We start from the raw sequence: 245,214 nt of genomic DNA, 5'->3' as shown, positions 1-245,214 counted from the left end.
TCAGACATAACTTAGCAGCTAAACCACCACCAAAATACTTACGAGTCTTCAATAGTCAGTAGTAAGCTGAAGACAGATTATTTTTAAGAGCCGAGCACATAAGGACCCCATTTCCTAATGGACAGAGGGTGTTCCCATGGCATGAGGGTGGCTGTGAGTGTAAACATCGTTAGGTGAGTGTGACCTGAGTCTCGGTAATACACACCTTCATTTGTTCCTTTGCTTACAGTGGGATTTTCCACACACACACTGACCCTCAGCCCTCGCCCCGCGCCCGCCAGCGCGGGCCCCACACCCGTGGTTCATGTGCTCTCCCTTCTCGTGGCTGAAGCATCTCACAGTGAATTCCACACAGTGCCATTTGTCTCAAACGCCTCAGCCTGTGTGCAAGAGCATTTCTCTTCTTCTCAGTGACACGGTCTCTGTCACGCCCTCCTCCCTGTTTCGCCCTCTTGGAGGGGCCGGGGGCACAGCTGGTTTCACCGGGAGCCTAAGTAGACACAGGGTGAGGGCGGCTGTGCTCAAGGGCAGGGGTCCGGGCTGCAGCCACAGCACAGTCACACGGCTGGGCACACAGGCATTGTAGGGGGCTGGGGGTGCGAGGAGGGGCCGGCCTGAGTGAGGACCCCGGCCGCGCTGGACTCCCCGGGGAGATGAGGTCTACAGGGGCACGAGGCGTGGTTTGTCCCGAGGCAGCGTCCGTCCAGCTGTGCACCCCTGCAGCCAGACACGCCGTGCGCCCCTGACAGGCGACGGCGTGGGGCAAACAGGACGGACCGTGCCCCTCCACGAGGCGAAACAGGAAAGGAGGGTGATGGGGCCCGAGCGAATCCAAGAAGTCGGGGCTCCAGGGGGACCCCTGTGGCCCAGGCCTGTCCTCCAGGCTCTGCACTGGTCCTGCCCCACAGCTGGGCCAGAGCAGCTCCCCCTCCCTTCACGGAGTCCTGCTCTCCCCGAGCCCTCCCCATCTGGGGTCCCCCTGGTGGGGCTCTGCCGAGGTCGTGAACCTGAGGCTCCAGGCGGCCCCATCCTTCAGGGTCCAGGGAAGGTAGCAAGGCCGTCCGCGGGGTCGCAGAGTCGGACACAACTTAGCAACACAACAGCAACCAGCAAGGCCCCAGGGCTGTTGTGTCCTGCACGCTGGCAGAGACGGTGCCTTGTGGGCACCAGACACCCCCTCGGGGGGCAGCCCCCTCTGCCGTCCACAGGACCATGGTGGGCAGGCACAGGTGCACGGACACCCCACCACACAATCTCTGACACACCTTGGGAATCATTTCTCCATAGTCTGGACGTCGGGCCCTGACTTCGGTTTAAGTGGCTGCCTGTCAGCCTGCCGCTTGGGGGACTTGCTTGTTGCTGACAAGTACCAGCCTCCTTATCAAGTCGGGCCACACTGTGACCTATCTGGACCAGCTTTCTTACTACTCTCAAGGTCAGTAGGCGGAGGGTTTTCCAAACTTCAGGTCTGGTTCTTCCTGGCTGACAGCTCTGCCTTCACACCTTGGGCTCTGAGTGTCCGAGGGAAACAAGGCACTTGCACTTTGCTTGGAGACCCCCAGCCGGACACCCGGGTCACTGTTCACGAGCGCTTCCTGCAGCCTAGGACACAGTGCAGCCAAGCTCTGTGTTGACAGACGTTCCCGTTTCCATCAGATCTCATCAGACTGGCCTTTACCCCTGTCCAAGTTAGTGAACGGAAGCCTTGCTAAGCTGGAGCCGGGAGGGAATTCCCTAGCGGTGCAATGGTTAGGACTGTGCTGTCACTGCCCAGGGCCGGGGGCCAATCCCTGGGCAGGAAACTAAAATCACACAAGTTGCACAGCATGGCCAAAACACTGTGTTAATTTAAAAAAATGTTGAGTGGGCAGGCCCCAAGGGGGCGCTCCCAGCTAGCCCCACTGGATGTCACCACACAAGGGGACCAACCTGGCCTCCAGCCAGAAGCAGGAGGAAGAGTTTCTCCCTGCCCGGCAGCAGCCCAGCCAATGAGAAGCCTCCACGCTCAGGCCCGCTTGCCCCAGTGGACTCCTCACAGCAGCCCCTCTGACCTCTGTCTCCCATAAAAGAGCTTCCTCTCCTCTTCCCTGGGCTTGCCTGTGGTTCACCACAGCTTCTGACCTGAGACGCAATGCTTTGCTGCTCCTGAATAAACCCACTTTGTTGATAAAAAGTCAGCTGTTGTATTGTTTCAGGTCAGCACATCCATGTTCGTCCCCACGTTCTGCTCAGGCCACGCGGGTATTCTCTAAGAAGGCTGAGGCTTCCTGCACAGCTCTCCTCTCTTCCCGGGTCCCCAGTATCACCCCAACCGTCCATTCACAGCACTGGATGCTTTCTAGCATCCGTCTTCAAACTCTTCCAACCACTGAGTTCCAAAGCCACTTCCACATGTACGTCTCGGTAACAACTTTCTGACTTGGTCCCGTCAGACTGCTTTAACAGGAATACCACAGACTGACTGGCTTTTAAGCAATAGGAATTTACTTGTCAGCATCCTAGAGGCTGAAGACCGTGGTGCTGGTGACCGGCTGACGGAGTTTTCTCCTGGACGGCTGCCCACTGGACCTCACGTGTGGGAGTGCTGGGCTGGCTCTCTGGGGTCAACCAGGCAGGTAACTGTCCCAGTCACAAGGTGACTTTAGGACCTAGTCCCCCCGAGGCCACACCTTCTCCTTCCACGACGTTGAGGTTAGGATTTCAGCGTATGAATTTGGGGGAAGACAGACATTCAGACCACAGCTGCAAGGTCAGACCAAGCTCAGCCTGGAGGCTGAGGCCAGAGCCATCTCTGTTGCTGGAATGATGCTAAGAGGACCTGGGAGCACCCAAGAAGCCCACTCCCTCCCTCCTGCACTGCAGGCTCCTCCCTCCTTCACCCCAGGCTCCTCCCTTCTCACAGCCGGGTGCGGGAGGGGTGGGCAGCCCCAGAGCAGAGCAGGGAAGGTGGGGCATAAAACGGACAGAAGCGGATAGCCCACACAGTCCCCTGGTGGTCTTCTTCCCTGCACCCCACCCATGGCGCTGACGGGCTGGGAAGCCAGAGGGCACTCCCAGCCCCCTCCTTGTTCCTCTGCCCCCTTTCGGGCAGCCTGGAGGCTGGACCACCCTTCCCAGGGGCTGCCCGCGGTCTACCCATGCAGACAGAGTCCACCTGCCTCACAGGGTTGATGCCACGGTACAGACGGAGGCAGCCTGCCCGCTTCATTCTGCTTCTCTCACCCCACCCGCTTGGACCAGCCCCTCAGCAGAGCTGCCCAAGGGCCATCTCCTAACCCTGTCCTCACATCTGCGTTCAGTGGCAGAATTCTCTTAGAAAATCTTCCCTCCATCCAGTTAGGCTCAGGTTGGGTTCCTCTGAAACAGTTCACGCCGGAGCCAGCGGAAAGGCTCGTCTCTTCCCTCTGGTGTGCAGTGTTAAAGCAAGCGTGCAGGGACACCGGGGCTAGCCCGGGACCAGCCTCCTCACACCACGCCTCCCTCCACCCGTCCTGCTTCTGCTAGAAACCCAACACTCCTGGTATGTGTGATGCGATCTAGTCAAGTCCAGTCTTTCTGTGGCAGACGGAGGTGCCCACATGACCCTAGTTAGCCGGACAGAGACCCTGATGGCCTCTGTGCCCACCTTCTGCCCCAGCACCTGCCTCTTCTCCAGCAGGGGTGGGAGTGAGAGGCTGGAGCAGCACCGGCTCCCTTTACAGTGTTCCCAGGTATTTCCACTGAGCTATTTGCCATCACACGGCCCTTCACTCCCTAGTGCTTCAGCACGGGATACGTGTATTTTTTAAGGAAGGAAAATAAAATTGTGCACCCACACTGATATTTCCAATTCTGATTCTTAGATTATAAAATTTCTTACTTAAATTCTTTCATTTCGCCTCTTTTAAGAAAAAAATCTTATCATTATTTGCTTTCTCCTATGGGATACACAGGACTTCCTGATGGCTCGGTGGTAAAGAATCCACCTGCCAATGCAGGAGACGCCGGAGACCCAGGTTAATGCCTGAGTGGGGAAGATCCCCCACAGAAAGAGATGGCAACCAGCTCCAGTATTTTTGCTTGAAAAATTCTATGGACAGAAGAGCCTGGCAGGCTAGACTCCATGATGTTGCAAACAGTCAGACAAGACTGGGTGAGTAGTACTAAGGACGAGAGCCTGGGGGTGCAGTGCCTGGGGCCACAGAGTCGGACACGACTGAGCAACAAAACCACCGCGGGACACACACGATTAACTCGGGATAGTCATGTTGTCGATAAGACTACTAATTGAAGTCAGTTTTCTGCTATTGTTTTTACAGTTTTCACACTGAGTATATAATGTTAAAAAAATATTATAGTTGGAATAACTAATTTCTCCGGGTGCTTATGTCACCGACTCAGTGTACAAACTCATTTGTTTATTTCTACAATTGACTGTTTCTCTTAAGTTAGCTTTGCTAATGCAAATCACTGACATGACCCTGTGTAAAACAGACTTCCCGGGTGGCCAAGGGGCTGGGACTCTGCGCTCCCAGGATGGAGGGCCTGGGTTCTGTCCCTGGTCAGGGAACTAGACTTCACATGCTGCAACTGAGAATCTGAATGCTGCAACTAAAGACTCCACATGCCACCAGGAAGATCGAAGCCTGGCCACAGCGAGGACCCAGCGCAGCCAGATAAAGAAATTAAAGAAACCCTGTAAAACCAGGTTCGTTTTGCTTCACGTGGGTGCAGAGCCCCCACCTGGCAGCCCTGCCACGGTCTATCAGCAGACGCCCTGATGCTGCGCCTCTGGGCTGTTTCCAGTCTTTTGCTAATCAAATATTGTCACAATGAATAACTACGTACATGTCATTTTGGGCTTCTGCCAGTGTATCTTTAGGACAGATTTCTCAAAGCGAGATTACCAGTCCGAGGACACACTCGGGACTCGCCCAGGTGTTGCCTTCCCCACGGGCACTGTGCCGTTTTGCCTCCCACAGCAAGTGTGAGGTGTCCTGCCCCCAGCAAGTCTGTGGTCAGATCTGGACGCAGCCAACCTGGTAGGTGAGGACTGGGGTCCCGGGATCCTGGGGCAGTTCGGGTCTGCATTTCAGCTTTGTCTTTCCTTCTTGACTTTTTTTTTTTTTTCCCTTCTTGACTTTTGAGGCTGAGTAAGTTCTTTTGAATTATAAATAATCTTCCTGATTTTCAACTACAGCCTTTCATGGAGGTGAAATGCACAGTTACAACATGAAGCTCACTGTTCCACGGCGTCCACATGAGTGTGCGGCTGAGCAGCACTTTGTACATTCGCGTGCGTGCAGCCACCACCTCGGTCTCCTTCCAGGACAGCCTGTCACCCCAGGAAGAAGCCCCATGGCCCCTAGTCACTCTCCCGCCCACCCCACACACCACCCCCTGCTTCCTGCCTCAGGCTGCAGCGACTTTTGAAAACACTAAATGCTATAAACACCTTTTCCCATCAAGTATATTGATATATATGTTATAAACATATATATAAATGTCATAAACATTTTTCCTCGACTATATTGATATATGTTATAAACATATATAAATGTCAAACACTTTTTCCCATCAAGTATATTGATATATATGTTATAAACATATATATAAATGTCATACACATTTTTCCTCATCGACTATATTGATATATATGTTATAAACATATACATAAATGTCATAAACACTTTTCCTCATCAAGTATATTGATATATGTTATAAGCATATATATAAACGTCATAAACACTTTTCCCCATCAAGTATATTGTCTTTTCTCGTTCCTGGGTTTTGTGATTTACTATTATTTTTCGAACTCTCACGTGTTGTTTCATGGCTCCCTTCATCTCCTCATTGCAGAGGCTCCCTGCTCTGCTGTGAGCGGGGACTGCTCTTGCTGCGGAGCCCGCGCTCAGGAGCTGCCCCACCGCGGCGTGTGGGACCCTCCTGGACAGGGTATCGGACCCCTGTCCCGTGCACCGGCAGGCGGATTCTCACCCGCTGTACCACTAGGGACATCCGCTTGTTCTCGGATTTTAAATCACGTTTAGGAAGGTTTTGCCCACTCCCCAGTTACAAAGAAATTCACACATTGCTCCTAGCACTTGCTTCACTTTTCACACTTGGCTCTTGGACCCATTTGTGACTTGTCTCATGTCTGGTGTGACGCCCGGGTTCGATGTGGTCTTTTTCCGTGCACTGACTGCTCGTCACGTTTGCTGACGACCTCGTCTCCTTCACCTCGTCATGGACTTGGTTCTCCAGGCTCCAGGGTCTGTCTCTGCGGGCCCCGTGTCCCCGTGCCTGCGTGTCTGCATGTGGCCGGGGCCTGGTGGTCTGAGGGGAGACCCAGAGGCAGGGAGGTCCAGACCTTCCTCATTTCTCTTCTTGGAAAGACTTTCTTGGCTGTTTTTGCCCTCCCCCTCCTCATGTGAACTTTATAATTAGCTTGTTTAGATCCAGAGGGGAAAACATACTCTAGGACTTTCTTAAGAGGAAGATGCTTTCCTCAGTCATGTCCCACTCTTTTGTGACCACATGAACTGTGTATCCTGCCAGGCTCCCCTGTCCGTGGATTCTCCAGGCAAGAATAGTGGAGTGGGTTGCCATGCCCTCCTCCAGGGGATCTTCCTGACCCAGGGATCCAACCCGCGTCTCCCACATTGCAGGCGGAGTCCTCACCGTCTGAGTGACCAAGCAGTTTCATAACAATTATGTTAAAGTTATAAACTCACTTACTTGTAGAGAAATGGCTTTACGAGACTGTTTTCTTCTAGAACAAGGGGTTTTCTCCATCTGACCAAGTCTAAGGTGTCCTTGAGGAAGCTTCAGAGTTTGCCTCACACGGGGTTCACATTTCTTCTCCATCTTTCCCTCACAAGTCACCTTCTGTGATGCTGGAAAGGGCGCGTTCCCCCCTCCCCATATCTCCTGCCCAGCATGCCCCCCACGCCCAGTCTCCCCGCGGGGCCCTAAAACCTGCTGCTTTTCTGCCTCTGTGTCTGTAGCACCAGCTCCTGGTGCTGGAAATGCCCCAGGGGGCTGATCCCAGTGACGGGAAGCAGGGTGCTGGGGGACCCTTCCTCTCCCCCCCAACCCCCAGACTTCCCGCCTCGGGCGCCCCTGGGATGCCCCTCCCTGCAGATGGAGCAGGCACAGCTGGGAGGTGGTGCTGGCCCCCTGCCCGCTCCCCAGGAAGGAAGCTGAGGAGAGCGGTCCTGGGGGGCCTGGGGCTGGGAGATGGGCCCCGAGGGAGGCGCGGGGCCGCCCGGTGTGCACAGAAGCTGGCGTCTGGGCTCTTCCCGCAGGAGGCACGGCCAGGCGGCCAACGTGGCCATCTGGTGCCTTCTGCCTTGTACAGAAAGGGAACCAGGGCAGAGAAGCCACGTCCAGCCGTGTGCCTGCGGCCGGGCCGCCGGGGGCTGCTTCAGGGGCCGCCCCCCTCACGGCCGGGGGGCACTGCAGTGGGAGGTCGTGGGGAGGCGTGGGCAGGGGGGGTGGGGCTGACCACCACGAAGGGCAGGGCCGCATGCACGCGAGTGCCAGTGTGTGCACGTGCGTGTGTGCGTGAGCCCGGCGAGGCACAGGGCGGTGTGAGGCGGCCTCCCTGAGGGGGGCCCCGGGGCAGCTCTGCCCCTGCTGATCCATCATGGCCGGGCGGCCGCCGCCCATCGCAGGAGGAGGGCGCAGGCAGGCAGATGGGCACCCTCCACGGCCACCGCACTTTATTGGGATCAGACACACACCATCGTCCTCATCCACGGGCTCGCGCGCCCGCGGCTCCCTGCCACACGGGGACCCCGACACACGCGTGGGGCACACATCTGACCCCCAGAAGTGGGTCAGGAGCCACCTCAGCAGCCTCACACTCGGCGTGCAGGGTCAGCCAGCCCCACGGCGCCTCCAGCTTCGGCCAAGCCAGAGGCGCCTCCAGGCTGAACGTCCACGGCCCCTCCCTGAGGACCGAGGCCAGCTCCGGTCCTGACACGGTCCCGACACAGACGTGGCTCCCACTTCCTGCTTCAGGGCCAGGACACGGCATGGCCTTCTGGCCCAGGAAGAAGGGGGTGGGCAGGGCTTCCGGGGGGAGCTGGGTGCAAGGGTCAGCACTGAAGCCCAGCTCAGGCCCAGGGGAGACCCTCACGCCTCTGTCCAGAGGGCCTGGGTTCTGCAGGAGGGGCTCAGGACAGGGCCTCCACCGTCCACTCGGGGGCGGCTCCGAGGGTCTTCCTGGCTGGGGTGGGGCGGAGGGCCCCCTGGGCCCCTGCCCAAGCCAGCATCTCATCTCTCCGGCAACAGCATGAAGAAGGCAGCCTTCAGGAAGCGACCAAAGCTGCAGAGCGCGGCCACCAGCCAGTGGGAGCGGAGGCCCGGGTCGGTGCTGACCACGCACTTGAGCACGTCCGTCTGAGGGGAGAGGGCACAGTCAGAGCGCGGAGCGGGGGACGCAGGCCCGCCCCACCCGAGGCGGCCGTGCCGCTTGAGGGGGTGCCTGCGGTCCAGCTGGACGAAGGCCCGAGGTCGGACATGAAGAGGCAGGATGCTCCCGAGCAGGACACTCCCCCTGTCCCCCTGCAGATGCCATGGGGGGTGACCCCAGAACAGGAGCCCAGCGGGCAGCCGCTCCTGACTCCCCTGTTTCTCTCTAGTCCTGCTAAGGAGCGCAGCCCCGGAGCCTGACCTCTGGCCGCCCTGTCAGTCAGCGTCCTGGCTGCCCCGGCGCCCAGCCCCGCTGGGCCCGAGGACAGGACGGGCAGGCAACAGAGCTGCCCGTGTCCTGCCTGCCGTGAGTCAGGCAGTCAGACGCTCCCTGCCCCTGCCTCCCCCGCCTCCACCGTGGCTCCCCGCGGCCGGTGGGCTGCACACAGCTCTGCCACCACCCACTCTACAAAGAAGGCACCGCTCCCAGCAGCCCCGGGCCGGGCCAGCACTGGGCAGGTGATGGGGGATCCAGAGACAGAGTGGGGACGTGGCTCTGACCCCCCCATGGGCGGGCAGCAGGCTCAGCTCTGGGGGGTGGGCAGGCCCTGGGAGTGCCAGGGACAGGTCAGCCTTGGGGCAGGGCTGCAGCTCCAGCCGCGACCCCCTCCCCTCCAGCCCATCACTCCCGCCGTGGGTGCCCAGGCGCTCAACCAGCCCCTGCCCGGCCCCTCGCGCGCCCTCACCCATCCGCCACGCCTCCGCAGCCAGGGTGCCAGCGTCTTCCGCACAAACTCCCCGAGACAGTCGACGAGGGCATGCACCAGGGCGGGCTGGGCCTGCCGCACACAGTCCACGGCCAGCCCCGCGGCCACCGAATACAGGGACACGACTTTGCCCCACGTGATGCCTGCAGGGACAGAGAGGGATGCGGGTCACCAAAGGCCACCAAGAGCCCGCTTAAGGCCAGGCTGCAGGGTCACATGAAAGGGCTGAGCCTCCCAGAGCCACGCGCCCGCCACCCTGAAAGTGACTGCAGTCAGCACCCAGGGCTAGCCTTGACCACCAGCTCCCAGTCAGACAGGGAGCTCAACCACCTGGTTGCCGTGCAAGTCCCAGCCACCACTGCTCAGGTCAGCTCTGCCAGCCCCATGGGCCATTCTTGGATGTCCTAAGCTTCTGCTGCACACCTGGGCCAGAGCCTGGGAGGACCCAGCCCACCTCTGCTGGAGAAAGTGACGGCGCAGAAAAGCAGTTCGGCAACGAGGGACCTGAGCGGGTCACGGGGGCTCGGGGACTCGGCACTGGGAGCACTGAACAGCAAGCAGCTCCAAGCTACACCTGCTCCAGCCTGGCTGCCCCTGAACAGAGCAGGGCGCTCTCTGCAGAAGCAAGCTGAGGCCCAGGAGGAAGGACCGTCCCCAGGCACCAAGCTGCTGAGGGCAGATGGAGCCTCCTTGGGAGGACAGATGCGTGACAACCTGGGGACGTACACCTGTCGGTCATAAAAAGCTCCTTAACACATAAGAGATTCTGTACATCGATGAAAAAAAAGAACAGATCCCCTGGAGACGGGAATGGCTACCCACTCCAGTATTCTTGTCTGAGAAATCCAAACAGAGGAGGCTGGCAGTCTACAGTCCATGGGGTCCCAAAGAGTCAGACACGACTGAGCAACTAACATTTTCACTTCCAACACTTTCTAAAGAAACAGGAGCACAAATTATGAATAGCTAATTCACAAAATAAAAAATACTTATAATACACTAAACGTAGTCAATAAAGCAGAAGTAGATATTTTTCTGAAACTCTCTTGCTTTTTCAATGATCCAATAGATGTTGCCAATTTGATCTCTGGTTCCTCTGCCTTTTCTAAAACCAGCTTGAACATCTGGAAGTTCACGGTTCACGTATTGCTAAAGCCTGGCTTGGAGAATTTTGAGCATTACTTTGCTAGTGTGTGAGATGAGTGCAATTATTTGGTAGTTTGAACATTCTTTGGCATTGCCTTTCTTTGGGATTGGAATGAAAACTGACCTTTTCCAGTCCTGTGGCCACTGAGAAATCTGTATGCAGGTCAAGAAGCAACAGTTAGAACTGTACATGGAACAACAGACTGGTTCCAAATTGGAAAAGGAGTATGTCAAGGCTGTGTATTACCAGCCTGCTTACTTAACTTATATGCAGAGTACATCATGTGAAATGCCGGGCTGGATGAAGAACAAGCTGGAATCAAGATTGCCAGGAGAAATATCAATAACCCCAGATATGGAGATGACACCCCCCTTATGGCAGAAAGCAAAGAACTGAAGAGCCTCTTGATGAAAGTGAAAGAGGAAAGTGAAAAAGTTGGCTTAAAACTCAGCATTCAGAAAACTAAGGTCACGGCATCTGGTCCCATCACTTCGTGGCAAATAGATGCGGAAACAATGGAAACAGTGAGAAACTTTATTTTCTTGGGCTCCGAAATCACTGAAGATGGTAACTGCAGCCATGAAATTAAAAGACACTTGCTCCTTGGAAGAAAAGCTATGACCAACCTAGACAGCATATTAAACACCAGAGATGTTACTTTGCCAACAAAGGTCCGTCTAGTCAAAGTTATGGTTTTTCCAGTGGTCATGTATGGATGTGAGAGTTGGACTATAAAAAAAGCTGAGCACCAAAGAACTGATGCTTTTGAACTGTGGTGTTGGAGAAGACTCTTGAGAGTCCCTTGGACTGCAAGGAGAGCCAAGGAGTCCATCCTAAAGGAGATCAGTCCTGAAAATTCACTGGAAGGACTGATGCTGAAGCTGAAGGCTCCAATAGTTTGGCTACCTGATGCAAAGAGCTGACTGATTGGAAAAGACCCTGATGCTGGGAAAGACTGAAGGCAGAAGGGGACAAGAGAGGATGAGATGGTTGGAAGGCATCACCAGCTTAATGGACATGGGTTTGAGCAAGCTCTGGGAGTTGGTGATGGACAAGGAGGCCTGGCGTGCTGCAGTCCATGGGATTGCAAAGAGTTGGACATGACTGAGTGACTGAACTGAACTGAATACACCAGACATGTGAGAAATGCTTACCCTCACTGATAGTCAAAGAAGCGTAAATTAAAACGCGATGTAAAGGATAATGTATCAGGTTGAAAATTCAATGTGGCAATGTTCGGATCCAGGTAACCCTGCAGCCTGGTACTTGTGACGGGAAAGACGTAAGAGGGCACTGGCATCACCTGTGAGAGGACAGCCCCTGGGGGCCTGGCCCTGGTCTGGCAGGAACAGCACAGGTGGGGAAAGCAGGCCCCGGACCCGTGTTCCCAGGGACGGTCGGTCACAGGAGCACAAGTCAACGCAAAGGAACGCTTGAGCAGTCACCAAAAGGCGGAAATGACAAGACAGCAAGAGACGGTGAGTGGAAGAGCAAGAGGTGGGCCACTTGCACAACAGAGGGTCATCTGGCCTCCAGAGGCAGAAGCTCTGACGGGGCTGGGACCACGCCTGCCGAAACAACACGTCCGTGAAGGACGCAGACTCAAATGTCAGTCCATTCCCAGGCAGGGCCGTAGAGACGGGAGGCAGAGCGGTGGGCCCCGGGGCCGGCAGTGATAGCTTAGCGGGCCTGCGCGGTGGCTATGCAACACTGTGGCTGGACCAACGCCGCCAAATCTCACACTCTCGACGCTTAACCGGGGCTTCCCTCGGGGTTCAGTGACCGAGATGCCGAGCTCCCAGTGCAGGGCCCAGGGGTGATCCCTGGTCAGGGAGCTCGACCACACACACCCCGTGGTGAGGTCAAACAACGAATAAAACGGCTATCAGATATCACGTGAACTTCCCCTCAATTAAACGAACATGTAAAAACCCCATAAAGCAGGCCGTGCCGCGCCCCAGGCCTGCCTGTTGCTGTGACTCTCACCCCCTGCAAAGTAGATCCACATCTGAAGCCCCCCAGGCCGGCCCCTGGCCCCCAGGGCCCCCTTCCTGCCACTGGCCTTGGGCCCATGACCCCAGCCTCAGCGCTGCCTGTGGGGCATCCCACCCTCAGGGCTCTTCTCACGGGCCCCCGTCCAAGGGGCACCCAGGCTGCAGGGGTGCAACGTCCTGGGGACAGCGCCATCAGCCCGTGTTCCCCGTTCACCAGCTGCTCACGGCACACCAGCCCTGGTGGGACCCCCAGACTCGGCACCCCAGGTGGACATGTGGGCTCCATACGACCGCCACATTTTACCTGGAGAGAAAAGCTCTGGTCTGGGAGCAGCCAGCAAGCTGGTCTCCCACGTGGGTCTTGGCTATGTCCTATTTTCTCTGAGCTCTTAGTGTTATTTTTTACGGAGACACTGTCTCACTACCAGGCTTGTGGTGGTAAAGAACCCACCTGCCATGTGGGAGACCCAGGTTTGATCCCTGGGTCGGGAAGATCCCCTGGAGGCGGGCATGGCAACCCACTCCAGTATTCTTGCCTGAAGAACCCCATGGACAGAAGAGCCTGGCGGGCTGCAGTCCATCGAGTCGCAAAGAGTCGGACACAACCAAGCAACTAAGCAGACAGCAGTCTCACTACCATAAACTCATCCTTTTGAAGTGTCAGATCCAAAAACTTTAAAAAGAATACCCAGATGGGATTTCCCTGGTGCTCCAATGGTCAAGACTGCACTTCCAGCGCAAAAATAATTTTTTAAAAAAATAAAATGTGAGATCCAGTGCTCTTAGCGTGTTGACAATGTTCCACAACCACCAGTACCACTGAATTCCAGGCATTTTACTCCAAATCCCTGTCCCCATGAGCATGGTGTCCCTGTCACCCCAGCTCCTGGCCATCTCTCCTCTACTCGTCTCTTCGGATGACCTGTTCTGGACATTTCACATGAATCAAATGACACAGTAGGTCCCATTTCATGTCTGACTCGTCATGGAGCAAAACGTTTTCCAGGCTCCTCGAGTCGTCCTGTGCATCACACCACGTTCCTTGTTACCGCCGAGCCAGGCTCCACCGCGTGGATGGACCGCCCATCAGGAGACGAACCTGGGCTGAGGGTCCGTCCGCTGCTTGGCTGTGAGGCTCTGAAGGCCCAAGGACAAGCCCCGTGTGGACACATGGCTTCCCTTCTCACGGCGAACCCCTGGGCGTGGAAGTGCAGGGTCAGGTGGGGACACCGTCAGAGTCACCCCACTGAAGAAGCTGACAGGCGGTCCACCGTGGCAGCCGGCGCCTGGAGGCCTCCCGTGTGCTGGGTTCCGAAGGCCTGCCTCCACCCCCCAGGGGGAGCGAGGTGGAGTCTGGTGGCTGGATGTGCATTTCTCTGGTGACTGATGGAGGTCAGCGACTTCTCACGGACATCTCAGAAGAGACAACGATTCAGATCCTTTGTTCATGTTTCAGTGAGGCTGCCTTTTTAGCACAGATTTCTGAGAGTTCTTTATCTCATGTATATTTTGATCTTTCCATGGTAAAATACTTTCTTCTTCTAATGAGAAGTAAAAAAATGAAAATACTTGCCAACTTCATGTTCTCCCACCGAAGGGAACCGAGAAGACTCTTCAGCCAAGAAGCAGTGGGAGCGTCATCCCCACGCAGCATGTGGGGGGCTCGGCCGCGTGGAGGGTGCGGCCACGTGGCGGGGCACCCCAAGCCCTACCCTGCAGTCCTCGAGCTGCCCACCTCACCGGCCACAGAGGAGAAGGGCTGGCCCAGGAGGGTGAAGGGGACACGGGGCCAGCCCGGGGGTCAGCGGGGCTGGCCCCGCTGCAGGCGAGAGGCTGCACGGGTTCTGGGATCCAGAGAGGTTGAGAAACTGCCCACAGCGCACACAGCGATGAGGGGGTCGGCGGGCGTGGGGGCTGCCGCAAGGAGGGGGCGGAGCCCGGCCCGGGGCGGGGGTTGGGGCGCGGGGCGCGTGGCGGAGGGTGGCAGGGGAGCTTGAGCCCGCGGGGCACAGCCCCTGCGGTTTCAGACTTAGCTCCACAAGCCCCCGTGCCCGTGCGCCCTGCGCTCCGTCCCCAGGGCACATCTCCCTCCTGGAACCCACAGCCCTTCTGGGCTCTGGTCGCCGGACCTGAACGGGCTGGGCAGGCAGGGCTGGACGCTGCGGCCTGCCCCCCACCCTCCCGCCACCGCCCTGGGCCCCAGCCCCCTCCCGCCCGGCCGCATTCCCAGAGATGACCCTTCCTTTTAAAGCCAGCTCTCGGCTCATAAACCAGCTGCCCGCCGACAGCTCAGAGACAGACACAGGCGGCCACCCACACTATGGCGTCAGGCCGGGCTGGCTTGGTGAGGGCGCCCAGTGCAGCAGGCAGCCCCGGGTGCCCGCAGCTCCCCTTCCTGCCTGGCCCCTCCCGCTGCCTTCTCCACCAGGCCAGCCTGGATGCCCCTGAGCAAGCCCCATCCGGGTGAAGGCTGTCAGGCCCTCCAGGGCACCCCGGTCTCTCCCCACACCTCGGGGTCCTGCCGGTGGTGAGCGCTGCAGGGAGACCCGCGCTGACCCTGTGGAGGTTGGCCCACAGCTGGTGGTCCCGTGTCCCCCACCTTCAACGACGGCCTGCCCTCCATGGGTCAGGAGGCCTCCTCAGAGGGGGACACAGGAAGGCAACATGCCAAGGGTGGGGTCATCAGACAGGGCCTCTGACGGGCCTGCAGCCCCTCCATCTGGCCCCCCGTCTTCAGTGGGTGAGTGGAGGGTCCCCCTCAGGGCGGGACTGTGTTCCAGGCGCCTCTGCCCCAAAGCGCTTCAGTGCTAAGCACGCCTCGGCTGAGCAGAGGCAGGGTGAGCGCTGGCTCACACCACTGGTCAGCCAAGGGCTCGAGGCCTCCCAGCTGCCTGGGGCCCTCCTCTGCATGAGGTTGTGCCCCCAAAGCCCCAGGGGGAAGGGGGCCCTCCCCACTCTCAATGCTGCCTGGCCACTCACACTCGTCCTCCAGCCGGGATGCAGCCCCGAGCACTCAGCTGTGGACCCGCATGGACCCCTCCCCGAGGCTGGGACCGCCACCGGCCAGGAGCTGGGGGGCAGGCAGGGTCGGCCACGGAGAAGGTGCTCCCCTGGGTGGGGCTCTGCTCTCCCCTGGGCGGGGCTCTGCTCCTGGATGCCAGGCAACGCCTGGCCAGTGCCAGGACCCGGGACCGAGGCACCGAGCAGGGCATCGGGTCACAGGTGGGCCACACGGAGCCCACGGGCTTCCCGGGAGGGGATGTGGGGATGGAAGTGGCCTGGGGATGAGCCCGGGGGTCTCCCGTGAGCCTGGAGGCAGGTGTGCGGACAGGAGCAGGAGCTGCCCTCAGGTGAGGGCATGGGAAGGAGGTGACAGGGACAGATGTCGCCCGCCACCGGGGCCCAGAGGGAAGCCCTGGGAAACCCACGGGGGCTGTGGGCGAGCCAGCTGACCCAGATGAGGCACCCCTCTCCAGAGAGCCTTTTGGCCAGGCACCCCCACTCCAGAGCGCCCCTCCCACGGCGGTGGCCGACTGGCAAGGCACCTCTGCCCAGAAGACTCTGGTGCAGCGACCCCACAACTTTTCAGGTTCCAGGAGCCTGGCAGCGCCCACTCTGGCTGCTAGGGAGCGGGCACCACGCTGCGAGAAGCCCAGGCCCCATGTCAGCCAGGACTTCCGGCCAGGGTAGCCCCAGAACCCCACAAGGGGCCCAAGCCAGCAGCCCCGTGGCCCATCGCCCTCAGACCCAGCGAGGTTCCCTGACAAGCCCACCTGTGCTGCAGCCGCAGTCCCAACGACCCCCAGGCCCCAGGCTCCCAGCACCGTGGGTCCGCGGCCTGGACACGAAGCCTCACCTGCAGAGAAGATCTGGGTCGCCACAGCCAGGAAGGCGTCGGTCACCACGGTCTCTGACTGCAGCGAGAGGTTCAGCTGGCGGGCCACGTTGCGGTAGACGCTGGGCCGGATCAGCTCCAGCTCGTCCGCTGCGTGGGCACAGGGGCAGGTCAGAGCGGTCCCAAGGGCCGGGGGGCCAGCCCACGGCCGCAGCGGGGGCCCTGACCCCAGCCCGATCCCTGACCCCCGACCTGTGCCATGTCCACCCACTTGATACCTCCCCCAGGGTCCCCAGACACCCTGACAAGGCCAGGGAGGTGCTGTGGGCACCCCAGACCTGGCTGTGGCCTGCCCTCTGACAAGTCAGCCACGCCCACGCCCCAGGGCAGAGCCGGCTGGGCCGGTGGGGCGGGAATCCCGGGCATGCCTGCTGGGTGACTCACGGCACACAGCGAGCTGCTGCGCTGCCCGGGCAGGCAGCCAACCCCAACGCGGGCAGGGCGGGGTCCAGCGACCCCACACAGGTGGGCAGCTCATGGCTGCCTCAGCGGGGGCGGGGCGGGGGCAGCCTCAACAGGCCCAGCGTCATTCAGGAAACCAGAGACCGGGCCACTGCCCGGAGGCGGCAGGCCTGGGCTCCTGGTGCCCGGCAGGGATGCCCGGCGGTGAAGGAACGCCCTCGCTGGGCCCCATCTGCACCGGGTCTGCAGGGACGCGCCGGAACCCCTCCTGGCCCATGCACTGGGTGTCCCCCAGCCCAGCCGCTTCTCCAGCCAAAGCAAACAGGGAAATGCTTCCCACTGGAGGTCCGGGTGATAAGGGCGCCGCGTCAGCCCTGGGGCCAGCTGCACTCCGTCCAATTCAGGAAGATCTGAAGCCAGAGCAGGACTGAGACAGGCTGGTGGAGCCACGGGCGGTGGCATGGAAACGCCCAGGGCAGGCCTGGCTGGCCATTCCCACGCACAGGCCCGGGGGGCGACTGGCCCCCAGAGAACAGCTGCGGGGGCATGCCCCCGCCTCTTCCTCTTTGCTGCTGTTCCCGGAGCTGGGTGTCTGTGCCGGGGAGGGGCTGGGGGTGCTGGGGGCAGGGGACAGCTCCAGGCCGTGGCAAGGGGCGGGGGGCTCACATGGAGCAGCTCACAAGGGCCGCAGAAGGGGGTGAGAACGCTGGGGGTCCAAGCTACCTCCCTCCAGGGCCCCCTCAGCCGTCTGGCAGACACTGAGCCCAGGGACTGTCCGTGAAAGCAGCTGGGGTGGGGGGGCCTGAGGCCTGGCCCCAGGGAGGGCCAGCGTGGCCCACTTGGCTGGACTCTGCTCCCCCAGGCCAGGCCGGAAGCATCCCAGGCTCCCTGGATCCAAGGTCACAGTTTGGAAGGGACAGTGATTAGCGGAGCCTGCAGCGGGGCTTTCCAGACAAGTTCAAACAACAGGGACCCTGGCCCCAAGGCCCTGCTCCAGGCAAGGCCGTGGAGCTGGGAGCGAGCAGGCCCGCAGGGCAGGTCAGGACAGAGGAAGGACTTCCTCCCGGCCACTCCAGGGGCCTCTCAGCAGCCCAAGATACCGAATTCTCCAGGGCCCTCTGGAACGTTCAGCCCAGGCTTGTCCCTACAGCCCAGCTGGAAGAAACGGTTTGGGCCCTGGCCTCAGGGGGGCACACGCACTCTGGACCTTTGGCTGAAACCTCAAACCCCACATGCTCCCCTCCCCCAAGACCCAGGCAGGACACCACCCTTCTGCAGCCCTCAGCAATGCCCCCACACCAAGACTCCTGGGCAGACCAGGTCTACACAGCCCTGCCCCCAGGGTCCACAGAACACAAGGGCCAGCAGACACGAGTGTCAGCCTGAGAAGAGGCAGGCATCCCCTTCCATGGGGTGCTCCCTCCAACCCAGGGTCCTGGGCCAGTCTCTCAACCCACTCTGGAGAGCCACCCAGTCAGGGTCAGGGTGCCATCTGTGCCCCCACACCCCGCTGGGTGCACACTCCCCGCGTGGAACGTCACGCGGGGCGGTGTAGAGCTGGGCAACCTCAGTCTCCATGGCGAGATGGCTGACGGAGTCAGCTGAGAGGGTCCCTCCCTCTCTGCGGTCCTTGGAGAAGACGGAAAGAGTTAAGCTGGATAACCCCAGAATCAAGTACTGCTCTCCATGTCTACACAGCAGGCCATGCAGTCGGGGTTTGCGGCTGCCCAGCCTCACACGGTTTCTGCTCTCCTGGGCACTAATTTCCACAGGAGCCGGAGGAGGCTTCCAAACCCGGAGAAAAGAGCAGCCCACGCAGGACTGCAGCCAGTAACTGTGAGGACCTATTTTCCAAAACAAACATCAGGACACGTGGTCCGACAAAGGATTTTTGTGCCCAGCTGAGTACAAGGGTCACTCTGGAAATTTAGCCACAAAAATATCATTCCTCCAGGAGTTTTCTATTCTTTATGACCAGGATGTGTGCAATCTGGGCTCAGCAGGCAGACTGGGGAGGTCTGGCGGGTGCACGGGCCAGCTGAAGGGTGAGCTAGGAGAGGGGGGTGCTGGAAGAAACCCCCGCCCGCCTTGCGCGATAGATCCCTCAGGGCACCGGGACCAGCCCCCTCCCTGCCCCGGAGGAGAGACAGAGGCCCGGCCACCCGCTGGGCGGCCAGTGCAAGGACAGCTGTACCCAAGGCGCTGCGCGTCCGCCGGACTAGCTGGAAGGGGCAGCCTAGGGACCCCGCCGGCCGGCCGGCTGAGGCCGCACTCACCCAGGCGCAGCAGCACGGCGCACACCTCCGCCAGGCGGCCGCCGGGGACCGGCGCGGCGCGCTCGGGCGCGCTCCAGGAAAGGCCAGCGCGCAGCAGCCGCGCGTGCACGAACTCACGGCCGAGCGCCTTGGCCTGGGCCACCAGCTCCTTGTCGGTGGGCGAGCGGTCAAAGGCGTCCATGATCTCGGCGGCGAAGACCGAGGAGCGCCGCAGCACCTCCATGGCGGGGACGCGGGCGGGGGGCGCCGCACCTGCAGGCAGACGGCGCTCAGACGGGCCCGCCCTGTCGCGCCGGCCAGGCTGCGAAGGGGAAGGCCGGCCGCGCGGAGGGCGGGCAGCGGGGCGCGGGGAAGGGGCGCGGCGCGCGCCGGGGCTCGTGGCCGAGCGCCGGGCCGGGGCGCACCGGGAGGCCGGGCGGGGCTGGGCTCCGGGGCAGGGCTCCGGCCGGCTGCGGGTGAGCGCTGCGGTTGGTGCTCCAGATCTTTAAAAGCGCGGAGTCACATTCTTTCAGATGCCAAGCTCGACCACAAGGATCCTCGCGGCCGCCGAGGATAGGAGGGACAGCGGCGAAATGGCGATTTGCTCCGGGGCCGCCGCACCCGCGCGCGAAGACTAGTGCGCGGGCGACGGAGACGTGGGCACGGCCCGACCTGAGCCTTGCCGGCGGCCGCCGGGACCCCGACCCGGCCCCGCGTCCTGGGCCGCCCGCCTCCGCGCCTCGCGATCCTCGGTGCCTGTCCCCGGCCTCGCCGTCCCCATGGCTCCGCCCGCCTGCTCACCTCTCCCGCCGCATGTCTCGGGCGCGGGGGCCGGGGACGACTGCTGGCTTCAGGACCTGCGGGCCGCCGCCCCCGCCGCTCGGGATCCTTCCATTCAAACCCGCGAGGCCGCGCGCCCCGCCCCGGTGCCCGCCCAGTCTACGCCGAGCCGGCTGGAGCGCGGAGTGCGCGGGGCCTCGGGCCCTCCCGGGGCTCTGGCGGCGTCGTCGGGGAGCTCGGGCAGCGATGCGCGACTCTCCGCCGGCGAGAGGCGAGGCTTGGGGCTTTGCCTTCTAAGGGAAAGGCAACCCCGGGGCGGAGCCGAGGCCGGAGCTTCCCCGCCGCCTCCTCGCTTAAGGAGGACCGAGCTAGTTCCCAGGGCGCGCTCTGGGAGGGCCTGGGGGCGGGAGCTGTCCCCGCCTGGCCCGGTGAACAGGACCTACTGCGGGCCCCAGCCGCGTGGGCTCACACCCGGCTTCGTTAGCTTATTGATTCCTAGAGGTTCTTTATATATTCTGGGTGCTGTGTCCCTGGTCTTACACATGGCTGGACATTGTATCGATAGATGGATATTTGTGTGTGCTTTGTATTGAAGTTATTACCATTATCTTCTGCCATCTTTGCTGTTGTGTATGTTGAACAGTTTTCTCCATGACGTCCAATGTATCACTTTTCTCACCTTCAGTGATTTTTCATTAGGACATTCTCCCCTGTTTTAGAAGCTTAATTGTTTTAGCATTCACATTTATTTCCGTGATGGATTGCAGGTTAATTCTTGTGAATATTATGGTAGGGGTCAGAGCTCGTCTTTTCCATATGGATGTCCAGTGGACCATCATTGTTTATTGCAAAGACCATCCTCTTCCCACTGAACTGGAGAACAGTCCCATTATAAACCAAGTGACTGTATATGTGAGGGTCTGTTCTGGGTGCTTTTCTGTCCCACTGTTCCATTTCTCTCTTTTTGGCATGTGGGTTCTTAGTTCCCAGGTCAGGGATCAAACCCACGCTGTGAAAGAGTGGTTCTAACCAGTGGACAGCCAGGGACATCCCTGTTTCTCTATCTTAAGTTAGCATCCCACAGTTCAAACAACAGGATGCACCCACTTGCCTGAATTCACGTGTATACAACACTGCACCCAGTAACTGTGAATGCATGTTCTTTCCATGTGTGCATAGGATGTTAAACAAAATAGATCATGTCCTGAGCCATGAAGTCTCAACAAATTTCAAAGGACTGAAATTATACAAGTGTGTCCTCTCTGAAATAAATTAAAACTCAAAAACAGGAAAACTACCAGAACGCCTCCAAGGACTTGGAATTGAATGTCACACTTCTAAATCATCATTGAGCCAAAGAGTAAATCACAGGAGAAGTTGTAGAATAATTTGAAATGGACAGTAGTGAAAATATGGCACATTAAATGCTGTGAAAGGCAGATAAAGCAGTCCTTTGAGGAAAATTTATAGCTTTAGAGAAAAGCTTGAAAATTAATGCTCTAAGCTGCAACTCAAGAAGCTAGAAAAAGAACAACAAATTAAACCCAAAAGTGAGAGGAAATAAAAATAAAAGCAGAAATTGGTAGGGAAAAAAGCAAAACTCAGGGAAAATCAACCAAGCCAAAAGTTGGTGCTTTGAAAAGAATGCAATGGATAAACCCCTGGAAATAATGGATTAAAAAAAAGGAAACACAAATTCCAATGTCAGGAATGAAAAAGAGGACATAACCACAGATATAACAAACATTAAAAAGGTAACAGACTTCCCCGCTGGTTAAACTCTGTGCTCCCAAAGCGAGGTGCCTCAGTTCAATCACTGGTCAAGAAATTAGATCCCACATGCTGCAACTAAGAGTTCCGATGCCGCAACCAAGACCCGGCACAGCCAAATCATTTTTCAAGGGTAATGAGAGGATAGTGTGAGCAACTTTATGAAATTCATTTGAAATGTAAATAATTTACCAAAACTGACACTGGAAGCAATAGAAAATTCTGGATAGACCTATAACAATTAAATAAATTTAATTCAAAATTTAAAACTTCGCACAAAGAAACTTCTAGGCTCAAATGGTTTCATTGAGGAATTTCTCTAAACAGTTGAAATACCACTGACCTTGCACAAACCTGTATAAAGAATAGAAAATGAGGGAACCTTTCCCATCTCATTTTGTGAGGCCATTTATAGCATTGATACTGACACCGCTAGGAAGGTATTAAACTTCTGTCTGCCTTGGCTTCCCCGTCTGCAGAATAGAGAAAATAATAATACCTACATTTTGTGGACAGAATCAGTTAATCCATATATGAAAGAACTTGTCATATAGTAATGGCTCAGGAAATCGGCCCTGAATACTCATTGGAGGGACTGGTGCTGAAACTGAAGCTACAATACTTTGGCCACCCGATGAGAAGAGCTGACTCATTGGTAAAGACCCTGATGCTGGGAAAGACTGAAGGCAGGAGAAGGGTAGACAGAGGATGAGATGGCTGGATGGCATCACCGACTCAATGGACATGAGTTTGAGCAAGCTCCAGGAGATAGTGGAAGACAGGGAGGCCTGTTGTGCTACGGTCCATGGGGTCAGAGTCGGATGCAACTGAGTGACTGAACAGTAGCGGCTCAGTAATTGTGAGCTGTTTTTTCAGAAAAACTCTAAAATGTGAGTGTGCATTTTAACACACTCTTTTATACAGAGCCTGGAGCAGGACAGAGTCTGCCTTTGGCATTTCTGAAGAGCCCTAAGATTTGGGTGGAGGAGGAAATGGCAGCCCACTCCAGTATTCCTGCCTGGAAAATTCCATGGACAGAGGAACCTGGTGGGCCACAGTCCATGGGGTTGCAAAGAGTCGGACACGACTCAGTGACTTGGGATGACCTGTATTTTATAGATGAAAATACGGAAGCTCAGAGGGGGAAGGGGACCTGCCGAGGCAGCAGCTCGGGACTGAGCATGGCCAGACCGTGACCCCCGGGCCGGTGGACTGGACCTTTGGCCGGGAGGAGCCAGGGCCTCCCTCAGCATGTGGCCTCAGGCAGCTTCCTGCCCTATGCGCAGCCCGTTTCCTCCTGCCCAGAAGTGGGATCCTGAGGAGGGACGCGGGCCCTGACCCTGCAGCCGTGGGCACGCCTGTGCAGCACGGCCCCTTCAGGACACGAGCCGCGTGCCTGGGGATGGAGGAGCCCGACCCTGAGCTTGTTCACACATCCTTGAACCCTGAGACGCTTAAAGAATCACGGAAGCGGGAGGCGTCAACCCCCCTGGGCCCTGACAAGGTCACCCCCACCCTGCTGCCCTGGCAGATCCAGCCCCAACCCCGGGAGGCCACTGAGAGCCTTGCAGGGGACACCAGGGTTGTGGGGTCAGAGTGGGCTGGCTCTCAGGGGTCTCCTCTCGGGCCTCTGCGGCCCCCACCCACCCCAGGGACTAAAAGGTGGGAGCTGCAGCCTGACTCCCATGCAGCTCCTGGGGTGGGGGGGTCCCACCGGTGACGCTGGGGGGCCAGAACCCCCACTGTCCCCTCTGCAGAGCTATGTGGGCGTGGGGCGGGCTCTGCTCCTGAGGACGCTGCCTGGTGGGCGTCAGTCCCGCTCTCCCAGGGATCTGACGGTCCGGTAGTGATGCGGCTGCCCCTTGGGGCCAGGGCACAGGCAGCCCCTCCAGGCTTTGGGCTCGGGGGCGGGGGTGCCTAGGGGCGTCAGCACCACTGGCTCAGAAACGTCCAGGGCCAGCCCTTCCCCATCGGTTTTCCGCCCAAAGCTCGTTCTTCACGGGGAATTAGAGCCCAGGCCAGAGGGTTTTGTATAAACTTGGATGAGAGTGAGATAAACAACCTGGGAGCCCGCAGCATATGGGACAGAACGGCCAAGGGAGCGGTCCACGTGCCCGGCTTTCAGCGCCCCCCGCCATGTGCGGGGCGGCTGGCGGAGTGGGCTCCAGGGCGGCGTGGCCTCCTGCCCCGGGCCCCCTGGACCAGCCATGCCGTGCCTGCCCCCTTTGGCACCACCCTGGGGTAGTTGTTACAAGCGGTAAGGTGAAGTCCTGTTGTCTGCAGTGTGGATGGGCGCGTGGCGGGCACCCTGTTCTCTGATGCGCTTGCAGGCCCCCAGCAGCCGGTGGGGCCGAGCACCTTCCCTTCCATCCATCTGAGCCTCAGGACTCCTCCCTGTAGGGGGTTTCTCGGTTTCTCCAGCCTGACCTCTTTCTCTCACTGGCTGGGCCCTGTTCTTTATTTTCTGGGTGTTAATCTCTTGCCTGCAAATGTCCCCCACCCCCACCCCGCCTCCAGGGCTCCTAAGCCAGCCACCAAGCTTTGTTCCTGGCCTTCTGCTATGCTTTTTAAAAATCCATTTTTGTGACTGTTAAAAAGACGCTTGTTTCTTTTTCCTCCCCAAATCAGGCTGGCAGTTGGTCTTGCGTTTCCTGCTGGAGACGCCGGTGCTTTTCCAGGACTTAACGCCCCAAGCTGAAGCCCGTCTGTGGGTCCCAGACCTACCCCGGCTCCAGGCCCTCACCCTTCCTATTACTTTATTGTGTGAATTTATACCTGGCACAGAAATTTCAACTCACAGGCATTTTTGTGTGCATTTGTTGTGCATTTTAACCAAAATGATGCATGTCCATAATTGAAAGACTCCAGCGGTTTGGGGGGTGGTTTCCATGAACAGCAAGTGTCTGCAGACCACCTCCCAGGTGAGCAGTTTGCCAGTCACGGCTCATCCAGGCATCTCCTCTGAGTGACTCTGCTTTCACAGCATCATTCTTCAGCAGGGCGCCTACGGCGCGGGGTGCGGGGTGGGTAAGGAACTAGCTCCCCCAGCCACACTCCTACTTCCTGGCCCCTGCCTTTCTTTTTTAAGAATCTTTTATTGAGGGAGTTCCCTGGTGGTGCAGTGGCTAAGACTCCATGCTCCCACTGCAGGGGCTCTGGGTTCAGTCCCTGGGAGCTAGATTCCACATGCCACAGCTAAGACCCAGTGCAGTCAAACACATAAATTAAATATTTTTTTAAAATGTATCGGCGTATAGTTGATACCCAATGTTCTCTTCCGCACTGTCTCCCATCACGGTTCAGCCCAGCACACTGCACTGCTCCCTGGGCTTTGTGGTAGGACCGTGTTTCTCGGCTCGGCATACGATAGTTTGACCTGCTGATCCCAAACTCCCACTCCACCCTCCCCCACCCTCTTGGCAACAGCAGTTTGTTCTCTGACTGCTTCATAGGGGAGATACTTTCTGTCATATTTTGGATTCTACATATAAGTGATAGCGTAAGGTATTTGTCTTTCTTTGCCTTACTTCATTTAGTATGTTGCTGCAAGTGGCATTGTTTTACTCTTTTTGAATGGCTGAGTAATATTCCATTATATGTATGTGTACACACACAAACCACCTCTTATTTATCCATTTATCTGTCGATGCACATTTAAGTTGTTTATTTGTCTTGGCTATTGTAAATACTGCTGCTATGAACACCGGGATGCATGTTTCTTTTTGAATTATAGTTTTGTCCAGATATATGCCAGGCTTTCCTGGTGGTTCAGACTGTAAAGAATCTGCCTACAGTGTAGGAGACCCGGGTTCGATCCCTGGGTCGGGAAGATCCTCTGAAGAAGAGAATGGCAACCCACTCCAGCATTCTTGCCTGGAGGATTCCATGAACAGAGGAACCTGGCAGGCTATAGTCCCTGGGGTCACAAAGAGTTGGACCCGATGGAATGACTAACAAACAACAACAAGAAAACATGCCCAGGAGTGGAAAGGCTTGATCATATGGAAACTCTAGTTGTAGTTTTTTTGAGGAACTGTGCTCCATAGTGGATGTATCAGTTTATATTCCCACCAACAGTGTCAGAGGGTTCCCTTTTCTCCACACCGTCTCCAGCTTTTACTGTTTATAGACTTATTAATGATGACCATTCTGACCAGTGTGAGGGGGTAGCTCATTGTAGTTTTGATTTGCATTTCTTTAATCATTAGCAATGTTGAGCATCTTTTCATGGGCATCCTATTGGCCACCTGTGTGCCTTCTTTGGAGAAATTCTGGTCACGTCTTCTGCCCATTTTTCAATTGGGCTGTTTGTCTTTCTGTCACTGAGTCCTTGGAGCTTTTTGTTATTTTGTTAATTGAGCCTTTGTTGGGCACACCCTTTGCACCCATTTTCTCCCAGTCTGTAGGTAGTCCCTCTGTTTTGTTTAGGGTTCCCTTTTCTGGTGCAGAAGCTTGTCGGGTTGATTCCTTCCCCTTATTTGTTTCCCAGTTGTTTACTTTCACTTTTATCTCTGTTGCCTTGGACTGCATCGGGCAGCTGAACTCAGCCGTAGATTTATGTCAGATCATGTTTTGCCTGTGATCTCCTCTAGGAGTTTCATGGTGTCTTGTCTTATATTTAAGCCTTTAACCCATTTTGAGTTTATTTTTGTGTATGGTGGGAGGGAGTCACTGGTTTGCGAGCAACTGTCCAGCTTTCCCAGCACCACTTGCTGGAGAAGGCCTTTTTCCTCTTGTATATTCTTGCCTATCTGAGAGGGACTGGTTGTCTGTATGCGTGTGGGTTTATTTCTGGTGGGTCTCTCTTTCTAAAATTTCCGGGTTCTTCATTCCAGTAGGCTGCTGGAGGATTCTGCGCTCTGTAAGATTTGGAGCCATGCTCACAGTTCTGATTTTCTAGGGGCCTTCCATGCACCGCATAGTCCCCACAGGCACGTCCGAGCATCTAGGCTTCCCTGGACTCAGGTGTCCCCCTAGATGACAGCACCCAGCATTCGTGGGCCCTCATCCCACAGCCCCCTCACCCCCCCGGACTCCCTCAGGACCACAGTGTTGTGGGCTGCTGTTACCCCATCATACTTTTCCCCTAAGATTTGTTTGTGTGTGAATTTCTTGGCTGTGGTGGGTCTTCGCTGATGCTCAGGCTTTCTCTCTCTGTGGGGAGAGGAGGGGAGGGGAGGGCTGCTCTTGCTTGTCCTGAGGAGGCTTCTCATTGCAGCGGCTTCTCCGGTGGAGCACGGGACTTCCGGGCCTAGAGCACAGGCCTGTGGGTCCTCCTGGAGCAGCGATCAGACTGGTGACCCTGCCCCGCAAGGCAGATGATTAACCACTGGACCACCAGGGAAGCCCCTCATCCTGTCCGATGAAAGACAGGCCCGCACGGAGCAAACCTGTGCAATGGGGCCCTTCACTCACCCAGACTGAAGGCGTCACCTGGACCGCAAGGAGATCCAACCAGTCCGTCCTAAAGGAGATCAGTCCTGAATGTTCACTGGAAGGACTGATGCTGAAGCTGAAGCTCCAATACTTTGGCCACCTGATGCGAAGAGTTGACTCATTGGAAAAGACCCTGGTGCTGGGAAAGACTGTGGGCAGGAGAAGAAGGGGATGATAGAGGATGAGATGGCTGGATGGCATCACCGACTCAATGGACGTGAGTTTGAGTAAACTCTGGAAGTTGGCGATGGGACAGGGAGGCCTGGCGTGCTGCAAGTCCATGGGGTCGCAGAGAGTCGGACACAAATGAGGGACTGAACTGAACTGAAGGTGACAGCCCCCACAGTGGGAGGATGGAGTCTGCCCACCCACCCCACGTCCCCCATCCTCCCAGGGTGACCACGTCCCCGTCAGCCTTGGCTGCAGCAGAATCTGTACTGTTCACTACTGAATAATTAGACGCGCTTCCCGCCCGGGGGTATAGTTGTCGCCTCCCCCCGCCCCCGCCGCGTCCATGTGCCAGGCACTGATAGCCAGCAAAAATGCATCGGCCCGCTTTTCCAGGTGGTCGGGCAGCGTCGCCTCCTGGAGGCCTCCTGCGTGCCTTCCCACCAGTCCCCGCCAGTCCCCAGGTCAGGAGAGTGCCTTCGCCCTGGCCCCGACCTTTCCCCTGGCTTCTGACAGCTCCTCCTACTCCTTGATTGCTGCCTCAGCAGAGGACCCTGGGCTCCATTTGGGGGACACCGTGTCGGTCTCTGGGGACTATGATTTCAGGGGCTTGTTCGTGGCTGGCGTCCCAGGTGTCCTGCTTTGTCCCCGTTTCTCCAGCTCCTCTACGTGATTTGGTTCCTCCCTTCAGGGGCTGGGGTGGTGTCCTTGGCTGTCCTTCCACGAGAACAAGAGGGTGCAGCAGCTCCCCGTGGGCTCTGAGCAGAGCCTCGGGACCGGCGGCCTCTTTCTTGGGGTCCCTGAAAGGGGGTCCTCTTCCTGGGCAGCTTGAAAGCTTATGGCTAGAGTGGAATCCGGAGCATCCTCTGCTGGCTTCACACTCCAAGTGTACCCGCCAGCCTGATTTTTGTGCCCTCCCCCTCATTCCCGCCCCCACCCTGCCCTGCCCTTCACCCTTTCCTCAGTTTCACAAAGCCAGCACTGCTGGCCGAGAACGACAGGCACCTGTTCTCCCCCAGGTCTGGAGACCGGACGTCCGGACACCCAGGCGTGACAGGGCTGTGCCCCTGCGGGCAGCGGGGCGAGGGTGTGCTGTGCCCGCTGCTGCAGCCTGGCACCGAATCACTGCCCTGTCTGCCCAGCTCATCCCATGGCCCCTCGGCGTCCTCCGCACGAGCTCGCCAATCACTGTATTTAGGACGTCAGGGCGGGCGACCCCATCCTAACTGGGTCACATCCACGAAGTCTCACTTCCGAATGAAGTCAGGCCCACTGGTGTTGGGGGGCCAGGGCTGCAGCTTACTTGTCGGCGGTACAGCCTCCAATCCACAGCACCCATCTCCACTTTGTAAAATGTTTTGGCCAAGCCGCCTGGCGTGTGGGATCTTAGTTCTCTGCCGCCAGGTCAAAGCCATGCTGCTGCATTGGAAGGGCAGAGTCCTAACCCCTGGGCCACCAGGGAAGCCCCGTCCTCCATTTCTAAGATTTGTCTTTATCTCTGCAGCTGTGACATTTTTCTATTGCGTGTCAGGTCAAGCGTTTCTAACCTGAAGGCCCACATTTCCTTCAGTCTGGGGGGAACTTCCGCCAGTGTGGTGGGGTGCCTCCCTGCCCCGTCCTTGCCCCGGCCTCCTCCTGGAAGGACGGGCGCCTTTCCTCTGCGTCCCGTGACTATGCTTTCTGGGCTCTGCCTCTGGCAGCCCCGGTGTGTTCACTGCAGAGTCACAGTTCCTTCCGCCGGGCTCCCCACCTCCCGGGGCCTCCCCTGGCCGCTCGTCAGCTGTGTTTCCCAGGCCTGGGGAGCTGGTGTTTCCTGCCGTCCTGGCCTCACTCCAGGGCTCCGTGTGCTGGCGGAATGACACCCCCAGGGCGGCCTTGTGCGGATTCCTTGTGTGGAGACGCACCACCTCCCCTGGCCACAGGCCGAGCAGGCGAGATTGAATGAGGGTCTTGAATGGGAGAGCATGCTGATGGTCGGCTGGGCCCAGGGCCATTGCGAGGGTCCTGTGACAGGGAGGAGGGGTCGGCTCAGAGGGCGGGAGGATGTGTGAGGGAGACCCCGTCACAGGCAGGGGAGGGCGCAACCTGGGGGACGCTGGCGCTTCTAGAAGCTGGAAGAGGCAGTGAGCAGACTCTCCCCAAGCCTCCAAGAGAACTGACCCTGCTGACAGTTGCAAAGCCCTCCTCCCGTGGCTGGCTGTCTGATAAGCCTGGCCTGTCTTGGTCTGAAGCTCAGTGTGTGGTGATTTGAGGCCCCAGGACGAGCAGGAAACACACTGTGGTTTCATCTTGGTGTTCAGATGCTGTCGCTCTGTTCTCATAAAACTCACACTGGTTCATTTGATACATTCTGGAAAATACAGAAAAAATGTTAAAATTTTGCACTGAAGACTCCTGCTTTGGCTCAGGGGCAGCCATGGGACTGGGTGGGAAGAGGTCTGGGGGGAGGGCAGAGGGCCTGGGGGGAGGGGCCGGGGGGAGGGGAGAAGGCCTGGGGAAGGGGGAGGGGCCGGGGGGAGGGGCCAGGGGAAGGGGAGAGGACCTGGGGGAGGGGCCAGGGGAAGGGGAGAGGGCCTGGGGGCCTCACCGACCCGTCCCAGCAGCAGCTTGGCATCTGCACCACGTTCCACTGGACGGGCCTTTTACTCCATTAGTCATGTCACTGGGTTTTGAAGTTCTCATTTTTTCAGGTTGAGCTAAATAGTTCATCTCTGGTCATTTTCTTGGCCTTGATGCCCAGACGCAGCGTCCCTGTGCCAGCAGGAAGGGATGATTTGAAAGTTCCGCCTCTGGGCCATGTTGTGGGACCCTCTGGGAGGTCTGAGACCAGAATCTGAGCCCAAGCAGGGCTGAGCAGGTGGGGCTCTGTCCAGCGGGCACGGGACGCTGGAGCCCGACCATCTCTTACGGAGAGGGGGTGCTGGCAGCGTTCAGGAGGCACCGGCTTCACCAAACTGGGTTTGACCACCTCCAAACATCCTTCAGTACTTTGTCCACCTGATTTGAAAAGCCGACTCACTGGAAAAGACCCTGACACTGGGAAAGATTGAGGGCAGGAGGAGAAGGGGGTGACAGAGGATGAGATGGTTGGATGGTGTCACGGCCTTAGTAGACATGAATCTGAGCAAACTCTGGGAGATTGTGAAGGACAGGGGAGCCTGGTGTGCTGCAGTCCATGGGGTCACGGAGAGTCAGGCACAACTTAGTGACTGAACAACAATGTTCTTCAGCGTTGGAAGGTGAAGCTGGCCGCCTGAGGCTGGAGAAGTCGGCCCAGGCTGCGGGGACGCCTATGGGCATGGCCGTCGGGGCCGCTTGCCCCTTGGCCATCCTGGCCGCTCGTCCTGACAGGTCTGCAGGCCGCCTGCCCGGGGCAGTACTCCCTGGGGTGCAGACTCAGGACACACCGTGCGCCCCCAATGCCCCAGACGCGGCACCCACGTGGGCAGAGAGGAGCGCGGCTCGGGTCAGTCCGGGTCGCCAGGAGGCCAGTAGCACCCCACCTGTCATCCAACTTGTTCTGGAAGTTCACCCAGGGCCACCCTGGGCCCTGCAGGTCGGGTGCTGAGCTTCCACACAGCCTGGCTGACCTTTGGCCAGAGTGGACACTCCCGGTTGAATGGCTCCTAGGAGAGGCCAGTTGAGGCCAGTGGGGGAGGGAAGACCTACCCTGGGGACCCCGCCCGGCCCCAGTCTCAGAACGAGGACCCCAGGCTGCTGCGAGGCTGGGCCCAGGCCAAGCTCCAGAGAGAGAAACGGGCTGGCTGCCCTCAGGGGCGTCCCGAGGGTCAGGTCCCAGCTCTGCCCGCCCGCCCAGGGGCCAGTTAGGGTGAGGAGGGGGTCTGGGAGGTGGGCATGGGGCAGCTGGTGACCCCTGCACCTCCCTTGGGCAGGGTTAGAGGTAGGAGGAGGTGGGGCACCTGCAGAGTGGGAAGAGGCCCAGGGGTGGGTGGGGAGGGCAGGCCCCGGGGGCAGGGCTGTGCGGGGGTCAGGAGCACGGGCTGCCTCCCTCCTTTTCAAAGTTTCCACACTTGGGAGGATCCAGTGAAGGGTGGCCCTGACCCCCACCCCCAGTTCCAGGGGCAGCTGGGCACGCAGGGCCCCCCCTCCCGGCCGCCCAACCTCCTTGTGGAGCTGGAGACCAGGGCGCCCCCTCCCCCCTCCCTGACCTTGACCCTGCAGCCAGCCTCACACCCGCTCCACCAAGGCCATAAACTGTGGATGATTTTCCTCTTGTCTGTGATAAACAAATTAACTACAGGTGTGGACCTGCCCGCCAGGCGCCAGCAGGGTGGACGGGTTGGGGGTAGTCCGCATGTGAAGCCTACCCTCACCCCGTGGACTCGGGGGTGTGATGGGGCTCGCCCGCCCAGGGGCAGCCAGGGGCCCTCGGCCCGCAGCCCCCACGGCACAGAAAGCAGCAGGGTCCTCGGGCGGCCCCGGAGGCAGGGGCAGGCATCAGAGGGCCGGACAGCCACTGGGCCCTCTTCCTCCTCTTAGGACAATCACTTTTCCCGACAGAAGTTCTTTTTCTTCTGTTTTTTTCCCCCTTCCTGAGGTCTGGAGGCCCTCTTTATGCACAAATATGCTATTTTGAAGCACTCTGCATTGTTCTGGGATTTCAAAGTCACGGCCAGCAGCCAAAGACAACATACTTTTCTGACTGTAACAGTAAATCCTGGTCAGTAAGTACTCTTGGAAAATGAGGAAAGTGCACGGAAACAAAGGTTTTGATCTGTGCTGCGAGGAGACCAGGACCGTATTCAGCCCACCCACCCTCAGTGCCCAGCAGCACACACGCTCGCCAATGGCTCTGAAACCTTGCTTTGCCCTCAGGGTGCCAGCTCCCCTGACACCCCTTTAGTGCCTGGAGGCTGTGGGCTTCCCCATAACCAGAGGCTCCTGCCTCACCCACAAGACAAGCCTGCCTGGGAGACCCCTGCCTTTGCAGGCACTGCCCCCCCTGCCAGCTCTGGGAGTCGGGGGGCATATCACCCTTGGCAAGGCCAGGTCTGCCTGAGATCTGGACTTGAACCTGCCGGAGGGACGGGGCGCTTGGGCTCCAAAGAGAGAAAACTTTCCGGTCCCGGGGACCCACCGGGGTGCGTGTAGCTGAGAGACCTCGTCTCTCGGCCGGGGCCTGCTCACCATCCCGCTGGAGCGAGGGGAAGCTGAGGCTCAGCTGAGGCTCTGACTCAGCAGGGTCAGAGTCTGCGGGTGGGCAGCGACCCCAGGGGCCCGCGATGCCTGTGTGCTGGCCTGCAGGGGTCCCAGCAGCCCTCTGCCCTGAGGTGCCCACTGCCTGGCTCCATCCTGCACCTGCCCAGGGGCCACTCTGCCCGGTGACCCCTGCTGCCCCTGTCACCCAGACTGTCCCCAGACACCCAGGGATGGACCACCCTGCAGACCCCGTGGCGCTGACTGTCGGCATCACCCCTCCCCACACACGCCGCCTTCTGCTCCCGCAGCACCCCTCCTCCTGCATCCCTACATCCAGGGGGTGGTGCTGGGGGGACCCCTGGCATGGCCCAGCCCTCCGCACCCCCTCCCACAGCTGTGCAAATCCTTGGAAGAGGCCAGAGGGGTGGGTTCAGCCCTGGGAGAGGAGGCCAGGCTGGCCCCACTGCTGGCCGCCCAGCACAGCCTCTGCACCCTTGCTGCCCCCTCTCCACCAGGGCCCACCTCCAGGCTCAGCCCTAGGCCTGGTGGTTCCCTCAGGGGCCCGCTCCTGGGGCTGGGAGGCCCGACTGGCCTCCAAGTGTCCCCGCCCGGGATGCATTGCTCCGACACCCCGAGGTGAGCCAGGGACCCCAGTGTGTCTGGAAGAGGCAACCCTGTGGAGCAGAGACGGGGCACCCACCCCACCCTGAGGCCCCAGACCCGGGGTCCCTGCAGAATTGTGACGCCAGCACCAGACTCACCCGTCCATTGGAGTCACGCAGGCCACGGGAGCCCAGACAGCCCAGGAAGGGGCAGCAGGAACGGGAAGCACAGGGCCTCCTGGGGACCGCCAGGCTGGGCCTCGCCAAGGACAACACGAGCTCTGGTGGCAGAGAGGCCCTCGCCAAGAGGGCCAGCACTGGCATCTGCCCCGGGACCCCTCCCTGATGAGCAAGGCCTTGTGCGGAGGCCCAGGTGCTGTCCCAGTCTTCTGTGGAGTTCAGGAAGACTCAGCCGCATGTTCAGAACCTGCTAACTTCCAGATGCACAAGCTGGATTTAGAAAAGGCAGAGAAGCCAGAGATTAAATTGCCAACATTCACTGAATCACAGAAAAAGCAAGAGAATTCCAGAAAAATACATACTTCTGTTTTATTGATTATGCTAAAGCCTTTGACTGAGTGGATCACAACAAACTGAAAAATTCTTCAAGAGATGGGAATTCCACACAACCTTACCTGCCTCCTGAGACACCTGTATGCAGGTCAAGAAGTAAAAGTTAGAACCGGACATGGAACAGTGGACTGGCTCAAAGTTGGGAAAGCAATACTTCAAGATTGTATACTGTCAGCCTGCTTATTTAACTTGTATGCAGAGCACATCATGTGAAATGCTGGGTGGGATGAAGCACAAGCTGGAATCAAGATTGCTGGGAGAAATATGAACAAAGTTAGATATGCAGATGATACCACCTTAATGACAGAAAGTGAAGAGGAACTAAAGAGCCTCTTGATTAGGGTGAAAGAGGAGAGTGAAAAAGCTGCCTTAAAAGTGAACATTGAAAAAACTAAGATCATGACATCCAGTCCCATCATTTCATGGCAAATAGATGTGGAAAAAATGAAAACAGTGACAGACTTTATTTTCTTGGACTCCAAAATCACTGTGGTCGGTGACTGCAGCCATGAAATTAAAAGATGCTGGCTTCTTGGAAGGGAAACTATGACCAACCTAGACAGCATATTAAAAAGCAGAGACATCACTTTGCTGATAAAGGTCCATATAGTCAAGGCTATGGTTTTTCCAGTAGTCACATACAGGTATGAGAATTGGACCTTAAAGGAGGCCAAGTGCCAAAGAATTGATGCTTTCAAACTGTGGTGTTGGAGAAGACTCTTGAGAGTCCCTTGAACTGCAAGGAGATCCAACCAGTTCATCCTAAAGGAGATCAGTCCTGGGTGTTCATTGGAAGGACTGATGTAGAAGCTGAAACTCCAATACTCTGGTCACCTGATGTGAAGAGCTGACTCATTGGAAAAGACCCTGATGCTGGGAAAGATTGAAGGTGGGAGGAGAAGGGGACGACAGAGGATGAGATGGTTGGATGGCATCATCGACTCAATGGACATGGGTTTGAGCAAGTTCTGGAAAATGGTGATGGACAGGGAGGCCTGGTGTGCTGTAGTCCATGGGGTCGCAGAGAGTCGGACACGACTGAGGGACTGCAGAACAACAGCAGTCATTCTGAGTCAGGGTCCTACCTGGTGGTGCAAGCATCACTCAGCCAGGAGGGTGTCCAGGGGAGGGTCCTGGGAGCTCAGTCATCCCCTCCCTCGCTGGCCCCTCCCAAATTCTCCTGGTGAGTTTCCTCATGGGTCGTCCTACTGAGAGGTGACTCAGGCCAGTTTCGGTCAGTGGATCCCTAACAGTTTGCACTGTCGGGCCTGGCAGTCTAGGCGGTGGGGAGGAGACCCCACAGCACCTTCCCCGCATGGCCTCACCGCGGGCTCAGGCCGTCCCCAGGGGAGGTGCCCCTGCCCCTCCCCTGCCTGCCATTGGCTGCAGCCACTTTCCTTTTCCTCTGCTTCTGTGTCTCTAGCACATTCCTCTAGAATACTGTGGATGAAACTGTGTCCCCCAAATTCATATGTTGAACCCCAACAAGGCAGTGTTTGGAGATGGGCCGAGGAGGTAGTGAGGGTTGATGAGGTCCCGGAGATGGGATCGGCACCCTTGCAAGCAGAGGCCCCAGGGGCCCCAGCTCCAGCTGTGCGCCTGTCCGTCATGTGAGAACACAGCAGGAACGGGGCTGCCTTCAGGCCGAGAAGAGGGCTCCCCCAGGACGCGGCCTCCAAGCCTGGGCCTTGACCTGGCCTCCCAGCCTCCAGATGTGAGAAATACACGCCCGCCGTCTGAGCCGCCCTGGCTGTGGGTCTGAACTCTGAGTCTGGACCCAGCCGTCATCTGGACTCTGTTTCCGCGTCACCGTCACCCAAGCGTGCTGTGTGCCCCCAAACCGGAGGCGGAAACCCCAGGAGGGCCCGGCTGGGCTCCAAGCTTCAGGTCTGCCCCCTCCAAGGTGTAGCCCCCGGCAGCCAGTGTGACACCCCCCGTGCTGACGTGCTCAGGGCACAGACGACAATAGGAAAATGGAAAAAATGATCAAGTTGAGATGCGTTCTTGATATAACTCATTCTAAGTGTTTGCGTTAGATTTTGTAATGACTGCATGTAATGCCCAGCTCTCAAACCTCCTGAAAATTGAAGGACAAGCTCTGGGGAGCTCCTCGGTATTTCCCAGTTTCCCTTGGAGGCTTGGGATGCACCTCCTCCACCCTTCCCCACCGTCCCCCGAGCTCTCGCCCTGGGGTCTCCTAGCACCTTCTCCACCTCCCTGGGTGTGGCCGCAGAGAAGCGAGGGGTGGGCGCTGCAGGGATGGCGTGGGCCCTGGACCACACCCGGGCCAGCCCTCTCCAGTTCTGGGCCTTCACTGGTTATGGTTTATGTGTGAGTCTGCTCCTGGGACAGAAGTGGAGGCTGAAGGACCAGGTAGGACTGGCGTCTCCGGAGGCCTGACCTTCCCCAGCCTGGGGTCCTGATTGCCGAGCCCACGAGAAGCATGAGGTCCTGCAGGGAAGGACAGTCACAGCCCTGAGGGCTGGCCCCGGATGAAGGTCCATCAGGAGGCTGCTTGTCTCAGAGCCAGGTGAGCAGGCCTGGGAGGCCACCGGTCTGCCCAGAGGCAGTGGCTCTCCTGAGCTGAGGTCTGGGCACAGGTGGGAGGGTCGTCTAGGGTCCAGGGCCCCGCATCCCAGCTTTGGGGCAGCCTTGCTTCCTCTGTCTCCGCATCATCTTCTCCTCTAGTTTCTCGGGGTCCCTCACGAGGGGGCTCCGGGGGTACGCCCTCCCCAGCCATACTTCTGCACGCCTTGAGGCAGTGCCACGCGGCTGTGGTGGGGCTCGCCTGGGCGGGGCAGCAGGGCTGGGAGTCTGGGGGGCTCCTCGGCACCCCAGGCTCCTGGACTTCCCAGAGGGACACGCTGGGTCCCCTCCACTTTGGGGGAGTGTGCCATCCGATCAGGGTGACCCGCAGTTGCTCACAGGAGCCAGGGGCCTGGAGTCCCCCATGAGGTCCCGGGAGGGGACAGCAGCTGGCGAGGCAGGAAGCGATCAGCAAAGTGCAGCCTGGGAGCCTTCACAGAACAAGGGGCCCTGGAACGGCCAAGGGAAAAGGAGACCAGAGAAGGGGCCTCCCTGGAGCTTGAGCTGAACAAACTGCGTGTGGTCACGTACATGAGACCACATTATATGGTCACACACATGTCTGTGACATTTGAACACGGATTCTATATTTGATATTAAGGAGCCAGTCAATGTAAAAAATTTATCAGTGAAAAAGCACACTAGCACGGTCTTTCTTAGCGTAGAGTCAGTTCTCAGTTCTCTGAGCTTCTCTCACAGACGTAGTATGGACCTGGGTCACCTGCAGCACAGGCAGGACGCTGGGTGCTCCCATGGCCGGCATCCACCGCTCGGCGCTGCGTCGCCTAAATGGAGCACTGTGCCGGGTCCGGAGCCTTTAGGCACCGGCTCCCTTCTCTCCCAGGATGCCTGTGGTTCCCCAAGGTGCTGAAGTACCAGGGCTTCGTTCCTGCTTCTTGCTTGGACGCTCCATGGTGGGGATGGACCCCAGTCAACGTACTCACTCCACTGAAGTCCATCTGGGTTGTTTCGAGTTTGGGCTGATTATGAACAGACGTGCTGTAGACATTTACATGCAAGTTTTTGTGTGGAAGTAAGTTTTCCTTTCTCCAAGACAAATACCCGGGAGTGGCAATCTGGATCATGTGCAGAATCTGCTTGACTTTTTAAGAACTGTCACATGCTCTTTGGGGTGGCTGCGCCATTTTGCATTCTCAGCACGGACGGCCTGTGTCCCAGGTCTGCGTCCTCACCCTGAGTGACCGGCCAGCCTGCCTCCCCAGGACCTAGGGGTTTCCTGGGACAGGGGACTTTCAGCACTGGAACTGGGAAACCAGGATGGTTGGCCACCCTATCTTTGTGAGCGCTTGGTATTCTCAGTGATTTTTATCTTGTTGTTGCTGTTGTTGTTCAGCCAGTAAGTCGTGTCCGACTCTGCGACCCCACGGACTGCAGCACGCCAGGCCTCCCTGTCCATCACCAACTCCCGGACTTCACTCAAACTCATGTCCATTGAGTTGGTGATGCCATCCAACCATCTCATCCTCTGTCGCCCCCTTCTCCTGTGGCCTTCAATCTTTCCCTTTCCCTTCATCAGGGCCTTTTCCAATGAGTAAGCTCTTTGAATCAGGTGGCCAAATTATTGGAGCTTCAGCATCAGTCCTTTCAATGAATATTCAGGGTTGATTTCCTTTAGGATTGACTAGTTTGATCTCCTTGCAGTCCAAGGGACTCTCAAGAATCTTCTCCAACACCACAGTTCAAAAGCATCAATTCTTCGGTGCTCAGTCTTCTTTATGGTCCAACTCTCAAGTCCATACATGAGTACTGGAAAAACCATAGCCTTGACTAGATGGATCTTTGTCAGCAAAGTGATATCTCTGCTTTGTAATACGCTGTCTAGGTTTGTCATAGTTTTCCTTCCAAAGAACAAGCATCTTTTAATTTCATGGCTGCAGTCACCATCTGCAGTGATTATAGAGCCCAAGAAAATAAAATCTGTCACTGTTTCCACTTTTTCCCCATCTATTTGCCATGAGGTGATGGGACAGGATGCTGTGATCTTAGTTGTTTGAATGTTGAGTTTTAAGGCAGCTTTTTCACTGTCCTCTTTCACCCTCATCAAGAGGCTCTTTAGTTCCTCTTCACTTTCTGCCATTAAAGTGGTATCATCTGCATATCTAAGGTTGTTGATATTTCTCCTTGCAATCTTTTTTTTTTTTTTTTAATCCCAGCAATCTTGATGGAAGTTTGTGCTTCATCCAGCCTGGCATTTCGCATGATGTACTTTGCATATAAATTAAATAAGTAGGGGGACAACATACAACCTTGCCTAATCCTTTCTCAATTTTGAACCAGTTCATTGTTTCTTGTCACGTTGGTTCTTGACTTGCATACAGGTTTCTCAGGAGGCAGGTAAGGTGGTTTGGTATTCCCGTCTCTTTAAGGATTTTCCAGTTTGTTGTGATCCATACAGTGAAAGACTTTAGTGTAGTCAATGAAAGAGAAGAAGATGCTTTTCTGGAATTCCCTTGCTTTTTCTATGATTCAATGAATGTTGATAATTTGATCTCTGGTTCCTCTACCTTTTCTGAATCTAGCTTATACATCTGGTAGGTCTCAGTTCATGTACTGCTTAAGCCTAGCATTTGAAGGATTTTGAGCATTACCTTACTAGCATGTGAAATGAGCAAAACTGTTCAAATGGTGGCTTGAACATTCTTTGGCATTTCCCTTCTTGGGGATTAGAATGAAAACTGATCTTTTGCAGTCTTGTGGCCGTTACTGAGTTTTCCAAATTTGCTGACCTATTGAGTGCAGCACTTTAATAGCATCATCTTTTAGGATTTTAAATAGCTCAGCTGGAATTTCATCACCTCCACTAGCTTTGCTCGTAGTAATGCTTCCTAAGGCCCACGTGACTTCTCACTCTAGGATGTCTGGTTCTAGGTGAATGACCACACCATCGTAGTTATTTGTACAGCTATTTGAACTTTTTTTGTACAGTTCTTCTGTGTAGTCTTGCCACCTCTTCTTTCTCTTCTGCTTCTGTTAAGTCCTTACCATTTTTGTCCTTTATTGAGCCCATCTTTGCATGAAATGTTCCCTTGATAGCTCTAAGTTTTTTGAAGAGATCTCTAGTCTTTTCCATTCTACTGTTTTCTTCTTTCTTTGCTCTGTTCATTTAAGAAGGCCTCTTATCTCTCCTTGCTCTTCTCTAGAATTCTGCATTCAGTTGGGTATATCTTTTCCTTTTTCCTTGCCTTTCACTTCTCTTCTTTCCTCAGCTATTTGTAAAGCTTCGTCAGACAATCACCTTGCCTTCTTGCATTTCTTTTTCTTTGGGATGGTTTTGGTCATTGCTTCCTGTACAATGTTATAATCCTCCACACATAGTTCTTCAGGCACTCTGTCTACCAGATCTAATCCCTTGAATCTATTTGTCACCTCCACTGTATAATCCCCATGGCTCAGATGGTAAAGAATCTGCCTGCAATGCAGGAGACCCAGGTTCAATCCCTGGGTCAGGAAGATCCTCTGGAGAAGGGGATGCAATCCATTCCAGTACTCTTGCCTGGAGAACCCCATGGACAGAGGAGCCTGGCGGGCTACAGTCCATTGGGGTCACAAAGAGTCGGACACGACTGAGTGATTAAATAAGTCTCTTAGTCATGTCCAACTCTTTGCGACCCCATGGACTGTAACCTATCAGGCTACTCTGACCATGGGATTTCCCAGGCAAGAATGCTGGAGTGGGTTGCCATTTCCTTCTCCAGGGGATCTTCCTGACCCAGGGATTGAACCCGAGTCTCCTGCATTGCAGGTAGATTCTTTACCATCTGAGCCACCAGGAAAGCCCACTACTGTATAATCATAAGGGGTTTGATTTAGGTCATACATGAATGGCTAATAGTTTTCCCTACTTTTTTCAATTTAAGCCTGAATTTTTCAATAAGGAGCTCATGATCTGAGCCGCAGTCAGTTCCAGGTCTGTTAAGAACAATATTGCATAGGAACCTGGAATGTTAGGTCCATGCTTATGCGTATGCATGCATGCTCAGTCATGTCCAACTCTGCGACCCCATGGGTTGTAGCCCACCAGGCTGCTCTGTTCATGGGATTCTCCAGATAAGGATACTGGAGTGGGTTGCATTTGCTACTCCGGGGGATCTTCCTGACTCAAAAATCGAACCTGTGTCTCTTGCATCTCCTGCATTGGCAGGCAGGTTCTTTACCACTAGTGCCACCTGGGAAGCCATGATTAGGTCCACGAATTAAGGTAAATTGGACATGGTCAAGTAGGAGATGGCAAGAGTGAACATCAACATCTTAGGAATCAGTGAACTAAAATGGATGGGAATGGACAAATTTAATTCAAATGACCATTATATCTACTGCTGTGGGCAAGAATCCCTTAGAGGAAATGGAGTACCCCTCATAGTTAGCAAAAGGGGCTGAAATGCAGTACTTGGATGCAATCTCAAAAATGAAAGAATGCACTCAGCAAATGATATCCAAAGCTAATCATTCAACATTACAATACTCCAAGTTTATGCCCCAACCATTAATGTTGAATAACCTGAAGCTGAACGGTTCTATTAAGACTTACAACACCTTCTAGAACTGGTAATAACAACAAAAAAGATGTTCTTTTCATCATAATGGATTGGGATGCAAAAGTTGAAGGTCAAGAGTTACCTGGAATAACAGGCACTTTTGGAGTTGGAGTACAGAATGAAGAAGGGCAAAGGCTCATAGAGTTTTGGCAAGAGAACGCACTGGTCATAGCAAACACTCTCTTCCAACAACACAAGAGACGACTCTACACATGGACATCACCAGATGGTCAGTACTGAAATCAGACTGATTTTTACTTTAGCCCTTCTAACATGTGAGTACTGAGTATCTCATCATGGACTTGGCTGGCATATCCCTGAGAGCTATGATTTGAGCCTCTGTTCATGTGCTGTCTGCCATCCGTGTGTCTCCCTGCCGAAGTGTCTGCTCAATCTACTCTCAACTTTTTCTCATTGGGTTTAAAAAAGTATTTATTTATTTGGCTGCCTTGGGTCTTGGCTGAGGCACGTGGAGTGTTCACTGGGGGCATGGACTCACTCTAGCTGTGGCATGCAGGCTCAGGGGCTGAGCGGCCTGGGCCTGGGTGCTCCGCAGCACTGGGATCTCAGTTCCCCGGGCAGGGGTCAGACTCGTGTCCCCTGCACCGCACAGTGGATTCTCAGCCACTGGACCGTGAGGGAAGTCCCAGGTTGTTTTAACTGTTGGTTTTTGAGGGCTCTTTATACATTTTCAGTACATATAGTCAGATATGATTTGCCATTTTTCTCCCACTATATAGCTTGTCTTTACATTCTCCTAAAATGTTTTTCTGAAAGGAAAATTTAAGTTTTTGATGGAATCCAACAAATCATTGCTTTTTAAAAATTTGTGGTAAAATATAGATGACAAAAAATGTTGTTTTAACCATTTTTAAGTGTACAATTCACTGACATTAAGTAAATTCACCATGTTGTGTAACCATGATCATTTATGTATTTCCAGAATCGTCTCATCACTCCAAACAGAAACTCGGTACCCACTGGGCAGTATCTCCCCATTTCCGCCTCCCCCAGCCCCTGGAAACTCAATTCTACTTTCTATCTCTTGGTCTGTTCTTGATACCTCACCTAAGTGGATGGATTAGGAAATGGCAACCCACTCCAGTATTCTTGCCGGAATAATCCCATGGATAGAGGAGGCTGGTGGGATACAGTCCATGGGACTGCAAAAGAGTCGGGAACAACGGAGGGCACACAGTTAAATGTAATCACACAGCATTTGTTCCTTTGCAATGGGCTTATTTCCTTTAACATGACATTTTCAAGGTTCATCCATGTTGTAGCAAATGTCAGAACTTAATTTGTTTTTCATTTCATTTTTAATTGTGGTAAAATACAGATCAAATACCTCCTGAGAAATCTGTACACAGGTCAAGAAGCAAGTTAGAACTGGACATGTAAGAACAGACTGGTTCCAGATTGGGAAAGTAGTACATCAAGGCTGTATATCATCACCCTGTGTATTTAACTTATATGCCGAGTACATCATACGAAATGCCAGGCTGGATGAAGCATAAGCTGGAATCAAGATTGCTGGGAGAAACATCAATAACCTCAGACATGCAGATGACACCATACTTATGGCAGAAAGTGAAGAGGAACTGAAAAGCCTCTTGATGAAAGAGGAGAGTAAAAAAGTTGGCTTAAAACTCAGCATTCAGAAAACTAAAATCATGGCACCCGGTCCCATCACTTCATGGCAAATAGATGGGGAAACAGTGGAAACAGTGACAGACTTTATTTTTTTGGGCTCCAAAATCACTGCAGATGGTGACTGCAGCCATGAAATTAAAAGGCGCTTGCTCCGTGGAAGAAAAGTTATGACCAACCTAGACAGCATATTAAAAAGCAGAGACATTACCAACAAACGTCTGTCTAGTCAAGGCTATGGTTTTTCCAGTAGTCATGTATGGATGTGAGAGTTGAAATATAAAGAAAGCTGAGCGCCAAAGGATTGATCCTTTGGAACTGTGGTGTTGGAGAAGACTCTTGAGAGTCCCTTGGACTACAAGGAGATCCAAAGGAGTCTAACCAGGAGATCAGTCTTGGGTGTTCACTGGAAGGACTGATGTTGAAGCTGAAACTCCAATACTTTGGCCACTTGATGCCAAGAGCTGACTCATTGGAAAAGACCCTGATGCTGGGAGGGATTGGGGGCAGGAGGAGAAGGGGACGACAGAGGATGAAATAGTTAGATGGCATCACTGACTCAATGGACATGAGTTTGGGTAAACTCCGGGAGTTGGTGATGGACAGGGAGGCCTGGTGTGCTGCAACCCATGTGGTCGCAAACAGTCGGACACAACTGAGCGACTGAACTGAAGTGAGCGGAACAGATCACATAAAATTTACCATCCTAACTGTACATTTCAGCACCGTGGAATACATTCTCATGGTGATGCAGCCAATCTCCAGACCTCTTTGCATCTTCCCAGACAGAAGCTCCGTCCCCATTAAACACCCCTTTCCCCTCACACTCCCGCTTCGCCTTTCTGGCTCTATGAATCTGGGAGTGGAATCAAACCATGTTTGTCCCTCTGGGTCTGGCTTCTGTCGTTCAGTGCCACGTCGTCAAGGTCCACCCAGGCCGACCTGTGTCAAAAGCGCCTCCCTTTTTCAGACTTAATAACATTCCAAGACACTTCTAGGCCCGGTCCACCCTCCAAAGCCTGGACGCTGCAAGGTGTGGGGTCTGCAGGACCGGGCGGGAGCCGGGGGCCAGGTCCGCCCAGGTGCGGATGGGCGGCGGGAGGGCGGAGCGGCCCCACCCGCTGCCGCCCCGCCCCGGCGCCGCCTGGCCCCCCCTCGCCCCGCCCCACCCCGCGGCCTGCCGGGAGACGTAGGCCCGAGCCCCTCAGGAAGGCGGACTCGGAGTCCCAGCGCGCCCCGCGGCGCGCCAGCGGGCCTCCACTGCGCTCCAGCCCGTGGCCTGCCGGGACTTGTAGTCCGGCGCCCGCGGGCGCCTCGGCGCGGGGCGAGCGAGGGACTCGCTGTCCCAGAAAGCCCCGCGCTGGGCCGCGACGCCGCGTGCCGTCGCCGCCGCCGCCGCCGCCGCCGCCGCCGGGCTTTCTCCGGCCGCCGCCGCCACTGCCGCTGCTTCGCGAACTGAGAGCCTAGGCGTCCGCGGGCGAGTGGAGGCTGCGGGTGGGAGCCCTCGCGGGCACTGCAGAGCGGGCCGGGGGAGGCCGGGATGGAGCCCCCCGGAGGTGGGCGCGCCGCCGGGCTGGCCCGCGCCTGGGCCGGTTGGGGAGGGGGCCGGGCGGCGCGGCCGTGGGGCGGGGCCGGGGGTGAGGCGGGGCGAGACGCCCCGGGGGCGGGTCGGGGTCCGGGGTCCGAGGAAGGCTGGGGGCCGCGGAGGTGTGCGCGGCGTCGGGGGCCGGGTGTCGGGGGGCTCACCGGCGAGGCCTGAGGCAGGGTCGAGAGCGGAGGGCACGCGGCAGGAGCCCTTCGGGGGGATCCTTCTGACTCCAGCTGGTCCCATGTGGTTGGAGGTGGGGGCTGCCGCCGGGCCCCGAGGGGGCGGGGAGCCCCGCGTACCCGGAACAGGGCCCCGAGCCGGTCTGCTCTCCCTCCAGTTGACTGAAGCGGCCTGAAGCGGGTTCCAGAGCCTCCAGGCGGGATCTCGGGGCCTCCCGGAGGCGCGGCGGATGGTCTGAGGGCCGCGCAGACATGGCTCACCTCAGGGGATTTGCCAACCAGGTAAGGGTGGGCGTCTGGGCCATCCGCGGGTGTGCTCGCTCGCCTGGGACGGAGCGCCGGCTGCAGAGTTCGAGACAGGCCGTTTCACCAAGGACTGTCTTTTGAAAAGTGGTCCGGGGGCCTCAGAAGAGCAGCCCCTCTTAGGCGCGTGTGGGAGGAGGGGTGGGAGCCCCGTGAGGCGCAGCCCTGGGCAAAGCGGGAGCGGTCACCAGGTGCTCAGACCTGGTGGGTGCGCGGCTGACTGGAGTCGCCCGTTGGCAGCGCCCTGTGGGGCCGGAGCCCACCAGCCTGTCAAAGTGTAGCCCCGGTGCAGGGTCAGCGCAGAGACCGACGCTGGCACACCGCTGGGCCGCAGGAACCGGGTCTATGCACCTGGAGGGCCGCGGAAGGTCAGGGTCTGCGAGCACCTCGGCTGGGGGGACAGGGGCCTTGGCGGCCCTGGCAGGGGCTGAGGGGGACGAGGGGGGCTGGGAGTGTCTGTGTGTGGGGAAAGCAGAGGACAGGCGTGTGAGTTTCTCTTGAGGGGTGGAGAGGGCTGCCATTGGACTGGGGGGGGGGGGCCCTGCCTGGGAGATGCCCACTCTTTTTTGGCTGGTTGGTTCTTGAAATTACCAACACCACAGCACTTTGAGGTGTCTGCCTTTGAGTCCAGGGGACCCTCCACAGCGTGGCCTGAGGTCGATGGCTGCAGTTAGGAGGGCCGGGGCAGCCACTGTCAGGGCTGTGGTCCACACTTGTCCCCCCTTTTTTGTTACTGCCCAGCAGGTGTGACTGGAAGCTGCTATGAAATAGACCCCCAGCTGGTCCGGTGGTCCTTCATCCTAGCTGTTGGGTTTTCCTCTTAAGTGGTCAGCTCTGGTGTGGTTTAGGCTGACGGCTGTGAGCTGGGAGCGCCTCTGGAAGAGAATTGAGCCCTCAGGCTCACTCCCGTCAGCCCAGTTTGGGAGGACTAGGTGCCTGGGAGGAACAGGAAGTGTGTGTCCTCGTGGGGGAGGAGGAGCTGGAGTCCGGTCGGCTCTAGATGCCTGGCTCTTTGGAGAACCCCGGGGTGCCGCCGAGGCTGCAGGTGGGCTGCTGACAGGGCCGATGGGCTCACGCTCGTCTTGGACACGTGTGTCTTCCGAGTCCCTTGACTAAGATGCTGGGAGGGAAGTCTGGCTCGAGGTCAAGGGCTGTAGGAATGGCTCCCGTGTGTGGACGTGGAGCTGTGAGCAGCCCCTCACCTGGGTGCTGGTGGTGCTTGGAGCCAGGCCTCGGTGGCTGCGTCTTGCCCGGGGACGGAGCAGGGCTCAGAGGAGCTGAGGCAGGGACCCCAAGGGAAGGAAGCCCCTTTTGTCCTTTCAGGGGTGGAGACGCTTGGTCTTTGTCGGTGACAGGAAGCCTGACAGGACATTGTTTTCCTTGAGATGGCTGTCACCATGGCCCTGCTTGGCGGTCCCTGTGTGCATGGGGCAGTGGGCCTGCTCCCCACGGGGCAACCTTGGGCGTCTGGCCCCTGCCGGGCTGATTCCTGCCCAGGGTCTGTGCTGCTGCGAAAGCCCCTTGTGCACGTGACTGCCACCTGTCGTGGGGTGCATGGGGGCCACTGGTCAGCTCTCACTTGGAGAGTGATGCTGGTGGTGGGCGTGTTGCTAAGTGGACATGTAGACTGCTGAGCGGTGGCCGCAGACCGGGCAGCCCCAGGGTGGGCTCAGTGCACAGAGGTCTGGGCCGAGCGAGCAGCCTGCGCGGTTGTCCAGACCCGCATCTTGGAAGGGCCACTGCAAACCGGCCCCGGGCCCTGTCTCTCCTCTCCCCGGTGGGGCTGCGAGCAGGCCCTCCCGGGATGGGCCGTGGGGGCCCTCTGTCCACTCAGGTGCCTGCCCTGCAGCCTTGGGGACCCAAAGAGACTGAGAGCTGGGTCAGGCTCCCTGCTCCCCTGCTGGGCCTGGCCTCTGGTTAGGGGTCTGCCCTGTGCCCGCCTCTGAGGCTGTGGAGAACTGGGTGCCCCGTGTGGGGCGTTTCTGGTTAGGACACTGAGGGACCAGACCCGGCTCTGGGCTGGCCTTGGGGCTGGGGGGGGGTTGTCACTGGCAGAGGCCTGAGGGTGGGAAGGGGAGGCCGAGGGAGCGCCGGGGGGACGGGGTTCCCAGTTAGTGCTGCCAGGCTGGCCTGCTGCCCTGCGTCTGCCCTGAGGCCACCTCGGAGGGAGAGGAGCCTGTCTTTGGAGCACGGGCTGGACTGGAGGTGTGCTCAGGGCCGAGCCTGTGTGAGCTCAGGCGGGGCTGGGGTAGGGGGGTGGCAGGGGGCGGCATCCCGGGCTCCCTGGCCCGGCTCTCTGCCAAGGCGGCCGCCTGCGCCCTATCCCGCTTGCCTGGCGCTGTGAGGTTGGGTGAGCTCTTCCCTGCTGGTGACAGTCCTGGGAAGGCAGCTCTTGGCTGCTTCGGGTTGACATGTCGTCTTGGTCTGGAGCCAGTGGGCCCCGAGCAGTGTCCTGCGCGGGGGCAGCCCTGTGCCCTGGGACTCTGCTCAGAGCCTGTGAGCGGCTGCCCCGGCTCCCTCAGTGCCAGGGCGCTTGCACAGATGGATGGGGATGGTGCTGCAGTTTGGAGGGCACTGTGTCCTGTGGACTTGCGGCCCAGCGAGCTCGGGAGACCCTCTCTGCCCCTGTGGGGACTAGATGCCAGTCTCCCTGCCAGCGTACCAGCGCCACTGGGGTCCCGGGTCTTCAGCGCCTGCAGAGGGGGAGCAAGGTGACCTCAGCACCCAGGGGGCCACGCAGGTGGGGGTGAGGGATGCCCCGCTGTCCTCCACGCAGCCCCACACTGAGCATCTCAGGCCTGGACACTGAGGGTCAAGGTCGAAAGCCAGATTGCCCCGTGGACGCCTGTGTGCCGCCGTGTCCTGGCACTGAGCCTGCTTGAGGGTCCGCGCCTTGTTGGGCGGGTCTGTGCTCCAGTCTGAGGACCAGGTTGGGAGGGTGGTTTTCCGTCCGTTTGAACGTCCAGGAGAGCGTGGGTTTTGAGCTCCGAGCTGGGGTGAGGGCATCGCCGTCTTGGGGACTCTCTCTAAGGGGCCTGGCTTCCAGGTGTACAGGGAGAACTCAGTTAATGCCTGTTGAGTTTTATTCTTTTCCGTTGATGAATAGGCTTTACTTTTTAGAGCAGTTTTCAGTTTAAAAAGGTGAGTGACAGAGTTCTTTGCACCCCTCGACCCTTCCCTGGAGTTTGTCATGATCGCTGGCCCAGCGTGGTCAGGCTGTTGCCCATGAAGCCGGCAGCCTGCGAGGCTGGCCCTGTGTGCTCACAGCATCGCCCAGGCCCGTTGTCCAACTGCCCCCAGCTCCCCGTGCTCATCCCTCCTAACCCATTACTTGCCTCCCAGGGTCTGCCTTCCCCGTGGCCCTGGTTTCTTGGCGAGAGCCCCGGCCTCTCAGCCCTCTCTGGGGACATTTGCCCCTGTGGGGAGGTGACTTTAGGTTTTCTGAATGAAAAGGGATATAAGTAGTGAGGAAAGAGTCTAGGGGGGCTCCCTGGCCATCCGCCCTTGACCAGGCCGCTCGCCCATGTCCCCAGCACTCGCGAGTGGACCCTGAGGAGCTTTTCACCAAGCTTGACCGCATCGGCAAGGGCTCTTTCGGGGAGGTGTACAAGGGCATCGACAACCGCACCAAGGAGGTGGTGGCCATCAAGATCATCGACCTGGAGGAGGCGGAGGACGAGATTGAGGACATCCAGCAGGAGATCACCGTGCTCAGCCAGTGCGACAGCCCCTACATCACGCGCTACTTCGGCTCCTACCTGAAGGTGCTGCCGGCGGGGGCTGGCTCTAGCCACCCCATGACGGGCGCTCCCCCTCAGAGAGGGGGCTGCCCAGGCCCCCTGTGGCCAGAGTGGGGATGCGGCTGGCGGGCCCTGTCTGCTCAGGAGACCTGGCTGGGTCTGCCCCCCTGGGCCTGGTCTGCAGGGCAGGGGTCCCCACAGGAGGACATGGACCCAGCTCAGCATGGACCAGGCCCCCAGGGAACAACTACGCCCAGGGCCAGGGGACCGGCCTTGTCCTGAGGGAGCCCGGGGGTGGCAGGGTGTGAGCAGGGAGCGGCCGGCTCTGCAGTGGCCTGTTTGTGCCCCTCCCAGGAGGGGGCCCAGAGTCCTTCCCAGGGGCTTTGGACAGTGGGCTTGGCCGCTGTTGCGAGCACACGGCCCGTCTGCAGTGTCTGCGCAGGGGGGTGGCGAGGGGAGCCAGGCGGGCTGCTGATGCCGCTCCTGGTGGGCATTCTGGCTGAGTCAGTGCAGCTGGGCATGTGTTGGGGCCCCGCGCTGCCTGCTGCCGCCTGCTGACACGCTTCTCTGCCCCAGAGCACGAAGCTGTGGATCATCATGGAGTACCTGGGTGGTGGCTCCGCCTTGGACCTGGTGAGCTTGGGGCCTGGTGGGCTGGGGACCTGGTGGGCTGGGGCAGGGCCAGACGGAAGAAGTTATCTGGGGGTTGTCCTTGAATCCTGAGTTCCTGTGGCTTCTCCTCCTTCACTGTCTTGGTGACTGGCTGTTCCTCAGGATCCAGCTGGTGCTGAGGGGTCCAGGTCCTCTGCTGGCCTGTGCGGTAGGAGGTTAGTCCCCCCCAGCAGGCAGGCTCAGGAGTGTGCCAGGTCCCCGTTCTCAGCTGTTACTTTCCCCACAGCCATCTGAAACTTTAATTTCAAAAGTGGGTAAAGAGGGCTTCCCTGGTGGTCCAGCGGCTTAAGACTCCACGCTTCTAATACAGGGGGCCTGGGTTCAATCCCTGGTCGAGGAACTAGATCCCACGTGTCGCAACCAAGAGTTCACATGGTGTAACCAAGACCCGTGCGGTCAAACACAGTGGGTAAAGAAATAGGAAGCTCCCACGTCCAGAGGGTCCCCCCGCCCCTGGCACTGAAGCGGGCGAGCTCAGGGTCAGTGCTGGCTCTGGGGCGGTGGGGAAGGGGTGGGTGGGCTTCATGGGGAGGCCTGAGGCCCTGCTGGCCCCTCTTGTCTGCAGCTGAAGCCGGGCCCCCTGGAGGAGACCTATATTGCCACCATCCTGCGGGAGATCTTGAAGGGCCTGGATTACCTGCACTCGGAGCGCAAGATCCACCGAGACATCAAAGGTGCCTCAGAGCACGCTGTGGCAGGTGGCGTGGGCGCGGGCCAGCGGTGCTCAGTGCCCCGCTTGCTGCGGCCCCGGAAACCTGGCAGTCCCGCTGTTTCCAGTAACAGCGCTGTGTCCCTGCACACGGCAGAGCCGGCTCTGCACGTAGGATAGGAGGGCCCCTGCTTAGTCTGTGAATGTGAGGTGTGTGAGAGCAGCCGTGCTGGTGGATGTGAGTGGCCAGGCCAGCCTGCAGGGGCGTGACTGGCAGAGCAAGGGGAAGTCAGGGTCCCCTCTGCCTGTTGAGCGATTTGGCAGGGAGGGTGGTTCCTGTGCCTGGGGTCTTCAGTGGTGGTGACCGTCAGGGGGGCACTGGGGCCGGCTGAGGGCGCACGTGTGTGGGGCCCATAGGCACCCGCTGGCAGTGTGCCGTGGCCTTGGGGCTAAGGGCGGACCTCCCTGGGGGGAGATCGGCCGGAGGCTGGGAGGGTGCTTCCTAAGGCAGTGCGGAGGGTGACGCCTGCGGTCCTGTGTCGCAGCCGCCAACGTGCTGCTCTCGGAGCAGGGCGACGTGAAGCTGGCAGACTTTGGGGTGGCGGGCCAGCTCACGGACACGCAGATCAAGAGGAACACGTTCGTGGGCACCCCTTTTTGGATGGCGCCCGAGGTCATCAAGCAGTCAGCCTATGACTTCAAGGTGGGCTGGGTGGCGGGGGGTGTGGCGTGCTGGTGTGGGGGCCACGGGGCTCGGGCGGCCTGCACTGCAGTGGCCCCGTGGCTCTCTGTCCAGGCCGACATCTGGTCACTGGGGATCACAGCCATCGAGCTGGCCAAGGGCGAGCCTCCCAACTCCGACCTGCACCCCATGCGCGTCCTGTTCCTGATCCCCAAGAACAGCCCGCCCACACTTGAGGGCCACCACAGCAAGCCCTTCAAGGAGTTTGTGGAGGCCTGCCTCAACAAGGACCCCCGATTTGTAAGCTCCTCTCGCCCCCAGCTCTGAGTGGTGAGAATGCCTGCACAGCTGAGCATAATTGGGGCGCCTGGAACTGCGCCCCAGAGGACACTGGGGGCGTGTGTGTGCGTACGGGCATGGAGGGCATGCGGTCTGTCTGTAGTGGGAGCTTGGAGGTGACAGGGCCAGAGGCCTCTCTGCTGTGCCAGGGCGGGCTCTGCTGTGCTCCCGGCCCAGGCCAGGAGGGTCTGGAGGGAGGCCCTTCCCTTGGGGAGGACGGTGTACAGCCACCCACCCCCCTGGGCGCCCCTGCCACCTGGGGTCCCCTGACCAGGCTACCAGCGGGGGCAGCGCCCCTGCCACCTGGGGTCCCCTGACCAGGCTCCCAGCGGGGGCAGCGATGCTGATGACCCGGCTTAGCCCAGGCCTCCTTGCTCTGAGCGCCAGGGGCTCCCCGGGCAACACTTGTCTGCCTGGCGCCTGGTGACCCGTGTGTGCCCCTGGCAGCGGCCCACCGCCAAGGAGCTCCTGAAGCACAAGTTCATCACGCGCTACACCAAGAAGACCTCCTTCCTCACCGAGCTCATCGACCGCTACAAGCGCTGGAGGTCGGAGGGCCACGGCGAGGAGTCCAGCTCCGAGGACTCTGACATGTAGGGCCTGCTCTTCCTGCGGGGCCGAGGCGGGCTCCCCGGGGCAGGGTTTGGCCTTTGGGGCCTTCCTGACTCCAAGGCCCCGTGTGACTTCCCATCGTTCCCTTCAGAGATGGAGACCCCGAGGACGGAGAGCAGGGGCCCATCTGGACCTTCCCCCCCACCATCCGGCCGAGCCCGCACAGCAAGCTGCATAAGGGGGCAGCCCTGCATGGCGCCCAGAAGGTCGGCCCGGCCCCGGACGCGCCGGAGGGAGCGGGCTGTGGGGACCCACCTCCTGGGACGCCCGCTCCCCAGGGGTGGCCCTTCAGGAGACCAGGATGGGGTGGGGGGCTCGCAGCTGCCTGAGCCCCCTGCTTTTGCCTTGCTCACCTCTGCACGCTCTGCGTTTGTAGTCGGTGGAGCCCGTCAAGAGGCAGCCGAGGTCGCAGTGCCTGTCCACGCTGGTCCGGCCCGTCTTTGGAGAGGTGAGGGCCGAGCTGGGGTGGCACAGGGTGTCTGGGTCCCTCGGGGCTTGTGAGGTTGGCCCCTTGGACCTGGCATTTTGGGTGGAAGGACCAGAGCTGGCTGGGATAAGCTGGCCTCAGGTGATCCTCAAGATCCCGAGCCTGCCAGTGTCTTCTGGGGCCCCAGGGGGGCTTTGAACTTGAGCTGCTATCCTGGGACCTTTTATCTTGAACCACAGACACCGGGTGATCCACAGTCTAGAGAGCACCCGGGAGGTTTCAGTCTTGGGCGTCAGGCCCTGGACAGGGAGCCCTTAAGGGCCACTCCCCAGTGGTCACGTGACCCAGCGTCTGTGTCACTTGCTCAAGGGCAGTCAGTAGCATCCCCAGGAGTGAGTCACCAGCAGTGGGCTGTGGCTGTGTTCACACCCAGGGTGATGCTGGCCCTGGAGCCTGGGAGTGGGGGTGGACAGCGCTCCCACCCAGGGGCCTGCAGTGCCGGCGTGGGGAAGGGGATGGAGTTGGGGGGGGGAGCTGGTGGGGGTGGGCTGTCCCTGGGCACGTGGGCTCCTGGGGCCAAGGGAGGTGGGGGTGGGCAGGCTCCCACCCAGGGGCCTGCAGTGCCTGGGTGGGGAAGGGGGCGGGGTGCGGGGGAGCTGGTGGGGGTGGGCTGTCCCTGGGCACGTAGGCTCCTGGAGCCATGCAGCAGAGTTCCTGGGGCTGGCACCTTTGGGGTATGAGGTGGGTGAGAGGCATGGCCGCACCTCAGCTGGCTGGGCCCCCTTCGGGTTCCGGTTCTGTGGGCTGGCCTGAGGTCAGGCTGCTGGGTGGGTGTCTGGGGAGGTGTGCGTCCCTCGCCCCTTTGTTCTGTGTGCTGGGCGAGCAGACTGACCCGTCTCCAGCCCCCCCGGCCAGGCCGTCACCTCGTGGGGTCTCCACAGCTGGGGGTGCGAGTCGGCCCCTACTCCCAGCGGTCAGGCTGGCGGGGCTCACTGGGCCGCTCACACGCAGATCTGGGCTGTGGGCTTCTGGGACCCGGGGTCAGGAGAAGGTTCGTGATTGGAGGAGCGAGGTCCCGGAGAAGGGACCAGCTGGGAGCCCCTGCTTGGTGCTCAGGGGGAGCCTGGGGCAGCACTGCCTTCTGCTGCCAGTCGCAGGTCGGGTGGGGCGGGGAGGCCGCCCCCCTGGCCCCCAGTCAGGTGTCTGGGGTGTCCACGCAGCTCAAAGAGAAGCACAGGCAGAGCGGCGGGGGTGTGGGGGCTCTGGAGGAGCTGGAGAACGCCTTCAGCCTGGCTGAGGAGTCCTGCCCCGGCATCTCGGACAAGCTGATGGCCCACCTGGTGGAGCGGGTGCAGAGGTGAGGGCCTGGGGGCGGCAGGCTGCTGTGGGTCCTTCTCGCCGGGTGGGACTCGATCAGGTCTGCGGGTCCTGTGACCCTGGCCTGGCCTGCGCTCCTGGGCGGAGCAGTGACCCGGCCTCTGGTCTGCAGGTTTTCCCACAGCAGAAACCACCTGACGTCGACCCGCTGAAGCCCTGTCTGCACCTGGGAGGAGGGTCTCCGTCGGGAGCCGTGTGGTCAGGACTGTGCTGACCAGGGCCCTGGGCCATCCTGGCCTCGCCCTGCGGGCTGCGCCCTTGCCCCGCAGAGGGCTGTCCCCTCCCACATCCCCTCCCGGCTGGGCCAAGGCCGCACTCAGCGGCAGAGGCAACGGGCTGGGTCTCCTCGGGGCCTCAAGGCCAGGCGGGTCCCCAGGGCTGTGCTCTCGGCCCAGATGGAGGGGCAGGGATGCGCGGGGCAGACCTGCCGCCTCCCGCCCGGCCTGCCCGCCCTTGGAGGCTGTAGGTTCGCCCTGTGCTGTTGGAGCAGGTACCGTGTCTTCTCTTAAGTACTCGTGTCAGCCAGATTGGTGTTTTTTTTTTAAGAAAACCAAACTTCCTTGCTTCCCTAAATATTCTGAGGTTAAGGTGTTAGTTTTCATAGAACCTTAAGAGGCTCCCGCCACTTTCAATAAAGACCTGAACTGACATGTGCTGGTGCTGGGCGGGGTGCAGAGCCCGCGCTCAGGCTCCCGAGTCCTCACCCAAGGTGAGCACGTGTGGCCGCGGGTCGGAGAGCGGGCGGGGGAGGCAGCACACGGGACCCGGGGGGAGACCCTTTATTCTCAGCCATTCGGTGTCTCAGCACCGTACACTCCTTGGGATGATAAATTAGTGGGGCTTGCTTTCCACTTTGCAGAAATGTGGGCTGGGGGTCACCAGAGATGCTTCTGTGCTTGGACCCCCCCGTCACCCAGCCTGTCGGGAGGCCCTGCCTGGCAGGAGGAGGGCAGGTGGGTGAGGCAGGGCAGTGCCAACCTCGCCCGCACAGAGCTGGCCTGCCCCCACCGCGCGCGTTCTCCCGGTGCTCTGCCGGGCCCAGGCACTGGCTTGCGTCCCAGGGGAGCACTCGCTGCCGGGTGTCGCCAGGAAGCCCGCCTGCCACCGCCAGTCTCCTGGGGGGACGGGCAGTCGTGGGGTGCCTGCCGGCCCTGCTTGTTTGCTCGGCTTCTCCATCTGGGCAGGGTGGGCCTCAGGCCTCTTCCTCGGGGGTCCTGGCCCTCCCAGCTGAGGCGCTGGCTCTCTGTATCACCTCCATCCACCTGAGAGGAGGCACAGAGGTCAGAGCCACCCCACCAATTGCTTGTCTGGGAGGCAGGGCGCGCTCTGGCCACCAGATTAGCGGGCTTGTTCCCCAACACCTTCCCAAGAACCACCCCAAGTAAAGAGGAAAGGGCTGGCGTGGGGCCTGTTAAACCCCAGCAGCAGCGCTCAGCCCCCCTCCAGACCAGGAAAGTCCCAAGGCGGGACTGAGGGCCTAGGCGCCTCTGGAGGTACCTCCCAAACGTGTATTTGCTGTCGGCCCGGAAGAAGTAGACGTGGGACTTGAACTGCAGCTTGAAGACATGCTCCTTTTGGATGCCGTCCGTGTCCCCAGGGAGGCTCACTCTGTAGCCCAGCAGTGGGAGGCTGGCCAGCGGGTGGTCGTCCTGGGAGGTGGCGTGCCGTGGTCACTCGGCGGGTGCCCAGCCCCTGCCCACCCACAGGCGGTTCCGTGAGGGCACAGCGCCCACAGGTGGGGCCCCGCCTACCTGATGGGTTTTGTAGAAGAACAAGCAGAAATTGGTGAAGACCACCCAGAGTTTCTGCCAGCCGCTGCTGTTCTTGAACTTTCTCAGCAGGTATCCAGAAAGCTGGTTCTGAAAAGAAATGTTTGTGGATGTGAGTGTCCCAGGACCACTGGCCACAGAGGGCCACCCTCCTGGTTCTGTCCCGCAGGGCCACCCCCAGGCTTCCCTGTGCTCTGCGGGGCAGGGACGCGGCACCTCCCTGGCCCTGCCTCAGTGTTTAGCGGTCCAGAGGGCGGGGAGAGGCTGGCTGAGCCCGGCACTGCTTGTCCCCAGTGCCCCGTGACAGACACAGGGACAGGCCCACAGTGGCACCCACCCGGCAGGTTGGGGGCAGCACCCTGCTCGGCGTGGAGTCCGCATGCCCTTCTGCGGGGCCCCTGTGCGGCCCGCTGGTGCCCCATCCCTCTCTGGGCGTCACTGGCATGGCCCCAGGCCTGAGCCCAGGGACAGCACGGGCTGCTCCTCAGGCCGGGGCCCTGCGCCTCTGACCCCAGGGCTGGCAGAGGCGGCAGAGGGGCACCCAGGTCACCTCCCGTCCGGCAGGTGCCCATGAGCTGCCCGCCGCCTGCTTGCTCTCCAGCCTGGCCCCCATCTGCTCTGAGGGCGCGCCCACGGGCCTGACAAGCCAGGCTCCACGCTGAGGGGCGCGGAGGCCAGCTGGGTGCTGCTGTAGGGAGGGAGCAGAGCAGGGGCGCCGGGCTGTACCTCGACGGCCGCGCTGTGGTCGGCCCTGGACACGCTGGTGTGGCGGCACCAGCACACAAGCACGGTGGTGTTGGCACGGCGCTGGCCCATTCCCACCATGGAGCCCTGGGCCCCGCCAGCCTCATCCTCGGGCTCCGGCTCCAGGGAGGCCTCGTCGGGGGACCCTGGGGAGAGGCCGGCCCTGGCTGAGGACACAGGAGCTACAGCCAGGGAGCACAACCACGCACTGCCCTGCCAGAGCTCCCACGCCCGCTGCCCCCCGAACATGCCCCCGTGGAAGGAGGGCACGCAGGCATAGCAGGTGGGCTGGCCCGGGGACCCCCAGTCCCGCCCCCAGAAAGCCGCCTTGGTCTCCAGGAGCTCAGCCAGCACTCACCGCGGGGCAGGGGGCACAGCATGCGGGCCGGGGGTGCTGGGGCCGGGGTGCTGCCTGTCTTGGCTGCGTCGATGGCCGTGTTCAGGTCGTGCAGCCACTTGGCCTTTTCTAGCTGGGTGCTGCGGGCAGGCTTGAGGTTCAGGTGCTGGGCAGGGCCCCCTCCCGCGATGGGGAAGGGAGTTGGGGGGCCTGCCCCGCCCCCAGGCATCCTGTGCTGCAGGTCCCGAGGGCTGGCGGGGGCTGCTGATGGCCCAGCATGACCCACCACGCTCTCTGGGGCTGCCCACATTGTGTTATGTTCCTGAATCATGGAATTTTAAGGCTCTGGTGCTCTGGTGCGGAAATGGGCGCCTGGAGCCTGGGTCACGGTTAAGCCGCCAAGGTCTCCTGGTGGGAGGCGAGTGCCCCGTGCTCCGACGCAGCCAGGACCTGCAGGCTGCGGCAGGACCCAGGCCCTCTCCTGGGAGGCGCGGGGCCAGGCACAGCTCAGTGCCAATCCCCACGGAGGGCCCACATGGGCCACCAGGAACTTGGGTCTCCTTCCCGGGGATGTGACCGGGGCAGGGGCAGCCCGCAGTGCCGGGCCGTCCTGGAGACGGTCTCAGAAGCCACGCGCTCCCACGGAGGGTGCAGCTGCTCCCCTGAAGCTGTGCTCACTGGGACACATGTCCCGGTGACCATGACACGCATGGCACAGAAGCCCGCGAGCAGACGGGGAAGGGTGGCCCTCACCTGGCCGCCACCATGATGGTCTTCTGAGCCGCGTAGATGGTGAAAGAGTGCGGGACAGACCACTCACTCGCCTGGTCCTCCACCTGTGGGCGAAAGCAGGGGTCTGGAGCAGGAGCGGGGCTGGTGGGACCCGAGCTTGCAGCTGCACACAGGTGTGCACCAGGCCCCTGCTGACTCTACCAGGGGCTACCGGGGGACCTGCCACCCAGGCGGACGAGCTGAGGGCCTCAGGCACCCAACTACTCACCGGAGGGTCCAGCACTATTAGCTGAAAATCAAGCACAGGAAAAGACGTTGAGCATTTTGTTGAAAAGAGAGTCAGACAATTCATGATATAAGGTGGTACCAAAACCTAACAAAGACTCAAAGAAAAAGCACACAGACTAACTTTGATGATAAGGGATTAAATAACTCCAGAAAAAAGTACTCCCTAACTGGACCTAAAGGCAGAGAGAAGACATCGTCCTATACCAAGCCAGGTGGTTCCAGAAATGCAGGACGGTTTGACATTACGAAGCCAACTGCCAGAATCCACTGTGTCACAAGGAGGAAGAAGGGTGACCGTCTCCACGTGCTGGAGTGCCTCTGCCAAAGCCCTGCGTGTCTGATAAGAGCTCTCGGAGGCTGGCAGAGGACGCTGTGCTGACAGGAGTGACTGTCCACCGGCCAGGGCTCCACAGTCAGGAGCGCGCGCGGTGTGTCTGTCCCCAGCACTAGTCGGTTACAACTGACCGACACCCACCCCCCAAACACACGGGACACCAGCCAGGGAGCCCCACGCGGGAGTTACAGGTCAGAAACTAACATGAGCAGCGGTAGCCAGCAGGACAAGGCTGCGCAGGATGGCATCTCCTCTCAGTTAACTAAGTTTAATACAATTTCAACAGAAATCTCAATTGTGTTCCTTGAAGAAGTTCATCCAAATGATTCCAAAGTTTACTCAGAAGAATTAAATACTTGAGATTAGCAAAGAACTTTTTAAACAGAAGGACACATATGAGAAGGAACTTCTGATGTGGTGACTAACCCTTACCACACCACTAATGAGAACAGTGTAGACTGGTGTTGGGACAGACAGAAATGGAACAGGACCTCCAGAAAAAATCCAAGTGTAAAGACAAGAATGTTTTATATGATCAAGGCAGCCTTGGGATCAGTGAAAAAGATGAAGGATTCAACAAATAATGGGAAAGCTGACTACAAGAAGAAAATGTTACATCTCAATCTAAAAACATCCAAAGCAACAAATTTTAGGCAGATTAGTTAGAAAAATAAAACAAGTGTACCAGGAAAGAAGCTGGCAGCACAGTCTTGGTGTGGGAAAGACTTTCTGAGCCCGTAGCAAGGGCAGAAACTCTAGAGGAAAAGACGGACAGACTGCCTGACTGAAAACGGTGACCTTCACTCCTTCAACAAGTAGGGCCTCCGTGCCACATGCAGTTCTAGGAGCAAGCCAAACACGATCTGCATCTGGATGGAGTTTAAATTCTCCGAGGTAAAACCAAACTGAAGGCAGAGTGAAAGGAGTGACTGACTTGGCAAGCACCCGAGGCCTAGAAGGGTTTAGAAACTCCACAAACGGCATGAACCGGGCTCCACACTGGAAGGTGGGGCGATGCCCTAGGGTGGGGCAGAGGCAGGTGCAGATGCACCTGATGGGAAGGTTATCCGGCCGGCTGCTCCTACAGCCGCGTAGCGGTAATGGTCAAGAGCGCCCCCAGCTCACACGATTTATCTCAAGGACCTAACTAAGGATGTGTCAAAAGACAAAAACGGTGGTGCTGTTTCTCATCCTGAAAATCTAGACACAGCAGTGTCCAGTGCAGGGAACTGGCTAAATGAGCTGGGGCCTGGCTCCCTGGTCCAGTGCTCAGGACTCCGGAGCCAGTGGTGAAAGCAGGGGCTGTTGAGATGAGCTGCCACGCAGGGCCAGCACCGGTCACAGCCAGCCTGTGGCACACGCTCCCGGGTGACGGCCAAAGGCCTGCAGTTCTCACTGCCGGGCGGCACAGCGAGCACTGATGTTCACTTGGCATTTTCAGCTTCTTTCTATAATGAAGACGTAACTTTTACACTTCAAGAGGGGATCTGCTTCCAGGGATGGCGGGTGAGGTCATCAGACTGACCCCTTCATGCTGAGAGCTGGAAAAGCTGAACAAATGTCAGAGACATCTGTGGAAGTTCTGGACTGTCTCGAAGGAGGCGTGTGCCCGGCGTGCAGAGGGCGGCAAGAAGGGCCAGACGCCACAAGGGGGAACGTGGCAGCATGGAGCTGGACCGACAGGAGAGCCCACCCACCACCTGCAGCGGATGGGGCCTGGTGGGGCCGCAGCGAGGGGCTTGCTGCCCGATAGCAGGTCCTCATGGCAGAAACCTGAACTCGGCCGCCCATGTTTGCTGGTCCCCAGATGGGTTCCAGGTGGGAGGGAGGTTCACATGGTGGGGAGTCAGTGTCTGCGGGGTGTCTCACCACAGAAACCAGTGATCACGGAGAGGACAGACTGCATCGCGTTAGGACGAGGCACCTTGCTCGTCAGCGTCCATGCCCCACGTTGCCCTGTGACCCTGTGATGGTGGACGTGTGGCGTGGAGACATCACTGGGCGTGTGGCGTGTGCCTCGTCACCGGCCCGCGCAGCAGGACTCGGGGGGCGGCCACCGGGAGCTGCCCTGAGCCCAGTGCTGGCCTCGGGCCCCCTTTCCACTTGTCCAGGTGGTGGTGTCTGTCACCACCTTAACGCTGTGTGTGTGAAATAGCAGATTATGGCACCACAAGGAACCAAAATTGTCCGTTTGAGAGAAGAGATGTACGAATAAAATCAAGGAAGTAAAGTGTGCAGCATCTTAGGGATGAGGGGTTTAGCTTTCTCTCTTAGACGCGGTGTCAGCCCCATCCCTGCAGCAGCGCTGTGGCCCCAGTGCCCAGCCCAGGCTTTCCGTGGGCTCTCCTGCCAAGGAACAGGGCTCCCTGGGATTGGCAGGTGGAGTCCTAGAGGACCTGGGCCTGGTCCTGCGGGTGCTGGTGGGCGTGATTGGAGGTGCAGCCGTGTAAGCCCCCAGGACGGCGAGGAGCGGCTGTGAGCCCGGCCCGGCCCGCCCAGCGCCGCGCACTCACCAGCATGCCGCGCAGCGGGAGGAGGCCCCGCATCCGGAAGAGGCTGCTCCCTGCGGCATCTCTGCTCGTGTACAGCAGCATGTCTGAGAACTGAGGGACCAGAGCTTTAGGTGAGCAAGTTCTAAAAACAAGTGTCCACAGTCAGGCCAGCTTCACTCCAAGGGCCCGCGTGTGGTTTTTCAGTTTGCTGGAGATTTTTGCTAAAAAGGGGCTTTTCGTTCCACGCCGTTGTCATCTTGACCAGGTGACCAGTAGCCACATGGACGGCAGGCCTCTTGGGCCAGCGCCTGCTGTGCCAGCGGAGGAGTGGGGGGTGGTCCTGAGAGGCCCTCCTGCAGGAGGGGGTGAATCCTCCAGCCGGGCGCAAGGGACTCCCGGAGGCCTCAGGCCCTGTGGACTGGCGTGAGCAGGGCGTCCCTGCAGCACGGCTGCGTGGGTTTCTCTACCTTCCTGCTTTCGTTTGGGCTGCAGACAGGTGCCCAGAACCCAGAACCAGGAGGGGGGTGGGCCAGGGCATTCCTGCGTCCCTCACAGGCCCTGACCACACGGGCCTGGGGCATCCCCGCGTCCCACACAGGCCTGGGGCGTCCCCGCGTCCCTCACAGGCCCCGACGACATGGGCCTGGGGCGTCCTCGCGTCCCTCACGGCCCCAATGGCTCAGCCCTGCCTGGACGGCACCCGCCGACCTACCAGGAAGAACATCCTCTGCTGCAGGCCCTTCCGGGTGAGCTTGTGGAGGCAGCCCTCGCGGATGAGCTCCTGGAAGACAGGGGTCCTGAGTACCGGCCAAGGGTGCCCAGCAGATGGCTCCTCACCCTCCACGCGCCCCCGAGCCCCTCGCAGCCCTTCCACGGCGCCCTCCTGCCCGGGAGCCTGCCTGCCGCTCCAGCCTCCTCCCTCCTGTCTGCTCCCCGGGGTCCCCCGCGTCCTTCCTGCTGCTGGTTAACCCAGTGCCCCATGTCTGAGCCGCCGCAGGCTGGTTGTGCTGAAGGCTGGCACTGCTGTGCTTCTGGAAAGTTCTGCCATGGAGATGACCCGAGTTCAGCTTTGGGGAAAGCCGGGCGGGGCAGCTAGAGAATGGCAGGGAGGAGGACGGACACCTGGTTCCCACAAAAATCACCGGGGGCTCGTGAGCGGTCGCCCTGGGGCCTGACCAGAGGATTCCTCCATGAAGGTGCCGTGGCTGGGGTGAGACCTTCCAGTGGTGTGAGCTTGGTGGGGCCCCCTGTGTCCTGCAGCACACTCCCCCAGGACACGGGCCCCCTCACCGCCAGGCCAGGCCCCACCCCTGCCTCGGGGGCACAGGCCTCAGACATCCCTGACGGCCTGCACCATGGCTGGAGGGTCGGCCCAGGGACCCTGGACAGTTGCTGTGGACTATTTCGGGGGGCAGTGTGGGCTGTGACCTGAGAACACCCCAGAGGACCCCGGCCTTAGCTCCCTCAGATGCACTGGGCGGGGGCGTAAGAAGGAGACCTTGACCCAGAAATCCTGGCCCAAGCCAGGGGCCAGCCCCACGGAGGAGGAGGTAACCCCAGCAGGCTCGTCTTCCTGCCCGCAGAGCAGCCCCGTCGCCCCCAGAACTGCAGCGCCTGTGCCCTAGCGCTGGCGGGCGGGCCTGCCACATTCCTGCGCCCTGGCGCTTCGCGCACCCTGGGGCCTCATCAGCCACATCCAGTCCACAGCCCTGCTCCTCAGGTAGGGACGTGCTGCGCTCCGGGGAGGCCAGGCACCCCGGTGTGATGACAGCAGGTCTCTGTCACAGCAGCAGTGACGGCAGCAGCAAGGCCTCGTCCCCGGGGAGCTCGCCCTTGCTCTGTGGGTGCTCCTGTTTATGTGTCCGTCTAGTAATAGGTTCCTGGGGCACGCGAAGAAACCAGAGGAACAAGAGCTCCCGGCCCTGCAAGCAGCCCTGGGGAGCCGGGTGGTCTGGGAGGGAGAGGGAACAGGCCATCCCGGCTCCAGGAGGGCAGGACCTTCCTGTTTCAGTCTCGTTCCTTAGGTTCACGATCCCACATTCTCAGGACCTTCTTCTAATAAGGCTAACAGAAAACAGGACTTACACACCCATGCTCTTGTGTGTGTGTGGAGGCAGAAAACATCCCCATGCAACCCTTAAACACTACTGTGAAAGTGAAAATCGTGTCCATCTCTTTGCAACCCCATGGACTATACAGTCCATGGAATTCTCCAAGCCAGAATACTGAAGTGGTAGCCGTTCCCTTCTCCAGGGGATCGTCCCAACCCAGGAGTCAAACCCAGGTCTTCCACGTTGAGGTGGATTCTTTACCAGCTGAGGCACGAGGCAAGCCCAAGAATACTGGAGTGGGTAGCCTATCCCTTCTCCAGCGGATCTTCCTGACCCAGGAATTGAACTGGGGTCTCCTGCATTGCAGGTGGATTCTTTCCAAAGCAAAAGCTATTAATGACAAAAAGTAAGCAGCCCAGTAGACATAGAGACCCATGGAATTAAACTGAAAGTTCAAAAATAAACTCAGTCCACGGCCCACTGCTTTTTGACTAAGGTACAAAGACAGTTCAACAAAGGTGCTGGGACAACTGTACTCCCACCTGGAAAGGGGTGAAGTTGGACCCCATCTCACACCATATACAAAAGTAAACTCAAAATGGATCACGTCTAAATGTTAAGAGCTAAAACATAGGCAACTTTTAGAAGAAAACACAGGGGTAAATTTTCATACCTTAGATTAGACAATAGTTTCTTAGCTATGACACCTAAAGCACAAGTAACCAAAGAAAAAACAGACAAATTAGACATCAGCTAAATTAAAAACTTCCATGTTGTAAATGATGCCATCAAGAAAGTGAAAAGATAACCCACCAAATGGGAGAACATGTTTTGCAAATCATATTCTGGTAAAGATCTGGTATTCAGAGATGAGAAGGAAGCTCACAACAGTAGAGACAAACAAACCAATTGAAAGGTGGGCAAAGGACCTGAACAGGCACTTCTCCAAAGAAGGCACAGAAAATGGCCGATAAACACCAGGAAAGACGCTTGATGTTAGCCATGAGGGGAATACAGATCGAACCACGATGAGATGCCACCGCATACCGTCAGAACAGTATGGCTAAGTCAAAAAGACAAGATATGGGGAAATCAGAACCTTCACATACTCCTGGTGGGCGTGTAAAATGCTGCAGGCACTGGGGACAACTTTGGCAATTTCTCAACATGTTAAACACAGAGTGGCCATGTGACTTGGCAATTCCACTCCTAGGTTTATACATGTGTGCTCAGGAGAACTGAAAACACATGTTCACACCAGGACTTGTACATGGTGCTCACAGAAGCACTATTCACAGTGGCCAAAAAGTGGAAACAACCGAAGTGTCTATTAGCAGATGACAGATAGACAAAATACGCCGTCTCCAGAGATGGAACACTGCTACTCAGTCACAAGAAGGAATGAAGCCTCCGCCCCCCAACACGAATGAACCTGGAAGACACTGTGCTGAGTGAAAGAAGGGAGACACAACAGGCCACACACAGTGAGGCTCCGTGTGTATGAAATGCCACAGTGGGGAAATCCAGAGACAGAAAGCCGATTAGCAGCTGCCGGACCAGGGGTGGGGTGACTGCGAGCAGGGGTGGGGTTTCTTTCAAGGAATGAAATGTCCTGGAATTAGTGGCGATGTGGCACAACCTCATGAATATACAAAAAACTATGGAATCACACACTCTGAATTATGTCTCAGTCAAAAACAGTGAAGTAACCAGCTCACAAAACGCTCTCAAATGAAGCCACTCACCCTGCCGGGAGCGACCAGGCTCTCTATGCCGACCAAGTCCCGCTGCAGCTCTGTCAGCCTCTGCAGGTTCTCCAGCTGGACCAGGCTGTGTTGGAGCGTGGAGGTCACCTCCGTGATGGCCTGGAGGGCATCTGTGTGGAGAGGTCCCTCATTACAGGCAGGGGCAGGTGGGCTGGGGGTGGGGACAAAACCCTCCCCCGACCAGCTTGTGACATTTTAAAGGTGGTTTTAATTCCAGGAACACTGCGCTCAAACTCCTCAGGACTGCCAGGGACAGCAAGTGTGGGTCCTGAAACCTGGACTCATGCAACCCAAACTGCTCCCGGCCAGCACCCAGGCTCGGTGAAGAGACAGGACAGTCTTTGGAAACCGCTGTTTTATGTTGTGGGCCCTCATTTGACACAGGCTCTTCTTTCACGTTTCCCTTAAAATGCTTAGAGCCATTGGGACAATTGTGTCCTCTCCTTTTTAGCAAAAACACACCACTTGCTTTCAGGAAGGAGAGGAAGGGCACTGTAGGGTCCTTGTTGTGCCTTGTACATCAGAGAGCATCTGTTCTGTCCTCAGGACTCGGAGACCCGTGGGAGGACGCGCTGCCCAGTCCTCTCGGGCATGTCTACTGGCAGTGGTGACATGACCTGAGAGGCAGTGATTTCCTGCTCTAAGTTTACCCTGCAACTGCCAGTCCTATTGGTAGGTCACAAGCATCAGGGTTTATTCTTTGGTCTTTTAACAGGTGAGAAACGGCAGAGTCCACGGAGTCAGATGCTTCGGTCAGGAGCGTGTTCCCCGAGTTTCTGGTTTAGAAGCAGCCGCTCGGCCCTCCCCTGCCCCGGCGGGCTCGGGAAGGGCCCCGCCGGTGGCGACCGGGGCGTCAGGCGGCACTCACCGTGGAGGTCGGCGCGGTCCTGGCTGTGCGGGCCGGGGTCCCCGGGCCCCGGGGCGCACAGGCGGCGCAGCAGCAGGCGGTAGTGGCGCAGGCGCTGCAGCGGCTTCAGCAGGAAGGCGTTGAGCGGTAGGTAGCAGACCTTCTGCAGCTCGAAGTCGCGGCGCAGCGCCTCCAGTCTCCGCAGGCGCCGGCTGGCCGCCTCCAGCTCCGTCAGGACCTCGTGCAGCTGCTGGAAGTGGCCGGTGAGCGCCTGCGGGCGGGACGGGCTTAGCGGCGGCGCGCGCCCCGGCCCCGCCCGGCCAGCCCCTCGGAGCCGCGCCCCCGGGGGGCTGCCCCTGAACGCGCGTCTCAGCGGACCGCACAGGCGGCCGCCGGGTCAGGTAAGCGCCACCAAACGGTGCGCGCGCGTGTGGGTCTAAGCTCACTCCACCTCCGGGACGCGCTCACAGTCCACCCTGAGAACCGAAAACCGGGAGGCGCGTGCGGGGAAAACGCGCTCACCTCAAGCCTAAAAGAGGCACCTAGGCCCCTGCGGGGCGGGGCCTCAGGGGTGGGCGGAGCTTCAGGGTGGGGCGGAGCCCGGCGGAACCTGAGGGGCGGGGCAAGGTCTGGGCAGGAAGCCTCCGGGAGGAGCGCACGGCGTGTCGCGCGAGAGCCAGAGCCCCAGCGCTGGGATAGCGGGCGGCGCAGCCGCAGGTGAAGGTGGTACCTCGGGCTCCCAGTCTTGGGGCCCGAGCGCGCGGGAGCAGCTGCACCGGCCCCACGGCTGTGAGGGGCGCGGGCTGAGGGAACCCTGGCCAGGCAGGAGGCAGCCCTGCCGGGCGCTGTCGATCCTGAGGGGCGTGTGTCGTGAAGAGACTGCCATTGGGGTGGGGGAGGCAGCTCTGAGAGGACCTGGCCTGAAGGGAGCTCTGCTCTGAGGGGGCACTGACCTGAGGAAAGCCCGTCCTGGTGGAAATAGCGCTGCGAGGAACACGGCTCAGAGGGGCTCGTGTCCTGACTGAGAGGAATATGGCTCAGAAGGGCTTGTGTCCTGACCTGAGGGCAGAGCTGACCTGAGGGGAAGTCTGTCCTGCCTCTTGTCGTTCTAAGGAGAACACTGTCCTGAGGAGGAAGCTGGTGTCCCCACTACCAGCTGCTATGCTCAGAGCCTCACACAAGCCCATGCTACCTTTAACTGAAGCATGTTCCTGAGCAGGATGTCCCCGATGCGCTGGTGACTGCCTGTGGCCTGGGTGCTAGAAGATTCCTCCCTGGAGCAGAGGGACAAATGAGGTCAAAACCTTGGACAGCTTGTGAGAAATGCTCTTTTCACTGCTACTGTGATGGCGAGTCCCAGGCTCAGAACAGCACCCAGAGGCTTTGAGGGGGAGGCCATACTTGACAGAGACTGTTGTCATATCTTGACCATCCTTGATATGGTAGTGACCAGGCAAAAAAGGATCATCTCCTGAGACTAGAGATCTCTTCAAGAAAATGAGAAATACCAAGGGAACATTTCACGCAAAGATGGGCACAATAAAGGACCAAAACGGTATGGACCTAACAGAAGCAGAAGATGTTAAGAAGAGGTGGCAAGAATACGCAGAAGAACTGTACAAAAAAGGTATTCATTAAAAAAAAAAAAATGTCTTCATGACCCAGATAACCATGATGGTATGATCACTCACTTAGACCCAGACATCCTGGAGTGTGAGGTGAAGTGAGCCTTAGGAAGCATCACTACAAACAAAGCTAGTGGAGGTGATGGAATTCCAGCTGAGCTATTTCAAGTCCTAAAAAATGATGCTGTGAAAGTGCTGCACTCAATATGCCAGCAAATTTGGAAAACTCAGAAGTGGCCACAGGACTGGAAAAGGTCAGTTTTCATTCCAGTCCTTAAGAAGGGGAATGCCAAGAAATGTTTAAACTACCACACAATTGTGCCCATTTCACATGCTAGCAAAGTAATGCTCAAAATCCTTCAAGCTAGGCTTCAATAGTACATGAACCGAGAACTTCCAGATATACAAGCAGGATTTAGAAAAGGCAGAGGAAACAGAAATCAAATTGCCAACATCCATTGAATCATAGGGCTTCCCAAGAGGTGCAGTGGTAAAGAATCTGCCTGCCAATGCAGGAGACACAGGAGCTATGGGTTTGATCCGTGGGTTGGGAAGATGCCCTGGAGAAGGAAATGGCAACCCACTCAGGTATTCTTGCCTGGAAAATTCCATGGCAAGAGGAGCCTGGTGGCCTACAGTCCATAGGGTCGCAAAGAGTCAGACATGACTGAGAGTGCACCAAAGCATATAGTATATTATGAAAAGTATAGTTGGATCATAGAAAAGGCAAGAGAATTCCAGAAAAACAACTGCTTTGCTGACTGTGCTAAAGCCTTTGACTGTGTGGATCACAACAACTGTGGAAAATTCTTAAAGAGATGGGAATACCAGAGACCTTACCTGCTTCCTGTATGCAGGTCAAGAAGCAACAGTTAGAACTGGACTTAAAACTACAGACTGGTTCAGAATTGGGAAAGGAGTACATCAACGCTGTGTTGTATATTGTCACCCTGCTTATTTAACTTCTATGCAGAGTACATCATGTGAAATGCTGGGCTGGATGAAGCACAAGCTAGAATCAAGATTGCTGGGAGAAATATCAATAACCTCAGATATGCAGATGACACCACCCTAGTGGCAGAAAGTGAAGAGGAACTAAAGAGCTTCTTGATGAGGGTAAAAGAGAGGAGTGAAAAAGCTGGTTTAAAACTCAACATTCAAAAAACTAAGATCATGGCTTCTGGTCCCATCACTTCATGGCAAAGAGATGGGGGAAAAATGGAAAAAGTGACAGACCATTTTCTTGGGCTCTGAAACCACTGTGGATGGTGGACTGCCACCATGAAATTAAAAGATGATTTCTCCTTGAAAAAAAAGCTATAATAAACCTAGACAGCATATTAAAAAGCTGAGACATCACTTTGTCAACAAGGTCCGTATCAGTTCAGTTGCTCAGTCGTGTCTGACTCTGCGACCCCATGGACTGAAGCATGCCAGACCTCCTTGTCCATCACCAATTCCCAGAGTTTGCTCAAACTCATGTCTATCCAGTTGGTGATGCCATCCATCAACTCATCCTCTGTCTTCCCCTTTTCCTTCCACCTTCAATCACTCCCAGCATCAGGGTCTTTTCCAATGCGTCAGTTCTTTGCATCAGGTGGCCAAAGTATTGGAGTTTCAGCTTAGCATCTGTCCTTCCAATGATTCAGGACTCATTTCCTTCAGGATGGACTTGTTGGATCTCCTTGCAGTCCAAAGGACTCTCAAGAGTCTTCTCCAACACCACAGTTCAAAAGCATCAATTCTTTGGTGCTCAACTTTCTTTATGGTCCAACTCTCACATCCATACATGACTACTGGAAAAATCATAGCTTTGACTAGTTAAACCTTTGCCAGCAAAGTAATGTCTCTGCTTTTTAATATGCTGTCTAGGTTGGTCATAGCTTTTCTTCCAAGGAGCAAGCATCTTTTAATTTCATGGCTGCAATCACCATCTGTAGTGATTTTGGAACCCAAGAAAATAAGGTCTCTCACTGTTTCCATTGTTTCCCCATCTATTTGCCATGAAGTGATCAGACCGGATGCCATGATCTTCATTTTTTGAATGCTGAGTTTTAAGCCAGCTTTTTCACTTTCCTCTTTCACTTTCATCAAGATGCTCTTTAGTTCCTCTTCACTTTCTGCCACTAGAGTGGTGTCATTTGCATATCTGAGGTTATTGATATTTCTCCCAGCAATCTTGATTCTAGCTTGTGCTTCATCCAGCCCAGCATTTCGCATGATGTACTCTGCATAGAAGTTAAATAAGTAGGGTGACAATATACAACACAGCCTTGACGTACTCCTTTCCCAATGTGGAACTAGTCCATTGATCCATGTCCGGTTCTAACTGTTGCTTCTTGACCTGCATACAGATTTCTCAGGAGGCAGGCAAGGTGTTCTGGTATTCCCATCTCTTTAAGAATTTTCCACAGTTTGTTGTGATCCACACAGCTAAAGACTTTAGCATAGTCAATGAGGCAGAAGTAGATATGTTGGCAATTTGATCTCTGGTTCCTCTGCTTTTTCTAAATCCGCCTTGTACATCTGGAAGTTCTCTGTTCACATATTGTTGAAGCCTGGCTTGGAGAATTTTGAACATTACTTTGCTAGCATGTGAGATGAGTGCAATTGTGCGGTAGTTTGAACATTCTTTGGCATGTCTTTCTTTAGGATTGGAATGAAAACTGACCTTTTCCAGTCCTGTGGCTACTGCTGAGTTTTCCCAAATTGGTGGCATGTTGAGTGCAGCACTTTAACAGCATCGTCTTTTAGGATTTGAAATAGCTCAGGTGGAATTCCGTCACCTCCATTAGCTTTGTTTGTAGTGATGCTTCAAGGCCCCTTTGATTTTGCTCTATAGGATGTCTGGCTCTAGGTGAGTGATCATGCCTTCGTGGTTATCTGGGTCATGAAGATCTGTTTTGTATATTTCTTCTGTGCATTCTTGCCACCTCTTCTTAATATCTTCTGCTTCTGTTAGGTCCATACCATTTCTGTCCTTTATTGTGCCCATCTTTGCATGAAATGTCCCCTTGGTATCACTAATTTTCTTGAGGAGATCTCTAGTCTTTCCCATTCTATTGTTTTCCTCTATTTCTTTGCATTGATCACTGAGGAAGGCTTTCTTATCTCTCCTTGCTATTCTTTGGAACACTACATTCAGATGGATATATCTTTCCTTTTCTCCTTTGCCTTTCACTTCTCTTCTTTTCTCGGCTATTTATAAGGCCTCCTCAGACAACCCTTTTTGCCTTTTTGCATTTCTTTTCTTGGGGACAGTCTTGATCACTGCCTCCTGTACAATGTTATGATCCTTTGTCCATAGTTCTTTAGGCACTCTGTCTATCAGATCTAATCCCTTGAATCTATTTGTCACTTCCATTGTATAATTATAAAGGATTTGATTTAGGTCATATCTGAATGGTCGAGTGGTTTTCCCTCCTTTCTTCAATTTAAGTCTGAATTTTGCAATAAGGAGTTCAGATCTGAGTCCCAGTCAGCTCCTGGTCTTGTTTTTGCTCACTGTATAGAGCTTCTCCATCTTTAACTGCAAAGAATATAATCAATCTGATTTCGGTATTGGCCATCTGGTGATGTCCATGTGTAGCGTCGTCTCTTGTTGGAAGAGGGTGTTTGCTATGATCAGTGTGTTCTCTAAGCAAAACTCTGTTAATCTTTGCCCTGCTGCATTTTGTACTCCAAGGCCAAACTTGCCTGTTACTCCAGGTATCTCTTGACATCCTACTTTTGCATTCCAGTCTCCTATGATGAAAAGGACATCATTTTGGTCCACACAGTCAAAGCTATGGTTTTTCCAGTAGTCATGTATGGGTGTGGGAGTCTGTATAGTCAAAGCTATGATTTTTCCAGTAGTCATGTATAGGTGTAAGAGTTGGACCATAAAGGTTGAACACCAAAGAATTAATGATGTCAAACTATGGTGCTGGAGATGGACAGCACCATACTATGCACCAAAATATGGTGCTTGCTTCTTTGGACAGCAAGAAGATCAAACCATTCAATCCTGAAGGAAATCAACCCTGAATATTCACTGGAAAGACTGATGCTGAAGCTGAAGCTCCAATACTTTGGCCACCTGATGCGAATAGCTGACTCATTGGAAGAGATCCTAATGCTGGGAAAGATTAAGGGCATGAGGAGAAGGGGGTGACATATGAATAGATGGTTGGATAGCATCACCAACCTGATGGACTATGAGTTTGAGCAAACTCTGGGTGACGGTGAAGGGCAGGGTAGCCTGGTGTGCTACAGTCCATGGGTTGCAAAGAGCTGGACACGACTGAGTGACTGAACAACAAAATTCTCTCTTCTGGAACAAGATGAATGAAAGCAACTTATGATTCTACTAACATCTGTTTCAATGAAATAATGACTCCTATGAAATACTTCCCGAAGCTGGAAAGCTCCTGAGAGGAGTGATGGTGGAGGTGCCAGAGGAGGGGGGGTGGGGGGTGTGCAGGGCATTACCAGAGCGCCAGCCTCTGCTCCACCTCACGAAGGAAGCCTCTGTGGAACTCGTAGATGGGGTCAATGTTGGAGAAGAGCAAGGTCATCAGGTCTGCAGGCATGGCGTCCGCCTTGACCACCGCGCTCCGGAACCACTGCCGGAAGAGCTCAGGGTGACCCAGGAACCTCACACCTTAGGAAATGCAGCACTGACCACAGAGCCTCCACAAGGACAGCTCAGATCAGTGCCACAGCCAACCTCTAGGCTGATCACCCAGTTTTCACAATATAGGAAAACAATTGTGGATGAAAAGCTTCAAAGGAATATGTTGCCAGGTTTACAAAAATTGGACCCAGTACTGATCTGATTAGACATGTTTTAAGCCAAATATATTTAACAGAACATATATGGCTCAGCTGGTAAAGAATCCACTTGCAATGTGGGAGACCTGGGTTCGATCCCTGGGTTGGGAAGATCCCTTGGAGAAGGGAACAGCTACCCACTCCAGTATTTTGGTCTGGAGAATTCCGTGGACTGTATAGTCCATGGGGTCACAAAGAGTCGGACACAACTGAGTAACTTTCACACCTCACACACTTCACAAACATAGACATCCATACACAGATTTCATGACGGCCAAGAGCAGTTTATCAGGAGGGATTCTGTCTCTGACCTAGATTTAAGAAGTAGTCAGAAAATCAAAACAAAGGATTTAGGTTTCATACCACGGTAATAACTTCTAAATCCTTCAGGTATGTTCGTTCTGTGGCGAGAATCTCCTTTGCTATGAAATATGCCTCGTCCGCAGGCACGCACTGCAAAAAGCGCAGACAGTGTGAGTGTATGTCTGCCGGGCATGTCACCGACGTCCTAACATGGCATGTCTTCTGCTGAAGTTAACACTGTTGTGTGATCTTCACATGTAATTCCTGAGTCACTTCTGAGTAAAAATATAAGCCCAGTTTTATCTCCCTCAGATGTTTTTCTCATATTATGTTATTCTTTTTGAGAAAATAATTGCTGCTTAAACAGCAGCAAACACTTAAACTAATTACTCATTTTGTGATGAAATTATTATTCCGATATCACTCCCAGGACTGCAGCTGGTTAACACACAAATATAGGCACACCTCAGAGAAACTGTGGGTTGGGTTCCAGACTGCCACAATAAAGCAAACATTACAGTAAAGTGGATCAAATAAACATGCAGGGGCAAGTCCACGGCGACAGAGCCCTCTGGAGCGGGAAGGGCAGGGCTGCACCCCACCCCGAGCAAGTCAAGGTCTGCTTAATGGCCCCTCCTCCGTGCTTTCCCACCTGGCGCTGGCCCAGTCCTACTCTTTCTGCACGCTCACCCTCTGCTCCTCCACCAGGTGGAAGACTTGGGGCCGACCCTCCCGTGTCAGCTGTGGCAACAGGTACCTGCGACGTGCCAAGTGCAGAGGTTCCTGCCCTTGAGCGGACAGCCTCTCAGGAGGAAACAGGTAGGAAGCAACTCTAGCTACTGAGGATGTGACCCCTCCGGGCAGCAAAGTGCACATGACGGGGAGCAGGTGGGGTGGAGGGTGGGCGGTCAGGGCCAGCTCAGGGGCCACGGATGGGGGCGGGTACGAGGCAAGAGAAGTGGTCGCCGGCAGGAAGGCAGGGTCTTTGGGGGCCTATCTGAGCACATGATGGTGTGCTGGCCCCAGGGTGAGTCTGGGGGCTGGGGCTGCTCAGGAGGTGCAAGGGAGGTGAGTCAGGGTGAGGGGGGCCCCCACACATCCTGGAGGTCCGGGCCCAGGCAGGTGGAGGAGGTGAAAGAGTGTGGGAAGGGTGAGAGTCCAAGGCTTCAGGCGATCAGCTTGGGGAAATGAAGCGTGGTGGGGTCTGAGGCGTGCTGGGAAAGGGAGGCTGGGGGCCCGGGCTTCTCCCTGGGGCCTGAGACCAGCTCCTCTGCGGGCAGCGAGTCAGGACGAGAAAGCCTGGAGGGAAAAGCCCCGTCCAGGAGGGAGTGCCGCTGGGAGGTGGAGGTGCCCGGAAACAACCACGGCAGCATCACTGCCAAGGTCACAGCCACACAGCAGGCGTCACCAGTTACTGACGAGGGGCTGCCAGCAGCAGGGCGGTCAGCAGCGGCTCATGGACGCCAGTCTGGGGAACCAGGGCCAGCCCCGGATTTCCAGATCAAAGGGCAGCTTCTAGGAAACTCAGTGGGGAGAAAGCAAAACATTGACTACTCTGCCAGCTACACCCCTAAGGTCAGGGCCCAGGTCAGGGCAGAGGGAGGGGCCAGGCTTTATTCCCACAGAGCCTGAGGGGAGCCCGCCAATAGGCAGAGGAGCACCCGTTAGAAAGGGAGCACTAGCTCCGTTCCAGGCTGTCCTAGTACCGTGGGGCCTCACCAGTTCTCGCACAGTTAGTGGGAGACGCTGGTAGGGAAGGGGTTTCAGGCAGCAAGCTGGTACTGGGCTGCGGGAGAGGGCTGGGCAGCTCCCCACCTCCACCCCTACCCCCAAGCTGGGCAGCCAGACGCTGATGCGGAGCCCAAGGCCAGGCCGGTGGATGCCAAGCCTCCCAGACCCTGTGCTCCACCATGGGGCTGAGGAACATGGAGGCAGCCCCAGCCCTGCCAAGGGAGTCATCAGGGAAACTGGGGCTCCCTGCCAACAGCTGGGGGGCCCCAAGTCTGGGGTGCCCCTGCTTTAGGCCACGGCCTCGCTCGCGAGCGGCATCTCTCCTCGGTCCCCAGCTCTCTGCCTGCCAACCTTGCTCCTGCCCGACACTGAACCTGCAGGTGGGGGCCTCACCTTCCGCCACGTGCCCAGCCCCAGGATGCCCCTCCAGGACCACCTCGGCCGCCAGTCCCTGCTCCCCTGACCCCCCGGCCCCTCCCAGCTCCTCCACCGTTAAACTGAAGCCAGCAGTTCAGGGAGCGGCGAGGCTGAGGTCTCCGGGATCCAGCCCCACATGCAGAACCGACGGATGCCAAGACCCGTGACAGCAGCGGGGAGGCCCATTGTGGCGGTAGCCCCCAGAGGTGAGGCGAGGGTCTCAAGACTGGGGCACCCGCCCCCCCTGCCCTCACTTCCCAGCAGCAAGCCCCCCGGGGGCGCCCACCTTGCGTCTCGGCTCCTCCCGGTTGTCCATCCTGGCTCCAGCAGCATCACTGAGGACGGGGCCCAGGAGGGGGCTGAGGCCCTGCGCTGCTGGGCCCAAGGGGCTCAGGCCCGGTGGGCTCCTCTGGGTGGAGGGAGAAGGCAGAGGACTCTCCGCTGAAAGGCCTGGAAGTGAACGGGTGATGGGGGGCGATGAGGAAGAGAGGACCCAAGGGGCGGCACCACCACCAGGCCCTTCTGGGGGCCGCGGCGGCAGGCATGGCTCAATGTGACCCCGCTTCCCCAGGGAGCCTCCAGGGCGGCCTGGCCCGGGGCTCGGGGTCCTGGGAGATCGGCCGCCACAGAGCGGGGAGGGCACTGCAGGTGCGCGAGGAGGAGGACAGGTGTGCTGAGGCCAATTCACTAACCCTGCACCAGAATGCTGCGTCACACGGAGTTACCGTACAGTTTTCTACACCCTGAATTGTTCATTAATAAGCACTTTAACCTGGTGTTCTAGAATACACCACAAAAGCAGAAGAAACACTCAGTTTTTTCCCTTCTTCAAGTAACGTTTGCTCTTGACTAGATTGCGGCCAAGTTTTGACCCCGTTCTATTTCCTCCAACATTTTGTAATACAAAATTATCTTACCTATTTAAAAAAATCCTCAAAGGTTTATTAATGTTTTACTATGAGAAATTAGTAACTATTAAATGCCAAATTTGAGTTACCTGAAAGCAGGGGTTTCAGAGAAGATATTTAACTGGTGATTGAAAGCAACCTAGGATTGCCTAACAAGTGCAGTGTGCAGGAGGTGTGTGCAGGAGGCGGGTGCAGAGAGCTCCCGCAGCGCGCCCCTCCTCCCAGCGGCCTGAGGTGGAGGTCGCCCGGTTTCACATTGACAAGCTCAGAGCCCTGGGGAGCAGGAGCCGGGACCCCACCCAGGACTTCGGGGGACAGGCTCCCCAGGCCGGACGGCAGAGCTGACCTCTGGGCTTCTCACACCACACCGATTTCAGACACGGACAAATGTTCACTGACATCAGAAAACCCGGACAACGTAAGAACAGAAATGGTTAGAATAAGTTTATTAAAATCTGCTTCTGTTACATGTTTAAAATCGGCTAAACCACCTTAAAATAACGTGACTTCCCCCATGTCTCCTCCCACGACAAAGCCCACGAGGTCACCTCTGCCCAAACACAGCTGCTTCGACCGGAGGAGAGGCTCACTCCCCAGACGAGCTGTAAGGATCACACTCCAGAGTCCCTTCTGTCCCTCCTTAGCCTGGAACCGTATGACGAGATACCGTGACCCACTGAAAATTCAGAAGAGAGTATAGAAACGGAGGCTCGAGAAGGAGGGGACGCATGAACACCGACGGCTGATTCACGTTCTCATACGGCAGAGACCAACAAAACACTGCGAAGCAACCGTTCTTCAATCAAAAAGAAAAACCAAAAAGCGTGCTCACAAGGGGAATGCTGGTTCTCCCCAGGCCTGCCGCTCCCTGAGTGAGGGCCAACGCTCACGCTCACTGGTCCCGAGGGCATGTCCACGGGGCGGCCCAGCATCCTCCCGCCCCACGCAGCCCTGCTCCATGAGGGGCCGCCCACAGGAAGCTTGTAGTGCCGTTTACCAAAAGTCTCGCACAAAGACTGTATTTTTAAACAGCAGAAGGTGACAGGTGAGGAGCTGGTGGTGGCACTGAAGCCTGCTACAGATGGGCCAGGGTGGGCAGGAGTGGGCCTGGCGGGGGGCTGACAGGCGGGCGATGGCAGCTCAGGGCGGGCGGCTCGTTTGGAATCAACCGTTTGGCTTCTGCAAGTGGTTAGAGCCACCATCTGGTATTGTCGCTGTGGGCATGGCCGCCCTTGTATCTGTGGGCTCCACATCTGAGGGTTCAATCAGTGAGGACTGAGTTTATTCGGGGGAAGAATTCACACTTGTGAATGTGCTGCCCGGGCAGACGTCTACACTGTTTACACCTGCTCAGGGCACTGTTAGTGCAGCGGGCGCTGTGCTCCATGGAGAGAGGGTTTACAGTGTCTGGGCGCGCGGGTGGGCCGTGTGTGAACGCCACGCCTTTCCTCAGGAGGGCCCTTCCTGCAGGGGGCGTGCTCTCTCGGGGTCCTGGAGCCAGCCCTGTAACTACCCGGCAACGCTGTACTTGCTAGTCTGCAAAAACTGCCAGCTCATCCTCTAGTGACCAGACTAACAGGCATCACGACCTGGCATTGGACATTTATTTCTATTAAATCTGTCAGCTGCAGTAAAACGTTGCAGGTCCTACCTACATCCGTTTTGTCAACTCAGATGCCAGGAAATGAGGTGAATACATCTGTGGGGAGCTGCTCTCAGGCACGTGGCAGGAAACGTGTAACCACCCACACTCGAGGCTCTGGAGTGTGCGGGCCACTGTCCCTGTCTTGGCATCCCCGTGTGGGGCTCTGGCTCTGCCAGCCATTTCCAGGAGGGCCTGGGGTGTGTGAACACTGCTCTGGACCCTGTGATGACATGACCGTAGAAAGTCCTGTCCACGCAGACGACCTGCATTAGTATACAGGCTAACAGGCAGACGGGCGGCTCAAGCATTTTTAAGGTGCTAAACGTCAAGTTTTAGGTTCCACAGAGTGTGTGTGGCCCTAACTGACATGGTAAAGAATCTTAAACACCTGTACATGCCAACTCCTGTGTGCAAGGTCCTGTACTGGAAAACTGCCAGGCTGGGACATGCAGCTGAGTGACAGGAGTCCTGCTCCAGGACCAACTGCTCAGGCACGGGGTGCACTCCTGTCCCCCTGCAGTCTCGGGGACCCCCCCCAGATCCTGCAGACGGGCCACGTCTACAAATGGCATGTCATGACAGGGTCCAAAAGCAAATGACTGGAGTGGGCGGACAGCTGCTGCCCACCCAGAGGTCCCGACAGGCTCTGCTCTCAAAGCTGCAGGGCCAAGGCCTGAGTGTCTTCAAAAAACCACTGAAAATGTAAGCTTTCATTTAAAATGGTCAGCAGGAAGCCACTCTGGAAGAGAGTTTTCTCTGTGGACTCTATTTCCAGTCGTCCCTAAGAATCCTCTTACAGTGTCAACGCCGTTTTGAGAAGCACAGTCGTCCTCTCCTGGAACCTTCTCCTGACCGTCTGACCAGGTGACAAAAGAGAAATGTCACATTTAGACGGGAAGCTCAGCTACTTTCACCTCATAGCTTTCAATTCTCTCCTTCAAAACCCGGTAATTAAATTGTCTTGAAACCTGGTGCCTAAGAGTGGAACAAGAGTCAGCTCCGGTGTGGAAAAGTCAAGGTCGAGTCTGAAGGTTAAGATGGTGGAGGGAGCAAGCAGCAGCTGCGCCTCAGTGGCCAGAATGGTGACCACTCCTCCCAGAAGAGAAGGGGAGCGCCGATCTCCCCACAATCCAGGGAAACGACCCTGGGAGCTGGCGGAAGCCAGGCCTGGCTCCACGTCTGGCTCAGGGTGTTGAGAGTCACTTTCGCTCAAAATCGGCTCATAAAGTAAAAGCTGCTCTGAGGGGTCCAAGCGCCGGCTCCCCCTCCTCCTGCTCTGTGTCCGTCCTTCTCCCGAGGCTGACACCGCAGTCTGCCCGTGGCCCTGATACTCAGGGGTGATGTCTACATGCACGGCATGCCCGGGGCGTCTCCCGGAGTTTCCTTCTAAGTAAACACGACTGTTTCCTTGTTGAGGGAAGCGAGCACCCCAACCCACAGCTCAGTCCCACTCTGGGCTGACTGTCCGGGGTCTTCTCTGTGGGACACTCCAGCTGGCCCAGGGAGCAGGCTCTAATAAATGACACCTTCTGTCTGAAGCTTGAGAAGCTGTGACTTAATGATCCTCCGGACCACTGGAGCGCTGGAGGCAAGGTCCCCGAAAGAAAGCACTCCCATACAGTAGGCGATCTGCAGGGACATTCATGGGGAGGGAGGTGCGGCCTGAGTGGATGCTCCTGGAGAGGGAGGTGCGGCCTGAGTGGATGCTCCTGGAGAGGGAGATGCGGCCTGAGTGGACGCTCCTGGAGAGCAAGGCCACACGGCTTTTACGCTCCTGACCGCTTGCCCTGGGGACTGACCAGGCTCACCCCTGGGGGCGCCAGCACAGAGGCACCAGTCAGGGATGGGGCCGGAGTCACGGGAGGGACCCACGCCCCCATGATCCACTGTCCTTTCCTCTGAAGGCCAAGACTGCCCGCCTCAGGCTCCCGGGGAGTGTGGGCCCACAGGGGCCGGTCCAGAGCTGCCCAGTGCCCCCCCAAGCCCACCACACTGGGTGCCAGGTGCCCCCAGACCCCAGAGAGAGGCGCCCCTCCCCAAGGCCCACCTTACTGGGCACTCTCCTCAGCCGGCCCCCGGGATCCGCTGCCTGTGATGCCGGAGGCTGGAGAGGGGGACAGCTCCTGGAGGCGCAGAGAGCTCTTGGCGCCCAACGGGGGCCCAGAATCTGAGCAGCTGCCTCACTCTGGTCCAAGGATCATATTGTGGGGGGGCGTCTAGCTGACTGCGGGGAGGCAATAACGGCCTCGTTTTCAGAAGATGCCAATAGCACGTCTTCTGTGCCCGAGGACCATGTGTTTCCTCCCCAGCATGGAGGCTCGTGCGGGCCCCGAGCAGCAGCCCGCCGGCTCCCTGCACTGCCCTTATGTGCCGATCACAGGGGCCACACAGGCCCGAGCGGGGCTGCTCAGGAAGGCGAGAGGCTCCCCCGCCGGCCTCCTGTAGGGAATCACCCCCCACGGCCACAGTGAGACAGTCCAAGGGCACCGTGGGGCTGGCTGCCTGCAGTCACAGATGGACAGACATCGGTGGGACTGGAGGCGACACGGGCTGCTTCAGGGGTGGGGTCGGCACACGAGACGACCTTCAGTGCAGGTAAATCAAACCACAGGTGAGCAGAGGAGAGGAAGCTAAAAAGGCACTAAGATCTGTAGCAAACGCGCCCTTATTTTATTGAGTAAACAAAAGATTTCTGAGTCAGTACATATCTGCAAATGCATAAATGACAATTTCAATGGGAAACAAACTTTTAAGAACCACAAGCCAGGCAATGTCAACATGTCTTTAAAGAATAAGCAAGTTCAGATTCACAGGGAAACGCCAGCCCTTTCCTCCTCACTACTGGGGACATGACACATTCATGCAAAAGGCGGCACCAGGGGATGCAGCTGGCAGGCAGGAGCTCTGGCCCGGGACGAGGCTGGCACGGCCCCCGCGCCCCTCCATAGCCTTGAGAATAGACGTGAGAATGCCTGCGTCGGGCACCACCGGGACTTGGCCATGTCCCTCCCCGTTCTAAGGTGGGTTTGGTGACTCTGTGAACAGGGCGGGCCCTGCAGACACAGACCTGGTGTCCGCGTCGTGCCGTGGGGTCGTGGCCCGAGTGCCCGGAGGATCAAGTGTAGCCCGCCGGGCGCTCAGCCACCCTCACGGCGTCAGGAGACGTGTCTGCGCTGGAAACCGCCATGACTTGGCCGAGACAATCGCGGGGAGAGCCAAGGGCTTTCACAGCAGGCTGTCCGCACAGCTTTTACTGCCCACAGCTCGATCATTACCAACCACAGTCTTAGAAACACAGGTTACCTGGGAGAAGGGCTGCGGGGATTCCCGTGACACGAGAAGGCACGTGGGTGCACGGCACCCGCCTCTGTGCAGCCGGCCTGGCCAGCGTGAGAGCTGATGGAAGGGAGCGTCCCCGGAAGCAGAGTCGGGGCCGCGCTCCCGGCAGGAGTGTGCAGGCGAAGCACCGACACGTCAGCGGAGGCTGCCGGTGCCACCAGCGCCGGAAGGTGCCCACACCTGCAGAGACACCTGGGCAGCTCCTCCTGGCACCGCCAACAGGCCCCTGCCCACGCGGGAACTCGGCTTTCAGAAGAAAACTGACCTGTAAACATGGCTGCTCCACCAGGTGCAGCCGGAAAGGAGCATAAAACTCGGCCACGGACCCAGTGACAAACAACGCCATGGTCTCTCCCCGTGGCCAGCCACATCCTCGGGGCGTGGGGCGCGGCCCCCTCACCTGTCCGCACACGCCCGGCTGGAACTCAAGACCACATATCGGGGGTGGGCTCTGTCGGAGCCGGAGCAGCTGCGTCCAGCACGCGCCTGGCCCGAGGCAGGAGCCAGCGTTCGCACAAAGGTGGAGCCCCCACGGCTCAGCGAGGCCGCGGGTGCCGGGTCTCCACAGGGAGCAGGTCCCCGTCAGCCCTGGCTGCTGTGCCTGGTTCTGCCTTCCCCGAACCGAACACTGAGTGCCCCGCCCCAGGCAGGCAGAGAGGACACGCCCCGTCTCCATCGCAGGCTAACACACCGCCTCCCCCAGGCACAGCGGCCCCGGGGTCAGAGTCACGAAGGTGACTCCTCGAGCTCCAGGCACCCTGGGCCCTAAGGCTGCAGCACCCCCGCCCCAGGACCTGGGTCTTGGGGGGCTCCCTCAGGGTCTTGCGCAGTCAGATCAGACAAAACCACAACCTAATTAGTCCTGGGCAGCGTCTCAACTTAAAAAGCAGCGACAGGTATAAGGCACGTGTACCACTAAAGGCCAACGCGAATCCAAACCAGCACCACTTGAAAGGCACGATTGAGCCGAATGAGCGCGCACGCTGGAGAATAAAGCTGCAAAGACGGAGTGGCCCCGAGGGCTGGCTGGGGACACGCGTCCTTCCTAACTCTGCTGCACAGCCTTCAACACTGTAACAAGCGCACCTTTTAATTTTTCGACGTTTAAAATGCAACAGTCAGAGAATCGGGGGGATGAAGAATACCCAGCCGTGACCACAAAATCGCTTCCTACACCAAAGCCTACCACCTGAGCCCTCGCCTCCCGGGCGGGTGGGGGTCGCCCCGGCAGCGCTCAGGGCACGTTCTCGTCAATTCGCTCTCCGGGAATCAGATTCTTCATGTTATTCTGCAAATCGAAAATGACTCTGTCTGCCCTGGCCTGCACAAAGGGGCTACTGAAGAACAGGCTCACGTCTAGGGGGACCGCAGCCTCGGAGCCCCACGAGTCCGTGTCTGAGCTGCTCGAGTCCTCGGCCGTCGTGGGTGGGTAGCTCAGCTGCTCTAACTGGTCCACGATGTCCGAGAACTGGAAGGCCGAGCTGGCCTCGGAGCGCACAGAGCAGGCGGGGAAGTTGGCCATGGAGCTGGCCCCAGACGGGGGCGCAGAGCCGGGTGTGTGTGCGGACAGGCTGCTGGGCAGGGGCGCGTTGCTCAGCGAGCTGGCCTCGGACTGGTTGTTCCGGAGTGAGCTGGTGTCGGACGGGCTCAGCAGGCGCTGCATCAGGCTGGCCTGCGCCTTCACCTCCAGCAGCTCCGAGGTGTCTGAGGGGTGTGCGTCGCCGAGGCTGCCCTCCTCAAACTCAAAGCCGTGCCCCCTGTCCCCGGGGGCCACCTCCGGGGAAGACCCCTCAGGGCTGGACGGGCTGGAGCCTGGGCCCAGGCTGCCATAGGGGAAGGAGAAAGCCTCTGAGCCCCCGGCAAAGAAGGAGATGTCTGCAGGGTCGTCATCTATGAACTCCTCGGACACCTGCAGCTGGGCGCTTGTCAATGTGAAAACCGGGACCCCCCCGCGGCCCAGTGGGCTGCACAGGTGCACCCCCCTGGAGGAGGAGCCCCCGGTCAGGGGTCCCTCACCGCGGTCACTGCACCCCACAGCCGGGTGCCCCCTGCCCACGCCCCCTGAATCTGGGCCTGAGGCGGGGCAGCTCAGCCCCTCAGGACTGCGGGGGCCACAGCTCCTCATGCCCCAACCGAAGCCGACACCTTGGTGAGGCTGGAGCGCAGGCGGCTGGGGGGGCTGGGCCGCGACCACGGAGCTCCTCTCTGCAGCCGGCCGCCAGGCGCCGGGCGCGGGGGGCCCCGTCTCGGAGCTGCCGCCGCCAACCTGGGAATCACGCAGGCCCAGGGGAGCTAGAGGGGACGCGGGGGCTGAGCAGAAGGAGGCGGCTGTGGGCGACGGCGTCACAGGAGTCCTCACACCCTCGGAGAACGAGAGGCTCTGGGGCAGAATGAGAAGAAAGAAGGAGTGCGTGAGATGGCAGGTCATGCTGGAGAGGTGCGTGGCTGGCTGGGCTCAGACGAGCCCACCATGCGCTCCTCTCGAGGCCCCTACCTCTATGAGTAACAGAACCGAAGCTCTGTGAACGCAGATGCGGTCTGAGGTTGGCTCAGGAGTGCCTGCTTACGGCCCCTGTGACGCCACTATTCTCTATGTGCTTGGTACCACGCCACTTCTGTCACTAAGTCCCGAGTCTCCTTGGCACCTGGTCACCCTGAAGTTCCCTGGGACGTCTCTGGACACTGGCGTCCCCTGGGGCTGGGTGGCTGCAGATGGGCTGAGCCGCCCGTCACAGCTAGCAAGGTTCCCCTGACCCGCTGGGGCTGCTAGGGGATGAGATGCGTGGGTGCATCCAAAGGTGAGTTCTTTTAATTTCAAAGATTTAACAAGGGATTCCTAAATAGAAAACATACCCAGAAGAGTCAAACAATGTTTTTATTTCAAAACCCAGTTAAAAAAAAATTGGGGACACAGAAGTGTTAATATATGAGCTCCAACTGGAGCTCTGTAAATACTATTAGAGTATAAATGATAAACTTGCAACAAAAATGAATGCTGTGCAGCGATAAAAAATTATAAATATGAAACTACACAGATGCACACAGAGAATTATGAAATAATATTACATGAAAAGAGCAAGAGCCTATGTAAAGACAGGCTTGCATGTGGCAGTCAACAGGCAAGCGTGAAGGCAGGGGAGACAACCGCGAGGCAGACCGGGACACGGAGCCGGCGACGCCAGCCTCGCGTCCAGCACCACGGCCACATGTCACCTGTGGCACGTGTGTGGGGGCCTGTGTGCGCCTGACTTAGTAGCTGTGGTCATGCCAAACACTCAGGTGCACACATTTGCTTCTTGCTTTTTACCTTTAACGTAATAGCAAAATGTCCACTGAGCGAACACAGCTTCACTGAGCAAATCGCCGCCCCCCCACCCCTCCACAAGCTGGCATTATCATCACTTCACACTTTAATAAAAGTTGTATTTCTCAGCTGTTTTCCTGACAACAAAAAGCACTGTGTCCACTGCAGAAAACCAAGTCAGATGAGAAGCACAAGAAGATAAAAACTGCCTGGGGCCCGGTCACTGGGAGATAACATTTGCTGCTGTGAGGGTTCGTCCCTCGAGCACCCAGTTGTCTTTTTAAATCAGGAAGAAGGTTCTCCACGGGTCACTGTGCAAACTGCCAGTGTCACTGCTAATGCTTCCTGAACGTGTCCCTCTCGGGCTCCACGCTTCTGAAACGAGATTCTTAGTGGCTGTTGAGTCCCCTGACAGGTGGCCACACCCAGACCAGCACGGATGGCGGTCGCTGGGGTCTCTAGGGTCACAAGCAACACTGTGACATGTGTCCACCCACAAAGCTCCCTCTTCACTCGGGACTCCTTTCTGCAAACAGGGTCCCAGGACTGGAACTGCCATGTAAATGGTGAGACTAACTTTAGGACTCCTGTTGCAACCACGCCAGGCTATTCCCTAAAAGGGGACGGTGCCTACATCGGGTGCGTTTACACAGAAGGACTAACCTGCCGTGGCAAGTCCACTTTGAGGGCACGGAGAGACATCCGGGTCTTGCTGTGTCTCCTGGAAACAGAGGACAGGCGGTGAGCCCCACGCCCCACTTGCCTGACCCCACTGCTTTTTTTTTTTCTCATCTTCAGTGCATTTTTATAAAAATCGCATCATCAGAGGAGCTCCTGGAGCACACAGCGTTAGGGTGCAGACCCCGTTTCTAAAGCAGCATGTGCTGCACCCGTGAGAAAGGACTCACATGAAAATGTGGCCAAGGGTTTGTAACACGCCCTGAGGCATCTAACCAGAAATGGCAGGATGACAGAAAAAAGGATGCAAACAAAAATACATGTCCAGAAGAGGTGAAATTAAGGAAGAGATCCACACTCACAGAAACAACATGAATTTTCAGATCCAAAGTTTAATACTATGAAAACCATCCTCTATAAAAACACAATGTCTGAGTGGAGTGAGGCAGACTGGAAGCAAAAAGTGTCATCTGCATCTGAACAACTTAAATGACAGTAAAACGCAAACCATCACCTTTAAATGAAACAGAAGAAACAGAACTCAAGTGTCAAGACACACACCGACGCAGCTGAAGTGCCTTTTACTCGAGCAAACGTTAGGGCGCCTAAAACGCTGACATAAACACCCACACTGTCACGAAGATGCGAGAATTTACCTTTCATACGGAACCCTCTTCATCCCACCGTCTTTGACATAATCAGCAAGTTGTTTCTGAGTTCTTCCACTGCGAATAAAATTCACATTTTACAGGAAAGAATAAACAGCTGTACACAGCACTAATTTTTCACAGAAGCAAAGGAAAAGTAAGACTTGCCCAGCCTCTGTCTTAAGTTTACACATGTGCTGACACAGCGCGCTTTGCATTAGCAGCAGGACCAGCGTTGCAGACAGCCGTCCGCAGGCCTCTCCCCACCACTCTGTGTGCTGAGCGTCCCCTGTGGCTCCGTGGCTGCAGCCCGCATGGAGTTCTCTGCCCATGAACCACCCTCGCCCTGACTGGACGTTCGCGTTCTCAGCGCCAAGACAAGGCCAACAGCGATGCGGCCGCCCACCTGTATCTGAAGGAGGAGCCTCTGCTGAAGAGGACGGCTTTAGCTTTCGGCTTCGGCTGATCAAAGAGTCTGAAAAAGGTGTGATGCTCCACACAGATCTTCCAGAAGTTCTTACATTCATCTCTGCTACCCAACACGAACTCCAGGGTGTCCTGGTAGGGCCCCTACGAGTGAAAGGCAAAGGTTCCAGTAACTAGAGCAGGAAGAAAATCTAGGAAGACAGGCTACTCCAAAGTTAAAAACTAGGAAGATTTTCTTTCTGAAAGTTGTGTAGACTTCTGGTTCCATTTATATTTGAGAGGAGAAAAATATAGTGGTATATTTCTTTGTAGAAATGTCAGAGAAGTTCCGTCATCTAAATCACAAGGGCTAACATTTTGGAGTTTCTCTTTGAAACCTTTTCCCGTGGTAGAGGAAACCAAGGCATCTTTTTGTGCTGGCTGACACATTTACCTGTCGTCACTCAGTCACTTTCCTGTGGGTTTTCTGAGGGTGTTTTGGATGAGCAGGGCACAAAGGTTTTCAGGCTCACAAACATCACCATGAAGAAACTACTGCCTTATCTCTCATTGTTATTCCTTAGGATAAATTCCTAGAAATGTTATACTGAACTCAAAAACAATGCACATTTTTGGACATTGTAATGTTTATTACCAAATTACCTTACAAAAGAGTACAATATCAATACTTTAACTCCTATATTTAATCCTAAAAATCTAAGTGTTTAGGAATCGATATAAAACATAACCTCGCCAGGTGTAGAAATAGACACAGTTCAGAATTTTGCACTAATTCTCTTATTTCCCTGTCTCTGTGGAATAACTGCCAAAGACATTTTTTTTAACTTATAGAAGAAAAAAACTAGCCTTTTACTTGCATTTGTACATGTTCTTGGCATTCTTTATACTTCTCTTTCATTCTTAGAAGAAATATTTGAATAACAAACAGTTAAGCTATCTGTCCACACTTTCTGCACAAAATAAACACACTTGCAGGTCGCAGTGACCCTGGTCTGACAAAGCCCCTGCTAATCCAGTGCCTCTGAGAAGCTTAGGGGCAGCCCCTCCCAGACTGGCCCAGGCTCTCGGCTCCGGGCTGGGGCTGAGCTGCAGCCCCCAGGCCCCCTGCCACAGCGGCTGGCTGAGCCGTCTCCCAGCTTCCTGGCACTGTGGGCACGTAACACCATGAACATCTTAGAATTGTCTCAAGTATTGGATTTTTCCTCCCATCAGACTGTATAGACATTTACGTTTGTCCCTTTTTACTAATTTCAGTAAATTTATATTTAATTATTAACTTATGGAAAAATTTAGTTATTAACTTATGGACAAAAGAAAGGAACATTCATTTTCTGAAAGTCAAGGCTTCCTCATTTAGAACTATCGAAGGGTCAGTTTCGGAGACAGACACAGGAGAACGCTGGAAACACCCTCCGTTCACGCTGGACTGATTTGCTGCGGGGCTCCGGACCACAGCTAAACACTCTGTACCTCAGCCTTGGCACCCAAAGGAGGAGCAGCTGCAGTGACGCTACGGTTCTCAGCGGCCCGGGAGCCCGTCAGCCGCGGACGCTCTCAGGCCGCTCAGCCACCTCTGGCTGCCGGCCCACCCTGCGGGCAGGCCGCCCTGGGCAGGTCTCCCCAGAGTCCAGCCCCAGCCAGCAATCCTGTCCTTACGTTCTCGTGTGTGTTATGCTGAATTGATATACAAGTCATTAACAACTGAGCAGAGGGAACTTCCCTTAGCTTCAAGAGTTCTCATGATGACACTCACATGGACCTCCGGGTGGAGCTTGATGAGAAACCTTTTCCTCTTGAAGCTGAGCTTTCGGAGCCTGGACCAGTTGAAAGTGTTGATCCTGGTGCTGCTCTAAAATCCAAGAGATGGATGCTGAGTATCGACACACGTGTAATCCAGACGCACACACATACTTTCCCATGAAACAGAGTTACATCCTTGCCAAAAAGCACAGCTTTATATTCAGAAGCAAATTATATTTAGAACTCATTATATAGTTGTTACATTCGGAATGACTCAATTAAAATGTCAATACTAAACACACGAATCTGTTTTAGGAAGAACACTTTATTGCTCTGATAAAGCTTTGATACAAACTTTTTTTCTGTCAGTGTTAACAGTGAACATTTTGTAGCCACCCCAGTGAGGACAGTGCTTGGGAGGGGCGTGGGGGTGGCTGGGCAGGGCAGGAGCAGAGCCGAGTTTCTCAGCGAAGGAAAGCAAGGAGGATGGAGTGATCCGGGGGTGCCGGAGGGGACCCGGAGCCGGGGCTGAACTCCTGACTGTCCAGAGTGAGCGCCAGGGCCTGGACCCCGGCTTCTAAGCACTCTCCTCCCCCTTGGAGACTGGGACTCTGCTCTTCCAGGGTGGGGCAGGCAAGGAACACAAGAACCTTGACCACGTTACTGCGTGAGAAAGTAAGTAAGTGCTCAGAAAGGACAAAGGACAGGGAGAGGTCAAAGGGCACAGAGGTCACCTGAAGGGACGCCCGGATGGGGGGCAATTTAAAGATCAAAAGAAATAATGACTAAAGATCAAATATCAGATTACAACCTGAATTACAACTCGTGTAACAGTAAGATCAGGAGACAAACCTCTGTGTCCACAGCAACCAAGTAAAACAGATGAGAAAACCTCTCCAGGAGCCTGAACAGTGGAATTTAAAAAGCAGCCTTCTGGCAACCATGAGGGAGATTCACAGTCTTAAGTATCTCTCCACAAATACTAAATTACAGAGGTCAAAACGTCTCCTTGCGGGCTTCCCTGGTGGTGCAGCGGATGAGAACCCGCCTGCCAATGCAGGGGCCATGGGTTCCATCCCCGGTCTGGGAAGATCCCATATGCCACCAAGCAACTAAGCCCACGGACCCCCACTCCCGAGCCCGGGCACAGCAGTGAACAGGAGCCCCGCTCACCACAGCTGGAGAAAGCCCCAGCGCAGCAAACAAATAAAGACACAGCTTGTGAAACACGGCACCCTGCTCCAGTACTCTCGCCTGGAAAATTCCAGGGACGGAGGAGCCTGGTAGGCTACAGTCCATGGGTCACACAGAGTTGGACGCTGCTGAGTGACTTCCCTCTGTGAAGAGGCCTGTCGGTGCCTTTGGAGCAGGCGCCAGGCGCCGCCCCGCAAACACAGACAGGGCCGCCAGGGGCTGCACCACTCACAGCCTCCCGTCCGGGACTCGCCGCACAGGCTCTCGTCTCAGCAGCAGCTGGGCCGGGCAGGCCCACGTCACGAGTGACTGGCCTCGGTCCTTCCGGGGCACCACGGCCATGAGGACAAGGAGAGAAGGGAGGCACTTCCCACTGACGATCACGGGCAGACCCTGGCCGGGCGGGCGGGGCAGCTCAGCTTTGGGTGGGAGCGTCTGAAATCATGAGGCAGGGGCACCTGTGGAACCCACAGGAACCCGGGTGGGGGTGCCCGGCGAAGGGGCTCGCAGTACCTTCTTGTACTTCTCTGAGCTTGAAAACTTTCAGAATAAAAACTCTGAATGTATGGAAGCACCTTCTTTTCTGTCCTTGGTCTTCGTGACCATTTACTCTTTTCCACAAACTCAGGATGGGGAAACGGCAAGATGAAGAATGCTTTCCTGCCAGAGATACTAAAAAGCAGCCCAGCACTTTAGCCATAAGGAGGAAGGAGGCTTGGAAACACGCACGACATGGACATGCTCTGAAGGGAGGGGCAGCAGAGGCCCCGAGGCCAGTCCCAGGGAGGTGTGAGGAGGGACATCCGCAGACAGAGGCATGAGGGTCGGCGAAGCGGGCGGGGCAGGACCGCCAGGGCCTGGGGAGGGTGGGGTTGACATGTTCTGGAATTGGGGCGACGGCCGCATGATTCTGCGAGTATATTAATACTGAAAACACTGACTTATACTTCTGAAGGGTGGACTTCACGTGCTGTGCATTCCGTCTCAATTCTTTGCATTCCTGAGTTAAGAGATGTCCCTGAGGTCTGGACTGAATGTCAGCTCCCACCTCCCAGCGCGGCCGACAGGCAGTCACTCCACCTGCGGCCCACAGTGAGACACTGGACGCTTCTCAGCTCCATCCACGAAATCAGCAAACTTTCACACGGCAACAGAAGAAAAGGCCACGCCTCAGCTCCCGGCTCTGGACGCGGGGCTCAGGGAGGTGGAAAGAGGGCCTGTCCGCCAAGGCCTGCGTCCACACAGCTGGCTCCCGCTGCTGTCTGCCTGGACCGCACACCACGGGACCGCGTCCACCCCTCCCCACGGGCGCCACCAAATCTGATCTGTGCTGTTGATCATGTGTGTGCTGCTCGCAAACTGGGCAGGGGTGGACTACAACTGTATTTTCCTCCTTTACCTGTAATTCTCCCAGAGTTACTAACTGCCTCTTTCCATTTGCTTAATTTTCTGTGTACCCATCACCGGTTCAGCGCAAAACCTCCCTGCAGACCTTTAAAGCTCTCCAGTATGATCTCACCCATGACGTCACTGATGGGCTTGTTTCTGGTTGTGTCACAGGGCTTGCAGGATCTCAGTTCCCCGACCAGGGACTGAACCTGGGACCCAGGGGTCGAACAGGAGTTGCGGGTTTGATCCCGGGAAGCGAAGATCCCCTGGAGGAGGAAACTGCAACACACTCCAGTATTCTTGCCTGGGAAATCCCAAGGACAGAGGAGCCTGATGGGCTACAGTCCATGGGGTCTCAGAGTCAGACACGACTGAGCACACACACATGCCAGTGGTCCTAACCACTGGAGCCCCAGGGAACTCTCCGGTCAGGTCTGTTTCTCTCTGGGCCGTCTTCCCTGGAGCCCCTGATGTCTTTCTGCTGACACAGGTTCTCCGCATCCGAGCATGGCCCACCCCTCTCCCTCCCCAACATGTCGCCGTGTCCTCAGCTCCCGCCCGGAGCCTCTCCCCACCATCAGGGTCCCAAAGGCTGCGCGGGGACTGAGTTTTCTGAAAAGCGGCATGTCTGGAAATGCTTTTACTTTCTTCTTGGGTAGGAGTCCGGCTGCACAGGCACAGAATTCTGGACTGGAAATGACTTTCTTCCAAGTTTAGAACCTCCATCCTCCAGTGTCCAGCCCGGTGGCATTTCACGCCTTCCCGCCTCCTCCCAGGAAGCCCTCTGATCTGTATTCTGATGTCTCAGACAACAAATCCTGCCCCATCTCCATTCACTCGGAATAAGGCCTGTGGGCACCTTCTGTCTGGAAACCCATGCCTGGAAGTTTGGATGCTTCTCCTCCTGGAACGTCTGTAACAATTCCTTGCTGCCGTTTGGGTCCAGCCTCTGGAATCCTGGGAGGCTGGGCTGCCCGGACGCTGCGGGAGCTCCCTCTGCTTCCCTCTCCGTCTCTTCCTCTGCTTTGCGGAGCTCTCAGCCGCGTCTCCCAGGTCTCCTGCCGCCAGCCTGTGCCACGCTGGCCCCGTGTCCTTGTGCCTGCCCGGCTCTTGCTTCAAGGTGTAGGCTTTTCTTCTACTTCTGAGGCTTCTTGGAGAAGGTCTCACAGACACACTGAAGGCCGGTGGCAGCCCTGCTCTGAGCAAGTCTAGGAGCACCGTTTCCCCAAGAGCATTCACTCACTTCTCTGTACCACACTCTGGTAATTCTCACAATATTTCAAACCTCTTCATTATTATATTTGCTAAGGTATCTGTCATCAGTGATCTTTGACATTACTACTGCAAAGGGATTATGACTCTCTGAAGGCTCAGATAATGGTTAACACTTTTAGCAATAATGTACTTTTAAATTAAAAAAAGAAAGAACATGCAATACAGTAATATACTAACAAGGCACCAAAATGAGTCCAGATTTAGCATTCCCCTTTCCCCTCTTCTGAAAGCCTGCTGACTCTGATCACTATCCGAGGGGCGGTCAACGCCGGCCTTTCTGCAGGGAATAAATTGTGTGTGTGATTTCTTCTCTTCCCCACAAGTGGCAGGAAGTCACACACACAGCTGAGTACTCTCTCCATGTAACAGCACATCTCAGAGACTGTCTCGTTTATTAGGACAGAGTCTGTGTCCTCTGGACAGGTGGCCGGTTACCCCATAACGTGGATGCAGCACCACTTGCATAACCAGCCTTCCAACAGTTAATTACCAATATTTTACTATGACAAACCAGGCCAGAATCAAAACTCACGTGCGAGTTTAGGCTTGTGCTGAAGCTGTGCCCCGTTCCTTGGGGACGAGGCATGGGGTAAAGAGGCTTTCCTGCCTTTGCACCGTCTCCAGCCCCGAGTTTCTGCTTCTCTGAGTCTCTTCTTCCCACAAGTTTGGCACCTGCCCTGCAAATACCATCTTCCTTGGAAAGAAGGTTTTCCTCAAGTTCCTGGTTCTCCCTGTCACTGTCTGAGTTTAGCAGGAGGCCCCAGGTGTGCCCGAGTCAGGGAGCATCTGGTAAACCCTGGCCAGGCACTGCCCAGGGACGCTAGTCTACAGGGCACTGGACAAGGTGCAGCGTCTCTCCAAGGATGCGCATGAGTTGAAAGAGAAGGACCAGTAACGATACAGGCGAAGAACCAGAGAGCACAGCGGTCAGCGTTCGCATCGCCAGGGAGGCCAGGTGGTGCCCCAGATGATCCCTGAGGGGTCACATGTCACCTGCATGTGGTCCAGCTGGGCACCACCAGCCGATTCTAGCCACAGGAAAACGGCCCACACACTGTTGCAGTGTTCTGGATCGCAGGCGTCTGCAGCATGATTGCTGAATGCTACAGCCGCTTCCAGACTGGACCCCGTCCTGCAGGAAAAGGAGCTGCATGGACGCGACTGGCCAGGAGCTAACAACGGGGACAGACCCGTAGATTCAAGAGTCAGGGGCCTCAGTGACGGCCGCACAGCAGTCACGACAGGGGTGGTCTCTTCTTAGGGGGCACACACTCAGGGGAAAGGGCCCTGTGAGGGCACCTCACCCTCAAGGCTTCAGAAGAATGTGTGTGTGTGTCTGTGTATATATATGTGGCCTGTGTGTACAAAAATGTGTGTGTCTCTGTGCATGTGTGTATCTGAGTGTATACATGTGTCTCTCTGTGTGTATATAGGTGTGTGCCTGTGTTTATACATGTGTCTGTGCGTGTACAGCTTACCAGGTAGTGTTAGTGGTAAAGAACCAGCCTGCCGATGTAGAAGACCTAAGAGATGTGGGCTTTATTCCTAGGTAGGGAAGGTCCCCTGGAGGGGGGCATGGCAACCCATTCCAGTATTCTTGCCTGGAGAATCCCATGGACAGAGGAGCCTGGTGGGCTGCAGTCCATGGGATCACACAGCGTCAGACATGACGGCAGCGACTTAACACACACATATATATGTATATGTGCATGTTTCTGGGCATCTGTGTGTGTGTCGTGTGTCTATGTGTGTATATGCTTCTCTGTGTGTCTGTGTGTATATACATGGTCTGTATGGTGTGTCTTTCTGTATGTGTCTCTGCGTATATGTGTGTGTCTGTAGGTGTATCTGTGTATACATATGTATCTCTGTATATGTGTGTCTGTGTGTGTGTATCTGTGTGTATGTGGTCTGTTTCTGTATATATGTATCTGTACATGTGTGTGTCTCCGTGTATGCATGGTCTGTATGTGTGTATGTCTGTGTACATGTGTATCACGTATGTATGTGAGTGTATATGTGGTTTGTATGTCTGTGTGTTTATGTGTCTGTGTATCCATAGATCTGTCTATCTATACATCTCTGTGTGTGTGTGTGTGTATGTGTGTATATGTGGTCTCTGTGTGTGTTGGTGTGTGTATGTGTATATGTAGTCTATGTGTATATGTGTCTCTCGTGTGTGGATGTGGTCTGTGTCATGTCTGGTTTGTGTGGGTGCTCTGTGTATATTTATGTGTCAGCGTGTGTACATGTGTTCTGCATGTCTGTGTATGTGTACACGTGCTGGTACTTGTATATGTGATCTGTGTGTGTGGGGGGCAGGGAGTGAGAACACAGTCCGGCGAGAACCCGTGTGATGAGCATGTGGGACTCTGCGTGCTCTTCTGATTCTCAGTGCTTTCAGATCGTCAATGTGTCTGCGATGAGTCTTTGAAGAGGAGGCTCTGAAGGGCTGGCCGGCACCTCCTGGGGCTGGAGTGGGGACCGCAGGCTCAGAAGCCCACTCACAGTCACTCCCCTCCACCTCCAAGGGGAGGCCCTTGCCAGGGGCGGGGTGGCGCTCTAACTGTCCTGCCTCCGGCCCGCCGGTCTCAGCTCCACTCCTGCACCTCGCGGTCATCCCACCGGCCTTCCGAGCTCCCAGACTCAGCTGACAGCCCCTGCTCTCCTTTCCATCCTTGGGTCTTACTGATGCAAAGTTTAAAAAATCCCTTCACTGTCATTCCAGTGGGGATTCTGAGGGAGTGGAAATGGATTCAATCTGCCGCCTTTAACCCAAACTCTTTAATCCTTTGCTTTTGCAATTTCTTCTGGTCATAGACGACTTGCCCTTTTCTGGAAGAATGACGACCTCGACTCTGAGGGCTGCGCTTGCCCCCGCGTGCCGGGCAGGGGCCGCCGGCAGAGGGCGTGCGTGTGGGGCCTGGGCCTGGCAGGGCCTGGACGCTCAGGGGAAGCCACACTGCTGACTCTAAGTGCAAGCCTGACATTCTTTCTGACAGGAAACTGAAATTTGATGCCTAATTTTAAAAGAGAAAGGCAAAGACGGTGAAACGAAGCATTTTTGGTCGGGGAGGCCAGGCTCAGACTGGCCGTCTCGGGGGGCGGCGTGAAGCTGGCCATGGAGGGAGGAGCTGCAGCCGGCGGCCGCGTTCCCCGAGGCGCCAAGGTCCTGGGCAGGGCCCGTGCCAGGGAGGGCTCTGGAGCCCAGGCTGGCACCCGCAGCTGCTTCCGGGTGCTTCAGCCGGCCCAGCACGCAGACACATCACCAGAAACACAGCTCGGGGCCCTTCCGGTGTCTCCTCCCATGCTCACACCCAATGGGGGTAGACACCCCCAGGACCACGGGGCCACCCCAGAAGCTCTCCAGGCAGCTCTGGCTCCCGCAGTCAGTGGGACTGTGGCCTGTAGCGGAGACCCCATGGGCAGCGGCCCCTCAGCCCCGGGGGAGACCCTGCCTGCAGGTCACTCTGAGCCCCGGGGTGAGGTTCCGGGTCAGGGGACCTTCCGAACAGCATTAGAAGGAAGAGCGGGCTCCGGGACAGAGTCCAGGACTAGGAAACGACCTCTCTAGGGGGACAGGCCGGATCACACAGTCCGCAACACTCTGCCTCCCAGTCTGAGGTGACTCAGCCACAGACTTCCCAGCGCAGGTGAGCACAGCGCCCCGCCCACCTACCTGGAACACCAGGACGCCCGTGTGTGACACGGCCAGCTTGATCTTGGCCCCCTCCCGGTCAGAAGCCGAGTGAAACCTGATGCCGTACATGTCCAGCTTCCGGGCAATTTCCAGCACCTGGAAGTCTGACTCAGCAGGAGTCTGGCCCCTGCAATGAAAGACAGCAAGTTCACAGCGCTCCTGAGAGCAGAAACTCGGACAGAGAGACCGGGAAAACAGAAGGGAACACAACCAGCACAGGGGCTCCGATCTCCAGACGGCCGGCCGCTCCCCCACGGATACCCACCCACGGCAAATTACACTGCACACAGGCCACAGAACCGTCCCCTTCCTTCGGTTCTGTAATCCCCGGGGCGAATCTTTTCTTTGCACTCATGAGGTGCTCAGCCTTATAATTTTATCTTCATATGGACAAAGTGATGTGCAAACATTTACAGGCAGAGACGAATACTAAATATGGGCCACACTACGAGTAACGCACGGATAACCCTAGTATCTCATTGAACCCACTTCAAAACTTTAAAAGGTACAATGCTAACCATTAGAATATACCTTTATAAAAATTAAATTATGAAAATGAACAAAAATAGAATCACCAAAACAGCTGGGGTATCCTCGCCTGGCACACAGTCCAGACAGTGAGGGGCTCCAGGGTGGGCGCTCAGGACAGCCCAAAGCCTCCACGAGCGACCTCCATAAACAGCTCTTTTTCCTCTTGCTTCCGAAAGCCTGAGTTTTGGGATCTTTTAGGAATAACAAGACTGCTTGGTTAATGTCATTCCTGTGATTTCCATTCTTGGATGGAAATGTCTGTCCTTTGAAGCTGACTAGACGCTTATCACTCCAATAAGCCATCAGCGAGGCGATAACCCCACGGTATGTACACGTCTTCTCCACCTGCTCATCTCCTGACGGGCACTGAGGGGGTGTTTCTGTTCTGGCTGTCGTAAGGAACGCCGCTGTGAGCATGGGGGTGCGTGTATCCTTTCCCGTCAGTGTTTCTGTTTTCTTTGGGTAAACACCCAGGAGTGGAATTCTGGACCATATGGTAGCTCTAGTTTAAATTTTATTTATTTTAGATTTTTTATTTTTTTATTTTAGATTTTTTAAATTGGAGTTGATTTACAACATTTTGTTAGTTTTTGGTGTAGAGCAAAGTGAATCTGACACACATATATACATCTACTCTTTTTTAGATTCTTTTCCCATATACGCCAATATTCAGTAGAATATTGAGTCTGTTTTTGGTTTCTTGAAGAACCTCCATTTTATTTTCAACAGCTGCTGCACCAATGTACAATCACACCAACAGTGCACAAGGGTTCCCCTCTTCTTCACATCTTCACCAACACTTATTTCCTGTCTTTTTAAAAAGGATGTATAGCTGATGTACAATATTATATAAGTTATAGGTGTGCAACAGGATTCATAATTTTTAAAGATTATGTACTCCATTTATAGTTGTTATAAATATTGGCTATATATTTAGGAACCAGAGATCAAATTGCCAACATCTGCTGGATCACAGAAAAAGCAAGAGAATTCCAGAAAATCATCTACTTCTGCTTCATTGACTACACTAAAGCCTTTGAGTGTGTGGATCACAACAAACTGTGGAAAATTCTTCAAGAGATGGGAATATCAGACTACCTTACCCACCTTCTGAGAAATCTGTATGCAGGTCAAGAAGCAACAGTTAGAACTGGACATGGAACAATGGACTGGTTCAAAATTGGGAAAGGAGTACATCAAGGCTGTATACTGTCACCCTGCTTATTTAACTTATATGCAGAGTTCAGTTCAGTTCACTTGCTCAGTCATGTCCGACTCTGCAACACCATGGACTGCAGCACGCCAGGCTTCCCTGTCCATCACCAACTCTCAGAGCTTGCTCAAACTCATGTCCGTTGAATCAGTGATGCTATCCAACCATCTCATCCTCTGTCTTCTCCTTCTCCTCCTGCCCTCAATCTTTGCCACCATCAAGATCTTTTCTAATGAGTCAATTCTTTGCATCAGGTGGCCAAAGTATTGGAGCTTCAGCTTCAGCATCAGTCCTTCCAATGAACATTCAGGACTGATTTCCTTAGGATTGACTGGTTTGATCTCCTTGCAGAGTACATCATGTGAAATGCTGGGTTGGATGAAGCACAAGCTGGAATCAAGACTGCTGGGAGAAATATCAATAACCTCAGATATGCAGATGACATCACTCTAATAGGAGAAAGTGAAGAAGAACTAAAGAGCCTCTTGATGAAGGTGAAAGAGAAGGGTGAAAAAGTTGGCTTAAAAATCAACATTAAAAAAACTAAGATCATGGCATCTGGTCCCATCACTTCATGGCAAATAGATGGGGAAACAGTGGAAACAGTGGCTGACTTTATTTTCTTGGGCTCCAAAATCACTACAGTTGGTGACTGCAGCCATGAAATTAAAAGATGCTTGCTCCTCGGAAGAAAAGCTATGAGAAACCTAGGGAGCATATTAAAAAGCAGAGACATTACTTTGCCGACAAAGGTCCATAAAGTCAAAGCTATGGTTTTTCCAGTAGTCATGTATGGATGTGAGAGTTGGACTATAAAGAAAGCTAAGCACTGAAGAATTGATGCTTTTGAACTGTGGTGTTGGAGAAGACTCTTGATAGTCCCTTGGACTGCAAGGAGATCCAACCAGTCCATCCTAAAGGAAATCAGTCCTGAATATTCATTGGAAGGACTGATGCTGAAGCTGAAGCTCCAATACTTTGGCCACCTGCTGCGAAGAGTTGACTCATTAGAAAAAGACCCTGATGCTGGGAAAGTTTGAAGGCAGGAGGAGAAGGGGATGACAGAGGACGAGATGGTAGCATGGCATCACTGACTCAATAGACATTAGTTTGAACAAGCTCCAGAAGATGGTGAAGGACAGGGAAGCCTGCTGTCCATGGGGTTGCAGAGTCAGACAGGACTGAGCGACTGAACAACTGGCTACATTCCCTGTGTGTATAGTACAGTCTGTAGCTAATCTCCTTTCTACCCAGTAGCTTGTACCTCTTACTCCTCTACCCCATCCCTCACCCCGCTGGTTTGTGGTCTATATCATGCGTCCGTTTCTTTTTTGTTCTATCCACTAGTTTGCTGTATTTCTTTTTGTTTTTGTTTTTTTTTTTAGTTAGCTGTATTTCTAAGATTCCATATGTAAGTGAAATCATGTAGTATTTGTCCTTCTCTGTCTGACTTATTTCACTTGGCACAATACCCTCCAGGTCCACCTGTATTGTTGCAAATAACAGGATTTCTTTCTTACTGTGGCTGAGTAGTATTCCATTGTGTGTGTGTATGTGTATATATATATATATATATATACATACACATGTGTATTATATGTACACACACACACACACACCCCCCACATCTTCCTTCTCCACTCCTCTGTTGATTTATTTCTTGTCTTTTTTGTAATAGCCTCTGATAGGTGTGAGGTAGTATCTCATTGTGGTTTTGGTGTGTGTTTCCCTGATGACTAGTGATGCTGAGCATGTTTTCATATGTCTGTGTGTTTCTTTAGAAAGATGTCTCTTCAGGTCCTCTGCTCCATTTTCAATCAAGTTGTTTGTTTTTTTGTGTTCAGCTGTATGACTTCTGTGTGTATTTTGGATACTGACTTCTTACCAGACATATTTTCTCCCATTCAGTAGGTAGCCTTTTGTTTTTTTGATAAGTTTCTTTTGCTGTGCAAAAGCTTTTTGGTTTTATTAGGTCCCATTTGTTAATTTCTGCTTGTTCTCCTTGCCTGAGGAGACAGATCCAGAATGATAGAGGTGACCCTTGAACAAACCGGGGGTTAGGGGCCCCAACCCTCTGCATACACCCCCCCGTCAGCCCTCAGTATCCATGGTTCTACCTCTGAGAATTCACCCCATGTAGCATCTGCTGCTGAAAACCGCCCGTGTGAGAGTGGACGTGCCCAGCTCAAGCCTGTGTTAAGGGGCCTACTGTACTGCTAAAGTCCATGTCCAAGAACACACTGCCTGTTTTCTTCCAGGACTTTCACAGTTTCAGGCTCTACAAGGCTTTTTCTGGCTCCACAGCTTAAAGCAGGACTAGAGCCTTGGGTGCTGGCCGCCCGTACGGCTCCAGGCTGTTGGCTCGGGTGCATCCTTGTGGTTCATCTTTGCGGTTCATTCTTGTGCTTCATCCTTGCGATTCATTCTTGTGGTTCATCCTTGTAGTTCATCTTTGCGGTTCATTCTTGTGGTTCATCTTTGCAGTTCATCGTTGCAGCTCATCTTTGCGGTTCATTCTTGTGGTTCATCCTTGTGGTTCATCCTTGCGGTTCATCCTTGCGGCTCATCTTTGCGGTTCATCTTTGTGGCTCATTCTTGTGGTTCATGTTTGCGGTTCATCCTTGCAGTCCAGGTCACAACTGACAGCTCTGGAAGCCAGAGCCGCCCGACCAGACACGAGAAGGCCCCTGTGGCTGTGAGCAGTAGAACACATGGTGGACAAGCACAGTGCTTCAGGAAGGGGAGGGGATCATCAAGGGTCTGACCTGGGTCTGTGTCACTCAAAGCCACCCCCACCCCCCACCCCCACCCCCGAGCCGACAGCAGGGCCTGCAGTGGAGTTTCACCTGCAGGGCGTCGGTGTGTCTGCATCTGCAGGCCCCCTGCAGGGGCCAGGCCTCCAGGACCCCTCCCCGCCAGCAGCTCCCCAGCCCGGCCCGGCCTCTCCATCTCTAGCCCCTCCTCGGGTCACCCTCACCTCACCCCAGGGCCGTGTCTCTGGGAGCCAGACCACAGGGCCGCAGCACGGACGACCCCACCCCGGACCCTGGACCTGGCGTGGCTGCCACAGGACCCGGTCTGCCCCGGGGAGGGTCGGGGTGAGCACATCGCCCGAGCCTGATGATGCCCAACTCACGCGAGCTCGCGGTGGAACGCCAGGATCCTGTGCAGGGCGCGCTCCTGCCGCGGCACATACTCGCGGGCACGCAGGTGCTCCCGGTCCAGTGCCTCATCGTAGTCCCCGACTTCCGCTGAGGTGAGAGAGGAGCAGCAGGTGATCTCAGTGCTTACGTAAAAGTACAAGGTGCAAATGCAAGAACTAAAAGCAAAAAAATTATTCTAATTCTGTAGTAAAAGAATATACCCCTCAAACAAAATTCTGTACTAGAGTTTCCCAAATATCTTATGCTATTAGAAGCAAACACACAGGCAGGTGAAGGGAATTTCTCCTGACTCCTCAACAGGAAAGATGCTGGCGAGCAACTTGGGCGGCAAATCTTGAGCTGCTGTCAGCTACATTTTCATCCATGCTTTCTCTGTGAGCTGTCTCAAGACCATCACACCCTGGATAAGGTCCTGTGTTTTGTTTCGGAATAATGTATTTTAAATTGTTTTTTCCTTCAGGACTTCTCAAATTCTCAAGGAACAATGACTGTTTCTCTAGTTCATGTATTTTAAGGCTCCGCTTATTTGAAAAACAGTGGTTAAAGCCCAATCATTTTAAGCAATATACTGTTTGGAGACAGTCTCACACTCACAGAAGAGGTGCAGGCACAAGATCACACCTTGGCACAAGAGTGTACACAACAGGACCTGCTCACCCCACCCCGCACCCACCACCCAGATCAGGACCACCTGGTGCCGCGTCCAAGCCTCAGCCCCGGGCGCGTCCTGGCAGGTGCCTGACATGTCTCTAAAGCCAAGGACTAGGTCAGAACCCTACAGTACATCTAGCCCCGTGCATCTTCACCAGCCCCCAGTCTGCACAGCACAGGCCCAGGGAGGACAAGCCACTAAGGGAAATGTGAGCTGCAAACACAGCCCTTAAGCAAGAGGCCCCGCCAGATGGCGGTGTGCACTGAAGACCACCTTCCGTCTGAGATGACCCAGGACAAACAAGAACTAAGAGACTCCTGAGAGTCCCCTGGACTGCAAGGAGATCCAACCAGTCCATCCTAAAGGAAATCAGTCCTGAATACTCATTGGAGGGACAGATGCTGAAGCTGATCTCCAATACTTTGGCCATCTGGTGAGAAGAGGCAACTCATTGGAAAAGACCCTGATGCTGGGAAAGACTGAAGGCGGGAGGAGAAGGGGACGACAGAGGATGAGATGGTTGGATGGCATTACCAACTCAGTGGACATGAGTTTCAGCAAGCTCCGGGAGATGGTGAATGACAGGGAAGCCTGGAGTGCTGCAGGCCATGGGGTCGCAAAGAGTCAGACATGACTTAGCAACTGAATAACAACAAAGATGCTTCAACACTTGCGTTGCCAACCATGAACAAGACCCAGCTGGCAGGATGGGAAACCTATGAGAACATTTGCTGTTTGGAGATGGTGTGTCACGGAAGGACCAAGGAAAGGCACATACCCTGTGGTCCTAACATGCTGGAGCCTCTCTCTGCCCTGCTTCCTGCACCCTCACTCCAGGGCACCCATTCTACACAGAGGACGCGGTCCAGCGCCCACGCTCCAGAGCACCTGTTCTACACGGAAGATGAGGTCCAGCGCCCACTCTCCAGAGCACCCATTCCGCACAGAGGACGTGGTCCAGTCCAGGAGCCTCTGGGTCTACTTCCTGTCCTGCACAGGGGCAGCACACACCTGCTTCCCACAGCCTCCCCTCGCGCTCCTCCCAGCTCATGTCTGAAGTCACATAACGCTTCATGCTCTGAAGCATCTCCCGCTGAGATATTGGAGGGTTTCCTCTGTCCTTCAGGGACTGATGCCTGCCTTGTCATGGGGGCTGTGATGTCACCCAGAGTCAGGGTACAGCCTGGAGCCCAAACTGGAGGTCTGAGGCCAAGGGAAACCGTTGGGGTCTCGCACGGCCCATCCCCCTCCCAGGCAGGAAGCTAACCTTTAGCCCCTCAGAAAAACCTGGGCGCAGCGGGTCCCATGAATGTGGGTCGCATGGGGACACTCACCCTGCAGGAGGTGGGATGCCAGGAGGGCGGCCGTGGTGTCCGTGCAGGTCAGACGCTCCTCCAGAAGGTCTCTCTTAAGCTGCAGGGCAAACAGGTAGCTAGGAGGAGGGAGAAACACAGAAGTCAGGCCCAAGGCCCCTGGGACACACATCCCCACGTTGAGGAGGACACACAGCCCGGCTGCATGGAGCAGACGGTGCCCAGGCAGCCTGGCCCCACAGCACTCAGCATCCACACGGCGGGCAGCACACCACACCCCAGGGCACCGACCACCCGGAGCCACGCTTTCAAGGGGGCAGCTCACAGACTCGTGTTCCCTGTGTTACACAGACACAACCGCACGCACAGTTTTGTGGGAAGTAGCAGAAAGACCCAACAAGGACAGAGCATCAAGTGTGGCTGCGAGTCTCAGAGAGATGGATAATACCCGATCTTGGCTAGAATCTGAGACACAGGCACCCTGAATTAAGTGGTGAGAGTGTAGCAGGGGGTGGGTTGACACCATTTATACATTCATTCACTCACCAGCGAGCAGCCCTGAGCACCTGGCTGCTCCAGGCGCTGGAGACAGCAGGGGAGCAGGACAGCCGCCCCGTCCTTCTCGGGGCTCACACGCCAGTGTCAGCACCAGCGCCTACTGGGCTCACACCGGAAATGTGCGTCCCCCTCCTCAAGCAATCCCACCCCGTGAACTTTTTTTCCTACAGAAATATTTCCAGAGCTCACGAATATGTGTGCAGAAGGAGACTTATCTGCAGCACTACAGCAGAGAACAGCGGGACACAACCCAGACTTGCACTGACATGAGGCTGGTTAACCAAATCCGGAGGCAGCCACGCACACCGGCATGGAAGGACGCCCATGGCAGGCAGCGGGCACGCAGGTAAGAGAAAGAGAGCCGCCCGCGGCTCTGCGCGTGCATCTGCCGCTGCTTTCTGAGACACTCATCTAAGGCCCCCGGGCTGCCAGCGCGGGGCCTCCGCCTGGAGGACTCGCCCCCCTGTGTCCAGCCTGCAGGGGCTGGGGTGGCATGCAGTGAGGGGAACGCCGACTTTTTACTCCATGTAACTTCACAGCTTTTTTTCTTTTACCACAGATATGTCATTTTTTAATAAATAAAACAAGGACCTTCTGCATAAACTTGACTTGGCCCCAGGACAGAATTAGGCCGACACTTACTGTTGCTCACAGTTGTCGAGGCATATATATTTTTTTTTTTTTTTGAGGCATATATATTTAAAAGTGGTTCCCAAAGAGGGACTTCTTGGTAAATGTCAGGTATTTAATGCACCGTTAAGATAAGCTCACTCATATTTTCTGCTGTCCTTGGGGTCAGCCTCCCTCCTGTGAAGACTTGTGGCTGGAGCCACATGGTCTAAGCTTCCCTGCAGCCCAGCTTGTGGCTTTGTGACAATGGAACAGTTGGCAGAGACCCACGCAGACGGTCCAAGACCCAGAGGATTCGGATACAAATCCACGTCAGGTCAGGAAGCTACTCTGTCACCACTGCATCGTCACTGTAGTCCTCTCTTCACTTACATCCGACTCTGGGTTTCCACTTGATTTTTAGATTTTTGCTTTACTCCTCGTGATAAAATCGGTACATAAAACAAAAGGGAAAAAAACCACTTCCATAATCTTAATACCCAGGTAAAACAACTGCAAACACTTTCAATCATTTCTGCAAAGAATTGATCCTGAATTTAAAAAAGCAGCAGAAAAGAGATCCCCTGAAGAATTTCCGCTCCGTATACTCCTAAAGACTTTCACACTTGGTTCTTCTCCCAGTTAAAGTCATTTTGTTGATAGAATAGTAAAGGAATGGGCAAAACTCCTACAAGCTTTTTGCCAGCATGCTAAGTTGATTCAGTCGTGTCTGACTCTGTGAGACCCTACGGACTGCAGCCCACCAGGCTCCTCTGTCCATGGGATTCTCCAGGCAAGAATACTGGAGTGGGTTGCCATGCCCTTCTCCAAACTTTCTGCACACACAAATCTAGGCTCATCTGGAGAATATTTGTTCAGCAGTACCCTAACACCCCTCTTTTAATTCTCAAATTTATAACACGATCTTTCTTCTAAATCCTATTTGCATTTGGGTCTGTGAGGAGTTAACTCCAACAATGCTGCTTTTAGCTGTGACACTCTGGTCCCAGCTTGGACACGGACACTGGGCTTGCTCTCTGTGTGGAGGACCCTGACCAGGCACCCAGGTGACGTGCAGGTGCTACAGAGGGTGAGCGGGACCCGCTCACGGCGGCTCTGTCAGTCAGGCTCTTTACCGTGTATATTCTTCTTGCAACTGACCCGGATCCGGTGGGAAGAACTTCACTGCCAGGCGAAGCACTGCATTCTTTGGTCCTATGGAAAGAAAAATTTACAGTCCACAAATAAGTCACTCTCTGTATTTGCTATCTCTCTGCATGTTCTGGCATAACTGAGCTGGTGCTTTCAAATGGACTGTTAGAGCAAGTCTTTTCAAGTAAGAGGATATTAAGACCCTTCCTGTGTATGAAGTTATTAGTCCGAAGTACCAGTCACACGCAGCAAAGAAAAAAATGAAAAACTTCTGTATTAAGCAGGGGTTACTAAAAGTTTGAAACCCTAAAAAAAAAGACTGCACATTAAAATCTTAAAATATATTCTTCTTATTTTAGGAGTAAAAAAGTGATAAAAAATGACAGTGTTTATACTAATAGTAGTAGCAATAATTTAAAAAGCCTGGGACCTCCCAGGCGGCCTAGAGGCTATGATCCTGGGCTTTCACTGCCAGGGCCTGGGTTCAACCCCTGGTCAGGGAAATGAGATCCCATGAGCAGAGTGCCAAAGCCAAAAAATAAAAATAAATAAAAAAATTAAAAGGCCATTATTCTTTAAATCCTTATATACTTTAGTGAAAGAAAAATGTTATCATTCAATATATGAAACTAGGACAACCTGATTACTGTAAAGAAAAAGCATAAGCTATTAGCTCATCTGAGTATTTTAGCTTTATTGAAATTTTATAATAACCCAGTCATGTAATTTTCACCAACAGAAAAGAGGAACTGCTTTGCTAAAATGCTACAGCAACTGAAATGGCCTTGGCTTCTAAGTGAACAAAAGTTCCCCCCATAATCCTCTCCCCCTCAATTTAGTTCTAAAAATGTTACAGGTGAGTTCAAATGACTGGAGATGTCACCTGAATGTCCTTTCATAATTAGAAGCTGCACACTCATTTTGCATATTGGCCAAAAATTGAAGCAGTACTGACCAGCAAATCCTATTCTCCCACAGGTGAGGCAGGTAACCAAGAAGTATCTGAGTCAGGTGATGCCCCACCCTCCACGTCTCACAGCCTGAAGCTAAACGGCAAAGCGACCTCCCAGCGCACCTGCCGCGGGTGGCGCGATGCTGCCGCCCCGAGGTGAGGGTCACGGTCGGCTGCGCCTTGAATCTGAACAGTCAAGGGCAAGCATCTCAGGTGAACAGAATTTTAAAGAGTTAAAAAAGGACTTACTTCGTACTTGCCTAATGATGGGTTTCATAGGTTCAAGCCAGATCTAAAGAGAATTTAAGAAAAGATATCAAATTCATTAACTTACTTCTCTATTTAATCAGCATATTGCAAAACACAAAAATATTTATATTTAAGACAAACATTTAAAGCAGGAACAGCCCCCCCATGTCGAATCTTGATACAACAGACGCCAAGTCCCGCAGGGCCCGCTGTAAACCACTGAGTCACACGGTGTGCTGTCGCCGGGCAGAGTGGACACAGAACTCTGTGCGTGTAGGTGTGTGCATGGAGGTGTGCGGTGTGTGTGAGTGTGTGTATATGGCGTGTGGTGTGTGTGTGAGTGTGGTATGTGTGTGTATGGTGTATGGTGTGTGGTATGTGTGGGGGTGTGGGTGTGGTGTGGTATGTGTGTGTGATGTCTGTGTGGTGTGTGTGAGTGTGTGTGTGATGTGTGACGTGAGTGTGGGGATGTGTGTGTGTAATGTGGTATGTGTGTGTGATGTCTGTGTGTGCTGTATGTGTGTGATGTGTGGTGTGAGTGTGGTGTGTGTGTGTGTGTGTGTGGGGGGGGTGTGTGTGAGTGTGTGTGTGATGTGTGGCGTGAGTGTGGGGATGTGTGTGTGTAATGTGGTATGTGTGTGTGATGTCTGTGTGTGCTGTATGTGTGTGATGTGTGGTATGAGTGTGGTGTGTGTATATGGTGTATGATGTGTGTGTGTGTGTGTGGTGTGTGTGAGTGTGTGTGTGATGTGTGGCGTGAGTGTGGGGATGTGTGTGTGTAATGTGGTATGTGTGTGTGATGTCTGTGTGTGCTGTATGTGTGTGATGTGTGGTGTGAGTGTGGTGTGTGTGTATGGTGTATGATGTGTGTGTGTGTGTGTGTGGTGTGTGTGAGTGTGTATGTGATGTGTGGCGTGAGTGTGGGGATGTGTGTGTGTAATGTGGTGTGTGTGTGTGATGTCTGTGTGTGCTGTATGTGTGTGATGTGTGGTGTGAGTGTGGTGTGTGTGTATGGTGTATGATGTGTGTGTGTGTGTGTGTGGTGTGTGTGTGAGTGTGTATGTGATGTGTGGTGTGAGTGTGGGGATGTGTGTGTGTAATGTAGTGTGTGTGTGTGATGTCTGTGTGTGCTGTATGTGTGTGATGTGTGGTGTGTGGTGTGTGGTGTGTGTGTATGGTGTATGATGTGTGTGTGTGTGTGGTGTGTGTGAGTGTGTATGTGATGTGTGGCGTGAGTGTGGGGATGTGTGTGTGTAATGTGGTATGTGTGTGTGATGTCTGTGTGTGCTGTGTGTGTGTGATGTGTGGTGTGTGTATATGGTGTATGATGTGTGTGTGTGTGTGTGTGTGTGTGTGGTGTGTGTGAGTGTGTATGTGATGTGTGGCGTGAGTGTGGGGATGTGTGTGTGTAATGTGGTGTGTGTGTGTGGTGTATGGTGTGTGTGACGTGTGGTGTGGGTGTGTATGTGATGTGGTGTGTGTGTGTGATGTCTGTGTCTGGTGTGTGTGATGTCTGTGTGTGAGTGTGTGTGATGTGTGGTGTGAGTGTGTGTGTGGCATGTGCTGTGTGTGGCGTGTGTGGGCGTGTGGTGTGTGTGTGTATGTAGGGGGTATCTGCTAAGTCCATACACATGTCAGCACCCACTGCCTCTGTAAGCAGCAAGCTGACGAGAGGACTACTGTGTGATGGGGTGGCCGTGGCTCCATGATGCCGACGTGCTCTTTGAACTAACAGGTCATTTGGTTTCTTTAAAACATTTCCACCTATAAACACTAAAGCTCCACACTTTGACGGTTCATCTATTAAGTAAAATGAGTATAACCAGTTTAGTAAAGCAGTTTGCTCAAATCCATCCTTGAAACGACTGATTGGAAAAGACCCCGATGCTGGGAAAGATTGAAGGCAGGAGGAGAAGGGGACGACAAAGGATGAGATGGTTGGATGGCATCACCGACTTGATGGACATGGGTTTGAGTAAGCTCCGGGAGATGGTGAAGGACAGGGAGGCCTGGTGTGCTTCAGTCCACGGGGTTGCAAAGAATCGGACACAACTGAGTGATTGAACAACCCTTGAAACGAGTATCACAGAAGATAGGTGCTACTTGCTTTTGTAAGTTGTGCAGAAGGGGTTCCCCTGTAGCTGCACAGAGGACATTTCAATCGTGCAGTCTGAGGGTCACAGCGTGCCCTGCCCGCATCATGCCAGCAGTTCCCAGGGCACTGGCCCAGGAGCACCACCGTCAGCATTCCGCAGCTCATCCGGAGCCTCTTTTCAAAAACACACCACAGCACGTACCCAGCAGGACTGCACGTTCTGAAACTCCAGGCCGAAGTAGTCACATTCTATCAGATTCAAGCGCTTCCACACCTGCGTCAGTAACACCTGGCCATCACACTTAGGCTGGGATGAGATAGAGAAAACAGGAGGAGGATTAATTACATGACCTTCAATAACAAAGGTTTACCAACGCTGGGCATGAGTCCTTCCCCACAGGCAAAACTTTGCTACCTTAACTTCTTGCTTCCCTCTCCCTTCTGATGAGGCTCACAAACTGTCACAGGGCAAACAGATGAAACAGGCTCTCCCTTCCCAGAAACTGACACCCAGTGAAGCTAAAAAGGCCTCAATCTGACATTCTTAGAGTGCGTTTAGTTACATTCTTTCATAACTTTAAGGTTACAGGAGCCATTTTTAGCCTCAGTAAACATATCATCAAAGGATCCCGACATTTACTAAAAAGGTGAGTCTTGTTTCCATGTCCGCAGGGGCCCCAGCTGTAACGCAGTGTCTGGCCGCCCCTCACACGGCCAGAGGGCAGCCCTCCCTCTGCTCACAAAGATGAGTTCCAGCGGACGAAAGGCTGGAGGAACAGAAGAGGCTGTATCTGTGTCCTCCGGGTGAGGAGAGTCCCCTAAGCAGAGCACAAAGGACAGACAGATTTGATGAAACAAAAATAAACATTTTCTGAAAAGAAAGACACCGAGCAAAGTTACAATCTTGAATTGTGCTGAAAAAACTCATGTCTCATGCTGCTCTTACAAACTGTGTGAAGAAATACGCATGGCTTCAGGCAGACAAAGGAACTCAAGCCCTCTGGTGATAAATACATGAAAACAGTGAGGTATCCCATTCACCCATCAAACAGGTTATGATGATGCTCGCAGAGAGTGGCGTGGCTGCGGGGAAACCACATTCACTGCCTGGACGACGTGAAAACACCTCATACACACCTTTGTCCCAGCAACTCCACTTTCACTTCCTTCTGCAGATAACCCAGAACAGCTACAGAGCTAACACGCAAGGACAGACGGGCAAAGAATTGTAAAATTAGTAGTGATGGACGCATCCATAATTAAATCACACATCCCTCGAGAAGAACACGGAACTCTGTATGGACCATCATGGAACAGAGTCAGGACAACAGTTCAGTCAAGAAAAGGAGTTTCCGTCTCTATACACTGTGTCTCCCTTTCATAAAACACACCCTACTAACACACCACAGAGACAGCACACCCTACCAACCCACCACAGAGAGAGCGCACCCTACCAACACACCACGGAGACAGCACACCCTAACAACACACAACGAAGACAGCACACCCTACCAACACACCACAGAGAGAGCGCACCCTACCAACACACCACGGAGACAACACACACTACTAACACACCACGGAGAGAGCGCACCCTACCAACCCACCACAGAGAGAGCACACCCTACCAACACACCACGGAGACAGCACACCCTAACAACACACAACGAAGACAGCACACCCTACCAACACACCACAGAGAGAGTGCACCCTACCAACCCACCACAGAGAGAGCGCACCCTACCAACACACCACGGAGACAGCACACCCTAACAACACACAACGAAGACAGCACACCCTACCAACACACCACAGAGAGAGCGCACCCTACCAACCCACCACAGAGAGAGCACACCCTACCAACACACCACGGAGACAGCACACCCTAACAACACACAACGAAGACAGCACACCCTACCAACACACCACAGAGACAGCGCACCCTACCAACACACCACAGAGACAGCGCACCCTAACAACCCACCACGGAGAGAGCGCACCCTACCAACACACCACGGAGACAGCACAACTTACCAACACACCACAGAGACAGCACACCCTACCAACACACCCCGGAGACAGTGCACCCTACCAACACACCACAGAGACAGCGCACCCTACCAACACACCACAGAGACAACGCAACCTACCAACACACCACAGAGACAGTGCACCCTACCAACACACCACAGAGACAACGCAACCTACCAACACACCACAGAGACACCGCACCCTACCAACACACCACGGAGACAGTGCACCCTACTAACACACAACAGAGACAACACACACTACCAACACACCACAGAGACAAGTCAGGAAGGCTGTGTGCTGCATCTTCAAGGGTCTGAGCAGAAGTGGGGGATGGGGTAAGGCCTGCCACGCTCACCTCAATTATTAACTAGTCCTAGATATTAAAGTCTAAATTTTCCATCAGCAGGCATGTCATTTGTGCGGTTAAGATATAATAAATATAAGTGGGGGGAGAGGGACATATCCGTGTTTAACCACCAGATTTTTTCCCTTTGTGCTCGGGAGGTGCTGAGGCTCCTGAAATGAGAACTGTCATTTGAAGGAATAAAAACCTGTCCTTCATCCTAGCAGGGATGCTCACGGAGAACCACGGAATGAGCACTCTGTCAGGACAGAGAGGTGAACTCAAAGTGATCTCCCTGAAGATACAGCTCACAGAGAACACAGATGCAGGCCTTCCGGGTCAAGGTCCTGTGACGTCCGCCCTACGAGCTTCAACGCACAACATCAACTAGAAACTCACTACACAAAAGATGGGATTCATGTAGGAGATGGGGAAATTACTGTACAGATATCAGTGGCCCTTTTAGGACAGAGATGAAGAAACAACCACATTTGGAACAGCAATGAAAGAGCTGAAATATCTTGGAATAAACTTCCAATAAAAGAGAGCCTTATGGAGGAAAGTTTAAACACATGATTATGAGAATCAGGGGCAGAGGTGGACAGCAGCCACCATCCTGGAGAGATACCCACAGGGACGTCGGTTCTCCTTCCGCTGCCACACAGACTCCTGGCAGCCCTAATAAAAGTACCAAGAGGGTTCTTTAAGGAAAGGATCGGCTCATTCCACAGCTGATATATTACTTTTTTTAGAATGCAAGAAAGGTCAAGAAAATTCTGAAAAAGTAAGAGAGGATGAGCCTTAGCAGACAGTCAAATTGTTGAGAAACCATAGTAATGAAAACATCTGGTGCACGTCCGCACAGATGACTCAGGGGAACAGAGCGAGAGGTGAAGAAATAAACCCAAATACGTAAAACAGGTGAACGTCTGGTAACAGTGACATTTCAGATCAACCAGGGGAAGGAAGCAGACTATTCAATAAATTCCATTGGTTATCCATCTGGAAAAACTAGGTGTATCCTTATCTCACACACTAAGTTCAAGATGAATAAACTCTAAACACATAAGCACCTACCCACGTAAGGCCTGCAGTGAGATGAATCTGTCTGGTACTCCGTGTGGGAGAAGGCCATAGCAGCAGCTAACAGCCATCACAGGGGGTCTGAGAGACTGAACACTAACATGGAAACATCTGCACACAAGGGAACACTGTGAAGTCAGAAGACGTCTTCAAGACAAACGAGAAACTTTCAGAGCTCACATCACAAAGGGCTAATTTCTCTCAAACACGCGAACTGTAGCCGAATAGAAAATGGGCAAAAGGACAGGCTGCTGACAGAAACAGAAACCTAGGTGACGTTGAGACGGAGTTAGAGGAACGCAGATGGACTACACGGAGACCCACCTCTGTCCATCAGCCGGGCGGGGTCTGAAGGCGCCGAGTCGGGGAGTGGGGGAGAAGGCCCCCTGTGGGGTAGGGGGAGCAAACAGACCATCTCCGGAGCCCACGGGCCAGCCAGCTACCAAGACCGAGATGTCCGCCGCGGTCTTCAAGCCCCCACTCCTCGGAGCTCTCTCGGGACTCCCCGGTGAGGAGGACTCCACGCGCCACCGCTGAGGGGCCATGCCTGGAGGGGACTAAGGTCCCACAAGGCACACGGCGCGGCCCCAAAAGACGTGTTTCACAGGTGCTGAGCCACGCGTGTAGAACAACGTTCGTCACCACAGCGCTTCTCACAGCAGACGGTTAATGCGGCCCAAAGCTGCAGCACAGGCCAGGCCGCTAGGCCGCTCTCCGCACGGAAGTGAGAGGAGCACCAAGGCGAACTGTGAGAACACAGCCGGCTGCAGAACAGCGCAGGCGCCGCTGCGCAGACAGACACAGCCTGTAAACACACGTGCGGACTGCAGGGGGGCGCAGACCCTCCTCGGAAGGGGCACAGGGACCTAGGAATGACCGCTGGTTTTGGAGAACCGGGCCACGTGACAGAGAAGACACTTAAACTACAGAAGAATGGCTGGGGAAATGGACCACCTTAAAACCAAACTTCTAGACATCAGAGGACACTGGGAAGGCATGAAATCGGCAAGTCATAAACTAGATGTTTGGAACCCGAAAGTCCAACAACGGTCCACAAATCATAAGGGAAAAGAAGACAGTTCATCTAAAGAGAAGCGGGCAAGATATTTGAATAGGCACTTTCAAAGAACATATTTAATGGCCAATACACAGTAAGAAGGGGGCTTCACAGGTGACTCGGTGGTAAAGAACCTGCCTGCCAATGCAGGAGACGTGGGTTCAATCCCTGGGTCAGGAAGATCCCCTGGAGGAGGGCATGGCAACCCACTCCAGTGTTCTTGCCTGGAGAATCCCGTGGACAGAGGAGCCTGGTGAACTACAGTCTGTGGGGTCACACAGTCAGACACGACTGAGCGACTGAACACCACCAACGAAGAGAAGAGCTGCGCCGTGTGACTGCCCATGCTACACCAGAGCCCCCAGGACTCTGAAAGCAAGAGGCCCGGCGGTGCCGCGACTGGCAAGGACGCGCGTACACATGGCTGGGGATGTGAGGCTGCGGGTCTCTTGGGGAAAGTGACAGACAGGCTCCACCGAAGCCCCACACACGCCTGTGACTGCGTGGTCAGCCCCGGGCACACACGCCACAGGAACGTCTGTCAATGCAAACAGAAGCCGTGAGCACGGATGTCCACAGCAGCTTTATTTACAGCAAAAACGGAAACATCAGACAGGGTGGATAAATAATACGTGGTTTTGTTGACACAATGAAATATGACCCAGCGATGAAACAAAAGAAACCACTGCTTTGAGCAGCGATGCTGATCACTGAAGACGTCAGTGCCCATGCTGTATGATTACATTCGCAGCAAACTGAGGATCTGCAAAACCGCTTTACGGTCTGAAGATCAAAGCAGTGGCTCTGTGGGGGCTGTGAGGGCACAAGGGGGCCTCTGGCCGGCTCCCAGGGGAGGGGGCACGTGCACACACGGCTCACCAGGCTGCACTCCAAGGGGCCGTGCGCCCAACTGTGTAGGTGACTCCTCAGTACAAAGGTCGCCACAGGGACAGCAGGACTCAAACAGCTCTGGGAGTTCAGGGAAAGCGACCTTTCACCTTTCACACTGATCCCTCCAGAGATGCTCTGAGGCTTCACTTCTGCCCGATGGTATCAGGACGTACAGTGCCCGAGGCACCTGGCTCCACCGCTGGACACTGCCTGGAATGACTTCCAGCCCTCTCCCTAAACCTTGCCCTGATCAATCTCCTCCAGTCAAGGGCCATTGCAGAAAGGTGACCCAGAACACAGCACACCCGAGAAGCCCAGGTCCAGCGGTTACCTAGAATGGACTCCCCGGATGCTATGACCTAAGAGACAAGGTCTCTGGGGGCAGGATGACACCCAGGCACGCGCCAGTCCCCTCTAGTCTGTAACAACCACGGCACCAAGCGCTCGACATGACGGACAGAGAGGTTCCTTAGACCACAGGCACGCAGAGAGCAGAAGCCGCACTCTGACTCATGCTCAGCAATTAACAACTCACCACACACGCGGACTTCCAACAGAACAGGCTCTCTATGGGGACAAACGCTGGGTGGTTCCTGACACTTAAATTATTAAAACATTGCCAGGGGGTTCTCTGTGTAGAGTCATTTACATGACAGGCACTCAGACGTCTGTAAGTGAATAAATCACACAATAACTGGAAAACACTTTCAGTTCAGTTCAGATGCTCAGTCGTATCCGACTGTGCAACACCATGGATTGCAGCACGCCAGGCTTCCCCGTCCATCACCAACCCCCAGAGCTTGCTCAAACTTATGTTCATTGAGTCGATGATGCCATCCAAACATCTCATCCTCTCTCGTCCCCTTCTCCTCCTGCCTTCAATCTTTCCCAGCATCAGGGTCTTTTCCAATGAGTCAGTTCTTTGCATCAGGTGGCCAAAGTATTGGAGCTTCAGCTTTAGCATCAGTCCCTCCAATGAATATTCAGGACTTTTAGGATTGACTAGTTTCATCTCCTTGTAGTCCAAGGGATCCTCAAGAGTCTTCTCCAACACCACAGTTCAAAAGCATCAATTCTTCGGTGCTCAGCTTTCTCTATAGTTCAACTCTCACATCCATACATGAATACTGGAAAAACCATAGCTTTGACTAGATGGACCTTTGTTGGCAAAGTAATGTCTCTGCTTTTTAATATGCTGTCTAGGTTGGTCATAGCTTTTCTTCCAAGGAGCAAGCGTCTTTTAATTTCATGGCTGCAGTCACCATCTGAAGTGATTTTGGAGCCCAAGAAAATAAAGTCTGTCACAGTTTTCATTGTTTCTCCATCTATTTGCCATGGAGTGATGGTACCGGAAGCCATGATCTTCATTTTTTGAATGCTGAGTTTTAAGCCAGCTTTTTCACTCTCCTCTTTCACTTTCATCAACAGGCTCTTTATTTCCTCTTCATTTTCTGCCATAAGGGTGGTGTCATCTGCATATCTGAGGTTATTGATATTTCTCCCGGCAATCTTGATTCCAGTTTGTGCTTCATCCAGCCTGGCATTTAGCATGATGTACTCTGTATAGAAGTTAAATAAGAAGGGTAATAACATACAGCCTTGACGTACTCCTTTCCCAGTTTGGAAACAGTCTGTTGTTCCTTGTCCAGTTCTAACTGTTGCTTCTTGACCTATATACAGATTTCTCAGGAGGCAGATAAGGTAAGGTGGTCTGGTATTCCCATCTCTTTAAGAATTTTCCACAGTTTGTTGTGATCTACATACTCAAAGGCTTTGGCAGAGTCAATAAAGCAGAAGTAGGTGTTTTTCTGGAATTCTCTTGCTTTTTCTATGATCCAAGGAATGTTGGCAATTTGATCTCTGGTTCCTCTCCCTTTTCTAAATCCAGCTTGACTCATCTGGAAGTTCACAGTTTACGTACTGTTGAAGCCTGGCTTGGAGAATTTTGAGCATTACTTTGCTAGCATGTGAGATGAGTTCAATTGGATGGTAGTTTGAGCATCCTTTGGCATTGCCCTTCTTTGGGATTGGAATGAAAACCAACCTTTTCCAGTCCTGCGGTCACTGCTGAGTTTTCCAAACTTGCTGGCATATTGAGTGCAGCGCTTTCACAGCATCATCTTTTAGGATGTGAAATAGCTCAACTGGAATTCCATCAACTCCACTAGCATCCAGTGATGCTTCCTAAGGACCACTTGACGTCACATTCCAGGATGTCTGGCTCTAGGTGAGTGATCACACCATCATGATTATCTGGGTCGTGAAGATCTTTTTTGTATTGCTCTTCTATGTATTCTTGCCACCTCTTCTTAATATCTTCTGCTTCTGTCAATTTTTGTCCTTTATTGAGCCCATCTTTGCATGAAATGTTCCCTTGGTATCTTTAATTTTCTTGAAGAGATCTCTAGTCTTTCCCATTCTATTGTTTTCCTCTATTTCTTTGCATTGATCACTGAGGAAGGCTTTCTTCTCTCTCCTTGCTATTCTTTGGAACTCTGCATTCAAATAGGTATATCTTTCCTTTCCTCATTTGCCTTTAGCTTCTCTTCTTCTCTCAGCTATTTGTAAGGCCTCTCCAGACAACCATTTTGCCTTTTTGCACTTCTTTTTCTTGGGGAAGTTCTTGATCACGGCCTCCTGTACAGTGTGATGAACCTTCTTCCATAGTTCTTTAGGCACTGTCTATCAGATCTAATCTTCTCAATCTATTTGTCACTTCCACTGTATAATCATAAGGGGTTTGATTTAGGTCATACCTGAATGGTTTAGTGGTTTTCCTTGCTTTCTTTAAGTCTGAATTTTGCAATAAGGAGTTCATGATCTGAGCCACAGTCAGCTCCTGGTCTTGTTTTTGCTGTGATTTCAGTGTTGACCATCTGGTGATGTCCATTGTGTAAAGTATTCTCTTGTGTTGTTGGAAGAGGGTGTTTATATGACCAGTGCATTCTCTTGGAAGAACTCTATTAGCCTTTGCCCTGCTTCATTCTGTACTCCAAGGCCAAATTTGCCTGTTACTCCAGGTGACTCTTGACTTCCTACTTTTGCATCCCAGTCCCCTATAATGAAAAGGACATCTTTTATGGGTGTTAGTTCTAGAAGGTCTGATAGATCTTCATAGAACTGTTCAACTTTGGCTTCTTCAGCTTTATTGGTTGGGGCATAGACTTGGATTACTCTGAAACTGAATGGCTTGCCTTGGAAACAAACAGAGATCATTCTGTCATTTTTGAGATTGTACTCAAGTACTGCATTTCGGACTCTTTTGTTGGCTATGAGGGCTACTCCATTTGTTCTAAGGGATTCTTGCCCACAAGATATAATGGTCATCTGAATTAAATTCACCCATTCCAGTCCCTTTTAGTTCACTGACTCCTAAAACATTGATGTTTACTCTTGCCATCTCCTGGTTGACCACTTCTAATTTACCTTGATTCATGGACCTAACCTTCCAGGTTCCTATGCAATATTGCTCTTTATAGCATCGGATTTTACTTCCATCACCAGTCACATCCACAACTGGGCGTTGTTTTCACTCTGGCTCCGTCTCTTCATTCTTTCTGGAGTTATTTCTCTGCTCTTCTCCAGTAGAATATAGGGCACCTACCAACCTGGGTAGTTCATCTTTCAGCGACCTATCTTTTTGCCTTTTCATACTGTTGATGGGGATCAGGAAGCTTCCATAAGTCTCTTATCCTTAACCATCAGAGGGCAGACAGAATGAAAACCACAATCACAGAAAACTAATCAAACTGATCAAATGGACCACAGCTTTGTCTCACTCAATGAAACTATTAGCCAAGGCATGTAGGGCCACCCAAGATGGACAAGTCATGGTGGAGAGTTCTGACAAAACGTGGTCCACTGGAGAAGGGAATGGCAAACCACTTCCTTATTCTTGCCTCGAGAACCTTCAGTTTTGACCATAAATATTGACATCCAATCCAATGTCATTTGTTAATAGATGGGATAACCCACCACGAACAAGAGGACAAGTAACGTGTGAGGGACCACGCGGGCCACACAGAGATCGGGAAAGGGAAGCAGGAGGCAGAGTCATGGCATCCAGGCTGCTCCCGGACACTTGAGCGCCCTCCGTCCTGGCATCAGCGGTCAAGACAGCGAAAGGAAAAATAACCGGTGTGCTGCTGGACCAGCTCCGAAGCAGCAGCCAGCCCCCGACTCAGCTGTGCCCTCTCACGGCTTCCACACTCAGGGTTCACCTTCTGCTCCCAGAAATGCAGACGCCTGACCATCAGGTGGAGTGCGGTCCCCACAGTCTGTGCCTACAGGGGCGGTCAGAGGGAACAGGGCTGTCTGACCACATGGAGGCGCCCTGAGAGCCTGCGCCCCCAACAGACACAACCGAGCCTGACTTCACAGCCTGAATCAGGTCTGGGATGCGAACCCCAAGCTGGAGAGACAAGGCACTAACAACATAACACAGAAAATACAGGTTACAAGTGTGCGGTGCAGGGTTTCCATTTTCCCAACTGGTCCCTGCAGCAGAGCTTGTCTCTAAGCTCATACATAAAGCATACTGTTAAAACTTTACATCAACAAAAGTACCATTAAAGATTCTGTCTGGATGGAAATGGGCTACAGAAGCTTCACTAACAAAGTACTTCTTTATTCTTTGTCTGCGCAGTGTGGGAAAATGCTTCTAGAAAATGCTTGACTCCGTCCTTCCACTTGTTTGTTCCATGTGCCCTTTGCAGCTCGTTTACCGAATGACAGGACCTCCATCTCTGCTCCTGTCACCAAACCCACGTCTCCACTGTGAGCCTCAGGTCGGACGGTTTTTCCATCTAATAATTAGATCAGCCCCAGACTTCTGCTTGCAAATCACACGGTGCAGCGACAGTGACTTTGTGACCCAGAGGCAACTGCAGCCCCTCGCGCTGCAGACCCTCTGAAAGGCCAGCAGCACTTCTGCCAGGCACTGAGCCCTTGCTCCGAAGCCCATTCAGGCCTGAGGGTCTCCGGGCTCCTCAGGCGCTGCGTGCCCAGGGCCCCTGCTCCCTGCACTGACGGCTGCAGGCCTGGAGCCCCACTGGAGTGCGAGGACAGGGCGGCCCCGCCTGCTCCTCAGGGGGGGAGTGTGTCTCTAAGGCCAGGCACGCATGTCCTAGGAGACCACCCCGAGAGCTCTCGTGTCTGTGGGCCCGCTGATGCCCCGCTCCTCCTCCGGCAGCTCCTCCAACCACTCAGCGAGATGGGTTCCAGACCCCAGACCTGAACCTGCTACCCATCTGTCAGTTCCAGCCAGGCCGCTGGGCCGCTCCCAGCCCGCACCCCGCCGCCTGCTCTGTGACCCGGATGGACCTGCAGGCCCTGCCCTCTGACCCGCCAGGGGCCGCACAAGAAGAGAGGGCCCGGCCCTGCATCGGGGGCCACGTGTGCGGGGCGGGGTGGGCCGCCGTCTGCTCTGGGCTCTGCCACGCGCCCTCCCCCTTCCCAGTTAGTCTCCAGTACTACTGAATTATCGCACGGCTCCCAGCTCAAATAGTGGATGGCGCCCAGACAGCACAGCCTAGAGCGGAGCGCTTACACTGGGGGAAACCAGATCCACAGCAAGCGCCGAAGTCCAAGTGCAGACGTCAGCACAACACTGCTGGCCCAGGTGAGACTTAAACCTGGCCCGCTCAGATGTCTGGTCCACAGGTCCCTACTCCGGCCCAGCCACCTCTGGCAGCGCCCGTGAGCGGGGCAGGGGTGGCGGCCTGGGGACCAGGGGCGGGGCTGAGTCTCCTGACCGGTCCCCGAGGGTGGGGGGCTGCGGTGGGGGCAGGGAGGAGCGAGAGGGGAGCCCCTCTCCCTGCAGGAGGTGGGAAGGCCCGTCCCCGCTCCCCCAGCTGAGCAGAGGCTCAGCACACAGTGGGGGGGGGGGGGGGGCGGTGAACGAGGCCTGTGCTCCCCGACGTCTTCACATGGGTTATGTCACCGGCGGCAGCCAAGGAAGCAACCTGCTGTCTCTCTGATGGGTTTCAGTTGCTGGGCGATCCACCTGCCATGTTTTTATTCCTTGTCTTTAACTCGGCATCAGGGAAAAATAAGACAGAGGGTGTACTTAGCTCAGCCGTGGATCTCCCGGCGCAGTGAGTCCCTTGGGTGCTCCTCTTCTTTCTTCCGCGTCCATGCAGGTCCAGCTAGCGTGCCTGTCCTGACGTGAGTGCACTTGGGGAGCCCACCTGCTCCCGGCCAGGACTCTGCTCACCCCAACAGCCCCACAGAGCAGAGGCCTGCCTGCAGTACCCAACTGTGGCCTTTAAAGAGGTCACTGGAATGATACCGATCAGCCTGGAACTTAGGCACTGACAACCAGGAATGAGCAGACGCTTAACACCAAAGGCCTGAAACAGGTGTGGCCCGAGGAAGCAGAGAGACGAATCCCCGATGAACAGAGCGGAGGTGGCAACCGAACCCAGAACAACTTCACATAAAGAAAAAAAGATCCTCCAAAAGGTCAATGGAAGATGTCAATGTATTTATAAAGTGAGATTTCAAAGAAAAGGAAAACAATTAAGGAATAAAAGGGAAAATAAAAGTTCCTCCAGAAATTAGAGGTCAGCAGGCAGCCTGAACCGGACGGCTGAGGCCCGCGTGGACCTCGCGTGGACGACAGACACGGCATGCCTGCGGAGCTGGAATGCAGCTCAGATTCAGGTCCGCGAGTGAGCACCCACAGCCACGTGCAGGAGGGGAAGGTGGGGAAACGCTCTCCTGAGGACGGCAGAGCAGACTGGCATTTCCTCAGCCTCTTGCTGGAATCACTGAAAATCAAGAAGGAAAATTCCTTTAACTTTCACAGTAGCATTATTTCTAACACAACTTTTTGAAAAACAAAGTCCAATTTATCTGTTTTTCTTTTGTCACTTGTGATTTTGGTGTCATGTCTAAGAAACTACTGTCTAACCTGAGGGCATGAAAATTTACTTCTAGGTCTTCTCCCAAGAGTTTTACAGTTTTATTAGTAACTCTGACATTGAGGTCACTGACCCATTTTGAGGAGTTCTCGTGTGCGGTGTGAGGCAGAGGTCTGACTTCACGGAAGGATTTATTTCTGGGCTGTCAATTCTATTCCACTGACTATGCCGTCGTCCCTGGTATCCATGGGCCCTGTGGATCCGCAGATGCTCAAGGTCCCGAGGGGCCCTCCGGGTCTGCGGGTTATGCGTCCAGGGTGTGCCCCTGGTCGGGTGAATCTCCAGACACAGAGCGTGGCCTGGATCACTGTTGCAGCCATGTGACGTGTCTCTCACTCGTGTGAGATCTCCAACTCTTCTTTCCTGAGACTGTCGTTGGTGTTCTAGGTCTCTGAATTCCCACATGAGTTTTAAGACTAGCTTGTCAAATTCTGTGCAAGAGCGGGGGTTTCGCAGGGTAACGTTCAATCTGTAGGTCATCGGTGGGTACTGCCCGGGTAACAGTAGTAAGTCAGCTGATCCACGAAGATGGAACATCTTTCCACTGGTTTATTTAGGTGTTTCATCTCTTTCCGTGGTCTTACAGTTTTCAGTGCCCAAGGCTTTGTTTCGTTTTTAACTACCAGTTTCACTGCAGCTCCAACGCATTTGGGACGGCGCTGAGCTGGCCCTGGTGATCGTCAGGATCAGGTCACCCCAAACGGGGATGGGTAACGGGGGTGACATACACGGCAGCACCCCCAGGCTCCCACAGCTGAGCTGCAAGCTCCCTTTCACTGCCTTTGGCTAGAAGCACCAGGAAGAGCTGCAAATAAGCAGACACTGTAATGAACACCATCCTATTAATACAATGCCAGTGAATATGCTCTCTAAACCAAATCTTTAATTTTAATCTTTAGCCATTCATTGAAGGCAAAAAGAAAAGCCAACTCATTTTCTCCTGACATTTGATTCTGGCATTTAAAATTCATCTTTAAAGATCATGTTTTTCAGAGACACAGAGTGAGATTCATTGAATTGTTTGTAGTTGCATGCAGGCATTTCCCGCCCCACAATTAATAGAGCTTTTCAGAGAAAACTCCACTCTTATTCTATTACAAATCAGTACTTCTAGTAGACAAACGCAAATGCAAATGGACAGAGTCAATTGTTTTAGGATGTTACACATATTGTGTTTAGTTTTTAGGAAAAAAATCCAATGTTAAAAATGATGAATATTTTTATAGCTGGATTCAACATAAATACCACTGTGATTTAAGTTTTAAAATATAGGAAAATGGATAGATAATACAAAAGCGACAATAATTTGACCATATGAATTTTTAAAAAATCACTGGATGGTAATTTAATTAGAGATTTATTGTGCTTGAGAATTTGCAATTTTTTAAAAAATTTATTAAAAATTTTTTTGGCTACACCAGGTCTTTGTTGCTGCCCCTGGGCTTGCTCTAGTCAGGGCGAGCAAGGGCGCCCTGTTCCGGTGTTCAGGCTTCTCACTGCGGTGGCGTCTCTTGTTGCTGAGCGGGGTCTTCTAGAATGCTCAGACTTCAGCACTTGCAGCTCCAGGCCCCAGAGCACGGGTTCAGTAGCTGTGGTGCTGAGCTCGGCTGCCCTGCAGCATGTGGCCTCCCCCCAGACCAGGGGTCAAACCTGCGTCCCCTGCACTGGCAGGCAGATTCTTAACCACTGGACCGCCAGGGAAGCCCCGCACAGGCTTTTCACAACTCTTACTTTGTGGGTTAAAACTACAGACTTCCTTTTTAAGAAATTAGTAGTTGACCACCAAGGAGCATATTTTGAGCTTCTTTTAATTTTTCCCCAAGAATTTTCTTTTTTGATACCATTGTAAATTCAACTGTTTTCTTAATTTTATTGTGGCACTGTTCATTGCTAATGCATTGAAATATAATTGATCTTTGTATATTGATCTTGTATCCTTCAGCCTTAATGAATTTGTTTAGTTGTTCTAACTGAGGAGACTGAAAAAGTTGGCATAAAACTCAACATTCAAAAAACTAAGAACATGGCATTGGTCCCATCACTTCATGGCAAATAGATGGGGAAACAATGGAAACAGTGAGAGACTATATTTTTGGGCTCCAAAATCACAGCAGATGGTGACTGCAGCCATGAAATTAAAAGACGCTTGCTCCTTGGAAGAAAAGCTATGACCAACCTAGACAGTGTATTAAAAAGCAGAGACATTACTTTGTTCTCGACAAAGGTTCATATAGTCAAAGCTATGGTTTTTCCAGTAGTCATGTATGGATGTGAGAGTTGGAACATAAAGAAGGCTTAGCACCAAAGAATTGATGCTTTTGAACTGTAGTGTTGGAGAAGACTTTTGAGAGTCTCTTGGACTGCAAGGAGATTAAACCAGTCCATCCTAAAGGAAATTAATCCTGAATACTCATTGGAGGGACTGATGCTGAAGCTGAAGCTTCAATACTCTGGCCACCTGATGCAAAGAACTGACTCCTTAGAAAAGACCCTGATGCTGAGGGAGACTGAAGGCAGGAGGAGAAGGGGACGAGAGAGGATGAGATGGTTGGATGGCATCATCGACTCCATAGACATGAGTTTCAGCAAGCTCTGGGAGATGGCGAAGGACAGGGAAGCCTGGCGCGCTGCAGGCCATGGGGTCACAGTTGGACACGACTGAACAACTGGACAACAACAACAAACAGCTCTGACAGGTTTTTGGTAGATTCCTTAGAATTTTCCACATTAAAGAAAATGTCATCTGTAAACAAGAGATGGTTTCACTTTTTCCTTTCCAATATGGATTCCCATACTTCATTTTTTCTTACTCTTTCCCTTGTTTTAATTGTCCTGGCTGGAACTTCCAGTACTGTGTAACTTAAAACTTCCCTGTACCTCAGTTTACTCAATTATAAAACAAAAACTAATAATAATGGTTAGGCGGGAAATTAAATATGCAAAATGCTTTAGAACGCACTCAGAAGGTGGTAAACACTCAATGTTGGTCATTAGATTGTACATAAGAAATGCAGCAAAAGCAAATGATACAGAAAGGTTCAAAGTAAAAGAATGACATGGTTGTACCAGGAATGTGGGAAATAACAACAAAAAGGAAGGGAATGTGAACGTTACAGAATACATGGTTGAATTTGGGCCGAAAAGGCGACTGAGACAAAAAAGAATTGCACATTTTATAAGAGGAGTACAGCGCTACGCCCACCAACATTAGTAACACAGCAACTTCAGGAGGTGAAAGGAGAAAGAGATGTAAACGTGCACACGGGGAGATGCCTGGTGGCCAGCGTGTGACGCCACGGTGAGCCTGCACACCACTCACAAACACAGCTGATCACCTGGAAGGTGAAATGGGCAACAGGCCAAAATGTCAAAGACATTATTTCTTGGTTGTAAGAGAAAAATACATTTAACTTTTTTCCCTCTGTACTGAACTGACTGAATTTTTTACAGTGAGCCTGTATTCATTTTATTATTTGAAAAAAATATATAAAAAACTTCCTGCAGTGGAAAATGCAAAAAAAAGAAACATTATTACTTTATACATTCAGTTGACCTGCATGATTAAAAAATAAGAACATTAATTCTAAACTGTAAAAATTCACAGCAATAAAAAGTTTGTTTTCTCCTGAAACACATTTGCCCTCCTCCAGCACTCTTAGGTCTCTCCCAATCTGATTCTACTAAATAAGGAAAAACTGAAGCCCCTTAGCAGAACCTGTGTTCTCAGCAAGAGTACCAGAGTCTCTCTCGAGATGTCTTTTTAACTCTTTATGTTACTATGCTAACAAGTCCAACTTGATTTAATATGCTTGATTTAAAGGGGCCCATGTTCCAACATATTTTCCAGAAGGAAAGCAACATCTAGAGCCTTAAAGTCATTTTAAGTTGTCTTCACTGAAAATTACTGCAAGAGGAAAAAAAAAAACTTTTCTTCTGCTACAGAAATCTAACTCCATCAGGTTCAAATATCAAAATGCAAATGCATTTTGCAAATATCAAATGCAAAAAAGCACAAGGTCACATATTAGTGGATTAAACATGCAAAAAATATAATTATGAGAAAACACTATAAATGTCTAAAATTAGAACAGAAAGAAAGGATGTATTTTTTATAATTAGGAATGTTAAAAGTTACTTTAGAGAAAGATCTTAGGCTGGACAGTGAAACTGGGATGGAAGTCTACACAGAGGCTTCTGAAGAGAGCTCAACCCAGGAGGGGGTTCGAGACCGAGGGCTGAGCAAGAAAATGTCAGTTTGATTTTCACCAGAAAACAGCCCTCGCGGGCTGGCTGGATCCTCATGGCCACAGTGGCAAAATCAAGTGGAGTTATATCAACTACACACTTACATGCGCAAAACTACAACATGTGTGCAAAGAATACCCTGAAGTTACATAAACTATACAATTACAGGTGCAAAACCACAACACGTGTGCAAAGAATACCCCAAAGTTACATAAACTACACAATTACACGCGCATAACCACAACACGTGTGCAAAGAATACCCCCAAATTACATAAACTATACAATTATACACGCAAAACCACAACTCATGTGCAAAGAACACCCCAAAGTTACATAAACTACACAATTACATGTGCAAAACCACAACACATATGCAAAGAATACCCCAGTTACACAAACTACACACACATGCAAAACTACAACACGTGTGCAAAGAACATCCCACAGCAGTCCAACAACAACAGTGTGGAGGCACCTACAGGTGTTCTTTATGTCTCTCTTTAATGACTAGTCAAAATCTCGCTAAAAATAAAAGCCCATCATTACTGCGACCCAGGAGTCAAGGAGCAGCGGGGTTTAAAGCGACCTCCATGGCCCACAGCCCGGACGACTGACCGACGTGCTTCCCTGCGAGGAGCTGGGGCTGCCAACCTGGGAGGGCCAGGACCTCCCCGGGGACCCGCCCCCGGCGCCCCGTGCACACTCCGTGGCCCCACAGTGCTGGTCCGTCCCCAGTCCTTCCGAAGGGGGCCCCACACCCCTGCCCCATCCCCTCTGTCTCTCTCCTGAGCACTAAGGGCTCAGCCACCCTGGTGTATCTTTGAGCTCCTGCCGCAGCACAAGCAGCAAGAAGGCCGGCTCACCGTCCACTGAGAGCCTGCAGCCGGACTTCCACAGCATCACCACCGAGAGCCCGCGGCCACTGGGCCTGTGCGGGTGTCCAGACCCAGCGTGGGCACGCCGTGCGTGTTCTGTCCTCCACTCCTGTTTCTTCACCATAAGCGGTCGGCTGCTGTGTCTCCAGCATCCCCTGACTTCTTCTTTTTACTTCAAATACACTATATTTAGTATTTCCCCAACCCTCAAATTCCTGTTGTTTTTTTAACTTCTAATATGATGTAGAAAAATTTGAAAATCACGTATTTGCTAAGGGGTTAAGACCCAGGATATATAGAGAAATTTTAAACTCAGCAACAAAAAACCAAACAACTGAATTAAAAAATGGGCAAAGGACTTGAATAGACATTTCTCCAAATAATATATACACACAAATAATATATATAATATATACACACACAAATAATATATATACACACACACAAATAATATATATATATACACACACAAATAATATATACACACAAATAACATATACATATACACAAATAATATCATATATACACACACATGAATAATATATACACACACACACACAAATGGCCAATAAGCCCATGAAAAGATGCTCAGCATCTCTGATCATCAGGAAACGCAAACCAAAACCACAGTGAGATACCATCCCTGATCTGTCAGGATGGCTGCCATCAAAAAAGGAAGGAGGAGAGAAAGAATGCAAGGAAAAATTTGAAAGTAAAAGAAAAGAACAAGTGCTGGCAAAGACGTGGAGCAATGAGAAACCTGGTGCACTGTGGCTGAGAAAGTGAAACGGCGCAGCCACTGTGGAGACCAGCATGGAGGTCCCTCCAACACTTCCCTGGTAGCTCACTTGGTGAAGAATCCGCCAGCAATGCAGGAGACCCCGATTCGATTCCTGGGTCAGGAAGGTCCGCTGGAGAAGGGATAAGCTACCCACTCCAGTATTCTTGGGCTTCCCTGGTGGCTCAGCTGGTAAAGAACCAACCTACAATGTGGGAGACCTGGGTTTGATCCCTGGGTCGGGAAGATCCCCTGGAGAAGGGAACGGCAACCCACTCCAGTATTCTGGCTGGAGAATTCCATGGACTGTATAGTCCCTAGGGTCACAAAGAGTCGGACTGAGCGACTTTCACTTTCCAATGATTACAGTAGAACCACACGACCCAGCACTCCCAACATGGGGGAAACACTCAAATGAAATGGAAGCAGTGTCTCGAGGTGACATCTGAACCCCATGTTCACAGTGGATAAAACACGCCCAACTGTCCCTCAGCATCTGACCGGCTCAGCAAAGTGTGGTCCATCCACACAGCGGGACATCATCAGCCGTGAACGGGGGCGAACCCTGACCCCACATGCTCAAGAACAAATGTGTGATTCCACTACGCTCACGAGGTGCTCCGAGGAGAAGAGTCACAGGTGGAGGGGTCGGGGGTGTGTGAGCGCTTCCTGGGGACAGAACTTCAGCGTCACAGGAAGAGGCGTAACGGGGACAACAGCGGTGTGCACAGGCCCGGTCCACCAAGCTGTGTGCTGAAACACGGCGGGTGTGCTACGTCTCTGATGTAAGCATTTCACTGAAAAACAAGTGTTGATCACACACTCACACATACCCACAAAATCCCTCAAAACAAAAACCCAATGGCTAAGCCTGATAAAACTGTGTCTACAAACACAATTTCCGCCTGTTAAACTGGAGATCGTGTGAGAACTGTCGCGGGCACCCGCCGCTGGGCAGGGCTGTGAGAGGGGCTCCTGCCCTCTTGTGGCCCCAGGGGCCACACACCCCTGGCTGACGCAGAACCCCCACTCCAGATACTGATCTAAAGGTAAAACCCAGAGCGTGCATGGAGATTCATTAAAGAAACTGAAGGCCAGAAAGCTCCTAAGGCATTAAAACCTTCAGGAGAAGTTACACAGAAACACGCTTGTACTACTAGAAGCATGTGTGGTCGATTCCAGGCGTGATGAGCTAACGTATACGAAGAGGCTGGCAGGACACCCAGGACACTGTATGTGGCTGCCCCCTGCCTGGGGCGATCCTTGGCTGTGGGCCTTTCAACATCCTTTGTTTTTCTACAACAAACACATAAGACTTGCATGAATTGGTCTCGGCTGTGACCCAAACAGGCAGTGTCAGGAACCCAGCATGCCGTCCTGGCTGGTCTCCGAGGTGCCAGCTGTGAGCGCTTCAGTGGGGTGAGGCTGGGGTTCAAGGCTAATCCTGGGGGACACGCTGGTCAGGAAACAGTGAGAGGAACTCGAAAGCCACAAGTTATAAACACCGTACAAGCGGAGGCCCAGCATGCGCTCTGTGAAAGGACACGGCCAGCTGCCACCCTGCACTCAGCTTTCTGGAGAACCTCGTGACTTCCTTCAACTGAAAGTGATCAGTGACTCAGAGATAGGTCCCTAAAGACAGAAGACGAATCATGGGCCCAGCATGACCTAGAAAAGTCCACCTAGAAGCAGAGCTTGAAGAACACTGCACCGTCCTAGGGAGGGGTGGTGGTGCTTGTTCCGCTGGTTAGTCATGTCCGACTCTTTGCGACCCCATGGACTGCAGCACACCAGGCCTCCCTGTCCATCACCAACTACCGGAGTTTACTCAAACTCACGTCCATCAACTCAGTGATGCCATCCAGCCATCTCATCCTCTGTCCTCCCCTTCTCCTCCTGCCCTCAATCTTTCCCAGCATCAGGGTCTTTTCAAAGAGTCAACTCTTCGCATCAGGTGGCCAAAGTATTGAACTTTCAGCTTCAACATCAGTCCCTCCAATGAACACCCAGGACTGATCTCCTTTAGGATGGACTGGTTGGATCTCCTTGCAGTCCAGGGGACTCTCAAGAGTCTTCTCCAACACCACAGTTCAAAAGCATCAATTCTTCAGTGCTCAGCTTTCTTTATGGTCCAACTCTCACATCCCTACTTGACCACTGGGAAAACCTTAGCTCTGGGGGAGGGAGAGGGAGGAGAGGGGACAGTGTGGAGGGAGGGGGTGTGAGGGAGGCTGTGCTTGTTTTGTTCAGGGACTGCGTGAATGGACTCAGGGAGGAAGTGGGGTCAGGAGGGATGGATCCGCAGAGGGAGCCCGCTCGGGAGGGCGCACATTCCAGAACCTGGTGGCTCTTCTCCAAGCCGCTGGCTGCCCATCCTGCCCAGAGTCACCTGAGGACTCCTCAGCAACACAGCAGGTTTTAAAGGTGCCCCTGGTGGCCCGGATGTGCAAGAGGTGAGTAGGGCCCACTGGAGGCTGGGTGGGGAGCAGGAACACGGCAGTGCTCTCAGCAGAGACGACCTGGCCGGGGGTAGAATCAGGACAAGCAGGCAGGAGACGGCCCGGCCCCAGAAGCAGCCTGCACGGCGGCAGGACAGCCAGAGACCCAGAGGATGGCCGCGCAGCGCCTGGGTAGCCGATGGCAAGGGAAACGGTGTAGCCCGTTCCCAGAGCATTCATGGACCTGGGCAGGGCGGAGACGGGCACAGCCCACAGCCACAGGGGCCACGCTGGGGACAGAGCATGGGGAAACCTGCGCACGTGCACACCTGTGTACAACACAGACAAGAATTTCTGCAGCAGCCCTGCTCCTAACATCCAGACACTGTCCACCATGAGCAGAGCAGGCTCTAGTTCAGACGGGGGCGGGGGAGGGTGCTGGGTGGCTGAGCAGAGGCCTGTGGGGTGACCCCAGGCCTTCCTACCCCAGCCGGTCCACGCGGCCCCCACAGGAGCAGACAGGCGCCTACATGTCAGGACGGGCCCTGCGCAGAGCTGTGCCCAGACTCGGAACATGTGCTGCCTCGAGCCACCCAGGCTGAGACCTACCACTTGGACCCAAGCTGCCCCACCCGGCGTCCTGAGGCAGAGAGGAGGCAGCTCGCCCCCCCTGGGGAGAGGGAACTGTGGGGGCACAAGCTGCAGGCCAAGTGACCCCGCGGAGGCTCAGGCGGCCGGGGTGCCCACCCCGGGCAGGCGGGCAGGGCCTCCCTGTGGGTGGCTGGGGAGGGCGGGGTGGAGGCTGAAGAGAGCGGCCACTCAGAGAGCAATCTGGAACTGCATCAGCTCAGCTCTCCTGGGCGCCCCCGAACAGAGGGCATCGGACTCTTCCTGGTCAGAAACGAGAGCGCCACGCGGTTAGGAGTGACGGTTCTGGGCATGGTGTGCGGAGCGGTGGTGGCAGGGGTGTCAAAGGCCAGAGACATCGCTGGGTGGCCCATCTCCTCCCAGGGCGGCCAAGGACACAGGCCCGCCGGGCGTCTCAGGTTCTCAGGGGACGGCTCCCAGGTGCAGACCGCCCGTCGGCACGTGTCCTCCCTAGGACCCTCTGCTGAGACCCTGAGACAGCAGCCGTTCTCCAGAACATCGCGCGGGGATGGGCTTTCCCGGTGACGCTTCCTGATCCTCTTCCCTTTGTCATCGGTCGTCCTCGCTGGCTCATCCAAGGACTGCACACGCCAACCCGCAGGCGTGCGCATGTGCAGGCGTGTGCATGCGTGTGTGGACGCTTCAATGCCACAGCTGGGGAAACGTCCACACCCCTGGCCCATCTCATCCTGCCACATTCCTGGGCTTCACGGTCAAAAACGGAGACAAACTTTCTAAAACCAAATAACAGGTTTCCAGAGCTGGGCAGGATCACACGGAGGCTATGTGGGCTGGAGACGCAGGGCTCTGGGCGAAGCCTGCGCTATCCCCACCTCAGAAGCTGAATTACTGGCTTCTCCTGAGATCACACCAAAATAAGTTCAGAGGCGGTTTCTCTGCCATATTTAGGGTGTTTGTGCGGGAGCGGCGAGAGACATCTGGCTATGATACTTTCTGGAATTTTGGCTATGTCTTCCTGGCCAGAAAGAAAACATTAAGATTTTACTGGAACAGCAACTTCAAGTCTTCCAGAATGGGACTTCATGACCAGGGTCTGTCCTCCTACTTGTCCCATATTCAAGCCAAAGCTTTTGCAATTCACAGAAAAGAAAAGGAAGCCCATTCCGGAAATTCTGAGTGTGTTAGGAAACGGGGAGCGTGGGCAAGCTTCGCGTTCGCTGGGCCCCCACCCCACCGGCAGCACAGGCGGGACACTCACTCCGGGGAGAGGCCCTGCCCAACCGCGCTCCAGACGGCTCTAACAGCCACCAAGCGGCACTGTCCACAGACCAGACAACAGCGAAGCGACAGCTGACCTCAGCCCCTGACTGGCCAGCGAAGGGCCCGGTACGTGCCCCCGCCCTGACGCTGCGCCTGCGGCCCAGGGGAGGCCCCTCAGGGGCACAGGCCCGGCACGGCCCTGCGGGGCGCCCGCCGATAGAGCGGGGAGCTGGACGCTTCCCACTGCCCGCCTCTGCGCGCAGGGCCCGGGGGCTGGCACGGCCTCCAGACGGCTTCCCTCACAGATCAGAACAAAGACTTTCTGGAACTGAGGCCAGATCTCTAATTTAAAAACCATGGAATTCATTTAATTAACTGAAAACAAATCATGACTTTGCCAGATCAAAAACCTGGCCGCTGACCAACTGGGGAGCCAAGAATGCCATTGATAAATGCCCAACATCGCTTAAAATAAGTCACGGCTGAAGCTCCACCCTGCATCCGTCAGACAGACTCCTGCCCTTCCACACGAAACAGGAGTGACTGAACTAGTGACCAGTAAGAAGAACCACATCTTGCTCCATCATCTTACCTGACCGTAATAAGCTTAAGTTTGTTGCACATCTGTGAAGCTACTCACAGACTGGCAGCTATTACTTATAATAAGACACAGAAGCTGAAAATTCAGAGTCAGTAAACGGTCCTGAGTCTATAAATTTGCATGACCACGCTAAACGGAACTTCAGTATTTTCAGATATCACACAAGGCGGCCCCCGGTGTCTGCCAGCCTCAGTGCCCAGGCCTGCAGGCCCTGCCCCTGGCCTGCGTCCCTGGCGGTCCTCACCACTCTGGGGTGTAGAGACGTTCACTCCACGTGAGGTCAGGGGTTCAGCAAGACGCTGAGCTTCCCAATGACTCACCATCAATCCAAGGAACCATCCCCAAAGGGGACTTTTTAATGGTACAATTCTCATATTTGGGGCTCAAAACTTTCCTTTCTTAAGCCATTAAGAATTTTAAAAATTTTAGCTGAAACCACAATGAGACACCACTTCAAACCCACCAGGATGGCTAGACTCAAAAAGTCAGGTAATACTGCAGGTGAGAACGTGGGGAAACCGGAGGCCTTGCTGGTGGGAGGGAGACGGGGAGCCCCCTGGAAGGCAGTGGGCCACCCCCGAGCACTCACACGTGGGGGTCTGGCCCAGACACACGGACACGGGCGCCCCCAAGACGTGCACACGGACGTTCACAGCAGCGGCGGCCGCTGCACCCCGGGGGAACGGCCCCAGCTGACAGTGGAGGAGAGAACGGGGCTGTCGGTACTGTCTCACCATTCACACGGTTCGCTGAAGCCGTGGTAGGCCAGGCACGAGCGGGGAAACGGGAAGAAAAGTCGAGGGGCCGCAGAGACGTCAGGCGCGCTGCACGCTCTCGTGGCTGAGCAGCGGACACGGCCGCAAGGCAACACAGGGCTTCTCAGGCGGGGCTTACACGTGTTTAGAGAGTAAACGTGGCCCGCGGCCAAGCAAGGAGGTGGTGACACGCACGCACAGGGGCAGCAGGCTCAGCTGACACATAACCGCAGCTTGACAAACGGCGGGCGGGAGCAGCTGGGCGGCCAGAGGGCCTGACTGTCGCCGTTTGATACTTTTCTCTCTCCCCACAGGCACCATGGAGTGCGATTCCTCCAGCAAAAGGGAAACAGTACCGCACACTCTGCTCCACAGAGGATCCCTGACACAGCATGCTTGGGGGGAGCTAGCCACAGAAGGCCACGCGCAGCCCCTCAGAGGGACAGACAGGGACTCACGTCCTCGGGGACAGGACGCTCAGGGGGAAGGACAGAGACTCACGTCCGAGGGGACAGGATGCTCAGGAGGAAGGACAGAGACTCACATCTGCAGGGACAGGACACAGGTCCCAGACGCTCAGGGGGAAGGACAGAGACTCACGTCTGCAGGGACAGGACGCTCAGGGGGACGGACAGAGACTCACATCCTCGGGGACAGGACGCTCAGGGGGAAGGACAGAGACTCACGTCTGCGGGGACAGGACGCTCAGGGGGAAGGACAGAGACTCACGTCCTCGGGGACAGGACGCTCAGGGGGAAGGACAGAGACTCACATCTGCGGGGACAGGACGCAGGTACCGGATACTCATGGGGAAGGACACAGACTCACGTCTGTGGGGACAGGACGCAGGTCCCGGATGCTCAGGGGGAAGGAAGAGACTCACATCTGTGAGGACAAGATGCTCAAGGGGAAGGACAGAGACGTCTGCGGGGACAGGACGCTCAGCGGGAAGGACAGAGACTCACGTCCCCGGGGACAGGACGCAGGTCCCAGACGATCAGAGGGAAGGACAGAGACTCATGTCCGCAGGGACAGGACGCTCAGGGGGAAGGACAGGGACTCATGTCCCTGGGGACAGGACGCAGGTCCCGGACGATCAGAGGGAAGGACAGAGACTCATGTCCGTGGGGACAGGATGCTCAGAGGGAAGGACAGAGACTCACGTCTGCGGGGACAGGACGCTCAGAGGGAAGGACAGAGACTCACGTCTGCGGGGACAGGATGCTCAGAGGGAAGGACAGAGACTCACGTCTGCGGGGACAGGACACTCAGAGGGAAGGACAGAGACTCACGTCTGTGGGGACAGGACGCTCAAGGGGAAGGACAGAGACGTCTGCGGGGACAGGACGCTCAGCGGGAAGGACAGAGACTCACGCCCGTGGGGACAGGACGCTCAGCGGGAAGGACAGAGACTCACGCCCATGGGGACAGGACGCTCAAGGGGAAGGACAGAGACTCACGTCTGAGGGGACAGGACGCGGGGTCCCGGACGCTCAGGGGGAAGGACAGAGACTCACGTCTGCGGGGACAGGACACTCAGAGGGAAGGACAGAGACTCACGTCTGTGGGGACAGGACGCTCAAGGGGAAGGACAGAGACGTCTGCGGGGACAGGACGCTCAGCGGGAAGGACAGAGACTCACGCCGTGGGGACAGGACGCTCAAGGGGAAGGACAGAGACTCACGTCTGAGGGGACAGGACGCGGGGTCCCGGACGCTCAGGGGGAAGGACAGAGACTCACGTCTGTGGGGACAGGTCGCGGGTCCCCAACGCTCAGGGGGAAGGACAGAGACTCACGTCTCTGGGGACAGGACGCGTGTCCCGGATGCTTAGGGGGAAGGACAGAGACACACGTCTGCAGGGACAGGACGCGGGTCCCGGATGCTCGGGGCAGGGTGAGGGTGGAGCACACTGGTGGGGTGGGGGGCGGCAGCTGAAGGGCGTGGGGGTCCCCGTGAGGATGAGACACCGGGCAGCTGACCGCAGTGACGGCGGTGCACGTCTGTGGCCACGTTACAGCCTCTGCCGTGTACGCTCTCCGTGGGTGGCCGTGTGGCCACGTGTTACACCCCAGTGAAGCTGCTACGCATGTGCAATGCTGGTCGGAAAAAGCAGGCCCAGCTTCGGAGCGGCTGACTGTGGGGCGCCTGGGCGGCAGTGTGGGGTCCAGGGTTGTGCAGGGCCCCCATGGGTGGTGGGCGGAGGCGGGGCTCCGGGGGGAGGGGACGAGCTGGGGCCTGGGGGGCAGGGGGCGAGGTGGGGGCTGCCTGTCACACTCGGCCAGGGGGGCTTCTCACAGAGGCAGAGACAGCGCTTCAGAAGTAACTACACTACTAACTGCATCCTCAGCCCCTGAGACGGAACCTTCAGCATCGCCGAGGGCCTCGCCACGCCGCACCATCGTCTGTACCGGGAGGGAAGGCCAGCACATCAGCCTGCAGGTTCACAGACACGACCGTGGGACACTCGGGGAAGTAAGCCAAGAGAGCACACGCTTGGCAGGGGCGGCCAGAGAGCCGCCACAAACAGCAGTGAGTCCCTAAGGTCCGAGGACGCTGCCGCAAAGGGAGAAACAAAGACCCTCCGGGAGAGAGCGCGCCCCCCCGCCCAGCTCATCCGCGCCCCGCCCGGCCCTGGGCCACACGTGGACGCAGCCTTGCTGCCCTGAGCTGCCTTCAGCAGCAGAGCCTGGCTCCAGGCCCACGAGACCTCCTCTGAGCTACCGACAAAGGCCACTGGCCAGGGACCTCCCGCCAGGCACCCGTGTCCACACCAGCCCCCAGTGCAGAGCAACCGACGGGCCACAGCACGCCTCTCAGTGCCAGCCTGCTGGGCGAGGGGGTGGTGCTGGCGGGGACACAGAGGGCGGTGACAGAGGGGCAGGGAGGGGGCCCGGGCGGAAGCCAGCCTCCACCCTGCGTCCGGGACCCACGGGGGGCGGGGGCAGGTGGGCACGTCTTCTCTGCAGCCCTTCCCCAGCAGCCGAGAGGTGTGTCAGCAGATGTGACACCGGCACCAGAGCTTCGGGACAGTTTCTTTGCAGAGACCGCGGTCCTGACCGCCGGCAACGGCTGCTGGGAAGGCCTCACGAGTGCTCCCCCCTCCGCACACCCCCCGCCCCGGAGCCCCGCTGGCCGGCAGGGGGACACAGCGGAAGCTGCAGGGGTTAACCCTAGCCGGGACCTCACGGCTCCCACCTCGCACGCCCATCCCTACGCCAACATGGCCATGCCAGCTCGCTGGAGGGCGAGGGCCACACGCAGACAGCTTCTGGCTGGGCCCAGACTCAGGAGTGAGGCTGTGCCAGCCCCTCAGCCCTCTGAGCCAGGCCAAGCCAGGAGACCCTCCAAGCCAACACTCAGACGTGCAGGAAGCATTAAAGGTTCACTCAGGTTATCAAGGCTGGGGGTGGTTTGTTACTCAGCAAGGCTAACTGACACAGTTGCGGAGGATAGGGCACTTTCAATACAACTAATTTACAAAAATATATACTGAGTTTTAGCTGCTCCTGAAAAGCAGATATCAGTGACCTCAGGCACAACTTAAAAAGTACCCTATCCAACTCATGATAAGCAACAACAATTTGACTCTTTTAATTTCTGGACTCCGCCAAGTATCTCAAAATACCAAACATGATGGTTCTATCTGATTAAAGGAAACAGCAATTTCAGTTTGTTAAAACTTTGACAAGTTCGATATATTCTGAACCTTTATCCAGTGGTGTCTCTGATTTACAAGTGAATTCCCCAGAGAAGAATTACACCTTATTTGTGACTCAGCAATAAATGTCTGCTTTTCTCCTTTTTTGAGCCTAGGTTTAGTTGATAAAGACTATTAACCAGGACCAAAAAAACGATGCTCCAAAAGTAAACCCTAAATAATGCAATTCTTTTCTTTTCTCTTCTTCCTTCCTTCTTTCCTTTCTTTCAAAAAATCTGAACCTTTTCTAAGCCTTCATCCATGCTAAGTAGCTTCAGTTGTGTCTGACTCTCTGTGACCTCATGGACTGTTGCTCACCAGGCTCCTCTGTCCGTGGGATTCTGCAGGTGAGAACACTGGAGTGGGTAGCATGCCCTCCTCCAGGGGACCTTCCCGACCCAGGGCTGGAACCCGCGTCTCCTGCACTGGCGGGCGGGCTTCTCACCACTAAGCACCTGGGAGCCCCTCTGAAGCCTGGATCACAGCAAGTGCATTCACCACAGGGCAGCTTCGTGGTGGAGATTCTTCCAGACTTTGGGCTTGAAGAGACTTCCCAGACTGTAACCAGTTCTTCCAGGTGACTCATCGGAGGACGGTGAGAAGGTGAGAGGAACAGAGAGCTGCCCGCTCCCCGGGGTGCAAAGGCGCCTGCTCCAGGCTCCCTGTCCTGCAAAGCCGGCCTCTTGCAACATAGGAGTGTTGCTGACGGCGGACGGGCAGGTCCTGCCAGTTTCAGTTACCTGCCCGATTAAGTGATACTTGCTTTCTTCCTTGGGTGAGACCTAAGAATCTGCAGGGTCCTCGAGTCCAGACACTAGAAACCCAGGCACTGGATACCTGCCCCAGAACATGCGAGCAGAGAAGCCGGCAGGCCCTGGACTCCGAGCTGGGGTGCGGGCACCTCCCCTCCTCCCAGCCCAGCTGGCCCCCCTGCCTGCTCCCCACGCTCACCTCCTTCCTCACCCTGCTCTCACAGCGCTTTCTGCAGGCAGGCTCCGGCTTCCTCCAGCCCCTCCCGCCTGCCCACTTTCTGTGCAGCCCCCGACCTCCCCCCAAGCACAAGTCAGCCTTTGCCCAAGTTAGACTTCATTCTCTCTCTAGTTTGTCACGTTAAGAGCAGGGAAATGCTGCCAAAGGTATTACTTTAAACCAATAAAAAATACTAGAAAAAATAATATATTTCTGTATTCTCTGGCAGCTCAGCTGGTAAAGAATCTACCTGCAATGCAGGAGACCCCAGTTTGATTCCTGGGGAGATCCCCTGGGGAAGGGACAGGTTACCCACTCCAGTATTCATGGCCTTCCCTGGTGACCCAGACAGTAAAGAGTCCACCTGCAGTGTGGGAGACCTCGGTTTGATCCCTGGGTCAGGAAGATCCCCTGGAGGAGGGCATGGCAACCCCCTCCAGCATTCTTGCCTGGAGAATCCCATGGACAGAGGAGCCTGGTGGACTACAGTCCAGGGGGTCGCCAAGAGGAGGACACGACTGAGCGACTAAGCACACACACACACTATGAAAATAAGCAACTTTTAAAAAGACCATTCATTCTAATGCTATTTGGAAAATCAGAAAAATTGTTTTCAAACATTTGCTATATTCAGTTGCTTTTGCCAACATTATCAGTGCAAGCTACTACAGGGAATTTTCAAAGAGAAAGTGTTCTTATTGCTGACCCAGAAAAACGAGTTCTGTGCGAGGCTCCTCATGTGCGAGGCTCAGCCCTCACCCAGCCACCCCGAGAAGCAGGGCCTGGAGTCGCCCCCCATGCAGACAAGGAAGCGGACACACGGTGAGGCTGAGGGGCGCCTCTCACGCAGCCGCTTGGCCACCAAGACTCCGGAGCGGGCCAGCTGGTTCCCACCCGCACCGCACGGCACTCAGCCAGCCTCTCCAACGCCCACATTGCATCAGAAGCTTAAAGGAAAGTCAGGAGAATGTCATTCTCCAGGCTCACTGTTTCCAAGCGTTTTGTTACCCAGCCACTAAGGCAACTTGATAAACAGGCAAAGTCTACCAGCAATGTGGAATTCGGCACCTGACTTTCAGCGAACACGAGGCACAGGCCCAGGGCTTCTTACCTCGACGTCAAACACCTCGACGGAGTCGTCCAGCAGCTGCACGCGGAGCTGCGTCCTCGTCGCTGGCCGCGCCGCCCCTGCCGGGGGGCCCAACCCAGGCTCCAGGGTGCTGACGCCCGCGGGGGTCGTGGTGCCCAGGCGTGCCCCTGGGGTCTGCAGGACTCTGTATGTTCCTTCCAGCTCCCCCATTCCTCAGCAGCTGAGAGGGAGGAGTGTGCTAAAACAAACAAAAAACCCCCAATTATCTTCAGTTATTTCAATTTTAAAACAACATAAGAAAATTACCGGGTAGACCGGAATTCTCAGCACTGATTTTGTACTTCCGTGAGTTTTAAACTACCTGGAAACAGTTTAGAAAGATTATCTTCTCCTCATACACGGGCGGGTGGAGCACAGATACCAGCCAGTGGCAGCCCGGGGACCAATGTTTCCGGGGTGTGTAGCCTGGGCGGTGCCAGCGGACCTGCAGACCCTCCGAAGGGGCCCCCTGGAGTAGGGTGGCCCCCAGCCCAGAGGTTCAGGTGCTGCCCACACGCTGTGTGCACAGCCCAGGGCCTTCTAGCAAAGGTAGGTGGGTACGCACAGCTTGGGTCACGGGTCCCCACCCCGCCGACACAGAGGGGACAATGCAAGGAAGGTGGATGGAGATGCCTGGGCCACCTTTGCTAGCCCTGCAAGCCCTGGTCTCTCAGCTGCGTCTCCAGGGGTTCAGAGGAAGCTCCAGACCCAGCGCTGGATGGCAGCGTGGCACACGCCACGGGGAGCCCCGCCTGCTGCCCTGCCAACCACCCCCCCCCCCACAGCCCGCTACCCGGGCACCCTCCTCACTGATGAGGACGCTGAGGGTCTGAGAGGGTCAGAGGTGCCCCAGGAGGTACCTGTTCCCTTCCAACCCTCCCTGCTGTGTGGGGAAAGGTCTCCAACCCTAAGCTATTAAGTTGAACAGAGCCCATCACATCATTGTCTTTAACAATGAAAGAATGGGCTAAGTATCTGCTAGAATCTAGCAATATAGGCTTGCTTTCATTCGTCCTTGTTAATAAAGTTACCTTCTACTTATGGCAAATTCCCTTCTTAAATATGCCTATTTATGTACAAAAGTCAATTTAAGGAAACACAATGGTTAAACATGGTAAGACAAAAACAAATGCCAGATGTTTAATCAAGAAAGAATGCAGATGCCACAAAAATTATTTTGCTTAATCATCTTCAAAAATCTTCGACTAGCTTGCAGTAAATATTTTGCAGAATTAATCTCACTAGACTCCTGGTCCTCTCTGTTTCATGCAGATTTCACTGCTGAGCTCCCTGGCCGCCTTCTCTCTTTCAACCTAGTTTTGTTATCAAGGTAAACTAACTCACGAACTTTTTATCTCTTGAATTAAGGTTGAAAAGCTTCTCAGTGACCTGCTGCCAAGCGCCTCCTGCTTAAGACCTACTCAGTAAGGCCTTCCCAACCGTCCGGCTGAGAACTGACTTGCACGTCTGGTTTATCAACAAGCAAATGGAAAATGAGCCAAGACCGCCGGGAAAGTGAGACGTGCACAGCTCAAGCACAGTGACGAGGCGGCTGGTCATCCTGCTGGACACAGCTCCCAGCCGGCCTCCGCACAAGGCAACAGCTGGCCCCGCGCGCGGATGGGCACGTGGGTCACCTGAGCCGCGAGGGCGGTTCAGGCTGGCGGTCACCCGCTGTCCTCAGAGCTCTCCCTCCAGGCTGCACAGCCCCGGGAGAAGTAATTCTTACTGTGGTTAACGTCACGGGCGTCAAAGAGCGCGCGGTGCATCATGACACTAGGCACTGCACAGGCCGCGGCCACAATCTACGCGGCAGAAACCTGCTTCCACGTTGCTGAGTGTGAGACCCGTGAGGTGCTGAGAACCATAAATGTGAGCGCTTTCATTCCAGCTTCACAAACGTGAGAAGCTACTGCGGAAGCAAGGGTGTGAAGGAAGACGAGCCCACCTGCCAGCCGTCCCGGTGTGCAGACAGGCCGGCTCCCAGCGCTCACCCACCACCAGAAGAGGCCCCTCTGGAACAAGCTGTGGGCACCAAATGATCCTTTCCGTTTTAAGTAAAGCTACAATTCTGAAGCAATATACACAACCAAGGTATTTTTTTGAATCACTTCTGTTGTGTATTCCATTGTATAATTCTCATTTATATTTTTTCATAAAAATTTTAGATGGAAAAAATTTCTTCAGGTTCTTCTCTTTGACTTATTACAAGAAAGTCATGAAAAAAAAAAAGAAAAAGAAAGTCATGTCTAAGCACCTACTTCTTAAAAAAAAACAAAAACCAACAAAAAACCCAAAGCAAGCAAGACTAAGCTACTGTACTCATTCAGGTGAGGAACAGCAAGAAGAACGTGCAGGGAGGCTATCCCAGAAGAGTCAGGGCTGGGGTCCCCGTGGGGGGCTGCCCTGGGAAGGGCACAGGGGAGGGGCTGCAGGTGTGGCCAGCACAGCTCCACGGCTCCACCGGACACTGTCCACTCACAGCTCATCAAGCTGTGCATTTGATTCATGCAGTTTCAACAGCACACTGTTAATCAACGACTGTTTCATCTCTCCTAAGAACAAAAGACACGTTAGATAAATGGAAAAACACTTTTCCTAGATCAAGGAATTCTAAAACATGGCCTTTGCAGGTTTATACGTCTTCTGAGCAGCAAGCTTCTGTCCCAGTAATTTCCGCCTGGTCAAAGGAAGATACCCACCCAGCTGAAGCCGAGACAGAGGACCACAAGACACCCTCACATCCCGGAGGCTCACCTGGGGAGGATGACTCTCCTGAGAGAACCCAAGCCCAAGGGGCACCCTCCTGAGGACGCTCCAGGAGAGGACGACTCTCCTGAGAGGACTCGAGCCCACAGGCACCCTCCTGAGGATGCTCCAGGAAAGCTCTACTTGCTATCACTCATCGGTAATGCCCACATACCTCCTATTTAACGACTACTCATCTTTTAGCTTAAGAAAGTTCAGGAAAGAAGGAACTTGGAAAATCAGACAGAACCACCACGTTGCAAACAGCAGTCGACCTTGGTCTCACTCTGGAGTGAGCAGCAGTGCCAGAACTCTCCCTGTAGGAGCTGAAGTTGCTTGTTCAACAGTCTTGCCTCAGCCTGACTGCTTCCTCTAGCCTGACCATGGGAAGAAAGGAAAAATGTATGCACTGAATCTGCTTTACATAAATTACAGCCTAACAGAAATTACTTTGTCTTGCTCTGTGTGCTTATAAATAAACATTAAAAAGGCAAGAGTATGCAAACTAGATGAGACACACAGCAAGCGCTTCCCAGTCCTACAGGCTCTAAAGGGCAGAAGGCAGCTCCTCTGCTGCCAGAGACCTCTCCAGAGACCCTCTCCAGGGGGACCTCCTCAGGGGAACCCTCTCCAGAGACCTGGAGGGAATCAGTCAAAATCCAGGGACTGACGAGGGACTCCAGTTCACTTTCCTTTCTTCCTCTATGTGATCAAAATGTTTTGCAGTCTCATTCCTAAAACTATTTCTGGTGGCTGGATACAATTTCCACCACTGATGTCTAGTGTTACAAACTTGGCTCCTATATATTCTCATTTAATAAAAAAAAACTTCAAAACCACCTTGTGATGTATAATTTCCATTCTAAAGTTGGAACAACTCAGCTCAAAAGTCTGCCAAAGCTCTGGGTGATGACGTGTCAACGCAGGTTTGTAACAGAGGTACCACTGGGGCAGGGCAGTAACGATGCAGGAGGCTGTGCGTGTCTAGAGTAGGAAGCATGTGAGAAATCTGTGGAACTTCCACTCGGAGTTTCTGTGAACTTAAAATTACTCTAAAAAAAGTCTATTAAAAAAAAAAAAATGGTCTGCTCACAAGTTGCCTCCCCCTTGGCTGGAAAATGAGCATGTGGCTCACTAGCAAGCACAGCCCTCTGTCCACAGCAGAGGAAGCTGCTGAAATTTCTATCACGAGAAGAAGGGTCTCTATGTGCTTCTTTGGTGTGAAGGTGGATACAAGCCAGGTTCAAAGCAGGTGTGTGGCACGTGAGTTCTGGTTAAGAGGAGGACCATGAACACACGCATCTGCTTCCATTCAAACAAGCACGCTGGAGGATAAATTACCCAAACAACCGCCTCTGGCGGGGCACTAGTGCTGGGAGGGCAGCGCTGGGAACCCTGTTTCTGGAGTCTGCAGTGCTCGTGTCTCAGCTCAAGTAGGGAACCTCGTCGATGGTCTCACATTTGCAAAGCGCTTTTGCCACATAACAGAACCTGTTCTCAGGAGTAACACTGGCGGTGATGGCCTTAGGGGAAAAAGTTCTGCCGACCACAAGGTCTTTGTCTAGTAATTCCAATATCCGCATCATCTGAGCTGTAGCCTGTCTTCTCTCCTGTGAGCCGGTATTTCCCTGGTTCTATGTATGTCGGGTAATTTTGGATTGTATCCTGGAGAGTTAAAATACTGTGTTGGAATGGTACAGCGGGTAAGAATCCACCTGCCAATGCAAGGCACATGGGTTTGATCCGTGGTCCAGGAAGATTCCACATGCCATGGAGCAGTTAAGTCCATGAGCCATTACTACTGAGCCTGCACGCTCCAGGACCCACAAGCTGCAACATCTGAAGCCTGAGCATCTACAGCCTGTGCTCTGCAACAAGAGAAGCCCCTGCAGTGAGAAAGCCACACACCACAATGAACAACAGCCCCTGTTCGCCCAAACCAGAGACCCTGAGCAGCAACGAAGAGCCAGTGTGGTCACAGATAAGTAAATAACGTACCCAAAACATTGCACTGTGAGTCTCTGGCATCACTTAAATCCCAAGAGAATGTGGCATCTCTGTTTTAGCTGCACTGGCCTTGCCAGGGTCGGGTGGAGGCCTCAGCATCAGCCCCGCCTGCAGAGGCTCCACCCTCCCTGGTGCCCGCCTGGCTCCCAGGCTGTGGTCCCCCCCCAACTGAGTTCCCACTGGCAAGTGGTGCAGAGTTGGCCCCATGTAGGCATAGCTCAGCACTGGGCCCACAAATTCATCAACAACTCTGAGGTCATCCCTTCAGGCCCCTTCTCCACAGAGGTCACCCCGCAGGTTCCCTCCACTAGGGCTGCCCCCTCTCCATGGGCATCAGCCCCTCGGCGCCCTGTCCACAGCTCCCTGGCTTACTCCTCAGTTCTCCAGCCAGGAGCCTGCAGCTGATGCCCTGCTTGCTGGGGGCTGCCCCGGCTGCAGGAGAGAGAGGAAAGCGCCCCGGAGTCACAGGCGTCTGCAGGCCCTGCTGCCACAGGCCTGGCTGGAGGACAGGGAGAGGGAGGGGGTATGGTGGCTGTCTCCCCGTCTCTCTGGAACCCAAACTGGGCAGCTCCTCCTGCAGCCCTCCCGGTTTGCACCTGGAGCCCATCTCTGGGTTCTGGCTGCCCTGGGAGCAGTCTGGGGAAGCTGGGGGAGGCGGAGGAGGAACAGGAGCTTCACTGCTCGTGCGGCAGTGCTGGCCGCCGTTTCCTCACGGCTGCTCCGCGCAACCATCCAGCTCTGCAGCAGGGCGGTGGGCGAGCTGGGGCCGAGGGGGCTTATGCCTCTTCCCAGAAACAGAACTCGACCCCCGGGCATCTAGAGCGCTTCTGCATGGTGCTCTTTGGGAAGACGGTTGATTTTTATTTCCTTCCTTCCGAGGGTCTGTCGTTTTGGAGTTGCCTCCAGGGATGAACACGCGTTACTTCTGAAATTAGATGGTTGCCGGGCAGAGGACAGCAGGGGTCCTACAGCGGAGCATGGCTCACCTTCAAGGAGAAAGCAGGGGACCTACCCTGTGTCTCCTCCTCCTCAAACAGTTCAGTTAAAGTCAAATGATCATTTTTCAACAGGCTCTGGAACGGGTTTCTTGTTCTGATAGTGAGACTTGTTCCCCCAACATGCATCTTATTAACTGTCACCAAGGCAGCCGGGATCTGAAGGCCGCAGGAGACAGAAGAACTCCAGTGATTTGTAAAACTACCCAGAGCTGCTTCCTCCTTCCAAATGCGCCCCACCACCTGTCGGAAGAGGTGCCGAGCATCCTTACCACCCTTACCACGTGCGTCCCAGGCACCCTCAAGGTGCTGGCTACACCCTGCCCTTGTCTGGCCATGTGACTCTGACGCCCATCTGCCTTGTTTCTGGGCTCCTCGCTGGCATGGCCCCTTTCCAGGTCCTAAGAAGGGGCCCTTGGCGAAGCCTTCTAGGAAGTTCACACATATATTCCAATGGCAATCAACAAGAGACTGCTGCCCCTCCCACCCTGACCCTGCCTGCGTTCTCCTTCCCCAGGTCACGTGGCTCAAGATAGCACCCAACTACCTGCACGAGGAGCAGGAGACACGCTGAGTTCGGGTTTAACGGGACATGTTTCTGTTTTCACACCGAGGTCATCACCAGCCATCAGGCCGCAGGCCTGGCTCCGGGAGCGGCGCTGTCGCCCGGGGTGCTCGGGCCTGGGGCTAGGGGACAAAGGGCAGGCCGGACCCCGTGGCAACATGAACGGCCCCAGCAGCGCCTGGTGCAGGGGGCGTGTGGGCCTGGAGAAGGAGCAAGGCTGGCAGTGCAGGAGGCCAGACGCTGCAAAGTCATCACAGACCCGTGGGAAGGCAAGCACAGCGCGGCACTCAGTGGTCAAAACTGCACCGCCCGCCTGTCAGTGAAAAGAATTTACACTGCAGCGGTATGCTTATAAATACGGCACAGAGTTTTACCTGTTTTCAATGGAATTCTGCAAAACAGAATTTATCAGAACTCCTGCTGTTCCAAGAAACAATCTGTAGCTGTGCTAGAAAGAGCAAGCGTGAAACCATGTTTTATATCTCCTAACAGTCAACAATAAAGATTTCTGATCAACCATGCTAGAGGAGTCACTGAACTCATTCTATTCTCTGTCACACTAATTAAAAAGTACATGGCCAAATGAAAAGTGGTACAGAGGTGTGTATCGATGCAGGGAGCCGGCCTGAATGTACAGGCCCCTTACGGCCCTAAGAGAGATCAAAAGGTCTCTCTTTGTCCTGCCACCCCTTCTTGTTAAAGTATAGACTGGCATTTGTCTCCTTCAGGGAAAAAACACACCGGTGACCTTTTTGCCTGTTTTTCTGGTGCTGATAAGCTCATCATGCCTGAAACCTGTTTTCCATCTAATGTTCTATTGATGAAGCCTGTTTTCTATCTAATGTTCTAATGATCTTAATCATGTTGGGCGCTAGGGTAATTAATGCTTTACTGATCTTGAGTGTGGGAATTTAAAACATCTGTAGCTCTGCACGTATGCAAACCCTCAATCTATTCTTAGTAACTCCTGTTAGCATATATATAGGTGTGGTATTCTTCAATAAAGTTGGCGGAGTCAGACGCAAGCGGACTCCGTCCCTCTCAACCCCATCTTTCTCTTTCTGAGTCTTCTTTCTGAGTCTTCTTTTTCCTAGGTACTCTGGTGATTGCGTTCTTGACCAGTTCGTTTGCCGGCAGGCTCCGGCATAGTGGCGCCCGAACAGGGACGGGAACGGATTCCAGCGTACAGCCACCCGAAGAAAAAAAGTTGTCCCGCGGGAAGTAGAAAGGTATATATGAGGTAAAAAAGTATCTACGAGTACAGGTATTGTGGATGATTACGGGTGGAGAGGTTATAGTTGAGAGTAAAACTCATGGGGCAAAATAATAGTAGACAGTTCTTTGCTTCTACTCTAAAAACTATGTTAAAAGCTAGAGGAGTTTCAGTGTCTAAACGGAAAAACTTATAATACCCAAATGTTTGAGTACTCCTCAGAGGGTAGCAGAGCACATATATGATTCCCCAATAATCCCAGGTCCTAGCAAAAATGATGATGAGACTATTGTTCTTGAGCAAGATTCTGATTCAGAACTTTTCCCTGAAGACCGGGACGACTTAGAAGAGCAGGCTTTTGAGTATAATGAGAGTTGGGATGCCTTTATAGTAACTAAACACAAAAATAAAGATAAAGGCTCCCCTTTTTCTGAACTTAAAGATATGTTAACATCCATATCTCAGAGCATAGAACAACTAGACTTGTTACCTTTGGACATGTTAACGGAGGAAAGAGCATTTAGAGATCTTAATCAGCAGTTAAACTATCCTGAACAAGCCTACCCACAGATTAATGAAGCGGCGCTAAAAGCGTGGAAAAAACTCCCTGCCTCAAATAGAAAGACTGAAGATTTATCAAAAATTAGGCAAGGACCTGACGAACCTTATCAGGATTTCGTCGCTCGGTTACTTGATGCTGTGTCTAAAATTATTGGAGATGAAGAAGCTGGCACTCTTGTAACTAAACAGATGGCATATGAAAATGCAAATGCTGCTTGCCAGGCTGCTTTGAGACCTTATAGAAGAAAGGGGGGTTTAACAGATTATATAAGAATTTGTGCTGATATTGGCCCTTCCTATCTTCAGGGATTATCTATGGCTGCTGCTATCCAGGGAAAAACTATCAAGGAAATTTTATATCAACAGATTAAGAACAAGGGTGGTGTGAAAAAGGGAGGGCCTCCCTGCAGTTGCTTTTCATGTGGACAACTGGGACATCGTATGGCCCAATGTCCTAAGAAAAATAATTTAGATAGTACAAAGAATCCTGATGTATGTCCCAGATGCAAAAAAGGAAGACATTGGGCCAGGGACTGTAGATCAAAAATGAATATAGAAGGCAAACCTCTTCCTCCACAGTCGGGAAACTGGGTGAGGGGCCGGCCCCAGGCCCCAAAACAATGTTATGGGGCACTTCAGACCGAGCCTCAGTCAAATCTAATCGACCCGGCATTAAAAGCCTTTTCCGAGCCACCCCAGGCAGCGCAGGATTGGACTTGTGTGCCACCACCCACACAGTATTAACACCTGATATGGGAATGCAAGCCATTCCAACTGGAGTTTTCGGGCCGTTACCAAAAGGAACTGTAGGACTAATTATTGGTAGAAGTAGTTGGACTATGAAAGGGTTGTCAGTGTCCCCAGGGGTGATTGATGCAGACTACACAGGGGAACTTAAAATTATGGCCCATGCACCTTCAAATATAATTAGCATTCCCACCAATCAACGAATAGCACAATTGGTTTTGCTACCTCTTCATTTAGAGGGGAAAACTGCTTCTAAACGAGAACGAAAGACTGATGGTTTTGGCTCTTCTGACGTATATTGGGTACAGTCCATTTCTGCTGAGCGTCCCAAACTAGATCTTTTTATTGAAAATAAAAAATTTACAGGAATCTTAGATACTGGTGCAGATGTTTCAGTTATAGCTGAAGAGCATTGGCCTCAGCATTGGCCCAAACAGGAGGCCTTTTCCATGTTACGGGGAATAGGACAATCTCAAAATCCACAGCAGAGCAGCAGTATCCTACATTGGAGAGACTCTGAAGGACATGAGGGAGATTTTCAACCTTTCATTCTCCCTCATCTCCCGGTTAATTTATGGGGAAGAGATGTAATGCAACAAATGGGGGTTTATTTTAAAAGGATCCACTGACCCTTCTTCCCCTAGAACACTAAACGATGAGGGGCGAGCTGCTCTGGCCTTAGTAGAACAGGCCCTCTCTCAGCATTCTGCTACCTACTGTGACTTTTCTCGATCGTGGGGATTATATGTGTTTCCCTCGAGACATACTCCAACGGCAGTGTTATATCAAGATTCCCCTTTATATTGGATCCATTTACCTGTATCGCCTTCAAAAGTTCTTACTCCTTTCTTTGATTTTATTAGCCTCCTTGTAGCCAAAGGAAGACGTCTTTCCAGAGAAATGCTGGGGGCCGATCCTACTTACATTTATGTGCCTTATACTAAAGAACAACAGGAATGGCTTTTTCAGTTTAATGATTCATGGGCTTTGGCTTTTGATTCTTTTACAGGACAGATTATCAATCATTTACCTCCTGACAAAGTTTTACATTTTGCTAGTCAACATTCATTTATCATCCCCAAAAATGTTTCCAATTCCCCTATCCAAAATGCACTAACTGTTTTTACTGATGGATCTTCTAATGGAATTGCTACTTTTGTGGTTAATAATACTTCTTTTTCCTGGCAGACTGGATATACCTCCGCTCAAGAAGTCGAACTTTCAGCGGTTCACAAAGTCTGTTCTCAATATCTCTTACAGCCTTTTAATTTGTTTACGGATAGTAAATATATTGTTCATGCCTTACAATATATAGAAACTGTTCCTTTCATTTCCACTACTAATTCTAATATTCAGTATTTACTGCGCTCAATTCAATCTCTTCTTCAACAGCGTGCCTCACCTTGCTTTTTTGGGCATTTACGCGCCCACACCGGGCTTCCTGGACCTTTATCTATGGGAAATCAAATAGCCGATTCTCATACTCGAGTCCTTCTTTCACAGGTAGATGCAGCACAACAATCACATGCCTTACATCATCAAAATAGCAATACCCTTCGTTTGCAATTTCAAATCCCTCGAGAAACTGCCCGACAGATTGTTAAATCTTGTTCTGTTTGTCCTCAGTTTCTTCCAGTCCCTCATCTAGGTGTCAATCCTCGTGGACTCTTACCTAATCACCTTTGGCAGATGGATGTCACTCATGTTCCTTCCTTTGGTCGCTTAAAATATGTTCATGTATCTATTGACACATTTTCAGGTTATATCGTGGCTTCCCTACAAACTGGCGAAGCTGCAAAACATTCCATTTCACATTGTCTGTATGCCTTCTCTATTTTAGGTACACCAAAAATTATAAAAACTGACAATGGCCCCGGTTACATTTCCTATGCTTTTAAGACTTTTTGTTCCTCCTTTTCTATTACCTTAAAAACAGGAATTCCATATAATCCCCAGGGCCAAGGCATCATCGAGCGCGCCAATCAGATCTTGAAATTGCAGCTACAAAAAATACAAAAGGGGGAGCTCTACCCTCTTTTACCTCGAAATTATCTTAATCATGCTTTATATATTTTAAATTTTTTAATTTTAGATAAAGAAGGACACTCAGCTGCCCAGAGATTTTGGGACCCTCAAATCTCTAGTAAGAAACCAATGGTATTATGGAAAGACCCATTAGACAATTCATGGCATGGTCCGGATCCAGTATTAATTTGGGGGAGGGGTTATGTATGTGTTTTTCCACAGGATGCCGAAACACCGCGCTGGCTCCCGGAAAGGCTGGTACGCCAGACGGAGAAGATCACTGAACCAGCAAGTGAGTCGGCTGTCTCTACAGCAGAGAAATGCATTCCCGACAGCTCAGCAGATGCATGAGTTCATCTTACAAGCAAGAAGGATGGCCGCTGACACTGCTGAACCCCGATCTGCTCTGGCCTATATTGTTCTTGCATTGGCATGTGCAGTAATTGGTCAAGCTTTCCCCCAGTGCTCCTGATTGATTTGAAGGAGATTATTATCAAGTTTGGGACGAATATTTCTGGATGACCCCTGAAAAAGGACAGCTACTGACCCCTGCCGACATTTGCTGGGAGCAAAAGACTCATATACCAACATTTGAAGACCGAACACTCCCAGGAAACCTGATGAAATATATGGGACTCTTACTTACCTACAAATGTAAAATTGTGATAGATGTGACGTTTGATACTAATAAGTCCTTTGTGTGGCCTAGGTCAGACTAGGAACAATAATCCTGGTAGAAGATGGGTAACTCCTAACAATACTCGATGGGTTTGTGGAAATAACCTTTGGCCACTGCATTTGTCAATGTATATCTGAGATGATATGTTTTCTCATTTACAGGCACAACGGGTTCCCCTGAGGGAGACATATTTGCCAATAGTTTAAAGAAAAGGGGGAGTTGCAGGGAGCCGGCCTGAATGTACAGGCCCCTTACGGCCCTAAGAGAGATCAAAAGGTCTCTCTTTGTCCTGCCACCCCTTCTTGTTAAAGTATAGACTGGCATTTGTCTCCTTCAGGGAAAAAACACACCGGTGACCTTTTTGCCTGTTTTTCTGGTGCTGATAAGCTCATCATGCCTGAAACCTGTTTTCCATCTAATGTTCTATTGATGAAGCCTGTTTTCTATCTAATGTTCTAATGATCTTAATCATGTTGGGCGCTAGGGTAATTAATGCTTTACTGATCTTGAGTGTGGGAATTTAAAACATCTGTAGCTCTGCACGTATGCAAACCCTCAATCTATTCTTAGTAACTCCTGTTAGCATATATATAGGTGTGGTATTCTTCAATAAAGTTGGCGGAGTCAGACGCAAGCGGACTCCGTCCCTCTCAACCCCATCTTTCTCTTTCTGAGTCTTCTTTCTGAGTCTTCTTTTTCCTAGGTACTCTGGTGATTGCGTTCTTGACCAGTTCGTTTGCCGGCAGGCTCCGGCATATCGAGGGCTCAAGACAATACCAACTCTTATCTGCTGCCGCTGCTGTTAACTTGCTCAGTCGTGTCCGATTGGTTGTGACCCCATGGACTGTAGCCCACCAGGCTCCTCTGTCCATGGGATTCTCCAGGCAAGAATACTGGAGTGGGTTGCCATTTCCTTCTCCAGGGGATCTTCCTGACCCAGGGATTGAACCTGGGTCTCCTGTTTGGCAGGTGGATTCTTTACCACTTAGCCACTGGGAAACAGATGTGTGTCAGATAATTAACAAATATGCTATTTTTCTGGATTTTTCTGACTGCTGTATTAATGGTCAGCGTTCTCAACTCTGTAACGTATTTACTTTTTCTCATTCTAAATAAATATTTGCACTCCAAGTTAATTTTTATTTCTAACACTTAAAGAGGCCTCCTCCCCCACACTGGGTAAATCTCAGGTCCCATAAAAACTGCCATTCACTCTGCCCTGATGAAACCTGACTCGTTCAAACATTCAGTGAGCACCTTGCTTCTGAACAGAGCAAGTCCAAGTCCCTAAAAGCACAGGAGCCTCTGAGAGGAGAAAACCTGCCCCATCACAGCAGGGAAGACACAGGAGCCAGTCTCCTAAGTGCTGGTAAGAGCTGCAAGGAGTGAAGCCAGAAGCCGCCAGGGATCTGGTGGGTGGAGAGGGAGGGAGGAGGCCTCAGCGAAAGGTGGGTGTCTGCGTCAGACCCCCCAAGTGTCCCGAGTGGCCGCCATGCCCGCCCCTGGCTCACAAGCCTTGCCACACAAAACAAGGAATTCAGGCTCAGAAAGGTTAGTGACTTGCAACGCGCGTGACCTCAGCCTCCCCCCCACCCCCGACCTCATCATGTGCCATCCCCTCTTGGGCTTAAGGGACCCCACGTGTCGAGTACAGGATGACCCAGAAGCGGAGATGCCTGTGGAAGTGGCCCGGGCCACACGGAGGAGTCCAGGCAGCACCAGGGAACACAGAGGAGGGGGCGCGGCTGGCCTTGCCCGGCCGACTCTCCAGCACGGAGTGGAGCTGGGCCCATGGGGGAATGGAGGGCCGGCTGGGCAAGCGCAGTGCACACGGGCGGGGCCCTGATGGCGCCCACGGGGCTGGGCTGGGCTGTCGGGGTCCTGAGAGCCCACCTAGAAGGTCTGGGTGGAATCTCACCACCTGGTACTCTGCAGCTGGGAGCAATGGGTGAAGACAGGTTCATCACTGCACCCGAAAGCATCAGAGGGCCTTTCTGGTCTTGAATTTTAAAATGACTCTAAACTGGAAAACAGTCCTATGACCCTAAAATAAAACTACTTACATCACTCCACCTTCTCCTCTGATCCTTGTCCAAATCCTCGTATATTTTTAAATCAGTGTAATTGCTGTGTACGAACTGCTTCGCCTTTTTGGTTAAGATATCTTTTTGAACGTATTTCCAGGGATCATAATGGTTCAAATTTTGTTGGGAGGGAAGGGTAAGAAGGGGGTTGCCGAAGCATGTCTGGGGGCTACAGAGTGTTCTACCACTCTTACATGCAGTGTGTATACAAGTTTGTTTTCAAAACCAGGATTCCAAAATCAAAACCTTTTATCACTTATTGCTAGCTGCTCTCCAAAAAGATTAGACCAGTTTGCAGAATCGCCAGAAAGCCATCACATTCTGGCCTCTATCATCTTAAGCTCTGTGGAGCCCTCACCTTTGACGCCCTGTTGCCAAGGTAAAGCCTGGAACTGACAAATATGCTGCAGTCCAATGATGCTCTACACATGGGATCTCAGAGAGCAAGACTGGGGTGACCTCGGCTCAGCACTCAAATTTACAGTGGTTTTCCTGCAAAGAACACCAAGCTGTGTGCAGGAAACTTGCAACCCACGGAGCAAAAGGGGAGGTGGCAGGCTTACAAGACAGTGGGTGAAGGAAAAGCAGGAACAACCTGAAAGGATAAGCAGCAGGAACTGCTACCGTCTCAGGACAGAGGTGGCACTAATGTGCCGAGAGGCAAAGTGTTTGGAGAGGAGAGGAGGGGCCCGATGGATTTAAAAGCACATGCACAGAACTATCCATGCCTCCATCTTTGCTTTGTCAACGCAGGGCATACCCTTCCCCCAAGCAGGACAATCTGCTTAAATACTCTGCCTCCTTTTCTCTGGACGGTGCACTCAGACTGCTCTTCTACTTGATAACATGACGGCTAACACCGATTAAGCACTTAGTGGGTTCTAGGCATCTAGCTACTGATGCTTAATCCTCACAACAAGTCTATGAGGCAGGTAAACTGCAACCTCATTTGTTGATAAGGAGCCCGAGGAGAGATATGTGACTGTATCATATAAACTCCCCTTTTGGGAAAGGAATTAGTACAGAAGGAAGCAGGAAGTTTACCAGGAGAGTAGGTCCAAGCAGGTAAACGAGCCAGCAAACTTCTGCAGCTCTTGCCAGCATCTGGTCCAGATGGCTCAGTGCTCACTGAGGGTCTGCAACAAAGCAGGAGTCCCGCCCCAGGAAGCAGGTCCAGGCGACATCCGGTACCGGCCACCCACTCTGCTTCCAAATGGGGCCAGGGCCTGGCCACATCATCTCTGCATATTTTGAGACAACTTGACTGCAGCCATGAATTAAAAGACGCTTGTTCCTTGGAAGGAAAGCTATGACAAACCTAGACAGCGTATTAAAAAGCAGAGACATCACTTTGCCGACAAAGGTCCGCACAGTCAAAGCTATGGTTTTTCCAGTAGTCATGTACACATGTGAGAGATGGACCATAAAGAAGGCTGAGCGCTGAAGAATTGCTGCTTCAAACTGTGGTGTTGGAGAAGACTCTTGAGAGTCCCTTCGGCTGAAAGGAGATCAAACTAGTCAATCCTAAGGGGAATCAACCCTGAATATTCATTGGAAGGACTGATGCTAAAGCTCCAATGCTTTGGCCACCTGATGCCAAGAACTTACTCATTGGAAAGACTGAGGGAGAGGAGAAGAGGGTGACAGAGGAAGGAGACCGCTGGATGACAACAGTCCCTCAATGGACATAAGTTTGAGCCAACTCCAGGAGACAGTGGAGGATAGAGGAGCCTGGTGTGCCACAGTCCATGGGCTTACAAACAGACATGACTTAGTCTTAGAGACTGAACAACAAAACAAAATACAAATACCAGGTACGAAGTGCTTCATAATCCCTCACAGAGAGTTAAGTCTCTGGTGTAAGGAACTCACAGAACTTTCAAAGAGCAGCAGAGAGAGCCTTAGATCTGCCTGCAAGCAAAGCCACTCCATGCCTGCCCAGCTCCCAGGTGCTCCGCCATCCCTCCACACCACCAGCACTCTGGTGCTGTGCCCCTGAGGGCCATCAGGCTCTCCAGAGTGCTCCGCCCAAAGCTCCCTCACAGAAAAGGCAAAGGCACAGGGAACAGCCACCCCGAGATGTAAATCTTTCCTTTCACTGTGGACTCACACTATTTCCTTCAGTGCACCTCCTGGGAATTTCTGTTTTCACGGCAATTACCACCGACCAGCACGTGGAAGGCCTCCGGAGGCTGCGGCCTCCACGGTGGGTGTGGACCCCGGTCTGAGCGATCACTGGTTATGGTCAGGTCCCAGCTTTCTGGGCGGCCTTTGGATTCCCCCTAGGATTGACTGGCAGCCCTTCCAGGTTTCCCGGAGTAAAAGCATTAACACCTAATACCAGCCTTAAGATCATTTAAGGAAAGGCCAAAAAGGGCATGGCCACAAGTCGCCGGAGCTTCCACTTGTGGTTCTGCCCAGGCCTCCACGCGGGGCCCTCCCCGCTCACCCCGGGGCCCCTACGCGGTGTCCTCACGTGCACCCCGGGGGTCCCACACGGGACCCTCACGCGCCTCCCGGGGCCCCCACGCGGGGTCCTCACGCGCACCCAGGACCCCCAGCGGGCAGGCTCGCCACACAGCGCCCTCCGCACACGCGGCCCGCCGCCCGAAGGCCTTCCCAGGCCGGGAGCAAGACTCCTCTGGCCGCTCGCCGTCTGGAGGCGCCCGCCCTGCCTCGGGCTTCGGCCCGTAGCCTCCGCCGCCCGCCCCCGAGGCGCAGCCTGGCCCCTGCTCGCCCGCTGCCGCGCGGCCCCGCGCCCTCACCGGCTGCCCGGACCGTGCTGTCGCCCGCAGCGGCCTCCGAGTCCGCGCCGGCTCCGCCCGCTCCCTACTGCCCGCGAGCCGCCCCCGCTCCCCGCGCCCCATCCCCGCCCCGCCCGGGGCCCCGCCCCCGCCCCACGGATGCGCCGCCGATTGGCCTGACGGCCTCTGGGGCGGGGCCTTCGCGGGCACGACCTGGAAGCGCGGCCCAGAACTCTGATTGGTGGATTTGTAGGGCGAGAAGGAACGCGCAGAGTCAGAAGTAATTTGGCCAGCTCCGCTCGCAGCGCCGCCGGCGGTTCTGGGCGGGGCGTCGGCTCAGGGGGAGGGGCGTGGTTACGGCTCAGGGAGGGGCGGGACGTCGGCTCGGGGGGCGGGGCGCGACTCCGGCCCAGATCCGTCTGCAGGCTGGTGCTGACCTGAACCGTGGCCGCCTGCGTTCCTGTTACCAGATCCTGCTACCAGGTGCTCTTCTCCTGGGGCTACCGGGGTCGGCCTAGGGGCGCCGAGAGCCAGGCGAAGGTGTGCTGCAGAGGAAACGGGCCGTGCTGGGAGGCCAGCGTCCCCCTAGCCTTCGCGGTCCCCTACCGGGGAATGGAAACGTGGCACCATCTCCGGAGCCCCCAGGCCCTTCTTCGAGCAGTTGCGGTAGCTCCTATGCATTCTTGGGAGGCCCAGCTCAACTTGCCCCAGTCCTGCCCCCGCCGCGGTCCCCGCGGGCAGGCCAGGAGCGCCCCCGCGCGGCTACCTAGGGAGTAAGTCCCGAACCATCCTGGAGAATCCTGGTTGGTTGGCCTTCGGAACACGTTTCACACAAGTAGCTTTCCGCGGGGCTGCCTCGGAAGGGCACTCTTGCCCCCATCGTTCCCGCCCGATTTTTTTTTCTAACCAGCCCCCAGCACAGAATCCCGCATCCCCCTCCGAGGGCACAGAACCCCCAACAGGTGCACACTGCCAGGGGGACCACGCAGGGAGACCCTGGTCAGAGAGGCCGGGAAGCCAGTAGAGGCTAAGGAGCGTACGCTGGAAACAACACCCGAGGGAGGGACGGGCCTGGAGAGAACTACAGACGGAAAGGGGCCCAGGCGGTCCTGGGTTGAGGGGCCAGGGGACCGGCTGCCACCCCGAGGTCAAGTTTTCAGCATTCCTCCCGGTCAGTCAGTCGTCGTCCCTGCCGTGAATGAGACCTTGCTTTTCTCACGTTTTCTGCCCGGTGGGCAGACATCATCAAGCTCTCACTAGAGCTCCTTTTTATCAGACCTTCACTATAAGGAGACCATCAGTTCCCTGGTAAATCCTTTCTTCCCAGGCTTCATGGCTCCCTCTTTCCAGCTGGGATCGCCAGTACAGAGCTGTTATGTACTGATGTTCATGAGAGTAATTCCTCCCCATTTCTTATACACAGGAAATGCATAAGTTTCTCTGAATCTTTCTGAGAAAATCTTACACCTTTACCTTGTAAAGAGCCAATAATGAGAACTACTCACTTAATATCTAAACAATAGTGCTTTATTGGTAAAAGGTTAGTTTCAGTGGATACAAAATTGCTGTGTAAGTTTTCAAAATACATTTTTATAGGTAAAGTTTTCTCTCTTAGTAACTAAAGAGCAATTATCTATTAGCAAAAGTATTTAGATTGGGGCAGAAAAACAAAAGGGAATTTGAAAGTGTAGGTCCACCCACACCCACGCATCCATGAGGTGGCAGCTGGCACTATGCAGACTATACTGGGCTTATTATGTCTACCACTTACTGCCACCCCACCGCCCTTTAAAAAAGAGCTTTTACTAGCATAGTTAATAAATGCCAAAATAACCCAAATAACTGGCCTTGCATGGAAGTACCCCTAAGGTCATGGAACACTTCTTGGTAAAAACTGTACAATGCACCTAAACCTATAGCTCTTGACCACTTGCAATTAGGCAACAGTGAAAGGGCAGTCGGGAGAACACCAGATGGTCTGCAGTGCACCTGGCCAACTGTCACCATGTCCCTTTCCTTTCTGGGTGTCCTCAGCCCTGGAGCTCAGTGCTTCTCCACGTCAGCCCCTCGTGCTCTAGTGGAATGAGAATGCTGAGCCAGCACCCACTCCCTCCAGGCTCCTTCCATGTGTCACTTCTGATGACCGATCAACCGCGGGCACAGGAAACCAGGCGGCACGGTGCTGACCATCAGCCAGCCCAAGGAGCAAGTCTGCAAGAGCCGTCACTCTCAAGCCCCCTGTGGACAAGTCTGTGTAACATGTAAGGAAGGAAACCACGGCGGCTAAAAATGGACGGGACAGGCCACACGCTGCTATCTGCCTGAAAACCATTCAGAACGGGATCAGTCCAAGTGAAGCCAAACCAGGAGAACCTCGCTGGGAACCGTGATGCCCCTGCCAAGGCGCATCTTCCACACCGCAGTCACAGAAAACATGCCAAGTGCAGCCTAAAAAGGCAGGCTTCTGCACAGATCAACTGTTAATTTTCCTTAAAAAGTTATGCTATAAATCTAGTTGAGTACAAATAGTTTACTGACTCTCACCACATAGGTGAGAATCTTAGCTGTGACATGGAAACTGCAGCTCATGGGTTTTCGTGGCAAACTCTATAGAACGTAGTTTGTGGCGAGTTCTCTGCATAGTGGTTTAAAAAATGACCTCAGAATTCAAAGACTTGTTAAAAAACTCACCCCTAACAGCCTGTTTGTAAAAAAGCTATTGAAGTATAAACATGTATCTAATTAGGTATCTTTTCATTTGGTAAACAGATAATGTGCAGATGGATTAACAGTATGGAGTTATAGCAGCAAAACTGGTTTTGGATGTTGTGGTCAAATAAAAGCAAGGCAGGGAAGCAGGTGCCATGGCTTGGTGAGAAATGGCCTCGTACCCAGGCAGCTCATCTTTCTGTGTTCATCTCTACTGCTCAGGAACATTCTCGGGAATCTGAATGTTCTAGAAGTAAATCACGATTAGTTGGTTAGGCCAGTCAAATCAAATTCCACTATTAACTATATGTGCTGACTGGTCCCTGGGAATCAGTTCTAGCGTCAGTGGTTACTTAAAATGCAAGAAGGAGGAAAATGGACAGTTCACCTCACAAAATATAAAGTATAACATAACAATGAATGCAAATGTTAAGGTACTTCATACAAAATAACACATTGAAAGTTTTTAAAAAATTAAATTCTCAGGCACAGGTACTGTGAAATGTGGACAGGCACCCCTCCAACAGTCTTGAAAACACGCAGCTGTGTTACTCATCGGAATATTTATCTTGCAAAGGGATTCCTGGAAAAACAAAACACAACAAACACGTTTACGTGGGAGTGATGCCCTGCCCGCTGCTCAGACCACCGCCAGCAGGATTCTTCTGTTAACAAAGGGCAAAGGTTGAGCAGACGGTGGGCCTGAGGACCACAGTGTCTACTAAAAGCAAAACCTCACTTAGAAAGTTCTTGGAAACTGGGATGAAAAGTATGCAGAAATGTACTGGTTTTATGTACCCAAAGTGGAATTCTCATGATTCCACAAAGCTTCAGAAAGAGAACCAGCAGGATAGAGAACGTGAGCCAACACTGATGGCTCCCTCCCACCGCAGGTGAGCCCTGGCGCTCCGTGGCCCCTCTCCCTCCCACCGCTTCCCAGGCAGGCGCGAACCTGCCTGGGCAGCACTGCCCGTGGCGTCAGAAGGCCCGCCAGCTGACAAGGCGTGGCCACAGCGCCAGCGTCCTCACTGCTGAAATGGAACCTTCCCAAGGCTCCAACGTGATGACCAAGGAGAAGCAGTCCCCCCTGACCCAGGTGGGCCCCCTGGACGCTCCCTCTAAAAGTGAGCGCTCGCACCCTCCTGCCTACTCCTGTCTTTCTGTGCGGCTATTTCACAACTGAAACCTCTCCCAATAAGCCACCAAGGGCAAGGGCTTTATGCGGTGATCAGTGCCCCAACCTGCCCCCCCCAGGTCCTTCATCACCTGTGTGTTGTGGAGACTTCTGACAGGGGCCCAACCTCAGGGCCCCTTGCCTTCTGTCTCACTGGTCCTGCAATGTGGCAGCTCAGCCTGCAGTTGCTCACGTCGTCACATCACGTGAGTGACGCCTCTACAGTCCCAGGCCCCTAACCACACTGGAGACCCTCTGCCCAAATCCCGGCTTCTCCCTAGACCTGGGCCAGCAGGCACTCTGTCTGGCCCCGGTCAGCTCCTCCAGGGAGCGGGCTGGCCTCCAGGCTGGCCTCCCCCCCGACCCCACGTACTCCTTCTCCCTGGGCTCTGACTTTACCTCCACTCCCTCCTCTTGTAGCTAGCTAGTCACTGCCTGGACAGCTCTGAGCGTCCCCTGTGCAAGGGGCAGGGAGAGGACACTGCGGGGAGGCGCACAGCCCGGCCAGGCCCAGACTAGCAGTCTCCCTCGGGGGGACCCCTCGGCCCGCCTCTGCGTCTGCTCTGCCTGAGCTGTTCCAGTAACAGTAAGTTCCCGCTGGCTTATTTCTCCACCATCCTACATGCGGTTGAGTTTGCCCCTCACCATGTCTTCTCATAAGACTTTCAGGATCAAGAGACTCCTGGTCAAGAAACAAGAGCAGAGTCGTCCCATTCCTCAACGGATTCGAGAGAAAACTGCTAACAAGATCGGGTACACCTCCGAGAGAAGACCCTGGAGGAGCGCCAAGCCGGGTCTACTAGAAGCTCGCACGGGAGCTGGCACACACTGCACAGTGCCACGTCACCCGCACGCCAACGCCCAGTCCCCGCAGTGAGGACGTCACTGCCGTCTCATCTCAGCAGCGCACGCGAGACGGACGCCTGGCTCCGGATGCGTCCTGTTTTCTCACAAGAGGTCCACGCGGCTCAGTGAGAAACACGGGAAAGCTTTTATTGCAAAAAATCTCTTTGAAAATAGTTTGAGCTTTAATAAACTTCAAACTGTATGACCAATAAAAGTTACTTTAATACACAATTTTTCTTCTATTGTTGAGATATTAAAGTCTCTAAAGTAGGAGTCTGGAGAGTTTTTGGGGGTGAATCCACCCCTACCGGGAAGGTTATAGACCCAGCTCCTCGGGGACAGAAGCTCTGCACTCGTTTCAGGCCTTACCCTGTAGGTCTCTTCATCTGTGTACTGTATTTTACCCTTAATAAATGTGATCTAGGAACTCGGAGGTTTTCCTGTAGGGGTGTGGGTGGGGTGGGAACCTCTAATCTCTAGCCAGTCTGTCATAGTGCAGTTGACAACCTCAACTTGTGACTGGCATCTGAAGTGGGGGCAGACTTGTGCCCAGGCTGGGACTGAGCCCCATGCTGCAGGGTCAGACGTGAGCTCCAGGCAGGTGGGGGATCTGCACAGGTCTGAGAGCAAGAGTGAGGTGTCCCAGGTGGAGGAGACCCAGGAGGGAAGAGTGGCCTTCTTCCCTACACAGGAAGGACCAGCTCGGCTTCCCACTCCAGCTGCTGACCATGCTTCCAGGCTGAGAAAACACGGCTGCCCTTCACTAGAACACGGGGTGGGAAGCCGCGGCCTCCTGGGAGCCACCCTCCCCTCAGGGGCCCGCGGACGCTGCCCGGGCCGGGCCGTACCTCACACGTGGTGCCCGTGGACCCCGCTGTCGCCGTCGCCACCCTGCAGCTGCAGCTGCATCTGCGCCTGCATCCGCGCGATCATCTCCTGCATGCGGCGGAGCTGCGGACGCGAGAGGGGCGTGTGAGGCCGGGGCCTTCCTGGGGCTGCGACTGCAGCCCGCGAGCGAACACGGGGGGCGAGAGGGGCCAGGGCCCAGGGCCTCCACAGGGCCGGGACTATGCAGACCCGAGAGGGGCGTGTGAGCCCGGGGCCTTCACGGGCCCGTGACTGCAGCCCCGCGAGCGAACACAGGGGGCGAGAGGGGCCAGGGCCCAGGGCCTCCACAGGGCCGGGACTGTGCAGACCCGAGAGGGGCGTGTGAGCCCGGGGCCTTCCTGGGGCTGTGACTGCAGCCCCGCGAGCGAACACAGGGGGCGAGAGGGGCCAGGGCCCAGGGCCTCCACAGGGCCGGGACTGTGCAGACCCAAGAGGGGCGTGTGAGCCCGGGGCCTTCACGGGCCCATGACTGCAGCCCCGCGAGCGAACACAGGGGGCGAGAGGGGCCAGGGCCCAGGGCCTCCACAGGGCCGGGACTGTGCAGACCCGAGAGGGGCGTGTGAGCCTGGGGCCTTCCTGGGGCTGTGACTGCAGCCCCGCAAGCGAACACAGGGGGCGAGAGGGGCCAGGGCCCAGGGCCTCCACAGGGCCGGGACTGTGCAGACCCGAGAGGGGCGTGTGAGCCCGGGGCCTTCACGGGCCCGTGACTGCAGCACCGTTAGCTAACTCCCAGCGATTCTGACCAGCCAGTGAAAGGACCAAGGTCTCAACAGAACACAGAGCACACAATAAGAACAGGCAACTCAAATGAAAAATAAAAATGACCAAGAAACGGAAGAAATAAGAAAGGAAAAACAGCATGAGAGAGTCTGACCTAGAGAGGCGGGAAAGAACTGCCGCCCCGCCGTGGGGAACGCCCCCGAGGGGCCGGAGGCCTGGCCGCTCCCATGGGGACCATCCCTCTGTCCCCTCACAAGCGCCCTGCGCCTCCACACCCGGTCTCCAGGACGGGCAGTCGCCCCGTCACGGGCCCTCGGGAGACTCGGCAGACAGGCTCTGCAGGGAGTGTGCTGCGCTAGAGACCACGGTCCTCGCCTGCACCCTGCCTCCTAGAGTTTCGTGTCGGTTCGGACTCTGGATGCACTTCTCAGGGCAGCTTTCTCGTCTCATTCCCTGTGTGAGTCACACGTCTTCCTTAAATTTTTCTTAATGACGGTGAGTGACATTTTCGGTCGTTATATTTTCATTGTGTATATGAAAACTGCTGATTTTTAAACCTTATAAAAATCAGCCATGTTACTAAACTCTATTTCCAAGTTTTTCCATTAAATTGCTATTGAAGATTAAAAACTACAATACTTTTCTACTTACCTCAGCTTCCTTCTCCAGCAGTATCTGGTCTTTATTCATGTCCTCATTTTCTACTTTCCTAAGAGTTGAAAGAAATTACAAGTATAATGTTAGGACAAAAACAGCTGGTCATTTCTGACGAGAGATACCCAAAGTAAAATTTCACTTTACAACAACTCAGAAATACAGTTTCTGAGAAAAATCTATTGGAAATCATATAAATTATTTTTCTGACTAACAATACGAATGAATAAGAAAAAAAAGATCAAAAAGAAAACACAAAATGGAAAATTCAAGACATTTTTCTTATTCTAAGCTGGGGGCGGGGGTGGGTGGGTGTAACACTTCCAACTTTAGTCCAAAAATAGCAGATTTTATCTGAAGAGTAGGTTTCTAAGATAAGTTCTGAACAAAGACTGCAGCCGTCATACTGTAAAAGGAACATGAAAAAGTGTCCAGGCAGAGAAGCGGGCGTGGAGGCCTCTCAGCCCACAGACACAAGTCCGCTGGCCGCTGCACGGCGCACGGCCTGACGGTCCTTGGACAGCATGCTCCCGCTGCCTCTAAATCCCTTCTTAATGTCTGGTCCCCAAATTAAAAACACCTTAATCTCTAAAGTGCACCTCATACGTGGGTACAAAGGACCTTCTATCGAAAAAGGACCCCACACAAGTCTCTGGCCTTACGATCTAGAACTGTTCCTGATAGAAATGATTAGAGACGCCCTTCAACAGGCAAAACAAACAAAAAACAAGTCCAGCCCCACAAGTGATTAAACTAGCAACAGTATGTGGTGATAGCTTAGGTGGGAAACCAAACGGTGGCGCCGGCCGTCAGCGGAGCGGGGCGCGGGGCGGGGGCGGGGGCAGCACGGCCGGGGCAGCGACCTGCCGCCTCTCTTGAGCCTCTCAGACCGGAAGTTCTCGTAGTGCAGGTCCTGAGTCACCTCCTGCAGATCCTGCATGTGAGTGCTGCAAGACAAGAGACGGGGCTGGGCCACCCGCCGGCGACCCCTGGTCACGCACACAGCACACGCCAGGGACGAGACCCCGGGCGCCTCCCACAGGAGACCGCCGCCCGTGGTCAGAGCGACAGCCACGGAGGCAAGTGCCGCCCCAATCGGAGCACACTCCTCCGAAGGGACCTACACTCCTGGCTCCGCAAGCTTAACCTTTATACCACAGGGAGGCGTCACTGTCACCGTGGAGAAAACCATCAGGGTGTCCGAGCCTGAGGAGCGCAGGCCCCGGCGGGAGAGGCCAGTTTGTGGCAGTCAGAGGCGGGCGGGCCTCCGCACCAGCTGGACCGCCCGCCGCAGGAGTGCAGGGAAACCCGCTCTCCAGGCCGGGCACCGCCACGGGAAACAGACGGTACTTACATGAGCATCGTCCTCAGCTTCAGAAAGTCGTTATGCTCCGGGTTCTCCACCTCCACGACACCCCAAGGGTAGAGGCGGCCTCTGACCTTCTTGCCTTTGGCTTCAATCAGCTGATTGGATCCAACCACAGAGAAAGGGATGCTAGCCTAGAAGGAGACACACGGGGTAGACTGGCTCCACACGGGGAACCCCAACGTTCAGTGGAAACACAGGGACGTGAGCAGAGAACGCAGGCACTGCCGCCAACCGCAGGGCTCACTGCAAAACCGAAGGCACACGTTCCACTCGCAAGTGGCAGCTGTTTCCCCGGGGGACAGGTGTACCTGTCCTTAGAAACCTTCAGAAGGTTTCTAAGCCTCAGATGACAGCTATGCCAAAATATGCCAAAAGCAAAAGTACTCGTGTACCTGAACCTGCCCGGGCAACCCCAGAGGTCAAGCCTCTAGAAATCGGGCCCTCTGCCAGCTGTTTCCACGTTAAATGCAGTGACTGCAGGAAACGGGGCTTCCTGGGCAGCACTAGAGGTAAAGAATCCACCTGTCAATGCAGGAGACCCGGGTTCAATCTTGGGGTCAGGAAGATCCCCTGGAGTAGGAAACGGCAACCCACTCCAGTATTCTTGTCTGGGAAATCCCAGGGACAGATGAGCCTGGTGGGCTACAGTCCAAGGGGTCACAAAAGACTTGGACACAACTTAGCGACTAAATAGCAACACCAGGAAAGTAAGAGCGAGGGACCCCGTGCATCTGGAAACAAAGCAGCTAGCTACCTTGAGAAGTCTCGTCTGCTCCTTAAAATCTTCATCTTCATCCGACTCTGCGTCAGGCAAGTGATAGATTTTGATGCTATGTTCCTCAATTTCATCCAGAATCTGAAAGAAGGACCAAACCAGGAGCAACTGTAGCAAACCGCATACTGTTTCAGTCAAGTTTAACACATTAGATTAGAAACATGTCAGAACTATCCAAATGTCAATAAGAATCCTACTGATTAAAACCATTTTCAAATGATCTTACAAACCGCTGGAAAGGCTGGCCTGCACTCCGAGGGGTCCTCTGTCCAGAATAATAACAGGAACGCACCCGCCCTGGCCCTGCCGAGGCTGCAGACTGACGGCTGTCCCCAGGCAGCCACAGAGGTGCTGTACGCAAGCAGCCTGGAGAAGGGACCGCCCAGCGAGGGGGCCACCCGGCGAGAGGGCTGCATGGCGGGCAGGGCCGCCTGGCGGGGCCGGGAGGACACCGCCAGTGGCCAGAGGGCAACAAGGCATCCAGGAGGGCTGGAGGGCAGGGCCGAGCGTGACTGGGGCTGACAAGTGGACAGCTCCCAATGTTGGGAAGGGATCAAGGGTCTCGATTTCATCTAACAGGCAGAGTGCTCAGTGCTCACAGTCTCAACTACCAACCAAATGGCTGACTTGCCCAGTGGAAAACCTGGGCTGGAGTGGGAGCCCCTCCCTCTAGAGGGGCTGGAGTGGGAGCTGGCATGCATTCACCCGTCCGTCTCCCAGAAACCCAGCCCCCAAGCCCCAGCACGTGCTGGGCACACCACAGGTCTCGGGCAGGCTAGCCCTCTGCTTACCCTCACACTAGAAGCTGGGCCCTCAACGGAAGAGAGAACACAAGCCAGGGCAGCAGGAAGCAGCTCTGCTTCAAACCTGCTCCCAAACTTGTTCCTCCTTAATGCGACTAAAGGGCCTCGCGTGGTCAAAGACCTCAGATGAGCTCACTGTCCACACTAAGTCAGGATTTAAGGAAAGGCCCTCCCTGCATCCTGGCCTTGGTCTGCTCACTCCCTCCCCGCTGAGATGGAGAAGCTGAGCAGGCAGCAGGAAGCTGCTTTGCCCTCCACCCCACCAGACAAGGCTGATGCTGTGGACGGGGACAGAGCAAAGCGAGTAAGCAGGCCACCCAGAATTGGAAGAGAGGAGTAAGAAAGTGATAAATCAACACTGATCGCGCATGCTCAGCCTGGGTGACAAGAGCCACTTTGAGAGGGAGGGAGAGGCGGACAGAGGTCTGGGGACAGTGAAAGGAGCATGTGGACAGGCACAGGAGAGAAGCCAGATAAGAGGGGGCTGGAAAAGCCCAAGATTTCATTTTATTTCAGACGCTGAGATTAAGACCTAAGAGCTCTGTACACATAATCAGAGACGGATATAAGGCATTCTAACCCTGACAGCTCTCTCCAATGCATGTCTGAAATTTATCTCCTATGAAGGTGAAGTTCCCTCAAGTGTGAGCGACTAAACTATTTCCTGTCAAGGATAAAAATGCCTAAGTCTTCAGGTGCTTTTCCAAGGGCCTGCATATTTTCTAAAAAACTGGCAGGCATATAAGACAATGAAGGAGAAGGCTGATAGAAGACATCAGGAGAAACACAAAAACACAAAGGTCACACTAGGTGAAATCATTTACAACACAGTAATCAACGTGTAAAAATACAGGAGTATCTATGAGTCAGTAAAAATGCAATCAAGAGCAGCAAGGCTCCAAAACCCGAGAGAACGCACCAATGGGCTTCAAGTGCCATAAAGAGACTCAGACCAGCGACTGGGCAAAGGCAAACTGGAACGAGACACCGTCCCCCACGTCTCAGAAGACGGCTACCCTAAACACACAATGGTCCAGAGCCGTCCCGGGTGGAGGGGAGGCCCACACCCAGGTTCCAGAAAGGCAGACGGCTACCAACTCGTCTGAGTGAAACGTAGACTCTTTGAAAAGTACAGCACACATCGATTTCCTTTCTAAGTTTACACGACCATGAGAAAGCAGATGCGTGTTGGTGCCAGCAGCACCAGCACCAGGGAGGCCTGCTCGGTGACCCCCTCCCGGCCCAGGCCCGCCCCCCGGGAGCCCAGCACGCACCCTTTTCTTCAGGCGCTCCCGCTCCTTCAGGGTGAGTGTGTCGGCTTTCGCGATGACAGGCACAATATTCACCTTGTTGTGGATCGCCTTCATGAACGCAACATCCAATGGCTTCAGTCTAAAAGTCATGTTTAAGGGGAGAATTTTTTCTCAGAATCATCTCAAAATTTCCATTCTTATAGTAAAACACATTGTTCCGGGGGGAAGTGAAAGCCGCGCAGTGAAGAGAACACCCCGCCCCAGAGGCCGGGCTTCCCGGGCAAGGCCTGCGCACCCGTGTCCGAAGGGGGAGATGAAGTAGAAGCAACAGTGCACCCTGTTGTCGATGATGTGCCGTCTGTTCAGACCGCTCTCGTCATGCAGGTACCGCTCAAACTGCTCGTCGATGTAGGAGATGATAGTCTTAAAGCTGAAACACAGATGCTAACGATCACGGGATACAAGAGGCAGCGCCCCTGACTACAAAGACAAACAAGTTTTTCTAGCCCCTGCCCCTCTAGCAGATGTGATTTAATGACTCAACTGCAGGAAGGAAACAGAAACCGACTCCTAGCTTTGGCGACATGGTGGCTTTTGGAAACGGTGCCAAGAATCATTGCCTCTAAGTACTGAAGGTCGAAAGCCGGGATGCAATAGGTTACAAAGAGCCTGAGCAGACTGACAGGAGACAGATAGGAGCGGGGGGTGGGGGGGTGGTGGGAGCAGGACGGGTGGAGAACAGATGAGCTGCGGAGGTGGCTGCAGGAGGGAGGGAAGAACCCCAGGCAGAGGAGAAAGACAAGGGAAGCCCTCTGCCCCTCCCACACTCTCCTCCTGAGTGCTGGAAAGCTGCTGCCTCGTGTTTGCAGGATTAGAACCAAGAGAGGCTGTACAGTGAAGGTGGTACTCTCTCCAAGGGGCACTGCCCAGACGGCCCTTACAGTCCACTTCCTCACTTCCTTACTGTGCAAACATTGCCAATAAGCAGCCAACTACAGACAAACTTGGTCTGGAGCAACTCTCTTAAAAGAGCTCATTTTCTTGAATATGGAAAGGAGGAAGAACTGCTATGATATCTTGTTCACTAGCCATGGTCCAAATCAAGGTGCTTTTATTTATGTTAGCATGTGCTGTTTGGTTGGCTTTGTGATATCAGATCTCACTAGAATGCTCTTAAGAGAAAAAAATACTCATTCCGTGTGAAATTCCTCATTAAAAACGCTATAATTACAATGACTTAAATTGTCTTATTGTTCTGTCACACACAGCAACCCCAGACCCAACAACCGTGAGTGAACATGAGGGACTGAAACACACGGAGACACACTTGGCAGGGGCACGGCCTCGTCACCGTGGGCCCTGGGGACGCACCAGTCCCTGCAGTTGATGGCATCCCCGTAGCCCGGGGTGTCTACCACGGTCAGACGCAGCTTCACCCCGCGCTCTTCAATCTCAACAGTCGAAGCCTCAATCTGGACAGTTCTTTCAATTTTCTCTAAAACAGAAGCAACCTTGTTACTTTCTTATTATTAAACAAGTGACTCAGAAGTAGTTATTTCTCTTTAAGGACAGTTCTCAGAAGGTAACATGAAGATTGCATAAAAAGGATCCTAGGGTCAGCAAGAGAAACATTGTAGCTGAGATTAAAGGGCTGTTGTGGAGGTAAAAAAACATCAATATTGAAAATTGCAACTTCTCTTCCTGGGACAGGAAGAACAATGAATGAATCATTTAAAGACTGTCCAGGGACTGCAGTCCTGTTGTGGGGGCTTAGGGCCCAGGCTGATGGATTCACAGCCCACTCAATCAGCGGCCTCATGAAGCCCAGCGGTCAGTGCTGGACACACACCCGAGGGAAAAGGGTCAGCCGACACCTACGCCCACAGAAACTTTCTCCGTATACAGGTTTCTTCATGAGCAAACATTTTCACTTGATCCTCATCAAACGTGTAATATAGGCAGGAACTATTACCCCCTGTAGACAAGGAAATCAAGCGTGGGGAAGACGGGCCACGGTGCGTCCAAGCACGCCAGGTGCAGCACCCCCGTCCCTACTCGACAGGTGTGCCCTGGGTCCAGAGTCACACAAACAAGGCTAAGGTACAAGATCCTGACGGCGCTCTGCGGTCCTGACCACACCGCGCTGTCTGCTGCGGGGGAACTTCGTACCTGCGGCTCCAGGGATGACTCTTTCTGGGTAGAGGTCGGTCAGGAAGAGGCTGTTGATGAGCGTCGACTTTCCCAGCCCCGATTCACCTTGAAATGAAAAGGAACGTGATGTCATGACGTTACCTGTGTGACACAGTTAACGCACTGTGCCTGCTGAGTGCTTACGTGAGGCCTGCCCTGGACTAAGCACCTCACAGACATCCTTCTCTGCATCCCGTATGACCACAATGCATTTGGCACAACCACCCTGGTCCCACTGATTGGGGAACAAGGGCTCAGAGGTCAGTAGCCTGCATGCTCGGGCTGCTGTCCAGAGTAAGGCCTCAGTTGGTATCCAGAGAAATCTGGAGAAATCTAAGAAATCATAAGACCATAATTCCATATGTGGTGATTTAGTCACTAAGTTGTGTCCGACTCCTGTGACCCCCATGGACTGTAGTCTTCCAGGCTCCTCTGTCCATCGGATTTTCCAGACAAGAATACTAGAGTGGGTTGCCATTTCCTTCTGCAGAGGATCTTCCCGACCGAGGAATCGAACCAGTCTCCTGCATCGCAGGCAGATTCTTTATTGACTGAGCTACAAGGGAAACCCAACTCCATCTGACCTCTTGCCAAATACCTAGAATGGACTTGAGGTGGCTCCTTACGTTTTGATAAACAGAATGCACAGTATATTTTTACGTATGGGCTCTGCTAACCTTTAAACTTCCCACATTTCAGAAAGCTAACAGACACAACAATGTCAAAGGCACCCAGCTTCCTGAGCTGTGGAGGCGGGGCGGGGACGCAGGGACACCCAAGACTCCTGTCGTGTGACTGGCCGGCCAGCAAGGTGGGAGCAGGCCTCCTCCCCCCTTCCTGTTTCACTCACAGCCCCACACCCCCTGCTGGCGGCCACCTGTGGCGGCCACACGCAGGGCAGGCGGCTTTCCGCTCCTCTGCGGGTGTCACATCCCACGGCAGGCAGCACACGTCCCTTCAAGCAGTTAGTGAGTTAGAGACTTCTCTTCAATATTGTAATTAGCCTCCAATTAAAATAAATAAATTTAATTTAAAAAATAAAAAAGATTCCTCTTCAACCACTGCCAACTACGTATTCTGAATATTTGAAACTTAACTTCAAAGAAGATGTAAAATACCAAAACATGGAAATGTACATTACAAGGAAGAACACACACACTCCATCCCTTTCCTAGAGGCCATCACCTAAGACTGAATTGTCTGACTGCCCCGGGCCCTCAGCTAGAACCCCTCTCTGTATGTCCTGCACAGTCAGGGAAGGAGCGCACATCTGATTTGAAAATTACCTCTGGGAATATCAAGAACAAAAAATTGAATCTGAAATTGGCAGACACGGAATTTGGACTGTACTTTAACTAGACTGCTGTTTTCATAGATGAGAAGGAACATCAAAGGGGCAAAACCAGAATCACATATTGAACCTTTCCAAACATGAATAAGAATATGACTAAATACATGCTCTCCTGGGAAGTTACCCTTTTAATAGAGTGTCCAGAGACGCCCGTTCACTACAGGTGCAGGGGCCTTGACCAGTGTGCGCCAAGCCCTCTCCGGGCGCCTGCCCGGGCGCAGGTGGGGACACAGCAGCGAGCAGGAGGCCCGAGTCCCTGCCCCCGCGGGGCTCTGCAGTCCAGCAGGGGAGGGGACGGACAAACAAAGCCACCCTGTTGCCAACTGGGTGGCGACAGCTCTGAGTAACACAGCGGAAAGGGGACCCAGGCAGAGGACAACTGAGCCAAGGTGTCTGAGCACACACGGCCGATTCTAGATGCTGAGCCTCCACTTTAAGGGTGTAAGTGACAACTTCACTGGGAATAGCTTTTGGGTGACATCTACAACCTGCTCATTAACTCAGCAGACGAGGCCACCCTTGGGCTGATCTCTGAGCACACCCAGCCCTGTTCTGTCCCGCGTTCACTAGTATCTCCATCTCTGCTGGGAGTTTCCCTAACAGGTACCTGGAGATGGGCAAACAAGACACACAGAAGAGGTGTGGACCAGTGTAAATCCATCGCCACCCAAATACGCTAACAGAAAGCGCACGGGATGCGCCCCGCTGTCTGGCGCTCTCGCTCAGCGCACACTCGGCTCCTGAGGTTGGTCACCCACTTCTCTGCACCGTTGAGCAATGCTCCGCGAGCGGACACAGCCCGCCTGGTGCTGGGCAGACCCCTGCGCGTGTCCAGGGAAGTGGGCACAAGCATTCACAGTCTGCGATGTGCCGCCAGTCCTCTCGGGCAGACATCTGTGAGCGGACTGCTGGGTTCCGGGCGAGTGCACCGCTGTTAACAAAGCTCATGCTTGACCACTGCGCCCGCGGCGAGGCCCGCCCAGCGCGGCATCATCTGGTGGGTGCGCGGGACCGTCCAGGTGTGGTTTTAGGGGGTGCTCTCCTGACGACCCGAGAGGACGACACCCTCGTGCGTTTGCTGGCCATCTGCTTATCCCCCGTGAGACGTCTGTTCACATCTTTTGACTCTGTAACTGGGTCACTTGTCTTCTTACTGAGCCTGCGGAAGTCTTTTATATTCCAGATACGAGTCCTGGGTCACGTATACTACAAGCGCTTTCTCGGTCTATGGCCCGTTTTCTTATCAGTGCCTTTTGAGGAAAGCAAATCTTGAATGAAGCACAACGTATCATTTCCTTTTGTGATTACTGTTGCTCATGTCCTAAGCAATCTGCTACTCCAAAGTCATAAACCTTTTTAAAGCTGTTTTCTTCTAGACTTTTATAGCTTTCCAACTAGGTCAACAACTCGTTTTGAGTGAACAGGTGATGTTCAGTTATGAAGTAGAGGTTGGAGTTCATTTTCTCCCAAACAATCATGCAGTTGTTACAGCACTACTTGTGAAAAAGATTAACCTGTGCCCATGCAGAATTACCTTGGCACTTCTGTCCACCACGAGCTGAGCACCTCTATGCCTGCCTTACACACTGTATGGACGTTGCTGGAAATCAGACTATTTCTGCCATATTCTGGGCCCTCTGCATTTACAATTGCATTTTAGAATCAAATGGTTAATTCCTGTTGTCAAAAATCGCTGCAATTTTGGCTGGGACTGTACTGACTCTATGGATCAATCTGGGGAGGGTGGACGCCCGCAGACCGCAACACACCAGGGCAGCGGGTGAGAGCTCACACTTACTCAGCCTTCCCTTGGTTTCTCTGAGCAGTGCTTTCAAATTTTCAGTGTAGGTCTTGCACACATTCTGTTAAATTATCCCTAAGCAGTATGTACCTCATGTTACTGTAAATGGTACTGTCTTTCAAAAAGATTTTATTAGTGTAACTGCCTTTGATATTATATTTGTAAGCTTGTATTTAAACTACTTGTTGGTAACATACAGAAATAAAGCTGATTTTTATATTCCCACTGGGAACCTGCAATCTTGCTAAACTATTTTGATCTAGTAGCTATGTAGTTTTCTTATGATTTTAACATACACAAGTAAGTCATTTGTAATTAAGGAGATTTTACTTGTTTCTCTCAGTTTTTTATCACTAAGAGTACTGCTAACTACAGGTATTTCCCCTTCAGAACCAGTGACTGATTTCTGATGTTAAACCACGCATTCCTCTGTTTAGGATGTACAGGCAGTCTTGCTATATAACATTTGCTTTGAAACTGACAATCTGTTCCAACACAATGGATATATTAGGGAACAACTTCCACATAATACAAACCTCACAATTTCTTACACGTGATGAGAAACCAAGTCCACCCAGCGGAACCAGCCAGGGAAGTGCTCCCACGGCACCCAGCTCAGCCGTCCAGCCACAGGCCACGGCCAGCCGCTTCCCGGGTCCTCAGGCAGCACCCCTCCACCACCACAGCAACACGCAAGCCGCACCCGGCCGAGGCCCACTTTCCCAGCTTGGGTTCCGGGGCTCATCTGGTGTGGTACTTTTGATTTCTCAGCCAGCCCACGGGTAAACGGAGGCGGCTTTTACCACTGTTCTCCTGTGTGGTAGAGGAAGGCTCCGAGCGGGTCTGCTTCCCCACGAGCCGCATGGGTGCGCAGCATGACGACTGCTGAAGAACAGGCATACACCGCATCACGCTGGAACTGAGTGCAGCAAGCCATTTCATAGCGCAGGACTTGCGACCACCTTACGAGGGTGTCAGGTCTGCACTCATGAGTAGTCCACTTCTGTAGTCACCTGCACAGGGCAGCGCTTGGCCTGACACTCATCACCAGAGCGTCTCTGCGCAGCGTTCCGTGTGCCTTAAAAGAATGTCCACCCTGCAGCTGTCCGGCAGTCCTGGCAGCGGCACCACGCCGTCTGATGGTGTAACTGAAACCCTCTGCGTGACCGGCTTTCTGTCTGCTTCTTCAGCTACTGTGAGGAGTGCTGGAAACGTGTTCGTGCCTCTCTCGTCAGGCCCTGCATCAGGCATGTTTAAGACAGTGCTGTTCTGAACAGCCCCCCTTCTCGTTAGGACAGGACGTTCCTCACGTCTGGGATTACTCGGGGGCTTAGAGTCTGCTTTGTCTGACGGGAATGAAGACACCTCAGCTTTCTCGCAAGCGGGGCGTCGTGGTAAGGCCTGTTCCTCTGTGTCTCGCTTGTTTCTGCACAGAAAGGGCCTTCCTGGGCCCGCGGGGCCCGCCTCCCACTTGCCGTCCACGGGCCCGGACGCCGCCCTGCTTCTCGTCTCCTCTATGCTTTCATCTTTCTCCACTCTCTTTTGGACTAAAGACTTGTTTACATTGTTTTAACAAAACGACCGGCTGCCAGCCAGATCTTCATTTTTCCAGTGGCCACTCTGATGTTCACAGCTTGCAGGGTTAACCCAGCGTCTCCCTTTCGAGCACTTTCTGTCACCTCACCCATCATGGAAGCTCACAGCCGCACACTTTTATCCACCCCCTGCCCACTGTGTGATCCTGCTCATCTGATCCGTGCAGGTCACACACTATCGATTATCTCTGAAAGAAACAAAAAGCAAGAAGTCTTCTGCTTACCAACCCCACCTGCCATTTCCAGTGCTCCCCTTCCTCCCCCAACCTGAAAACTTCATTTCATCTTTCTTATGGTATAGTCTGATACTCATCAACTCTTTCCACTAATTTACAAGAAAATGTCTTTATCTTCTCTTTCCAACTTCCATTTCTAAGAGTTATTTTTGATGAACACAGAATTCTTGGCTGTTTTTACTTTAAGAACTTTAAACCATCCTTCTGCAGGGTTTAAATTATTCCCGATGAGCCGTCAGTGGTCTTTCTTACCTCTGATCCTCTGTACGTACTCTTTTTCTTTTTTCCGGCTACCTCTAAGATTGTCCCATTTATCAGTGGTTTTCACCTTCTGATCCTGGGTCCTGGCGCACCTTCCTATTTATTCTGCTTGGTTCTTTGGATGCTTTCCATTACCCCTTTTCTTCTGCAGTGAATAACCTGTTAAGCCCATCAGAAAATTTTTCTTCTCAGGTGCTGTATATATTTTTAATCTTTACAAGTTCCCTTTTCTTCTTTTCTGGATCTATTTCTACTGCTTGATTTCTCTCCTGGCTATGGGCTACTTTCTTCTCCCTTCTTTGTAGATCCAACAACTTTTTGCCAGATACTCAGCATTGTGAGTTATACTGCAGATGTCTAGACATTGATGTCCTTTAATAAGTGATAGGCTTTGTCCTGGCAAGTAGTTAGATCATTTGTAAATGAACTTGATCCTTTTATGGTTCTTTAAGAAGTTCTGATAGGGAGGGTGTAGACCAGCCTCTCCGTGAGGTTACCCCTCCTCCCACGCGAGGGCTCTCCTCAGTGTTACAGGTGTTCTCGCCCCCGGCTGGCTGAACTCCAACGTCTCCCGATACCTTTCCAGTCTTCAAACTCCAGGCAGTCTCCAGTTCAGCTCTGCTCCTTCCTGGTGGCTTCCTGGCTTCTGCCAGACTTCCCGGAAGCTCTCCACCCTCTACCCGCACATGGACCATGCAGCCCCAGGGCGAGACGAAGCCCCAGGGGAGAGGCAGCCCCCGCACAGACGCGCAGAGGGAGGTCGTCTTGTCTCCGGAACTCTGCCCGTGCCTCAGCCCCCGAACTGTGGTCTTCTTCAGCCGAGATCACCTGCTCTGCTAGGCTCACTCCTCCCTGGGAAAGGGCAGGTGGCTGGCAAAAAGTTGGGATAACTTTACAGTTCATATAATTTTTTCCTTCTCTCAAGGATCCAAGTCCTGCATCTCTGTTCAAAGTCTTAAAAGGGCTGTCTCATACATCTTGCCCAGCCATCTGGTTATTTGCACCAGGAGGACTGGTCTGGTATAGTCATTTCAGGGTTCAGCAAACTACAGTGCTCTGGCAAATCCAGCCCACTAGCTCGTAAACAAAACAGTTTCACCAAAAGCTTTAAGGCTCACAATGCATTAAATACTCACTATCTGACCCTTTGCAGAAAGTCTGTCAACCCCTGAGTTATTCCATCAGGGCCGGAAATACAAGTAACAGTCTGACTTAAATGAAGCGAAGGAACCGCGTCACAGGCTGCACTGCATTTCTCTTCCTGCTAGATACCTGAGTCTGCACGATCATCATCATCATCATCATGTAATTACGCTCCTAAAACGTGTCACTAGTCACTTGTCGGGGCCCAGGGTCCCACACTTCTTTTTCCATTTCAGATTTGTGAACTGTTTATCCCAGGAAACAATCGCTTGTCCCATTCATGCATGACCACCCCATCCTTTTCCAGTGGCATCTTAGCATTTGGGGAGAATTCTGCAGTTACCGAGATTGAAATAAAATCTGATACAGTAAAGAGAATTAACTGTTGATCAAGTTAACTTTGTTATGGACATGCTAAAACTCAATATACATGCCATAATCCATGATAAAATGAATTCTGATATAACAGGAAGAAATTTCAGGTAAGCACTCAATTTCAAAGGACTGTAAGTACTCATTTAAAAATATGTGTATAGTAAGGATTGTCCCTTGTTTAAAATATATCTACCACAAAAAAGCGAGAGTTATTTGTATGAGTATTAAATAAACAAACACACTTCTAGTTAAATATATGTTACTTTTAAGGTACAACAAATTACTGTAAAATTCAGAAGCCTAAACCAACCACCGACATTCATCATCTCATGGACTCTCTGGGTTGGAAGTTCGGGAGTATCTAAGGTGGGTCCTCCTGGCTTGAGGGTCTCTCTGTGGTCACAGTGATGTCAGCCAGGAATGGCGGTCACCAGCAGGCCTAACTGGGGCGAGGACGTTTCTGAGATGGGAGCCTCAGTGCCTTGCCTGTGGGACTTCTCCATAAGGTACTGACTGTCCCCCCGAGGGACTGCTTCAGAGAAAGCGAGGCACAGGCCAGTCTCTCTAGGTCACACGTCTTCCTCTCTGCAACGTCCCACTGGCTGCCCGGGGAAGCCCTGCTCCGTGGGGGAGGGACTAGAAACACCGTGGACAGCAGGCAGCAAGGATGGGGCGGGGGCACCGCAGAGGCTGTCACAGCGAGCAAACCCCCTCACCGCATACAAACAAGGAAATGATAGAACAACTTTCCTTTTGTACTCCAGGGAAATTCTCTAGAGAATTTTCCCCCAAATTCTCCAGGTGTTTGACTCTGTCCACAGAGGAATCCTGTGACTCTGGAGGCCACACTGTCACACCCAAGGGTAGGAAAGGGAGGCGTCCACAGAGTCAACAACGTGAAGGCACAAGCGAATCTCTTACCGACCACCATCAGCGTGAATTCAAAACCTTTTTTCACTGATTTTCGGTGAACTTGATTGGGAAGATTTGCAAATCCAACATATCCAGGAGTTTCTGGATTTATAAACTGAGTTGGTTGTTGCTAAAAAAAGAACAATTAAACACCTTATTAGTTGCTTTTAAGATATTATTAAACCTGTGACAAACATAGATATTAGTTTTCACAAATCAAAAAACCATACACATAAATCAATACTTCCAAAAAGTCACTGCTATCAGAAAGCTTAAAACCATTTAAAAAACCAATCCAATATCATTTCATACCTACAGGCCAACCTTAAATAACATTTCTGTTAAGCAATTGAGCAACACACAAAAGATACATTAACTCATCTCAGTAACAATTTCAATCTTGATGTGAGAAACTGTCTGTAGAGTGAAAGGAGAGTCAGTCAAACTTACAAAGTAAGGCCCAACTGACAGTGGTTTCATCCATCACACTCAGCTACAGAGCAGCTTCCGAATATAAAGACCCCCAGTGTCAGGACCGGCGCATCCGAGAGGAGAAGCAGGAAACAGCCCTGTCCCCTGCAGTGGCCCAGCTCCCCAGAGCGGAGCCCGGGGTGAGGCAGGCCACAGAGGGGCGCCTCGCTGGGAATCCCACTCACAGACCGAGAGGACGCCCGACAGCCTGACGCGAGGGCGGGGACACTGAGGAGTCTAGGCTGTGGCTTACTGAACGTGGCAAGAAATCAAGATACAGCAATAGAGACTCGTTAAACGCAAAAGGCAAGATTTAGAATGGTATTTCCTTTGAGATATATTAACATATTCACATGTGCATGCACACAGATATAAAAACAATATTCACAAACGTTACAAGTGGTTATTCTGAATAAAGGAATTATGGCTAATTTTTATTTTCTTTTTTGCTTATCAAAGATCCACACTGATGCCTACATAAAAAATGAAAATTACTATGATGCTTCTGTATCACAGTAACAAATACCCAAAGACTTAAAAATAAAAGGCAAAGAGAAACAATAATCTTGCAACTTTAACCACAAATTCTGCTTTCCTCAGCATGTCTTTTAGAATCAACTTCTTTCAGGGCTCTGGGCTAATTTGTAAGAGCTGACATAAGCCAATTTATCAAGTCTGAGAACCCCATCAATTCCATCATGATAAATTATTACAATTTTAAAATTATTATTTGAATAGTCTGCTAGGTATAATCTAAGGAGGCTAAACAGATCATCATTAATGCTTTTAGAAACAAATTGAAAATCTGAAGAAAGAAACCTCAAACCTTTTAGGATGACAGTTAAACTAGAACTGTCTTAATGAATCAAACATTAGTTATACAACGAATCATATAAATCTTGACTATAAAAGGTTTGAAAACAAAGCAGTTTCTCCTTATACTGTGGATACATGATGAAGTATGATCTCTTACCTTAGACATCTTTAGTAAAGTTTCGTCAATCTGTTAAAAAAAAAAAAGTACATTCATACATACACAAATATTTAATACAGTATGAACTGATACGCAATTACACATGAGGCACCAACAGCTTCTGTTTCACTCAGCTTCTCATTACATTAAATACTTTTCCAGAAATGATGAAATTTTCACCTCCCATTATATAAATTAGGTATAAAAAGTTAAGCTAACAAAAGTGACCACTTATATGCATGTACACATATATGTATCTTCCACATTCTCAACAATGCCTTTTTTAGTACTGCTTATACATCACGCACTACATATGCAGTAGGAAAAAAAGACAAATTCCCACACCCTCTGGAGTTGTGTAATTTCCTTTCTCTCTCTGAAAACTTTGCACACGGAGGAGAGTTGGAGCCTATCTGTCTGCTGCCTGCTGGGGAGGGTACCTGAGCTCCGCGGACTAGACTCTGACTCTGGTGCACACAGAGCCAGCAGCTACGCTTATAAGTAAAGGAGAAAGGACCGAAGATACCTGAGTGTTTGAACCCTGGGAGACATGGACTGTGTTGGCCAGCCTTGGTAACAAAGTCAGAGATGTGAATGCAGTCCCATTTGATTCTTTCCGGTGCTTAGAAAACTCCTTTCACTTTTCTGACTCTCCATATTACCCAGATGGATACATTCATGCCTGAATACTGCACAAAGTTTCCGTTTTGAATGGAAATGGTCCCAACCAGCCAGGAAAAAATGGTTAAGTGAGGTTAAGACAGCTAGGATTTGTAACTCTGATTCCGAGGCCATGTCATAGAAGACAAGGGCAGAGCCTAGCTTCTCCCTTCCAGGTGCCCTTGAAAAGCCAACTGGAGGGGAGGAGGAGGATGTAAAGTGCTTCTTCCTAGGGCAGATCATCACTGAGAGTCGCGGGAGTCCTGGGTGAGCCCAGCACATAGTAAGGACCATTGCTGACCAAGGAGACAGGTAAAGCTCCATCCAGGCGGCTCAAAACGCTTCAGCCAGGGCAGCAGAACTAACGCAACCCTACAAGACAGCAGAATGCTGGGCAACCAGAGAAGCAGGTGATGAAGGGCTCCTTGGAAGGGAGAACCAGAAAGGCATCGTCGAAGAGCCTGGGAACAGATCGTGGGTGTGAGGATCCCAGGGTAAGAAGACAGGGGTCCCCCTAAGCGTTCCCTCTTTCCCTGCCTCCAGGATGGGCTTAAAAGGGAGAACAATCTGAACCAAGAAAACAGCATCACTGTGATGAAGATGCAAGTTGTCGCTGTTCAGTCACTATGTTGTATCCGACTCTTTGCCACCCTATGGACTGTAGCATGCCAAGCTCCTCTGTCTTCCACTATCTCCCGAAGTTTGCTCAAACTCCTGTCCGTTGAGTCGGGGATGCCATCCAATCATCTCATCCTGTTGCCCACTTCTCGTCCTGCCCTCAATCTCTTCAATTTTTCCCAGTATCAGGGTCTTTTCCACTGAGTTGGCTCCTTGCATCTGATGGCCAAAGTTTTGGAGCTTCAAATTACAGTATTCCAAATAACACTTTCTGGACCTAAAATCCATGACTTCCAAACTCAAACTGTGGTAGCTGAACTGAATGAAAGGTCACAGTAGAGACTTGAAATGTGACATGGGAGACTAAATATAATACACCTTACAGCACGAGGCAAACGAGAGAGGGAGATCGCAGGTAGAGGGCAGCCTCAGAGGAGGCAGCGAGGAAATGTGCTTGTTAGCAGCAAGACTTCCTCCCGTAACCAAAAGGGACCGACGGAGGAAAAGAAAATAGTAACAGAAGAAAAACCTCCCAAGAAGAGCAAGCCCAGGGTCTACCTGGGGTTGTGTAACACTGGATTGAATTAAGATCTCTTGAATAGAAGGGGCATCCTAGGGGAATACTGTTGATAGTCCAGAATTTTAAATATGAAACTTCTGCAGCAAAACCTCAGAGTTGGGGGCAGGAGTAAGAGCAGAGAGCTAAGATCTTTAAGAGGGAGAAGGGAGCAGTCAGATGGAATTCAGATGGTCCTGGCAGAAGCAGCAGCTGACATCTTGCTTTAGATAATAAAGAGATAAGCATCTGATAATGAAAGAAAAGGGAAAGCAGCCACTAAAAAAAAACCTCCTTCCAAATTAAGAGAAAAATATGGAAGAGCAACTTCATCAAACCGGTAAAAATATGGAAAAGAAACAGAAAAATTCAAGAGTATCAGTCATCAGTTTAAACGTGAATTCTCTCCTTAAAAGAGGAGACAGGTTGGGGTGGGGGGGGGGGCAGGGGACACCAGAAAACCAGGGTACATTACATGGAAGAAACATGCTTCAAAAAAAGTAGCTTAAAAAAAAAATGTTGAAAACAAAGGAGGAGATATGAAGCTAGTGCAAACACAAAGAACAGGGAGAGATACTGTTAGTATTAACCAGGGTGGGATTTAAAGGAAAGTGTGGCATTTATAAAAGGAACAGTTTATAAAAATAAAACATTCATAAACCTGTACCCATGGACACTTACATCAGATAAATACATAGAACAAAGACTAGGGAAAATACTGTGTGAACTTAATGAAAGTACAATTCAGGTGGAAGGCTTTAACAGCTTCTCCCAGAATTGGACAGACTCTAGTGAACACAATATGAGCAAAGACAGAGGACTGTTACTTTTAGTCAGTGTTCACAGGTCATACTCTGCTAAAACAAAGACAAAAAGGAACTCCTAGTTATTCAGAACATTCCTGGATAGCCCTTGGGTCAAAGAGGGTAACAAAAGCAAAGCCCTAAGTCATCCAGAAAGCCAAGGAAAGAAGATAAATGCAAAAGGAACGGGACACAGCACAGGCTCTCACAGACTCAGATGGGATCCGGGTTTTACGTACTTTCATTACTGAAGAACAGTGAAAATAAAGAACTGGAAAATAACCCAACAGAAGAGAGAACAAATCCAAAGCTGGTTCTCTGAAACAAATTCCTCAAAAGTTCCATTAAGGAAAAAAAATACTGAACAGAAGGTATAATCACACTTACAGGGACCACAGGTATGAAGATGGCCACAAACTTGAAAATTCAAAGAAATGCATGATTTCTTAAGACACTGTAAATGACCAAAACTGAACCAAGAACTGAAAACCTGACTAGACAAATACCACTGAACAGCAGAATAAAGAATCTACCAATGAAAAAGGGACCACAACTGGACAAAATTAGAACTCAATTTCATCCAAACCTGAACAGATAAATGCCTACGTGACCTAAGCCAGTACAGAAGAAGAGGAAGCACTCCAATTTATTTTACGAAGACAGCACAACTCCAGTAACAAATCAGATGAACAAATGGTGAGCAAGTGGGCTGGCTGCCGGTCAATCTCGCTCAAGAATATGAATGCAAAAATCCTCAATGAAATACTTGCTACCAATTATAACCCAGAAATGGACCAACAGCAGCTATCAATGCAAGCTGTTACAACAAATTAGAGAAAACCATATGTGAATACATGCTGAAGACTAAGGTGATAAAATTCAGCAACCAACTCTAATAAAAACACTAAGCGAGGAACCTGCTTAAATACCTTTCAGAAACCAATGGCAAATGTTATTCTCTGAACAATAGATGCTAAATTATTTAAATTACAACCACTGATTGGGAAGGGATGCCCATTACCACGTTATCTTAAAGCACTTATGAAAAAGTCCAAACATATACAAAAATAGAACAAAACCCCACGTAACACCCTCAAATATCCCCTCAGCCACTGTTCCCATCCTTGATTATGAATACTAGATAGTTCTAAAAAGTTCTATTCTGTACTAGCAATGAATACCAAGAAATGGAAATGGCAGGGGGGAGGGGAATGCCATTTATAAGAGAGTAGAAACAAAACAAATGTAGCAACAAATTTAGAAAGAAAACAGGCCTTGCAAAATTAATTCATCTTTATTTTCCTAAGTTAGTACGTAAACGTGGTCTAATCCCAGATGGACTCCCTAATGATGTTTTTTTCCCTTTAATGACTGGATAAAATGACTTTCAAGTTCACCTGAAGAATAAACGCCTGAGGACAGATAGGAAGACCAGCTATCACAGGCATCTGATTCAAGCCAACCCAGAGGGGCAGAGGACTGTTAACCAGTCTCTCTGGAGCTTCCGCACGCCTATCGTCACTGAACTTGGGGCCCCTGCCTGTGCTCGGACCAACTTCAAGGGAGCACCCTGATAATACCAGGACCTGGAGCACACGTGAGCCCAGGACTAGGGCTGCCCCACAGGCAAGAAGGGGACCATCACCCTTACCAGTTACGTCCCACTAAGACTCATCTTGATGGACACACATGGGGAAAACGAGAAGACTACTATCTGGAACAGGATGTGAATTCTTAAAAACACTTGCCTTATTTTTAATTTTACCAAGTTTCTCTTATCACAATGCACTTCTTTCATACAATACTAAGGATTTTTTCCCCTGCAATATAATTTGGATGCACCATGATTTCCCAACAGTTTAAGTTATTAACTGATTACTCTAAGATGAAAGTTGAAAGAAGTTCAACATTCTTCTGTTGAACATCTTAAGTAGCTGCCTATCAGTGAGAAAGTCTCAATCCAGCAACACAAAAAATGCCAAGCACTGTGGTTAGTTTAAACCTTGGAAGAAGATCAATCAGATCCCCAAACCTCAGAAATTTGGTCAAAGGAAAACTTTATGCACTCAGGTTGTCCTCATTCTAAATAACAGAAATTGCTTAAAGTTCTCTCCTGGACCCACGGCTTCCTTCTTCCAGACAGCAATAGCACGCCAACACACAGAAGTCAACTCTTCTAAAGCAAATGGAGACAGAGAACATATGGCTAAAACTCGATTCCTGGCAACATAAACTCGCTTTGCTCAGTGGCATTTATGTGAATCACTGCACCACTCCAAACCACCCTTCACTGACATGTCATCCTTGCAGTTCCATGCATGATCCTAATGCACAAACGATCGTGCAATGGAGGACCTCAGGGTCTGTAATCCCTCACGCAGAGCCCCTGGGACACTCAGCATTTTAGCCTCTGGGTCTGACAGTACACCGCAAATGCTCTGCATAGCACAACGGCAGCACCCCACAATCAAATGCCTTTTCTCTAATGACATTATGACTACTAGCACAAAATGAGACAACCAAGACGATAAAAAGGGCTTCATCCCAATTCTGCCGCCAAATGACTTCTCACATTCTTTTCTCTCTGGGGAAAAAAAACAAAAACAAAACCAACTTTTTCTTTTCCAGCAGTTTTTGTCTTTAGAGTTGAGTACAAAAAGGGCCTGAATCACATTTATTAAAGACCACACAGGGAGGTTCGTGCCTATGGGTCCCATCCCCATTTCCGTAGGTCACTCTGCTAGTTTAGGAACTGTCAGAATGCAAATTGGACAAAAAAATGGAAAAAAATAAAAATTAGGATAAAGTTAATGTGGTGGAGATCACTGCCAAGGTTCATTGAGAGCTAGCAGGCTGCATGATGCAAAAAAAGCCTGAGTGGGAGCTACCAAAACCGGAAAGAACAGAAACTCAGACTACAAACAGGAGGAGAGGGTCTGCATGACCCCACACCATCGCTATCATATCCCCCTAGGATGGGGGACTGCTTTGGGCTCTGACTTTGTCTGGATGTATCGTGACTATCTGAGTCGTTCCAGAGAGCTCCGAAAGTTGGCTACGTGCGGGTCACCGTGCCAGGCAACGAGTAATGCTGGGCAGGTCCGCGCACCTGCCCCTCGTAGGACAGCGACCACACGGAGCAGCAGAGGCTGACCTCGGGCCAACACCTCCTTCGGGGAAAGTCTAATCTGGGCCGAATCCGGGGCAACAGAGCCAGTACCAGGCAGCGAACGCTGGAGACAAGCGGCCCCAGACTCGAGGCAAGTTCTGGACCAGGGCAGACAAGGACGACCGCAGCTGGAACTAACAGGTCAGCGTGGAGGGGCCCGCGGCCACGTCTGGGGGGCCCAAACAAGGTGGGGGAGACGAGAACTTGGCGGAAAGCCAACCGGCGGTCCTCAGGCCTTACGGAGCCACACGTCGGCCCCACCTCGGGCCTGCAGGAGAAGAGACCACCCCACTCCCCGGCGCTCCCGCCCGCCCCCGGAGTCCGCGCTGCACCGGCCTTCTCCCCCCAGTCCTGTCCACCGCCGAGCGGAGGGGCGGCCGGGGCCCCGCGCGCTTCCTGTCGGCCAGGGCGGACGGGAGGGGGAAGCGCCCACGTCGGCCCGACCAGCACTGTCCCTTCCGGACCACGTTCGCCGGCAAGCACCCGGCGCACGGGCCCCACTGCTGACCACGCCCCGCACAACTCCCCCGGGGTTAGCGAGGGCCACTCGGCTTCCCCGCGGACACACCCCGCCGCCTCCGCCCGCGCCAGGGCCCCGGGGACGCGAAGGGCCAGGGACTCACACCGGCTAGGGGAGAGGTGAGCGGGGAGGGCGGGGAGCGGGAGAGGACCGGGGGGGTGGGGGGAAGGAACGGAGAGTGGGGCAGGCCCGGGGAGATCCGGGGAGCGGGGGTAGATCTGGGGAGTGGAGGGAGACCCAGAGAGATCCGGAAAGCGCAGGGAGATCCGGGGAGCGGGGGGAGGCCCAGGGAGATCCGGGGAGCGCGGGTAGCCCGGGGGGAGGCCCGGGGAGGTGGGCGGAGGCCGGGGGTCGAGAGGGCCCAGGAGCCCAGGCCGGGCGCCCCTCCTCCGCCCGCGTGTCTCCCGGAGCGACCACGGCCCGCAGCGGGCGCAGGCCCAGCAGCGTTGGCCCCCAGCTCGCGCCTCCAAGGCGACCGGGCCCCACAGCGACATACTCACCGCCGACTCGCAGAAGAACTGAGACCGACCGACCGCTCAGCCGACCCGCCCAGCGCCCGCCGCGCGCTCGCGCCCCGCCCCGCCCCACCGAGCGCGCGGGCGGATTGAGTCATCACGCCGCCCCGCCCCCTTGCCAACGCTTTCCTCCCCGCCAGCTCCCAAGTGCGCAGGCGCAGCCTCGGCGCCCCCCCGTTTCCGCCTTTGCGCAGGCGCCGTGCCCCTCCCACGGCGGTTGGCCATATAGAGGCTGGGGGGTGGGGGGGAGGTCAAGCGTAGCCTCTTCTCCTTTACCAAGATGGCGGCTCGTCCCTGTTTCGCCACAGTTCCTACCTTATGAGCTTGATTTCCTTACGCTGATAAGAGAGGAACAGGTAATGTAACACTTTGCCTTGTGGATAACTAGAATGAGGGGAAGAGAGTTTCTTTAGATGGAGCTTAATGACCAGGGAAGAGGAGAGAGGCGGACGGGGGGAGGGCAGCTGGCCGTAAAGAGTTCGGAACGACCACGGGGAGGGGGGACCTTTCGCCTCTGAGTCTCTCCTCCAGGAAGATGGCGGCAGCACCGAGCAGGGAATGCCGGAGCTGGGCCGGGGAGGGACGGCGAGCGGCCCGGCGGGGCTGCTCTAGCCCCGGGCCGCCGTCGTCTCGGTGATCGGCCCTCGCCTCCATTGGCTGCCGCGGGTCACGTGGGCCTGCGGCTCCTGCGCGGACCATAGAGTTGGGCGCCCGTCCCCGGGGACGTGGCCTTCTTGAGCCCAGGGCTAGGGGCCCGCTCCTGACTGGAGGGAGGGCGGGTGGGCGGCCCCTGTCTTCCGTTAGGTGAGGCCTGGGGGCTCCTCCGAGCCAAGTGCGGCTGCGCGGCTCGGGGCGGGAGGGCGACGTGCCCGGCGGGGGCCGGCCGGGTTTGGCCGGTTTGCCCCGGCTCCCGCGACCTGCAGGCCCGGCAGCTGGCCGGGAGGCTGGGCGCGAATGCCTCGGCTGTCAGTAAACACAACTCTGGAGCTTCCGCTGGGCGCCCGCGCGGCGCGGGGAGCCCGAAGGTGTTGTGCCCGAAGGGCGTCCTGACTAGACGTCTTTGGAAAGTGAAGCGCTCAGGGCCGGGCGTCCCCTCCCGGCCTACTCGGGACGGGGAGGGCAGTCCCTGCGTGGTGTCCTGGCGCCACCTAAAACCGGTGGAAGGCCGGCCTCTGTCTTATTAAGCACGGTCCGAAGGAATGTAGATGAGTCTTAGGGGAATCCTCAGGAACAGGGTGGTTTACCCTTGAAGTACTCGGTTCGTGTCTTCGGCTGCCCTCAGGATCGCCGGCACCTGCGGCGGTGCCCGCAGCAGGACACGACGGGACGGGCGCTTCCTTGGCAGGTGGCTCTCTGAGGCCCTGTTACGACGGGGTGCGTCACAGTTAGGATTTTGTCTGAGGCAGCTGCTAGTGCTCTTCTACAGAACAAGCTCCATGTGGGTTTCTGGGAGCAACATAGGCTAATGAGACGTTGGACGAAGTCTAGTGCTTGGGGTGGTGTTTGATGACTCTGAGCACGAAGCACCCCAACGCTCAGCTCAAGAAGTACGGTTTATATTAGAGTCCTAAAGTAGTTCAGAAGCTATTTGGTTCAGAATGGCTTCCGTTGTTTGAACTCCCAGTTCTCCGGATCTGAGACATTAACCACCCGCTTATCACGAGAGTTTTAGGTTTGGAGAAAACTGAGCATACCCCTTCAAGTCTTGAAGGACATTTGAAAGCCATTGGAAACACTGAAGATGAAACTTGCCTGTAACTGCTGTTAGTTCCGTATGTGTCATGCCCTTTCAGGGCTTACCTCCTCTAATCAGACTGAGGTCACCTGAGTGAAGGAAAGCACTCCTAAGATGTCGCTGGCCCACATTCCTGGGCACTTGAGACCCCGCTGGATCCTTGTCACAGTGTGCCCTCCAAGGGGCCAGGTTGACCTCTCAGCATTCTGATGGGAGAATTTCTTCTTGAACCATCAAGTATTTTGTTTCTCCTTGGGTTTTATTGTTTGGGATTTCTGGTGGTCTGACTTTCACCTCATGACTTGACTTCAAGGGTAGAAAATATTTTTAAAAAACTTACTGGAAATGGCAGTGTGCCATACTCTTAAGATTTCTGAGGATGCGTAGGTAAGGAGGACATAGACCTTTTTTTTTTTTTCTTTTTCTCGGGCAATTTGTGGTCTAATAGGGGAGATTGCCTTGTAAAGGAGTAGGTTACAGTGTTCTAAGTGCAGCAATGGAAGTATGTACAAGGTATGAAGTAGGAAAGGGGCTTCCCTGCTGGCTCAGACAGTAAAGAATCTGCCTGCAATGCAGGAGAGCTGGGTTCTATCCCTTGGTCAGGAAGATCCTCTGGAGGAGAGCATGGCAACCCACTCCAGTATTCTTGCCTGGAGAATTCCATGGACAGAGGAGCCTGGTGGGCTACAGTCCATATAGGGTCATAAAGAGTTAGACACAACTGAGCAACAAGCACTTTCACTTTCGTGAAGTAGGAAAAGGGGGCAGGGATTGCCTGTTGGAAAATCTTCACAAAGAACATTGTGCTGAAACTGGGGTTTAGAAGATGAATAGGAGTTTTTCCAGGTGGACTGTGCTAGAAGGGACTAGCTTATGCAAAGGGGACAAGCAACTGGTATTGGAGGTGGCATACTCTGAAGAGGTTGAGAATTTGGTATACTGCTTGTTTTAAACTCTCTGACTTGGTGTCACAGGGTTGGTGAACACTCTGACTTGGACAGGATTTCAACTGATTACACTGTCCCCCAAAATGACTTGGTGATGTTTAGTCACAAGTGGATCTCACAGATTCACTGTTAATGACTGAGAACCCTTTATAAAGTGCCACATGGTACTTACATATTTATATATTTGGTGTGACCCATTCAGCACACAGTCATCTCACAGGGCTGATGATCAGAGGAGGGCACTTTCTTTTCCTATGAGGAAGTAACCCGGCTCCTGGAAGAAACAGAGCACACAGCTCAACTCTCAGTTGCTGACTTTTGGTAGCAAAAAGTCCAAGATACATGTTGTAAAACTTTTTGATCAAGTATAGAAAGAACCTTAATGTATCTTTTCTCTTGAATTATAAAAGTGCCACAACATTGAACATTTGAAGACCAAGAAAAGAACTAGACTTTTTTCATGTATATGCCATTTAAAAACTCGATTATAAAAAAAAAAAAATTCGATTATATAAGTTGTTTTGAGCTGAAGTAAGATTTTCATTTCTTTTTACCTTTTTGTATTTTAGTATCAGAGATATTTTAGGGATGATATTTCTAGTCAGCTGCTGTTTACCAGGCGAGTGAACGTTCCTTGATACCATTTGACGAGCCAGACTTGTCTAGGCACACTGTTGTGTTAGTCATCTTGTTGATGCTTGCTGTTAGTTTTATGGTAGTGCATTGGCCATTCATGCTCTCCCCTAATACTGTTTATTGGCACTCATGGTTTTTAAAGTTAAACATTAATTTTACTTCAAACCAGGATTATATCTTCATGCACCTTTTAAAAGGTCAAATAAACCTGGAAAGACTTGAATGAAAGAAAAACTATCCGTTTCCTTCCTCTGATCACATGTCCTCCACTGCAGAACACCTGTCTTGATCTTTTTAATTTATTTTTATTTGGAGGCTAATTGCTTTCAGTGTTGTTGGTTTCTGCCATACAACAGCAGCAGTGTGAACCAGTCATAAGTCAGTATCCGTAAGTAGGCCCTACCTCTCGAGCCTCCCTCGCACGCCCTCGTCCACCCCTCTGGGTTGTCACAGAGCACAGGGTTGAGCTCCGTGTTACACAGCAGCTTCCCACTAGCTGTTTTTCTTGTTCAGTCGCTCAGTCGTGTCCGACTCTTTGTGACCCTCATGGACTGCAGCACGCCAGGCTTCCCTGTCCTTCACCATCTCCCAGAGCTTCCTCAAACTCATGTCCATGGAGTCGGTGATGCCATCCAGCCATCTCATCCTCTGTCATCCCCTTCTCCTCCTACCTTCAGTCTTTCCTGGCATCAGGGTCTTTTCTAATGAGTCAGCTCTTCACATCAGGTGGCCAAAGTATTGGAACTTCAGCTTCAGCATCAGTCCTTTCAATGAATAGTCAGGTTTCTTTTCTTTAGGATTGACTTGTTTGATCTCTTTGCAGTCCAAGGGACCCTCAAGAGTCTTCTCAAACACCACAGTTCAAAAGCATCAATTCTTCAGCTTTCTTTATGATCCAACTCTCACATCCATACATGACTACTGGAAAAACCATAGCTTTGACTATACAGACCTTTGTTGGCAAATAAATGTTGTCATACTACCTATTTAACATATAGTATATATTTCAATGGTCCTCTCTGTTTGTCCTACCCACCTCCCCACCCCCAATGTGCCCTCAAGTCTGTTCTCTACCTCTGTGTCTATTCCTGCCCTGCAAATAGGCTCATTAGAACCATTTTCCTAGATTCTATATATATGTGTGTGTAAATATAAAATATTTGTTTTTCTCTTTCTGACTTGATTTTACTGTGTATAACAGGCTCTAGGTTCATCTACCTCATTTCAACTGGCTCATATTCCAGGACACCCGTTTTTTATGCCACCTCTCCCATCCGTGCCTGACTTGCTCACTTACTTCTCTTCCCTCTCTGTCCCACACATCGTCTCTTCACTTAGGAGATGCAGCATTTCTTGTTTTCACTCAGCCCTCTGCCTTTGCTGCGCAGACAAATGCCCAAAGTAGGTGCACCTTTAATTTGCTTGTTGGGTATTTAGTATTTATGACTACTGGTATACTGTTAACAGCTATGCCAAATGGTATGATGGGACTTCTGGAGTTTTTGTTTTCCCTAAAGTTCATATGAGTGGTTTTGGTTGTTTTCTTAGTTTTCTATATATTTGCTGCTAAAATTAAACCCTCAGTTCACCAGTTGTCTAAATCTCCTTCAAGAGACTCCGTCTTTCATCTGATCAGGCTCTGTTGGCCCAGGCCTCCTGCCTGCTGGAACCTCACTGCAGGCCTCACTGCCTTTGGTTTCCTGGAACCCCTGTCTTTCTCATTCTTGATTTTTTTCTCCCCCTTCTCATTTTGATGGAGGACTTCCTCAAGGAATTGCCTGGCAAATAAAATTTTGAGAGCCTGGATATCTGGAGTGTGTTGTTCGGCCCTTATACTCAAGTGAGAGGTTGGACATCGGTTGCCCCCATTTTCCATTTCTCAGTGTTATTCTTGAAGTGTTAACAGTTCTGATTCTTGAGCCTTTATATCTGACTATGTTTTCTTCTTTGAAGCTTGCAGAATTTTGTGTGAAATGCAAAATACACAGTGCAGTGGTGTCTCTTGCAGTCTGTTTTCATCTAATGTCTTGCCGGCCCTTTGGGCTCCTTTATTTTGGAAACTTCTGATTTTCAGTGCTGGGTGTTTTTCTTGATTGATTTGGTTTCTTCCCGTTCTCTCACTTCTTTCTAGAATTCAACCATTGGACCTTCTGGATTGGCATTCTGATTTCCTTAGACTTCCCATTTCTTTCTGGAAACATTCTTATAGCCCTTGTATTGAGTTTTTCTCACTTTATTTCTTAGCACTTTCTCTTAATCTTTTTGTTCCTGTGTTTTAACCTCCTGTTTTTGTTTCATGGATGTAATATCTTCTCTGATCTCTCTGAGGACATTAGAGAGTTTTCCCTGAAGTCACCGCTTGCTTCTGGTTGCTTTTTGTGTTGGGGTTTTGGCTTTCAGGGGGTCAGAGCCTTTTCTGGGCTCTCCAGTGAAGTTTGCTTGCCTGCTTACATGTCAGAGGGACCCTGGCCTCGTGGTTGGTTGGGGCCTGCCTACTGTGACACTCACTGTGGAGGCACCTGGCTGGGCCGTTCCGTACAGCACCCTGTTGGCTTCTTCGGGTCTCTCTGGATTCTCCAGAAAAACACCTCCCAGACTCTTGCCTGGCTTCCTGTCTTTAAGGGGCCTCCAGTGAGAGGAGAAGGCCAGGACCTCAGCAATGGCTGTGTAGGAACTTCCTTCCCCTGCCTGCAGAGTGGCTTTCCAACATTGCTGTTACTGGCGTCCCCAGGGCAGGGATTCAGGTTCCCTTTTCCAGAGGGGGAAAAAACCACTGCCTTCAGCCAAGAGGCCTGAGAGGCAAAACAAAACAAAAAATGGTCTTTTTTGATAGTGTTTTCTTACTACTTTTGTCTGGACATCCTTTAACAATGTTATTTTAGCTTACAACTTGAGTTTTGTTTATATTCCTTATTCTTCTGTTTGCTCCATTGTTTGTAGCCCAGCTGTGCATTTTACCTTGTCTTAAATGTGTGCTCAAGCACCCTGGTAGGAATGTGGATGGAGGCTGTGAATAGGTCAGTCTTCACAGTCAAGAAGTTCACATGGCAAAAAAAAAAAAAAAAGAAGTTCACATGGCAATGTGCAGAGCAAGATTTTAGTTGCTTATGATTGAAGATGACATTAAAATCTTATTTCCCCTACAGATGGGGAAAATAAACATGAACATTTTAGTTGATGAGAGTGAGGGGTACAGGTACACCCAGATGTCGTGGAGTGTTTCAGTAGCTCGGTTCAGTTCAGTCGCTCAGTCGTGTCCGACTCTTTGCGACACCATGGACTGCAGCACACCAGGCCTCCCTGTCCATCACCAACTACCAGAGTTCACCCAAACTCATGTCCATTGAGTCGGTGATGCCATCCAGCCATCTCATCCTCTATCATCCCCTTCTTCTCCCGCCTTCAATTTTTCCAAGCATCAGGGTCTTTTCCAGTGAGTCAGTTCTTCATATCAGGTGCCCAAAGTATTGGAGTTTCAGCTTCAGCATCAGTCCTTCCAATGAATATTCAGGACTGATCTCCTTTAGGATGGACTGGTTGGATCTCCTTGCAGTCCAGGGGACTCTCAAGAGTGTTCTGCAACACCACAGTTCAAAAGCATCAATTCTTTGGCGCTCAGCTTTCTTTATGTTCCAACTCTCACATCCATACATGACCACTGGGAAAACCATAGCCTTGACTGTACGGACCTCTGTCAGCAAAGTAATGTCTCTGCTTTTTAATGTGATGTCTGGGTTTTTCAGTCGAGGAGAGAGGCCTGGGGGTTGAAGCCCCTGGCAACAGTGATTGAGTTTAAAAAAAAAAAGATTCAAAAAATAAATAAATGAAAAAAAATAAGACGGAAGCGTGGCTGAGTTAAGGCCACGCCATGTGCACTGCCGGAGTCCTGCTGTCACAGCCACCGAGGAGGCCCTGGTAACATAAAATCCCCCCCAGCTTACTCTGCCAGGCCGGATTAAGCGCTCTGCGTGTGAGGTCCCGTAATCCTCACAGTGACACCAGAGGGCGGGTAGTAGTGTCCGCTCCCTTTGCAGTTCAGGGATGAGCACACTGCAAGGATTCGGGGTCTGCCCTGGTCCTCAGTCTCAGAAGTTTGCACACTTAAACATTCAGCCTAGACAACTTAGCTCGTGTTTCCTCTCAGTATCTCCAGGGGTGATAGAGTGTTCAGGGCTGGGGCCGGCCAGGCCTCTGCAGCAAGGTAGGCATTCTGCCTCAAAGTAGACACTGGAAAATTGTTCTGTGCCTTTTAGAATTTTGATTATCATCGAGTCCATCTTCAGGCACTTATTTTTCACAAAGTGCGTACCTGTCAGCAGGTTTCCTGGGAGGAAGTGAACAAATCAGGGCCCCCAGGCCTGCATACACTGAGCGCACCGGGCCGGCGCCTGCAGTGACACGCGGCCCCTGTCGGCTTGGCTCTCTTTCCACTCTGCTGGACTCGTCTTCCACCTTCTGTTTTTGTGCCCAGCTCCACCGCCCATGGCTGCCCCCGCCCCCCGCCCCGACATCACCTTAGGACTCCGCAGGCTGTGGGGTCGCCCCCGCTTGGCTTTCCCCAGTTTCGTCTGGGCTGCAGGAGGAGCCGCTGGTAGGCTTGTTCTAGTTGTGGACCCCAGGCGGTGGCCAGCACCCTGTGTTCAGAGGGGTGACCTAAGGGGGGACAGTGTGGCTTCTGCATTGTGTCCTTGACTCATTTTGCTGAGTTGCAGGGGCTGCTGCAGGCCGTGGCAGCTTTCGAGGCGCGTGGGCCCCACCACCCCTGGAGGTGCTGGTGTGGGCTCTGCCTGCACAGAAGGGTCCGGAGCGGCCTCCCCCGGGCAGGCGTGGGCCTGGGTCAGTGTGCACGGCCTTGTGTGGTGGGTCAGCTCGCACCCGGGCCGCTGGACCCCGGGAAGTCGAGTGTCCTGTGGCCCGATGTCTGTGCTCTCCCACCTTTATCTGCTCCGTTGCTTTCTTTCCACGTCTGGCAGCTGGTTGGGGCGGGGCTGAGCGTGGGGACCGAGCTCCCGAGGTGGGGCAGTAGCTTCTGCCGAGATGGGCAGGGAGGGCCCTGTGTCTCAGCGGCGGCCACTCTCTCGGTGGGCGGGGTGCACTGTCTGCTTGCCTCAGGTCAGCACCCCCACTCATAGCTTCTGGACAGGATGGACTGGCCCAGGCTACCTCTGGTTTCTTTGTGGAGGGAGGAAACAACTTTGGTCAGAGGCTGTCTGCATGCAGTGTTGGCTCTGCTGCTTAAACCGGCGTGCCCTCCAGGGAAGTTCCGTGGCACAGACACAGAGGTGGGCCCCTCCCGCCCCCCAGGTATCATGTGGCCTGGGCGGCTGGGGTTAGAGAAGGGGGCTGGGAGGGAGGGCTCTGCCCTGGCCCCCCGCATCTGTCCTGCAGACCCTGGGCATGTGCTCCTGGGGGAGAGCAGGCCGCTCGCAGGTGCCTGGGGAGCGCCGCCTGCCTGGCAACCTCCCTTCCCCTCGGGAGGCCCCCCAGACCCCTGGAGAGCCCTCCTGATGGGGTTGCCACAGCAGACAGCCTGGGGGAGATGGCCCAGCGCAGCACTTGCTGCCCTCAGAAGGGCCCGGCCCCTCAGCGCCAGGAGAGACCAGAGGGGCAGAGACAGCCGTGCAAGTGTAGAGTTAGAAACCAGTTTGGAAAAGGTGGCGTGTGTTTTGCATTTTCTGCTGTTTTTGAGACTCTGGTTGAGGTGAGTGACTTCAGAGAAGCGGTTCTGCCCCTCAGGGCTCACTTCTTAGCAGACAGGGTGTGGGTTCTGATCCCTTTAGAATGTAGAGCGTAGAGCATTCGTCCTTGCTTTAACTCTCTCTCTCTAAAATTAAGGAAGAATAAAGGAGGATAAGGTGTTCTCTGTTCTTTCTGCTTTTCTGATGTATTCTTCTGACAGTTACGAGCCATGCTTCTCTTGGTGGTGTCCTGTTCCTTGTGAATAGGAGGCCATGGACTCTGTCTGTTGGGACTGTAAACTCACTCTTCACCACTGTGAGGTGGTGCCCTGACCCTTGGACATAGGGTGTTAGGTGATGACAGTTTGGGGTGGACTCCCAGGTTTGCTGGCCACTGTGAACAAAATCAAAGATAACGCATTATCCTACTTGGTTTTATTTTGTATGTGTTACTGGCTTCCCTGGTGGCTCAGTGGTAAAGAATCTGCCTGCCAGTACAGGAGATGCAGGTTTGATCCATGGTCTGAGAAGATCCCCTGGAGAAGGAAATGGCAACCCACTCCGGTATTCTTGCCGGGAGAGCCCCTTGGACAGAGGAGCCTGGATGGCTACTGTCCATGTGGCTGCGAAGAGTCAGACACGACTTAGTGACTCAACAGCAACTATTCATTTCACTGTTACATGGTAGCTTTCTCATTCCATTAATACTTGGCTCATTTATGAATATCTTTCAGATAGAATTACTGAATTATATTGGCAGTTTTGACTTTTTCTCCTGAGTATAAGATTAGTTAGGTGCTCCTGTCGCCCTGGCTTGAATCAGTGTGTGTGAGATCAACTTGAAGAACAAATTTTTTCCTTTAGAAACAAGGCTTCTATTTTGACACGTTTGCTTTTGCTTGGAGCTGACTCTCCCGCCCCTGAGACCAAAGTTCTGTGTTGTCTTTGTCACCGCAGCAGTGAGCTCAGCAGAGCTGCCAGGCTGCCTGTGACCCAGGCCCCTGGGCCGCTCCAGTCAGCCTGGCGGTTTCTGCAGCATCCAGACCAGGTCCAGCTGCAGGCAGAGTGACCTCAGACTTGCTGCTGTTGAGGGCTATCCCGTAGTTTCACAGGTGCTGAAGATGAGGATCGCGTTCCCTTGAGATTGGTGCGTGTGGTTCTTTCTGAAAGATGGGGCAGAGGCGTTGGAATGGTGCTGCTGGGAGAGGCAGCCTTCCGTGATCTTTGGAAGCACCCTCAGCTCCCCCCGGCCCGGGAGGCGCGCTCGCTCCTGGAGCGGTGAGGCGTGGCGGCCTCTTGTCCTCCGTCGCTGGGGCTTCAGGTGTGCCTGCCTGCCAGCGCTGCCGTGGGCTGGAGCACCCGAGCGTGAGCTGCAGTCCTGACTTCCTCTGGACGGCTCCACACTGTGCCTCGTGTTGGGACTAAACCTTTGAGGGAGATGTGGCGTGGGAGGGCTTCCCGCCCAGTCTCACGTGGGTAGTTACTAGGTTCCTGTTATCTGTTAGTCTGTGGCTTCATTGAAGGTGTGTGGTTTTTGTTTCACCCTATTAAGAACTTGTTTATATGCATTAGGAGGCTTCTTACGGGGCTCTTTTAATTCCACAATGTCCCTTTTCTTGTCTCCCCGTCTCCTCACCCCAGTCCTGCAGTGGTGGTGCTGTGTCTCTTCTCTTTTAGCCGTTGCTGATGGGGTGGGCGGCCTCCCTGCCCAGCCTGAATGTCTCTGCTCTCTCCCTGGGCGACGTTCCCTTCACGCCGCGTGGCTGGTTCCATGCTGCTGGCTCAGTGTTGCTTCTTGGTCAGAGAGCAGACTGTGATTGGTGGCTGGCTCCAAGGGTGCATCCTTTCTGGACGTGGTGTCTGAAAAGCTCTGAGAGCGCCTCTGGACCCCGTCAGGCCTCCTGCCTCCTCTGAGGGCGCCCACTGGCAGTCCCTGTGGGGACCCTGGCGTTGTTTGAGGTGTGTTGCTTAGCACGTGGAGGTGTACTGTCAGCAGCTTCCTTGTCTGATGGTTTAAAAGTCCACTTTCAGGAACTCTGAAAAAAATAGCATGTAACAGGCTCTGGTATTGTCACAGTATATCGCATTAAGCTGGAGACTTTGTTATGCTGCATAAAATGTGGGTGAAAAGTGCATTGATCTAAATAGGTGAGCTCAGCTGTTGTTCAGTGACTGTCGTGTCCGACTCTTTGTCACCCCACGGACTGCAACACGCCAGGCTCCTCTGTCCACTGTCTCCTGGAGCTTGCTCAAATTCATGTCCATTAGGGAATGGTGCACTCTAACCATCTCATCCTCTGTCACCCCCTTCTCCTCCTGCCCTCAGTCTTTCCCAGCATCAGGGTCTTTTCCAGTGAGTTGTCTCTGCATCGCGTGGCCAAGGTATTGGGGCTTCAGCTTCACCGTCAGCCTTCCTGATGAACATTCAGGACTGATTTCCTTTAGGATGGACTGGTTGGATCTCCTTGCGGTCCAAGGGACTCTCAAGAGTCTTCTCCAGCACCACAGTTTAAAAGCATTAATTCTTCAGCACTCAGCCTTCTTTATGTTTCAGCCCTCACATCTGTACGTGACTACTGGAAAAACCATAGGACCTTTGTTGGTGAAGTGACTGCATAGTTAAATATATATAATTAAAATTGGGTTTTGACTTTGAGTTGAATGGTGTCATTTGCCACCCCTCTCCTACATCAGTGTGTTTGTTTCCAAATTAAGGTGTTTATTTTTTCTAATTACAAAAGTAGTACTATCCTCCATTTAAATATTTAAGAAAAAAAATTTTAACTCATACTTTCAGGGCAGTTTCAGTTACGGTGCAAAACAAATTTTTCTGAACCACCTGCAGGTAACTTGGGGACGTGAAACCCTGGCTGTTTCAGTGTGTTTCCTGCAAACAGGACACTTAGTACAACCATTGACATGAATCCTTAGCGACCTTCAGACCGGTTCACATTTGCTCCATCTTGCCTTGGCTTTCCTGACCTTGACACGCAATGGTCACAAGCAGTTATTTTGCACAGTGTCTGTCAGAGTGGGCTTGTCGGTTTTCTTTTGGTTAGATTCAGGTTTTGCGTCTTCGGCTGGAATGGCACAGAAGGCCTGCTGGGCCTTCTCTTGGCCTTGTGTCCAACAGCACATAGTTTCCGTTTGTCCACTTCCCGGGGATGGGTCACTGGATGAAGGTGGTGTCTGCCTGGCTTCTCTGCTGTGAAGTCTTTGTGGTTAACAAGTGTGTGGGGGTGGGGGGAGGTGCTTTTGAAACTAGGTATCTCTGTATCAGGTCCTCTCAGTTTACAGGTTTATTTCTATCAGTCTAGGCTAAGAGTTTCCCATTTTATTCAGCTGGTTGTCATTTTTTGGTTGCTGTTTATTTTGGTGCTCGTGTGGTCCTGTCTTTGGCCACTGGAAGCCTCTTAAAGGCGGTCCCGTGTCCTGGCTCAGTGAGTCCCCGCCGCTTGCGTGTAGCTCTTGCTGTTTGGTGCAGCTCCGCATGCCCTTACGTGGAGCTCTGTCCCAGCTTTAAGAACAGCCTTCTCTGCACTGCCGTTGGCCCTCCTGAGGCTGGTGCCTGAGCCGCTGCTTCACTGGTGGTGACACCTGCTATATGGTGTTGGCGTGTCACTGTGCAGTCCGTGACCACCTTCCCACTGGTGCACACGTGTTTTTCCCGCTCTCTGCATGTCACGGCGCTCCTGTGAGCCTTCTTACTCCTGTGTTCTGTGCTGCTGCTTGTGGTGAGCAACTTCTTTGGATGCTACCACTGAATTGGATTGTGTGTGTCTGTTGTTTGTTATATGTTTTTAAATTGCTTCTAATTTTACACACCCTCAGTGATCTAGGAGCCTATTTTCCTTACCTTTTCAGAACCGGTTGCATCGCTTTTGTTCATCTTTGTTGACCTCATAGCATAAGGACTAAATGAGGGTGAACACATGAATTCATGTGTTTATGTCGTGTGTGTTAGTTTTCTATGAGGTACGTGTTCAGATGTTTTCCAGCCAGAGAAGAACCCTGTGTACCCTGACTTCTGCATTAGATCGCCTTCACTGTGTGAAACCCTGAAGCTCTCATAAACTCTAGTGAGTCCGTATTTTCCTTTGTGGCCTCTGTAGTCTGGATCAGCAGTAGGCTTTCCTCCCCAGTCTTCCTGTTCCTCAGGCTTAATTCTTTACCTTCAGGTTTCTAATCCAGCTGAAATTTGCTTTGGCGTCTGTTGTGAGGTGGGGATCAGTCTTTATATGTTTTTCAAAATGGCTTGCAAATGGACCCAGTTCTGTTGATTGTCTAGTCCATCCTTCCTTGCTGACTTGAAGTGGCATTTGTTTCAAATGCTAAACTCACAGATACACCTGAGTTTGTTTCATTTATCCATTTTCCTCTTCCTTAGCGAAAACCCCAAGTACTAATGACTCTTGCTTTATGGTGTGCTTTGCTAATTTTAGGTTGAATCCCCCACTTAAAAACCTGCTGGGACCTTGTGTTATGATTCCTATGGCTGCCAAAGTAAGTTACGGCAAATGTAATAGCTTAAAACAACAGAAATTTATTCTCTCAGTTCTGGAGCTGGAATCTGAAACCTGACAGCCCACTGTCCCTCTGGGGCTCCTGCCTCCAGCTTCTCGTGGCTGCTGCTGTGTGCTTGGCTTGTGTCTCCCGGCTCTGCCTCCATCTGCGTGTCAGCCTTGACCTCTGTGTTGTCTCTTCCTCTCTTTCAGAAGGATACTTGTAATGGACCCACTCAGATAATTCAGGGTAGTCCTCAGTCACTTCTGGAAAGACTTTTTTTTCCAGGTAAAGTAACGTTTAAATTCCAAATAGCAGGACCTGGTGTCTTTGGGTGGCCATACTTCGCTGACCACAGATGTTATTTGGCATTTCTTTGAGGGTGTAGATGAACTTGGGGGGAAAAGAGACATCTCGGTGGTGAAGTCTCCTCGATGATGAAACTGCTCCATGACTCAGGCATCTAGTGTGTGTTTTGTTTTGCTAACACTGAAAGTTCCTTCAGTTTTCCTAACTCTTCATTATAACAGAGGGGTTTTCTAAACAGGTGGTCATCTGCAGATACTGGCGTTTGTCTCTTAGCTTAATTATTTCACCTTAAGTTGCATGTTTGACAGTCTTTGGCCATAGTATTAATAGACATCTTTGCTGGTTTGTTACTTAATAGGATAATTTTGGCTTTTCACTAAATGTGGTATGTTTTACTTCTGGGAAATGCTCTTCATGTGGCCATTTCCTTCCTGAAGTTATATTCCTTAGGAAGTAAGGAATAGATGCTGAGTTTCATCAGCCAGATGGGCTTTTTTAAATGGCCATCTTTCAGTTCTGTATATATGTTTGTGCGCCTCCTCTGAGCTCTGCATGTGAGATTACATTACCTAATAATGAATCCTTACTGCATCCCTAGCACAGACCTGCTTATGGTGCCTTGTTCTCTGAATTTTAGAGTGGATTTATTGGGCTGGTGTTTTAAATTTTGTTTGTGAACTGGTTTGTAGTTGATAATCTTTTCTCTGCAGCACCCTTTCACTGTTTTGGGGAGCCACCCTTTCTACCATGTGCAGGCCATGTGTTGGGGACGGAGTGGCTCAGCTTGTGGGAGCACCCTGATTACCTGTAGCTAACAGACATGCTCCGTCCCCTCGGCCCCTGACGGGCTCAGAGCCCAGCCAGTGCCAGTGAGACACAAAAGGCACTCTTGGAGCTCTCATGGGGCAAAGCAGCTCTTCTTTGGGAGCTACCAGAAGATACAGTTACTGCCACGTATAGCCCCGTTCTCATGTCAGCACCAGGCACCGAGTGTCCTGTCACTGTGAGCTTGTCTTTTGTGTGCACTTCCCTTGTTGGACGGACTTGAAAGAGTTAATTGCTTTTTTCAGAGAAATTGATTTTAGTTTTTTTTTTTTTTCTGATTTTGGTTTTGATTTACCAAATTAGCTGTATTTTGCTTGTTTTTTGTTTTCTATTTCACCAATTCTTTATTTATTCCATGTACTTTCTTTGATATTTGTTTTCCATCTTAAATGCTTATTGGCTCGTTTATCTTCATTTCTCCTGGTAAATTTTATAAAATTTATAAAATTTTCAAGTTTGATTCATCCTCAGTAGCTTTGTACACCCTGCTAAGTAGTGCTCGTTGATCTTTTCCTTTCTGAACCCCTTATTGTTAGAAAAACCTTCAAACATACCCCAGATAGCAGAGGATGTGGATACTTCAATACCTGTCACAACTTCAACGGTGGTCAGCGTTTTGCCATTTTTATTCATCTTCCCTGCTTGTTCCACACTTGTGAACTTTGAGTATTTTAAGGCAAAGCCCACTTTTCATGTCACTTATAAATACTTTAGCATGTATCTTCAATAGATGAGGGCTTTAAAGTAATTACACCTAACAAAATTAGCTACATTTTGTTACTATCATCCAGTATCTATTCTGTGTTCAGTTTTCTCCAAATGTCAGAAACTGCTTTTACAAGGTCTCCACATTCTGGACTGGGTCAGTTGTTTGTGGTGGTGGCGTGTCCTCTGATCCTCATTATTTCCTGTAAACTGGTAGCTAGATCTGGATGCTTAATTCATTGGGGAGTGGTGTTTCGGGTTTGGGGGTTTTGTTTGTTTTTGCCAAGACGGAGTAGGGAGGGTGTCAAGAACACAGCCTGGATTGTGCTGGGTAGCGCATGTGCATTCTGCCAGGAGGCGTGGTGTCTGGCTGTCTTTCTGTTCGCTATGTTACAATTGATCAGTGAATGTAGTGTCAGCAGGCTGATTCTGCCCCTCATGAAGTTTTTTTATCGCCCATCATCTAATGGCTCAACAGCCCTTTTGCTTGTTTCCCCTGTTTGGTTGGTGTATTAGTTTCCTGTTGCTGATGTAACAAGTCACCAGGAACTTGGCTGAAATCAGCCTCCGTGGGGTCAGGTTGAGGTGTCAGCAGGACTTCCTTCAGGGGGTTCTGGAGAGAATCCATTTCTTGCTTTTCACAGCTTGCTGTACCCGCCTCTGTGCGTGAGTGCCCCTTGTTACATAATCTTCCCATCTCAGTGCTCTTAAGGTAGTTCATGGTTTCCATTCACAGGTTCCAGGGCTGTGCACATGGATGTCTTTAGGGCCATGATCTAGCCTACAGTTGACAGTTGCAAAAGGAGGGTTTTTCTAGTTTTGTTTCTACATTTATTTATTGGCATTTTTATATGAAGTTTTCTTTTACTAATTCTGATTACTTTGAAATACAGTTCCTATTGGAGAGAAAGGAGAAATTATTTCTTTTCATTTATTCATATTTAGAGTGTATTTGGACGAGCAACTTCTGAAGCAACAATGCACTTTTGTTGCTTCCCCCCAGTATTATAGACTTGTGTGTGTGTATGTATAAAACATATACACAGCTGTCCCTCAGCCCCTGGAGCGGTGTTTTCTTCATCTTGTCTTTGTTGCTGGGTGCTCAGTGTTGTCCAGGGGTTTCCTCTGGCGTGGCGGGCCGGGCTGCTCTTCGCTGTGGCGCACGCACTTCCCACTGCGGTGGCTTCTCGTTGTGGAGTACGGACTCTGGACCCACAGGCCTCAGTAGTTGCAGCACACGGGCTCGTCAGTTGCGGCTCGAGGACTCCAGAGTGTGGGATCAGTGGTTGTGGCACACAGGCTTAGGTGCTTTGCGCATGTGGGATCTTGCCGGCTGTTGCTGCTGCTAAGTCACTTCAGTCGTGTCCGACTCTGTGCGACCCTATGGACGGCAGCCCTCAAGGCTCCTCTGGCCACAGGATTTTCCAGGCAAGCATACTGGAGTGGGTTGCAATTTCCTTCTCCCGGATCTTGCCAGACCGGGGATCAAACCCGTGTCCCTTGCCTTATCCACTGTAACTACCAGGGAAATCCTGAAACAGTTCTTTTGATGTCCAAATTGTTCCTGCAAGTTGACTTCTGCATCCTTTGGAGGTGACCCCTTTGGTGTGTGATGCATCCTTGCTCTCTGCCACAGCACGATGTCCCATCTTGTGGCTGGGATGCAGCCGTCTTCTCTCAGAGTGGGGGACGGTGTTTGAGGGCATGGTCCGTGTGCTCAGGCACCGCATTGCCTCTCATAGCAGACAGGCCTAGGAAGCAGTAATGAATATAGGTGTTTCCAGTTCAGGTAACAATATGCATGGTTTTTACTTATGCTGGAAATTGGTTTTAAGGATGATGACCTTATCCAACAACATGAAATAGTTTTAGAACAACAGTAATTAATGTTTCTGGTTATATCCCCCTTGGAATATGCTGTCACGTTATTGTGTTTTAAGGCTGTGTTTTCTCTGATGCTTATGCCGTGTTGTAACATTGTGATTTAGGTTGCTTTCCAGTTTTTTTAGTAAAAATGTTAATGAAATATGGCAAACATACAGAGAACTATGCAAATCTTTAGTGAAGATTCATTGAGCCATGAACAGTATCTGAACCTCCCATATAACCAGCATCAAGATAAAGAAGCAGGACTGACTTGTTTTTAGAGTTTATTTTTCTCTGATTTATATGGTTCTAGAGGCAAAGGGTCCATACAGTCAAAGCTGTAGTTCTTCCAGTAGTCATGTATGGATATGAGAGTTGGACCATAAAGAAGGCTGAGTGCTGAAGAATTGATGCTTTCAAATTGTGGTGTTGGAGAAGACTCTTGAGAGTCCCTTGGACTACAAGGGGATCAAACCAGTCAATCCTAAAGGAAATCAGTTCTGAATAGTCATTGGAAGGACTGGTGCTGCAGCTGAAGCTCCAATACTTTGACCACCTGGTGTGAAGAGCCGACTCACTGGAAAAGACCCTGATGCTGGGAAAGATTGAGGGCAAGAAGAGAAGGGGATGACAGGGGATGAGATGGTTGGATGGCATCACCAATTCAGTGGACATGAATTTGAGCAAACTCTGGGAGGTAGTGAAAGACAGGGAACCCTGGTGTACGGCAGTCCATGGGGTTACAAGGAGTCGGACATGACTTAGCTACTGAACAACAGTAGAGGCAAAGAGAATCATGGCATTGGGTTGGCCAAAAAGTTAGCTCGTTTTTTCCTGTTTGATGACTAGCAGCACTTAATTGTCTAACTTCGTTTGAAACAATTGTTAGGTTATACTGTGACAGCTGTCCTTTCAATGTGCATTTAAAAAACCAAAATTGCTGAATTTTTGTGTAGCCGTTTTAATATTGAAGATGGAAGAAAAACAACATTTTTGCCAGATTAGGCTTTATTATTTAAATAAATGGTAAAAACACAACTGAAACTCAAAAAGAGATCTGTGCAGTGTATGGAGAAGGTGCTGTCACTAATGAAATGTATCAAAAGTGGTTTTTGAAATTTGGTGCTGGAGATTCTCTCTGGACGATGTTCCATGGTCGGGTAAACCAGTTGAAGTTGACAGCAGTCAAATCAAGACATTAATTGAAAACAGTCAATGTTATACCACACTGGAGATAGGTGACATACTTGAAACATCCATATCAAGCATTGAAAATCATTTGCACCAGCTTGATGTTTTGGGTTCCATATAAGTTAAGTGGAAATGAAAAAAAACCTTTTCCACCTTATTGCTGCAGGCAGGTCTCTACTTAAATGTAACAAAAATTCTCCATTTTAAAAACAAACTGAAGGGCAATGAAAAGTGGATACTGTATAATAATGTGGAATGGAGGAGATCGTGGGGCAAGTGAGATAAGTACCACCAACCACACCACAGGCCGATCCTCATCCAGTGACGGTGATGTTGTGTATATGGTGAGATTAGAAGCTCTATTGTGAGCTCCTTCTGGAAAACCAAACTGTTATTCCAATAAGTCCTGCTCCAGGTTAAACCAACTGAAAGCAGCACTTGGTGAGAAGCGTCCAGCATAAATCTTCCCTCAGGATAACCAAGACCGCATGCTCCTTTGATGACCAGGCAGAAACTGTTTCAGCCTGGCTGGGAAGTTCTGATTCATCCACCTCTCCACCAGACATTGCACCTTCAAATTTCCATTTAGTTTGGGCTTGACAGAATTCTCCATCTCCTCCTGACAGATGAGAAAACATGGCCTTTGAAGGGTGTGATGCGCCTAGGGTCACCAAGCAGACAAGTGCGCACCAAGGCTACTCCTGGAGAGGAGAAAATCTGAAGACCAGGTTTTTCTGTTCCTTTCTTTGTAGAAAAGCATTCCATTTCTGTTTGGACAGGACTGGTTCTAATTCTTAAATATTCAAGTGTAGCTTTAGCTGGCTCTATATTCATAGCAGAGTTTCTTATAAACTTGAGCTTAGCTCATTCTAGCTCATGGAACTTTTGTATGTGAATTGTAGGAAGAAAAACACCTCCAAGTATATTGCCCTAGGTCAGATTTGGGATTATTTTGTTTCTTGTAGTTTAATCGCAGGACTGGGGGGAGCCTGCCAGAGCCCTCCTGCAGCGCTGCCCCTACTCCTCCAGACAGAGTCCCCACGCCTGTGTGTGGAAGGGCTGCTCTGAAGCATGGCCTGCACCTGGAAGCAGGTGTTGGTTTCTCTAATGACACAATCAAAGACGGAGCACAGAGGACTCCTCTGATGCAGACAGTCGCCCAGTGAGGCGTGGGGAGGCGTCTTGGCCTCCCGTGGGAAGGGCCTGCCCCTGTTACCAGGCGCGAGGCCCCGAGGGCGCGCCCCGTGGCCCGAGGCGGAGGGAGTCTGTGCTCGCCCGGTTGTGCTGCTGGCAGGGCTCGGCCTTCGTGTCCTCCAGACGCCGAGAGGCTGCGCTCGGGTGCCTCTCGATCCCCGAGGTTTCACGGGGTTAGGGGAGAGCCTCATCCTCTCTGCTCAGCAGCCCCTCACTCAGACATCACCGCGGATGAGGCTTGTTGCTGTTAACATGGTCTGAGACCACAGAAGAAAGGCCTGTGACCCTGGCTTCTGCTCTCCTGTCGTAGCTGAGCGGCTTCAGTGGAAGAGCCCCCTCCGCCTCCTCCAGGCGGGGGTCCGCGCAGGAGAGTGAGGCGCGCTGTGTGGTCTGGAGCTCCTCCCAGCACGCACTTGCCTGCGTCTGTAGCCGGTGTCCGTCCATCATCTCTGTAAGAGGCGTATGGAGTGTGCGCTTTTCTGTGCGCTCCCCTCCCAGCGCCATAAACCTGCTGTCTCTTCACCTCCGTGAGGGCGCTCCTCCGTCGCCCGGCTCTTCCACTGCTCCGCGTCCGACCGTGCGCCCGGGTGTCCTAGAGGTGCTTCATGCGGACAGACGTGTCTCTGACACAGCTGGTCACGTAGCATCAGCACAGTGGAGAGCGGCCCCTCTGCTGCACGGACGCCGACCAGTCCTCTGACGCACGGCGGCGAGTCCCTGAGCGCCTGCGGAGGGTCTCTCCATAACCCTGTCTTAGGTGAGCCGCACTCCTGACGCGTCGTCTAGGACAGTCACGTCAGGGTGGGAAACAGTGTTCAGGTGTTCAAGAAACGTTTCTTTTTGCTTTTGTTTCCTTGTTTGGTGTTATTTTTACATTACGTGATTAAATGAGAAGCAAGCCTGGCGTGAGCGTGGTGGGGAGCGTGCGTGCAGTGTCGCAGGCATGGCTGGGATCAGGGGGTCGTGGAGGCAGTGGCTCAGGCATAGCTGCTGGGAGAATGGAGACGCGGACGTGTGTGGGCATCAGTGAGGAGGCTGCCGTTCTGCTCCTGCTAGGAACAGCACAGACGGCCAGCCTTTTGCTCCTGCGAGAATGCACGCAGTACTTGTATCTTTGGGTATGTTTATGAGTATATATGTGGAAGCTCTAAGAAGGGAAATTGTATTTAAATTACAATGTGTGATCAGACTGGTCCTCGGAGAGGCCACTCCGTCCTCCTTCCAGCCACACCAGTGTGCTCACACCATTGCTGTCCTCAAAGTTTTTTTTTTTTGTTTGTTTTTTGTCAATTTGAGAGGTGAAATATACAGTCTCATCCTACCATCAAACCTTTTTTTTTATTACAAATTGAATGGTTCCATCATGTCTGTGAAAGATCTTTGTATCTTTTGCCTTTTTTTTTAAAGGACTATTAGAGTGATTGGAAGAAATACTGTAAACCACTTAGTCACTTCTTTCTAAGATCTTTGAGACTCTACTCTCTGCCCCTCAGGTGCTTGTGGTAGAGGAGATATTTTCATGACTAAGACAAATACTCATTTTTTATTTTACAAAGTTTATTAATAAGAAAAATATTTTGTCAGGTTATGTTTCTTTCTGCCTTGGTTTGGAAAACCAACTGTGTAGCACTGCTGTTCATAAGAGCTACATATATAATTTAAAATTTTCTAGTATCCACTTTAAAAATGTGAAAAGAAGCAAGTGAAATTTAAGTTTGACGATGTATTGTTTAACCTAATGCAAAATATTATCATTTCCACGTATAATCAACAGAAAGTCATTAATGTTTTACAATGTGTTTATTGTACTGTCTCCAAAAAACTGTATTTTAGACTTTGCAAAATTGTATATATGTACACATGGTTTTATGACAGTTATAAAATATTTATGTACATGTATATAGAAATACTGTATAAATGAAAATTATATAAAATCTGATTACAAAATTATACACACATGCATGTGCATAGCCCTCTTGGGATTTAAGTAGGGTTTGCACTGAATTTCTATGCAGAAAAATAGAAATTATTTTCCTAGTTATTCTACTTAACTAGAGAATTGCAGTCTGAATGTTTAATTTAGCTTTACTATATAGATGAGCAGGTCATTTCTCCATTTTTTTTTTCTGTATTTTGACAAAGGTTTTTACAGTATTCTCCATAAAACCTACTTTCTAACTAGATTTATTCCTAACAGTCTGTTGGTGACATTTTGGAACATAATTGATTTTGTGTGCTGATCTTGTTTCCAGAAAACTTACTGAGTTCTTGGTTTAACTCTAACAGTGTGTTCATGTAGACCCTCCTGGATCTTGCACTGGACAGCAGTACTGTCTGACACCGGCAGCCTTATGTCCAGTCATGCCTGCCTCTTCCTGCCTTACTGCCCTGGTTAGATTCCCTCTGCAGGTTTGAATAGAAAAAGCTCAACAGCCTGTCTCCTCGTGATTCCAGGACGAGTGCCTCTGATGAGGTGCCCATCATTGAGTTAGGGAATGTGTCCTTGCATTCCTACTTCTTATCAGGAGTGGGCAAACTATCTCTTTATTCTTTATCCTCAAATAAACCACATTCTTTTTTTGAATGGTTTGAGATGATCAAATCATTCCTGCTCCAGTGCTGCTAATGTGGTGAATTATTTTAATCTATTTTCCTGATACTGTCACCACCTTGCATAATTGGATTAAACTTTACTTTATTATTATATATTAACACATTTGTTTTTACATCTTTGAATTGGTTTGCTAGGTTATTTTAGGCTTTTGTTTTTAAGTACCTAGATGAAATTCACACATTTTTTTCATCTGGGAGGTATTGAAGTTCCCTGGCTTTGTGAGTAAGTTGGGAAGACAATTTCTTGGAGCTTCCTTACAGAACCATCTGGGTCTGCCTTTTTGTTGTGACTTTTATGTTTGTTTCTTCAAATATTGAAGAGTGTTGGTTATTTAAACTTTCTTTTCCTAACAGATTCAGTTTGGGTAACTTTATTTTCCTAAAAATTGCCCATTTCATGTAAGTTTTTGATATCCCAGAGTCTCTATGTAGTTGGAGCTTTTGACCCCCGCTTTGAATTCTTCACTCACTTCAGTCCACTCAGTCACTCAGTCGTGCCCGACTCTGTGGCCCCTGGACTGAAGCACGCCAGGCCTCCCTGTCCATCACCAACTCCCGGAGTTTACTAAAACTCATGTCCATCGAGTCGGTGATGCCATCGAACCATCTCATCCTCTGTCGTCCCCTTCTCCTCCTGCCCTCAGTCTTTCCCAGCATCAGGGTCTTTTCCAGTGAGTCATTTCTTTGCATCAGGTGGCCAAAGTATTGGAGTTTCAGCTTCAGCATCAGTCCTTCCAATGAATATTCAGGACTGATTTCCTTTAGGGTAGACTGGTTGAATTTCTGCAGTCCAAGGGACTCTCAAGAGTCTTCTCCAACACCACAGTTCAAAAGCATCAATTCTTTGGCACTCAGCTTTCTATATAGTCCAAGTCTCACATCCATACATGACTATTGGAAAAAACAAAGATGGACCTTTGTTGGCAAAGTAATGTCTCTGCTTTTTAATATGCTGTCTAGGTTGGTCATAGCTTTTCTTCCAAGGAGCAAGCGTCTTTTAATTTCATGGCTGCAGTCACCATCTGAAATGATTTTGGAGCCCCCCAAAATAAAGCCACTGTTTCCATTGTTTGCCCATCTATTTGCCATGAAGTGATGGGACCGGATGCCATGATCTTAGTTTTCTGAATGTTGAGTTTCAAGCCAACATTTTCACTCTCCTCTTTCAGTTTCATCAAGAGGCTCTTTAGTTTTTATTTTCTAAAATAATCTAACAAACTAAATTCTTTGAATTCTTAGTATCACCTATTCTTGCCTATTCTGTTTTTTTTAATTGATCATTTTTGCTGGAGATCTAACTAGTTTTCTTAGATTTAGCTCAGTTTATTCTCTGTGCTGTGTGTCCATTGATTTCTTTATTCCTATTTCCTTTAGGTTTATTGTTTTTTTAATTTCAGAAGAAGTTAACTAGCTAGTTTTTACATTTTCCTCTTCTCTAGTATGATGGCTAAGATACTATTTTCAGATCTTCTTTGATCCATGAGTTATTTAGGAGCAAGTTTTAAAACTTCTAGACTTTCAAACATTTTAACTTCTAATTAATTGTGTTGTGGTCACAGAATATGTAATTTTTTGGCCATTTGTTGAAAAAAAAATTTTTTGGCCTTAGTTCCTGGTCGATTTTGTAAAAAGTTAAATGTGTTCTTGGAAGAATGTGCTTTCTAATCATTGGGCAAAGGATTATATAAGTCCAATAAAGTAGGTTTTAATTGCATTGTTTTAATTTTCTGTGCATTTTTAATCTCCATAATCTGTTAACCAAGAGTTGAGTCAGTCTTCCCCTGTAATCTTGGCTATATCAATTTATAATAACCTTCAGTTTTTACTTGATATACTTTGTAGCTACAATTGGATACATACATTATCAGAGTTGATTTTTTTATTCTTGACCTTCTTTGCTGTCAGTAATGCCTCTTATCCTACAGTCTGTTTTATCTGAAAATGACCCAGATTGCCCAGCTTTAGTTTGGTTGGTAGTTGCCTAGAGTACTTCTTCCACGTCCATCTTTTCACTTTAAGTGTCTGTGTCCTTGTAGTTTGGGGTTCTTAAATAGCTTATATCTGGACTTTGTAACTGGGTAGTAGTATATACTGACATTAGATTATTTCCACATCTGGATTCATTTCTTCCACTGCATTTTGTGCTTTATTTACCTTGCTTTTAAATTGCTTCTTTTTTACTTCTCTTGCTTCCCAGTGTTTTCTTTTTTCTCTTTTACTTGGTAATTAGTAATACAAAATAACAACCAATAAGTAATAATGTATGACTATTTCTGAACCTACAGTCTGATCCAAGTTCTAGAACATTGCCAATGACTTCCTGGTGGTTCAGATGGTAAAGAATCTGCCTATAACGCAGGAGATGCAGGTTCAGTCCTTGGGTCAGGAAGATTCCCTGGTGTAGGAAATGGCAGCCCCTCCAGTACTCTTGCCAGAAGAATTCCATGGACAGAGGAGCCTGGTGGGCTACAGTCCGTGGGGCTGTAATGAGCCACTAACACTTCATTTCCATTTGAATGAGAATTTGATTTTTGGCTTGAAAGTTTAAAAATTGTTTCTGTTTTAAAAGATTTAATTTTTATCACTCATTTAACAAGGACTAAAATTAATCTGACTTTCATTTTATTGTTGGTGAAATATGTACTTTACCAGTTGTTTCAGCAGTTATCCATTGATAGTAATTGCTCTATTTCTGTCTGAATGTGTCTGTGTCATTCTTAAATAAGATAAAGAATTCCAAGTTGACAGTTACTTCCTTCAGCACAATTTCTAGGTGTTGTTTCATAAGTTACCAGTCATTTCCTTCTCAGTTCAGTTCAGTCGCTCAGTCGTGTCCAACTCTTTGCGACCCCATGGACTGCAGCACACCAGGCCTCCCTGTCCCATCACCAATGCCCGGAGTTTACTAAAACTCATGTCCATCGAGTCGGAGATGCCATCCAACCATCTCATCCTCTGTCGTCCCCTCCTCCTGCCCTCAGTCTTTCCCAGCATCAGGGTCTTTTCCAGTGAGTCATTTCTTTGCATCAGGTGGCCAAAGTATTGGAGCTTCAGCTTCAGCATCAGTCCTTCCAGTGAATATTCAGGACTGATTTCCTTTAGGGTAGACTGGTTGAATTTCTTTGCAGTCCAAGGGACTCTCAAGAGTCTTCTCCAACACCACAGTTCAAAAGCATCAATTCTTTGGCACTCAGCTTTCTATATAGTCCAAGTCTCACATCCGTACATGACTACTGGAAAAACCATAGCTTTGACTAGATGGACCTTTGTTGGCAAAGTAATGTCTCTGCTTTTTAATATGCTGTCTAGGTTGGTCATAGCTTTTCTTCCAAGGAGCAAGCGTCTTTTAATTTCATGGCTGCAGTCACCATCTGAAGTGATTTTGGAGCCCCCCAAAATAAAGTCAGCCACTGTTTCCATTGTTTGCCCATCTATTTGCCATGAAGTGATGGGACCGGATGCCATGATCTTAGTTTTCTGAATGTTGAGTTTCAAGCCAACATTTTCACTCTCCTCTTTCAGTTTCATCAAGAGGCTCTTTAGTTCTTCCTCGATTTCTGCCATAAGGGTGGTATCATCTGCATATCTGAGGTTATTGGTATTTCTCTCTGGTTGCTTTTAAAATCTACTCTTGGGCATTTTTGAGGCTTCACTGTTCTACACCAAAACACTGCTGGCCCCCTGTTCTCTTTTGAGGAGGAGAGGGAAATACAATAACTTTATATTCTAGAATTTTTTTCCAGTATTTTTCCAATATTTCTTCTCTGTCCTTTGTATTTTCCTCTTGTGGACTGCCTATTAGACATGTGTTGGACTTCCTCATCCTCTCATCTGAAGTTCTTAACCTCTTTGATTTGTTCCATCTCTTGATTTTTTTTTTAACTTGCAGTCTTTTACCCCCTGCCCAGGTGCCATCCTGGTGTCTTAGGGTACAGCTCTGGTGACCATGTCCTCAGCTCCGTGGCTTCTTCCCCCAGTGATGTCATGAAGTGCTACGGTCCACTGTGCTGGGCTTCTCCCTGGCCTTCACCTTGTATATGCAGTTGCCTACTTAGGTCCCCATTTGGCCATCCAGTGGGCATGTCAGACATTGTATCTGAGTTTTTGCATCACAGTTCCCCTTACCAGTGTAGACATTCAGTCTCTCCATCTCAGTGAGTGCCCACAAGAGCTTCCCTGCCTTTCTTGACTTCTGTTGATGGCCTTCAGCCTTCTCCAGTTAATAGGGAACTTCTGGTGCTACTGTCCTAATATGTCCGCTCAGTGCATTTTCCATTGCCAGTGATAACGGAAAGCTGTAGTCACCTTTAGACTGAATGAACAACTGCTGTGAGGACCCCCCCCCCCCCCACCGCCATTCTGTATATACTGACAAAGTTCCTGGGGGGGAGGGGTGTGCCTCTGCGCCTGCCTGCCCCTCCTGCTGGTGCCTGCCCTCACCTCTGGGCCAATTTTGCGTGATCTCCTGCATGTCCCTCCCTCTAGGCCTGGAGTGAAAGTCGCTCAGTCCTGTCCAACTCTTCGCGACCCCATGGACTATACAGTCCATGGAATTCTCCAGGCCAGAATACTGGAGTGGGGAGCCTCTCCTTCAGAGGATCTTCCCAACCCAGGGATCGAACCCAAGTCTTCTGCACTGCAGGTGGATTCTTTACCATCTGAGACACAAGGGAAGCTGGAGCCTTGACTAAAAGAAGGAGCCTCTGTTGTGGAGGCATATTACAGCGGAGTGCAGACCTGGCTTGCCCTCAGCCCCTGAGGGGAAGCCTCCGAGAGGAGGGACTCTGTTCTCCTCCTGTTTGTTGTTAGGGCTGGGCGCCTCGCAGGCAGGCCCTTGTTACCTTTGAGGCGGCAGAGATAACTGGGGTAGAGTCCTTAAAGGAAGGAGGGTCTGCATTTCTGTAGGGAATTAAACCAGGAGCCAAGGAACCGAGGAGGGATATTTTACACAAGTGCAGGACAGAGGAAGAGTGTTTGGGCCCCAAAGTTTGGGGCAGTGGGCTGTTTCTCGGGAGTTGGCCAGGCCCGCTTTTGGTCCGGCCTTTGGAAGTTGTAAATGGTTGGGGCCGGCAGCTAATTCCCTTTGTGTTGTCCCTCGAGGTGTCCTGTTTCTTTTGGGGGGGGGGGGGGCGGTGTGGGGGGCCCCGCTGCCAGACCGGCCGCCCCTGCCCGCGCTTTTTGCAGGTGGCGGTCATGCCCGACCCCGACGCCCCTCCGGAGCGGGGCAGCCTCCAGGCGCGGAGCGCGGCGGGCGGGGCGGCGCTGGCCGGCGGCGGGCGGAGCGGCCGCGGTCTGACGTGTCCAGGCGGGATTGGAGCCGCCGCCCTATATAGCCGCGGGGGCCCGGGCGCCTACCGGAGGAGCCTGCCTGCGGGAGCGGCGTGCGAGCGGGGGTCCCGGCCTCTCCCGCGGCGAGCGGACGGACGCACGGACGGGCGGGCGCCGCGCGGGGTGAGCAGGCCGGGTCGCGGGGCCGGTGCCGTGCCGGGACGTTGGGGCGCCTGGCTGCCGACGTGGAGCACCGGGCGGGGGGGGGGGGGGTTGGGGGGCCCTGGCTGCGGCCGCACAGCGCCCCCCCCCCCCCCGCCGCCACGGCCCCCGGCCCCGCGGGGCGCCCCCCCTGCCGGCCGGGGATGGGAGGCTACGTGTCACCAGTGCGCATGGGCCGTGGCGCTGGCACCGGCCGAGAGAGAAAGTTTCCCGAGTCCCGCCGCGCCGGCCCGCCGCCCCCCGCCCTCCGGCCGCCCCCCGCGTGTGCGGCCCGGTCCCTGCGCCCCGGCCCTGGAGCCGCGGGGCGCCCCGACCTGCGCCAGGCCGGTGACGTGGGCGGCCCGCCGCCCCCTCCCCCGCCGCTCGCGGCCGGCGCGCCCCTCCCCCAACCCAGCGAGGGCGGCGGGCCGGGGCCGGGGCGGACGGGGCGGCGGGACGGGGCCGGGGCTGCGGCTGGGCGGCGGGCCGGGTCGCGCCGCCTCACCTCCACCTGCGGCCGCCGGCCTGCTTGGCCGGGCGCGCCGCTCCCCTCGCGGCCTCAGCGCCGGTCGGACGCGCCCCGGGGCCCGCGGACGAGAAGGACCGCACGGAAAAGTACCGAACCCGGGCGGGAGGCAGGGAGGCCGGCGCGCTGCCCCTTTAAGCCTGTCCCCGCCCGCGGGCCCGCGTGGCCGGTGGGAGGGCCGTGCTGAGGTGGCATCTGCGAGTCCCTCCCGCGGCCGGTGCGGCTGGAGCGCGGCCTGAGACGTGCGAGCCGGGCTGCTTCCTCTCAAGTTTGCTCTGTCTCTTGAAAGCACTCTGAAAAGTCTCGTCCTTACAAGCTTGCTATGGGGATTAGAGCAAAGAATCGTAACTTTGCAGGAGGAGGACCGAAGCCCTGGGTGTCCCGGGTTTCCTGGTGCCCTCCGCGCTCAGTCCTGCCCAGGAGATACAGGAAGCGCTGAGGTCGCATTCGTTGGCTGAGAAAAAGTTCTTTCTGGACTGCCACTCCTGAGTTCCCTTTGCAGAAGACTTTCTTTTGAATGTGTAATTGAAAATATACAAGGGGATCAACTTACATTTTCTTGTTTACAAGGAAAAAACAAAATCCTTTTCTTAAAGATTTGTCTGTTGTACCTTCCTTAGGACCGAACATATGTGGCATCTTCACATATGCCATGACTCCCGTGGGGAGGCCAGTCCTGAACCATCCATCCTGTGGGAGCACTAGCCTGCTCTGGGATGGCGGGGGCAGAAGAGAAGCATCTCTGCTTCTGTCTAGCCTCTTTTTGCCTCTAGTTCTGCTTCTTACAAAGTTCCATTTTGAAATGTGGGTTTTTGCTCCGGATATTTATATTCTGAGAAATAAGACTAAAGTCCAGGCTGAGGGTGGTTTGAGATCTGCATTGGGTGGGCCTGAATGCTTCCCGCAGGGAAAGTCATTGAGAGCACCCACAGTGATGGAGGGACGGGCAGGTTTGGAGGCATTGAGAGCACCCCAATGATGAAGGGAGTCATGGCCAGGTGGTAAATGGGCTTCCCGTGCCTGAAGGAGTCTGGTGGGGAAGGTGGGCCTGTTCTCTGGGGGAAGAAGCAGCAGACGGGGTGTTCTGACAGCTCCGGGGGGAGCAGCGGCCCAGCTGGCCCCAGCATTGCTCAGACACTAGGGTCCCTCTCAGTCCTGATCGGAGCGGCAGCATCAAGCCAAGTGAGGAGCTGCGACAGCCGTATTTAGCCTCTGCTCCTCGTTAAGGTCTCCTGGGACTTGAGATGGCTGGTGAGGGCACTCAGATAGAGGCATCACCCGCCAGGAAGGCTCAGAGGGGGTTGAAAGGCCTCCGGGGGTGAGCCTGGTGTTGCAGGGGACAGTTTCTTGGGAGGGGGCACAGCAGGAGGGCTGGTGATGGCCCAGAGCCTCAGGACTGAGGACTGCACATGGCTTATCAGGTCGGCTCTAAGGTGGATGCTTAAGACAGGATCTTGAGACGTTTATAAGAAAAATAGAAGCCTGCTTTGGTGAGATCAGCCCTGATGTTCATCTGAGGCTCACCGTGGTCCATTCACCCCCAGCTGTGACAACCTCCGCTCGAAATGCGGAGACTACAGACCAGTGTATCCTGTCAAACCAGCTTGGAGTATTCTGTGGGTCCACTCTGTGCACTTAACTGCCCGAGGGCCTGTGCACATGTGAGGGCGTTGGGGGCCCTGATAGGCTGTTCCTCCACGAGCCACGTGGACTGAGGGTCAGTAGGGCAGCTGGCTGGGACCGAGCACAAGCGGCCTCAGCAGGAGCCGCGGGAGCCGGCCTGGTGTGTGACCCCAGGTGCGGGGTGGGGGTGGCACAGCCCTGTGGCTGGAGTGGGCGTGGCGTGGCTGCCTCGCTGCGCAGCCTGCCCTGTCCAGGAAGGCAGGGGGACTGTCGGCGCGAGGCCGGGGGGATGGCCTGGCATTGGGGTGGTCTCGGGGCGCGAACCTGCCTCTCAGAGGGCGGGTGTGAGTGGGTTTTGAGATGCTGTCGGCACCCGGTGTGGGAGGCTCTTCAGGTGGAAAGTCAGCAGGTGCTGGCCTGCCAGGAGAGTGGGTGGGACCCTGGGTCCTGGCGGCCGTGGCGCTTCCCCGGGAGCACCCATGTCCCCGTCTGGGTGGGCCGTGTGTAGGCTGACAGGGCCCGGGGGGCCCAGGGCAGCTCACCTTTCACCTCTGCTGGGGCCCGGTGTGGACGTGCGTCCCTGACGGTGTGATTTAATGGAAAGGATTTCTTTCTCCCTTGCCTTAGTCATTGAGACCTGCAGGTTAGAATTTGTCTTTAAATAAAATGGCCTCAGTCATTTTGTATCCATGCTTACCCCCTTGAGGATCACATGTCGTGTGTGTTTGATGGGACTGGGCCCGCAGAGAGGGGCTGGCCTCTGGCTCACAGAACTTCCCCCATGTGACTCAAGTCCTTACGTTTAGAGGATTTTGGGGTTTTGTGTTTTTTAAATCCTGAAATACCACAGGTCTGTGTGCCCAGCTGGGACATTGAGACCTTTTAAATCCAGAGTCACTGGCGCAACCGCAAGGGCTGTGCACCAGCTTCCTAGCTCCTGAGCACACTTGCATTATGAGGGAGATTGGAGGAGGTGTTCCTCTCCAGTTCAGCGGGGCACTCTTGTCACTGAATTCTCCCATTCTGGACCGTGCCCACCCATGCCACACGTCCACTTTGTCAAGTGCATGTGGCAGCCTGCGTGCAGTGGCCAGTCACCTATTGGGCAGCCTCGCCATCCTGAGGTCCCCCACGGCCAGGTGACCCACACCCTCCTTCCTGACTGAGCAGTTCTTGGTTGTCCCAGGATGGCCTTTGAAAGTTCTTTCCAGCCCTGCTGTTTTATGGCCTGGTTTCTAAACCCCCAGTGGATTATAAGGACCAAAGAACTTTTACAGGATAACAGCAAGAACAAAGTAACTACCAGAGACAGGGGCACTCTTAGATAGTAGCCCTCCGTCTCCCTGAGGAGGAGCGCCCTATCCGGCTGCACTCACTCGGTCAGGACACAGTGTTGCAGATCCTCTTCCTTCTGGCTCAGCAGAGATGAGCAAGAGGAGGACAGGAAAAAACACTTACCCCCAAGGGGAACAAACATGAGTTTTGTGAGAGTTTTACTTCGAAGTGGTTACATGTAAAAGTTGCGGCACTTAAGGGATCACTCCCTGGGTCCCCGGGAAGCTTCCTCTGCAGTTCTAGCTCAGGCTTCACTGCAGTGTGTCTGAAGCACATGGCCTACTGGAAGGGCTTCTTCCTTTTGGGGTTTTTTTTTTTTTTTGGCCCCAAGAAATTTTCCTAGTATTGGTTAGTAGCCAAAGTGTAAATACCACTTTGACCTTTTCTGGTTGAGAGGCAAAAGGATCTGGGTTGTCACATGCAGATAAGTAACTTTTCTCTGGTCTTCTCCTTCCCCTCTCTTTTCCTGCCCCACAGCAGCAAAAGCTGGCAGGCTGACAGAGGCGGCCTCAGGACGGACCTTCTGGCTACTGACCGTTTTGCTGGTAAGTGTGTCCTGTCTCAAGGCTTCCTGGCCCTGGGCTGTGTGTCTACCCTCTTTCGTTGTGTATTGTCCTTAAGTTTTGAGCCGTTCTTCAGAGAGAAGCCCTGTCACTCACCTCCCAGTGTGGAGCGGAGTGTGCACTTGTGCCCTTCTGGTGGATGGCCCATCTGGTTTCCATCTACTTTTAATCTTTTCTACTTTTTTGTTTGCTGAGGGTATCTGAATTTGGACCTTGCTTCCAGAGCTTAATTTTTTTTAATTTGGGGAGGGGTCTTACTGAATTGTAAAAGGGATGGAAAAAACTCACTAAAAATTACTTGACTCTCTTAGATTTTTTTGCCTCAGTGGCATAGAAACCCTGGGGGTGAGATTTGTGAGCATAGGGTGCTCCTCTCTGCGGCAGTGTGGGGGCGCACCTGGGATTGGGGAGGGCTCCCCCTTGCCGCTGAGCCCCATTCCACACGGGCGCTATGGCTCTGAGAGCCATGTGCCCAAGTCCCCCCACCGCTGGGAGGTGCCCGCACTGCCCCCCTGTGCTGTCACCCTCGTCCCCAGAGCAGGGGGGCTGCTCTCCCGCGTCTCCTAGTAGCTCCTGTCCTATCGTGCATTTTATAAGCGTCAGGAGGTGTGGCGATAGCAGGTTAACCGAGTAACTGAGATAGCTGTTACCAGAGCCCCTGGGGTGGATCTGGGGCTGGGGCCGGGGCGCCCCCTGTGGGGCAGGGGTTCGGATGGGTCCCTGCGCCGAACCTGTCGGCCGGAGCCTGGATCTGCTCCGTCTCGGGTCAGGGGGGCGGTTCTCCGTTTGGCACCCTAGTCTGAGTCTTGGGCGCCCCTCGCGTCGGCCGCGCTGGTGGAGGAAGCCAGGTGTCCCCTGCTGGTGAAGCAGCGCCGTCCTCGGCTGCGCACGCCCCCGAGTGGCCACCCTGGGCCTGCCTCTGACCCCCCTCCCCCTGCAGTGGTTCACCCGGATCGAGTGGCGGCCTGAGACCAATCATGAGCTCCGTTGCAGTTCTGACCCAGGAGAGCTTTGCTGAACACCGCAGTGGACTGGTTCCGCAACAGATCAAAGGTGAGGCGCCCCCGCACTCTGCTGGTCACCGAGGGGCCTCTGCAGAGGTGCCTCTGCGCCCTGTGCTCTGAGCCGCGGCGCTGCAGGCTCCGTTTCCACTGCCCTCGTCTGCAGAGCGAGGTTGGCCACGGGTGGCAGACGGATCCACAGCAGTGAGACTCAGAATGCGGACAATGTGGCGAGCCAGGGACCTGGCCTTGGGGACTAACGGGTGCTCTTTCAGCATTCCTCTCGCCCTCACTCTGCTGAACTGGACTCGGGGTGGCTGGCAGAGATGGGAGCCGGGCGTGACACACGCGCCACGTCGTCTCAGCATCTAGTGTAGGCATGCAGACGCCCGCCTGACAGTCTTTTCTGTCCCTTCAGAATCTGATGCGTATTTATGGCTGCAGGACAGCTTGATTTGAGGGCTCCATGTTCATCCAAAGCCCATCATCTGGGCTTAGATTTTATGAAATTTTCAGTTGAAAGAGTAGCTTGTTCTACTCTTTGCTGTTCCTAACACTCCTTAAAGTTTTCCAGTAATGGAATTGAGTATCAGTTCTAAAGTTTAATTAAAATTAAAGATGTATTTCATTAGTCACAGCAACCGCATTTCGAGTGGCTCATCTCCAGGCAATGGAGACCAGAACTAGCCGCCTGCTTTGGTTCTCAGTGCCTGCAGGCTGGGTCTGCCATGTGATCCAAGACTCTGTGGGGTCCACATCCGCCCGGGGAGGGAGCAGGCCCTGCTGGGCTCCAGCAGCTGCTCACACGGAGCCTTTCCTGGCCTTCGGGGCAGCCTGGCCACATGGCTGGAAGTGGTGACCTCGGAGTGTACACAGGCCTGCCTGACCCCAGAGGTCGTCCCTCTGCTGTTGGCCCCTGCTGTTGCCAGACACTGCCCAGCCCAGGACCTCCAGGCATGACCCAGACAGGCACATTCCTGCTGGCGTTGTGGTGGTGGTGGGCCAGCATGTGGACGGTGAGGGCCTGTGGGTGGGGCCAGTGGTGCAGGGATCCTGATTCCCCCGGGTGTTCCCTGTGGGTGGTGGGGGCGCAGAGATGGCGGCTCCCACGAGAGCCCTCCCAGCACCGCCTGTGCCGCTGGGTGCTGGCTGCAGTCTGCCTCCGGGTCCTCAGGGGCAGTCTGGGCGCACCCTTGTTTTCTCCTGCAGGTTAAGATCTGGCCGTGTGCCAGGCGTTGGGGGGGGTGGGATTTTTTTCTTAAGAATACAAGATTAGAACATCTTGAGGGATGAAAAATCTGTGCCAAGGCCTGCCTTCCAGGAGCTCACCCCACAGGGAGTTGTGGGGCCCAGGGTCTGAGCTGAGACTCCCGGGGAGGCTGTGCAGGGGCTGGGGTGCCCTCAGGTCCAGAGTAGCCTGGCCAGTGCACATGCTGAACTTGAGGGTGCTGAGCCTGCTGGCCTTGGGGGCCCTTCCCTGTGGCTGAGTGAGGGGTCGTTTTCAGCCGCTAGTGCTGTCTCTTCTTGGCGTGAAAGTGCTCCTCGTGTTTTCTCCATCTAATACTCGTAATCTGTGTTGGCCGGTCCAGTTGCCACTTTAACTTCCGAAGAGGAGAGTGACCCTCCAACCTACAAGGATGCCTTCCCCCCACTCCCCGAGAAAGCAGCCTGCCTGGAAAATGCCCAGGAGCCGGCTGGCGCCTGGAGTAACAAGATCCGGCCCATTAAGGCTTCAGTCATCACTCAGGTAAACGCTCCGTCCCACTTCACCTGCTGCTCCAAGTAGGAAGCCGTAGCAACTGATGGGAGGCGGTTTGGTTGGTTTTGGTTTTGGCCAAGAGGCTTGCAGATTCCTCATTCCCTGACCAGGGGTTGAACCTGGGCCTTTGGCAGTGAAAAGAAAGAAGCCTGACCACTGGACCACCAGGGAAATCCTGAGAGGGTTCTTGAACATCAAATATGAGATTGCTTTGGGTGTGAAAAGGGGCCTCTGGATTAAGGCAGTCTCCCCCCGCAACCCTGTGCCCAGCCCGGGACACAGGTCAGAACACGTCCTCCTGCAGACCCTGCCCCATCTTCTTGTCCCACCCCAGGGTGGGCAGGGGGTCTGCGCCCGCTGTTCCCAGTCCTCCCCCACTGCACATGCCCCTCCTCCACTGAGCGCCTCCCTGCGTGGCCAGCCGGGTCCTCCCTTTTGCTCACGCCCCTAGCCGCTCCACCTCCCAGTTTACTTCCTTCGCTGACCTTGTCTCCTGCTGTGTGATGTCCCGTGTCTTCATTTGTACTTGGGGTGGGGGGTTTCCACTTCACTAGGACAGCAGCCTCCTGCCCTTGGGCACTTCCTGCTGGTCTCTTCACTGTCCTCCTAGACCTTGGAGCAGTAAGGAGAGGTGACAGTTCTTTACGCGGCTCCTAGACACTTCTGTCTCCTCTTAACCTTCCCTTTTTGACCTTTTCTGAGCAGGTGTTCCATGTACCGCTGGAGGAGAGGAAATACAAGGACATGAACCAGTTTGGAGAAGGTGAACAAGCAAAAATCTGTCTTGAGATCATGCAGAGAACCGGCGCTCACCTGGAGCTGTCTCTCGCCAAAGACCAGGGCCTGTCCATCATGGTTTCAGGGAAGCTGGACGCTGTCATGAAAGCCCGGAAAGACATTGTGGCCCGACTGCAGACTCAGGTGTGTGCTCCCAGTGGGCCTCCCCGGGAGGGCGTCTGGCCCTGTGGCTCCGGCTCCGTCATGTGCTCTCCCGCGTGGGCAGGGCTGGAGGGTTCAGGTAGGGCGGCAGCATTCAGAGCCTCCTGACTCTGCTAGCGGAAAACCAGTGGCTCGGTCATAGGCCTAGGACACTGCTGCCTTTGCTCTGCAGGTGCAGAAGCTAAGAGCTAAAGGCCCAGACGGTGGGGTGAGGACACGCGTGTGTCGATGAGCCAGGTGAGCCAGTTCCGGCTCTGAGGGCCAGCAAGTACGTGTGCTATTTAAACACACACTCCCCGCCCCGGGCTTGGGAAATCACCAGTGCCGTAGTCCTTAGGCATCTGATACCAGAACTTGGAGTTGATTGGGGAACTATTGTCATAAAGAAGTAAATCGGTGATTGATGAGTTTTTCCCTTAACACTGAAGTGAATGCAGAGAATGTTTATTAGAATGTATGATGGAGCTTTAGGTGGGCTCAGTTAGAAATGAGGGTTCTTTCTGCCTGTTGCTGAGTCTCTTGAGCCTTGGGGGAGCTGGTCTCAGTGCAGGGGTTCAGAGATGGGAGTCTGATGCATGGGGGGCTTAGTGGGGGCGCTGCACTGTGGAACCCCGGGCTCTCACACTCACAGCTGAAGGGCACGTTCAGGTAATTTGTCAGCTGTCCAGTGTAGGGAGTGGAAAATGTGTCTACGCTGTTGCATGTTGTGGCTGGTGCCGGCGGCTCTGCTGGCTGGTGAGCGTTGAGGTGGGTTTTCATTGAGCATCTGAGGCGTTCCTCCCGCCCCCCACTTTTACTTTACAGCAAATCCCAGACACGTTCTCCTGCGGATAATTTTGTGTGGGCTCCCTCTCTTCTATTTCATTGAACATAGCCACGTGTCATTAACTCACTTCTCAAAGTCGACAGTGGTTTCCTAATGTCCCCACGTCAGCCCAGGCAGCGTGAGGGCTTCCTGCTCATCTTAGACGCTCCTTCTCTGCTGGGTTCTTCCTCCGTGTCCAGATGCGGCCGCCCGCTCGCTCGTTCCTCAGCAGGGCCCCCCCTCACCTCTTTTTTAGTGCCGCTGGTCTGTTTGGGGGACACACGGGGGTTTGGTTGTCCCACTGCCCCACATTTTTCCTGTGCAGTGGGGGCAGATCTGGGGGCCTGGCTGCTCCATGTCTGTCTTATACGGGGAGAAAACGTGTGGGTGGTGCTCCTATACCTGCTGCCATCCTCAGATGGTCTGGCCATTCTCTTGTCTAGTCGTTCTGTCAGCCTTGCTCATTGCTGCCCAGGTTCATGCAGTTCGGAGACCTTGGCTCACAAATCGTCAGGACAGGACTTTGAGGTGAGACAGGCATGATCCATTGTTGGTCCTTTTCCCCTTGGTTTTTTAGACCAAAAATTGGCGCTCTGACATCTTCAGTGGTGGTCTGTGCATCTTTTTAGTGTCATTGTGAACTTCTGGTGTGTTGATTAGTTGTGTTTTCTGCAGAACTTGCCTCATCTCTGATGAGGGAGCTCCTTCAAGTGGGCACCCTGCCGCTTTCTGACATAAGCATTCATCTGAACCACTTCCTTATTTCTAACACAGAGAGATGTGTGACCTGATCTTCACTGTCTGCTTCCACAGACCTGAATATCCCAGAGCCCTGGAGGTTCATAGTGGGAAGTCGCATGAGTTCAAACTCAAGTGTCTTATTTAAGATGAAAGATGTTTATGCTTTGAGATCACTGAAATAATTCTCTATCAAGGTTATGCTATCATCTTGATACATAGGTTATGCTTTTATCTTGATACATAGTTAGGTTCACTTGTTTTTAGTTTATTTACATTTTTTAAGCCTGCGTGCTCAGTTGTGCCTGACTCTCTGACCTCATGGATTGTAGCCCACCAGACTCCTCTGTCCATGGGATTCTCCAGGCAAGAATACTGGAGTGGGTTGCCGTTTCCTACTCCAGGGGATCGCCCAACCCAAGGATTGAAGTCAGGTCTCCTGCGTCTTCTGCATTGGCGGGCGGATGTTTTACTTAACCATTGAGCCACCTGGGAAGCTTTCAGTTTTCTAAAAAGTGCTTAAAGTGCTTAAACCTGTGATTGCCGAGTCAGCGCCATATAAGCCCTCCTGGCCCTGTTCTCCCTGCGGGGGGGCCATGCTTGGTCTTTGCGGGTGTGTTCTTCCGCTGAGGCAGGAGGCTGCCTCTCGGTGCAGCGGGTCCTGGGTGGTGCGCACAGCGGCGGGCAGTGGCTCCCGTCCCCTAGACCGTTGCCCGGACTCAGCTGTGCTGAGATGTGTGTGCACATGTGGGGCTGTGTCCCAGTCAAGCACTGCGTGCACATGCGGTTTGCTGTTTTGCCCAGTGTGTCTTGGGGGAGCTTTGCTAGCAGTGAGAGGGGTTCAGAGGGTGCCTGCATCTGGGGTTTTGCTGAAGCAGCAGACACACCTCCCCTCAGCGCTGTGCGTGTGTCCGCCCGTTGGCTTTCTCACAGCCTCGCCAGGCTGTCAAGTGCTCAGGCTTTGGACTCTGAAAGGAGGCTGCTAATACTCTTAATTTACATTTTCTCTGTGCACGGTCTGTTCTCTTCCCTCTGCTGTCACGTTCAAGTTGTCCATCTGGCTTGACGTGCTCTTGAAAGCCCTTTATCAGTAATGTACGTTACCTGTAGTGTGTCCACGTTTGCCATCTGTGTTTTGATCTTGGTATGTTTTGCTGTGTGAGGTTCATTCTTATGTAGTCAAATTCATTAATTCTTTTTTTTTTTTTTAGCTGTTGCTAGGAAGGTTTCCTTTTACTTTTGGGTTGTAAGGAAGTTTATTCTTATTTTGTTAGATGATTATAAAGACGTTGTTGTATTTCAGTTCCTGATCTGTTTGGAATTTGTGTGAATTAAAAGTTTTTCCACAGTGGCAGTTTTCATCAAGCCCTTAATTTTTGTGCTGACTTGGGTCTGTTCCTGGGTTTTGAGCTAGCCTGTCCCTCCACGTGCTCATGTTGCTTGTTTTAGTGGTAATGGTTTTAGACTGCAGCGTCGAGTCCAGTCACTGCTCTCGTTCAGGATGTCCTTTCTGTTCCCTTCTGTTCTGCCCTGCAAGTGTGCTCATCTGCTCTCTGCCCCGAGCGGTGTTAGACTCCCCAGGGCTGTGCTCTGGCCTGGGAGGCACGTGTCCCGCCGCCTCTGTTCTGTGTCCAGCCACTGAGACGAGTGGTCTTCCTGTCGCGTCTCCTAACCGCGTGTTGTCAGTCTGAGTGAGAGCTAACTTTTCTTCCTGCTGCAGTCAGTGAGAGTTGGGTGAAGCCGTGGTCTCTCCCACCGTCCCTGTGTGCAGTCTTGCACCTCTTCCTGTCTGGCCTGCATCTGCGCCGCTCTGTCGTGTCTCCTCTCGAGGGAAGCACTCTGGGCAGAGGGCGGGCATGCAGGGCCTTGACCTGCGTGTCTCCTCCAAGTGCAGCTTCAGGGTCGAGCATGTGTCTGTGCTTTGTGTTAAAAATAGGTATCCTTTGGTTTCTGTTTCCTTGCAAATTTTTGTCACGAGAGGATGTAAATTTTACAGGGTTGATTGTTTGGTTTTTCTCTTCTTAGATCTAGAAACATGATGGATTATATAAGTGGATTTTCTAATATTGAGCCATTTTTAGAATAAACCTCATTTGTTCACCACTTTGTGTGCCATTTGGGAAGTGAGGATCTTGTTATTGCCTGTGATAGAATCTGACGTTTCTTTTGTAACTGTTGAACACTCTTCTCTGAGATTGAGCCCCTGGAGGAGGAGGAAGGCTGGCTGGTCTGGGGTTTCCTGCTGCTCTAGTGTCGGGAACCCTGCACCATTCTTTTCCTTTTTTCTTTTTCAAAGTCCTCTTGACTGATGACTGCTTTCTGTGTAGATTGAGAAACACTGGAGACCTCTCTCCCCTCCCAGAGTTTCCCTGTGACCTCAGAAAGCTGCTGAACTTCTGGCAGTTTGAGGATTTCGATTATTTTCGTTTTCTTTCCCCACATGAGTTGTCTGTTTTAACCGGTTGTGAGAGAGAGGGAGGAAGAGTTTATAACTACATGCAGGGCTCATGTCTGATAGGAGGAGCGTCCTGCTGCAGAAACAGAAGCTAACCTGGTTAGTCAGCGTGTGCCTGCTCTCCGGCCGCGGCCCGCCAGGCGTGCGGCGCCACTGAGCCGGGAACTGGCTCAGAGCTGGGCCGGGTGGAGAACCGATAGCTGAAGCTGGGAGGCCTGTTTCGCACTCCTTGGGGCCCGCTGCCCAGAGGGGATGCTTCAGCTGAGCCTGTTCTCAAGCAGGGCCCAGGGCTGGTGAGGCGGGCATCGGTGGGACGGGCATCCTGACAAGGGAGAGTGCTGTAGAAAAGCGGCTTTTCTGGAACCTCCAAGTGTTTTTGTTTTCTTTGGTCCTTTTCCTGCCGTAGGCTTCAGCAACCGTTGCCATTCCCAAAGAGCACCATCGCTTTGTTATTGGCAAAAATGGAGAGAAATTACAAGACTTGGAGCTAAAAACTGCAACCAAGATCCAGATCCCACGCCCGGATGACGCCAGCAATCAGATCAGGATCACGGGCACCAAGGAGGGCATCGAGAAGGCACGCCACGAGGTGCTGCTGATCTCCGCGGAGCAGGTGAGGCCGGCCCATGTTTGCGGGGAGTGTCAGTGTGGGTGTGAGCCCACCACCCCTAGCCGGGCCCCCACGCCTGCCCTTCCCGCCTAGGTGTGTGCTGTGGGTGTATCACGGTGTGGGTGTGATCCCCCCGACCCCTAGCCGGGTGCGCACCCCTGCCCTTCCCACCTGTGTGTGTGTGTGTGAGAGAGACAGACCCACCCCATCCACTCCCAGGCGGGCCCTCACATCTGCCTCTCCCACCCAGGACAAACGTGCTGTGGAGCGGCTCGAGGTGGAGAAGGCCTTCCACCCCTTCATTGCGGGGCCTTACAACCGGCTGGTGAGCGAGATCATGCAGGAGACGGGGACACGCATCAACATCCCGCCGCCCAGCGTCAGCCGCACCGAGATCGTCTTCACCGGCGAGAAGGAGCAGCTGGCCCAGGCCGTGGCTCGCGTCAAGAAGATTTATGAGGAGAAGGTAGCGGCGGGGGAGGGAGAACCGCCCGCCCTGGCCATGGCCAGGCCTTTTAGTGATGCCAGCTCAGCTTCAGTTGCCCCGGTTCCCAGGGGCGATCCCCTCCTATGCTCCCCTGCACTGCGTGCGGAGGGCACCCTGCCCACGGCTGACCAGGCCTCTGAGGGAGCTGGGAGCTTCAGACAGTGGGCTTTGGGGTCTGAAACTGGTTCCTTTATTTGGGGAGAGGACGTGGCCTGTTTGTTTCTTCCTAGTTGTGATGGTTAGTCAGATTGACTTAAATTCTGCAGTCGTTCTTCTGAGGAGAGGACCCAGTTGATGATGAGCAGAGTTTCCGGGGATTGGCTGGTCATCATTTTCACTTTGGGGGCTCAGTCGCTGCAGTCGGGTCCCTGTGTCTTGCTCCCTGCCCCTCATTTTAACACCCTTGTGCACGGTGCTTCTACTTAGAAAAAGAAGACCACGACCATCGCAGTGGAGGTGAAGAAGTCCCAGCACAAGTATGTCATCGGTCCCAAGGGCAACTCCCTGCAGGAGATCCTGGAGAGAACCGGGGTCTCTGTGGAGATCCCGCCCTCGGACAGCGCCTCCGAGACGGTGATACTGCGAGGCGAGCCCGAGAAGCTGGGGCAGGCGCTGACTGAAGTCTACGCCAAGGTGACCTCCCCAGCGGTTACAGGACCGGGGTGGGGGTGCAGGGAGCACTCACCCTGGCAAGCCCCGCGGCCTGGTGGGCGCGGGACCAGACCCTGCAGACCCATGGGTTTGTTTCCTGGTTCCCTAGGCCAACAGTTTCACCGTCTCCTCCGTCTCTGCTCCCTCCTGGCTCCACCGTTTCATCATCGGCAAGAAAGGGCAGAACCTGGCCAAAATCACTCAGCAGATGCCAAAGGTGAGGGGCTGCTTTCTGCGTTGCCTGGTGGTTGGGGTCGTCCCCTCTCCAGCACTGGTTTTGTCCTGGGGGTACCTCTGAAGACCACTGGCGGGTTTTAGAGATGAGCTGTTGTGTGATTGTCAGCTGGTCCTCGGTTACTAGGGAGAGCAGAACACTTTTTTTTTCAAACATCCATGTTCCTTTGGGAGAGTGTCTCAAGAAGCATCTCAATTAGCTGTGAACGGTGTTGTGACTTGTGAGTAGTTACGCCTGAGAAGCCTGTGGTGCGGAGCAAGTGCTTGGGCCATGGAGGTGGCGGAGGAGGGCCCCTCCGTCCGGCAGTCCCCAGTGCTCGGGGAGGCCCCTCGGTGCTCCAGTCCTCAGTGCTCCGGGGCTGCAGGAGATCCAGCGACCCTGTCAGGGACCCTGTGCATGGTGACTTGTTCCTGTTCTGCTTAGAGTGCTGGTCCCCGCGGGGCGGCGTGAGCAGTGTGGTGTTGGGTGCTTCTGCAGTGGTTCTGGTGACACGCAGGGGGCCACGCTGTTGGCACACGGTGTTTCCTACCAAAGCCGCGGTCATCCGCACTCCCCCCTCACCTGTCCTGGAGCCTGTGGGTGGGCTGCAGCCCCCGAGAGCAGCCTGGGCTCCGGAGGGGCTTCTGCGCCGTGCTGTCCTCACAGCTAGGCCCGTGTTGGTGCGGCAGGTCCACATCGAGTTCACGGAGGGCGAGGACAAGATCACGCTGGAAGGCCCCACGGAGGACGTCAGCGTGGCCCAGGAGCAGATCGAGGCCATGGTCAAGGACCTGGTGAGGGGTCCCCAGCCACGCCCCAAGCGCTGGCCGCGCAGGCACAGGGGCCTCGGGGCTGGGGGAGTCCCGGAGTTCAGGACGGCCTGGGAAGAGGGCCCGCCCAGGAGGAGGGTCTCTCGGGGGCCTGCAACTGAGGGAGCAGGGTGGTGGCAGCCACTGGCCTCCAGACTTCGATCCTGGTGGCCTGCCTGTCTGTGGGGAGATCTGGGCGCGTGTCGTGGACTCCGGTCTCCACGGCCTGCTCTGTGCTCCCCTCGCAGATTAACCGGATGGATTATGTAGAGATCAACATCGACCACAAGTTCCACAGACACCTCATTGGGAAGAGTGGAGCCAACAGTGAGTGAGGGGGCTCTCCAGGGCGCCAGGGGGTCCCCTGCAGAGCCTTGAACAGGGCCCCCCATGAGGCTGGCGCTGAAGGTGCCGAGGGCCGTGTCCTCGTATTGAGCCAGACCTGCAGGGCTGGGATCTGCCCGCCAGAGCTTGCGCAGGCGCCGCTGACCACACGCCTGCAGGGCGAGCGGCCGGCTCGGAGCCGCCGAGAGAGCGCTCGGCCTGCGTCCACGGGTGTCGGCGTGGTTTAGAATCCATTCCTCCCCTCAGTGTGACCGCACGGCCCCACAGTGCTCTCCAGCCCTGAGCAGCCTGCCGCTGGCCGTGACCCCGGGCAACCCGTGAGCCTGCCCTCCTGAGCTCCACACTGCAGTCCTGCTTGCTCAGAGTCCACGGGGGCAAGTCACTGCCGCAGCTTCCTCAGCATCAGGCCCGTGTGCTGGGCTCCGTACAGGAGCCACGCTGCTGCCTGCTGCTCGGCCCACACGCTCACCTTCCACAGGAGGTGTGGGACAGTTTCTGACCCTGACGCCTGGTCTGTTCCCGGAAGGACAGGCCGCTTCGGTGTCTGGCCTGCTTCCTCCTGGCTCCCTTGCTCACCTGGGTTTTCTCTCCTGTGAACTCTGCTGCCTGCCTGCGGTGCCCTTGGCACTTGTCCTGCGAGGACCAGCCCAGGGCAGCCGTGCCCCCCAGAGGCTGCCCCACGCGGGCCGCTCCCGCTGCGTCTGCGTGTGCACAGCCCCCTGGCGCCCCGCTGAGGGTCTGGGTCCCCTTTACTGTCCACTGTGCGAGCGCTGACCCCGTTTCTGGTAGGCCCGCCTGGGACTCTTTGAGAGGTGGGGATAGGAGAGCTTTGAACAACACACTGGTTTTGCAAAGACAGTGAGGGGTGGAGTCTGTCCACACAGCATGGCCTCCATGGGGATCAGTGGGGGTGCTCTTCAGGTAATGTGGAATCTTCTGGGTTTTCATGGCTTGTTTTTTTATTGTACCTTTTTGACAGTATATTTTTTTTAAACTGGAGTATGAGTTGCCAAAGTGCTCTCTGTCAACATTAGAAACGCCCCAGCCATGCCCAACCCAGCTGTGTCTCAGGGGCTGGGGGGCCCTCACCCTGGGCATGAAGAGTTCCCAGGGAGGCACCGGTGTGTGGTCCCTCTGTGTGGGGTCATCCCCAGCTCCTCGTGGGGCGCGGGAAGGCCTCGTTGCCCTTGAACCCTGTGGGACGGTTGCTGGGTTGGGACCGGGAGGCCCTGCGTCCAGCGTGCCGTCTGTGTTCTCAGTAAATAGGATCAAGGACCAGTGCAAGGTGTCCGTGCGCATCCCTCCCGACAGCGAGAAGAGCAGCCTGATCCGCATCGAGGGCGACCCGCAGGGCGTGCGGCAGGCCAAGCGGGAGCTGCTGGAGCTCGCCTCCCGCATGGTAAGCCTGGCTGGCCTGCACTGCGCCCCTGCAGCGGGTCCGCGGCCTTCCCCGACACAGCGTCTGACGGCAGGGGTGTGCTGGCGCCCCAGTGGTTCCCGCGTGGTGGTTCCAACGTGTAGCTGCGGTTGAGGCTCAGGGCCTGTGTTGTTTGCACAGGGGTGGGGTGGCACATCTCTCCCGTTCTCCAGACCAAGCTGCAGCCTCCACGCGGGAGCAGACGGATGTCTCCCTGCTCTGCGTGTCTGATCCGGAACCCTGGCGTTGTGGGTGGGGGCTGCTTGGCTGTTCGCATGTCCCCGCGCCCCAGCTCTGCTTGCTTCTCTGTGCAGTTTCCCCTGACGGGGGAGCCGGCCCCTGGAGGAGGCCGTGGGCCGTGGGGCTTGCGGCCTCTCCTGTGGTCGTCAATGCAGGGCAGCGTCTGAGCCACTCACTGCGGGAGGCCCAGCTGCTGACTGCAGGCAGATGTGCTGATGAGCTCTGCGGGCGCGCTGCTGGGTGGAGGGCCCCGCTCAGCTTCGCGCCGTGCTCTGCTCCCAGAGGGGTGTGCGGTGTGGCCGCTGGTGGAGGCCGCGGGTGCCCTGTAGGGGCGCTCTGCCAGGGCGATGCCCGGGGCTGCACCTGACCCCCCCACCGCCGTGTGGTCTGTCGTGTTTTTAGGAAAATGAGCGTACCAAGGATCTAATCATTGAGCAGAGATTTCATCGCACAATCATCGGGCAGAAGGGTGAACGGATTCGTGAAATTCGCGACAAATTCCCAGAGGTAAAGCGTCCCCAGCGGCGCCCTTTACTGCCGTATAATCAGCAGTTGGAAAAGGGGTTCAGTATCTTGATGTCCAGTCCTTGTTGATTATCAAACTTCATCTCCCAATTATTTGTTCTAGGTTATCATTAACTTTCCAGACCCAGCACAAAAAAGCGATATTGTCCAACTCAGAGGGCCCAAGAACGAGGTGGAAAAATGTACAAAATACATGCAGAAGATGGTGGCAGACTTGGTATGGGGGCACGTTCTGTCTTTTGTAGGAACAGTGTCTGGGGTGGTGTGGGTCTGGGGGTGCCCAAACCCGCTTCAGGGAGCACACTTAGGCACTGAAGCGACCCGCCCTCGGCGTTCAGACCGCAGAAAGGGTCGTGAGTTCTCTGTCCGGTGGGGTCAGAGTGGGGGGCCACCTTGCCCTGCAGGTTACTTTGTTTCCTGGGGGGTCCTCAGATACCTCGGGAGAGAAATTCTCCCACCCAGGAAGCAGAGGGGTCCGCTCAGTTACACAAGACATCATTTACTGATTGGTCATTTTTCTCAAAACTTGGAACGTGAAGAAGTGGTCTGGAAAGTGGCTAGGGGGCGGGGGCGGGCGGCCAGGGCCCTGGGGCTTCCCAGGGGCTTTCTGGGGCTCGGCGTGACCCCCTCAGGAGGCACTGCCTAGTGGCAGGAAGTCCCGCGACCCTCCTCATGTGCCACGCTCACACCCAGGCTGGAGTCGCAGCCTCTGGGTCTGTCCAAGCTGTGAGCCACGAGGGTGGGGGCCTGTGCAAGGGCCCGCGGCAGCCAGCCGGGCACACTGGTTGGTTAGTCGGTTGTGGGCTCAGTTACCTCCCGGCTCCTGGCAGACCTCAGGGTCGAACAGGGAGGGGGTGGGCCCTGGCCTGTCCGCGTCACAGGAGCCCATCCTCTAGTCTCGCCTTCGGACCGGGAGGGTCGCTTCACTCGACTCACTGTGCCTCCCTCATTTTAAGGTGGAAAACAGCTATTCGATTTCTGTTCCGATCTTCAAACAGTTCCACAAGAACATCATCGGGAAAGGAGGTGCAAACATTAAAAAGGTGACCGCCCACGCCTCGCCCCTGCCCGCCCTGCCCCGAGCCCTGCCCTGAGCCCTGCCCCATGCTGGCCTAGGTTTTAATGCGGGGGCAGGGGGGTGGCATCAGCTTCTCACAGTCCTCTCGCCTTGCAGATTCGGGAAGAAAGCAACACCAAAATCGACCTTCCGGCAGAGAACAGCAACTCGGAGACCATCGTCATCACTGGCAAGCGGGCCAACTGCGAGGCTGCCCGCAGCCGCATCCTGTCCATCCAGAAGGACCTGGTGAGGGGTGTAGGTGGGCAGGGCCCGGCAGCCTGCCACCTGTCCCCTGGCACTGGGAAGCTCGCACTTTCTTTCTCTTTGGGGGGTTTTTTGAGAGTAAAAGGCAAGAAACTGCAGATTTAAAGAGTGCAACCTAAGTTTTAACGTATGTCTGCTCCTCAGGGGTCACCTCCACAGTGTCCGTGTGGGTCCAGTGCACGTGCTGGCCTTCTCCAAACACCCTTGCCCCCCTGCCCCCCTTGTTTTGGCGACAGCCCGCAGCGTGTTGGGATCTGTTCTGTCTGTTGTCTCTGCCATCTGCTTTGTTTTCTCCAGCCCTCTTCTGGACTGGGTGTTCGGTGGCTCCGTTCCCCACTTTGGGCCTGTGACTGGTGTTTGGTGGCTCCGTTTACCCCCTTTGTGGCCTGTGGGTTTTCTTGTTTGATGTCGGTGGTTGCTCCAGGGGTTGGGGCATCTTCAGGTGACTCAGTGCTGCTTGGAATGCAGGGTGAGGACCTGCTGTGCGGTCCACACGTCGTAAGCCCAGCATGCTTCCTTAACCTTTGTTCCTAACTGCCCAGTTATCTTTTAGAAGGTTCAAATAATAACAAAAAGTCAGTACATACGTACTTAGCACATAAACGTACCTTCTGCTCCAGCCGTTTATCCCTTCCTCCTCCAGCCCACGCAAACCCTGATCCTTCACTGGCCCCACGGTCGGCCTTTCCAGAATGTCATGTAGTTGGAATAACATGTGCCGTTTTCAGATTGACTTTCTTCACTTGGCAATAAGATAGACTGTGCAGTAAAAGCAGCGCGTGTTCTTGTAAGGAGCGTCTCCCATGGTGGCTGCACCACCTGCGTGCCCAGCAGCCTCCACACCTCAAGTCGGCGGGCTTCGCTCCGTCCTTTGCCTGCGTGTCTCTCGGGGGTCCCAGGAAGCAGAGGGGTCTGCTCCTGGGAGGGGTTCGGCTCATAAGAGAGCTGCCATCCTCGCTCCTCTGGCTTGTTTGATGATCATACCAGTCTTTTACCAAGTTCTGATGTGTCTTAGTGTCATTTCATTTATGTTTCTTTGCTTAGAGTTCCTCAAACTTGGATATGTGAGTTTAGAGTTGTCCTGAAATCTGGAAAGATTTGGGGACTTCCCTGGTGGGGCTAAGACTGCACTTCAAGTACGGAGGGAGCAGGGTCAGTCCCTGGTTGGGGCACTATTGATAAGATCCCACGTGCCATGCAGAATGGCCAAAAAAGAAAATCCAACCTAAGAAACAAAAAATTAGTAATATTTAAGTCACTTTCCATATGTTGTCCTCACCTCTGTAAGTTCAGTTTCAATCCTTTGTTTTCATGCTTGACACGATCAGCCTTGCCTTTGGCTTCTTGGCCATGTGCAATCTAGTGAAAATACCTGCTTTAGTGTCCTAGACCACTGGCTCTAACATCTAACATCTCATTTCGGGTTGTTTTCCATTATTCATTCCCATGATGGCTTGTTTTTTATTTCTTTGCATGCCCAGGTTTTTTGTTTGTTTTTATTGGATGCCAGACATTATGAAGTTTACTTTGGTGTATAATAGGTATTTTCTGCATTCCTATAATGGATCTTCAAGCTTTGTTTAGTTATTTCACAACACTTTGCTCCCTTTGGGCTTGCTGTTCAGACTTGTCAGGTGGGGTCACAGTGCCAAGTCGAGAGCCAGTGGCTTCCCCAGCGCAGCCGGGCTCCCTGCACCTACTGCTGGGAGCCTGCAGGGCCCCAGCTGCCTGCCCCCTGGATGGCAGCACTGTGTTCTTGGTATGGGACTTGGCAAGGAGCAGGTCCGGGCGTGGCCTGCTGGCTCCGCCTCCGGCATCCTGCCACCATGCCCTGCGGAGGAGGATGTAGTCCCGCCTTGACTCGGGGCAGGGTCCTGGCTTACAGGGCACTCGGGCAGGCTGGCCCTCGGGCTCTGCGGTGGGCCTGCCCTTCTGGCCACACAGGCCTGCTCCCTCGTGTTGTGTGTGATTTCAGGCCAACATCGCCGAGGTGGAGGTGTCCATCCCTGCACGACTGCACAACTCGCTCATCGGCACCAAGGGCCGCCTCATCCGCTCCATCATGGAGGAGTGCGGCGGGGTGCACATCCACTTCCCCGTGGAGGGTTCAGGCAGTGACACCGTGGTCATCAGGGGCCCGTCCTCGGACGTGGAGAAGGCTCGGAAGCAGCTGCTGCACCTGGCGGAGGAGAAGGTGAGTGCCGCTTGGGACGGTCTGTCCTCATGTCCCGCTGGAGGCCCTGCACAGCCTGTCTCTGCGTCAGGTTAGAGCACGTCTGTGCACACACGCGTGTCTCCTGAAGGGCCTCTCCAGGCCAGATGCCTGCGTGTTCAGTGGAGAAAATTTGCTGTTGGGTTTGTTATTTGGGGCTTTTTCCCTCATAAGTATGATTTGTATACAGAAAGTCTCCGTGTGTAGTTCTGAGTTAACAGGCCTACATTCATGGGACACCACTCAGATAAAGTCCTTTGACAGGCATCACTTCCCGTGGGTCTCCACTGCCTCACTCGCCTCTGCCCTTTGTCACAGCCCCCTTGCGGCTGTTGCTGGCCTCTGCTCTGTTTCAGCAGCATGGCGGGGCACGGCTGACTTGACGGGACAGCTCAGGGTCCTCCAGCGTTGTGCTTATTACAGCTGCTCTGGCTGCTCCTGGGCCTTTGCCTTCCCATGTGCGTTTGGAACCAGCCCGTCAGTCTCTCGGGGGAAAGTCTGTCTTGGATTCCGACTGGAGCTGTATTGCGTCTGAACAGCAGATCCCGGAGGACTGCCACCCCGACAGTTTGGAGTCCTCCAGGGTTTACACTGCTTGAGTTTTCACTGGTGCTTTGTCATTCTTAGCGTGAAAATCTTGCTCATCATGTTTGGTTCATGTCTTTTTTGATTTTCAGTGGTGTTATAAATGACACTTTTTTACCCATTTCCATTTATTGCCACATACAGGAGTAGACTAGATTTTTGCGTGTGGGCCATGTTTCTGGTCTACAGCCCACTTACTAGTGCCAGTACCTTTGCTTGTGGATTCTGACGAGTTTTCTGTGTGAAGCACACCATCTGCGAATGGGCAGTTGCAGTTCTTTCTTGCTGGTACATGCGCCTGCGTGTCTCCTTTCATGGTGTTGCTTGGGCTTCCTGTGTGCTGTTTGGCAGCATGGCCAGCAGACAGCCTGGCTGGCTGGGGGCTCGAGGAGGCCCTCTGTCTCCCGCCGCGGTGTGAGGTGGGCCGGGTCCCCCGCCACAGTGTGAGACGGGCTGGGTCTTTGGCAGCTCTTCCAGCTGAGGAAGTTCCCTTCTGTGCTGGGTTTGCAGAGAGTTTTTTTGAGGAGTGGGCCTGCGGTCTGTTGAGAGGCTTGCCTGGTCTCTCTAGTGTAAATACAAAGCTGATTTGGGGCCTGGCCGCCCGTGAGGTTTCTGGAGGGGCCCACCTGGTGATGACGTGTCATCTTTTATCACACTGCAGGGATGAGCTCCCTGACTCGTAAATTTTTTTTAAATGCTACTGTTTGAGTGTCTGATAAGTTGAAGATTCTCAGTGGTGTTTTGTGAAACCAGCACTTAACAGATAACAATTCAGTTATTTGCTATTCAGCTTGGGGACAGGCTTCACGACAAGAAAAAGGAGAGACTGCCCAGGGTGGGCTTGTCTGCCTGGGGGTGTGTCCCCTTGAGTGCTGCAGACCCCCTCCAGAGGATCTCTCGGCGAGGTCACTGGGCCGCGACCTCTGCTGCGCTCTGGTTTCATGGTCAGATAAGGCCTCGGTTGGCTTGGCTGTCTCTGAGCTGGGTGCATGGGTCACCTGCAGCCCTGGGAGTGAGTGCTGAACAAGGCACTGTTGGCCGGGGTCGGGAGGAGTGGGGGTGCCCAGGCCTGGACAGGGTCTGGGCGGGTGCCGCCGTCCCCGCAGCGTCCGTCCCCTTGCAGAGGGAGGTGGGAACAGCTTACAGAGGCGCAGGCTGCTGTCGGAGCAGGACTGGAGTTCTCGTTTGTGGAGGGAAGGGAATGCACGTGCTGCCTGGTCTGGGTCCGTGCTGAGATCCGAGCAGCCCCGTTTGGACAGTCGTGGGTGGCAGTGTGAGGAGAACTCCCCCACCCTGCTGTCCCCGGGGCCGCACAGGTGGCTCCAGGCCAACGAAGCTGGTTGGTTTCTGCAGCAAACCAAGAGCTTCACCGTGGACATCCGCGCCAAGCCCGAGTATCACAAGTTCCTCATCGGCAAAGGGGGTGGGAAGATCCGCAAGGTGCGGGACAGCACTGGGGCACGCATCGTCTTCCCAGCGGCTGAGGACCGCGAGCAGGACCTGATCACCATCATCGGGAAGGAGGATGCTGTCAGGGAGGCCCAGCGGGAGCTGGAGGCGCTCATCCAGAACCTGGTGAGCCAGGTGGGCGGGGCTGGGCCGGCCTGGTCCCGGCAGGCAGGCGGGCAGGGGCTCACGCAGCAACCTTCCTGACGCCCCAGGACAACGTGGTTGAAGACTGCATGCTGGTGGACCCCAAGCACCACCGCCACTTCGTCATCCGGAGAGGCCAGGTGCTGCGGGAGATCGCTGAGGAGTACGGCGGGGTGATGGTCAGCTTCCCACGCTCTGGCACGCAGAGCGACAAGGTCACCCTCAAGGGCGCCAAGGACTGCGTGGAGGCAGCCAAGAAGCGCATCCAGGAGATCATCGAGGACCTGGTGGGCGCCCAGGCTCGGCGGACTCCGGGCCCTGACCCGGAAGCTGCTCTCTGGGGGGGCTGGGCGGGTCCTCGGCGGGGGCCTCCCTCCTCCAGGGGGGCAGGCAGACAAGAGCCCAGCCTCTGAGGGCCCTTGGCGGGGGGCGGGGGGCCTCCCCTGTGGCCCTGCCCCCCACCACTCTTCCCACCAGAGGCCTTGGAGGAGGGAAACAGATGTGGTGCGGACGTGAACTTGGTCCTGAGCAACTGACCTTGGCCTTTACTTCTCCTTTTTGCTCTGTCTCCTCCCAGGAAGCCCAGGTGACCATAGAATGCACCATACCCCAGAAATTCCATCGATCAGTCATGGGCCCTAAAGGTTCCAAGATCCAGCAGATCACCCGGGACTATAACGTTCAGATTAAATTCCCAGACAGAGAGGAGAACCCAGGTGGGTCCTGGCTGGGGGAGGTGGCGGCTGTTGGCTGTCCAGGGGCTTCGAGAGGCTCAGGGTCCCTGGTCTGTCGGAGCGGGCTGTGTCGTGGTCGCAGGGAGACGACGGGCCCTTCAGATGTCCTCAGGGTTCCCGGCTGCTGGTGACCTGGCCCGGGACAGCTGAGCATTGGTAGCCTCCCATGTGGGGAGGAAGTGAATCTCCTCTTTTCCTAAGAAGAGCTTGGGCTACAAGTTAAATCATTTGTTGCATTTATGTTTCACACTCTAATGTTTACTCTCTAATTTTGAAACAGTTTCACATTAAAGAAGAATTGCACAGGCTGATGTAAAGATACATCTGCCTTCACCCTCTGGCTTACACAGGGCACACTTGTTCTTTCTGAGTCATTTGAGTGTCCGCTTCAGGCCCACCCCTTACCCACACGGCTTCCCCGCAAGGACCAGGACACTCGACGGTCGTCAGGGTGACTGTGGCTTGTGCGACCCGTCAGCTCAGAGCCGTGTAGTCCTGGGGTCCTCCTGCGGGTTTGGCTGCCAGGCCCGCCCCAGCCCCACCCGGATCACTGCTGCCTTTGGGGGTTGCGTCTGTGTTCTGCTCTCCTGGACGCTGTCTTGCTCCATGAGTGTTTGGTTTGTTTTGGTCACGTCTGGTTCCCACGTGACCTGACTGGACCACGCCAGCCAGTTCCGGCCCCGCGTGCTTGCACTTTGCTCGCTGTCTTCCTGACATGAGAACAGTTACCTCGTCCCCATTCAGTTGTCTTCTCAAGCCACATCCGCCCCGGCGGTGGTCTCTTCTCTTCTCCGGCACAGCGGGCCCTGCCCCGCCTTCCCCTGCAGCCCCCGAGGCAGGTGCTGAGCCCTGGGCGCGCGCAGCCTGAGCCGCCCCTCTGTCTCCCTAGGCCACAGCGTGGAGCCCCCTGTCCACGAGAACGGTGAGGATGCTGCGGAGGGGAGAGAGGGCAAGGAGGCCGAGCCCGGCTCCCCCAGGAGGTGCGACATCATCGTCATTTCCGGCAGGAAGGAGAAGTGCGAAGCGGCCAAGGAAGCCCTGGAGGTGCGCAGGCCCCACCCAGCCCCGCCCCTGGCCCTCAGCAAGGAGCAGGTGCAGATCTGAGACCTGAGCACCTGTTAGGGGCGGAGCTGCCGGCCTGGGGCCGTGGACAAGCACCCCCGCCCCCAGTGTGCAGGGTCCCGAGGATCAGCGCTCAGTGAGCCCCCCCTCAGCGGGCAGGATGGGGGCCTGTTGTGATGTGGGGACAAGCGGGAGACAAGTGGGTCGCCTGGGGCGACAGGCTGTAGAGGTGGCACGGGTCGGGTCGTCAGCGCTGCCCCAGGAGGGGGCCGTGGTCCCAGGCGGCATCCCGTCGCTCTGACCTTCTCTAGGGTCTCTGTGCGGCCGGGATCAGGGTGCGCCTCTGTGTGGCCCCAGCCCCCACAGAGGGGGGCTCCCAGACTCTGAGGCCCTGGGCTTCCATGCCTCTGCTTCTCCTAGGAATGGCTGCACCCCACACCCTTTCCCGCGTCCCCTCACATAGAAAGTGGCGCTCTGCCTAGCTGGGGCAGCATGGAAGATTCTAGAGAGCATCTCATTCCCATACAACTCTTCTCCTGTGCCCCAGAAAGGCCTGCTGCTGAGCCCACGGGCTCCCCACCCCACCCTCAGGCCTGACCCCAGCCCTGTCCTGCAGGCGCTGGTTCCCGTCACCATTGAAGTGGAGGTGCCCTATGACCTTCACCGCTACATCATCGGCCAGAAGGGAAGTGGGATACGCAAGATGATGGACGAGTTTGAGGTACAGCCACTTTGCAGGTCGTCTCCCCGGACGCCGGGTGCTGGGAAGGGGGTGCCATGTTCCTGCACACTCCGCGAGCTGAGCTCTTCCCCCCCACCCTCCTCATCCCGAGGCTGAGCCGTGTCCCCACGAATGCCCTCTGCAGCAGGCCTGCCCTGTCTCCACGCAGGTGAACATTCACGTCCCGGCACCGGAGCTGCAGTCTGACATCATCGCCATCACGGGCCTGGCTGCAAACTTGGACCGGGCCAAGGCGGGGTTACTGGAGCGGGTGAAGGAGCTGCAGGCTGAGCAGGAGGACCGGGTGAGGGCCAGGTGTCCGGGGCCGAGCCCCTCACACCCAGGCTGCCCCTCAGCAAGGAAGTCGGGCAGCAGAGACGGGGCTGGGTGACCCTGCGTCACCAGCCCAGGGTCCCACGGGCCGGGAGCGCCCGTCGCAGGTGGTGTCGGGCGCCTGGCCGCCTCTTACCAAAACGGCAAGAGCTGGACTTTGTGTCGTTAGCTGTGTCTTAAGTAAACAGGAAGACCTTTGCCAGCCTTACTGGGAGGGTTCAGCTGGGGAGGCCTGGGGGCCAGTTCCAGGAGAGACCCCCGGCGTGTGCCCCTGGACCCAGGCAGGCCCCGCCAGCACCCTGGATGCTGTCTCCTTGGTGTCGGGGACGCGAGAAGCCAGCGTGATGCAGGGCGGGGACAGTGTGGGGCCGTTGGGAGCCCGCGCACCTCAGCTCGGCCACGGCCGCGGTGCCGGCCTTGGGGTACCCCCTGCCCAGGCCTCTGGTTGTGGGCGTTCCCTCGCACTTCTGTTCCCTTTTATGCGTCTGAGGTTTCTGTTTGGTTTGGGGATTTGGCGCCTGCTCGCATCCCACCACCCTAAGGCCAGCTCTCTGCACAGTCGCTCGTCTGCATCTCAGGCTTAGGAGGTGGAGCCGGGCAGGCGCTGTGCTCGCGGGAGCGGCATCCTCGGCCCCTTGTTTCGGTTGCTGGGGGGAGGGCGGCAGAGCTCAGCTGCAAAGCTGAGCCTCGTTCTTGGTGCAGAGGTGACGTGATGCCCGTGGGCAGAGGATGGAGGGGCGCGGCGGCGATGGTGAGGGCTGGGGAGGAAGTGCTCCCGCCTCACTGCGCCTTGCCTCATTGGCAGGCTTTACGGAGCTTTAAGCTGAGTGTCACTGTGGACCCCAAATACCACCCCAAGATCATCGGGAGGAAGGGGGCGGTGATCACCCAGATCCGCCTGGAGCACGACGTGAACATCCAGTTCCCTGATAAGGACGACGGGAGCCAGGTAGGGGCGGGAGGGCCTGCCCTGCTGTGGCCTAGAGTCCCCTCTCCTGGGAGGGCCCCTCTCCTGGGAGCCAGGTAGGGGCCGGAGGGCCTGCCCTGCTGGCCTAGAGTCTCCTCTCCTGGGAGGGCCCCTCTCCTGGGAGCCAGGTAGGGGCCGGAGGGCCTGCCCTGCTGGCCTAGAGTCTCCTCTCCTGGGAGGGCCCCTCTCCTGGGAGCCAGGTAGGGGCCGGAGGGCCTGCCCTGCTGGCCTAGAGTCTCCTCTCCTGGGGCCGCTCTCGGTCCCTGCTCCTCTGTCTAGCGCCCGGATGTTCACTGTCGTCCTCGGGTCCTTGGCATCGTGACGTGCCCTTCTCCGGGGCTGTATTTCTTCCTGTTCTGAGGGGCATGGCCTCGAGTTGGAATTTCTACTTTCCTTCTCTGTGCCTTGAGTTCCCTATTTCCTCTGCTGGTATTTACGGGTCTGGCGTCTCACATTTGCTGAGGGTGGGGGTGCCAGCAGTGGCGTCTGCACCTTCTCTGCAGGCCTCAGTCTCCAGTGGAGGGCCTTCCCTGCGCCCTGGCCATCCGGCATCAGCTCGTCTGTGCCTGTACCCTCAGCCCGTGGTGGCGACTGTCCTTCTCGGGGAGTCTGGGGGAAGGAGAGGGTGCTGCCACCCTGCCGGGCAGCCAGTCTCCCCTTCAGGCACAGCGTCCACGCTTGGCCCTCAGCCCACCAGCGAGCATCTGCTGCTCGTGGAGTGTGCCCCCAGGCCGGGGCTCGCAGGCAGGTGTCCCTGGGGTGCCCTCTTCTGACCAGATCCTCTCTCAGCCACAGGACCAAATCACCATCACAGGCTATGAGAAGAACACGGAGGCTGCCCGGGACGCCATCCTGAAGATCGTGGGTGAGCTTGAACAGATGGTTTCTGAGGATGTTCCGCTAGACCACCGCGTTCACGCCCGCATCATCGGTGCCCGTGGCAAAGCCATCCGCAAAATCATGGATGAGTTCAAGGTGAGTCCCCAAGCTGAGCCTGGAGCATGGCTCGCCCTCAGAGCAGGCGGGGAGATGGGCTGCACACCCCCAAACCATTGGAGACCCCAGGCTCAGGTGGTGAGGCGCTGTGGGTCACAGCGGGGACAGCTGACCCTGCGGGGCAGTGAGTGGCAGGCGGCTCTGCGCCCGCGGGGCGAGGGGGCCTCTGCTGAAGGGGCCGTTGGCGCACGCACGGCGGGGCCCTCACCCACCCTGGCTCTGTGTGCTCTGCGTCCAGGTGGACATCCGCTTCCCGCAGAGCGGGGCGCCCGACCCCAACTGCGTGACCGTGACGGGGCTCCCGGAGAACGTGGAGGAGGCCATCGACCACATCCTCAACCTGGAGGAGGAATACGTGAGTCCTGCGGGGGCAGCTGGCCCCGATGGGCTGGGGTGACGGGCCCCTGCCGCAGACTGACGCCGCCTGTGCCCACAGCTGGCCGACGTGGTAGACAGTGAGGCGCTGCAGCTGTACCTGAAGCCACCTGCCCACGAGGAGTCCAAGGCGCCATCCAAGGGCTTCGTCGTGCGCGATGCCCCCTGGACTGCCAGCAGCAGCGAGAAGGTGAGGCCTTGCCCCCAGCGACCCGCGCTCGTGCCGTCCGGGGCCGCTGCGGGGCGCTGTCCCTCAAGCCGTGTGCTCCCCCACAGGCTCCCGATATGAGCAGCTCCGAGGAGTTCCCCAGCTTCGGGGCTCAGGTGGCCCCCAAGACGCTTCCGTGGGGCCCCAAGCGATAATGACCAAGGAGCAGCACCTGCCCCGCGAGGGTCCACCTCACTCTGACCCAGCAGCTGGACCCCGCGTACGTGTCGATCCCACCCGCCCTGAGGTCTCACGGCGAAGCCGGCGGCCCCGGCCCGGCCTGGCCCTGCACTCGGCACCTCGTGAACACTAAGGAGGCCGTGGTTCGGAGTCACCCCGCACAGCGGCCAAGCTCCCATCCCGCCGGGAGAGCCCGCAGCTGCGGCCGCGCCTGCTTCCTGTCATGACCTCAGGAAATAAATTTCCTTGACTTTATAAAAGCCAAACGTTTGCCCTCGTCCTTTCCCACCTCCCTCTCCCCTGCCTGCTGCAGACCTCCTCCTTGAGGACCACCTGCCTCTTCCAGCTGCTGGAAACCCCACCGACCCAGACCTTGAGGTCAAGGGGAAGGCCCTGCGCACACACGGCGTGTCCTGGGCCCAATTGAGAGCCCGGGGCTGCCCAAGGACCCGAAGGCAGACGGGGGGGCGGCTCTCACACGGCCCGGCCTTCGCGTCAGGGTCTGCACCCCAGACCACCCAGCCCTGCAGGCAGAGGCAAGGCCGCCTGGCAGGGCTCTGAGGAGTGCAGGCAGGGGTGAGGGAGCTGGGCCCCGCACTCCTCCACAGAGGGCCCCGCTCCCTGCCGCAGGCCTGCTTGTGTTTCTGCACCACCTTCAGCTCTCTGGCGCCCACCGGCTGTGCCCCACGCCCCTCCCCACCCCCGGCCCCCCAGTCCACTGGGTTCTGGTGTTCTCTATGGCCTCGGGGCCAGAAGCCGGCACTCTGGGCTCCAGGCCGCACCCTGCCCCACCCCCAGAGTCCAGAGTTGGGGGTGTGCAGGCCAGCCCCCCAGGCGTCCTCGGATGCATGTGTGAGAGGTAAGCTGCTGGCCCCAGGGAGCAGAGGCTGTCCCATCTGGCGGAGGACCTGGTCCTTCTCAGGTGTCTGGTAGGATGGTCCGGGCGTCGGCCCCAGGCCTCCGCAGGGCAGGGTGCTTGGTGAAGGGAAAGGTGGGGCCCTGGGCCGTCTGTCCCCACGGAGGTGACGGGCCACTCTTGAGTTGTCCAGTCCCTGGTCCCCAACCTCCTAGAGAAGCTGACTGTGTCCTTGGGAGAGTCACCGCTGCTTAGCCCACCTTCTACCCCACCTCCACCCCATGAGAGGTTTTTCTCTCAGTTTATTAACTCAGGCTCAGTCATCTTGACTTTAATTCCTGAACAGACCAAGAGTAGTCTCCCCACTGCAAGTCCCCGCTGGCTCATGCGGCCTTGAATGTGCCCGTCCATAGGCATGGCCAATGGGGCGTATGTGAGGCCCCAGACGAGGCAGAGCCAATGGCCGGGGAGGACGGAAGGGTGCCCTCTTGCCTCCCCAGGGTGGCCCGTTCCTGGGAACCCCTCCTCCATCTGCAGGGTCTCAGGGCCTCTCCCTGGTCAGCTCCTTCCCGCTGGCCCCCGGCTCCTGGGGAGTCTGCCCACAGCTCCTCCGTCTTTCCTGCAAGGTCCTCTGCAGCTTCCACCCTCCCCTCCCCAAAGGGGCCTTTTTAAATTCCCACGAGAGACTTCGCACATGTGCGTTCATTGCGAACCCCCGGCCTTCACTGTGTCTGCTCTGGTGGTGGTTGAAGATCGCGTGGTGACTGCCCTGGCCTGTGCCCTGCGGCCTCCGGGGCTGCGTGCACCTGGCGGGACGGGGCGTGTGCCCCATGCCCTCTTCGAATGTCTTCCGTGTCACATGTGTCCGTAGCTACCATCCATCCCTTGGCCTTAACTTTGAAATCTGGAGATTATATGCAAACGTGTGGAGGCTCATGAATGTGGATGACACTGGAATTTTATAAATTCTAAAATAAAACCCAAACTGGATACAGTGTGCTGAGACTCGTCTTATCACGCCCTGCTGAGCTCAGCCTCGGGGAACCGGGCGTGCCTGGCATGCTCTGGAGGGCACTGGGCACCCCACAGACGCTTGGTGTGGCCCCCCAGCTGGCACAGGGTTCTCAGCCCTGGACTAATGGCCTTGCAGGGGCCAGGGTGCCCGGAGGCCTCAGTATTGGGGGCGGACGGTGACTGACACTTTCCAGGACACCAGAGGTGTGGACGTTTGATGGCAGCGCGGTCATCCCTGGCAGCCAGGCCGGATGGCTCCGTGGTCTTCATTCAGAGGGCATCACACAGCACAGCGCTGTCGGGAAGGCTCATGGTGGCGTGCCCCGCGGAAGAGGTCACACCTCGGAGTCCCGTCCCTGAGGCCAAGGTGGGACCACTCCAGGCGGGAAAGGAAGGCGGTGTGGGCAGGCCCTGCCAGGCACCCCACCCCAGTAACCGGGGCTGTGTCTGTATGAATGCTCGTCATGCTGATGTGCTCACTTCATGCAAACCCAAGATTTCTTATGTTTCCTTAAGTTTACTTTTAAAAGTCTGAAAAAACAAAAACAACCATCTGGAAGAAAACGCCTGTGGATTTTGTAACAAGGACACGGTGCACACAGCCCCACTGCCCACAAACAGAAGGACGGCTTATTTTCTGGACGGTGGGCGAGCAAGCACCTGCCCCTCGGTCTCAGCCCCTCCCTGGTCAAGAGATACCTGGTGCTTCCCGAGGCCCGGATCTGTGGGTGTTACAAAGGCGCCAACTGGCAGTTCTGAGGAGAAGCTTGGTGGACTGCGGTGCATCAAAGCACTTGAAGGACCATGTGTCCTTGCTGACAGTGCTGTGACCTCAAGGACTGCTCCCCTGAAAGTCAAAAGCGGGCACCGTCTCCTGGCGTCTGTACCGCGGGGCTTGCCGCCACGGAGCAGAGGGCAGTGAGCCGCCCGCGAGGCTGGGGGCACTGTGTAATCGGAGCTCAGAGGAGGCAGACGCAGGGCGCTCACGAAGACCGGCAGTGGTGAAGTCCAGCTGCAGGTGCCGTGAAGCTCCCCTTCCTGAAGATGATCCCATGCAGACAGACGGGAAGACTTGCGGAAGGAGAGCCACCAAGCGTCATGGGAGTGAATGTCCTTTCCTCTGAGGGCTTCAAGGAATAGAGTTCAGTCTCCCTCCAAACCTTCCCCATCGAGGCGCTCGCCACCGTGAGGCTGCCGCTGGCCCCAGGCTGGTGGGAGCCGGGCGCTGCCACAGGAAGCGCTGAACGGGCTGCTCGGAGGCTGTGGACAGGCGCCGGAGCAGTGAGGAGGCGGAACTGCGGGCCTTGTCAAAGGAGGGGGCTGCAGGGACCCGGGGGAGGGGTCAGCAGGCTCACGGCTGTGGCCCAGAACAGTCTGGTTTGGGGCTGCCAGCTGGGGTATGTGAGGGGCAGGCTGGACCCCGCCTGGACCGGGTAGGAAGCGACGGGGCTGGCTGGAGAGGGGCGCCACCATTTGAGGGGCAGCAGGTACAGGGAGGGCCAGGCGGAGGACCCCAAGCCCACCAGCTTGCGGGGAGATGAGCCCCGTCCAGGGCTGAGGGTGGCAGACGTGTGAAGCCGGTGGAGGCCACCTCCCGTGCCTGTGAGGCCGGGCAGTGGGGTGCAGGCGAAGGCGGGGGAGGTGCCACGTGCGGGGAGGCAGCACCTCAGCTATGGAGCCATCCCGCCCGGGTGAGGGGGGAGGTGAGGCTGGGCGGGAGACGGCAGGGAAAGCTGCCCCTGGGCACCGAGCACCCCACCTTCCAGGAGCCCTGGCTGGAGTCAGCGGGCCATGGGGCCAGCCCATGCCAGGGCCTGGGAGGCAGACAGGCCTGAGGGGCCAGGAGCGGGGCGGTGGCCTCTGAGGTGGGAAGCCTTTGACGGCATCACCCCGCACCCCACCTCCAGGCCCCTCAGTCGCCTTCTGTGGGGTGAGCTGTGACTCCAGCTCCTGGCAAGCTGGGCTCTGGGCCCGGACTCGTCTCTGAGCCCAAGGCTTGGTTCTGTTTTACTCCGGTTGTTCCATAAAGAGCCTGTTTTCAGGAAAGGGCAGAGAGGAGGACCGTGATCAGACTCTGACTGCCGCGGAGTGCGGGTGGGGGTGGGCGGGGGGCTCACCTAGTTCTCAGCCAGTGTCTGCTTGGCGCTGTAGTGCTGCTTCACCTGATCACCACAGACTCAGGGATGTCGGTTTCCACGAGATTGAGGGGCCGCCAGCGCAGAACCCCACGTGCTGGGTGGGAGCAGGGGGGCTGCGGGGGGCCACGCACCCCCACCCCTTGGCACACGTGCCAGAGCGGGGCCAGAGGTGGGCAAGGGCTCCGCAGGCGTGGGCTGAGCTGGACAGCAAGCATCAGTGCAGGAAAGGAAACGCCCGGAAGAGGCAGAGGCCGCAAAGCAGACCACCCTAGCTTCCACGGACCCTGCAGTGCCCAGGGTACTCCGGACAGAGGCCAGGCCGGGAGGCGAAGACGCAGAGGGCCGCCCTCTGCCCGCGGGAGGACAGCAGGGGTGCTGGCCTGTGGCCTCCCCCATGCCCACCCAGCGGATCACGCACTGACCTTGGGTGGAGTCCTGGGGTGGGAGCGGGGCCCAGCATCCTGCGGGCCTCGGCACCTCGAACACCGTGACGAGGGCCGAACAGGTGGCCCTAGAGTCCAGTAGGTCCGGGAATAATGTGCATCATCCTCCCGGAAGGCCCGATACCTGTGGGAGCCACGCGGCGGTGGGGGGCAGGTTGAGGTGCCAGCGCCCCTCTCAGCCCGCCACCCGCTCCCCGCCGCCGAGCTCAGCCCGCGGGCGCCGGGAGCGCCGTCCCTGCACCGGCTGATCCCCTCCCGCAGTGCAGCTCCGGAGGCGGTAGTTCGGGGAGCCGGGCCCTCCCAACCTGGCCGCTGGGGATGCAGCCCCGCCCCTCCCTGGGAGCCCCGCCCCCGGCGCCCTCACCCGCACGGGCGGCTGCGCGCTGCGCTGAAGCTGACTGGTGGTGGGCGTCCGGCAGGAATTGGGCCGAGAAGGCCAGCAGGAACGCCCGGGCGGCCGGCGAGTGAGCGCAGGGCCACGCGCCCCGGTTGGCCCGCTCTCCCGGGGGGCCGCCCCCGCCGGGCCCCGCGCTCACGTTGCTGATGCCCGCCACGTGCGGGATGCCTCCAGCATGTGGAACAAGATGCCCTTGTCCTGCGCGCGCTCGGCTACCAGGCGGATGAACTGGCGCGCGTCCAGGCGGATCTCCACCCAATTGCTGAGCAGCGCGAAGAGCGGCGCGAGCAGGCAGGCGGCCCCGAAGGTGGTAATGAAGCCGAACTACGGGACTGCGGGGATAAGGGTCACCGCCAGGCCCTCCAGTGGCCACGGCCCCCGCAGTCCCTCCGGTGGCCACGGCGCGCGACCCTGACTTCCGCCCGCCCGGTTTCATCCGGTGATAAGGACCACGCGCACCTGCGACCAGTGGCCAGACACTGCCCACAGTAAATACTTCACCTCGCCCTTCAGGGAGGCCGGGGGACCACCCCTGCCTGTGCCCACAGTCCCTGCTTTTACTCATCCCGCAGGCTCCAAGGCAAGGCCCCCTTCTCCAGGAAGCCTCCCTGATCTGCTCTCACAGCGCTGGGTGTGTTTCTGGCCATCCCCGGCCTCCCCCTGCTGCCTGTGGTCTGGGACTCTAACTGTCCTTCCCAGTGCCGCGCCCGCCCTGTGGACTCTTGGCAAGATTCTCGGAAGGGGCTCCTTGAAGGGGGCTTCTGGCTCTTACGTCAGATTCCTAAGGAGAGCCTGGGGCCCAGAGGCCTTTCGTCCAGTGGTCACCCGCTCACGTTATCATGAGGAAGCATGTCCCTCCCTGTGCGCTTTCTGCCCTCTTCATCCACAGAACGAAGCCACTGCCGTCACCCCTGTTGCTCTGGCCGCCAGGAGCTCAGAGCAATGCCTGCCTTGCTCAGATGCAGCACTTTTGACTGTGCTGTGGTTCTCCCCTCTGTCATCAAACAGAAAGGCGGCATGAGATGCAGACCCTGGCCTCAAAAAGTGCAATCACCCCATCCATGCGGGGGATAAGCCCCAGACACAGGCCCCCTCCTGGCAAGGGCACTGGAGGGTCCAGCAAAGAGTGTGGGCATCGAAAAACTGTCCGGAGAAGTCCAGCTCTCCAGGCCATCGCCGCCTCCGTGCAGCCTCGCCCCGGCCTGAGCACCCTCACTGCTCTCCTCACGTCCTGCGCCGGGCTCTGGCCCTGGTGTTCGGGGGTGGGAGGAGATGAAGGCCACTCCAAGCGAGCCCCGTCCGTGGCCCCAGGCCCTCTCTGAGTCCCTGGACCTGGAGCGCTGCCGCTCCTGCCCTCAGCCAGCCTTTCTTGAGTGCTCCCCACCATGGCCCCACCACTCGTTTCCTGATCCCCCCCGCCAGGCTCCATCAGGGACTCCCTGTCACACCCATCCCTACATCGTGCTTCAAGGCAGATGCAGGCAGGAATGCTGAGGCTGGAAGGCCCCTTGGTGGTGCAGTTACCCTTCCCCACGGTGCTGGTGGTGACAGCCCCTACCATGGCCCCTGCCCATCTCGAGGTACCCGTCAAACAGGCCTTCGAAGGGCAAAAGCTGGTAGTCCGCCTCTACCTCCCAGAGCACCTGGCTAGCCACCAGGGAAACCGCTGCCTTCCTCTTCTCAGAATGGAGCCGGAACCCCTGCCAGCAGCCCTTTAGCTTCCTGGAGACAGAAACACCAGGGTTAAACAAAAAGGAAACATCAAGAAGATGGCCCTGTTCTCCTGAGCCCTCCCCTGGTCGCCCTGCAAGGAAAGGCAGCAGGAGCTAGAGGCCTGGGGCCCAGGGTGTGCAAAGCGAGGGGCAGGCCTTCTGCACCCACATCCCCCTGGTGGGCCAGGGTGCCAGCCTCCCCCCAAGCTCCCTTGGGCAAGAGGAGGCGGCAGGAGCTACGTCAGGGAGGGAGCGGATGAGGATCCCGGACGCGAGCGTGTGCGCGCTTCTCTGCCCACACTTGCACTCGTCCGGCTACACCCTGCCTGCTGTAATCCTGAATTGTTTCCCAGCACCGCCTGCCCTGAGACTCAGGGCCACGCCACAGAAGGCACGTGATTGGGCTAAGGTCTGACAGCCGTGCTTTGTGGTGCCCGGGAAGTCTCCGGGGAGATGAGGTGTGCAGGGGCTGGTGAGGGTCCAGCTTGGGTCCAGCCTTGGGCTGGATGTGAGGCCATCCCTGGGTGGGGCAGTGCGAGGGCTCTGGCCTGGCGGGGGCGGGGGGAGGTCCCAGTTGCCTTGATTGCAGCCGCAGTGGTGCCAGTGGGTGGAACCAGGGGATGGGACCCCAGTGTCCCCATTAAGGGCACCAGAAGCCTGGGGCCTCTCCTTGCTCCTCCCTCCCCAAAGAATGCCTGGCCCAGCCCCAGTGGGCTACAGACAGGATGGACCGGTGGTTGGGGCAGCGCCCAGGAACCCAGGCCTCCTGCCCTCCAGAGGCAGCCCCGGGGTAAGAGACCCCAGTGCGCGCTTGCAGCAGCGACACAGGGTGGGGGCGTCGGAGAGCCTGTGGGCCAGTAGCTGGGCCGAGCCTCCCCTGGATGTGCCTGAGTCCCTGGGGTCCAGGTGGGCGGGACCCGCCTTCCCCAGACACTCCTGGCGGGGCTGGCTGCCCCAGACACTCCCCGGTCCCATAGTCCCTGGATGCTTTCCAGGCGGGTGGGGTGGGGTGGGAGACTCACCCCGGGGAGCGCAGGCACAGGAATCTCCTGCATGGCGTTGATGACCTGCTTGCCCACCATGATGACCGGGAGCTCCTGGGCCAGCTCGGCAAGGCAGCTCCCAGCTGCACACTGCAGCGCCCGCCCTTCAGGTTAGCTTGTGGGAGGGACCAGCCTCAAGGCGTCCATCCTTTTCCGGGCCTCCAAGGTGGCCCCTGCCACGCCCTTTCCGACTGGCCAGGGGCACCTTGACTGCAGAGACCCTCCTTCCCTTCCTTCCCCCTCCTGACCTCACTCAAGCCCCCGTAGTCTTCCCCAGGTCCAGCGGGCAGATGTTACAGGACATCAGAGGCATGGCCGTGTGGCACCCTGGGCTCTTTGGGGAACCACATGGAGTCACATGGGGTTGACCCTAGCCTGTGGATCTGGGGCAGACCCAGGATGCAGGCAGGCCTCACCAAGCAGGGACCTGATGATGCCAGTGAGAGGCGGGTCCCGGGGCTCTTGGGGGAGCCTGTGGGATGACATACCTCGTGCTGGGTATTAAGCTAGAGGGTGTCGTCC

General features: G+C 54.1%; 6 protein-coding genes and 2 long non-coding RNA genes across 23 annotated transcripts; 4 read left to right on the top strand and 4 right to left on the bottom strand.

Annotated features, from left to right (window-relative positions):
• Window positions 1-7,688: 7,688 nt before the first annotated feature.
• BOK (BCL2 family apoptosis regulator BOK) lies at window positions 7,689-19,931 on the bottom strand. Its single transcript, XM_043879062.1, has 5 exons — window positions 19,659-19,931; window positions 18,879-19,130; window positions 16,162-16,290; window positions 9,144-9,307; window positions 7,689-8,385 (listed from the first exon to the last, which is right to left on the bottom strand). The coding sequence occupies exons 2-5, from the start codon at window positions 19,099-19,101 to the stop codon at window positions 8,260-8,262; spliced, it is 642 nt and encodes a 213-aa protein (XP_043734997.1). The 5' UTR covers window positions 19,102-19,130; window positions 19,659-19,931; the 3' UTR covers window positions 7,689-8,259.
• A 13,946-nt stretch (window positions 19,932-33,877) lies between these two features.
• Window positions 33,878-42,431, bottom strand: LOC122678343. Its single transcript, XR_006336069.1, has 3 exons — window positions 42,354-42,431; window positions 35,040-35,044; window positions 33,878-33,937 (listed from the first exon to the last, which is right to left on the bottom strand). It is a non-coding gene; the product is annotated as an uncharacterized LOC122678343 (long non-coding RNA).
• Window positions 42,432-43,489: 1,058 nt separating this feature from the next.
• STK25 (serine/threonine kinase 25) lies at window positions 43,490-53,354 on the top strand. 2 transcript variants are annotated; one of them, XM_043878813.1, is made up of 12 exons: window positions 43,490-43,632; window positions 44,064-44,187; window positions 47,742-47,972; window positions 48,525-48,581; window positions 49,186-49,294; window positions 49,815-49,972; window positions 50,066-50,251; window positions 50,738-50,883; window positions 50,994-51,108; window positions 51,279-51,350; window positions 52,550-52,686; window positions 52,819-53,354. In XM_043878813.1, the coding sequence occupies exons 2-12, from the start codon at window positions 44,158-44,160 to the stop codon at window positions 52,856-52,858; spliced, it is 1,281 nt and encodes a 426-aa protein (XP_043734748.1). In that variant the 5' UTR covers window positions 43,490-43,632; window positions 44,064-44,157; the 3' UTR covers window positions 52,859-53,354. The 2 variants fall into 2 exon arrangements, with proteins under 2 accessions (XP_043734748.1, XP_043734747.1); XM_043878812.1 differs by having other exon boundaries at window positions 43,535-43,694.
• A 115-nt stretch (window positions 53,355-53,469) lies between these two features.
• On the bottom strand, window positions 53,470-151,876 carry FARP2 (FERM, ARH/RhoGEF and pleckstrin domain protein 2). 10 transcript variants are annotated; one of them, XM_043878805.1, is made up of 27 exons: window positions 151,768-151,876; window positions 135,361-135,577; window positions 105,890-105,994; window positions 103,593-103,635; window positions 102,376-102,454; window positions 100,094-100,191; window positions 98,080-98,194; window positions 93,179-93,326; window positions 85,655-85,750; window positions 83,882-84,045; window positions 83,485-83,553; window positions 82,814-82,871; window positions 80,992-81,226; window positions 73,241-73,404; window positions 70,867-70,956; window positions 70,162-70,295; window positions 65,259-65,340; window positions 64,088-64,337; window positions 63,199-63,329; window positions 60,115-60,183; window positions 59,424-59,513; window positions 56,557-56,577; window positions 56,310-56,392; window positions 55,578-55,696; window positions 54,458-54,565; window positions 54,204-54,355; window positions 53,470-53,968 (listed from the first exon to the last, which is right to left on the bottom strand). In XM_043878805.1, the coding sequence occupies exons 2-27, from the start codon at window positions 135,547-135,549 to the stop codon at window positions 53,582-53,584; spliced, it is 3,279 nt and encodes a 1,092-aa protein (XP_043734740.1). In that variant the 5' UTR covers window positions 135,550-135,577; window positions 151,768-151,876; the 3' UTR covers window positions 53,470-53,581. The 10 variants fall into 10 exon arrangements, 7 of the variants coding, with proteins under 7 accessions (XP_043734740.1, XP_043734741.1, XP_043734743.1 ...); XM_043878806.1 differs by lacking the exon at window positions 151,768-151,876 and adding an exon at window positions 151,113-151,501; XM_043878808.1 differs by lacking the exon at window positions 151,768-151,876 and adding an exon at window positions 55,202-55,386.
• Window positions 64,361-73,247, top strand: LOC122678209. 3 transcript variants are annotated; one of them, XR_006336033.1, is made up of 3 exons: window positions 64,361-64,467; window positions 71,515-71,625; window positions 72,873-73,247. It is a non-coding gene; the product is annotated as an uncharacterized LOC122678209 (long non-coding RNA). The 3 variants fall into 3 exon arrangements; XR_006336032.1 differs by lacking the exon at window positions 64,361-64,467 and adding an exon at window positions 64,630-64,783; XR_006336034.1 differs by lacking the exon at window positions 64,361-64,467 and adding an exon at window positions 65,084-65,693.
• A 1,375-nt stretch (window positions 151,877-153,251) lies between the features above and the next one.
• SEPTIN2 (septin 2) lies at window positions 153,252-181,191 on the bottom strand. Its single transcript, XM_043877148.1, has 13 exons — window positions 181,072-181,191; window positions 174,246-174,275; window positions 172,811-172,931; window positions 165,107-165,193; window positions 164,309-164,432; window positions 163,233-163,367; window positions 162,959-163,076; window positions 160,861-160,962; window positions 160,092-160,237; window positions 159,601-159,684; window positions 158,735-158,792; window positions 157,324-157,426; window positions 153,252-155,038 (listed from the first exon to the last, which is right to left on the bottom strand). The coding sequence occupies exons 2-12, from the start codon at window positions 174,252-174,254 to the stop codon at window positions 157,325-157,327; spliced, it is 1,086 nt and encodes a 361-aa protein (XP_043733083.1). The 5' UTR covers window positions 174,255-174,275; window positions 181,072-181,191; the 3' UTR covers window positions 153,252-155,038; window position 157,324.
• LOC122676845 (60S ribosomal protein L39-like) lies at window positions 156,052-156,506 on the top strand. Its single transcript, XM_043876398.1, has one exon. It carries the CDS (start codon window positions 156,252-156,254, stop codon window positions 156,504-156,506), a length of 255 nt encoding a protein of 84 aa, XP_043732333.1. The 5' UTR covers window positions 156,052-156,251.
• Window positions 181,192-181,295: 104 nt separating the features above from the next.
• On the top strand, window positions 181,296-237,355 carry LOC122677219 (high density lipoprotein binding protein). Of its 4 annotated transcripts, none has more exons than XM_043877146.1 (28): window positions 181,296-181,442; window positions 212,719-212,786; window positions 213,745-213,857; window positions 215,395-215,552; window positions 216,270-216,485; window positions 220,908-221,114; window positions 221,362-221,577; window positions 222,025-222,231; window positions 222,359-222,466; window positions 223,153-223,257; window positions 223,521-223,599; window positions 224,877-225,016; window positions 225,677-225,781; window positions 225,903-226,016; window positions 226,756-226,842; window positions 226,974-227,105; window positions 229,099-229,317; window positions 231,274-231,495; window positions 231,582-231,800; window positions 232,091-232,229; window positions 233,137-233,291; window positions 233,926-234,030; window positions 234,200-234,334; window positions 235,169-235,312; window positions 236,120-236,305; window positions 236,565-236,681; window positions 236,763-236,891; window positions 236,978-237,355. In XM_043877146.1, the coding sequence occupies exons 3-28, from the start codon at window positions 213,782-213,784 to the stop codon at window positions 237,062-237,064; spliced, it is 3,807 nt and encodes a 1,268-aa protein (XP_043733081.1). In that variant the 5' UTR covers window positions 181,296-181,442; window positions 212,719-212,786; window positions 213,745-213,781; the 3' UTR covers window positions 237,065-237,355. The 4 variants fall into 4 exon arrangements, with proteins under 4 accessions (XP_043733081.1, XP_043733079.1, XP_043733080.1 ...); XM_043877144.1 differs by having other exon boundaries at window positions 181,317-181,442; window positions 212,722-212,786; XM_043877145.1 differs by lacking the exon at window positions 181,296-181,442 and adding an exon at window positions 208,595-208,739.
• The last annotated feature ends 7,859 nt before the right edge of the window (window positions 237,356-245,214 follow it).

This window comes from Cervus elaphus, chromosome 20 (assembly GCF_910594005.1).
Source record: "Cervus elaphus chromosome 20, mCerEla1.1, whole genome shotgun sequence".
NCBI classification, from domain to species: domain Eukaryota; kingdom Metazoa; phylum Chordata; class Mammalia; order Artiodactyla; family Cervidae; genus Cervus; species Cervus elaphus.
Note: the sequence above shows the minus strand (reverse complement) of the source record. Positions and strands in the feature narration are given on the sequence as shown.

What these genes read in the sequence shown, in the direction of transcription:
- FARP2 (XM_043878805.1), bottom strand. Translation starts at nt 135,549, where the DNA reads ATGGGGGAGCTGGAAGGAACATACAGAGTCCTGCAGACCCCAGGGGCA. An exon ending in TTGCAAGAAGAATATACACG is followed by an intron (nt 100,192 to 102,375) that starts GTAAAGAGCCTG and finishes CCCTCCTCCTAG; the next exon opens with CTACCTGTTTGCCCTGCAGC. An exon ending in TAATAGTGCTGGACCCTCCG is followed by an intron (nt 56,393 to 56,556) that starts GTGAGTAGTTGG and finishes TTTCGCCCACAG; the next exon opens with GTGGAGGACCAGGCGAGTGA.
- STK25 (XM_043878813.1), top strand. Translation starts at nt 44,158, where the DNA reads ATGGCTCACCTCAGGGGATTTGCCAACCAG. An exon ending in GTGGCTCCGCCTTGGACCTG is followed by an intron (nt 48,582 to 49,185) that starts GTGAGCTTGGGG and finishes TCTTGTCTGCAG; the next exon opens with CTGAAGCCGGGCCCCCTGGA. An exon ending in TCAACAAGGACCCCCGATTT is followed by an intron (nt 50,252 to 50,737) that starts GTAAGCTCCTCT and finishes TGCCCCTGGCAG; the next exon opens with CGGCCCACCGCCAAGGAGCT.
- SEPTIN2 (XM_043877148.1), bottom strand. An exon ending in GCCATCAACTGCAGGGACTG is followed by an intron (nt 163,368 to 164,308) that starts GTGCGTCCCCAG and finishes TCTGTGTTTCAG; the next exon opens with CTTTAAGACTATCATCTCCT. An exon ending in AGGCTCAAGAGAGGCGGCAG is followed by an intron (nt 158,793 to 159,600) that starts GTCGCTGCCCCG and finishes TTCAACTCTTAG; the next exon opens with GAAAGTAGAAAATGAGGACA.
- BOK (XM_043879062.1), bottom strand. Translation starts at nt 19,101, where the DNA reads ATGGAGGTGCTGCGGCGCTCCTCGGTCTTCGCCGCCGAGATCATGGAC. An exon ending in CGCCGTGCTGCTGCGCCTGG is followed by an intron (nt 16,291 to 18,878) that starts GTGAGTGCGGCC and finishes GTGCCCACGCAG; the next exon opens with CGGACGAGCTGGAGCTGATC. An exon ending in GACCCAGATCTTCTCTGCAG is followed by an intron (nt 9,308 to 16,161) that starts GTGAGGCTTCGT and finishes CTGTCCCTGCAG; the next exon opens with GCATCACGTGGGGCAAAGTC.
- LOC122677219 (XM_043877146.1), top strand. Translation starts at nt 213,782, where the DNA reads ATGAGCTCCGTTGCAGTTCTGACCCAGGAGAGCTTTGCTGAACACCGC. An exon ending in TGGAGCTCGCCTCCCGCATG is followed by an intron (nt 225,017 to 225,676) that starts GTAAGCCTGGCT and finishes TCGTGTTTTTAG; the next exon opens with GAAAATGAGCGTACCAAGGA. An exon ending in TTCGCGACAAATTCCCAGAG is followed by an intron (nt 225,782 to 225,902) that starts GTAAAGCGTCCC and finishes TATTTGTTCTAG; the next exon opens with GTTATCATTAACTTTCCAGA.
- LOC122676845 (XM_043876398.1), top strand. Translation starts at nt 156,252, where the DNA reads ATGCGGTTGAGTTTGCCCCTCACCATGTCTTCTCATAAGACTTTCAGG.